At 41.5% G+C, this 288,358-nt stretch overlaps 3 protein-coding genes across 15 annotated transcripts in view; 2 read left to right on the top strand and 1 right to left on the bottom strand.

Moving 5' to 3' along the window:
* Window positions 1-26,547, bottom strand: part of ANO6 (anoctamin 6) — a 91,360-nt gene extending 64,813 nt beyond the window's left edge. For 2 of the 5 annotated variants that reach the window (XM_077338633.1, XM_077338634.1), the window contains exons 1-3: window positions 26,414-26,547; window positions 1,289-1,368; window positions 387-515 (exon numbers count right to left, since the gene is read on the bottom strand). In XM_077338633.1, coding sequence (XP_077194748.1) covers window positions 387-515; window positions 1,289-1,368; window positions 26,414-26,504 — 300 coding nt within the window. In that variant the 5' untranslated portion in view covers window positions 26,505-26,547. Of the gene's footprint in view, window positions 1-386; window positions 516-1,288; window positions 1,369-5,816; window positions 5,959-26,413 lie in introns of those variants that run through there. The other 3 variants (XM_077338635.1, XM_077338636.1, XM_077338637.1) reach the window with 3 other exon arrangements.
* DBX2 (developing brain homeobox 2) overlaps window positions 1-81,427 on the top strand; it is a 204,768-nt gene extending 123,341 nt beyond the window's left edge. For 2 of the 6 annotated variants that reach the window (XR_013231183.1, XR_013231181.1), the window contains exons 3-4: window positions 14,496-14,561; window positions 25,939-26,441. Coding sequence is in view for 2 of the 6 variants with exons in the window: in XM_077338638.1 (XP_077194753.1) it covers window positions 58,976-59,309; window positions 70,140-70,235; window positions 77,844-78,040; window positions 78,456-78,776 (948 nt within the window). In the remaining 4 variants the exon portion in view is untranslated. Of the gene's footprint in view, window positions 1-14,495; window positions 14,562-25,938; window positions 26,442-58,598; window positions 59,310-70,139; window positions 70,236-77,843; window positions 78,041-78,455 lie in introns of those variants that run through there. The other 4 variants (XM_077338638.1, XM_077338639.1, XR_013231182.1 and 1 more) reach the window with 4 other exon arrangements.
* Window positions 81,428-121,870: 40,443 nt separating this feature from the next.
* NELL2 (neural EGFL like 2) lies at window positions 121,871-280,565 on the top strand. Of its 4 annotated transcripts, XM_077338626.1 has the most exons (21): window positions 121,873-122,451; window positions 122,797-122,925; window positions 143,720-143,870; window positions 153,089-153,262; window positions 153,379-153,475; window positions 165,265-165,337; window positions 165,493-165,575; window positions 169,015-169,143; window positions 170,840-170,942; window positions 191,032-191,076; window positions 198,408-198,499; window positions 199,739-199,841; window positions 204,073-204,201; window positions 213,984-214,109; window positions 230,438-230,560; window positions 235,384-235,479; window positions 263,754-263,894; window positions 271,453-271,646; window positions 273,947-274,123; window positions 275,343-275,567; window positions 279,830-280,565. In XM_077338626.1, the coding sequence occupies exons 1-21, from the start codon at window positions 122,397-122,399 to the stop codon at window positions 279,878-279,880; spliced, it is 2,496 nt and encodes an 831-aa protein (XP_077194741.1). In that variant the 5' UTR covers window positions 121,873-122,396; the 3' UTR covers window positions 279,881-280,565. The 4 variants fall into 4 exon arrangements, with proteins under 4 accessions (XP_077194743.1, XP_077194741.1, XP_077194744.1 ...); XM_077338628.1 differs by lacking the exon at window positions 263,754-263,894 and having other exon boundaries at window positions 121,871-122,451; XM_077338627.1 differs by lacking the exon at window positions 191,032-191,076 and having other exon boundaries at window positions 121,875-122,451.
* Window positions 280,566-288,358: the final 7,793 nt, after the last annotated feature.

The following is a 288,358-nucleotide window of genomic DNA, read 5'->3' as shown; positions in this document are numbered from 1 at the left end:
GGTTTAGATAGTTTTGCATATCTTATAACATGTAAAGCTTCCTGCTACTATGTTTAGCTTTGATAATCTCTTTGCAGCCCGTGCTACTAAAAGAACCCAAGCATGCCAACCCAAGTATCTTTCAACTCAATGGCTAGGTAAGACATTATTTAACTCCAAGTAAATAAATGAGCAAAGGAAGAGAACAGCAAATCCTGTCTTCATTTGAGATGATATAAATGATGCCTCAGCTTATGCCGTTTGGAAAAAAAATTAGCACACCTTTGAAAGCTGTGAGACGTCTTGACTGAGAGATTTTAAAAATCACTGATTTTTAAGATGCTCGGAAACCTGAACCAAAGCAAAGCTTTGCTCAATGGTTACTTTACACAGAAAACAATTCATACCTTTTGCTTTTTATTAAAGCTCCTCTTTCTATTCTCCTTTTTGCTCTCATCTTCATATACTAAAACAAAATCAATTCTTCTCTGGCCATCGTTAAAGAATAGAGATTCGTGGTTCTGATTAAACTCTGCCTGTAAAAAAAAAAACCTTCAACATGTCCATCTGTCCATCCATTTTGGTCTGTCATAAATAAATTCCATGGAACTATCACATTCAGCACAAGCAACATAGCTAGAATGAATAGTCAATGAAATAACAAATAAATAGTAGATAAGGTAAAGACAAAAATATGTTAGTTAAATGTTTTATTAAAAAAACCCAGAGTGCACATATCAGAATAACAGTGCAATGCTAAACAGTTAAACCCTACTAAACCCATTGGCCTGAATAGTCTTAGAAGGGTGTAACTTAGCTTAGGATGAAACTGCAAATATTATACTTAAGCTATATAAATATTGGTGGACTGTTTCTTGAAGAATATTATGATGATCTCAAGCTCTTCTCTCCCACATATGCAGGATTTCACTCCCCCTTTCCCCATATAACAACCGGAGCTCTTAAGTCTGAAGTGGGACACATGTAATAAGTTGCCAATCTGTTTGCCTACCTGACTGGCTTTGCTTCTCCATGTCAGCTATCTTGGCCTCAAGGGTGTGAACTTGTGCCTTGAGATCCAAGTTGCATTGAGCACACAACCATGACTTCTGTCCAGCAGGCAGATAGACATGTTGCACTCAGTTGCACCCCGCCCCCGCTTTACCAGAAAGCAGCAGCAATCTGATACTGTGTAGGAAATAATCTGTACAGGAGGCCTGAGCATGCACTGGTGTATGCAGGGGGATCTGAAACAGTGTGCTGAATTTTAAAGGAGAGCAAAGATACTATTATGTGAAACATTACATACCCATTCAGGTGCATGAAGAGCTTGTTGGTTTGATGCTGTTCCATAACTGGCGAAAATAGATTGCTGCACTTCTTCCAATACTAAAAAAAGCACAAAAGAATTGTTACAGATAGTGATTACAGCCATCAACTGTTCTTCATCTGAGGGAGCAATTCCCCTCTTTGCATTTGTTTATGACCATGTTGTATTGAAATTTGATCCTCTAGTACTGCGGTCTCCAACCTTTCTGAGGCTGGGGACCGGCAGAGCATATGCGCAATGCGCGGCCCGGCCCTGATTCCCTCTCCCCGCCCTTCCGCAGTAAGAAGCTTCCCGGGCCGCAAGCTTGCGGCCTGGGAAGTTTTTTACTGTGGGGGGGGGGCGGGGAGAGGGTGCCGCGGCCCGGCGCCATGGCCTTCGTGGCCTGGCACCGGGCTGCGGCCCGCAGATTGGGGACCACTGCTCTAGTAGGATTGCCAGGACCTGTCTGGCAATCAGCAGCAGGCAGGCAGAGTTGTCAGATCCAGTTAGGGAAACTCCTGGCAATTTGGGAATGGAACCTTGGGAGGCCAGGGACCTCAGTGGGGTACAGTGCCACAGCATCCACCCTCCAAAGCATCAATTTTCTCCAGGGAAATTGATCTCTTCTAATCTGGTGATGAGCTGTAATTCCAGGAGATCCCTAGGTCCCACCTAGAGGCCAGCAAAAGAAAAAGACGATTGACTTCTTAATTTACACATCTGTAGAACTGTGGGCCATTTCGCAAGGCTTCAAAATAGCACAATGGTTGCTAATTGAAAACGCTACTAATTTGGAATAACCCACGACGTCGTAGACAATCTGCAACACTCCTGAAACCGACCTGCAAAAAGCGCTTCGTTGTAACGCTTTCAGGGGAATCCCAAAAAGTGGATTCACCCTCCGGAAAGCGATACACTCCTGCAACCAATCTGCAACAATAGCGATAAAGACCTGTGCGTTAACATTGTTGCGGTTTCTTCAGAGTCCCTCCTCCTGAGCCTGTCCTCCAAACTTCCGGCGAAGCGATCGCCATTTTTTTTCCCCGAGCGAGTGGAGATCAACGCACCGGCGAGCCTCCGTTTAGCCAGTGAGGCTTCCCAGGCTGCAGTCCCTCCTCAGAGCTGTTTACAGTCACTAAGGACAAGAAGCCCGCAGAAGCCCGTTTGCTGATGTATTTTCCCTTTATTTTTCACACTGTTTCGGCTGAAAATCGCGCCCGTGAGGGGGGGGGAGGGGGGATTTTTTTTTTTCCACTCGGAGGCAGCGTGGCCACGATCAAATGACAGCTCAAACAGAGGCTTCCCGGCTTCAGTCCCTCCCCTTCAGTCACTAAGAACACACATTTCACACATTCCATTCAGCCGAAAATCGGGCCCGTGAGGGGGGGGGATTTTTTTTTTCACTCAGAGGCAGCGTGTTAATGATCAACCGATCAAACGACAGCTCAAACACCCCAGGCAGCTGGATGGGTCTCTCCGTTGCAACGAATCTACCCAGACTCGTTACAATGGGTCTGTTTTTTTTTGTTTTTTTTAAACCTTCCTTAAAGGGAAAGGGTCTGTTTGGGAGCATGCTAACGGCTGCCCATTGGCTGCTTGACGGCCAGGGGCGGGACGAGCTTGGCAATAGCGCTTCCTTTCTAGCGATTTCTGCCGAGACCGGAAGCCTGTGGGAAACGCTAAAAAACGCAACTGATTCCACTACAAAGGCAGGTATGCATAACGACGAATTCCACTATTTTAAATGGCGATTTTTCATTCAGTGACCAATTTGCAACAAAGATCCCCGTGCAAAAAGGCCCTGAATGTTGCTAGTAATCCTGGTAGGTTGTGGAGCAAGAGGTCACTTTTGAATTGGAAGACAGAGAGTAGAAGGGGGAAATCTTTTAAAGAAGCCTCCTATGTTTGTTTCAGTAGTGTCTGCTTAGTTGCTGAAAGAGATAGATATAAAGCCCAATGTTTTGAAAGGCCGATTATGAATATGTATTATACATCCATGATCAAGCTTTAATGTCGTCAAATGCAATGTTATTAATTCTACACCTATACAATTCTAAAAATCCAAGTAATAAAAATTATCCAAAATAGTACATCACAATGAGACCAGCACAAACATCAACCACTTGCACAAAGAACTAAATAAAGATCTTTAATCTACTTACAGGACTAATCAGATTGCTCATAAACAATATTTTTTACACATTTCACATAATAAGTTAAGTCCAATAAAAAAGTATGCAAGATTCTGTCTTCCTAGTCTTCACCTGCTAGGGCACATTTTGCAACAAAGCAGTATTTCAAGAACATTGCATACAGCCACATAAGCTATTTTCTCCCCAATCAGATTTTGTCAAACAGCAGTGCTTCACTCCCCAGGTGTGGAGAGACGCCTTCTTTAATGCCTCTACTTGAGAGGGTATCACTCATCCTAAGACTTTGGGCCCTAGCTTGGAAAAATAAGAGTTTTGGGAGTAGAAAGTACCACATTCAACACTGCCCATTGTATTTTCCTTTTGCAATAAGTACAGTTGTTTTTGCTTAAACCAAGATGTGTGAATAGAAGGGGGGGGGGGCTTTAAGAAAGGAGGCCCTAGACTTTGTGTTTGCCCTCAGTTCCAAAATCAAATATATATGAGTCATAATTTAAAATGTTGGCACAGCTGAGTGATTACAATTGCTTGGCACACAAAACAAGAGTGGGTTTTGGATCATATGGGGAAATCACAAGAAGACTTTGAAAAGCAAACATTTTGAAAACCATATTAAAATTATGCAAGGAAAAGAAAACCCTTTGGTGAACTCACTATAATAAAGTCAATAGATCTTGAACTGGATATTTAAAGCACAGTGGCTTATCTGCTGTATTTGCCTTTAATGCTATCAAACTATTACTAAGAACTACTGACACATTTTACTTTGCTCGTCTTTTAAAAGTGCAGAAAAGTTCTGTAAATCTGGTATGCACTTAAAGTATGGGTGGTTTTAATAAAAGACAGCATTTTACTTCCATTGGTCCCACAAATAAATATTTAATAACTATAAAGAAATGTAACACATGCATAAACTCTATTCATTATTTCTAGGATGCTTCATGTTTTGTTTCTAGGATGGAAGGCAACTTATGAGATGGCATGCTAAGATTATATTTAAAATACATAGATGCATTCTTGGGTTTTTTTGTTCAAGAGCTAGTGTAAAGGGCGTAGGTTAAAAATAATGGCAATCACACAGTATGAAGTTGTTATTTAAGGGGAGGAAATAGACATTATTTGCAATGTGTCTAAACAAGTCCTGAGGGAACACTTCTTCAAGAAGGAAAGATTTAAAGCAGGAAAAATTGCATAGAGAAGCTGCTTCTCTTTTCTCTCACAAATTTTTCCCACTGCTAAACCCATTTTGCATCCCTGTCATGAGAATTTAGATGGGAATTTAGAGTGGAAAAGTGCCACTTTTGCCACTGAAGAGCACCTATCACTTAAGCTGCTTTGATCCAACTGAAGTGTCTGTTAGGGAGAGGGAATTGTTACTGTGTTAATAAGTGACATGCAGTTCAGCCATTAATTTGTTTTTATGCCCTACAGCAGCGGTCCTCAACCTTTTTGAGGTTGTGGCCCGTTGCCAAGTGATGGGGGGAGAGGGCGACCCGGGGCCTGCGCATGCGTGACAGCCCTGTGCAAACGTGCATGCGCGGACCACTTTGGTGGGCGATTTGTCCGCGGCCTGGCGAGCTTCTCACTGCGGGGTGGGGGGAGGGAGCCGTGGCCCGCTGCTGAGGCTTTTGTGGCTCGGCACCGGGCCGCAGACCGGGGTTGATGAGTCCCACCCTACAGCAAATTGTCCCAAATGCAAAGTAATATTTAGTAGCATTTTGAACATCCCATGGCTATTAGGTTATAACGGGTTTTTCAGTTTGAAAAGTGAAACAGCTGACCCTTCCCTTTCATTTCTCTCTTCTCCTAGGACCTAGCCACAGTGGTGAGGAAATAAAATGCTTCATATTTTATAACATGTGATCAGTAGGTTGATATAAGTTTTAGATCATTGGACCCAAATATCCACTTCCATGGCCATTTTGCCTATCTCTTCATTAACAGCACAACAGAGGACTGCATTTAGGAAACAAAAAAATGACTCTCTTCCACTTCAGGCATCTGATGAAGTGATCTATGACTTACAAAAGTTTATGCTGGAATAAATTTGGGTTAGTCTTTAAAATGCCACAGGACTCCTTTTTTTTTTGACAGACTAAAACAGCTACTCATCTGACAAAGCCAATCACTTCATAAGTATGTTCCCAGTAGCACACATGAAAATTAAGCTGTCCTGCCTGCCTGCTGTTCTCTTGCCCTTCTTCTAAGAATTTTATGCTCACAACAGTGAGGTTCATGGTCGAATCTCCTGTTTTCATCTGGTGCTCTGATCATGACACTATAGTGGCTAAACTACAGGGAATGGGCTACTGCCTCTTAATCCAACATGGGTTGTCTTCTGAGTCCTCTTTTTAAATTTCTTTCCTTGTTATGCTTACCTGGCAATCGTTCCATGTAGTTTCCCACTTGTACTGGCTGAATATAGCCTCAGGCTTTCACACCAAGCTCTGGGAGCTCCTCGCAGCTGTTACAGAATGACTAAGTAGAAATCAAGATGTCCTAAATGGACGGAGGGAGCAAAACCTCAGAATATAAAAACACCAAAAAGTGAAGTGTCATATAGTGACACTTTAAAAGTGTAAGTACGGAAGGGAGGAGGAAATGAGGCACCCACTGCCAAACGGAAAAAGCAAGACATTCCTTTTAAAACCAAGTGATTTATTGTGTAAATATACATTCTCTTATGGTGAGCAATGTGTAAAAGAATCCAGAAGAACCTGACAGACCAGCTTAACAAAGGCTAAACTTTTTTAAAAGGAACATTAAAATATCGGCAAAAGAGGAACATATTGCTTAACCAATGACAGTTATTGCCAACAGTTATTGCCAAGATTTTCAGAAAAACTCGCTATGATGACGAACAGTATAACTGGAGAATATTTAATGCAGATGTTAAATGAAAGTGTTTGCTTTAAATGAAAGTTTACTACAATAATCTGAACCATACAAAATCAATTAACAATGGAAACAGCATCACTAAATACCAGTTATGCTTGTGATTATATATAACTGTACCCCAAACTTCTTGTGATTTTATGGTATAAATTGTTTTACCATGCTTTCAGAAGAAGAGTTGGTTCGTATATGCCACTTTTCTCTACCCAAAGGAGTCTCAAAGCGGCTTACAATCACCTTCCCTTTCCTCTCCCCACAACAGACATCCTGTGAGGTGGGTGAGGCTGAGAGAGCGCTGATATTACTGTTTGGTCAGAACAGCTTTATCAGTGTTGTGGCAAGCCCAAGGTCACCCAGCTGGTTGCATGTGGGAGAGAATCAAACCCCGCTTGCGAGATTAGAAGTCTGCACTCCTAATCACTACACCAAGCTGGCTCAGTTTGGACATCTAACAATTAACAAGCCCTGTATGTTGCATCAAGGATCTCCCTTGAAGCCACATAAAATGTTGACTTTCTTCATAAAATAGCTGACAGACCTTTTCCAAAACTTTGGAAGTTGATGGCCTTAAATATCAACCCCTACCACGGGTGCCATTGGACTCAAATTTGGTTTTATGCACAGATGTTCCACACAAAACAAAACAAGATTATACAAGAAGTAGTGGAACCCATAGAAAAAATAAAAAGCAAGCCACTGCCCATCTACTGATGCAATCCCTGGGGGTCTGTCTACAGATGTCATGTCTGTTGGAGGGAACGCACCAGTAGATGTTCCACATCATTAAAGGTCCTGTCTCAACTCAGTTTGCACTTTGGATAGGACCATTTAAGGCTCTTTGCTTATGTGTATGCTGGTGAACAGTATCACTATGCCCCAGTAGACAAGCCTTAAATATGAACCAATTCATCACGTTTCTCATATGGCACGCTTCTAAAAGATAGTGTTGTATTCAGAAAAGTAAACCTGCCAAAAATAATGATTCCAGTTGTAAGTGAACTCAGAAGCATTACCATGGGAACTATCTCACATTTTAGATCTGTTTAAATGGTTATGGGTCAGGAATCCATTGAATAATGTATCTGTAATATAGATCAGCACTTCATAAAACTTTCCCTGCCAGCAGATATACACAGAGGAAACTGCTACAGCACAAAACAGATGAAACAGTTTTTCCTTTGACTGTGTTACAGAGCTTGGAGTTGGCAGTTGTCTTTAAGGAAATTTCCCTGTGCTTGGGTCTTATGTATGCCTGCCACAAAATACAAGACAATCAATAGTGAGAAGCTTCATCACAGAGCTTTTATATATCTTGCTTAGATTCACACACTGTTAAATCCATGGTTTGTTAAATTATATACATACTCTGCAGCTTCAAACTCTGTGGGTTTAAAGAAAACCTTTAATCCTACTATGAAATACACATTTTACAGTACCAAGTACATTGTACTTTCTTTCTTCTAGCTCTATACATAACTTTTCCACAATAAAAATAGTTCTATTTGTGCTGGCTGGCCCAGAACTGCATGTTTTCCTAATTATAAACAGACATCTCAACCCCTCAATCAACAAGGAAGCAGCAGAAGGAAAACAGAATATTACGTTTCTTGTGAGGGTGGTAGGAACCTCATACTTGGCATCTATCTAACTCTATCTCCTGATGGATGGCCGCCCGGACTCCCCCTGGAAACATTTGCCAGATGTTTGGAAGCCATAGCTGGATGGCTTGAGCAGAGTCAGATGAAACTCAACCCTACCAAGACTGAGGTCCTGTGGCTGGGTAGGAAAGGAACTGATCAGGAAGTGTGTTTACACATTCTGGTGCAGGTGAAGCTCAACATCTCACCTTCTGCCTGGGAGGCACAGGTCACCAGAGTGGCCTGCCTGGAGTTTTTCCATACATGCAAGGCTACTAGTGCCCTATCTGATCTCAGAGCACCTAGCCCAGTGATCCATGTGATAGTCACCTACAGGATTGACTTCTGTAACTTATCCTATATGGGCCTACCCTTGTCCTTGGTCCAGAAATTGCAGCTGGTACAGACTGCAGCTGCTAGGATCCTCACAGGAACATCTTGGAGGTCCCATATCCAGCCGGTGCCGAGGCATCTGCACTGGTTACCAGTTGCAGCCCAGTTTAAGTTCAGTGTTGACCTTTAAGGCCATCTGTGGTCCAGGCCCCACATACCTGAGGGACCACCTATCTCCTTATGCTCCCCGCAGGGCTCTATACTCTGCAGGTGCGAATCTGTTGGTGGCCCCTGGACCACAGAAAGTATGCCTGGCCTTGACCAGGGCCAGGGCCTTTTTGGTTCTGGCCCTGACCTCATGGAATGAGTTCCTGGAAGAGCTGAAGGTATTTGGTTGTGGCCAGAGCAAGGAAGATCGTGGTCCCTCCTCAGGGGAGAGATTGGCTGGAAGATTTACATCAATACCCCATAGTTCTGGATGCTGGAGGTCTGTAGGGGGTGGGTGGTATTTTTGCTGCTGGGGCTTGTTTTTTATGACTGTAAATTAATTGTTGGGGGATTTCTGTGGGTTTTTTATTCTAGAACCTGCCATGAGTCAGCTTGTCTGGGATCAATGTATAACAAATCCAATAATCAATCAAACAAACAAACAAATAAATAAATACACTTTCTGTTTTTTAGAATATCCCTGAAAGTCAGAGTGACTGAATCCCAGGAAATTACTTTTCACTTGTATAAGTATTCTGTGAGAAAAAATAATAATGCTGAATAGAAGCATTAATGTAAAACATGCAACGGTAACATACAATATATACATGTTTCCTGCCCTTTCTTGGGGCATGTTAATACTGTGGTGAAAAAAAATGATCTAAAATGATATTACTAACATGGTTTAGAGCAGTGGGCTTCAACCAAGTGTTGGGACTAAGGTTGCCAAATTAACAGTTATGGTAACATCATCAATACCACATCCAGCTAAAATTCTGACAGCACTGATACTCTAGGATTTCACCAACCTGTATGGTAATACCTTAGAAATCGTCAAAATCCTAGAGCATCAGTGACAACACTGGAAGTAATGTGTCAACAATTAATTTCCCCCTATGCCCCACCCCCATAGTTTTCCAGGGCTTCCCTGCATGAGTCTCGCAACCCTGGGAACCTTCAGGTCAGATATGAAGCCCCACCTGCCACCTGTGAGCCTCTCTATAGCCATTCAATTTTTTGCTTTTATTTGAATCACCTACTGATAATATTTGCTATACATAAAGAGCAAGAATGCTGTGTCTCCTTCCTTTCTTTGCACTTTGAGGAGCTGGTCAGTGAGATGAGATTACTCAGTAGATTGTCACTGTGGTGTGGATAGTGGATTGTCAGTGGATTGTCACATAGTGTTTAACTTGGGTTTCCTGTACTTATATATCTTGGACTACTGCTTATGGCCCCAGCCTTTGAAACTGTGAGATAATAATTCTAGCTCTCCTACCTCTTGTCAGATGGCAGTGATATTACTTAACTCCCTATCAAATACTTGTAGCTCTGGGAGGTTCTGGGTTTGGAAAAACTGAGGATCACTTGTTTAACTGTCTACTCTATATGATTGACTGCTGCCTGTAATCGCAGGAATTAAATTTCTTTTTATATGAATTGCTCAAAGGACATTAAACAACATTTTTACTCAATTGAAAACTGGGGCTTCTATATTACTTGAAAACAGCTAGAAACCCTACAATTCCATGCTATCGGGGCCAGATTAGCACATTTCACAGCCCTAAGTCTCCACAGCATGACCAGATGGCAATTTAGTAATTTTATTTGTTTGTTTATGTATCTGTGTATGTCTTTATATATGTATGCATGTATCTAGAGCCCACTCACAATCTGAGACCCTGCTTGAACATAAATTGAGTTCTGCATACCATCATCAACTGGCAATTTGAAATGAAAGTGGTCTCATGAAATTCAGGTAGTTGGCAGCAGGATAAAAACAAAAGAAAAAGAGATATAAATCATGTATAAATTCTAGACCATGGTCCAACGATATTTCACCTTGGCATCATTTGGCAAAATGACTGCCAAAATAGTAGCTGTGGGAGTTTTTCCCTCCAGAGGATGCTATTGGTAGGAAGTAGATCTGCCTGTGTGGTAATTTGAATTTAATCAACATGAATATTAGGCTTTCTGGCTGGCCCATTTCAGATGTATGTAACATGAAATCACAGCTAGTTTAACTATGGTCCATGAGTATCTCCATTTAGGCCTTTAACTATAATTCATTTAGCTTTTTAAAATTCCCATCTGCAGCCAAGAGTGATTCCTTAACCTGGTTATTCTTAACAATGGTTGCAGTTTACAAACAAATAGGTGATCCTGGCTAGCTTGCTCCACCCCAGGGACAAAACGTCATTTCATAGTCCCCCTTCTCTTGTGTCAGTGCTGCCAGTCAGGCAGAGTCCAAAGGTAGTGCCTCTGCAGCCTGGCTCAGAGCCAGTGAGTGTGGCAGTGGCATGAGAGAATCTGTCTTCCCTGTCACCCACAGCTCGCATCATGGTGCACGGTGAGGTCCAGTGGGAGAACAGGAAATAAGGATGCCAGTTGTAGGATGAAACTTTGGTGGATGGTAAGGCAAAATTGTTTATATCTGTGTAGTTTTGGTGTGAGGAAAACTTTCATCTGAAAAGCTAGGAAGTTAAGAGAATTTGATGCTGACAGGTTTCAGCTTCCTCACCTTCATACTTAACTTCCTGCTCCAAAGCAGTCTTCCCTGATTGGCCAGGGCATCAGTTCACAGACTTCCTGGTTCCTGGTTGCAAGGCTTCCCTCACTGTTTTAAGGTGATTATGCTCCAGAAGCCCATACTTCTCTCAGCAGAGATTTGCCTCATTCTCTGAGAGGCTACTGTTGGCCCGGGAGTCAAAAGAGAAGGAATAAAGCACTAGTGCTGGCTGCACTTCATCTGACCCCGACCCCCCCCCCCCCAGTTCAGGAAAGGTAGTTCAGCTTCATGACCAGCACTCCACTCCCCACTCTGAGCTTTCCCAATCAAGTGGAGAAGGCTTTCTGTTTCAATTCGGGGGGGGGGGGGGGAGGAAGGAGAAAGAAACAGGTTCAAGTCGATCTGTTCAGCAGGATCGATAGCAAGAAAAAAAAAGGTAAGTGTAGAATCAGCCTAGGTCAAACATGTAACATTTTAGAATCATAGAATCATAGAGTTGGAAGGGGCCATACAGGCCATCTAGTCCAACCCCAAGAAAAGTGTGTATCCAACCCTTGCTTGAAGACTGCCAGTGAGGGGGAGCTCACCATCTCCTTAGGCAGCCTATTCCACTGCTGAGCTACTCTGACTGTGAATTTTTTTTCCTGATATCTAGCCTATATCATTGTAGTTTAAACCCATTACTGCGTGTCCTCTCCTCTGCAGCCAACGGAAACAGCATCCTGCCCTCCTCCAAGTGACAACCTTTCAAATACTTAAAGAGGGCTATCATGTCCCCTCTCAACCTCCTTTTCTCCAGGCTGAACATTCCCAAGTCCCTCAAACTATCTTCATAAGGCTTTGTCCTTTGGCCCCAGATCATCTTCGTCGCTCTCCTCTGTACCCTTTCAATTTTATCTACGTCCTTCTTGAAGTGAGGCCTCCAGAACTGCACACAGTACTCCAGGTGTGGTCTGACCAGTGCCATATACAATGGGACTATGACATCTTGTGATTTTGATGTGATGCCCCTGTTGATACAGCCCAAAATGGCATTTGCCTTTTTTACTGCTGCATCACACTGCCTGCTCATGTTTAGTTTACAATCCACAAGTACCCCAAGGTCTCGTTCACACACAGTGTTACCTAGAAGCGTATCCCCCATCCAGTAGGCATGCTTTTCATTTTTCTGACCCAGATGCAGAACTTTACACTTATCTTTATTAAATTGCATCTTGTTTCATTTGCCCATTTTTCCATTGTGTTCAGATCTCGTTGAACTCTATCTCTATCTTCTGGAGTATTTGCCAGTCCTCCCAATTTGGTGCCATCTGCAAACTTGATGAGTAGTCCCTCCACCCTCTCATCTAGATCATTAATAAATATGTTAAAAAGTACCGGGCCGAGGACCGAACCCTGAGGTACCCCGCTACTCACCTCCTTCCAGTCTGATGAAACACCATTGACAACAACTCTTTGAGTACGGTTCTCTAACCAATTCCATATCCACCTAACTATCTGAAAATCCACATTGCAGTCCTTCAATTTTAAATGGGATTAGGGTGGTGGTGAACTGGAATGAGACAAATTTATGGTGCTAGGTGTATCCCTAGCTATTATGAATGAATGCCTACAGTTCAGAGTGCATTTTGGAAACTTTGGTTGGTATACTAGCTTTAGCTCCCCCTAGAAAAGGGTAATGTTGCCACATTTATATACATTTTATGAACATTCAGGCTAGATTACTACAGTGTATTGTGCATGGGGCTGCCTTTGGAAAGTCTGTTGAAAATCCATCACTTAATACCATAGATCATTTTGATACTTCAGTATCTTAATTGGCAACCAGTTTGTTTCTATGCATAATCAAGACAGTGTTAACTTTTAAAGCCTAAGGATTAGGATGCGAACATATGAATAGCCTTCTTCTTCATGACACTGCTTATCAGCTAAGGTTGTCATTAGAAGCCCTTCTTCTCTGCCCTTTGAAGTCAACTGTGTATCTACCAGATGAAGGGCCTTTGCTGTACTTATGTTGTGGAACTGCAGCTCAAGAACTGCAGCTAAAGAACCACTTTATTTTGTCATCCTTGAGGTATGGGCAAAATCGACACTGTGTACCCAAGCCTTCAGTCTCAAAGTTTGTTTTTTAATTTAGCAGGGCTATTGTATTAATGTTTATCATACTGCTACTTTAATTTCTTTTAGTTTATATTGTTGCAATTATGTTGCTGTTTAATTGCATTTCTTAATGCTTTACTGTTTTAAACTGTTTCTTTTATGCACAGTAAATCATATTGTTCACTGATATAGAAAGTATCATAAACATGTTAATTAATTCATTGTACTCAGTTCACAAATTCAAGATGAAAACTTCTCTGGATACCGGGTTGCATGGAAAAACAATGGGAGATGGCTGTCCCTATCAATTCTAGAATCTGGGCTGACCATTGCAAGAGAAAAAATGCTGGGCCAGATGTTCTTAGTGTAGGGCTGTATGCAAACAGTGGAGTCCTATGCAGTTGTTCCAGTGTACGCTAAAGTGACCAGAAATCTGGGGCCGTAAGGTGGGATGAGTCGCAGCAGCGGCCCCCCTCCCCGACTGGCCTCAGAAGGGCTGCAGAGCAGCGCTGTGCAGCGGCAGCAGACGGGCCCTCCCTCACTCCCTACTGGCCTCAAGTCAAGAAGGGCAGCAGCGGCGGCCCAGGAAGAGCCCGGCAGATGGATCCATGTCAGAAGGCACGAGCAGGCAGCAGCAGAGTGGTGGGCCCTGGTGGAAATGACGGCGCCACGCAACCCCCGCCCCCGAGCCCGGGCACCTGCGCGGGGGCCTTCTGAGCCCAGCCTCCCTGCTGGGCTGCCTGCTGGGCTGCCATGCAGTGAGCAGAATTTTTTTTTTTAATTGGAGAACACTGCGGGACATTTGAAAAACGCCCCAGGATGTGGGGCAAATGCCCCCAAATAAGGGACTGCCCTGCCGAATGCGGGACTGTCCTGGCAAAGGTGGGACATCTAGCCACCTTATTGTACACCCATTGAGATCAATTGACTTGGAATGGAATAAGTCTGTGGAGGACACACAGAGAGAGAATGATTCACATTATTACAATGGGTGGAAAAAAGTTCCGCAACAGTCTGACTTCTGGCTGTATCTCTGTGTTACAAACATTTCTCCCCTGCGGTTTTGTATCTGTACTGCATGTGTGAAATGGCCCTGAGCAAAAGGCAAACATTCAATATAAAGAAAGCACCACCATGCTTTTTAAAAAGTGCAGTGCAGATGGATTTTCTTCTGTTTCCTTTCTTGGCTCTTGCCTTTGCTTTGTGCGCCAGCAATTCACTCCAATTAGTATTCTAGCATGGGCCTAGCACTGTAATGTTGTGGCAGATGCCTATTAACCCTTGAGTCCTTCCCTGTGCATATGTTCTATTTAATATGTTTTGCTTAAGCCATAACTGAATTACCCTCTTGTCCATTTGCAATTATTGTTCAACAGAAATTCATTCTGCATTGCTGTTCAAGACAACAGATGACTGAAATGTTCCAGATTATTATATAACTAGTAAGTTTTTGGCAGTTGATTCTTCTTTTAGATGTAAATGCTTAACTTAAAATTCTTTGGAAGTCAATATTCTATGATTTTGGTTTTTTCAATACCTTGTGTCCATGAACAAAAAAGGGGGAGGGAGGAAGGAAATGTAACTATTTACTAAACAGGTCTGAAGAAAAACAGTGACATTGCTGAGATGAAACAAGCATTTTCAAGAATCAGACCCTAACATCATCTTATCTCTTTCTTATACTATAAAATAAAAGCCTAGGCTTTTATGACTCACTTCTTAAAACAGGAGGCAATTGGCTGTGGGTGGTAGATATTTGGCCAATAGGAAAAAGGCAGTCCAAAGGAGATCCAGCAACCAGGCTGCCTTTTTCTTATTGGTAGGATATCCTCCACTCCAGGCCAACAGTGGCTCTTGTTCCGGATTCCACAGCCCTCCTTCCCTTCAGGCCTCTTGGGGTGGCCATTAGTGGTGAGTGCGGGATGCTGAGTCCCATACTTACCTCTCTCAGCATGGGCAGGCCACGAACAGGAGTGATGGAGGAGGCAGAGGCTGGTGCTGGGCCAAGGTACTGCTGCTGCCATTCAGCTGGCCGCAGCAGCTCGGTGTGATTGCCTAGACTCAACTGCCTTGGCATGAAGTCAGCAGTTAGTTAATTTGGGCTATGCCTTGATGAGTCTGAAGAAGCCTGTCAAGAAAAAACATGATGGGATGGCGGGGAAAAAAGCACCAGCCTCAGTATGCTCACCTTTCTCTCCTCTTGAGAGGACTGCAGAATTAGGAAGAAGGTTGAAAGGTCAGCCCCTTGCGCTTTGACTGTCACTTCCCACTCTCTTCCTTATACTGTGACTTCTCTGCATCCAGGCAAGGATAGGGAATCCTGAGAGGGGGGGGAGTGCAAACACCACAGGCTTTCAGCACTGACTGCTGCAGAACAAACAGCAGCTACTGCTTTGGAACCGGTGAGCCTTTTCCTGTTTGCCCCTTAACTCTGTACCCACTCACCTCATGGTAGCCTGCAGGAGGAACTGGCAGCAACATGGCCACACACCTGGCCTGGAGAACAGAGTGACTTTCCATGGTCCCGTAGCAGCCCTTGTCTTCAGAAAGGAGGGCGATGTGCCTCTTTCCAACAGCAGCAAGGAACCTTTTAGCTATAATGCAGATGCTGCACGGCTCCCCCACTTGCAATGAGGACACCATTTCACATGTAATGAAGTGTGCATCATGTGTGTTTGAAGTTGTAATACGCAGTTAGTGAAACCCACATGGATATTGTCAGACAGGTACATCCCCTTCAATCATGCACAATTACCTCTTAATCTATAACACACAAAGTAGCCCCAATGATAAAAGCGTAAGGCAGATTGCACCCAGTGGAATTCAGAGGATCCATGCAAGATTTGGACTTGTTCTCTCTGAGCATTTTTATAACAGGAAGTCTGGTGTTTTTTATTTCAGTTGTTTCCATTACCCAATTACATTATACCTTCTAACTAAAATAAAGTTTTTGTTAGCTTCCTTAGAAGGGGCCAATGGGAAGTGATTGAATTCAGGTTGACTCAACCAAAAGCATGGAGGAAGAGCTCCCTTTTGCAGGCCCTGCAGAACTGTTTAAGCTCTGCTAGGGCTCTGATCTCCTCCAGAAACTTGTTCCACCAGGTGGGGACCAGGATCGGAAAAGCTCTGATCCTGGCTGAGGTCAAGCAAACTTCCTTGGGGCCAGGGATCAGCAGGCAGTTGGTAGTAGCAGAGCATAAGGCTCTTTGAGGGGTGTAGGCAGAGAGGTGATTCCTTAGGTGCACTGGGCCCAGACTGTGGATGGCCTTAAAAATGATTACCAGAACCTTAAGTCTGATCCAGAATTCAACTGGAAGCTGGTGCAGTTGTTAAAGAATGGGTCAAATGTGGGACTTCCATCGTATTGCTGTGAGGACCCTGGTTGCAGCGTTCTGGACCAATTGCAGTTTTCAGATCAAGATTAAGGGCAGGTGTGCGTACAGAGAGTTGCAGATGTCTAGTCTAGAGGTGACCGTCATGTGCCCCCCCCCAATACTACACAAACCTGAACCAAGACAACCAATTTTCTAAGAATGGGTTAGAATCACAGAATTCTATGATTCTAACCCATTCTTAGATGATAGGATGGGTGACATGGGACCCTGTCTCTGAGGTCTCTGACCTGCACACTTTTTTTTACCCTAGTGGCGGGAAATGCACAGGATTCTACCAGAGTCAGCCAGGAGTCTGCTCCCACCTGTCTTTTCTGTTGCACAGAGTCTTGAAAGTGCAGGCTCTCACAATCAAGGCTACCAAGGCATGAATATAGAGGCAATCCAAGATAGATGCATTCACCAGTATGTACCCTGTCAAGCAATGGAGCATATTCACAAGAAAGTGTATCTAGGAGTGCAGGTTATGATGATGGGGGGAAAGGGTGATATGATAGGAAACATAGCAACCTCCTACTGAGTTGGTAGCATGGTCCCTTGCCATGTTGCCTGCACAGGTAAGGGAATAGGGCACAACTGGAGGTTGGGGAAGACTGGTAGCTGCCCCACTATGCCTTATGGATCTACTGGCCCAACAACCATAGCACCTACTGTCTTGCAGAATCAGAGGATTGTGCGGCATCACATTATATATATACTAGCAAGAAAGCCCATTGCAACCAGGAATGCAATGAGCGCTAGGACCCAGGGGACAGCGGCAGGCGCAGATCTCTCTCTGTGTCTCTCTCCATCACAGCAGGAGCCATAGGAGGTAATCAGGGCTATTTGTAGCTGGGAATGAGGGTTTGTTTGGGCAGCTCTCTCTGTCTCTCTCTCTCTTTATCTCCCTTGCAGCAGGAGCCATAGCAGGTAATTAGGGCTGGTTTGCAGTTTGGCAGGGCTCTCTGTGTCTCTCACACCGTGGCTCCTGCATCTCTGACAATAAAGAGGCTAGCATCCAGGGAGGCAGGACGGGAGCTGTAGGTGCAGGGCCAATCAGGATAAGGCCAGCTTTCCTGGCTGCACCCTGAGTGGCCCTAATCCAACTCGGATAGCTAGGACACTCTCCACCCCCAGGGCTGTTTCACAAATATTAAGAGGAACAATGGATGGATGGATAAGGATAACGGGAGATATAAATATATATGTAATATATAAGAATGTGAAACTAGATTTAAAAAAGAATTAAAAAAGAATACAGACTTCTAGGAAGAGCAGTAACTCATAATAGACTGAAGTAAATTGCTTGAGTACTGCAAGATTAGACGTCAATACATACTTTGGCAATGGAGCCATATAAAAACAGACCAATATTAAAGAAGAGTAATACAGATGATCTGAATAATTAGTATAATTTATTTTTCCTTGGAACCAATTGCTATAGTAACAGAGTACTTCTGAGCCCTTAATGAATTTATCTTGAAAATGTTCCTGTGTTTTTGGAGAGAATTAGAATTTGTTTTACAGATAAAGAGCAGGCAGAAAAGGCAGAGAAAGTACGTAAGGGGAGTGGGGGTGGAATAAAGAATCATTTGGTAGAATAGGGAATTAATCCCAGATACCAAGCTAGCTTGGGGCAATTCCTCTTTCTGTTCACATTGCATTTGTTTTACTCAATATAACTTTGGATTTATGAAACTGAATGCTGGCAAGAATAAGGAGCTTTGGGTCCAGGCAATCCTGCAAATCATGAAGAATATATATACTACATTTTGAAAGCAGTGAAACAAGGCAGATGATTTCTACAGAGAACGTTACACATTTACTTCAAAGCTGATCATAATGGTTTTAAAACAAACACATATAAAAGATTAAGGAGAAATGGTCTGGTAACATGTGAGATACTGAACTGGAAATATTTCTGTATCTTATATCTATGTCCCTCCCATCTTCCAAGCAGCTCAGAGTGCCATATATAATATTAACCTCATAACAATGCTGAAGTAAGTGGCTAGCAAAAAGTTCAGCTAGGTTCAGGGCCAGCCCAAAAGGATTTTTGGTGCCCTAGAACAGGGGTAGTCAACCTGTGGTCCTCCAGATGGGCATGGACTACAATTCCCATGAGCCCCTGCCAGTGAACGCTGGCAGCGATCATGGGGATTGTAGTCTATGGACATCTGGAGGACCACAGGTTGACTACCCCTACTATAGAAGAACTATTTTGGCGCTCTCTCCACACACAATGCAGAGAACCCAAGAGATGCTCTTTTGAATCTATTTCATAATACATTTTGAACTATCTGCATACACAACCATGTCCCACAACATGAAGTAACTCATCTTCTGACATGGAAAGAATGTCTTGCTCTACAGGTACAATATTAGACATTTACAAGAGATAATGTAATAATATGTAATAATATATGGTCCTGTTATTCCTCACTATCTGGTCAGCAGACTACCGTAAATTTGTGTTCTCTAGTTTTTCATACATCAACCCTCTGCTCTTTATCAGAGCTTTGACAATCAAGACAGTTCACCTCAGTATTGGTACACCAACACAGGATTCCTGTCTGAACCTGGATCCAGCACAGAGTACTCATCCTTGACTGGCATGGCTCCTCCTGCTGCTATGTCATCATGAGATATTCCTGGCCAAACTCCTCCAGCTCTACCATCTTTAGCTATCTGAAGAGTTTTCTTCTTTCACGTAATTCCACCTAATCTTCCTTGCTCTAGCTAGCCCAATATCATCAGATTTCAGAAGTTAAGCAGGGTTGGCCCTGTTTAGCACTTGGATGCTAAACCACCAACAAAGTCTAGGGTTACTATACAGAGACAGGCAATTAATGCGCTCCTGGTAGACCCTTCTATGTACAAGGAGGATAGCTGCTATCCTCCATCTTTATTTCTGGTTCGCTAGATTCAATACAGGTTAAGCCAAGCATGGCTACCCATAAAGCTTTCTGTGACACAAATAGGTCTCTGGCAGACTCTATGACCATTTCCATGTTGGAGGCTTCACGCTGGGCTGCTGGCTGGAGTTTGAGCCAGGGCAGGTTGCCTCACTTCTTCCTACACCCGCACGGGGAAGCATTTGACTTGGTGCACCTCATCTGCCCCGGATTTGTGCTCCAGCAAGGGAGCTGAGGCAGTGAACTTCCCAGTGTAGAAACAGCCTATGTGAAGTCAGAATCCTCAGCCAGAAGTTTCCATGCCATCACAGGACTAATGCAATCGTTTGTAGAGAAGAACAGGGCAGGACATTCATCCCCACCAAAGTAGAACTGATGGGACCACCCCTGGACTAGTGGCAGATCTAATTAACTATTCTGTATCATTTTACTTTAATGTCTCTTTCTGGTGCTTCTAGCAGCTGTCTTTAATAAATGGCATATCAAAATCCCGTTTACAGCACGTTCTCAAAATCTGGACTCCCACTCACAACCAGAATGCAAACAAAGCCACTCCCAAGGACTCACCAAAAGTCTTTCATTCAATCCATTGGTGAGTTCCTTTATCAAAATCTGGTTCACCTACTACCAATCATCCATTTCCTTGACACTGCCATTCTGATCACATCAAGGGTTTGTTTTAGGACTCCCTGCCCCTAGCCCCAAGGTTCAAATATGCTATTAGGTGGCAGAGACAAAATTCTCCATTCTTGTACAAGACCCAGCTTGCTGGACAGGCTGCTTCTTCTGGAACCCTTCTCTCTTGATGCATCAGATGGTAAACTATGCTTTAATTCATCCAAATTCTACTTTTATACCCAATCATCTCTTTATTTCCTCTGCACATCTGATCTAGTTTAAATGAATTTATGTTGTTAGGATCATAGATGCATAGCACATCTTTTTTGCCACTGCTTATGGAATCACGAGACATGCTGTGTGGTACAACTTTGGGGGATTTTTTTTTTTTGCCTTTGCCTGCACAACTGAATGCCTATTTGTTGCTCAAGGCATTTTGGTTGAAAAAAACCCTCCCTTCTGCTGCTGCTGCCTCCCCCCTCACGCGCAAATACACATGCACACACATGCTACCCAGTGAGGGCTCACTGCCACTGTTTCCCCTCCCCTGCATGCACACAGGCACACACACACGTGCACACACACTCTGCGGAGTTCCTTTGCTATGGGTGGCAGGGGCATTTTAAGATGTCGGGCATTTTAAAACCAATATTCCCATCCCCGGAAGAGGGGGCGGGAGCAAGGGTGGGATGAGGTAGGCGCCTTTCGCACATTTGAGCTTCCATATCTGTCTTTGGCTGGTAGGCTGCTGGCTGTTCTCCGTTAGGTAGTGCTAAATATGTTGGTGAATCCACTTTTTGGGATTCACCAACTAGCGCTTTAAAATGGAGGATGTAGCTGGCAGGCTACTGCCCAGATGCTGGATGTTGGCGATGTCATATGGAGAGGCCAGAATATAATATTTAACCACTCCTGCGGTTAAATAAAGCCCTAAGGGATATTGGGGAGGAGTTAGGGTGGGCTCTGTCCATGATAAAAACTCGGAGGGGCAAATCAAGTGCCACTCAAGGGCCAAGTGCCACTCAAGGGCCAAGCGGCCAATGGGGAGTCGCACGAAGCGCCTTCCAGTTGGCCCCTCACCAGGACAGACCAAAATTCCATTCACCCAGCCCAGACTGGCTGCCAGTCTGCTCCTAAATGTTTCTTCTCTACCACAACCCTATCCAAAGTAGCCCTTTCTGCCTGGGGAGCTGATCTTTATACTCTGCAGGTGAGCTGTAATTCCAGGAGCTCTCCAGGCCCCACCTGGAGGTTGGCTATACCTGGGATGGAAATATTCCTGGAGGTTTGGAGGTGGGACTTCAAAATCGTACAATGCCTCAGAGTCCAGCCTTCAAAGGAGCCATTTTTGCCTGCAGTTGGGAGGGAGTGGTGCAGGTGTGTCCCTCCCGGCCTATGGATTATGGCCAGCCATTACCAGCAACTGTTTGTATTCTGGGGCGCAGACAGGCAGACCAGCATCAGTCCTGTGAGTCTGGAAAGCGCAGGAAGATCTAAATAAATATTTACAGCCTGAAATTGTAAATAGAGAACAAGTAAATGTCTGGAGACACATGGTGACTGAAATGACTTATTGGCCTGGCAAATAACCTTGGCCTTGCAAATTAAAAAAACAGTATAAAAAACCTTACTAAGGTCAAGACTGCTGTGCACAGAGAGTCTTCCTCTTAGGGTTGCCAGCTTCCCTGTGAGGCTTGCTACCCCACCTTCCTCGTGGGGAGTCTGATATGGGAGAGAAAGGGAAGACGATTGGAAAATGCTTTGAGACATCTGAGGCCTGCTGGTGCCCATTCCCAGTTCTCTCAGATCTCTCACAACCCCACATACCTCACAGAGACGAATGGAAAAGGTGTTTGTAAACCGCTTTGAGACTCCTTTGGGTAGTAAGCAATAGGGTACAAAAATCCGTTCTTCTAAGGGGCAACCATGAAAGAAGCATGTGGGCACATAACATTTTATCAACAGTGAAAAAATGGAAAAGAAGGAACAGGGTGGACACCTGTGTACTGTGACTACCCCATGTGTATTAGGGCAGAGGGGCATTTTGGTGAATGTGGCCTAATTCACACAAGAAGGGAAATGATGCAGAACTGGGAGGAATTGGTTGCCATGTAATCTTCCCCTAAGAAGAGTCTCCAGTCTGATTTTCCCTTCACATAACTGGGGACATGGCTCTGGAAAACTCACCTGTAACAACTATGCCAAAATTCCCAAAGGTCAGTCCTCTCCCACACACAACCAACATTCCACACCACAGGTTCTTGACACCCATATCTCCACACCCATACCCTCATTTGCCACCATGCCACTGCAACCTCCCACACAACACACACATTCAACCCCATACCCTTACAAACTGGACAACTCCTCCCCTTCCTCTTCCCACTGCCAAGCTCTAGCGCCCATTGTATTCTTGGATACAACGGGCTTTGCCCCTAGTGACTACATAAAGTAAGTTTTACACTATATTTAAAGGGTTCGGAAATGCTCTCAGAGTTTACAGATGGTCTTTATTACCCTCCTCTCCATAACAAACCCAGAGTTTCTTCTCTAAGCGCAGTGCTTACAAAACTACAACACTGGCCCAGCCCACAATAAGAGAAATGAAACCAAACTTAGTTCTTGCTAGATATTGTTAGTTTTTTTGTTTTTCTTCCTTTCAAATTCTGCAGTATTTTTAAATAGTATGTTTGCTATAGGATCTGATCCAAAGCCTGCTGAATCTGGCTATTTCTTGCAGTGATCTCTATTGAGTTACATTCAGGAGGAGCAAAAATGTACAAAATTTACACATTCAATAAGCAAACAGGGCCAGATTTCATGAAAGGAATGCAAGCAAAATCCAACTGTGGAATATTACATGTGCTTGAAGACTGGTGTAAACCAAGTGGTCTTACCTGTGTCTTCAGTATTAGCATGCCAGAGAGATATGGCATGAATGCATTGCATGTTAATATGACTGAATGCATAGGAGCAACATTTTTTGGTTTAAACTGGAAACCAGCCATAGAAAATGGCGCTCAGGTGAACTCTTGTTTGTCTATCTTGGCAGTTGTTAAATCAACATTTAATGCAAGCAGACTATAAGAGCAAATGATAGTTGCATATACAAATTGGGTGTCTCTGTGCCAATGTAGTAATTTGATCCATTCGTATTGTAAACAGCAACAGACACATCTATACCTCTATTGAATTCTACCTTGTTACAGCAGAAAATGAAGATGGGAAATCATTCACTATTATCCCTTTGATGAATGAGGACAGTTCCTAATATGCAGTCTCTCGTGCTTGCATGCATCACTGACAAATATTACATGCACCAGCTGTCTGTTGTCTCTGCTATATTTTGTTAACAACCTAGGCAAAAGTAAAAGGGTTCATCACTGCAAGGACTTGTGTCAAATACATAGACAGGCCTACTTTGTAATTTATAAGAGATATAAGTGTCAGATACAGTTTACTAAGTGGAAGGAAAATGTTTCCAGGCAAATGATTTTTTTAAAATAAATTCCAACATAAAACTTTACGAATTTCAGAATTAAATGTACATGTAAAGATGGAAAATATTTCAGCTTGCAATTCAGCATAAAATAGTTGGGTGGGGCTGTACAAATATTTTATCTACCTAGATGTCAGCCTCAATTTTGTAGGTATTTGGGTGATTGAGTACATGGGATATTTCAATTCATGCTGATATTCCTTCTACATGTAGCATAGATATGTGTTCACGGTTCCCCCCCCCACATACACACATTAACTCTTACCATTCTCAGAGACCCTGAGGCAAGGTCTTTCATAGCAGTCTATCTAATTATGATGGAAGATGGGGACTGGAGTAATTTGATGTAGTTTTAATAAACAATTTTTAATTATTGAATTTGTATTCCCCCTTTCCTCCAGGGAACTCAGGGCTGTGTACCTCGGAGCTCTCTGGGTTCCGCAGGGCCTGCAAGACGGAGCTCTTCCACCAGGTTTTTGGTTGAGGCTGGGCTGCATACCGGGTTATAAGCCATCCTTGTACAATCTGGACCCCCCCCCCCAGGAGGGGACCTACCATCGCCCCCAGATTTACATCTGGTTGGCATAGTCAGGAATAGAGGAAATGAAGAGTAAGGGCCTAATGTGGGATTGTTGTGATTGCCATCTATGCTGTTTTTATCTGTTTTTATATTATATGGGCTTTTAAAATGTTTTTACTATGCTGTGAACTGCCATGAGCCAGCTTGTCGGGGAGTGGTGGGATAAAAAATCCAATAAATAAACAAATACGTAAGTAAGTAAGTAAGTAAGTAAGTAAGTAAGTAAGTAAGTAAGTAAGTAAGTGAATAAATACATTCTACCATCCTCTGTTTTATCCAAAAAACAAGAGAGAATGATTGGCCCGACATCACCTTGTAAGCATTATGGCCAAGCGGTTTCCACAATATTATGAAAACTTCACACATTATGCTTTCCCCTAAATCACCCCCAAGTTTGCATGATCAGATATGCACTTGGAAATTGTTGACTGGGACCTCAGTTCCCAGATTTGTTGGGGCCAGTTTGATCAGAACCCTGATACACAGGCAAATGGAGTTTAGGGTCTATTCTGCACACAATGGTTGATATGTACTTTAGAAGCAGATTTTCATGTTCTGCATGTGAAAATCTAGCTTGTTGGTGCGCATTGTGAAAATATGTTTGTTGGGTTCTCAAAATGTAGTATTGAGGCACATGAAAGTTTCCTCAAAGAGCTCTTTCTTCCCTGAGAACTACAGTCCTGATTTGAATTGGGCCATGCACCTGGGAGCTTGCAGGTGCTGATCTGACTGACAGTCCTCATGAATAACAGGTGTCATGCAGTTAGGCCCTCAGCTAGCAGCACAACTACAGCACACATACTAATGCTGGTTTAATTGTCCATCACCATAAACAAGTGGATAAGAAAAACAGTTGATGCATTCAAAAAAATTGGAATACATGAACTAATCATAAATTTTTTTCTGTGTTTCCAGCAGAGGTTTGATTTCATTTGTTACGAGGGCTGGATCTGACATAAATGTTACTTTGTCAGGCTGGGCCATGTGTGCCATGAAATATGCCAGGTACTGGAGATACAAACTTTATAAATGACACAGGCAAATCCAATTAACGATATTCTTAAAACTCAAAATATAAACATGCTTAAAACGTTAACATTCTTACAGTATTTCCCCAGAGTTTACAGAGCCCACTAGTCTTTATAACAGGGATGGAATATTTCCCCCTTATTCATCATGGTGGCTCCGCCCTTCATAACTTCTGGCTCCGCCCTTCATAACTTCTTTAGCTAACTAATGAAAACCTAGCAAAAGTTGGAACTAAATGCCACTTTTTGCAGGACTGATGTCAAGACAGATGTTGTGGTTTGAGAACATATGTCGTTTTCTTATACTTTGTTCATATGGCTCACTAGTGCCTTTTCTGAATGGCAGCAGTCTTTAGTATCTTGGGCAGGAAAAGGTCTTTCTGAACCCAGGGTATGCAAAACTTGGCTCTGCCTCCTCAGTAGCACTTAATTTTCCAAAGGCTGCAAACCAATAGATTTCTGCTAGCTATACTGGAGAATATTGAACCCATCACTAATAAACTCTCCAGCTGCCAGATCTTACATACTCTGTCCGTATTCTAATACCCATTCGTTTTTGTTTTACTACTTTGTTGTAACAAGAAAGGGAGCCATCCAGCATCCCACAGGTTAATTTTATTTATGTATTGAAAGCAACAGAGTAGGACTTGCTACTAAATTCCACTGCGTGAAACTTTGCATAACATTTCCTGGATTACACCCATTCAGTAATACTCAAGTATTTTAAAATATTGTCCTCCAGTTAAAAACGGAACAGTGCTCCCTAGAGTGTCCAGGACATCTGTTGAAAACGACCTATTTTCCACAGGCTTCATCACTTGTGTTCTTGTTCTGACTCATTAGTCTGGAAAAGGAACAGATCACGGGGGCTTCAACTCCTCCGTTCAAACCGCATACTTTCCCAAGCAGAAAGGCAACTTGCCACCGCCCTCCTCTACGCATTCCACTCGCAGCGGCATTTTGGATCGAGGACAGGCAATACTGGGGCTCCTCCATGCAAAAGTGTTAAAGACCCTTCCAGACACAGCGCATCACGAGGCAGCAAAAACTTCCACGCAAAGTCAAACCTGCCAGGTCGTGGCGGACGAGAGAGTCGGAAATCAAATCGCAGAGAATGAAACTCACACAAATCGCCGCGCCTTCTGCAGCCTGGGAAACTTTTCAGAGTCATAACGTCAGGCCAGCCAGCAAGGTCGTCGCGCGGTTTCCATCCCTCTCCTTTGCCCGGGCATGCACCGCCGTCCACCTTTCCCTCCTTCTGCCCTCATCCATTCCATACTCACCAAGCTCCCCATCCTCCTCCTCGCCCTCCCCTTCGTCGTCTTCTCCTTCTTGTTCCACCTCGAGCAGCACATCCTGGTTTGCCACATTCATCTTGCCAGAAGTTCTCTTGCTCTGGTGAGAGATGCAGACCCCCCCTCCCGCCGGAGCTGCAGCAGAGGAACCACAACAAGGGGCTTAGCCTCGAAGGAGCCTGGCAGCGGAGCCCACTTCTGTGCTGTAAAGAATGAGAAAGTCCAGCTTTTTCAGCAGCCTCAGCTCAAATCTGGCTGCATTAGCGGAGTTGGGAGGGGCGGGCAGGCATCTGCTGTGGACAGGGCTGGGCTGAAGCCTCCACCCTCCTGGCAGGCAGCCCTGAAGAGGCGGAACTCAAGGGGAGCTTCTCCCTCAGTTGCTCTAGAGACAAGACTGTTGTAGTTGGGGCTGTGGCTTTCCCCTCAGGGTATGTCCTGCCTAGCAAGTTACCTCAGGCAGGCAGCCAGTTCAGCTTTTGAGCTTTGGTTTGCAAAATAAACTGGCTGGAGGGAAAACCTAACACTATTTCCCAGGGGGAGGAGTGTGTCATGACTTGCCCAACTGAAGAGGAAATTTCAAAAACACAGAAAACATATTTGTATGTTTGGGTCTGGTAGGGAAGCAACTGGATTACTTGTTGAGAAAAACACTGGCTGGAATCTCCCCTCTTCCTTGGACTCTAGGTGACCTTAGCCAAGATGTTCTTCCTCAGTCCAACATCCCAGCCCATTTGCAATATGGGCATAATACTGACCTATTTGTTTGTTTGTTTGTTTGTTTGTTTGTTTGTTTGTTTGTTTGTTTATTTATTTATTTATTTACTTATTTACTTATTTACCACCCTCCCCGGAGGCTCAGGGTGGTTTACATTAAACTTATAAACAATACATGAAACAGTCTTCATTAATAATCATACAATAATAACAGTGGTTGCAACAGTATAACAGTATAATAACAGTATAACAATAATATAACAATACAACAATGCAACCGTGCAATGGCACAACAGGTCCAGAGCACTCTGGTGGAGTTCTGGGAGGAATGGGGGGAGAGCAGGGGCCCTTCATTCGTTGTTGGTTGTGCCTGGTCTCAACCAAATGCCTGGCCTCAACCTACCTTACAGGGTTATTGTGATAATGTTTGTGAAGTAGTTCCCCAGTGCCTAACAAATTATATAGAACCCTCCCAACATCAGTTTCTCACTCAAGCATTGAAGTCTCTAATCTGGATCTGTTTAGCTGGTCTTGCACATGGAACTGACAGCAATTATGAGGGCTTTTCTGCACACCATAAATTCAGTGTCATACTTGCCCTCTAAAGATGCTATATTCTGGCCACTCTGCATGACATCGCCAACCTCCCACGTCTGGCCAGCAAACTGCTCACTATATCCACCATTTTAAAGCGCAAGTTGGTGAATCCCAAAAAGTTGATTCACCAACCTAAAAAGAGCTATCACCCAGTGGACAACCAGCAGGCCACCAGCCAAAGAAATGTATGCATTTAAAAAACTACTACCTCCACCTCCAATGTCCTGCCCTCCCACCTGCCTCCCTCTCACTTCTTACGCAGGATGGGAAGTGCTTTTTAAAAATGGAGAACAGTCTGGAGCAACGAATAGGTGGACAAGCATGCAGGTGATGCCAGAAATAAAAGTATTTTTTTCCAAAGTTGTGACACAAAGCATGCATCTCTGATGTCCCCCCCCCTCAAAATCAGGAACAAGATTAATGTTTTAAAGTATCTAAAGACTTGTGATTCCATAAGGGATGGCATTCAAAAAGCACTATGCATCTATGCATAGGCGTTTAAACAGAGAAGTATGAATTTTTTAAAAAGCGGGCATCATGGGACCTTTAAAACATGGAGAAAGGGGATTGTCTGCTTGGCTTGATTGACAGGCGGAAGAGAGTCGCATATAAAGTGCATTGCTCTCTTCCGCCATTTCCGGCAGCAGTTGTAGAGGTTGAGAAGTACAAAAAGGCGGCAAACAAGAGTGAGACAGCAAAAAGGTGAAGAGTGGCCGGGAGGCGCTATAATATTTAGCGCTACGCCATTCAGCTGGTGTAATGCTATTTTTACCGATGTGCAGAAATGCTTTGAGAATGGTGCCTTTATATTTCTGGCCTTTAACTTTCTGCCTAATTACATAAATTTATTCCTCCAAGAGCACCAAGTACATTTCCGAGTCCTGGGAAAGTTCTTCTTGAACTGTTTTATATCCTAATTAGTTTCTTAGCATTTTGCTCCACCATTGCTAAATCAGTAGTTCCCAAAGGCTGCGAGATTTCTAACTGAGATTAAAGGAGTTTCAAAATTGCAGCCTAACAACCAAGAAGGTTGTGTCCTTGCCATGAGAATTCAATGCAAAGATGGGGACAGCTAAAGAAAATTCTATCAGTCAAGGGAACAGATTTCAATAACATGTTCAAGATACATGCCAAATCTAGCACTATGACTTGACCTGGGCTATAATGAGAAATTTGGGCTATGTGCTTTGAAGACCCACTCAACAGGTGCCTCGTATTATGGTTTGCTTTAGCCAAAATATCTGCGGGAGCAGCCATATCTGTATGACATTATGGAAATCTAGTAGGGAAGATATCATGACTCATATAGACATCTTGTAAGCACGGGACTGTAACTTGAAAAATTCAGGTTCCATCACTGTGTTTCTATAATATTATCTTTTCTTTGAGAAAGATTTGGGGAGCCTTTTAAAATGTGTGTGTGGTAAGTGCTGTAAAGTTGCTTCCAACTTATGTGACCCACAAATCAATGTCCTCTAAAACATCCTATCATTAACAGCCTTTCTGAAGTCTTGAAAATTGAGGGCCAGGGCTTGCTTTATTGACACAATATGTCTCATGTTGATATGCTTCCTCTTTTCCTGCTGCCTTTAACTTTTCCTAGCACCGTTGTCTTTTTCGGTGACTCTCATCCTCTCATAATGTGAACAAAGTATGATAACCTTAGAGGACAACACCATGCATACATATTTTTCTGTCCTGTTCTAAGAATATATAACAATAGATAGAAGATCTGTTTTTAATTAATTTGAATTCTTCAAGTTCAATAGACTTAGAAGAGTGTAACTCTGCTAAGATACCATATAAACATACATTCCATTCATATACTCTTGGAACTTTCTATGTTATAAACATTTTTTAAAAAGTAAGGGATAACATCTTAAAATTGAATTGCTTTTTCATTTTGTCACATTGTTTAATGCTTCAAGCTAATAAAGTACATTTTCCAAACTGTGCAGAGACTGATAAAATGGTTTCCCTGGACTGGGGCTTCATTTCCTACTGTCAGAATTTATTTCCTAGGGTTTTAATTGTCTTTCCATGACAGACAATGCACTGAAGCATTAAAGGAAATTAGAATTGCTGTATTTTTAAAAAAGCAGTGTGAAGCTACCATAACCCAGTTTCATATTATTTCCAATTGTGTTTAATCCTCTCAAGTCTCATTAATTGTAATGCCTTCATGAAACTCCCAGTACAAGAAGACTTTAATCTCTTTTGCCCTCTACTGAAATGCACTGGTAACAACAATTGCCAATAAAATAGGAATGATCAGATGATTAAAAAAGAACCCGAGTTCATATCAATGGCATATCTAATTATGATCACTGCCAAGTCTCTGTTAAATTTACTTTCATCTTCATTGTTTATAGTTCATTGCTATTTAACTAATAACGTTTTTGAGGTCAGGGCTTAGAACACCATTTGTTAATCTTCTTTTAGAAAAAGACCCTGTTTAATGTCTTAACCAGTACTTACTTCATTTAAAAAATGCTGCTACTCATATATAAGGTTGTACCAATTTCTACCAATGCCCCCATCAGGACTTGGAAGAACCCAATTCCAAATGTTCCAATACATAGTACTGGACCTTTTCCACAGTTGAGTAAATTCCCATTTCAGCTATCTTAAAGACTCAGGGAATAACAAAATACAGAGTAGATTTGAATGCAATCCCTGTTTGCCCCCCCCCCCATGCAAGGCTATTTGCATTTATCCAATGAGGAACTTTAGGATTTGAGTCTGTCTTCTTGCTCCATTCCTGCCTCCAGTGGTGTCATCATAGATACATATAAACTCCACCTACTACCTGCCTCTCCTGCCCAACCCGTTCTCCCCACCATATTTTTAAATGATCACATTACAATGAGAATTTGGAATAATGATAGTGCCTGCTTTTAGGGAATGCTCCAGAATGCTATCCTATGTAGTTTTGTTTTCTGTCCAATCTTTCTCCCCTATTATATGAAAAGGAGAACTTTTCCTTCAAGGGGGAACCTGTTGTTTGGGGTTGTAAGGCTGCCGAGAACTAGGACTCCACATTTCCTCCCTCTGTCACCCCCTCCAGCATCTAAATGCACTTTCAAGATTTAAGGTGCAACTGGGCAGTTTATTTTTCATCATACTTCCTGACACCTGGGGATATTATGCACAGCAGGAAACATCGCAAAAAGTAATGGGAAAAAGACCTTTTTAAAAATTCTGCATGCAGTGCCATTTTTGCCACAGAAAACCCACTGTAGTATTTTTGATTATGCATTTTCCTCCCCCCCTCATAGTGGTGAGTATACCTTTTCTGCTGATGTTTGAAACTATCTTTACTACAACTTTTATTTTATGACAGTGCCAAAGACACCTGTTTTTGCGTACATAAACATTAGTTTCCTCCTCTGTGCCACCATACGCCATTGGATGAACAGATAGCCCCTAGTATAATTTTCAAACTTAAATTAATTTATACTTATTAAATTAATGTTTTATCTTGTACTGCTGTTTTCATTATTTATTTACTTACTTACTTACTTATTTATTTATTTTAGAGTGATTAATTGATTAATTTATATACCACCCTCCCCGGAGGCTCAGGGCAGTTTACATAAAACATATAAACAATACATGAAACAATCTATAATATATAAATAACCGTAACAATAATACTAATAGCTGATAGTTATAACAGTGCAAACAGTGCAACAGTGCAAACTGTTGGGGCACACTGATGGAGTTCTGGGAGGGAGGGGGGGGCAGGGGCCCTTCAGACACTGTTGGTTATGCCTGGTCTCAATCAAATGCCTGGTGGAAGAGCTCCTTTTTGCAGGCCCTGTGGAACTGTTTTAGCTCTGTCAGGGCCCTGATCTCCTCTGGTGGGGGCCAGGACAGAGAATGCTCTGGCCCTGGTCGAGGCCATGCAGGCATCTTTAGGGCCAGGGACCATTAGCAGGTTGGTGATGGAGGGGCGTAGAGCTCTTTGAGGAGCATAGGTGGGCAGGTGGTCCCTCAGGTACACTGGGCCCTGACCGCATATGGCCTTGAAGGTAATTACCAGAACCTTTAGTCTGATGTTACCTGTCCCAAGTCAACTAGAAAAGGGTGGGATATATTAAAAAATTATTATTAAATACAGAGGGTACAGAGGAGAGCGACGAGGATGATCTGGGGGCAAGGGACCAAGCCCTATGATGATAGGTTGAGGGACTTGGGAATGTTCAGCCTGGAGAAAAGGAAGTTGAGAGGGGACATGATAGCCGTATTTAAGTATTTGAAAGGTTGTCATTTGGAGGAGGGCAGGATGCTGTTCTCATTGGCTGCAGAGGAAAGGACAAGCAGTAATGGGTTTAAACTAGAAGTACAACGATATAGGCTAGATATCAGGAAAAAATTTTTCACAGTCAGAGTAGTTCAGCAGTGGAATAGTCTGCCCAAGGAGATGGTGAGCTCCCCCTCACTGGCAGTCTTCAAGCAAAGGTTGGATACTCACTTTTCTTGGATGCTTTAGGATACTTTGGGCTGATCCAGCGTTGAGCAGGAGGTTGGACTAGATGGCCTGTATGGCCCCTTCCAACTCTATGATTCTATGATTCTATGAAATACATAGGCTCATGCTACCCGTACTGCAGAATTCCATGATATTTGAAAACATGCAGTCTGATACTTTGTTTGTTTGTTTATTTATATGCCGCTGATCCCGGCTGGGCCCACTGCAGGTTACAAGGATAAAAGAATAAAATGCGGGGGCATATGCAGCCAAGCGGTCCCGGGCCTCGTATAGCCTTAAAGGTCATTACCAAAACCTTGAACTTGACCTGGAAATGAACTGGTAACCAGTGCAGATGTCACAGCACCGGCTGGATATGGGCCCTCCATGATGTCCTAGTGAGGATCCTAGCAACCACATTGTGTACCAGTTGTAACTTCCGGATCAAAGACAAGGGCAGGCCCACGTAGAGCGAGTTACAGTAATCTAGTCTGGAAGTAATCATTGCATGGATCACTGTGGACAAGTGGTCCGAGGACAGGTAGGGTGTTAGTAGCCTGGCTTGGTAAAGATGGAAAAACGTCATCTGGGCTACTTTCTTGACCTGAGCATCTATGGAAAGGGAGCCATCAAAGGTCACACCCAAATTCCTGGCAACTGGGGCAGCTGTTCGTTGCACTCCATCCAGCCATGGGAGGTGTGATTCCTGGTACTTCCCTCTTCTACCCAGCCACAGGACCTTTGTCTTGGAGGGGTTGAGTTTCAGGCGACTCTGCCTGAGCCATCCAGCCACTGCTTCCAAACAACTGGCAAATGTATTTTCGGGGGGGGGGGATCCGTCCGTCCATTAGGAAGTAGAGCTGGGTGTCATCCACATATCGGTGACAACCCAGCCCATAGCCCCAGACCAGCTGGGCTCATGTGCGCATATAGATGTTAAACAGTGTGGGGAAGAGTATCGCCCCCTGCAGAACCCCTGTGGGAGCTCGCGAGGGTCAGATAACTCATCCCCTAGTGCAACCGGTTTCGGAGAAAGGAGACCAGCCATTGCAGCACAGTCCCCTGAATCCCAGTTCTGGTGAGGCGGTGAGCCAATATCTCATGGTCGACCACATCAAATGCAGCTGACAGATCCAACAACACAAGTATTGTGGAACAGCCTCGATCCAGCTGGCGCCGGATATCATCCGTCAGCGCGCCCAGTGCAGTCTCCACCCCGTGGCCAGGGTGGAAGCCAGACTGGTATGGGTCAAGGGCCGAAGTTTCTTTCAGAAATGCTAGTAGCTGATCTGCTGCGGCCCGCTCTATCACATTGCCCAGAAACGCAAAATGCGAAACTAGGCGGTAACTGGCAGGGTCCCACTGGTCTAGCGATGTTTTTTTCATCAAAGGGGCACACCACTGCTTCCTTGAGTCCTTTGGGGAACTCTCCAGATGTTAAGGAGAGGTTGATAATCTCCCACAAAGGGCCTCCTATTCGCTGGTCGTGACATGAGGAATTTGGAAACTGAAATAGATACTTGAACATTCCGTTTTTGCAACTGCCCACTGGCCTTGAGAGATCTGGATCAATATCATCCAGTTCTAAAGAGACTTAATCACACATATATTTTTAGCATAGTATTTTACTTTGTTAGTCCAATAATTTTGCCAAAGATCATATTCTGTTAACAGATTTTTGCAGATGCTAGCAGAATAGCAGGTGAATTACTCCTTCTATGTAAAATACAGTCCTTCCAAGTAGATACACCATTTTCATTATGAATTTTAAGGATCATACATTTTTACAGGTGTGGCAGTGCTCCTGGACGTTTTGAACATATTACACACATCTCCCGCCTTTTTCCATGAAAATGCTTTGCCATGAAAATGCTTTGGGGCAATGAACCCCCAAATCTCTCCTTCAGGGCTCTAAACAAATCTTTGTGATTATAGCCTCAGATAATTGTCAGCCAGTCAGAGCCCATGGAATTCCACTGGATGGAAGGAATGAACAAGCCTCAGTTAAAAAAAAAAAAAGGGGGGGGGGAGAGATAACCTCTAGGGTAGGTAGGCTTAGGGGAAAAAGCATATTTTTAGGTGATAAATAAGCACCCTGGTAAAAGCCAGAATCACCAATCTACTAATTCAGTTTCTGATACCCAGAGACTATGAGATGAAAAGGGAAACCTATATCTTTGAGAGAACTTACATTTTGGTAACCAGGTCCCATAAACCTCCTAATTGTAGGTTAACTTTCTGAGGAAAGAAAGCAAGGATCTCCCCTTAGTGTTTATTTACTTTAGTTGCATCCAGTTACAAAGTATTCAATCTCATGGGAGATTGTAACTACTGGGTGGCAGTAGAGAGTCACTTTATTTTTATATACTGAAACTTTCCATACCTAGCACTTGAATACCTTGTTTTGTGTTAAATAAAATGTGTTGTTTTGCCTTAACCAGTGTTTTATCCATTCAGTGGAATATATAGAAGAAGGATAACAAATTTACCTCATAAATACATCCCGTATTGCTATAACAATGTCTGGCACTATCGCCTGCAAACATTAGATTGGTCAGGAAGTTGTTTTGGCCATATTGAACTCCATGTCTATTTTTGAATGCTTTTCTCATAATGGCATCAACTATGATGTTAAAAATTAGGGGAGAGGCCACATCTCCTTGGCCCACTCCAGTCTGGATGGCAAACTCCCCTGATAGCTCATTTCGAATTCGCACTTGGCTTTTTGAAATATCATGTGCTGTTTAGAGAAGTGTGATTATTTGGGGGGCACATTTTCAGTTTCTAGTACCATATTTCATATTTCTAGTGCCATATTTGCTGATACAGATGCAGAGGCTACTAACATCCTCTATGACATTGCCTGCATCACCCAATCTTACAGCTTAAAAATAAATGTGGGCAAAACTAAAGTCATAACCACAGATGGATCACTGACAAATGTATACCTCAATGGAGCCCAAAAAGCGCAAGTTAAAGAATTTAAATACTTAGGCTCATTGGTGAAAGAAAAGAAAGTGTCATCTACCACTGAAGCCCACAATAGGATTGGCCAAGCAACGTCAGCATTTGCCACACTCAAATGGTGCCTCTGGAAGAAGACAAACATCTCTCAAGACCAAAGTTCATCTCTTCCAGACACTAATCCTGCCAATTCACCTATATGGATAAAAGACATGGGCTTTACTAAAACCTGACATAAACAAACTCACGACCTTCCAAATGCGATGACTGTGGCAGACTTTTGGTGTCTCTCTATGTGATCATAATCGAAATGAGACAATTTGGACAAAATGTGACAGCCCGCCACAAATTAAAGAATGAATCAGAAAGCACAGGTTGCAATGGTTAGGCCATGTCTGCAGAATGAACCCCAGCAGGCTGCCTCATAAACTCCTCTGGTGAGAATGACCAACTGAATCGAAGATCCAATGACTGGCGCCAAAGAAAACATGACATAAACAGATTCAAATGGGTAGCCGTGTTGGTCTGAAGTAGCACAGAGTCCAGTAGCACCTTTAAGACCAAGACCGTTTACGCACTGGGAACTTCATTGTCTCAGCTTCTGTTCAGGAGCAGAAATCAGGGGTGGATGAGGTGCACCAGGCCAAATGCTCCCCCGTGTGGGTGCAGGAAGAAGTGGGGCAACCTGCCACGACTAAAACTCCAACCTGCAGCCCGGCATGAAACATCCAGTGCATAAACGGTCCAACAAAGATTTATTCAAGGCGAGAGCTTTCAGACTAAGAACTCCCTACACGACAGTGGGAATATATAGCAAAAATTAATTCTGTTAATCTTTGTTGGTCTTAAAGGTGCTAGTGGATTCTGATTTATTACAGTTTAAACAGATCGAGGAAGACCTCAGAAACCAGCGATTGACTATCCACATGGCCAAAACTATTGCCACCAATCACCAAGAGTGGAAATGTATTATAAGCAAGGCAAAAAATCCTGCACTACCTACAGCAGTGTATTGGCTGAGAGGACAACCTACTCCACCAATCACCAGGTAAAGGATACAAAGAGGGAGATACCAAATTCTGAGGGCACACAGTATACATGCTGGGTAGCTGGTGATTCAAAGATAAATATAGTGCAAGGAAGCGGCAATTTAGAAAGTTTCCAGGCTACAGGGGACCGGAGGTGTTTCAGCATGTTTTGTGGCAATCGTTTCCCAAGATCCTACCTCTCCCCCAGGGCTCTGAGCCAATCCTTTTTATTGTAGCCTCAGGTAAATATAAATACCTGCCAGTCAATCAGAGTTATATCTGTTGATGGAGAATTAATTGGAATGGGACACCTGAGTGGGCCAACTCTGGGACAGGGATCCCAGTGATCAATGGTTATGGGAAGTATGCCCTGCCATGTCTGTTGGAAGCTGTGGCTGGGTGGACATTGTACCCCAGACATTTATTATTGAAGGACTTTAATATTCATGCCAATATTGCTGCTTCCAGCCAGGCACTCGACCAGTGTCATCCATGATGACCCTAGGACTTTCTCAAATTGTTACCTGTCCCACGCATAGCACAGCCACACACTGGATTTGTTTTTTGGTGCAGGGATGATGATAAGTCCAATCTTTATAGGTAGAGTTCCATGGCTGGAGCAATCTGCTTTTAAGGCTCAATTGAGTATCTTACTCCTGCCCTGTTGGAAAGCTGAATGGATTCTTGCTTGCCCAAGGAGACTAAGGGTGTCCCAGGCCTTCTTGAATGCTCTGCAGGACTCCAACCCACCTGGCAACTAACTTGAATAGCTGGTGGAGGACTGGAATATCTGGCGCACCTCTTCTCTCCCAGAGGTGATTCACGGCCTGAGCTGAATTCCCACATAACGTACAATAGAAAATGGAGATACAAGCAAACTGGGACATTTGTGCAACTGTACTGAATCTTCCTGGCCCAGGGACTTAGATGACACTGGATAGCTAGTTAATTTCTACCAGCTGATATCAAACTCACAGACTAGTTGGTTGTCCTCAGTCTAGGTATCTCACTGAAGACAAAGGCTTGCTTCACTCTTCCACTTTATTGGCAGACTCCTGTTCTTTTGACCAACCCATCAGATGACTGACTGACACCTACCTAGTTACATGGAGGCATTCTGTTCACCAGTCACCTGCCTGCTTACTCCCAAGTCGTCAGCCTGATATTGAGCTCATCAGGGTTACCAACATTCAGGTGGTGGCTGAAGATGAAATGGCCACTTTGGAAGAATCAGAATAGTTGTTCCCCCCCCCCTGCTTTTTACTACCCTAAGGAGTCTCAAAAGAACTTACAATCACCTACCCTTCCTCTCCCCACTACAGACACCCTATGAGGCAGGTGAGGATTAGAGGGCTTTGAGAACTGTCACTGGCTGCTCTTAACCATCACACAAAACTGGATCATGGACTCTATGGCATTATCCCCTGCCGAAGTCCCTCCCCTTCCTAAACCCTGCCCTCCTTCCCAAGCCCCCCCCCCCCCGAAATGTTCAATTATTCACAACCAGGAGCTGGCTACTCCAGCTTAATGAATGCAAATTATATTACCTTGAGAGGAAAAAATGGTACCATAGATACATCTACAGTAGTTGATATAACTGAAACATTCCCACACTCAACAGCTCAATCTTGCTCTCAAGCAACTTAACAAAGGCCTTCCAAAATAAAATGGCTTGGCAAGTTTTTCACTAGAGAAGGCATTCTTCTGACTCTTCCATTAGGCCATTCCAGAGAATCAGGGCAATAAAGAAAAAGCCTCATGACAGGGTCAAAGGAGGTTGCTTGTACCAGAAAATAAAAGCTGTTGAGAAGTACACATGGTGCACAGGTTCAGTTGCAAAGAGTTTTAAAAGTTCATGTAGCTTTTCAATTTGCAGATACTGGAAATACAAATTTTCATTCCCTTGTGAAAATCATCATGCTGACTTTGCTTTACAACCTCCCAACATGTAGGCTCCTAGAAATAATTTTCATTAAGTATTGGGAAGCTCTTTCAATACTTTTCATCTGCTTCTGAATATATGTCCTCTGCTTGCTATTTAACTGTATTACTCTTCCTGCTTTTGTCTATCTGCCAATAAAATCACCTAGGAAACCCAAGGACTGGTTGCCATGGACACTTGGCTGATCATATGTTCTGTTTCTTGTATCTCATATTGGTTTAGTAAGTATGGGAGTATCTGATAATTTGCAGGCTACAGGACAGATTTTGTTCTCCGTTCCTGTGTGTAGCCCACTACAAATCAGGGCACATTCACAGAGGAATTGTTTTGCCCTGAATCAGTTAGCATTATTTTTGGATGTTGCAGATGCTTATTTTATAGAGTTGTCCACAATATGTTGCATAAATTAATCCAGAATGCACCAAAAAGAAGGAAATTTCTGTTGCTTTCCATATTATGACCTATATAATAATACTGCTAACATAGATAAGATCTATAAAAGATAATATAATTTTATATTCATTTGGTACACAGACAGGATAGTGAAGAAGAAGAGTTAGGTTTTTTACTACCCAATGGATTCTCAAAGCAGCTTACAATTGCCTTCCTTTCCTCTCCCCACAACAGACCCTGTGATATAGACCAGTGGTCCCCAACCTTTTTATCACCGGGGACCGGTCAACGCTTGTCAATTTTACTGAGGCCAGAGGGGGGGGTAGTCTTTTGCCGAGGGACGTCGCCATTGCTGCCTGAGCCCCTGCTCCACTTGCTTTCCTGCCGGTGCCCCTGACTTCCCGCTGCCCCAGTGCCATGCCAAGGGGGAGCCCCAGCCATAGTGGCCACTAGAAAGCACAAAAGGTGAGCTGGCAGCAGAGTGGCAGGACAGCCCCCAAGGCAGCAGCTGGGGAGGAGGACGAGAAGGAGCTGTGGCCTGGTACCGACTGATCTACAGTACGGTACCGGTCCCCGGACAGGGGGTTGGGGACCACTGGTATAGACCCTGTGGGCCTGAGAGAGGTCTAAGAGAACTGGTCACCCAGCTGGCTTCATGTAGAGGAGTGCGGACTCAAACCCAGTTCTTCAGATTAGAGTCCATCACTCTTTAAAGACTACACAAAACAGGCTCACAGGATATTTGAATGTGGCAACAGGATTTGTGTATAGTGTGTCTGTATGTGTTTGTAGCTTCCAGTACTATAACATTTTATTCATGGATTTTAGGTTGTAAAATGCCATAATCTGATGCCTGTTTTTATCTTTCTCAGTAGTTAAGCTGTGTATTGATCACCCTCATGCAATCTTGTTCTTGAGAATTTAATCCAACATTTTAGCTCCATAGCTAACTTGCCCGAATATTTTTTTCAGGACCTGCAATCTATGATTTGACCATGTGGGGGCACATTTCTACAATCTTTTAACATTTGAAAGTGTTAGTCAAATATATAGCTGGAAGACTTTGGGCATCTCACCTTTACATTTTTTGTACACTAATACCAGAATGGGATTTAGAGGAATACTGAAATATTAATGTGTATAAAGACCAATTTTCATGAATCAAACAGATTCAGGTGGTTTTCCAGTATTATTCATGAATAATCCCTTCAGATGAAACAAATCTGAATTCCTTTGAGGAACCATCAGTATAATAAGCATCCCTGTTTACCATACAAGCACATGCCCTTTAAAAACCCTTAAAATCTGGGCCAAAAATAAAACTATAAAGCACAATGATAAAAGATTTAATGTCAAGGGCATTTTATGAAGAAGCTCCTTTTTCTCTAATCATACCTGAAAGTGTTCATATTTTCCAAGTTTTCCCATATTTGAAAATGTCTTTACACTGAGACAAATTCTAAGCAGGTCTACTCAGATCTATTCAGTGGGGCTCATTCCAAGGAAACTGTTCTTACAATGCAATCCAAAAGCAGATATGACACACTTCCCCATTGTGAAGTAATTTCCCAAAAGAAAATGTTCCCTCACAGACTGAGCTGCCTTTATAGCATGGTGACTTTATTATAAAAATGAAGCCCACTGTCCCGCCCTGTCACTGTTAGATCTTGTAGCTTTAACTCAGCCTTGAAGCCTTTTGCCATGGTTTATAGTCCCTCTTTTTTAAACCTTTGCCAGAATGGTACTGAGGCACTGTTAACAGCAAAGAAATAGAAGATTTTATTTTACAAAGAAGAATGGGGTAGTGGGAATGAGGAGATTAAGCTTTTGTTAAACAAATCAGATATTTTAGTTTTAGGTTCAGACTTTGAGATGTTCATAGGCTTTTCTTTACTCTGAAAGGCTTTGTTAACTGTGTTTATCCTTAAATACATCTATTTTTCCTTTGTCTTTGTGAGTCCTACTGCCCTGGCTTTTAGAAGTTGGGCATGCTTTGATAATATCACCACTTTCCCCTTTTCTAGAAGACCAGTATCCTCTGACAACTGAGGAGTCTGAAGCGCTTTCTTTCACACAAGTCTGAGAGAATCCTCACACATAAATTCCCCTTTCCTGAGCAGGAGTCTTCCTCTCCTCAGAAGAAATCTCCTTCTAATTTGGCCTGAATTAGGAGTATAACTTCACTGGCCAAATTTCCACTACAAATATCTGCCCCAGATCAGCTTTCAGTAAGCTCAGTTATCTAATGAGAGCAGATGGTCAGCTATGACACAGCCGAGTTCTGTCAGACTGCTCTCGGAACCAGAATCAAAATGGAATCAGTCTCAGACTATAATGAATTCCTTCCAGCTCACAACTAGTATATCAACTCCCTCTTAGCTATTGCTGGCCAATCAGAGCATTACAGTGCAAGCTGTCACTCTGTCTCTCTCTGCCAAGTGAAGATTTTTATAGCTTCACTAGGGACAAAGCCTGTTGCATTCAGCAATACAACCGCACTAGATTGGTTGGGGGAGAAGAACTCTGCAGATAGCCTTCCCTCCCCTCAGGACTTGAAAAGGCTGCAGGCCACAGGTCCCCAGGTAGGGAACTCACCGTCAGGGGTAGATCTCACACAGCAGGGATCTGCAGCCTCTGAGCCTCAGAGGGAAGTGGAAGGAGGAGGGGGTGGTTAGGGGTGGGGGACGGAAGGTGATTGGCTGGCCACCGGACAGACAGGCAAGCTGGTTGGAGGAGGAGGCACTCAGGGGTGGGACAGCCACCCTGAGTGGGTGTTAAGAACTGAGGCCTATTATGCACGGCCGCTGAAACGGCAGTATGGAGAACACGGAGGAGGAAGAAGCGAAGCAAACCACAAATGCACGGGATGGAATGCAACATCAGCAAAACCCGGAGCAACTGATTATGCATGCGGCCAATCTGGAGCCACTTCTGGTTGTGCCCTGGTCGCCCGGGAAGCTCCACTTTCTTCTGCATTTCGCTAACACAGCTTTTTCGGCGGCATACATTGACTCTGTGCCTGGTTGCTGCCTGCAGCATGCATTATTGGTGATTTTAGCCACCGCCATTCCACCCCGAATGTGGACCTTCCACTCCATGCATAATAGGCCTGAGAGGAGCTTAAGCCATGAGACACACTCCTCCTCCTAGACCTTACCAGAAATATTAAGTGGAACAGATTTACTGTTGCTGTTTCTTCGGACCTGGAAATTGACTTTCAAAGTGCTGTCCATCACAACAGGCTGCAATCTTTAGAATCCATTGAAATTAATGAGCACAAATGTGAAAGTCAAAATAAAATGCTTTATTAGATCTCTTTTGGAAACTACTAGAAATACAGCACCACTATCACTACAGTTATTAAAAGTAGAATTCATAGAAACCATGACTTGCAAACTGAAATCTTATTTGTTTGGAAGAGTCAAGGAATATTGTTCATAGATTTTCTTCCTCATTGCCAATTCACATATTCTAGGACTGAACCCTGGCATTTATAGATGTTTCTGAGGTTGAACACTATTGCATCCTTATTCCACTTAAGCCTCAAATGAGCATCAGTATTAATAGACAAGCTAAAAGGTCCATGCTGATGGGGAGTGTCATGATGTGATGAGTCTACACTACAGTGGTAGTCAGTGTTTATTTACTAATAACCTTGTTATGAACCTGATCCTCAAATTCCAATTCAGCCAAAGTGAGGGTAGAAAGCAAAGGAATGTAACCTGGAGGGGTAGTGTAATGTATAGATATAGACTAGTTTTGACTTCTACAGCACTGATTGCTAAATTGGTGGGGTGGAAGAACTCTGCAGATGGCCTCTCCCTTCCCCTAGGGCCTGGAAAGGCTGCAGGCCTGAGGCAGGGAACTCAATGGCAAAGGCTTAGTTCAATTTCTTAGTTATTACTGGGATTACTGGATAATGAATACAATGGATTCAATCTCAAATGTATGGAACAAATAAACAAATTTTCTGAATGTTTTTATATAGAAAAGCAACTTTCAATCATGGTATTACTATTGTTGTTGTTATGTTGGAATACATTGCCTGGTGGTTCAGCTATATCCCTCCTACAGATTGCAGGAAATTAACACTCAACTCTTATTTTAAATTCCTTACTAATTTTTAGCTTCCCTCCAAATTTGGAATTTTTTTTTCATTATAGCAATTTAGGTGTTATCCTTTAGAATTTGAGGTGAAATATTCTGATCTACCTAGTTTAAAAATTGTAGCTGGAGTTTCTGATTTTTATTGCATTCTGCGCCTGGCCCCAGTCAGGAAGAATTGTTGTTTTACTTCAGAATGATTATCCCCTTCATTACTGTAATTAACAGTGATGTTAGAACAATTACAACACATGCTACCATGCATGCCCAATGTATATGCTAATAAGCATTTAACCAATGCAGCTTTTTAGCTGTAATTTATATACAACCTCATTGATTGTCTCTCATTGTTACTTTTCTCCCAGCGGCATGGTGAAATGACACAGTTTATAGCTACTTTGTGAATTACATAGATCAGCTCATTTACATCAGCCTCCTGGTGGCAGTGATGTTTTAGCCTGGAATGTCAAACTGCAGCTGTTGTCGTCCCCCCCCCCTGCTGCACTACAATGGATTAAAAAATAAGACTGTGTCTTTGAAGCAAATGGCTGACTCAATCAGATTTAAGGGCTAAAAACTGTGATCCCAATGCAAATTCCTGGCTTGCCTCACTAAGTAGATTTCAGTTCATGGTCAGCTATACTGACAAATACTAAATAGACAAGGCTGGGTAAATCTTAGGCATGTGCTTATTTACCTATCCCCAAAACTGATGACAGTTTTGTCTCAGCCCAATGTGGGTCTGGAACCAAAGAACTTGAAAAAAGGTTTTCCAGCCTTACAACATGTACCTATTGATGAATATGTACAACAAAACACTGGGGCACCACATTAGTGAGGTCTTTCTTGGAATTTTGAAGCCATGGAAAAACCTCTCTCTTTTTTTGAGGGGAGGGGAATAGAAGTTTTGGGGAAATTGAAATATATGCAGTACTTACTGTTTTATCAAAGCTAAAATAAGTTTACTACTTTAATGGCATAAATGCATCATACACACACATATGTATATGTATAAAGGTAAAGGTATCCCCTGTGCAAGCACCGGGTTATGTCTGACCCTTGGGGTGACACCCTCCAGTGTTTTCATGGCAGACTCAATACAGGGTGGCCTTGCCAGTGCCTTCCCCAGTCATTACCGTTTACCCCCAAGAAAGCTGGGTACTCATTTTACCGACCTCAGAAGGATGGGGGGCTGAGTCAACCTTGAGCCAGCTGCAGGGATAAAACTCCCAGTCTCATGGTCAGAGCTTTAAACAGCATGTTGGCTGCCTTACCACTCTGCGCCACAAAAGGCTTATTCATACACACACACACACACACACTTATGGCAACCCCATAAGGTTTTCCAGGCAAGAGACTAATAGAGGTACTTTGTGTAGCAACCCTGAACTTCCCTGGGGGTCTCCCAACCAAGTACTAACCAGTGCTCAGTTTTGTACAAGCAAAATTAAAAAAACAGTACTTGAGAGAAAACTGCAGCTGATGTACCCTATAGTATTTTAGCATTCATTCCTTAATTTTTGATTTGATTAGAGTGAGTTCTGGTCTCAATTACACTTTCAGACATTTTGATGCAGTTCTCCACCCCACAATTCCATGTAGCCTTCCCTCCCCCCTCCTGCAAGGTAGGGCAATAAACTACTTTTTATCCAGTCTGTGGGTAATGTCTCACAGACATTTGAGGGAGAGGCGAAAAGGCCAACTATGACCTTTTCCACACTAGGGATATCGTTTGGATTTACATTTTTAAAAGATTGAGTTTCTGTCCGTTTCTGCACTGTAGTTTGCCTTTTCAGGTGTAGACACAAATTACCCCCTCACTTGCCCCACAGCAAAGGAATCCCCAGAAATCCAATTTTCATTTTTTAAGAGTGATCTAATGGGGTCTATTTTGGGGCTGTTCAGTGCAGAAATGCGAGCATTCAGCTTTTTGTGGTGCCTGCCATTTTGAGTGTTTAGACACACCTCTTTCCTCATCACTGTCCTCCCTAGTGCTCCCTTCTTCCATATGCCCTGCATCTAACTCTTCTCCCCCCCATAGTGCCCTTCATGCCACATTCCCTCAATGGGCCTCCCTCCCCTCAAGGTGTTTAAAACAACAACAACAAGATTACCATGTTACAATGCTGTGCCATTGTAACATGCAAGACTGTTTTTTTAAAATAGATTTTTATTTTTCAAAAAAGAGTAGAAAGAAATAGAATTGTTATAGTTAGTACATCATATTACTTATACACACTATAATAACAACGTATTAAAAACAACCTCCTCCTAATTCAACTTCAGCTACCTATTTAAATAGTTCAAATAGGGGCCCCATTGTTCTTGAAAGGCTTCTTCCCGTTGATCATCAGTGTCAGTTTTGCCATTTTGGCCAGCTCCGCCAGCTTATCAATGATAATTCTTGTACCTTCCATTTTTCTAGCCATTACTAATCTGGCTGCTGTTGTCACGTAAAAAAATAGTCCTCTAGTACAAGTCGGGAGGCACTGCGGTGGTAAACTTAATAACATATACTCTGGCTTCATTGGAAAATTAAGACCCCACATTTTCTGCATAATAGTATGAACTTTGGCCCCAAATTTGTATACTTTATCACATTTCCACCACATATGATAAAACCATGCAAGACTGTTTTGTTGTCCCTGAAGGACTGAAGAAGGCAGGTGTGGAATTCAGCTGGGCTTACGTATTTTGGCCAGCTTATGTTTGGGTAGATTGTTTCTTTTACATAAGTATGTATGAGTGAGGGTATGAGTGAGTGGAAAGAATGTGTCAGCAGGAAGAAAGAGGGAACAGGAACAGGAAGCAGACAAAGGGTCTTAAGCAGGCCACACAGAAGTACAGCAGGGAGCCCTGCATGAAAGAAACTGTACTTGATGTGTGCCAATAAAGATGTTTTCCTAGACAAATCTGACTCACAGTGACTTTGTGATGCCATGAAAGGCAGCTTCAAGATGCCCTTGCCCCAAGGAGCTTGGAAGAGATTGCAGGAACCTCATCAGATAAACTTCCAAGAGCATTTTGCTACCACTGGAGTAATGTTCTGGGCAGAACTCTGGACATGAGCAAACTGTGTCTGGGTTGGTTGGGGTTTCATGGTCTGCTGAAATGTAGAAGGATCTTCCATTTCTGTTCAAGTGACAGGTGCCTATGAATAGTGGCTTATCTTGTCATGTGCGTTTTGCATATATGCATGATCTGCTGTCAAATATGAGTGCAGTCAACATGTAACCCCTGAGAGGTACCAGAACCTATTTCTGTGCATATTGACATTCACACTACTGTGTATAATTTGTTTACAATATTTTTATCTCACTCCTTTTCTTCAAAAAAACTTGGTGCAGCTAATATTTTCATCTCCCAATACTGTCCCAAAACATTTTCCTCTGATGAATGATCCATCATCAAAACTTTTAACATTTGTCAATGCTGATGTTCAGTGGTAAGAAATATATTGAAGAGTACAAGGATTTAGCATATTTTTCAAAGATAGAAAGTAGATTTCAAGGGTTTGATTTTTGTTGACAATCTTCTTTTGAATATCAAAAGGAGAGATATATAAATGTGTAAAATGCCAGACAGGTTCAGAACTCCAGTATATATCTTATTAATTCACTTGGACAAAACAGGTATATAATATGGTTCTACAGCCACAAGGAAGAAAGCTAGATGTTAGTGATCAATCTTTAACTGCAGTATTACACATCTTCCAGTGTGTTTGCTAGTATATGTTACTGCAAAGGCACACACATGAGTCCTATATGATCTTGTTTCATGACCAGCACAATATTTGGGTAATTAAAAAAAAAATTATAATAGGGTGGAGAAATGGGAGGAAAGGAAAGCACCAGCAAAGCTCAAGAAACAACCAGAACAAGAAACTTGCAAGGTTTAATAACCCATTCTTGTGTTTCTTTGAGAGTTCCTCTTATCTACATTTCCTAAAAGATCAGTAAGCCCTGTCTGTGTATGCTGTCCGGGATAATGGAAACAATGTAGAAAAAAAGCACTTTAAATATGGTGGTTCAGGAAGGAACAATATTGTACAGGGTTTGAGCACATTCACTGTAATGCAAAGAGCATTCAGTCCAACAAACAGTTCAGACCAGCCATAGGACTGGCAGAGAAAACCTAAGGCTCTAAACTGGAGGAGAATATTGGAAAAGATATGCCTTATCAGTTAAAAAGGTATGGGGGGGGGGCTAGAAATGGATATTTAAATAATAATACTTAAGGGTATAATTTCAGACTTTACATAGTGCACAAGATAATTGTTTAAGCTATGGCAGAATAGGGAAAGTGTACAAACTAGTGTCTTGAAATGATGTGAAAGAAAAACCAAGAGCCAATTCCTGTAAAAAGCTTATCCTTTTCTAAGTGTGGATTTTGACATAAACATAGTCTGCAACGGATTGGGTGTAAATAGGCAACTCAAATTCTTTTACTTTGCTGGCATTCTGAACAGGCTCAGCAAGGCTTTCGTTCCTCTCATATACAAATATTCTGTTTGAGTTGGTCCCTGTGGATGTTTTACAGGGGGATTTTTCTTTCCCTTTACAGTCTTGATGAAGAAAGAATACTGCTCATTATTGACCTGGTACTGCACATATACTGATGTAATTTATGATGCAATGCTCATGAGCAAATGGTGGCCATTGTTGTTATAAGAGAGAGCAAATTTGCAAACTTATTCCATACATGGAAGGCTTTCAAAGTCCTGCAGCAATGACATTGATATAGTGCTACTACTCTGTTATGATCTTTGTATATTATTAAGTGTAACAAATACCTCATTCAGGCCGTGCCCTAAACTTTGCATTGGGTGACATTCTCTCTGCTGTGTTAATATTGGGTCTATTAAGCTGGACCTCATGGTCCATTACCCTTTCTTTAGGCCTGACCCCGTGAAGTTTAGGGGTCTTGAGCGCAGTGTGAAAAAGCAACGGGTTTCACTCTCACCCAAGGAGCTCATTAGGACTTTATAGAAAGACAAAAAATACTCACACAGTACCAACATTTGCTCTGAGGAGGACTCACCAGACAAACAGCCTGGTGTCAGGAGGTAGTCATTGTTCTCTTTTTCCAGCCTTGCACACCAATTTAGCAAGCTAACTAAAGGGAGTGCTCATTTGTAACCCACCATTTCATCCTTTGTTGCAGAGATTCATTTACCAGGCTCCCAATTTGATTCTGAAACTCTGCTTCCTGAAACTCCTGCTTCATTCAGGAATTGATGGGTTTACGATTGAATCTGGCCTGCCAGTTACTAAGTGTGATTTTTGAAAGTGGTTTTCCCCCACTTCCCTAGAAGAACCAGTTTTGATAGGTTTTTCATCCAAAGTGATTTGCACACCAAGAGCTAGACTGTGATCATTTTACTTAGGCAGAGAAAATACTTGATTCTTCAATGTCAATTGCTCCATTGAGGAATTTTGGGTATCATGCAAAACCTTTGAGCAGAGAAGTACTTTGATTTCAGTTTAATAGATAAACAGCTTATTTATAAACATTAATGTAAATAATTATGTAAATATATTATTGGCAATTTAAAGTCTCCCTGGTTTCAATAGAATTTCCTTCCACAAAATGGGATGGATCTAATGAATGCTAGTTCATGTAATCCCATTGAAAGTAGGCAAGCTACCAACTACTTAGTTCTGCTTAGTTCAGTATGACTAGGCATATGTAACAATTTCTTGGATGGTAGCCACTTTCTTTTGGATAATGTTACTACTAATGAGGTAAGATACAAGGTATTTCCCCTCAAATATATTCCTAGATCTGAAAATAGCTGGTACAGTACCCAAGTACACTGTTAATTAATGGAGTTATTTCTGGACTCTAAACAGTTAACACCTCACTGAAAAGGTAGAAAAATGTTCATGTTCCATGCTGGGACATTGGTCTCGATCAGACTAGCAGTGACCAAGACTGCAATGCTATGTACATTTACTAGAAGTATGTCCCATTTAATTCAAATGGGATGTTCCAAATATATGTGCTTAGGTATATGTACATTGCTAGTCTCCATGTAGGTAAACAACTCAACCTTCCTTTCACGCAGCATACATGTTTATAATTTATTTTGTATCTCTAATTATTCCTAATCACTGACAGGAAGACAAGAGCCAAAGAAGGTTAAGGAGAAATTCTGAAGGACAAATGAACACAAAACAGTGAATTCATCCTTCATACATCTTTAAAGGAAGCTTCTAATTCAAATCTTCTTTAGTGTGAGTTTTGTTAATTCTCTTGGGACTAGCATGATTCATCCAAGCAGCAGTGTAACATTAATTTAGAAATTATACCATGTAGCCAGTTGTTTGTGTAAAGCAGCTCATCATGTGGATCTGGCAATTTCCAGCATGTTTGCAATTGTATGGTAAAGACTGCAGGTTCTGCATCACACAAATTTTCAACTAGATTAGCCATTATGCCATTGGACTGAAGGCTGACACCAAGCGACTTGTCTGTGTGAAGTGGAATCTGTTTCCAAGGAACGTCTTTGTAATCAGGGAGGGAGGACACAATTCAGGAGGAATTTCTCCCATGCAAGTCTCATTGAAAGGAAGGCGAGCATTCATTGCATTGGGACTAGTGGATTGTGCCCCAAGACAAAATATTATACTCTTCTGATCTTTACAAAATAAGATTAATCCACTTTTAAATGAAGGTAATTTTATATTCAGAATGCTAGCTGGTATTTTAGTGGCCATTTCAAACAAAATAGTTTTTTTGGGTTATGATTGACTAAATGAGGGATTGCTTATTTCTTAAAATATTTATATTGTCTTTCACCCCAAAAGAGACAGTTTGCAGCATCTACTACATGTCTTTACATATGTAACCATAATGCTGTACCACTGGAACAACTTCTGTATACAAACAAAATCAGATGCAAACACAAATGGCTGGAGAAATTCCATCTATCATATTTAGCCTCAGCTACAGAAAGGCCAATCAGTTGGAGGTGAGTTGTAGACATGGCTCAGTGGTAGAGCAAATGCTTTGCATGAGGATGATTCCAGGTTGTCTCTGGCATTTCTAGTTGGAAAGTAGTCAGTGATGTGATACCCCTGCCTGAGTCCCTGAAGAGCAGCATGGTGCTTTTGATGCCAGCCTATATATTTGTTGATACCTGTGTGTTTCTTGAGTCTTGATAAAATCTGAAGAAGAACACAGGAAAACAAACAGAGAGCCTAGGGTTATTCCCTGCCATCTGACTGACCAGCAACTTGGGTACTGATGCCATTGTGTCCATGACTTGACGATGGACATGTCTCTAGGCTTGGCAGGCTCTTATGGCTGTGCAGGAAGCAAAGCTTCCCTTTTCTTTAGAAACTGACACCAAAGAAACGGTTAGTCCTGTCTCCCTTTCATAGCTATTTTGAGATGGCACTTTCATAACATTTCTGAAGCTTCCACAGGCTCAATAAGTTTGGGGAACTCTGAATGAAAAAGTACTACCAAGGATGGACCAATGATCTGACTCAGTATGCAATAGTATGTGTTCATCTTCCTCAGCTTGCCTGGAAAATCATGGTGGTAATTCATGCTAGTTGCCACATATGGACTTTGTCCCATGAAACCTCACTTCAGAGAGTGGTTCTGATGGATTCCCCAGAACAGCGATCATTAGGTTCATGAGCTGTCCCCAGTCCCAGAGCCAGTATGGAGGTGCAGTTAAGAATTTTGGACTAGGATTTAGGAGAACCAGAATTGAATCCTCATTTTGCAATGGAAGGACACTGGATGACTTCGGGTCAGTTAGACTCTTTCAGCCCAATCCATTTCACAGGGTTATTGCTGTAAATATAAAACAGAGCAGAAGAGAACTTTGTAAGCTTCTTTGACTCCCCATTGCGGAGAAAGGTGGAGATATATGAAATAAATAAAATCAATTGGTTTGCAGAATCACACATGCCACAGAAGCATGCCCTTCTGTTGCTGGACTTGTAGACCATTTCCTAGTCCAGGCACTGAGAATCCATAAGGCCTTTCAGAATTGATCCATTGATTGCCAGAGGTGATAAAAGCACAGGTGTACCTAATATACTAACCAACAGTGAGAGCTAGAATGGCCACATTTTTGCATGATGGTAGAGTTGGCATGCCCACATTTTCAAAAGTCTCTTTGAAACATATGGTACTCCTTTGATGTGAGCTATGACATAGCAAGGTTATGGTTTCATATATAAAGCAAACAGAGTTTGAACTGCAGAAGTAATTAAACAAAAATCTAAGGACTCCTGCCTTAAACCCTGAGTTTACAACCTGAGTCTAAACATTACAACCTGAGTCTAAACAATTACAACCTGAGTCTAAACATTAAACGCAGACTGAGATCAGTTAAGTTCAATGCGAATGTTGAAGTAATTTCCAAGGGACTGTGAACCTCCTATAAACATGTTAATATGTATATATTCATAATGGTGTCTACACAATGGTCTACAATGGCATTTGTAATCATTTGATTTTATTGTATCTCTATGCTAAGATTTCTTTGCTGTACAGAAGATGCAAGAACTGGGCAAGGAGGTTCCCTTAAAAAAAAAAAGGTTCTGTGCCAAATAAAGATATAACAATCTTTATATATTTTTAAACTCCCAGGTAAGGCTAATTTTGTATGTGTCGACTCTGTTTCTCAAGCCCCCACTGACAGCTCTTCAGCTTTTATTCCTATGGGAACCTTTGTCTACAGTGTGTTTGCTTCACCTTTAAGGAAAATTCCAATTAGCTCTCAGTCCCTGGTTGTTTTTTCACTTGACAGCCAAAGAAATCTGGGTTTCTGCAAAGCCAGGAAACACTTTTTTTTGAGCAGCAACAAATTGAAACGTTTGCACAAGTAAGCAGCACTTTTCAAAGTGATGGGAAACTTCAAATTTGATTACAAGCAACCTTTGGCTTCCTATCTGCTGAACAATAGGCCATGCTGTTAAGGGCAATTTCCATGCACAGCATGTGGGTCCCAGTTTTTTCAACCTGAGACATGGTTGTTTACTGTTCAGAACTGTTTATGCATTTAAATCAGGCTTATTCAGTGGCTCTTAATAAATCACCCCTAAGAGAACATTCCAAAACAAGAACCTTTATGCTTGCATTTCTTGGTCTCCGCTTGTTGCAATTCCACGGCATTTAGTGCCCTCAGGGTCTGGTGGAGATGCAACTAAAAAAATCACAGGCTGATGGAGTCAATGAAATTATCATTAGGTACCCAGCTCTAATGCCTTTTCTCTTGACATTTGCTTCCAGTGGCTTTTCTTTAGCACCAGGAATCCAGCTTTAAATTCAGGCCATGAAATGAGGCCTTTCCGATTGGAGTGTACTGTCAGCTTGTGGAAATGCACATTTTAAAAACTGGGCTGAAACTGAAGGCCTATTTCCTGCCTGGCAGACCTTTGGAAGAGAGAAGAGTCCTTTTATCATGGCTTACAGCAGGTGCATTGAATAAGTTTGGCACCATCTCTTAAGGTCACAGGGTTCCTCTGTCATCATTCGTATTAACCAGTTTAGAACAATGAGGGAAACTGCAATTCTTCTGCTTGCGAAGTGCCTATGGTTGCCACCTGGGCAGAGAGAAAAAAGACCTTTCTCTTAAATAGATGCTTAATGACTGGAAAGGGCAGTTGAAGCTTTTCATGGCATGAAGTTAAATGACATCACTTGATAATTAATTGCTTGCAGATCAAACTAATATTAAAAGAACAGCAACGGGGACTAGTTTAATTGTTGGCACTCCTGAGAGACCTCTGTACTTTTATTGACCATATTGGAAATTCACACAATTACATCATATGTTGTACTTCCTGTATTTTATGTACCTCCTTTTAAGGGTCTATTTCTTTATAAACTGACTGCTGAAGATCTGCATGCATCCAGTTAAGTGAGCTCCAGTTCACTGAAAACATAAAACAGGAAACACACACTCTTTAAGATGCCACAAAACTTTTGTTAATTTTTGCAGAATAGTTAAGAAGCATGCTGGTTAGATATAAAAGGGGGAAACTACAGAACAAGCAAGATTATGTCTTTATTGGACACATGGATATTCCAAAAGCTACTGTGATATATTTGGCTGGTGTTAATCTGTTAAAGCTAAGTGTTCCTTAAAAGTCTTGAGCAGGCAGTATGTTAAACAAATAGATCTTACATAACAATATGCTTTACTTGGCAGAGTACAGATACTATGAACCAAATCAATTCCCAAGTCCTGCTATAAATATGTTTTGAGAGTGCAAGGGCTGGCATATTTTTGATAAAACTGATTTAAGAAATTTTAAAGGGTGGGTGGGGAGAGGGGGGGGGGAGAGAGAGAGTTAATAGTTCGGTAAGTGTTGTTCCACTTTGCAATGATATTGCGAAAAGGACAAGGTTCCAGATGAGACACCCCTCCCCTTCTTAACTGATCTTTTCCAGTATAAATTTCATGACAGCTAAAGAGAATGCATGAGTTATCTTGTTGGGTTACTTGTAAAGCAATATGCATATCATCATTTCAACCCAGCCCACCTAGCACTACAACTATAAAACTTCAATTAATTTATAGGAGTCTTGAAGACTCACTAAAAGAAATTGAGAGTTCATATTTCAAAAATGAACTTGCCAAAAAAAGTAACTATTATATTAAGGTGACTAGATTTTAACATTGGTAAAGCAGGACACCATTGACCGGGGGGGGGGGGTTCTTGATTTAAAAATTGGTCTATATGGAGCAACAAAAAGTTTCATAGAACGCATAGAACGCAAAAATAATATTGTAATATATATATTTTAATTTCAATATAAGTACAATTTGCCAGGTACCCCCCTTCAAACGTGGGACAATCTGGTCACCTTATATTATATCATAGAAATTTTAAAAGGAGAAATAGCAGAGGGTTATCTGGTAGAATAATGGGGATGATAAATGCTTTTCAAGACTAACTTTGCTTAGGCAGAAGGCTCATAAGAATTACAAGAAAAAGAGAGAAAGAGGGAAAAAAACAATGTAGCTGTTTTGTTGCAATTGAGTATTCAAACAGAGTTTCATGGAAGTGTTGGGGGGGGGGAGAGAGAGAGAGAGAGAGAGAGAGAGAGAGAGAGAGAGAGAGATGAATTCTGTAAGAAGAGGAGCAATTACTTGGAAAGGATGTGACTAATCAGTTTCTTTATAGATCTGTATAGCTGCAATTGCCTGTGAAGTGGCCAGCATAGCTATATAGCAGCACCCTGTAGTGCCAAACAGGTCTAGTCTTTCTTCCTGTATTGATGTTAAATTGCAACCCCCATCATAAGAAAGTACTGCCTAACAGTGGTGTACCAAGGGCAGGAAGAAGAGTGCATTCTGTACCAGGTGCAGAATGAGGAAGGTCTTTGAGGAAGGTTCCCAGCATCCCTTTCTCTCTCTCTCTCTCTCTCTCTCTCTCTCTCTCTCGGGTAACATATCACCACACTTGACCTTTGTATAGGATTGCCCACTGAGAAGGTCAGGACTCCCAGCTTTCTTTTCAAATTCGGAGGTCTTGCCTCTGTGTTGTCTGCTGCCTGGCACCTAGGCTGAATCTGCACGGAGCTTTTATTCCAATCCCAGGTCGATTAAATCCCTGCTGTCTACACTGAATGCAATTTCCATTTTGATTTTGGGTGATTTAAAATGTTCATTTACAACAAGCATGATTGATCCTGAGTGATCCTGCCTTTCCCCTGCAATATCCTGGCGTGGATATAACCTTTGATATTTGAAAAATCAGCATGAGTAAATGTGCAGCTGTCTGCTTTACCTGAAATAACTTGTTGCTGCCTCGTGGCATCAATGCTGTAACAAGGCAGTCTGTCCCTGATTGGGCACCACTTCAAATAATCCCTAGTTCCTGGTTGCAAGATTTATTTTTTTAAAGGTTTAAGGTGACTGTGTTCCAGATTCACACTTCTCACAGCAGAGATTTGTCTCATTCTGTGAGTGGCTGCTACTGTCTTGTCTCATCTCCCCTCCCAAATGCCCCCTGCTCCCTCACCTGCTCCCTCACCTGCTTACGCTTGCAGCCTTGTGCAGATGGGTTTCGGTTTCAAGTCGGGGGGGGGGCACAAAGACAGGTTCAAATTGATCTGAATTCAGCAGGATTGAAAGCAGAAAAAAAAAGCTCCATGCAGATTCAGCCCTGGTCACTATGATGACAATTTATTGCTTTGTGCACCCCTGGACGAATAACTTCTTGCACTGCCAACCTTTTTCCTTTTGATGCCCCTTGTACAGTAGGGTGTTCAAGACAGTGGAGGTCTATGTGATACACAGGACCACTACCAACATCCAAAGTTATAAAGTATTTATTTAAAAGAAAATCATAAGCATACTTTTAGCACAGCACCAGATTGAGCAAGGGAACCAAAAGAAATAGGTAAAATGAAATTCTTCAGAGCCACTGTGGTGTAGTGGTTAAGAGTGGTGCCTTCTAATCTGGCAAGATGGTTTTAATACCCTGCTCCTCTACATGCAGCCAGCCTAATCTGACTGAGCAGTCCTGTCAGAGCTCTCTCTCAGCTGCACCTACCTCACAGGGTTTCTGTTGTGAGAAGAAGAAGGGAAAGCAATCGAGACACCACTTTGAGGCTCCTTTGGGCAGTGAAAAGTGGGGTATAAAAATCAACTCTTCTTCTCCTCTCATTATAGATGCCACATCAGATGTTAAAATATAGGACAGGCTTCTTAGCTTCATAAATAATAGATTTTTACAGAGCTTCCATTACCTTAAAGCTTCCTCCAGCTCTCCAAATTAGTCAATGGCTACTCCTACCTATCTGAGGTAAGAGGTCTGTCTTCTATGATGGATGCACAAGAAAAGAGAAGTTATCCTTGTTGCAAGGAGTATTTATCATATCTGTTTCTCCACCCTGTAACTAAGTCAAGTTGGGTCAGAAAAGCATTTCCTGAAGGTCTTTCCTGAAGGCTCGCAGTTGCTCCCTTGCCGGTGGCCTGACGCGTCGGGAGGCGCTTTGTGCCTCCGACGCGTCAGGCCGCCGGGCAAGGGAGCCCCCGGCAGCCGCACATAGCGCGGCTGGCAGGGGCTCCCTTGCCGGTGGCCTGATGCTCCCTTGCCTAGTGCCCGCTGTATTGTTATTACAGCGGACTTAATTACTAGTCAGGAATAAATGACTGTGCTCTGCTTTACACAAGTTCCATGCTTCATTGTCCAAGTGCCACTAACCAAAAGAGGAGAGGCTGGGGAACTGACCTGAGGGCATATATAGTATTCTGATCTCATGTCTAGAAATGTATCCATGCATGAATTGCTGTGAACAGCATGAAAGTTCATGGAATGTTTGTGCTGATCGCCCTGCCATAAACTTTGCTTCGTAGACCACAAACAAACCAAAATTCATGATGAACTTCAGTTTGTGAGCTGTTGGTTCGTGCCCATTCCTACCTACTACTTTCACCTCATCAACCAGTTCTTCCCTGTTGGTGAGAATCAAGCGAAGTTAACAGACCTTGGTTGTATCCCAAACTCTGAGTTCCAAACCACAATCGATGAAGGGATAAGAAAGGTAAAAATATGAGAATTACTGTTCATTATGATTACAGAACATTGTGCTTTAATCTGGAATTAATGCATCAGCTAATCCAATAGGTTAAACAAGCTACTCTTTTCCCTGGTTATCTTTCCCCCAGCTAAGGTTGGTGAGTTTTGGAAATAATGGTTTTCATGTTCGAAAGAGCAAAGTCTTTTTTGAACCGGATGTTCTGCCATGCTTCTGCAAATATATTATTAGCCACAAAAGAGGTCTTGACATATACAAATAATAAAATAAGTGCAACATACTGAGAAAGGAGCAGTAGTAAAAAAATGATGTCATACATATTTATTTTAATTTTTAAAAGCAGCTTCTTCAAAACAGCTTTCCTAGCAGAAATGTTTTAAATATTTGATTTATAGCATAACAATGATCACATCTGATATTTTCAGAACAAGCAATCATTTTCTTTATTACTAACAATGGCATGCTGCAATTCAATTGTTCATGGCATTTTAAGCCAATTACCCTTTTCAGTATCTCTGCTTAAATTTAATGCATTCCTCTTGGCAGGAAACAGAGCTGGCCAAAATGCTGCTGAAAGCAATTTCACTTAGCTTCTATTTGGTGCAGGTAATGCTGCAAGTTTGCTGGAGATCTTATATATCTACCCGGGGGCCTAGAAGAGCTGGCAGAAATGGTAACGCTAGGAAATATGTTGCTGGCAGAGTGGGCAGTACCATCAGATGCAGTGAGATGGACTCCTTTGCCTTGCAGTTTTCTGAGATCCATTAAAGGTGTGCAAATTATCTCTGTTTTTATACTTCATTTATAGTCTGCCTTTCTCACCAAGACTCAAGGCAGATTACACAATTGAAACAAGGCAATGAGGGCAGTTATACAAACATTAAACTGTGCAATGAAACACACTAAATAACCATTGGGCACCATTCTGGTATTGTTGTTATCGTATGGCATGTGTTGTGTAGCCAGGAGATCCTAAGATTGTGTGGCAGCCAGGCAAGAGATCTTTGGAGGTGGTTTGCCATTGCCTCCCCCCCCCCACGCTATGACCCTAGTATTCCTTGGGGGTCTCCCTTCCAAGGGCTGGCCAGGGCTGACTATGCCTGGGATCCAAGATCTGACAGGATTGGGCTTGCCTGGGCTATCCAGGTCTGGTACCATTTTGGTTAATGCCTCAAACAATGGGGTGGGGGGGAAGGCAGGAAATCAGTCATTCATTTGCCCTGTGCATTTTGGTCCATTTTGGCCAGTGTGTTGTAGATTAGGATCCGGCTAGGATCTCTCAGACAAGGTTGGAATTACCTCTCTGCCACGGATGCTCACTAAGTAATTTAGGCCAATAAAATCAGAGTCTAGTGGCACCTTTAAGACCAACAAAGATTTATTCAAGGTATGAGCTTTTGACTGCAAGCACTCTTCGTCAGACTCACGCCTTGAATACATCTTTGTTGGTTTTAAAGGTGCTCCTGGACTCTGATTTTATTGTGCTACTTCAGACCAACCTGATTACTCATTTGAATCTAAGTAATTTAGGATTAGTCATTTGAATCTTAGTAATTTAGGATTAGTCATACACTCTCAACTATCTCACATGGTGGTTGTGGGGATAAACTGGAGAAAGGGAAAACAATCCCAGGCTCAAGGGTGAAGACAGACATCCTGAAGTGTGGTGGAAGTAATGCAAACCCACACTCACTGTATTCTGAGGCACTGGTTTTCAGGGCACAGAATGTGTATTCAAATTGCTTCTGCTGTATTCACAAGTCCTATGGAAAGTTTGGCATAATAAACCTGGTATTAGGATCTTGCTGGCTAGCTGGCTTTGTTGCTCCCATGGGTGGCAAGGTCTGCTATGGACATCATTCCCCATCTCTCTGCCTTACTGTGGGTCACACGTGTGAATGGAATGATAGCCTGTGAAGGAAACCTTCCTTTGATCTCTAATAAATGAATGGTCCATGGGTTGCACTGGGGGGGGGGGGGAGAAAGTTATCTGTGTCTACACCCCATGTAATTGTGCAAACTTGTAGCATCTTTCTTGTAGCGATGGTCATGCCCCACTTTTTTGTCCCAATGGAATCCCTAAAGAGGTTTACAACATCATTCTTCCCTCTTCCATTCCATCCATACAACACTCCTGAGAGGTAGGTTAGACTGAGAGTGACTAGCACAGGGTCACCCAGCCAGTGTCCCAGCATATTGGGGATTCCAACCTTGTCCCCCAGATCCAATCCCAGCACTCTGCCTTTCCTATGGAGACCTTCCTCGAAGCTGAAAGTCCCATTCACCCCAGCCTTTTCCTTCTAGGAGAAGAGATCCAGCCCCTTGCCCGCTGGGGTTACCCACTGCCATGTGCCCCCCCCCTTTCAGACAGGGAGCGAAGTGCTCACCCTACTGCAGTTCCCAGGAGGGTGACAATACTGAAAGCAGAGCAGGGCGCCTTGGAAAGCTCTCCGGACATCAACCCCGCAGCGCTGGTGGACTGCGGGCTGGAGTAGCCTTCCCTTCGACCCAATGGTTTGCGGAAGGACAAATGCCCATCCAATGACGGAGGGCGCCCCCGCCCAGCTCCGCACCCCCAAGCCCTGTACTGTCGCCCGTGCCTGTCATTCCCTAAAAGCCCCGGGGGCATCCTGGATGAGTTTGGACACACCTTCCAGCCCGGAGGCAGCGGCCGAGTCCCCCTCAGCCATCGCAGAGGCGCCGCGGGAAGGCACCTGCCGGGAGGGGGGGCCTCGCCACACCCGCGCTGAACCGTCGCGCGCGGCGGGAAGGGAGCTCTCCGGGGGTGCTCGGCCCGCCTCTCTCCCTGACCCGCGATGCTTCCCAGCGCCGCCCTACCTTGGCAGGGCGGGAGCGCCGCAACGCTGCTCGGCTTGCCCGCGCCTCCGGGCTCCGGCACTCTGGGCAAAAGTTTTCTGATCGAGAACTTGCTGCGGTCCGGCGGAGCCGCGCCCCAAGCCCCCCGCCGCCTGCCCGCCGCCCCCGTCCCGCTGAAGCCGCGTCCCGCCGCCGCCGCCGCCGAACACGGCCGGAACCCCCGCGGCGCCTCGCCCAGCCGGCCTCGGCCTCTGCCCGCGCTCGGCTCCTCGGCAACGGACGGCTGCGCGGCCCCGGCGCACCGAGAAGGCACCTCGCCCGCCGGCGCCACAGGTGAGCAGCCCGCCGGGCCCACGCGCGCCCGGGCCCTCCAGCCTGCCTGCCTGCCTGCCTTCGAGCACCCCCAGCCCCGCGGCGGGCTCAGCTGCGCCCGGCTGGACGGCAGCGCGGGGAAGGGAGAGGGCGCCGCGCAGCCCTGCGCGCCCGAGGAATGTGCGCGGCCGGAGTGTGCGCAAGCGTCGCCCTTCCGGGGCCCGGCCTCTCCGCTAGGGGGTGGGGTGGGGGCTCCGCACAGGACTCCTGCGCTCGGCGAACGGAGGGCAAGAGCGGGGGGGGGGGGAACGGACGGAGCGCACTGACCAGGTGGTCGGCTGTGGAGGGACATCCGGGCAACCCCAGACCGGGACTCCTGCGGCCCGGACGGCGGATCCAGCTTCCGACCACTACGGCCCTGAAAGGAAGGCCCTTATACCGGTCGCGGCAAAAGGGTTCCCGGAAAGGTTTTTTTTCGTTGGGAGGGGAGAATAAATTGTTGGTACCAAACGGACTTTAAAAAGAATTTCTGCTTCATGCATCAGATCCGCTCTGATCTGCCGTGGAATCAAACTATTTCCCTGCAACTACTGATCCGTTTTAAAAGTTTCTCTTAGGGCACAGTTGTTTTTGTTTATTTTAAAGAAACCAAGTTTGATAAACTGTGTCAAAGTACAGTGAGTGCTAGTTAAAGGAGGGGTATTGCAATACACTGCACTGAAGCATCTCCATGTTTGCTCCTTAGGGATCAGGGGCCACCTGTGACTGTGGTCAAACCCCCCCCCCCCTAAAAAAAAGGTGGGGAGAAGAACCACACACCTTTTCAGTGGTAATCTGAATCATCCATTCACTGTTTACAAGTGCAAATATTTTAAATGCAGATATTATTAATAAGGTGTAGCATTTCTGTAGATCTTTGGAGAGTTCAAAATAAAGACTTTGTCTCAGTAAACATAAAAATTCTAAGAAAAGGTTACTGTGAAACAAGATTAATTAAAATTTAGTATATTTAAATAACATAAAAGAATGGCAAAATTTGGAAAATAGCAGTTGAACCACATGCACGCATATTGATCAACATACTTGTCACCTAATACTATTTTCAGCTTGTTCACTTCTGTGTAATCCAGAAGCTTGAAAACTGCTACCTTATTTTTTTAAAAATACACTATTTACACATTCATTATTTAGGCTTTTCATGTCTTGCCTTTCTGCTCCAGAGACACACATGTAAAACAGCTGTGCCCTGTATCCCTGAAAAAAGTCAGACCAATGAAAATTTTGACCAAATAATTTAAAGAAAATAACCTCCCCCAAAACTAAGCAAGATGGAGCTAAAAAAAGAGCAGCAACGAACAGCATAGGCATCAGCAGCCTTCTGTAACCCAAACTGTATTACTGCAATAAAATGTACCCACCTCTAAAGTTCCTCTTGAATAAAAAAGGTTTTGTAGAATTCCAGGAGGTGGGACCACTTGGGCTGCTTGGGAGAGTTCCCAAACCTGGGGTATACAGCCCAGTTTACAAATCTCACCTTAGCAATCGTTTATAAATCTTGGGTGAGGCAATCTTTCTGGGTTAAAAGTGGCTAGTCACCATCAATTTCAATTGGGATTAGAGATAAGTGGATTACCCAGTGAAGTTGTTCTAATGCTTGTAGCATATCACTATTCGTTATAGCTCCCCTACCGAGGTATCCTGAGACCACTGAAGTTTCCAGATCTTAATTGAAAGCAGTTTCCTCTGCCCCATACAGGATGTTTAATTCAGATTTTGCCCAGGAAGAGCAGCCGCTAGCCAATTTAAATGGAGGTCAAAAAGCACTCCTGTCCACCTTCTCCTTCTCCTTCTCTAGCAGCACAGCTAGGAAAGGAGACAGCTTCACTGGCTCCAGGGGTGGTGTTTTAGCTGGATTGTCATCTACCCCTCAGCAATGACAGGCTAAAACAGTCTTATTACTGCCACCATGTTGTTGTTGTTAGGTGTGAAGTCGTGTCCAACCCATCGTGACCCCATGGACAATGACCCTCCAGGCCTTCCTGTCCTCTACCATTCCCCGGAGTCCATTTAAGTTTGCACCTACTGCTTCAGTGACTCCATCCAGCCACCTCATTCTCTGTCGTCCCCTTCTTCTTTTGCCCTCAATCGCTCCCAGCATTAGGCTCTCCTCCAGGGAGTCCTTCCTTCTCATGAGGTGGCCAAAGTATTTGAACTGCTACCATAGTTACTCATAATGGTGTCAGTCGGTTGAGTAGAGGTCACTGGCCCAATTCTGTTCTCACAAAGAAGACAAGTTATCCCTGGAATGAATAAGAGCAGAATATAAGAGTCTAGAAATATTTTCTGAAGTGAAACACTGTACCTGGGGTCTACGGTTGCCAACTCTGGACTGAAAAATTCCTGTTGATTTTGAAGGGGGACGATGTGGTTTGGAAAGGGGAAGGACCTCAGTAGGATATAATGCCATGGGCTCTGTCCTCCAGAGCATTCATTTTCTCCAGGGGAACTCATCTCTGTATCCTGGAGATTAGATCCTCCTGTGGATGGAAGGTTGGAGATTCAGGAGTTAGGGAACAAGCCAATGGAGCTGAATTTCCCTCTTTGGATGCAAATGGAAAGCTACTGTGCACTGTAAACAATGGGCTGTCGGTTGTGCTTGGGAGTTATGGATCGGGCTGCATACCCTCATTCCATGCATATCCCATGATTGCATCCTGACTCATGACTGCTATGTGAGCATTTACATCAAGAAAATGTCTGTTTCCAAAGAAGAGAACTCTGAATGCTAGAATGGTGAAGGAAGGTCTATACTTTGCTCTCACATTAACCCCAGAGTAAAATCATGCCCCTTGCAAACAATGAGTTAGGAATATGTGTACTCACCTGAAGTCTGAGGAAGAGTGCATGCACTCAAAAGCTCATGCCTTAAATAAATCTTTGTTGGTCTTAAAGGTGCTATTGGACTCTGATTTTGTTGTGTCACCTGAAGTGACATAATGGACAAAATGATCCTCAACCAAATGAGAGAAATTAATCTCATAGCTGGAAGACTGACCTTCAGCACTTAGCATGGATTTCTATATCAGCACAGCATTGCCTTTCAAATAATGCCTTTCTAGAGAGCTGCTACTGCCATGGCCAAAGGTTTTCTGCCTCTAAGACCTACACAACAGGCAGAAATTAACAGGTGATGCCAGGGTGGCAGTGACAGCTGCATCTCTTGATTTCACCCAGGAAAGAAAGCTCAGGTGGTATAGTGGTTAGAATGTCAGACTGGGACCTTGGGGCATATCCAAATTTAAGTCTTCCTTCCGCCATGAAGCTTCCGGCTCTGAGTCTGTTGGACACCCATTAATTTCTGAAAATACTTGTCGGAAATGTAACATGTTTACCAGTAGACTGCTTCATACTGTGGGATTGTGTTCAGTCATTCAGTCATTTTGGAATATTGTTATATATTTTGCCTCCTTTCTGTTGGAGATTAACCATTTGCTCACACAGGAGAGTCCCATAACTGTTTAATCTTCCTTATTGCAGCTAGCTGTTTCACATAACTTTTTCATTGACATGGATCCCTCCCCAGCTTTGCTTTATTTTTGTAGTCACAGGCAGTTGCTGGTAAAGGGGAATATGGAAAAGACTCATGGCCATTCCGCACCAGGATCTATGTAGCAAATTGGTTGCGGAATGAAAAAACGCCATTTTAAATAGTGGAATTCGTCGTTATGCATACCTGCCTTTGTAGTGGAATCCAGTTGCATTTCTATCGTTTCCCACAGGTTTCCGGCCTCGGCAAAAATCGCTAGCCAGAAAGCGATATTGCCCAGCTTCGTCCCACCGCTGGCCGTCAATCAAACGAGCAGCCAATGGGCGGCCGTTATCATGCTCCCGAAAAGCCCCTTTCCCTTTAAGGAAGGTTAAAAAAAACCCACACACGTTGCAACGAATCTGTGTTGATTCGTTGCAACCCATCTAGCTAGCAGATGGTGTTTGAGCCACCGTTTCATCATTGCCACGCTCCCCCTGAGTGAACCCCCCCCCGCACGGGTGCGATTTTCGGCCGAAAATAGAGTGAAAAATAAAGGGAAAATAAACCAGCAAACGGGGCTGTGTGTTGCTTGGTGCTTGGTGACTTTAAACAGCCCTGGGGAGGGACTGCAGCCAGGGAAGCCTCGCTGGGTAAACGAAGGCTCGCCAGTGTGTTGATCTCCGCTCGCTCCAAGAAAAAAAATGGCGATCGCTTCGCCGGAAGATCAGAGGGGGAGGGACTTTGCAGAAACCGCAACAATGGTAGCGCACAGAACTTTCCCGCTAGCGTTGCAGATTGGTTGCAAGAGTGTAGCGCTTTCCGGAGGGTGAATCCACTTTTTGGGTTTTCCCTGAAAGCGCTACAATGAAGCACTTTTTGTGGATTGGTTTCAGGAGTGTTGCAGATTGTCAACAACGTTGTGCATAACAGCAAATCAGTAGCGATTTCAATTTGCAACTATTGTGCAATTTTGAACGAGTGCGGAATGGCCCTCAGTATTCTGCCAATGCCTTCTGTGGGATTTGCAACCCAATATTAAGGATGACATATTCCCGGTCTTTGATGTTTGGAATGTAAAATGCGGAATTCAAGCTAAAGCAACCTAAGATAGGATAAATAAATATATCTTCAAGTTATAGTTTGTAAAAAGACTTCCCAGATAGTGTTGTAAAAATTATGGGCTTTTCTATATTCCCATTTTCCTTGCTTGTGTGTCCCTATTGTTTCATTTTCTTTTCTTTTCCACATATGTTTTGATCCTTTTAGTGGCCAATTTGATATTATATCACTGTTTGTCCAGCATAAAAAGGTCATTGGAATCTGCAGAGAGATCTGCCAGACATACCAGTGATGTAATATCAAATTGACCACTGAGAGAGCAAAATACATGGAAAAGAGACCCTTCTTCCCAAGCTGTAGGCCCACACAAGACACAAAACTGAGACCCAAAAATCTGAGATTTAAAGTATAAACATGTTTCACTTCTGGTAACTACCAATGTTTCAAATGTGCTTTCCTAGTTTTGGAACATCTCAACATAAGAATCAGTATACTGTACTTGTTCTATATTTAGGCATAGAAATATGGAGCTATATATGCAATTAAAGTTAATGTGTTATGATTTTGAGAACAAAATATATTGCACTGGATCTGAAGTGCTATTTTGGCTTTGCAGGCTGCCTGTGAAATTTGTCCATTTCTAGTGACCTTTGTTAATTTTTAATGATGTTTCCCATGCTGTATCAAGAAAGTATTTTGGAACTCCTCTTGGATTCAATCAAAATGCAATGTTGAGAGAGCTGTGGCTTTTATTGTATTTTATTGTATCTAGACATCTCCCACAGTCAAGTACATTTTCCTAATGGGAATCCAAAATGGCTTACATCTTGCTGTCTTTCATTTTATCTTCACCATAACAGCCCTGTGAGGTGGGCTGAAAGAGAGTAACTGGCCTGCGGTCATTCAGGCAGCTTCCATTGCAGAGTGATTTGAACCTGGGTCTTTCAGTTCTTAGTCGATCACTCTAACCAGTACATCATACTTGATAGGTCATTTCCCACAGTCATGGGTTCCACAGGAAGGTGGTGGTGGGGGGAGAGAACTAAAATGTGATCTGTGGGCTTGGTCACACATGAAGTTCTAGGGTAGCGATCCCCAACCTGTGGGCCGCGGACCACCAGTGGTCCTTCGACTAATTGGAGGTGGGCCCCGAAGGACGCCTTCTCCCCCCCCGGCCCTTTACTTCATCCCCCCCGGCCCTTTACAACACACTTCGGGTGTCATTGTCTCCCATCACTCCCAGATGGGACTATCTCGTTGCAGAGAAACAAGCTCAGGGTTCCCATTGATTTGTCATTGTCATGAGTTAAAATTTCCATGAAAATAAAATGTTCCTTATGTTCATTGTTGTGGCGTGTCTGTATCTTATTTTGAAGGGATGTTTAAACATTACCATAGCGATCAGAGAGCGTTAGGGCAGTGATTTAGAGTAGAGGAGTAAACTACCCCCCTCCCGGGCCTCAGTAAAAGGCGTTGAGTGGTCCCCGGTGATAAAAAGGTTGGGGACCACTGTTCTAGGTTACTGTCCTTTCAAAAAGCAGCTCCGTTTGGGGGCAGGGAGTCTCTTCTTGTCCAGGCCTTTCTGGTTCACTGGAATAGTGGTCTATCAGACAGTTCAGAGAGTACTGCTTTTCCCCAGCATTCCTCATTGGCACTATTTCCACAGCAGTCTAGTAATCAAAAGCCATGAAGATGGCTCATTAAGTTCACATATACGATTATGAATGAAAGCAGCTGTCCATCCATGCCATCCTGAGCAGAGTCACACCTTTCTAAGTTCATTAAAGTCAGTGGTTCCAAACGGTATAACTTTGCATTGGTTTGCACTGTCAGTAACAAACCAGAGAAATTGGCACTTGGCGTTAATCTGATTTAGTTCTGTTCTTGTTTAGAGATGTATCCGCTTTGGTTCAAATGGACTGAGGATCTCAAACTTCCAGTGGATTTTGCTGTAAGGTTACATAGTGTGTGTGATTGTGGCTCCCTCTTGTGGTTATTATCCACAGCTCTTGAGTATTTCCCTTCACATTTAAAGGGAGAGAAGGTGATTTGTTCTGTCATTTTTGTTTTGAAAGCTCTATATTAAAATATGTGCCCCAAAGCAGATGTGGTGCTAGAGCCAGTGTAGCATTCTGGTTAAAGTGTTGGAATCGGCTATGGGAGACTGAGGTTTATCTCAATCCCCATCCTGCTGTGGATGCTTTCTGGGTGATCTAAAGCCAGTTACACATTTTCAGGCTAACCTACAACATGAGATTGCTGGGATGATAAGATGGAAGAGACGGGAGCTCTGTATGCCATTTTGGCCTCCCAGAAGACCCAAAGGAGTGGTTGGATATAATTTTAAAAAACAACAACCTGAAAAGTAGTTAGGATTTTATTTCACCCACTGGCAAAACCACAAGAGACAGAGACAGATTAATCTCTCTGGAGATGTAATTCCAAAATTTTGATGTCACAATCAGGAAAGCCCTTTCTTTTAATATGAGCCAGTATGGCAGGTGGATGTGACTCTTCAGAAATGATGTATTTGAATAAGGGCAGACTCCCAGGTTTGTTAAAACTCAGAAATGTTGCCCACCGTGTTTGAAGTGCAGGATTTTGCAATGTCCCTTAGCCTCAAACAGTGGTGGGGGGCTATCAGAGAGTTAGAGAGGTAAACAGGCGAGAACACACAGAAGATCGTTCCTGTATTATTTTATTGCTATCCCTTTGATGTGTAGAATGGCATTCTTAGGAAACAAACGGCCTTCCTTCTGTTCTTCAACACCTCTCACTCACACACACTGCTAGTCTCCATCTTTGGCAACATGAGAGCAGGGTGGATTCCTGAATCTCTCTCCATTCTAGTTAGTTGGAATAGATTAGAACTCTATATTTCCATGATTCTGTCTTGAATGGATTTCCTATAATTAAAAAATCCATATTAGTTCTAAAAAGGTAATGTAAGTCTCAGTTTGTTTGTTGTTTTCTGGCCTGCACACATATACACATGACACACAGAGATCAAATGACTTCTGCTGTTGCTCTGAGCCACTGTACACTCTGCTAATTATAGGAAATATAACCCATAATGTAACTTGCTTGAAACCTTGAAATTCTCTCAGTATTTCCTTTATTTAACATTATTATTTGATCACTGACATGTCTTGCTCTGAACTGTTGCATTTAGTACACTGCTGGCAGGTGCAAAGGAAAGACACTCTGCCATTCAGAAAAGGAAGGGGAGGGAGCAAGTCACTCAACAGCACTGCAGTCATCCCCCCCCCTGCATTTATGACCCTTCCTCCTATAAAAAGGCAAAGGGTTTATTCCTCTCTTCTGGGGAAGTTGGATTACAGCCACATGAAGGCACAGAACAGCCATAGGAAACAGAATATCTATCATTAGCACCAACCTATTATTTGCAAGGGAGAATGCGGATACCAGGGACAGGCAGTCTGCACTTGCTCAGAGGCAATACTTTCTCTTCTGGGCGATGAGGAAGGCTCATCCAGGCCATGTCTGAAAGAGGGATTTTTGAAGGAGATAAGAGCAGGGCTGGTTTATCCATGTAGCACATGTAGCATGTGCTATGGGCCCCCTACTTCCCGGGGATGTGCACAGTGCATTCCAGCCTATGAATCAGGACCATGGCATCTCTCCTCCCCCCCCCTTTCTCCTTTTTAAGGACACTTTGAATGACACCCCTTTTCACTATGGGGGTTCCTTCTGCTCCCAGTCTGGCTGCTTCCACCTCAATTGGACTCTGCTATAACCCCGTAAATCCTTAAACTGGCTCTGTTGCTATGGGCCCCACAAATCCTTAAACTACTCCTGGGTAAGAGCAGTGGAACTCAGGAGAAAATTCAAACAATACTTGGCCTGTTAAATCAGCCAGCAGCAAAAAGCAGCTTGGCCCTGGCTAAGAGCTGTGCCTGGAACTCATCTTCCCCATGCTGGGAGGAAGAAAGTGAGATGGAGAGAAGCACCTGCAAAGAGGTGACCACAAGGAGTCTACTCAGTGTAGAAGAGCAGCTTCTGGCTCTTGTGGGCAGCACCTGATTCTTGCCCTGGCTTAGCAGAGAAAAGATGGGAGGGGGTGTGGGCACATGCTACAGTTGCCTTGTTCAGGATAATGGCGGGCAATCTCCCACCAATAGATCTCTTTATTTGGAATTTAAAAGATGCCCCTTAAAAACAAGGGCACATGGCCAGCTTCCACTGTTGGCGTGCTGGAAGAGTTAGGTTGGCTAGTTGGTTCCTCCTCACCTGACTTTCCCTGCAGTGTCTGCCCGGTGCCTGCTCTTGAGGGTTCACCTCCCTCTGAGTCCCTTCACACCAACAAGCCATCAATTCCCACAGGTCCAGGTGCACGTCCCCTTTGGTGCTCCCAGAGGAGGCGCTGAAGATGCGTTTGTAGTGGAAACCCTTTGATAAATGGTGAAGCAGCAGTTCCATGAGCTCATTGATGCTCATGCTCTTAAAGAAATGTCAACTTTTTTGCCCACAGTCCATGAAAAGAATTCACTGAGTCAGGCTTCCCAGATTTAAACACATTTAAATGAGAAAAAATCCAAAGCATTTCACAGTGTAATGGCTAATCTAGAAAGAAATGTTATCCTTCCTATGGAAGCTTGGCTTTCAATAGATATTAAGGGGATTTTGGAAATTACTGCCAATGCAGCAAGCATAATTCCATTATAATCATCATGTTGTTAGAAGTTCTGTTCTTGAACAAGGAGCTTCTAATTCTCACACAAAGGAAGATTATTGAAGTTAAATCTGCAATGCAGATAAGGCACTTCTGATTTATTTCTGGACAGAAGTCTTCTATCTCAAATTGTTTTGGAAGCTTGGGGGTTCGATGTAATGGCTATAATATTTGGAAAAAAGCCAGAAATTGCCACTGAGTATAGGGTTGTCAACTGTTTGGTGAATGCTCTGTCCCAGGAACTGAAAATCATCAAGATCCCTAAACGTAGAAAACAAATGGCAGGAAGTTCTTTTTGTTCTGCAGATCCTGATGCAATCTTGTGAGAAGCTTCCCAAAAGTTTGCAGTTCCGTAGAGAAAAGCAGTCTGATCCAGTTGATGAGTCATGAGGCACAAATGGATTAGATTCAAATAATTGTTTCATCAGCATCTTCCCTTTACTCAGACAAATTTAGTTAGAACTACCCTGAGCCCCATGGCAGAAGAGTTTGCTAAAACCTTCGGGTGTGGGTGAGAGTGACAGAGAACACCAGTAGCTTTCCTGTAAAGTATTAGGTTTCAAATGTACTCAATGACTCTATAAAGCGGTTTTAGTACATGGTTGGATGGAATACTTAAATGTATTGATTTTGTAATGTTGATGTTGTAGAGAAGTTAAAATCTCAAAATCCCCTTAAGAAAGCTGTCTCCCATCCTTTCCTGTATGGAAACTGTGAGCCATTCTGCACTCGTTCAAAATTGCACAATGGTTGCAAATTGAAATTGCTACTGTTTTGCTGTTATGCACAATGTCGTTGACAATCTGCAACACTCCTGAAACCGATCCGCAAAAAGCGCTTCCTTGTAGCGCTTTCAGGGAAATCCCCAAAAGTGGATTCACCCTCCGGAAAGCGCTACACTCTTGCAACCAATCTGCAACACTAGCAGGAAAGTTCTGTGCGTTACCATTGTTGCGGTTTCTGCAAAGTTCCTCCCCCTAGCTCTCTCCTCTGATCTTCTGGCGAAGTGATCGCAATATCGCTTCCTGGCTAGCAATTTTTGCCGAGACCGGAAACCTGTGGGAAACAATAGAAACGCAACTGGATTCCACTACAAAGGCAGGTATGCATAACGACGAATTCCACTATTTAAAATGGCGTTTTTTCATTCCACAACCAATTTGCTACATAGATCCAGTTAGTCAACTTTCCCATAAAATGCTTTACTTTTCAATTTGGAATTTAGGATGATGAAGGCCTGTGTTCCAGAACATAATTTATTGGAAGCTTACATTTTCTCACAGTCCTTAACTCAAACAGGGTCCAGTTGTTAAACTAACACTCATTAAATAAGTGTGCCATCATAATTCAGTTTGCTATTGCGTAAGTCATCAGTGATACTAGTCAGTGATCTAAAGCAGAGTTTGACTTATGCTTCACCAGTGTTTTTATTTTAGAAAAACTACAGGACCTCAGATAGATAGACTCTGTTTCCCTTAATGCTGATCATAATGTGCTTATTATCTTTAATGTATTTCTACGGCACCTCTCAAGAGCGAACTGTTCAATAGACTCCATGCTCTGTTTGCAGCTCTCCCTAAGCACTTTTTCCTGTGGTCTCCGTTGGTCTATTCGGCATGCTGTGGGGGGTCCTGTCAACACCCTGCCTCCCCCACTGCTTTTCCAAGTAAGTTTTTATGCTTCATCAGTAATGCTTGAGTTACCCTGTAAACCAAAGCAGCAGGATTTAATGTGCTCTGGGGGGAAAAGGACTAATTGCGGATGCAGTGGCAAGGAGCTAATGCTTGGGGGGGGGGGGGGGTGACCACCATCCCATTCAGGAGATTTCTAAAGATTGATCAGACTTAAGTATGTGGGGTGATGGTGAGTAAAAAGTGCCAGCCAAGAAAAGCTTCCTCAAATCCATAGTTCGTTTTCAAGAACTGATTCAGAGGTCTTATGCAAAAATAATACCTGTCAGGAATAAAGCCCAATTCAAGGAAAACATCAGCAATTAGTTTTTGAAAATATGGATTTTTTTATATTTAAAAATTTTGCAGCATGATCTAGTCAAGGATAACCACATTAGATGTTCAATAGAATTTTAGTGGGGGAATAATTTCAAAAGGTAAATTATTCAGGTTCTTAATTAGCTTCAGTTAAATTAGTGCAATTGAATATGCTTAACTCACTTCTATGTCTTTATTACCACTGTTGTGTGTGTGTATGTGTCATAATGGGCCTGTTCAGATTTAATTTTGTCTAACTTTGAAAGAGAACAGTATGGGGACACAATCTGAGTTGGTTCATGCCAAAACTATAGCAAATATCCTGGCTGGAAGCAACTTGAGGTAGTCCAAGAGGTTGTGAGAGGGACAATTAAGCCTTCCCATAGTTATGATTTCTCCCCCTCAAAACTCCTTCTCTCCCCTCTGTATCTTTCTCCCTCGTAGAAGGGATCATTACCAGCCATAAAGCCTAGGTTACAATTGCAAACAGCCTTGGAGAAATAGTGACCGAATGTGAGGAAATGGGCAGTTGAAGTTTTTCATGGAATGGAGGTACATTACAGTCTCTTAGGGTTGCCAGCTCTGGGTTGGGAAATACCAGGATACTTTGGGGGTGGAACTGGGAATAGGAGGGATTGGGGGGGGGCAGGGAGAGACCTCAGTGGAGTATAATGCTATGGAGTTCACCCTCCAAAGCAGTCATTTTTTTCCAGGGGAACTGTCTAGATGACAGAGCTATAATTCCAGGGGATCCCCAGGTCCCATGTGGGGCCTGAAGTCTCTACATCTCTTTCAGCTTCTATTAAAAGGACAGGATATTTTAATCCAGGCCTGTTTAATCCTAGCCTGGGTCAGAGAAAAGCAACACAAATCAGCTTTGGAGGAGGAAACCTGGATGGGAGGGGAAAGCTCAGCTGTTATGCTGTTACTGATGCATCTTCCCAACACCCTGCTTCATATCAAGATGATTCAACAGGTTACTGCTATAAAATCTAGCCCAGGCTTTCTCAAGAGCCAGTTTGATTCAGTGGTTAGGAGTGGAAGCCAGGTTCGATTATGTACCCCCCCACATGCAGCAAGCTGGGTGACCTTAGGCTTGCCACAGCACTGATAAAGCTGTTCTGACCAAGCAGTGATATCAGGGCTCTCTCAGCCTCACCCACCTCACAGGGTGCCTGTTGTGGGGAGAGGAAAGGGAAGGTGACGGTAAAACCCCTGAAACATTCTTCAGGCTTTGAGAAACCCCAGAAGTGGCACAATTATGTAGAATATGGTTGGAAAGCATAGCTGTGCACATGTCCACCTGGAGACCCTCCACTTCCCACCTCTTCCAGGCCCACCATATCACCCAATAAATGTTTAACAAATGTTAAAATATATAAAAATTAACTAACTCCCACCCATTCAGGAAACTCTTTCAGGGCCATCAAGAAACCCCAGAGTTTCACGAAACCCTGGTGGAGAAAGCCTGGTGTTGTTGTTGTTGTTGTTAAGTGCGAAGTCGTGTCCGACCCATCGCGACCCCATGGACAATGATCCTCCAGGCCTTCCTGTCCTCTACCATTCCCCGGAGTCCATTTAAGTTTGCACCTACTGCTTCAGTGACTCCATCCAGCCACCTCATTCTCTGTCGTCCCCTTCTTCTTTTGCCCTCGATCGCTCCCAGCATTAGGCTCTTCTCCAGGGAGTCCTTCCTTCTCATGAGGTGGCCAAAGTATTTGAGTTTCATCTTCAGGATCTGGCCTTCTAAAGAGCAGTCAGGGCTGATCTCCTCTAGGACTGACCGGTTTGTTCGCCTTGCAGTCCAAGGGACTCGCAAGAGTCTTCTCCAGCACCAGAGTTCAAAAGCCTCAATTCTTTGACGCTCGGCCTTCCTTATGGTCCAACTTTCGCAGCCATACATTGCAACTGGGAAGACCATAGCCTTGACTAAACACACTTTTGTTGGCAGGGTGATGTCTCTGCTTTTTAGGATGCTGTCTAGATTTGCCATAGCTTTCCTCCCCAGGAGCAAGTGTCTTTTAATTTCTTTGCTGCAGTCCCCATCTGCAGTGATCTTGGAGCCCAGGAAAATAAAATCTGTCACTATCTCCATTTCTTCCCCTTCTATTTGCCAGGAATTGAGAGGGCCGGATGCCATGATCTTTGTTTTCTTGATGTTGAGTTTCAAGCCAACTTTGGCACTCTCCTCCTTCACCCGCATCAACAGGCTCTTTAGTTCCTCTTCACTTTCTGCCATTAGAGTGGTATCATCTGCATATCTGAGGTTGTTGATATTTCTCCCTGCAATCTTGATCCCAATTTGTGACTCCTCTAATCCCGCATTTCTCATGATGTGCTCTGCATACAAGTTAAATAGGCAAGGTGACAGTATACAGCCTTGCCGAACTCCTTTCTCAATTTTGAACCAGTCAGTGATTCCATGTTCAGTTCTCACTGTTGCTTCTTGACCTGCATATAAATTTCTCAAGAGACAAATAAGATGCTCTGGTATTCCCATCTCTTTAAGAACTTGCCACAATTTGTTGTGCTCCACACAATCAAAGGCTTTAGCATAGTCAATGAAGCAGAAGTAGACGTTCTTCTGGTACTCCCTAGCTTTCTCCATGATCCAGCGTATGTTGGCAATTTGATCTCTAGTTCCTCTGCCTCTTCGAAATCCTGCCTGTACTTCTGGAAGTTCTCGGTCCACATATTGCTGGAGCCTAGCTTGTAGGATTTTGAGCATAACTTTGCTAGCATGAGAAATTAGTGCGATGGTGCGGTAGTTTGAACATTCTTTGGCATTGCCCTTCTTTGGGATTGGAATGTAAACTGACCTTTTCCAATCCTGTGGCCATTGTTGAGTTTTCCAAATTTGCTGGCATATTGAGTGTAGCACTTTTACTGCATCGTCCTTTAAGATTTTGAATAGTTCAACTGGAATGCTGTCACTACCACTAGCTTTATTGTTGCTCAGACTTCCTAAGGCCCATTTGACTTCACATTCCAGGATGTCTGGCTCCAGGTCAGTAACTACCCCATTGTGGTCATCAGGGATGCTAAGCTCGCTCTTGTATAGTTCTTCTGTATAATTTTGCCACCTTTGTTTGATCTCTTCTGCTTCTGTGAGGTCCCTACCATTTTGGTCCCTTATCATACTCATCTTTGCATGAAACGTTCTCTTCATATCTCCAATTTTCTTGAAAAGATCTCTGGTCCTCCCCATTCTATTGTTTTCTTCTATTTGTTTGCACTGTTCATTTAAGAAGGCATTCTTATCTCTTCTAGCTTTTCTCTGGAATTCTGCATTCAATTGGGTGTATCTTTCTCTTTCTCCCTTGCCTTTCACTTCCCTTCTCTCCTTAGCTATTTGTAAAGCTTCCTCAGACAGCCATTTTGATTTCTTGCATTTCTTTTTCTTTGGGATGGTTTTAGTTGCTACCTCTTGTACAATGTTGCGAACCTCCGTCCATAATTCTTCAGGCACTCTGTCTATCAGATCTAATTCCTTAAATCTATTTGTCACCTCCACTGTGTATTCGTCAGGGATATGATTTAGTTCATACCTGAGTGGCCTAGTGCTTTTCCCTACTTTCTTCAATTTAAGCCTACATTTTGCAACAAGAAGCTCATGATCTGAACCACAATCAGCTCCTGGTCTTGTTTTTATTGACTGGATAGAACTTTTCCATCTTTGGCTGCAGAGCACATAGTCAATCTGATTTCTGTGTTGACCGTCTGGTGATGTCCATGTGTAGAGTCGTCTCTTGGGTTGCTGGAAAAGAGTGTTTGCTATGACCATTGTATTCTCTTGACAAAATTCTACCAGCCTGTGCCCTGCTTCATTTTGTACTCCAAGACCAAACTTGCCTGTTATCCCGGTTATCTTTTGGCTTCCTACTTTAGCATTCCAATCCCCCATGATGATAAGCACATCATTTTTGGGCGTTGCTTCTAGAAGGTGTTGTAGGGCTTCATAGAACTGATCAACTTCATCCTCTTCAGCAGCAGTGGTTGGGGCGTAGACCTGGATCACTGTGATGTTGAATGGTTTGCCTTGGATTCGAACTGAGATCATTCTGTCATTTTGGGGATTGTATCCCAAGACTGCTTTTCCTACTCTCTTATTGATTATGAATGCTACTCCATTTCTTCTGCGAGATTCTTGTCCACAGTAGTATACCTGATGGTCATCTGAATTAAATTCACCCATTCCTGTCCATTTTAGTTCACTGATTCCTAAAATGTCGATGTTCAGTCTTCTCATTTCTTGTTTAACCACGTCCAGCTTGCCTTGATTCATGGATCTGACGTTCCAGGTTCCTATGGAATAAAAATCTTTACAGCATCGGACTGTCTTTTCGCCACCAGTTACTTCCACAACTGAGCGTCCTTTCGGCTTTGGCCCAGCCGCTTCATTCATTCTGGCGCTACTCGTACTAGCCGTCTGCTCATCCCCAGTAGCATATTGGACACCTTCCGACCTGAGGGGCTCATCTTCCAGCGTCATATCGTTATGCCTATTGGAACTGTCCATAGAGTTTTCATGGCAAAGATACTGGAGTGGTTTGCCATTGCCTTCTCCAGTGGATCACCTTTTGTCAGAGCTCTCAGCTATGACCTGTCCGTCTTGGGTGGCCCTGCACGGCATAGCTCATAGCTTCACTGAACTACGCAAGCCCCCTTGCCACAACAAGGCAGCGATCCTTGAAGGGGGAAGCCTGGTGTAGTCTGTACTAAACAAATTTTCTGCATAATATTGTTGGTCACATTTCATACTGAGTTGTATGTACTATCTCCACACTCAGACTACTGTGGTGTTTGTTTAAAATTGTCTCACTGTGATAAATGTGGAACTTCTATCTTCTTTTCATGCAGTTTCTGTTGTAAGGAGGTTTTGATGACTTCCATATGGGGTCCATTTTAGATAACTATTCCTCATATGAAAGTTAATACAGCCCTGTGTGAGGACTGCAAAATATCAGAAAGATATATATAGACTAGTCCTAGATTCAAGGCACAAACCCCATAAATTACTTTTTCTTAAAAGCAAAACTCTCTCTCCTTCTGAAATATAGTTTCAAGCCACAAGTCTGATTGCTTTTGGTTGGCAGAATTCCCTCCCAGGATAACCATTTTGGATAAGAGTTATTGTAGCTCAAACATTACAGTTTTCATGTCAAAGAAATCCCTTTGACATGATAGCAAGGATTGTCCTGATGAAGTAGATTTGGCACCGCAGTAACAGAGAAATTGCTTTGAGGAATAGAGCGAAGTCTGAATAAACGTTATTGGAATGAAACCTGGCCCAGTTATTAATTCACAACAGAACTTCCAGTGGCTGCTGTGACTGTGGTTGGGGGTGGGAGTGGGCTTCTTTATAAAGGTTTCAGAAGGCCAGTTGCTAAGTCGAATGATTCTTGACAAGTGAGGCAGCAAATGCTGGCAGTTTAATGAGCTGCAAGTTTCCGAGCCCCTCTTTAGGGGGCTGACACTTTCCCACAGAGCATTTCACATGGGCCTGGTGATCTCACAATGGGTGACAGAGCCATGACCAATCATCACTTTCTCTTTACTCATCCACACGCGACCTCACCACAATTTTTCACTGTGCAGATGAACTTTAGGAACCATTTTGGGCTGAAAAGGACTGTCCAAGGGTCAGTTGCCCTTTTGTGTGCCCATAAAGCAGTGTTCAGTGTGCCTGGCTTTTCTCCTGTCTCACATTCCGTAAGGAGTTTTTGGACACCATTTAAAGCATTTGACTGAAAAATAAAGCAGCGAATGAAACTGACTTTTATAGACTCATTCTAGCTCATCTTCCCATATAACCCTGTCTACCTGAAAAGGGATTTAGTGAGCTGAGCTGAGTGCATACAGGGATGGGCTGAATACATTGGGACCATTATCAACTGCAGCAATTGTTTATTAGCCAGGACTGATACACTACTATTTTGGAAGTGACCTATTAATTGTCCATTTAACTAGAGTGTATTGAATGGCATGGAAAAATTGCAACCATGACGAAAGCCTTTCCTTGCCCCTTCAAGGTGGTCTCTGCCACAAAGGCAAATGAAGATTGTTCCACAGATTAAGGCAACATTTATCACCATATACTAGAACAGGAAGGGAAAATGCTCCCTCCCCTCTGGAAAGTATTTGGTGCCATATTAGTGTTCGTGTCCTCATGGCATCACGGTCTTCAAGTGTGGCAGTTCAGCTGGATGGACTGCAAGCTTGCTGTGGTTCATTGGTCTTGATGTAACCATTGCACCCTGTGTGTAAGCATATTCTGCTTAAAGTGGATCAGATGGAGAAGAGGAGAATTGTAGATCTGACTGTTTGGATTGGATCACGTATGCTGCAAAAATTTTGCACTACTTTTTAAACTTATATGCCGTTTCTCAAACTCTAACATAACCAGTTATTCCTTTTTAGTGGAGTAATTGGAATTATTCAAAGTACATAATGGGTATCTTTCTCTCCATCAAAAAACTGTGGCCCAGTTCAATCACTGACAGAACTATCATCATCATCATCATCACAGAATCATAGAATCACAGAATCATAGAGTTGGAAGGGGCCATACAGGCCTTCTAGTCCAACCCCCTGCTCAACGCTGGATCAGCCTAAAGCACCCTAAAGCATCCAAGAAAAGTGTATATCCAACCTTTGCTTGAAGACTGCCAGTGAGGGGGAGCTCACCACCTCCTTAGGCAGCCTATTCCACTGCTGAACTACTCTGATTTTGAAATTTCCTCCCCTGATATCTAGCCTATATTGTTGAATCTGGGTGGCTGTCTATGTGGAGATAGACCTGGGTATCATCAGCATACTGATAGCCCATGCTCATCTAAGCCCATCTAAGCCCACTGATTTCAGTGGTTTTAGAAAGGTGTAACTGTTGAGAATGATCTGATTAGCACAATTCTTGCCCCTGAACAAGAAAAAACAATTAGGAAACTGCACAAATTGGCATATTCTGTGTATAAATCTTTGATTCTGCATCACACATCATTTTAGGTACTTGGTAGATGGTGTGTGTCCTTTTGTTCCAGGAATGCCAGCCCAGGTGGTATTTGTGCATATGAACCTAGGATTTAGCATTTATAGACAGTTACATAATCATTGGATATTGAATTAGTGTGAATTAGACTGCCTCTAAACTCTTCATGAGTGATACTGATGGATAACAGTTCTTGTTTTTTATCAACATTTGTGTAATGTTATAGAGCAGTGGTCCCCAACCTGCGGTTTAAACAGGTTAAGACTGGTGGAATATTACAATCTTTATTTTGCTCTAGGACAGGAAAATGTTCTGCCTCTTCTAACCCAGGATGCAAGATCCCGAAGAGGGATTTTAAGAAGGGCTGTCTTTTCTGAAGATCAGAGAAAAGCTTTGGAGAAAATGTTTCAAAAACAGAAATATATCAGCAAAACAGACAGGAAGAAACTGGCTCTCAGTTTGGGTCTAAAGGAGTCACAGGTACAGAAGCATATGGTAACTATGGCATTAATATTTAAAGAAGTTTGGTAGAAAGAGATCACCATGACATGTACATATGAAAAAAAATACTTAACACAGTCCATGACAGATCAACCACTTAACCACTGTCAGAAGAACTGTGGTTTCTTCTTATGGTTCTAGATGAGGAGCTGTGTTTACATGAAACCAGTGCCCAGATTATGCCCCCCCCCCCAAACCCCCAGAATCCATGGCCAATCTGGCCTGGAGGAAATTCGCCTCAAGTATGAACAATAGTATATCCGGATATTACTAACCACCTGAAAGGATTTAGCTCCAAATGTAAGATAAGTTTTACCTTGGCTAAGACAGAGGAATGTAAAACTGAAGAGAATTAAAGGTGCTTATCTTGAGCAGTTAACAATAATACTGTTTCATTAACCTACAACAGGTCAAAATATGGTTTCAAAATAGAAGGATGAAATGGCGAAACTCCAAAGAAAAAGAAGTACTTTCCAACAGATGCTTGCCAGAGGAAGGCCTTCAAGGGACATATCTTTCCAAATCCTCCTTGAATTTCATTCCTCCACCATGCCCTACCTGGCAAATGTCTCAACAACAGACAAGTCCAAGGTGTCAGAATCTTCCAGAATGCCCAGAGATACTGAGTTGCAAAAGTATCTCACGGCCTCCTCCAGGACCAAACTCCTCTTCAGGCATGTTGTATTTCTATCAGGAAAAAGAAACCATGGAGGAGGCAATTCTACCATAAGAGAGAAAAATGGATGAAATTATTTCTGTAATGTGTTTAACAGCTCATTGACTCTTGATGTCCCTCAGACTAACTTTGTGTGAACATTGCTCATCCTTTGCTAAAGTATAGCTCATCATTTGCTAAGATCAAACTTAACATATAGATATTGGCGAAAATGTATGCTTTAAGAAACATCCAGGTCATCCTCTAAGTCTCTTCTGGACTTCCAAAGCACTTGTAAATGAAGTAGGAAGGAAGAGACTGATGGTAAGTAACAGTGGAGTGAAGAATGAAATGTTAATGCTTTTCTACCATCTACAATGTGCTTGATTCAACTGCAATTAGATTTTGCTTGTGCTGTCATGAATTCCCGACTGATTAATATTTCATGATACAAAAGGATTCTCTAAAGTTCAGTCTGGAAGTGAGAACATCTTATAGTGTGTGGCACAGTGAACTCTTCCACTGTTTTTCAGAAATGTTGAGATCAGGTATTCATTGGGCTGCAGAGACATAAGTGTTCATAAGATCAGATGGGAGTTCCAGGCAGGACACATAGTTGTGGGGGAGACTGGATTAGAGACTCCTGCACTGATAGCAGAGCTGTCCAACAAGAGTGAGAACCTGAGGAGCTGTACATTCTATATGAGTTTAAATGTCACAGCTTCCCTCAAAGAATCCTGGGAAATGTAGTTGTTGAGACAGCATCTTTGGTTTTACTCCCAGCCTCCCACATCTTCATCCAAAGCCACGAACAATGTGTAGGGACAATCTGCCTACATATTGATATTTTGGGATGAAATCAGAGCTGATGATTAGCAGAACCAGTAGTCATGGGTTTAGAATTTATTTTAGAGTACACATACATGGGATTGATTACATATCTCTAGTGTAACTGTAAACAGGCCAAAGGTGAAAGTCAAAATAAGATCAGAACCTGTAGGGGAAAGTAACATAACTCTGTGGCATTCTGGTAAGCAGGATTGGGAACCAAAGAAGAATGGAATAGGAGACAGCAGGGCTTTGCAAACCAGGATTTATTATCAAAAGCCAATAAATAAAAGATAAGCCTGATATAGGAATGGTGGATGACAAAGGCATTTGTGCCATTGAAAACATGGGATCTTTAAATCTGATTTTCATTTTTCTTTAACTGGTTTCCAGGATCCAGTCATATTCTGCCCTTAGAAACATGGATAGAAATTAATCAATTAGTCTAGTGGTTCAAACAGAATCTTGAAAATGAGTAACCAAGTGCTAAAACACATGGTGGTGGCTATGTTAATTTTAGGCATTATAGCTTTCAAGGAGCATGTTCCTTTAATATAGAAATAGCTAATATTCAATCCAGGACAACTGATATGGCACCAAATTACTGATGTAATTTCATTTTAAAAGAATGTTTTTGTATCCAGTCACTTATTATTGAGTCGCAGTGAATGAAAAATCGATTACTGTTTGTCTAAGAGGCTAAATTATGCACAGGGGTTCTGTGAAGCTGGAGGAAAATAATACTGTAATTAAAATTATGTAGTTGGTTGCTGTAAGACCCAAGCTGTAAAACTGGAATTAATTACACAAATTACATGTAATCTGGAGAAATGCAAGGACAGGTGAATTCCACCCAAACCAGCAAGATTTACATTATGAATTTACATCTCAAAACTGCCAAATACCAGAAAACCAAGTATTGTACTCAAAATGGATTGTGCTAAGGGGGAACATGGAATTATAACAGCTCCATGCAAAAGCAGCCTCTTACCTCTCCTCAGGATCTTATATGACAAATACATTGAAATATCCTTGTGCATCTAAATTTTATGTAATCTGCATTACGTTTGTATGTCCTTGCATAATAAAAAAGACCACAGTACCGAAACTGGGATCATGGTGATTAGAAACATCCAGTAAATAAATTTAGAAGAATAGGTAGTAATTTTAAGACCCAGGCTTTGTTTGTATGTTTATTCAAGATTTTTCAATGTTGTTGATGCTTTGACAGCCATACTAGTAACATAATCCTAAACTACCCTGCTCCAGATATGGTTTGTGGACACGGCTGCTTTAAGACACAAAAAATCAGTGTAGGGTAGTGGTTAGAATGTTGTTCTAGGATCTGGAAGACATTTCATGACATTCAGTCATGGAAACTTGCAAGGTGACCATGGTTATGCACTCCTAGCATAACCTACCTCACCAGGTTGTGAGGATGAAGTGCGAGAGAACACTGCAAGTTGCTTTTGTCTCCACTGAGGAAAAAGGTGGTGTATACATGAAGCTAAGCTTTCTCCACCTATGGGAGCTCAGTATTCAGTAGAGATATGCAGTTTTTCCTACATTAATTTGGACGTGTTCAAACAGCCTTCTCTGTTGCAATGAATGAAGAATTCAGCTCTGTATATGCATCAGTCTAGCTTGTAAGAAGCTGGTTCAATACAATGTGAAAGATTAATACAAATTTACTTTATCTAAAATCCATGTACAGTTTTTTTCTGAGTAATTTTGTATCATCAGTTTTCAAAAAAGAGCAATTTAGAACATAATTGCACTCAGTAATTGATTTGTCAACCACCACAGTGCATTTTATCTGCTGTGTCAAACCCAACTGCTTACAATGTAAAACAAATGACATGCAAAGCCATTGAAAACCAGATTTTCAGCTAATAATTAATTGTGACTGTGAGGGCGATTAAAAAGGCCTTTATGAATGATTTTGCTCTCTGTCAGCAGACAGTCTATATTCATACAGTCCTAAAAATTGCCTTGCCATCAGAGGTATAAGTTCAAGCCTACATTTTAGAACTTCTAGGTAGTTTGGTAGTTAATTGTTATACTGTAGCAATTAATAAATTCATAGCTCCGCAATAATTTACATCATTATTCATGGATAAATCAGCTACTTTGGATGATCCCATTTTGTTCAATGAATTGTTGATGAACCCTCATGTGCAGAAACCTGGAAAAATTAGGAAGGTAGGCATTTGGTAGAATCATGAGGTTGGGAGTTCAATCCCAGCAGCCAGCTCAAGGTTGACTCAGCCTTCCATCCTTCCGAGGTCAGTAAAATTAGTACCCAGCTTGCTGGGCAGTAAACGGTAATGACTGGGGAAGGGAATGCCAAACCACCCTGTATTGAGTTTGCCATGAAAACGCTAGAGGGTGTCACCCCAAGGGTCAGACATGACCTGGTGCTTGCACAGGGAATACCTTTACCTTTAAGCAACAACATGTAAATCTCCTCAAAAATGTTTGGATTGAGATTCAGAATTTATAGTATAAATAATAATGACAATAGCTCCAGAGATGTTAATCCTGTCACAGCAAGATAAAATAGGAGTCCAGAGGCATTGTAAAATCTGACAATCTTTATTTCATTATAAGCTTTCAAGAAAGATCACTTCATCAAATGCATGAAGGGTAAATTCATTGCTTCTGGATCACTATTTTATTTTAGATGATGATGTGCATCATCTAATGCAGTTCTTAGCAGTGGTTTGCACAGCCAGCATGGCTAGAAAAAATGCATATGAGAAAGACAAGAAAAATTTAGGCAGACATCAGAACTCCATAACTTTCCAAGTCAGAATGTGAAGAGTAGAAGTAGTAAGCTGCTTGGTTTTGTGGGGTCCTTGATTGCACTGCATACAAGCAGATTTCAGTATCATGGCATTCTCAGCAGTCATGAAAAATTCACACTTTTCAGGTCCATAATACTCTGGAAACTGACTTGGAAATGGAGGGTGGTGCATAGTGAAATCTCAGAACCAGTGCTCTGGGAAGTGAGCCAGGTCAACATAAAGCACGATAGGTCTTACTGGTGTGTGCTGTGTTACTATCCAAAACATGAGGCATTTCCCTACAACTCATGTCTGAAGAATGTATATTTGCACCCTGACCTGGATGGCCCAGTCTAACCTGATCATTATGCCGCATAAAAACTTAATGGTGCTTCTGATGACACGTGCCTCTGATTGGCCCTCTTTGGGGGAGCATTCCCCCAATAGGATGAGAGCTCTCACCCAGTTAGGGCCAATCATAGGCTCTTCCCCATCCCAGTCCACCTCTGTGCTGCTCCCAGCTTTTGGCATGAGGAGGAAGAGCAGCCACAAGTTAAGCCAGGAGGCTGTGGATGGCCATCCATGCATACTCTACATTGTTCTCACTGGTCTCCTGGGTACCGAGGGAAGGTGTGGAAGGCCGACTGGACACACTGCATGCCAACCACACTGTTCTGAGTGGGGAAGGTAGTCTGGGTGTGCTGTGCATTGGCCACACCACTCTTGCCAGCCTCCTGGCACCAGGGGAGGGTGCAGAAGGCCAACCAGGTGCCCTGTGTGCCGGTCACATCACTCTATTTGGCCTCCTGGGTGCTGGGAGACCTGAGGGGCCTCCAGGCCCTGCCACCCATTATTAAAACAGGTGTCTCCACTAATAAGATAAATAACATTTGCATTTATACTGTTCTTCAGGATGGGAAGTGAAGGATTGTTAAATATTTGTTTAATTAGTAATTTTACTTCACTTTTCTCCCCACTGGGGACCATTGTCCATTTAATCCTTACATCAGCAACCTTGTGGGGCAGCTTAGAGTGAGAGTGTGTAACTGTCCCAAGATCACCCAGTGAACTTCCATGGCAGATCCTCACCTGATTCTCTAGCCACTACAGATGGAATTCTTCTCATAGAATGTGATTGCAAAGTGTGCCGAACTTCCATATTTCGCAACTTGAATGAAAGAGACCAATCAAACACATTTGTGAAGCAATGTGTAAATTTGTCAGACTGGTACTTATTCACAAAACAGCTGGGAGTTTGTTGTGTAGCAGAACTTGATTTGCTAATGAAGAATTTAGATTGGATAAGAATGTACATTTGCAAGGAAGTAAAGTGCCGGAAAAAGCCCTCCAGCGCAGTGCACAACCAGCCTTGACTCCGCCTCATTCCCGAAGTCTACTCTCTTGCAACACAAACTCAATATCAAGCTCACAGTTATTGTGACCCTGCAGCTGCTTCCTGGAATTATTCACAGCTCGGCTTTCTGAGAAGAGCATATTCTTAGAGAAGTGCTCAGAGCAAATTTGGTGTTTCTTTTCCAGAGCGAACTGATTAATTTTGCTCTTCTCTCTTTGAAAGTGATTGCTTCCTTTCTGCCTTTAGCTCAGCCCCAGTCACGCCACATTACTCTGTTAACTAGACAACTCCTCAAATAGAGTAAAGAGGGAAATTAGATTTCTTAACAGCTTTGAAGAATGGTTCAAATGCCAGAAGGCTTCTGTGAGTGTAGAAGGTGCCAGGTGAGTTAACTGTGCTTCATGTTCTCTTTCTAGCAGATCAACTCCCACGCTTGATCTTGAAGGTGCTGAGCCTCATGTAAAGGGAGAGCAGAGACTTTAATGTGTGTTCACAGTTTATATCTAGCTACACTGGCATATCATCGGAGGTTTAATATACAAAATAAATGCTGCTTTTAGGAACCAGAGATGTTAAGAAATATAAGAATTATCATCATGGAAATAGATTACATACACATTTTACTGCACTGTACGCCTTTGTGTTAATTGAAAATAATGTATTAAAAGCTCAGTGGAAAATATGCTCTGAGTGACACAAAATGTGCCCAGATGACAAAATGACCTGACGTGTTTCAATCTGAAATAGATTTTCTTCAGAGGTCAATTACAGATCCACACATCTTTAAATATCCATAAACAAAAACGTTTTTATAGCCAGGAAGGTTGAATAAAAGTCTGTAATACACGGAGGTGCCAATAAATATCGTAGGTCTAGAGTGTCTATAGGTCTATAACAGGGGTAGTTAAACTGCAGCCCTCCAGATGTCCATGGACTACAATTCCCATGAGCCCCTGCCAGCATTGGCTGCCAGGGGCTCATGGGAACTGTAGTCCATGGACATCTGGGGGGCCACAGTTCAACTACCCCTATAGTGTGGGGTGAACAGAATTCATGATCACCAGGTAGACACCTTTTGTGGTGTAATGGTTAAGAGTGGTATCTTCTAATCTGGTGAGCCAGGTTTGATCCCCCACTCCTCCACATGCTGCCAGCTGGGTAACCTTGGCCTTGTCACAGCCCTGATAGTGCTGTTCTGACCAAGCAGTCCTGTCAGAGCTGTCTCAGCCTTACCTACCTTTCAGGGTGTCTGTTGTGGAGAGAGGAAGGAAAGGCAATTGTAAATTGCTTTGGGCACTGAAAAACAGGATTAAAAAAAACAGCTCTTCTTCTTAACTTTCCTGGAGGGAAGGCTTTTAACTAGAGTTACTGCAGCTGTAATTTAGAATTAAAGATACAAGCACTGAATAAGCAGATACTTGGTGGTCTTTAAAATTTTCCAGGATAAATACATAGTTCTCTGTGTATAAAATGTAATCCAGAAATCAGCATATATTGAAAGTAGGGGGACTCCAGTCCTAACAATTTCTGTCTTGTCCTGTCCAAACTGAGTGGATTATCAAGTCTTTTCATCTGAGGGCTAGTAGGCTACCCTTTCCCCATATTCTAAACTCTGGCCTTCTTAAATGCCCATGTAAACTGCTTAAAGTCTTGGTCTTAATCAACAATTTGCAAGCAGATATCACTGATACAGCAGCAATCATCAACAGAATTTGGAGCAAGGTATTCCTGTTCCATCCTAATCACCAGATCTTACTTTTTATTCATTTCTTAAAAAATAATCTTCTGGCTTACTTAGCCTTGGTGTTAGTTTAACTTTTCAATAGCCACTGAAAATAGGACCTCCAAATGTCTCATGCCTTTGCCTGGATGGGCCAGGTTAGTCTGATCTCATCAGATCTCAGAAGGTAAACAGGGGTGGCCTTGGTTAGCACTTGGATAGGAGTCTGCCAAGGAAGTCCAGAGGTGGATTGCGGAGCCAAACAAAGGTAAAATACCTTTGTTGGTCCCTTATCATCCTCCTACAGAGTTGCCATAAGTAATTTGTGACTTGATGGCACTTTCTACCCCTACCCCCCAAGTATCTGGTTCAGTCCCCTCTCATCACCATCAGTCTCCATATAAACACAATGTTTTTTGACTCTTCATTTATGATACCTGAAATCTAAGAAAATACAATGAAATGTGAAAGACAATTCGGGACTAGCATTCTGCAGTCCATAGCCATCAGGTTTTGCATATTCAGAAATTTTAACATGACATTGATCAAGGTACAAATTTAGTTTTTAAAAAGAAGATATAAATCCTTTTGTATTTATTAAGTAGTTTTTTAATCTGGCCTTTCCCTCAAAGAGATCCTGAGAGCATATGATGTATCCCTGTCCTCCATTTTATTCTCACAATGAACTAGGTTAGACTGAGAGAAATTTACTGGCGCAAGCATATCTCAATGTTCTGGTCACTACATTACCCTCTCTGCCTCTTTCGCTCTCTCATATGTATAGAATGTATAAATGAAACATTTTTTCATGAAACACATTTTTCTAATGGTATGTTCAGCTAAATGACCAAGACTCTAGAGCAGTGGTTCCCAACCTTTTTATCATCGGGGACTGGTTAACGCGTGACAATTTTACTGAGGCCCGGGGCGGGGGTAGTCTTTTGCTGAAGGACATCGCTGCTGCCTGAGCCCCTGCTCCACTTGCTTTCCTGCCAGCACTCCTGACTTCCCGACGCCCGCTGGGGGGGTACTTCCAGCAGCAGCTGCACAGTGCCACACCGAGGGGAACCCCAGCCATGGCGGCTGCTGGAGAGCACCAAAGGTGAGCCGGTGGCAGAGTGGCAGGGCAGCCCCCCAGGCAGCAGCCGGGGAGGAGGAACCGCGGCCTGGTACCGACTGATCCATGGACTGGTACCGGTCCCCAGACCGGGGGTTGGGCACCACTGCTCTAGATGACAGCCCGAATGCTAAAAATCTTATATTCCCTGAAAAACCCCTGCAGGTTACCCCATGCTTTACACAGAAGGCTGGATTCCAACCAAATCTTAAATTCCTACCAATTCTCCCTTTGTTTAATCTCCTCCCCCCCTACCTCTGAGCAGCATTTCATAAAGATCAATGGATTGCAGTGGGAAGAGGGAGGCTGGAAAGTTCCTTTCCACTGATGGAAAATCGAGACTGGATCCAGGTCAACAGCACATTCTGGGAGTCCCAGATGCTGAACTGTGTCATTTGGTTTCCAGTGTTAATTTCATTACGTCTTGATGGGTGATTTAATTGGTCACCCCATGGCCATTCACATTGCATATTGGACATGCCATTCTCAAAAGCATTGCCAACCAGTGTACCAAACATACAAACAAGAACATGAGAATCAATGCTGATATGCCACTAGAAAGACTTGTCCTGACATGGGAACAACTAGTGTGACATAATTTTTTAAAGGTGGACTTAGCAGCCATATGGCTTGCAGTGCAAAGGATCGGAAGATTAACTTAGATCTTGCTATTTTTTTCTGGCCACGGCCATATGCTGTTATTTATTAACCTGCTGGTGGATTCTATCCCCTTTTTAAGTCCCTTACTGACACCAAATGACAATATGACTGTGGGGAGAAAGCTGTAGGCTTTCTCAGTAAACTGCTGCAAACTAGTATTGAAATGAGAATATGCAGCCAGTTTTCCATGGTCCTGTGTAATGGAATGCACACAGGAGACTGGCAGAGGCTGCTTTTTTCAGCTATTGTCTGTCACATGTAGGCAGACACTGCAAGTGAGTGAACTCAAACACTTCCAATGTCCTTGAAGCAAGTATGGATTTCCAGCACTGGTATGCCAATGATTATTAAGTGCTGGAGAAAATAATTCTAATGAGGCATTAATAGACAACATAAACAGCATCTACATAAACAACACTGGTGAAGCACTGAAATATCCCCCCAAGGGTTTTAGAATTAGAACTACCATGTGATACATTCTGGGAACACCTACTTAGAATTGTTTCTAGAGAATTGAAACAATTGGTGGGTTGGATAATGATATGAAACTTTTTTATCCAATCTAAACATTTTCCTGTGGTTCATAGAGCAAATTTAACTCTCTGTTTTTCTCTTTTTCTTTATTTACAATATTTTTTTTATTTTGTCTTAATAAAAGGAGTACAGGGCAGCATATATTTGCTCTTCCTTACCCACTTTGTTCTCTTCACAACCCTGGAACCCTTAGATCAGGCTAAGACAAGCTCACTCAGTACACTTAATTGTAAAATAGAGATTTGAACTCATATTTCCTGGATTCTAGTCAGACATTCTAGCACAGCCTTTCTCAATGCTTTTGCCATACAGAACCCCCTGAAACATTCTTCAGGCTTTGAGAAACCCCAGAAGGGCCGTGATTGTGCAGAATATGGTTGGGAAGCATAGCTGTGTACCCACTCACTCAAAACCCCTCCCCTTCCCACCCCCTCCAGGCCAATCAATGACCACTTTGGGAGGGGGTGGGCAGGTTGAGATAAAAAGGTAAAGGTAAAGGTATCCCCTGTGCAAGCACCGGGTCATGTCTTACCCTTGGGGTGACGCCCTCTAGCGTTTTCATGGCAGACTCAATACGGGGTGGTTTGGCATTCCCTTCCCCAGCCTTTACCGTTTACCCCCCAGCAAGCTGGGTACTCATTTTACCGACCTCGGAAGGATGGAAGGCTGAGTCAACCTTGAGCTGGCTGCTGGGATCAAACTCCCAGCCTCATGGGCAGAGCTTTCAGACTCCATGTCTGCTGCCTTACCACTCTGCGCCACAAGAGGCTCATCAGGTTGACATATCACCCAATAAATGACTATCAAACTTAAAACCCTGGTTGAGAAAGCTTGCTCTAACCACTACACCATCTTGTTTTCACCGTCACATGCCCATAGCATTCATACATCCTGGAGTGCAACAAATTCAGTTCTATCAGACAGTCTTTGTTTCTGCTGTTTTCTTTTTAAAATTTTATCAAGCAATATTTTTATGCCTATCTAGGGAATCCTTTGACTGTGGAAAAATCTTGTTGTAGATGGTCAAGTAATGCTGCCTGATGGGTAAGCAATTGGCCATGACAACTGGCGGTACTGGAAACAGGCTAGGAGTTCAACTCATCCAGGAAAGGTTGCCTCTTGAAGAGTTTCAAAATAAGGAACATATTGAGAAACCACAGGAAAATGACATTTTATAGGCCTCAGAATATACTGGTTCTTATTTAGAATGTGGTATCCTTGCAAAGTTTTTTGTTGTTGTTGTTATTCTGGGTCATCTCTTCTTTTCCATCAGTATTTTTTAAATAAAGAAGAAACTTGAAACTAGGGATAGTTGTCAAGCCTACCTGATGGATTCTTTCAGGTTTGGGGGCTGGAGGAGGCCAGTTTTCCTATTACCCTCTGACTCAAGTGAACTACTCTCAACATTCCCTGCTTCCTGTAGCTTAATTATTTTAAAAAGCACAGCCCTTTCTTTATGTGATCATATAAAATATTGTATCTGAAATTTTTCAGTGCCTCCTATTGGACCTATATTTCCTACTAATTTTTCCTACCTTTCTTTTAATCATAATGACAATATCATGCTTGGATAAATGATTACATTACCTGCACTTTCTGCTTGCCCTTGGAAATGTTTGTATTTATATATGTGCATGCATATCTGAGCGGTTCAGACAGAACCATCATAATGCATCATGAAGAAATGAAGCAATTATCAGATAGCAGCAAGCCTTAAGTACAAACCATTCAGGCAAAAAAATTAATGGAAGGAGGTATTAGACTTCTTAACAAAGCTCATTCTTTTAAATTCCCCATTCACCATGCTGATGGGAAAACTTAGTTGCCAAGAACTATGGAACAAAGTGGGAAAAAAATCTTCCTTATTTTTTGTGTCTCTATTAGTTCAGCAATGCTATTCCTTTGCTAGTAATTGTTCAGTATATTCTGACCCCTAATTTATGATAGCTTTATTTTAAAAAGACAACGCTATACTCCATTTGTTTCATTTGGTGAACCTTCTTGTTCAACAAGGGTGGCATATGCATTGGAAATGAGGGCAGGAGATTTGGCAAGGGGACATATGGAGAATAATACTGCTATTAAATTATCTGTCTGTCTCCCTCTACTAATGTCTTCTATAAAAAATTTTTGTTTCATTTGGCATACCACCAGTAACAGTTATAGCTTCCTCCCTGGGACCATTTCTGCATGAGGAGTTTGCCCCTGCACAGCCTCTTATTGCTGGCTGGTTTAAGTGCTGCTTCCACATGATGTCAGCAGCAACCTGGAGCTCTGCAGGAGTTGGCACAAGTTTTTATCCAGTTTGCTCCACAATGAGGGAAATCACAAAAAAAACCTATTTCTCGTTGTGCTGTAAATCGGGACAAGCCAGTCATAGAATCATAGAATCATAGAATCATAGAGTTGGAAGGGGCCATACAGGCCATCTAGTCCAACCCCCTGCTCAACGCAGGATCAGCCCAAAGCATCCTAAAGCATCCAAGAAAAGTGTGTATCCAACCTTTGCTTGAAGACTTCCAGTGAGGGGGCACTCACCACCTCCTTAGGCAGCCTATTCCACTGCTGAACGACTCTGACTGAGAAAAACTTTTTCCTGATATCTAGCCTATATCGTTGTACTTGAAGTTTAAACCCATTACTGCGTGTCCTCTCCTCTGCAGCCAGCAGAAACAGCATCCTGCCCTCCTCCAAGTGACAACCTTTCAAATACTTAAAGAGGGCTATCATGTCCCCTCTCAACCTCCTTTTCTCCAGGCTGAACATTCCCAAGTCCCTCAACCTATCTTCATAGGGCTTGGTCCCTTGGCCCCAGATCATCTTTGTCGCTCTCCTCTGTACCCTTTCAATTTTATCGATGTCCTTCTTGAAGTGAGGCCTCCAGAACTGCACACAGTACTCCAGGTGTGGTCTGACCAGTGCCGTATACAATGGGACTATGACATCTTGTGATTTTGATGTGATGCCTCTGTTGATACAGCCCAAAATGGCATTTGCCTTTTTTACCGCTGCATCACACTGCCTGCTCATGTTTAGTTTACAATCCACAAGTACCCCAAGGTCTCGTTCACACACAGTGCTACCTAGAAGCGTATCCCCCATCCAGTAGGCATGCTTTTCATTTTTCTGACCCAGATGCAGAACTTTACACTTATCTTTATTAAATTGCATCTTGTTCTCATTTGCCCATTTTTCCATTGTGTTCAGATCTCGTTGAACTCTGTCTCTATCTTCCGGAGTATTTGCCAGTCCTCCCAATTTGGTGTCATCTGCAAACTTGATGAGTAGTCCCTCCACCCCCTCATCTAGATCATTAATAAATATGTTAAAAAGTACCGGGCCGAGCACCGAACCCTGAGGTACCCCGCTACTCACCTCTCTCCAGTCTGATGAAACACCATTGACAACAACTCTTTGAGTGCGGTTCTCTAACCAATTCCCTATCCACCTAACGATCTGAAAATCCAGATTGCAGTCCTTCAACTTATCCATCAGAACATCATGGGGAACCTTGTCAAAAGCTTTACTAAAATCCAAGTAAATGACATCAACCAAATTTCCCCGATCCAGCAAACCTGTTACTTGGTCAAAAAAGGAAACTAGGTTGGTCTGGCAGGACCTGTTGGAGACAAATCCATGCTGACTTCCTTGGATCACCAAATTGTCCTGAAGGGAGAAATGCGTGACAGTCTTGGTAGCATTTTACCCGCCCTTGCACCCCCCCTCGCCAATTCTGGATCAAAACAATAGAAGATGGCATGGTCCACATTGCTATGGGAATGCAAAGCGATTTGCCCTCGGTACAAATAAAATGTTCTCTTCATTGTGCATTGTAATATTGGGATCGGGCAACTAAAACACATTCCTGTTTGTGTTTTCTGGCAATGGGGTATGAGTGGGGAAAGAAGGGGGGGCATGTGATGAAGCAGCCATGTGCTATTTGTTTTAAATCTTTATCGTTAACACACAATCATTGGGGTCCAGTAACCATGGCCAGTCTATCACAAATCTACCCAAACATAAAGAGAGACCATTATACAAAGTATTCCAAAAAGGGATCTAAGGAAATGTTTTATTGTTGTTGCATGATCCCGTAACAATGTGGAAGTGAAAGGTTTCCCAATAGCAACATGGAAGTGTATTTTTTAAAACTAATTTCAGGACTCGTGGGGGATGGAAGTTTAAGTCCCCAAAAGAACCACTGTGAAAGGATTGGTGGCTTGCACTGATTGATAATCTAAGGAATGCGGGGAGAACTGTGGGTTGTACATGCTTTAGGCTTATCTGCTGCCTCACTGGGAAGGGAAAAGCTGCGACAAAGTGGTGGGATATTGCGGGAGGGGTCTCCTGTCAGGAAGCATGCAAATGTATGGTTTCCTATCACATGTTTGCAAGCAGGAGGTAGTGCACATTTTATGTTTCTGTGTGGAAATGGTCTGGGTCTGGGTACAAATGAAAGAATTTAAATGGAAATAAATTGAACAAAAATTATGTGTTGCCTGTACTGAACAAAAGAGTGTGATGCAATGAAATCCAGGGCAGTAGAAAGAGAAGTTGATCTAGAAGTTCAGTGATTTCAGCAAGGATGCATACAAATTTAAGAACAAAACTAAAGTTGGGGGAAATGCTTCAGTACATAATCAGTTACAGGGTGTGTGTATTGAGATTTTGTTCATAGGTTTTGAAGTGACCAGACATTAATAGGAATTCTATTACTGGCCCAAGTCTATGCAGAGTTTAGGATCTGGTGCAGGACTGGATCCAAGGGGCAAGAACTTAGTCCCTACTGGCGTGGAATGGGTTTGTGAATACAGTTAGATAAACATTTGGGAGACGGTAGAAGTCTAAATATGGGCATACTTGCTGGGATTATAGGGGACATTTTAGGTAAGGTTTTATAGGCTGCAGTGCTAAAAATACTATCCTGGGAGTAAGCCATCATAGGATAAAATGGGACTTACTTCTGAGTGGGCCAATTTAACAGTCCTCTCTTTGTTATTTGAGTGGTAGACTAATTGATTTACAGCCTGGGCCCAGGGGCAATGTGTATCAGAGTCGTGGTGCTGAGGAAGAAAGTCTCATCACACAGTCATAGTAAGGAAGAGGGAGTCAAACTTGGTCCTTCCTGGAACCAAAGCTCCACTTAGGTCAAAAGGACAAGTGGAGAAATTGACTGCCGCTGCTGACCCATTTGCTTGTTCTTCATTGTCTCCCGGCTTCCAGATCTATTGGACGATGCCTGTGCCATAACTGTCTGAGCATAATTGTACCCAGTCTGTTGCCATAACTGTCTGGGCTAAACTGTACTTGGCAGATTGGAAATGGGACAATTGTTCTATTTCTAGGTGAATGCCACCCTGTTCCTGGACGGTGTAACATACAATTCCTTCAGGCTTATGCTGCAGTCAGATTCCAGCATGTCTTCCCCCTCCTGCTCCAGTGATGGATCTCTTGGCACAAATAGAAATTTCATTTTGAAGTGGAAAATGCATTTTCATCATGTAGGTCAGAGTCTTTTCCATCTCCAATAAATGATTCATGGCAGTAGCTTAAAAAATATGAAAGGATCAACGCTGTTAGCTCAAGTGGCTGTTCCCTCAAAAATCTCCTATTAAGAAATCATTTCTGGGGAATCTGTGGATACCATCATGGATCCAGATCAGTCCAATTGTTTTTTTCCCTACAGATGCATCAGAGATAAAATGTTACATTTCAAACAAAAAGGATAAGCCTTTGGGACGATTAAGCCATCCAACAAACAGGGTCTAGCTGCTAAATCTCCAGTTGGAAGAGCTGTTAATACATCATTTGGAGCCCGGCCTTGGCACTGCTCAGTTTCATGAAAGGAATGCTGCTGAGGTTGGCTAAACAGCTCACTTGTGAAAATGAGAATGTATGCTGAGTGACACAATAACAAGATGGAACGTTGCAAACATGTGGCAACAAAATGCTGCTGGGTGATGAAATATTTTAATCTGAAAGGCCTGGCCACTCCAGCGTCTTTTCTGAGTGTGACATCTCCAAGGGGCAGAGGTTGTCCTTCCATCATCTATTGCAAATATGAGATAATAGCAGGCCCTTCATGCTTAATGTGTCCATTACAGTCTGCACATACAAGTCTGAGTATCCTGGCAACTCCCTCACTCCAGGAACTCTCTGACAAATCCTATACAGTTGGTGGTCACGAAGTCCACTGGCATTGCTGGACCCCTCACCCACCTTGTCTCCATATCCTTTCCTGTTTCAGCTCTGTCTTTCTTCTTCCCTCCCCCCTAGCATACCTTAGGGCTTTCTGCCTAGCTCTTATTGTCAGGCCCCCAACTCCATGCAGATGCAGTGTGCCTCCCAAACTGATGGATCAGGATGAGCCCTTTGAAAAATCCTTTGGGGCAAGGGGATCTCTCAAGGCACAGTCATGGGTGGCCTCTGGGCCAGAATCCCAGGAGGAATGGTGCTTGCAAACCAGCACCTGTTCCACAATAATTGTTGGCTACTAGAATCATCTCCCTAGGCATACCTATCCATACCAGAAAAAAGTAGCTAGCCCCTTAGGGTCCCAGCCACACACAGGGTAATTACCTTAGATGAAAAAATAGTTTATTGCATTTAAATATGCTGAAGTTATACTGAGAAGCATGCTACAACAGCCACTTGAAATGAAAGCTGTAATATGGAGGCTGAATGGGTGAAATTGAAAAGCTCTCGGGATCCAATCCAAAATCTTACAGGTCATAATGGAATCTGGGTATGTCGCTGAATTCTATTCTATAAATTAATGATGCATTGTATCACAAAGTTCTTTTGTCCATCCTCAATCTATTAGCAATCCCCTTGACTGGGATTTCTGAGCAATTTTGGGGGTTACGTTGATGCATTTATAGTGATGTGCTGTCTTTACTTCCCTACAGGAGGATGGCATGATCTGCCAAAGAGATGAAGAGGCAGTGAACTCATCATGTTTAAAAGACCCAGTCATAACTGTATGCATGTCCAGTTGTATCCTATTAATCTATTCCATTAACAGGATAACTTTCCTCTGGAAAAACATGTCTCTTTCCTTGGAAGAATGCTTTCCCTAGAAGAATGCTACATGAGTTGGAGTTTACTACAGATGCCAAATTATGTTATCTATTTGAGGATGGCAGAACCATATAACGGTATTTATTGCATATTAAATATTCTAGAACAGTAGCATGGTAGATTCTCAGTTTTAAAACAAATTGCATGAATTCTAGGAAGAACTAAATAGGAAGAACTTCTAGGAAGAACTAAATTTGTTTTAAAACAAATTGCATGAATTCTAGGAAGAACTAAATAGATTTAAAAAAAAAGAAAACAACAACCAACTTCATCATAATTCTTGCAAAAATCCCCCCAAAGTCTTTTAGATTAATAAAATATAAATAAGGTGTACATTTAAAGTCATCTCAGAGTATTAGTTGTACATTCAAGTTCATCTGTTTATTTAGCCTGTTTCTTGTATCAAACAATTTAAGGTGTATTCCTCCAATTCATAAAGATTTTATATTTCCTAGCATTTTAAAATTAAATTGCTTCCACAAGATGGCACTATAATCCTTTTGATAGCAATTGTAAAACCCACGTTTTCTTCTTTCTTACAATAGTGGGTTGGCCACTGGACATATTGTAGCGAAGAAAACAGATGTTTTAAAAGAAATTTACATGCAACAGGAAAGCCTGTCCAATTGGAGTTTCCCAGATGTGGCTTCTGTTAATTGTCTCCTTCAAATACCAGCTTCTAAATTCCTGAAAGAAAATCCAATTATTTTGTTAGGCCTATGGTTGAGGCAGTGGAAGCCTAATATAAATTCAATACCTTTATTGGCATATGTAGAAAATAAATGATAAAATTTAATTTGGTGGCCTAATATAATGAGGGCCTCTCTTCTTTCTTGGGCATATACATCTGGACTACAGCCAATTGCTGTCAGCCAGACAGAAAATGGCTGGGGTTGGTGGGGTGGTAGGTAGAGGTTTTCGGTTGGCACATTTAAATGTTTAGAATGTTTTAAATCTGTTTAATATTTTTATCCACTGATGAAAACTACCCCAAGCTTGGTTTCAGAGAGGGGGGTCTATAAATCAAATAATAAATAAAATAAAATAAACAGAAGCATTTGAAATAAAAAATGGTTGAAACAGTACAGTTCTTTGACCATAAGAAATTGTATGCACACAACAGCCTGGTTTATTTATCTTCCTCTGTATACTGTATACTGAATTTCAGTGGCTGAAATGAAAAGGAGTTTTATGATCAGGCTTAATAAATGGGGATGGTCTGAAAGTTTATGACTTCATAAAAGCTCCTGCAAAACTGCTCACCAATTGCATGCTTGCAGTGAAGTCTAGGAAAGAAGTATCTAGTAAAAGAAAACTATCAAGAACAAAAAATTTATGTTGATAAGTGACATGCATACAATGTTAGTTTTCTGATTATGTAGAGAAACACCAAGTTAACCTAGCTTGCTAACCTGTAGTAGTTTCCTGTGCTGCTAGTTATAAAATGTGAGGCTAAACTGGAGGCTATATATATTTTTAAAGGGGTAATTTGCATGGGGTTTTATGCATGGTCATGCTATACTTGCTGCTACTGACAGGAGCTAGGATGGAGACAAGCTGCTGAATCATGCAACAAAGGCTGGCCCTCAGTAGCACAGGCAGGGCCCGACACAGCCAGGAAAGAGAGCACACTAAGTTCTAGTGGTTGGGCAGCTCTAGGGTGCCAGCTGTGATTAGGACTAGTGGTGTGATCATGCATCATCATCAATGGATGCTGCCAATTGTCCCTTTAACCAGCAGGCTGATCAGTGAGACCTGGGGCAGGGGAGACAGAAGAGGGAGGAGAAGGCAAAGTGTGGACAGAGAAAAGGAGAAAAGACTGAAGAAAAGGAAAGGCACAGAAGCATGGAAGAGGAGAGAAATGATGGGCTTGGCTCCCTTGACTCAAGAACATACTGACATTAGGGGCTGATATCATGAGCTGATGCTACACACAGGCCAAAAGTGGGAAAGGAGTGATTGGAAGTGGTCATTCCAACTTAACCATTCTGCTTTGCGCATTAAGCTACTGGGGTCACTGAAAGGATGTAATGAGAAAGCATAAGAGGCAATTCACTTCATAATCATAATACATATGTATGTATGTATGTATGTATGTATGTATGTATGTATGTATGTATGTATGTATGTATGTATGTATTTATTTATTTATTTATTTATTTATTTATTTATTACTTCGATGTATAGCCCGCCACTCCCCTAAGGCTCGTGGCGGGTAACAACATATAAAAACCCATAAAACCCCTAATACATAAAAACATCCTACAAAAACAAATATACTGTTTAACCCAACCACCCCGACAGCAGCGGCATTCCCAGGGAGGGGACCAGGAAGAACTGCATATATAGCCCTGAGAGGGGAAGGGGGAAGGGGGCCCCGATCTTACAAGGAGGCGCTGGCCTCAACCATAGGCCTGGTGGAAGAGCTCCGTTTTGCAGGCCTTACGGAAAGCTGGTAAATCCCGCAGGACCTGCAGCTCTTCTGGGAGCTCATTCCACCAGGTAGGGGCCAGGACTGAGAAGAGAATCAATTCATTGCTGGAGGCTGAATCAATTCTAGTTGCTGGCTTCCCAGATTCCCAGAAGCTCTAGGAATGCAAAGAATTCTGGGTTTGGTGGAGATTGTTCATAATAACTGGAGATTCTATGTGTCCACCTGCTTCTTGCCTTTCTCTTCTAAATGGCATGCCTGGACAGTAGTAACTATGTATTTTATGCCATCGTTCCACATCATTGTACTTCAGTTACAATTATTCAGTTCCTTCAACAAATGCAATAATATCTACACTCCTACACCTGCCCACCTTCAGAACGTATTCTATCATGACAGTCATATGCAACATGGCTTTATTAGGTTTATATCCCACCACTTTCAGCGGCCTACAACATAAACCCCCTATAAAATCACCATATAAAACACATTATACCCAGGGTTCTAAAGCCCCCTACAACCACAAAAGATTGGTGGCCTAAAAAATCCCCCTTCCCGAGCAGACTTCCATAGAGGTGTGGATGCAGATATAATACAACTGAGCCTGAGGAGGGTATTCCTGATATTCCTAGCGCTGGGACTAGCCTTAACCAAAGACATGGTAGAAGAGCTCCACTTTGCAGGCCCTGTGGAACTATGACAGCTCTGTCAGGGCCCTCGGCTCTCCTGGAAACTCATTCCACCAGGTTGGGGGCAGGACAGAGAAAGCCCTGGCCCTGACTGAGGCCAGGCACACTTACTTAGGGCCAGGGACCTCCAAGGGATTTGCAGCTGCAGAGTGAAATGCTCTGTGGGTGGCATAAGCAGGCAAGCAGTCCCTCAGATAGGCAGGGCCTTGAAGGATAAAATAAAAAAGCCTTGAAGGTTAAAATAAAAACCTTGAACTTGATCCAGGCCATAACTGGTAACCAATGCAGCTGCCCCAGCACCAGCTGAATATGCGTCCTCCAAGATGCTTTTGTGAGGACCCTGGTTAGCTGTGTTCTGTATCAGCTGGAGTTTCCAAGTCAAGGACAAGAGTAGGCCAACATAGAGTGAGTTACAGAATTCCAATCTAGAGGTGACTGTCGGATGGATCACAGTAGCCAAGCAGTCTAGGGGAAGGTAGGGCTCTAGTAGCCTCACCTAGCACAGATAGAAAAATGCTATGCAGGCTATGCCTGTAACCTGGGTCTCCATAGACAGAAAGGCATCCAGAATCACACCCAAGTTCCTTGCTGAGGACAAGATGTCAAGCTGTACCCCAGCCAAGGTGGGCAAATGGTCTCATAACACTGGCTGGGTATTTTGCAGATATGATTTGTGATAAATGGAATGGATCTCCCCTCCCCCCTTTATGCCATTCTGTGATTTCCCCTGCACACTGTAATCTAAAAAACCCTTGAAGAGGGTGTTTCTTCTCTCTCTCTCTGCAGAAGTTATGTACAGTGAGGCTTACAATGATTTTTTTGAATAAAGTGAAATAGTGCAAGATGGGTAGCCATGCCATTGCTCCACTTTGTAAATCTTTGGTTTTCTTTGACTTCCCTTTTCTTCCTTAAAGGCTGTGCAGATAATGTGCTTTGTATTCAAATACACTATCTGGCCATTTTTAAAAAATAGTGACAGCTAAGAGGAAATGCATGATGTTTGTCTCCCTCCTCTTTTTAACAGCTAGTCTGTCCTTTTTTCTACTCGTTGGTTATGTGTTCATAACTTAAAATAAAAACCTTATAGGTCTGAGCCCTTATTTGGGAGTTCAATGATGGCAAGAATTTAAAATGTGAATAATTTTATCTGTTTTGTCCCTAGCAATTATGCTACCATAGCTTAGCCAATAATCTTTTTAAAGATGAAAAATGTGCTAAACAACACTGGAAATAAATTGTATAAATTTGGATGGTCAGTAGTTGCTTAGCACAATGTAGCATAGCTTATTCTGTGAATAATTTTTGAAGAAGACCCAGAGTAGCCCCACTGGGGTCAGGGGCTAATACATTTTGTGGCAAATGTGGCTGATTAATTGGTATGCAGGTCATAATGATAGGCTTTGTTCAGCTCCCTTGGAAGGATTCTACAGGCAGAGGATAATTTTGTCTGGAATGGTATTGATATTGTTTCATCAGTTCCAGAAAAGTGATTAATCCCATATGCAAAATCAGGATTGGTGGAGTTTATTATAATACCAGTGGTGGGATTTCTTTGTTTATGAAAGAGTAGAAGGTGGTTAAACCAAACAAAAACAATGACCAGTATGCAAAATCTGTGGAATCAACACCCTTCATTCATTTAGGAGGAGATCTCTGCAGTGAGGCTGGCAGACAAGTTATAGAGATTTATTTCTTTACAACCTGTTTGCCAGTTCTTATCATGGTTAAATGTAATGCATTTTTAAAAATTCAGCTGGTATGAAAAAGTCTATTAAATCTTTTATGTGCAAGACAGGTTTTTTTTTTTTAAGAAACTGTTTTTATTTCCTTCTGTTCTTTTACAAAATGCAGCTGACAACAAATACGACATTTTAAAAAATGAGTAGAAGCAGGGCAAGGGAAAGGACTTTGCCATCTCTTGTTCCATTCTTCAATAGGACATTTGGCAGCTGTGAGAAGCTGGAAGGTGGTTGGGCAGTTATAGACAATGGAAGTGCTCTTCTTCTGCACTACACAATGGCTGGCCACTGACAAAGTCCAAGAGGAAACAGGCCAGGTTATAGTTAGGTTGAGGGGAAGAATATCTTCTGCAGAGCATAAGGTGCAAGAATGTAGCAGTCCCAGCAATAATGGATGATGAATAAAGCTCCAGGGGTTTCCCTGTTTATTGATATTCAAACTGTCTCTTGTGGAACTCCTTGGGAGCTTATCAGAATCCATGATCAAAAGATCAGTAGCATGGTTTTCAAAAAAATAGGTTCCCCATGATTAGTGATTTCCTGCAGTGCTGCGGGGCCCACTTGATGTGCTATACTGTTCATTCAAGCAGCTGCTCTGGCTGACCCATGAATTGTGCACCTAGAACACCCCATAGGGCTCTGTGATGCCAGAAGGATTCTGCAGCAGATGCCCAGGACTTCCTCATCAAGAAGTCACTCTGAACAAGGGAAGGTTTTCTATGGGAAGAGAATTTGCAAAGGGCTCACTTAGGAGAATCCTCAGTGCATTACTTTATTTGAAGCAGACCACACCTTAGTTATGCGGCTCAACCAAATGGGAACACACTGTGTGTACACCTGTCCCAACTTTATGGTTCATTGATGACTGAATGTATATTTTTCTCATAGGTTGTCTCTTTACAATAGCCTCAGATATGAGTCACTGGCTAGACCACTCTGTGGTGAGCCAACAGCCACTGCACTCTCATCCCACCAATGCTGAATTGGAAGAGCTCCAGTAATGGACTGTAAGCAAGAGCCTGGCTTCTGAGCAGCCTTCTTGGGGTGTTGTTAGGGTTACCTACCAATCTGGTGAAAATGTCCTGTCTCTTGAATGGACGGAAATAACATCTCCTTTAAGCCTCTATTAAGGCTATGTAACATTTTCATTTACTAAAGTTATACCCTTTCTTTCCTCACAGTGGGGTTCTCAAAGCATCTTGCATTCTTTCCTCCATTTAATCCTCACAGTGGTGATGAGTTGCATTTAGTTGCAATAAATACAGACATTAAAACAATGAAACAATTAAAAACAGTTAACATTTTATTCAATTCTATTGCAACTGGTGCATATGGGCCATTGCCTACAGATACTTCTCTTATTTCAGGAGGGCTCTGGCAGAAGGGGGATGACCCAATGATATCTGCAGCTATCATTTAGCAGCTCTTATTTAGGCCACAAGTGCTTGACTGGCCCAGGGCCACCCAATGAGCTTCCATAGTAGTGTGGGGATTTAAACCTGGGCAAAGTCTGCACTTACTTTCTTGTCAATCCTGTTGAATTCAGATCGCTTTGAACTCGGGTCTTCTTCTCCCCCCCCCCTCCCCATTGAAACAGGAAAGTCTTCTGCATGTAGTTAGGGAGGCTCAGAAGAGGGGGGGGAGGCAAATGGAGACTCTTTCTCTGTTTTCTTGAAGGGGGGAGAGGAGGGAGGAAAAATCCTTTCTTTTCTTGAAGTGGGGGGGGGGGGTAAGAGGATTGAAGAAGGCAGAAAAAAAAATCCAAGACCAACAGAAGTTGAGAGAAATTAGGGGCTTCTCCTTTAAGGCAAGCATGTCACATGACCAGGTGTATCCTATCAGAGGTTCTCTACCACGGAGCTTTCTTTCCCAAATGGATATTGAGGATTAAAAGCAGTCTGAGATATCGCACAATAAAGGCGGGGTCACTCTGGATCAATCCTTCTTGCTGTAGAAGGAAAATTTAAATAATCCAAAATCCAAACGGAAATTACATTCTCTATAGAGGGCAGGGACTGAATCGATCTGGGGTTGGAATCGATCTGGGGTTGAAAGATCCGTGCAGTTTACACCCTGGAATGCTCACATCCTAGGCCAATACTAGTAATAGGCATGAACTGGGTTATGAACTAAAGTTTATCATGCATTGTGCAAAGCGATGTCTATGAACTGAAAATGTGACACAAACTCAGATTTTGATACCATTTGTGGCAGTTCATGGAGATCAGAAAACAGTGGCTTAATTAAACCTCTGCTTTCTGCTCTTCACAAAAAACAGCTGTTTGTTTTAAATGTCTCAGTATCAGTTCATGAGCCATTTGAAGTTTAAACCTCCTTGCACTTTGTGCTCCCTGTAAAAAGTTGTGAGGAACAAAAGCAGGGCTTTAAATGGCTCTGAGCCATTTCACCCCTTGCTTTCTTCTCATTGCCAAAAGCTGCAGCAAACAGAAAGCTGGGGTGAAATGGCTCTGAGCCATTTAAATTCTTGCTTTGTGCTCCCTGCCATTTTTTGCAAAGAGCAGAACACCGGGGTGTAAACATTAAATGGCTCATGAACTGATACAAACCAGTTTGGTTCATGAACTGACCTATCAGTTCATGGTTCAGTGTGTGGTTCAGGTGTTAACCATGAATCAAACCGCAAAAATTCAGTTTGTGCCTTCCAAATGTCTCTTACCTGGCAGCCAGACAGTTGTATGATCTCCTGGCTATATTACTCACATGCCATACAATAAATAATTATACCAATATCCCATATTGCCTCCCCCCCATTTGTTGCCTATATTACTGACCAACTTGCTCAATAAAGTAGAACAGTTCTGTTTTTTGGTGCAAGGTTTAATCATTCCTCGTTTTAGTATTTTATTTTACGAAATAGGCTGCCTATTTCAGAAACAGACTACAAGCTACTAATAATCATGTAAAAATGCTCCTTGGTTCTGGAGATTTTTTTTGGATACTGGATGAGTTGTACATTAATAATTGCACCTCAGAAAATGGCATTCAGTGCACAAAACTATTAAGATGTTCATAAAGCAATTGGCATTTTTTGAAGAAATAAATGCCAAGAAGACTGCTAACTAAATCTTTTTTTTCCCCACCTGAAAAATAACATCTTTCTTTTATCATTCTAACCATAAATGATTGATGAAAAAAATGCATGACAATCATATCAGGGAAATGCTCGCTGACATATTTGCACAGGAAATGTGTTGCATGTTGACAGTTTTTTGTTGGAAAACTGACAGTTTTGGTACAAGCTGTTCTTTCACTGACTATAGGGAATAGATAACAAAGGAGAAAGAATAGACTATACAATGCACACTTAAAATGGACCTGTCAGCATACAAGGTGGTTAGTTACGTGAGAGACCAAAACCTCGGGCTTTTGAAAATGAAACTTTCCCCTACATAATGAGCAGAGAAGGACATGAACATTAACACCATTATCCATACTCAACTCATGCCTTTGAATTCATGCTCAACTGTAAAAATATTTTTTTACTTTATGAGCTCTCTCAGTATCATTTAATACAACAGAAGGCGCAAGTAGATGTGCATTTTTTTCAAGAAGCTGGTTTCTCCCCTCCCCTCTCCAATGACTTCAGCTTTATGACGTCAGCTGGGTGACAAAACCATACTGCTTCCCAGTGCAACTCTGCATCCAGTCTGTTCCCCCACTGATGCCAACAGGTGAAGCAGCATTCTACTCTCATCCCAAAGAGGCATATGTCACTTCCACAGAGACAGGATTTCTTCAACTTCTGATTAACAGTGGAACACTTCAAGTAGGTTGTCTCTCCTCTTTGCATGGGTGTCCCTCTAGCAAAATGTACATTTACTTGTACATTTTTTCATCTATCTCTACATTGCTGCATCATTTTTTTCTGCTTAACAACTGAGCCACACTTCTGTATTTTGCAGGAAGTTCTGTCACACTGATTTTGTAGCATTCCGTACACATACACACATTTCTTCTTCACAGTTACTACAAGAGAAGGGTGCACCATTTCCTTTAGTGCCATAGCCCACAAATATAATCTATTTCCTTGGAGATTGAATTACCAAATTTTATTGCTCAGGGATGCTGTGCTATGCTACCTTTTACCTCCAAGATGTCATCTGTGGGTTAAACTAGCTAAAACAACAATAGACAAAGATTCTTCTTGCAAAATTGTACGCTATATGAGAATCTAACAGCACAAATTTGCTGTGGACCAGAGGGCCAAACGGACTGTTCCTATGCCCCTATCAAAAGGTGTTAAACAAGGCTGTCTTCTGTCCTCTCTAGTTTTGATGTAGTGGTTAGGAGTGCAGACTTCTAATCTGGCATGCCGGGTTTGATTCTGCGCTCCCCCACATGCAACCAGCTGGGTGACCTTGGGCTCACCACAGCACTGATAAAACTGTTTTGACCAAGCAGTGATATCAGGGCTCTCTCAGCCTCACCCACCTCACAGGGTGTCTGTTGTGGGGAGAGGAAAGGGAAGGCGACTGTAAGCCGCTTTGAGCCTCCTTCGGGTAGAGAAAAGCGGCATATAAGAACCAACTCTTCTTCTTCTTCTACTTTCAAATCTAGTTGTGGGAAACCTCAGCTGGCACCAGAGAACCCAGGCCAACTCTTTAAAAAAGCTAATGTCCATTTTGGCCTAAGACCCTTCAAATGGAAGTGCCAGGAGTTGAACATGTGACCTTTTGCATATAAAGCATCCACAGTGCTACTTGAACCCAGCACCTCCCCTCAGTACTCCTTGTTCTAGTTCCTCAGTCAGATATAATTACCATTACTGTACTACTGTAACAAGTAAATCTTATCAATTTATTAAACAGTGAAGAACAAAGCTGTTAAGAAACTAGGAGGTGGTAACTCCAATTTTCTAAAGTGCAATTTATTCAAGAGTTAGTGTTATTATAACTAGATGTGATACCCTTTTTTCCTTCACCTCCTGCATTGTGGCATCAGTAATGTGTTAAGTTTAGGAGAAAAACCCAGTATGTGCCTATCTAAAACTATATCTATTCTGGGTCTCCCACAGTTCTGAATGTTTGTTTTTAAGATGCAAACAGCGTAGCACTATTTTTAGTAAATCAGATGCATACCTCTTGGGAGGTGGACTTATTAATTTTAGATGCAAGTGCTTTTACCCAAGAATCCCTTGTTGCATAAAGTCTTGAATCAAAACTACAATATATTCAAATTGAATCTAGGATGCTTTATTGCATAAGTGTTTATTTCTTTACAGACAACTCTTCTCAATTTAAAAGATATTGAAAGATAAATTTACTCATGGAATATGTTATATATTAGAATTAAAAGCAAATAAAAAACTTTATTTCAGATCTTTCAAAAGTGTCTGTTCCTCTGCATACAGCTTCTAACTTTTGTGGGGGCATAGGACCAAATTTTCTGCTTGAAGTTGTATATGTGCATGTAACTGTTGGTTTGACCAGCTTTATAGTTTTATATGAAGCAATAGAGTTTGACCGTGTTCCTACTTTTTCCAAAAGATCTCTGCTTCTTAGTCAAAAATGAGGTTTATGATGATATGCCAGTATTGTGTTACCTGCTCACCAGTATCTCAATCTTACAGCCACTTGGAAAAAATAAGCCAGTTCTGCCTCCAATGCCTTGCTGAAACTTGTATCCTCAGGAAGAAATCCAGCTCTGGTTATCCCCAGCCACAGTTCAGCTGCAGAGAAGGCAGACGATATCTTTGAGAACTTTCCACATCACTCTTGAGTTTAGCATCTAGATTGAATGAGTATCAAATTGTCTTGATTTGAATGTTCTTTTCAATTCATATATCATTAAAAAAGGTAAAGGTATCCCCTGTGCAAGCACTGGGTCATGTCTGACCCTTGGGGTGATGCCCTCTAGTGTTTTCTTGGCAGACTAAATACGGGTGGTTTGCCAGTGCCTTCCCCAGTCATTACCGTTTACCCCCCAGCAAGCTGGATACTCATTTTACCGACCTCGGAAGGATGGAAGGCTGAGTCAACCTTGAGCCGGCTGCTGGGATCGAACTCCCAGCCTCATGGGCAGAGCTTCAGACTGCATGTCTGCTGCCTTACCACTCTGCGCCACAAGAGGCTCTTCATATATCATATATATATCATCAGTTCATATATCATGAACACATGGCTAAATTCAGGGCCATTCTGCACAAGACCAATGTTGCCAATTGTTCACAGAATTCAGAAATGCGATATTAAATAGTGGAATTTCATCATTCCGCATACCTTTTTTTTTTTTAGTGGAATATAGAAGTCCCAGTAGCGTTTCATTCATTCCCCACAGGTTTCCAGTCTCGCTGGAATCGCAACAAAGGAAGCGATTTTTTTCTGCACTTCTTCCCGCCCCTAGCTGTCAATCAAACAGAACAGCCAATGGGCTGTTGTGTTCATGCTCCCGAAAAGCCCCTTTCCCTTTAAGAACTTAAAAAAAAACCCAAACACACCCGTTGCAACGAATCTGTGTTCAATCGTTGCATCAGAAGGACCTTTTTGCTGGCGTAGGAGCTGGCAATTAATCATTTACATGCTCCTCAAGTAGAAAAATTATCCCCCCCCCATGGCCGCGATTTGTGGCCGAAATTACAGGCAGTGCTGAACAGGGGGCTGTGTTGTGCTTGGGAACTTTAAAGACACTTGCAGTGGGGAGCTTTGTTTTACTGTGTTAATCACTTCTGTGGAGGGACTTTAGCCGGAGAAGCCTTGCTCGTTCGTTGCTTTCACCGGCCTAAGGAAAAAAAAATGGTGAGAGTGACAACAAGCTGGGAAAGATCCCCTTGCAAACTGTGGGCTGCTGGTGTGCTGAAAAGTGAGGGGGGGGAGGTTTCTAGACTTGCTGCAGGATGATTGACACTCCAGTAGTTGGGGGGGCTGCAAAGGAGGTGGGGCACCTGTCTTCTACCTCGGGAGCTGCTGCTGTCTTCAGGGACCCCCCTGCCACCGCCAGTGCTGCCCAGCCCCGCTCTAGGTCTCCTTCTCACCTGTCACCTCGCCTGCCGGGCAGCGCCGCTCCACATGAGCTCAGCCAGAGCCCTTCTGACCATGGGTCTTTCTGCTGCTGAGGCATGAGCTCTGACTCTCGCTTCTCCAGAAGTTCGCTTCACTTCTGTGGAGGGACTTTAGCCAGAGAAGCCTCGCTCGTTCACTGCTTTCCCCAGTCTAAGGGAAAAAAATGGTGATCGCTTCTTTGGAAGTTCGGGGGCGAGACTGGGGGAGGGACTTTCTTTCTACCTCTACATGTCTTTCGCTGATGTGTTGCAGCTTGTGCTCAGAAGTGTAACAATTTTTTCAGGAGGAATCCACTTTTCCCGATTTCCCGTAAAGCGCTACAACGAAGCAAGTGTTGCAGGAGTGTTGCTGATTGTGTGCGATGTCACGCGAAATATTGAATTTGTAGCGTTTACCAAAGGTAAGACTTCTGCTATATTTAAGTCATGCGGAATGGACCTGAAATTTGGATTATTCCCATGCATATGTGTCTACCTTCTCTTGCTGAAATTGAGAGCCTTCTGGTTTCAGAAGTCCTCACTCTGATCTCAGTTTGGTGTGATACCTGCATATGCAAACTTTGGCAAACTGAAGTCTGCTTCTTTGCAAAGTTTTCAGTTAACTTTTTTCTTCTCATAGAACATTTACGCACTGGAGGTTTCATGCTGGATTTCAGACTGGAGTTTTAGTTGTGGCCGGTTGCCCCACCTCTTCCTGCACCCACATGGGGGAGCATTTGGCCCAGTGCACCTCATCCACCCCCGATCTGTGCTCCTGCACAGGAGGTGGGGCAGTGAAGTTCCCAGTGCATAAACGGTCATAGGGAGACTTTGCCACTTTTCTTTTTTACTATCTCCAAACTGAAAACACTTTTCAACATCTGCATGTATCCTCTGGCCCAGCTGATCCAGAGCTTTGGGCTGGTTTGTCATCAGTATGCAGATGACACCCAGTTCTATCTCCTGATGGTCAGCTGCCTGGACTTCCTCCCAGAAACATTTGCCAGTGTTTTGGAAGCCATAGCTGGATGGCTTGAGCAGAGTCACCTGAAACTCCCCCCCTCTAAGATGGAGATCCCATTGCTAGGAAGGAAGGGGCCAGTTCAGGAAATGTGATTTCCCAATCTGGCCAGGGAGCAACTTAAGACCTCGCCTGCAGCCAGGAATTTGTGGTTGATCTTGGATGCTTCCTTATTGATGGGGGCGCAGGTCACTAGAGTAGACTGGCAGGCATTTTTCAACCTATGCCAGGCAAAGCTACTAACATCCTATCTGTCCTCTGAGCACCTAGTCATAGTGATCCATGCAACAGTCACTTCCAGGATTGACTTCTATAACTTTCTCTATTCCTTCCCTTGTCCTTGACCCAGAAATTGCAGATGGTGCAGAACACAGCTGCTAGGGTTCTCACAGGAACATCTTGGAGGGCCCACATTCAGCCTGTACTGAGGCGGCTGCACTGGTTACTAGCTGTGTTCCAGATCAAGTTCAAGAATCTGGTACTGACCTTTAAGGCCATCTATGATCTGGGCCATCTATCATCTTATGCCCCCCACAGGGTGCTTTGCTCTGCAGGTCCAAATCTGTTGGTGGTCCTTGGCCTGCAGGAAGTGCAGCTGGCCTCAACCAGGGCCAAGGCCTTCTCAGTCCTGGACCTGACCTGGTGGAATAAGCTCCTTGAAAAGCTGAGGGCTCCGTTGGAGTGTACAGAGTTCCACAGGGACTTCAAGATGGAGCTCTTCCACCAGGAATGTGGTTTTGGCCAGTGCAGAGAAAATCAGAGGGCCCCCTCAGAATAATCAGAACATCGGACTAACCCCTTATTAACAGCCTCCCACGACTCTGGTTGGGGGACTTGTTGAGCTGTTGGAAGGGGGGACTTGGAGTTTTATTTTGTAGCCAGGTGAATTGTAAGGGTAGGTTTAATCAGGGTTTTATTGTGCGGCTTTTATTAACAACCTTCCATGAACCAGCCAGTCTTGGAGGGCAAGAAATAAAATTAAAATTAAAAATCTGATTTTGCACAGTGATTTTGTATCTAAATTACTCTAGTGTATAGTTATCCTAAGCAGATTTCCAGCCTTCTAAGCGTATTGACTTCTTGAAACAGAGGTTATTTGCAACCACAATCAATAAATTTATCTACCGTGAGTCTCAGTGTATGAGAGGGACCTATTTTGGGAAGACTGAGCCATTGCTAGGGGAGAAACACATTCCTCCCCACCAAGTTTTTATATATGTTGATTAGGAGGGATAGGCAGGACACAAATGCATAATTAACAGAACTGCCAACTCCAGGCTGGCAAATTCCTGGACACTTTGATGTGGAACTAGAGTAGGATCGGATTTGGCAGTGGAGGTACCTCATTGAAGTGTAATGCCATAGACTCTACCTCCCAAAGCAGCCATTTTCTGGGGATCAGTTGTATGTCTGGGAGAGCCCAATGTCCTGCCTTGAGATTGGTAACTGTAATTTCTGAGCAGGCCTCTTTTTTTATCCTTGTGTTGATTAACATGGTTGATTTTTCTAAGGAGCCTAAAGACTCCTTTTTGGCCCACTGGCTAAGAACTCAATATTTGGTAATCAATGTTTTAATAAGCAATTGATTTATGAAAGGGATGCTGATTTGTTATATAGATCCCAAATTGAAGTCAGTAGGCTGGAAACTATATACTTCCAGGAGAACTAATGCAGAATTTTGGATTTATACTAGATAGACCCAAGTTCAAATCCCATCTCAACTATGAAACTTATTGGGTCACTATTTTTCAGCATAATCTACCTCATTGGGACCCTTGTGAGAATAAAATGGGGTAAAGGAATTAACCATATATGATGTCTTGACCTTCTCAGAGAAAAGGTAGACTTGGCCAATCACCACTTTAGGATCAGGATCAAATTTCTTCCAGGCTACACTGGTTGGTGGGGATATCATCTGGGTATGGAATTGGGATCACTGTGGGTAGACAGGTAGTTGAAAATTTCCTGCATTCTACAAGGAAATGGACTAGATGACCCTGGAGGTCCCTTTGAAATCTATGATTCTATGATTACTGAATATTGAGTTCCTAGCCAGAGAGCCACTTGATGGAATAAAAGATGTAGCAAAGAATTTGCTTTTATTTTGAGCCCTCTGTAATAAATTATACTTTATTTAATGTCTTCATGAAATTTCTGAAGGAGGAAAGTGAGTTTAAAGAGTATATGCTTTGAAGGCAGAAAATATCAGGTTTTATCCATTTAAATATATCTAAATGACCTCAGATGGCAAGGCTTGGAAACACCTTGACATCTGTCTGCAAGCCCCTATGAAACAAAGTGGGTAGTAAAAGGCTTGCTAAATTTTTGGTTCGATGCAATATAAAACACTCATATGTCCAAGTTAAACTCTAAAAACCCCTTTGCACGTTTGCACTTATTTCATTGTGTGCTGCGAATTCAGTCTTTCTGTGTGCATTTTCAGTTCAATCAAAAATGACTTCCCTGTAATCTTAGCACTTTAATTTATGACCCTTGGAGTAGTCTGGAATACTTCAGTACCAATAAAGGCAAATGGAAACTCTAGGCAGAGAACAAAATCTGTAGCATTATTCTGCATTCTGGAGATTGATTCTAAGTAATGTGTTTCATGACCTTGGACTCCACATTTATTTCTGAAGATGCTTGAGAATCAGTCACAAATTATTGAACTAAAAGGTGAAATCATTTCCTTGTTAAGGCATTGCTTTCAATGCCCATCTATTCTCTCCAGTTTCCTTTTTTATTAAACAATTTAATTAGATTAATAACTGTGGAATATACATTCTTCAAATGATATTTCACATACATTTTCTTTTTATTAATTATTTTTTTCTGGTTTTGTTTATGATAACCTTATAAGCGGTTAAATGAACTGGAAAATATGCATGATCTTTATGGTGACTTGATAACGTCCACAGCAGCATTCATGCTTCAGGAGCTATATACAAAGAACTTCTATCTTTAAAAGATAATGCATCTGCTTCTTTGTACATTAAATGGTCAACAGAAACTTGTGCCACAGTGATAAAAAATTGCAACTTCTAAAATTCTTCACAATATTTAGGGATCTTCTTGCCCATGTAAAAGAATGAGCGCTATATTCATTGCACCATACACAATTCAGTTATATATAAAAATATGTGTAAGTTTGAAACCTCCATGGGGGAAATCACCAAAACAAAACACATGGTAATTATGATATGGGCCTAAAATCACAGAGAAATTACTGTACTTCCCTTCTCACCCAATGTGGCCTATTTATTTACATGAGTGAACAAGTAAAATGCTATATGATAATTTCATAAGAAATTTTTGACAAGGATGCAGTGTCAGAACATTGCTGATCACGAGCTAATTTGAGTCACAAACCATTCATAAATACTGGAAGAGTATCAAATCTGAGCAAATTTTTTTCTAACATCTTCCAGTCTGATTATTATGTTGGTGCCTCACTGTTTGGTTTTGATCTTCCTAGGTAGAAGACACCACCAGAAGTCATCATCACCATCATATCATCATCTTGTTCGCCTCCACTGTTAGAAAAAAGTATATCATCCCCTGATATGGAACTGATGTAAATAACTGACTCTGTAAATAATTGACTAGCCCTGCTCTTTTCCTTCCTTGCAGAATTAGGCAGAACCTAGTCTATTCCAGTGAGATTTAGTAGGACAATAGGAATTAACCTCTGTTTCTCTCTGTCTATTTTATATTTGCTTATTATTTGGGTGATATTATTTATATACTTTAATTAACTTATGAGTCTCTTTGGACATCTTCAGAGTGGAGGTTTGTAGGGTATACAGTTTTCAGCTAAATAATATTGTTTGGTTGGAATCCAATCTGGGAAAATACGAGTTTTCTTAGTGTGAAGTTAATGAACACCTGTTTCAAAACAAGATGAGAATATATGGGTCAGGGGGGTTAAGCTCTGCCTGTTCCCATATTTGTCACTACTTGAAGCGTATTTTAATCTGGCCTGGTCAACTGCAGAATAAAAGATCAGCTGGACTAGGAGAACAAGAAGTGAAACACTGCATGGTCAGGAGAGGTAAGCAATGATACTAGAAAAGTTCACTTCTTGAACCTGTTTTGCAAATAGGAACTTATTTCTCTTTGTCTGAATCTGAAATGGAGAATTCCTTGAATGAATGGAATAATCACTACTTCATCTCTAGTGGATGTGTGTGTGTGAGTATATCCAGGAATGCATTTTCCATCAAAATCAGTGGAAACAACTGTTTGACTGATATTCTAATTGAATAGCATTACATCCAGTATTTATACATTAATGAAGTTCTTAATGTATTTCTCCATCCTGAATCTTACCTTTTTTTTTTGCATAGTGGTATCACCACTTTCTAGAATCTGCTTTCCAAATAGACAGACCAACTACAGAGTTGTGTCTAACTCTTAGTCGAGAAAGAAATGGTTAATGGTAACAGAAAAGTGTTGAGATATGAGCATCACTAGGGACCAAGCCCATAGCATTCAGGAATACAACAGGCACTAGATTGGGGGGTGATGGAAGAACTCTATGGATGGCCTCTCCCTCCTCCCAAGACCTGGAAAGGCTGCAGGCAACTGTTATGGAACTCACCGGCAGGGGCAACTCTCACACAGCAAGGATCTTCAGCTTCCAAGATTAGCTAGGGTAAGCAAACTGTGTGAGGTCTATTCAGAAGAGAGCTCTTAGAAGTAAAAGCTCCATATGTCCAGAGCCTTGGCAGTATTAACAGATTTGTTAGAAACTCTCAGCAGCTGGAAATACATCCAAACCTATCTGATACAATGAAACTTTACATTTTTTAAATCTCAGGCCTGTAGAGGATAGAAGTTACTGAATCTCACAGCTTAATCAGGCAATGATCTGTCTACACCAGTGCATTTCATTCTATCTGAAAAATCTCTCATTCCACCATCAGTATTATCCTGTCCAGCAAACTGACCTGGCCAGTGTATGACTTGCTGCATTTGTTGGCCCAGATATTTTTTTTGGGATAATCCCATAGCTGTCATGGAAGCCATAAATTCTTGAGCAGCTCTATGTAAGACCGTTTACGCACTGGAGGTTTCATGCCGGGCTGCAGGCTGGAGTTTTAGTCGTGGCATGTTGCCCGACCTCTTCCTGCACCCACATGGGTGAGTATTTGGCCTGGTGCACCTCATTCACCCCCAATCTGTGCTCCTGACAGGGGGGTGGGGCAGTGAAGTTCCCAGTGCATAAATGGTCTAAGTGAACCTCAACATAGATTATGAAGTTCCCCAGGACCAAAGGTCTGGAGTCCCAAGCATTAAGTCTCTCTTCTCATTTCAGCAGCTTTTAGGCAGTGGAATAGGCTGTATACTGACAGAATCCCCACTGGATCCTAGGTCATATTACTTTGCATATACCCTGGAAAACTCACCACCTGCTTGGAACAGTTCCTTGGAAGTGTGATGCAGTTCTAGTTGGCCACAGCAATAGATTTACCTACCACTGGGACTATGTTGTTGCTGTGCCAAGTGACTTGCTGGACAAAGACAGAATAGCATAGGATGCAACATCAGTCATTGTGAAGGAACATAATGACTAAATTTTCAGAAATGTTTAATAGTATTAGATTTATATAAAATATATTTCCTAAATAACTGATCTGAGATTCCTCCCCCGATTTATTATTTTGTTTTGTTCACTCCCAGTGTGTCTAAGCCATCAATACCAATTTAATAAAATTCCACTGTAATTAACTTCAAGCTCATTAGTGTTTACTGGCTTTTAAAAATCAGTTTAGTCTATGAAAGAAGAATTTGTCCACACTAAATTGAGTTTGCCATTCTCTTGCCAGTTTCTCTTTACCTCCGCCCTGGGTACTTACAATTCTCTAAGGTTTTGTGTAATTTAAACATCTTCAGTTGTCAGCAGTTTTGGCATCTCATTATACACTGCCTGTGATTGGTCATTAATTAATACTCATGGCACAGTCCAAACAGTGATCTTTTGCAGCTGCTGATTTTCTTACACTTTTTGTTGTGCTTTTTCTTCCCCTTTTCCTTTGGGACACAGTGAGCTTCTGTTGAAGTAAAAACATTTCCATAGTGCACCATGTGAAAGATGAAATGAAAACCCTTCTATCTGTAAATACACTTTTATATAATATTTTCTTAATCCAGCTACACTATTTGAAGTTGAAGAGATACGATTTATTTCCATTGATAGTAGTATCAGTTTATCTGTGCTGACTTGCAATTTATTCATGTTGATTTCCCTTAGCTATTATGCTTCTGTACTGTGGGAGTTATATGGCTCTCATTCCCTCAACTATATTTCCCCAGTCACTGAAGAAAGTCTTTCATATCTTTTAGCTCACCTGGTTAACCTTAAAAACTACTTTAAAGATTGGTAGATGTCATATTCCAGTTACTCTGCTGAATGGCTGTTTTAATGACACATATCTTTAGTGATAAATATTGATAGGAATCTATTGTTCCTCATTTTAAGCTGTAGGATAATTTTCAGTTAATGATTTGTGAGTTAGTATAGATTTGACATTTCACATTGAACCATTACTTACATGTTTGATGCTGCTTTATCAGTGTCTCCTGTTCCCCTTGCATTTCTTAAACCTAAAACCTGTCCTGTCATCTTTACAAATGAGCTATTCACATAAATCCTTTTGTACCTTACTGGCATGGCAATTAATTGTAGCCAGGTTTCTGCCAGTAGTGGCACCAGAAGAAAAACAAAAACCCTGGGGAGCCACAGACATCAGGATACAAGGGAAAGCCCTCAAATGGCTCTTTTTTCCAGGGTCACAGACTGAGGGTAGCAATTGGAGAGAGACAATCAAATTGCTGCTAACTCACTTGTAGAGTTCTGCAAAGAGCAGTCCTCTCTCTAATTTTATTTAACATCTTTATGTTCCTTCTTGCCTTTACTACTACTATGATGGCTCAGGCTTGTATAGGCTAGAAAGAATGGTAGGAGCTGAGAGCTTGGACCCCCCTCCCCCAACACACCACAACCAACCAACTACCTGAGAAGCAATGGAGGTGACTAGTATCAGCTCATTGTTTGAGATGGTGCTGGTCCCCCTGACCCCTCTCTGGTTATTGCATGAGATTGACCTAAAGAATTACTTCTCATTCTACTATACTTGTGCTTTGCTATCACTGGACCACCAAAGTAATGAATGAGGTGGAATGGTTACTGAACTAATGTGTTAAATCATGTGTCAGTGTGATTTGGCCCAGATACAACATCTACTGCCATCACCTTGATGTTGCACAGAAGGCTTGTATGACTGAGAAATTACAAAGACAGGGCTCAGCTGTGTCCCATCTTGTGAAAATGTAGGCCACTATTAATAGCCACGTTATAGTGCAAAGGCTGGAAATGGACAAAAGCCGTTTCTGGAGAACCAAAAGCAGTACAATAATGCCCATTGCCCATGTGTTTTTTTGTGTATTTATTCATTATCTTCTTTATAGGCTTTTAACAAGAGGTGAAAGACCAAAGAAATTAGAATGCACAGCATAGACAGTGATAATTCTATTATTCCATTTCAATTTTCATAAATGTGACTGTCTCCATTTGTAATGTATTGACCAAAACCCTTGTAGATTGGTATTGTCATTGTACCACCTCCAGTGTGCTTGCATCTGTCTGTGGGCACACTTTATTCTTTGTGCTAATCCTATCCTGCTAGTTCTCATAAACAGCATGTGGACAGGTGCACTTGCTTCTGTATTGTACCACTTCAAAGGGTGCTGAAGTCTACATGGCATATGACTTAGTTTTTATAATGGAATAGCCATCCTTTGAAAGATAAAGATATTACTCTGGTACATCTGTCCTAAAGCTATGTATAGCGGTGGCCTAGTAGCTGGCTTAACTATATCTCTTTGAGTTGCAGCTTGAATGCTCTGCCATTTTAGAAACCTCAGTACATACATAGATGCTGTTGTACACCCACATATCTCACCTCTAAACACTAAAAACTCAATGTCCGGGAAAAGTTTCCTAGTCCTGATTTACAAATCAGTTTCTCTGAACAAGGACTTTATATACATATGAATATAATGGCTATAATGAATAAAAATGAAAGACCTGCAATCTTGATACAATCCAACAAGACTAATTTACTCCCTCATCTGCTGTTTATGATAACTACGGCATAGGAATATATATCTATCATAATCAAGAGGCCAGACTACATGCTTGATCTTTGATAGGCCTACTGTTTGATTCTATGAGAATTACTAAAAATTCTCCCCCTTTGATGTGTGTATAACACAATCTTAACTGTGTTTCATCATAGAACCGCCCCCCCCTTCCAAGTTCAATGGGACCTGCTCAAGTAAAGGTGTTCAATATCAAAGTAATACAGCACCATTGCATATCTGAAAAAAAACAAATCCTTTCAAAAACTGGATGGTTCAGTATTACCTCTAGTTAACAATCCACTTGAGGAATAAGAAATAAAAGGTGAAGTAGGGAAGTTAGCAGATGAGATTAAACAAAGGGGCCAACAGGGAAGGGGGCATTTGAGAAGAGGAACTGATCTGGAGTCAAGCAAGTTAGTTTACATGGGAGATCAAAGAGTGACAGGACATCATTAAAGACTGAGTAGGCATCTCACTCAGCAGGGCTCACTTCCAAATAATCATGTTTAGGATCAGACTGTACACGATGCAGAGTTTATCGAGACAAATGTTAAATGCCATTGGGATTTGGTCCTTTGTAGGTGTGACATTAGGAACAAGTGAAAATAGCTTTGTAGCCTCACTTTACTCTCATTTGGGATGTCTACAGTACAAAAAGATGTTACAGTTCCAAATCTGTGATATTTTCTACCATGGGGGATTTTCCATGTGGAAATGGGGGGGGGGGTTTATAAACTCCCACCTGTAAGTTTTCATGTTTCCATATACCTACACGATAACTCTGATGAAGACCCATGTTATCATAAACATCAAATGTACACAAAAATTGAGCTGCTTCTCTGAGACATGGTCTATAGCATTATGAATTCATACACAGTATATTTATGTACAACAGCATTTGAAAAACATGAATGCATTACTGAAATTGCTTTTATCAGTAGTGCAGGTGGTTTTACTATAAGTAAGTGTTGACAACAACACTGAAACAATGGGTATGCTTCATAAGATAGCACAAAAACAGAGTTTTTGTAAGTAGATCAACATTTTGTATTATTTAAAAATACTTGGAGTATCCAGGTTCAATGTAAGAATTGTTTATTTATTTATTTATTTAGATTTATATACCGCCCTCCCCGAAGGCTCAGGGAAGGCTCATTGTGTGTCTCAAACTACAGCAAATACTTATGTTTTCTTTAAAAATAAATAATCGGAATTAAGCTGCAGAAAGGGATTCAGTCTTTGTTTAATGCAATGGAAATTATGTTTTAAGACTGCTTTTCCTGTTTTCATATTGATGTTAAGGAATCTGGTGTGTTTAGAGTGTGTTATTGGCAATTTTAAATTTATACTGAGTAAAGTTTTTACAACAAAAGATTGTAAAACTTCTTCACGTTTGGAAATACTTTGCTTTGTATCAAGCTTTATCCTGACATTTACTCCATCTGGAATACCTCTTCTGCTCTGTAATATTTAATTGAAAGTTTAGGATTCTCCTCAATCTTAAAAACCATTACAACTCCTACTGCTTTAGGTGAAAATTACTTTCATATAATGGATGAATCACAAGAAAATTAACTCTACTTTCACTGATATCTTGTTTGCTTGACTTATTTGACTGCATTTGACTGCATCAAATGCCCACATTAAATTCGCCATGTTTGTATGAAAGTCTGATGTTTTTCACATACATTTTAATAATATGTAAAGTTAGGAGGCATATTTCTTTGCAGGATACCTAGTCCTATACTATGATTGCACATTAGTTCTTAAAACATTTATATCCTACCTTTTCTCTTGGCTCAAGGTGACTTACAATAATAATTAAAACTTCCCCAGCCAAAACCAAAGATAATAGCAAGCCCCAAATTCCTCTCCCTCCTTCCCTTAAAAGAAAATTCTCTTAAAAACCTTGGCAAACCGGCAGGCCTTGCAGTGCCTCCTGAAGATCTTGAAAGAGGGATATCTTCTCACTTCTTCAGGCAGAGCTGGAGCCAGAAGGAAGAAGACATGGGCTTTGTTCAATGCCAGACAGATCACCCTAAATGGTAGAATAGGTGGAAGATGGCTGGCTAATGACTGTAGTTGGCACGCAGGGACACATGAAAGGAGATACTCCTTTAAATATGTGTTCAAAAGTCATGAAGGGCCTTAAAGGTCATAATCAGCACTTTGAACTAAACTCAGAAACAGACTGGCAGTGAATGAAGCAGCTTCAAAATGGGCAATGTTTGTTCCCTGTGGCTAGCTACTGACATAGCAGAAAGTATGGTACGGCGGTAAGAGTTTCAAACTGGAATTTGGGAGACCCAGGTTCCAATCAGCATTCTGTTATGATGCTCACTGGATTACCTTGGACTAGGTACACATTCTTAGGGTTGTATTGAGGATAAAATGGAGTAAAAGAGAATGCTGTCGGGCATTTTGGATTCTCACTATGGAGAAAAGTAAGGTATAAGTCAAGTAAATCAATATAAAATCCTGGACATTATTACAAAAGATTAATAATACTTAGAATTACAAAGAATCACTGGTTTGTATACTGCATCTTGATAGTAAAAAAAAAACCCTTCAAAAATCTGAAAAGCAAAACCTAAAATGGGAAAGGCAATTGTAGCAGCGTAGAGCATGGTCAGCCTTAGAGATGTCTCCACAGTCTGTAGGCATCAAGCATCCAGTCATAGCCAAGTCCATTTGAATGTTAGTTAAGTCTCTGATATCAAAAATATATAGGAAACAAGTACCCAAACAAGTATTAAAGAATCTTAAATAGATTTGAACTTTTCAAAAATATGCTCTAGTGTTATCAAATTTTACACCACCAAAGAAAGATTCATCCCTTCTTTGTTTAGCTATATTTAGACATATTTAGACATAGATCTAAAAACACGGTAACCCTCAGTTCCATTTACAGGTCAACTGTTCCAATGTTTCACTTTTACTGTAAAATCTCCTTGTATCAAATGATCATGGGATGGATTAAGGAGAGCACAAGGATTTAAAGATTGAATTCCAACAGTATGGGTAAATAATCACTCCCCATATGATCACCCACAGAGAATGACACTAGTTGTAATGCATTATCAATCAATAATGCTGCCCCCCTTGAATTAATACATGTAAAGTCTCCAGAATTATCAGTGCCAGGCTGATTATTATTGTTAATCTGTTTTTCAATCCTAATTTTAGCATTCTCTTCCATGTAGAATATGTACTGATTATGATTTCCTTACTGCAGATTAAAAACATTAATACTCTGAAAGCCTACTGTCAGAATGATCCATTGGCAGTAGTAAGAGGATAATATCTTGTTTTCTTTCAGACATTACCATGAAAAAATTCTGCTTTGAAAAAGTAGTTTTGATGCTGCTGGTTTCTGGTTTGATTTTGTTATTTAAAATTGTTTTATCCTATTGATTGTTGCATTCTGCATTGTATATTATTTTAAGATTGTAAACTGCCTCAAGGACTTTATTCCAAACCAAAAGGCAGAAGGGACAGAATGAATTCTGTAACTCCTATAACACATGTAAACAATAGAAAAGGGGGAAAATAATTTATACACTTAACAGTTGCCTCCTTAAAATGTCAGGTGGCAGCAGTACTGGCAGATGCAGTACATGAGTATTAGTTTCACTAGAGTGATTATTATGCCACTTTAAAAGTCAAGACTGTACAGAACTAGTATTTTTTAACTGTCATATTTAGATACGTTTAATTTTGAAACAAGATCAATTTAAGATTTCTCTAGAGCCATCATATGCTCCAATGATAGTTGCTTCTTAGTTAAATATTATGACACTAGTTCAGAACAGGTGAGGCAAACTAAATGGCAGAATGAATAGAACAATCCAACAGTAGATTAAAGGAGAGTTTACTAAAAATGAGCACTTGTGCAGTGGGACAAAATGACAGTGTCTGAAAACAAATCATTTCCAAGAACATGAGATTCAACAACCTCATTCAGCAAAGCACTCTCCTTTTTTTTTTTACAAACAGGAAATCATCCATGCTATGTAGAAATTAATCACAAAGTATTTAAAGAGCAAAATGCCATCTGCCTTCACTTACACAAGTGACCGAAAGATAAATCCTCTAACCCCAATGGTTACTTTCTGTATGCTCTTAATGATTTTATTAGAGATGTAGAAAAACAAGGTAAAGCCAGTTAATTAAAATAATAATAGTGTTACAGCTGATTACATAAAGAACCCCTCATAGAAAGAGCCATCCCCCATCCTAATTGATGGATGGTTACTTCCTAGAAAAGCCCTTTTGCACATTCCCAGAAACACTTTTCTCTCCCTGGTGTATCCTACGCCTGGCTCTTTCCATTTTAGAACCAAATTCTCATAACATCATGCTCCTGATTTTGATTATGAACATCTTCTTTAAAAGATACCTTAATATTTAATCACAGTATGTCATTTCTCTAGTGTTTGGTCAAAGATTTAAGCATAGACCCATCATACGGATGAGCTACGCCTGGACTGCAAAACAGCATGTGAGCATGTGCAGAGTATCTTGCTTACAAATCCAGGTGCACATTAATCCAGCATTCAGCTGCAGCCAGGCACCTTAAAAGGGTGCCTTTCTCGGTTGGAAGATGAGCCCTTGAAGGTTTTCTGGGGGGAAAAAAAACATTGCCTTTGTTGCTCAGTGCTCAAAGCCATTGCCAAGGGGGAGTCTTTGTGCAGGGCTGGTTGGAAGCTTTTGTCACTGTCAAGAGGATGAGCCGCAGCAGAGTTATTCTTTCCGACCCCCCCCCCCCTTAGTCCAGCATGGGGCATGGAGGGAGAAAGATGTCTTAGAAAGATGGTGCACCTAGGATGTGCCCAAGGCTTGTCTTTGCTATGACCCAATTTCCCCAGGCAAGAAGTTAAAGTGGTAAAGGACTGAGGCAGCAGAATGGACCATGCCACTTCAGGCTGTAGGAGGAGCTTTTTATGTGGGAAGGTTTCCTTATGTCAAGACGTTGGTGAACCAGACCATCCTTGTTCCATCCTTTGAGCTCTTCTTCCCCTCCCCGCCGGCCCAGGTTTAGACTAGTCAGGAGGAGGTTGCTGGACTCCCCGGACTTGGCCAGGAAACCTCCAAGGGCCAAGTCTGCCTGCTGTCCTCATGGCCGGTAGCCCGCATCAGTTCCGTCCCCTGAGGCTTATTCCATGTTGGGATGGGATTTGAGACTCCCCTCTGTAATCGAAGGGGGACAAGGAACAAGGCAAGGCAGAGACCAATTCTGGCGGCGCTTTCGTCCTCGTGAGAAATGCCGCAGCTCGACCCCCCAGGGCCGCTTTTCTTGTTAGCCCGGATTTTTCGACAGCGGTCTCTTCCCCGGACGGTTCAAAAACGCATCCGGGATGGGGCGAGGGCGGCGAGGGCAGGTGCTGCTGTTGTCCCCCGCTCTGCACTGGCCCAAGGGGGCGAAAGGCCGCCGTGGGCACTGCCTCCACTCCCCCCAGCCCGGAAAGGAAAGGAAAGGAAAGAAGAGCCTGCACTTTTGATGGCAGGCAGACGAGCGTGGGCACGACACAGACCAGGTTTTCAGCTCTGAGAAGCCCGTCCTCCAGAGCTGCGTAGCAAGCGACGGAATGCCACTGAGCCCCAGGGTCTGGAGGCACTGGTTTCCCTGGCAGGCTCAGAAGAGACGAGGGGTTCCGCGGGGAGTGGCCCCACACTGAGCCCCCGTCTTATCCCGGCCCGGGAGTCGCCGAGGGGCGAGATCTCACAGAGAACACCCCCATCCACACCCGGCGCTTCTGACGCGCTCCTCCCTGGCCATAAAGTCACCGCGGCCACTAGTTGCCGTCGGCTCAGGCCGTCAGGTGTGAGCGCGCGCCTCGCCGGGCTTCTGGGCAGGGCTGCCCTCGGCGCAGAGACTGTCGCCGCGAGGCCCACCGCCCTCCGTCGGTCTGTAGTCGCGGTCCCAGCTGGAGGAGCCGCCTCGAGGCACGCGCGCTTGTGAAGGAGGGCGGGCGCCCGCCTTGCCTGCCTGGCCGAAGGAACCTCCTACCCGCCCACCGGCCTGTCATCATTGGCCCCCGCCTCAAAGCCGTCGACTTCTCTGCCTCTTTTGATGCTGCTGGGGAGGAGGAGCCAAGCAGCCTCGAGCTCCAGCGGCGCCGGGGGCAGCTGCAGCTGCTGGTACCGCTCCTGGTAACAGGGTTGGAGACGGAGCCCTGAGGGGGAGCCCGCCCGCCCGCCCGCCCGCCCGCCAGCCAAGGGCTGGCGCGCCTCGGCTCCTTCCTCGCCCGAGCATCTGCGGCTCTGGCCCTCCATTGTCTCCGCCTCCTGCTTCCAACAGGTTCGGAGCTGCCGGCTTTCTCCGCGCGTCTCCTTTCTCTTGGCGCCATTCCGGGCGGCTTCCCGGAACAGGCTGCTTGCTTCGGGCTGCTGTTTGCGGGGCCCCCGGGAGGATGCGGCGGGCTGTGGCGGGTCCCACTCGCCCCCTCGCCGCCTGGAGCCCGGCTTTCTGCTGAAACGAGGAGGACCCGACGGGCGGCTTTCGAGGACCAATTTTCTCGCATCCCGTTTTCGACTCGCTATTTATATTCGCCAAAGAGGATTATGCACTGATCGCTCATCTCTTCTTGCGCTATGGAGCCCCGGGTTTGTTTAAGCGTCTTGTGCTTCCTCTGCAGCCTGGCTTCAGGTAAGGAAGGGGTCGCTGAGAATGCAAAGACCTGGAAAGAAAAACCCTCCCTACAACCGATCCCTATTCCCAGGGCAGCTTTGGGGACGGAGGGGGCCAGTGCTTCTCTCCTGAAGTGGATTTTCTAGATGGAAAATTTGATGACAGGAAGGAAGGGGGGGATACCCGAACTTTAGGAACGGATGATGCTAAAGTAGGTCATGGAAATAGGACTGACTGATGGGAAGAGGTACCTGAGCTGTTCACTGGGAAAATGGGGAGGAGAAAAAGCTAGTGGGTGGAAAAAGGGAGGGGAAGGATGTACAGGTTGATGGCTGGGGAGTAATTCCTCTATTCTGACTCAAGTTCTAGGCTTTGGCGTGGACCCTTCAGTGCAGATCGACGTGCTGACCGAATTACAGCTGGGAGGTTCTGTGGCTGGAGTCTTGCAAGTGCAGGGACTGCACAATGGGAGCAAAGCGTTCGTCTTCCAAGGTACAAGGCGTCTGTCCTTGCTCGCTCACTGGGCAGGGTCAACCGAGTCCACCTGAATAATTCCTGATCTTGCTGGCAAATGCGTTTGACTGAACTTTTTGCATTAACGTGTTGGCAGACTCTATTCCTCTGGGCTCATGATGCAAGACAGTCCATTTGCTCAGCAAGCCTTCTCTCAAGCATCGGGGTTTCTCTTTCTCCCCCCTCCTTTTCTCCTTTCTAGCCCTTCTTTTGATTGATAGGCCTCTAATTAATGGTCAGCAGGCAAGCTCATGGCAGATGGCTTGTTTTGCCAGGCCTAGGGAGTCCTGAGTAATCAACAGACTCACTGGACTGGTTGAAGTTGGTTTTTATTTTGGGGTGATTGTGCCTGGTTAAACTTTGAAAGTAAAAGCCCATACCAAGAGGAAAGATGATTAAAAAGTGGTGCTACAAACATTGTCTTCTGGAATTTTATAGAAATTATAGTCAAAAGATTTATGTGTTTTCTCCTTATTAGAATTCTTTTTAAAACAAGGGGCCTTGATGTATGCACAGTCAACAGTATGTTAATATGAGCTGTCTCATATTAAGATTTTTGTAGGAATTTCTGTTTGGTAAAAATAACAAATAATAATATAAGATCCAGAAAAACACTTGAATAATTTTAATAAACAAAATCTCTGTGATTTTATCTATACAATAAATAAGATAAATGAATGAGATAAATTAAATTCAAAAATAAATTAATCACATAATTATAATAAGAATAACACACAAATATATGTGTGTGTGTGTGTGGTTGATAATTTATTTGAAATGTCTTTATGCAGATGACTGTATCAGATGCCCACCAACGTTTTAAAGTTGAAAATTACTTATTTATGCATGTATGCTGAATGTCATAGGTAGAGAAGATGGTTCATATGGTGCATTGTGAATAACTCTATTTTAAATTTATTAAAAAACAAAGGTTTGCTTTGTGGAATCATTAATTTTGTTAAGAATTTGTTATCTTTGGCAGTAATGTAAGGAGAAATCTAAGAAAAGATGCTGGCCTTAACTTCTGAATGAGGAAGTATTGAATGCCAGCTAAAGTCACTGGAGGGTAGAGCTAAAGATGTTGTTCTCTAATAGGACCAGAGAGTGTCGCTGTGAACATTGTCACAAAAACATGGAGGATACACTTTTTAAAGGAAAAATTGACACATGATATTTTTAAACAGAAAAGGCCTCATCATTACAAATGGATGTAGACATCTAAATGAGTAGGCACTTTACAGAATGAAAACCTAAAACTGGTATGATTATTAAATAATTGCAGCTTGGGGTGTGTGTTTAATTGGAACATTTCAGAACTTTGAAAACAGGACTTCAGAAATAGTTAATTTTTTAAGATAATGATCTCACAAACATTCTGGAGATTTTTCTTCTTGTTTTCCATTATTCAAAGAGGACAGGGCAACATATATGGTTATTCTTTCCTTTATTTTATTCCATCAGTTCTGTAAGGTAGCTGAGACTGAGAGTGTATGACTGACCCAAGGTCACCTAGTGAGCTCTTATGGCACTCTGAGGGTTACACTACACTAATTTGTATCCAGTGACAGTGGATCTTGATTTCTGCACTGTAGAGATAGCCATGCTCAATACAGAGGCAGAACAATGCCTAGAAGAATAAACAAGCACTATATAAAGCGCTGTATGAATGGACACTACATAAAATTGTCTATAGTAGGTTAGTTTGCCCCTTTTTATACCAAAGAAACATATTCAAGTCTAGTGTAAGAAAATGATTAGTAGCAATGTAAGTTTTTTGCACTCAGAAATGTCATGAGGCATATTAATGAAAGAAGTAACATTAGAGAAATTAAATGCAGATAGAATATTGTGCTCTACCTAGAGAATTGCAACCCAGTACCAGTATTAATGATGCCATCTATTGTACATCTGTCTCAACCCATATTCTGGGAGGTATGGATACAATTTACACATTCAGGCCCCCTTTGCATGCTTATGGAGGAGACACTATTTAGGATGTGATTCTGGGAAGTACCTTGGTTATTATTTACAGAATCATTTTTATGGCTTGTTGCCTCCTGACTGGCTTCTTCTTGGATGGATGCAGCTGGATTGGGGAAAGATTTAGTCAACCTTGCCTATATGGTTGCAACAGTCACACAATTCTGTGGCGTAGGATTGTATGCAGGAAAGCAATTGCTGTATTGCTACTTTGTGAGGGGAAGGAAAAAGAGAGAACCATGGCATAATGTTCTAGTAAGTTAGGCATTACTAAGATAGTATGTGGTTGGGAGCAGGTACATTTTATAGGTACATCTATTTCAGCACTGTCCTGTGAGTATTTGTAGGAAGACATGGCCTCAGACTCTGAGAGAAGTGCTGAGAAATTAATGAACATTATTAAGATTACTCTGTAGTATATGAACTGCATGCTGGATAAACTCTTCAAACAGTCTTATAGTGAGCCAGACTACCTCAGTATGTTCTACTTTGACTGGCAGCAGCTGTCCAGGGTCTCAGTTAGAAGTTACTTATCTGACCATTTTCACTGGAGTTGCCTGAGACTGAATATGAGGCCTTCTGAATACACAGTAGTTACTGCAATGCTAAGCTACTACCCCTCTGAATGTCTCAGATATTTGGATTTGGTATTATGAATGAATTTTGGTGAAACATTGAATAGTAGTATGAAAGCACCATTTTTATTACAAAAGCATAGAAAACAATACTTGAATATGCTATGCATGTTCTTGACTTTTATTGGAATCCAGTAAACCTAGAAGAATGATTACAACATATAATCTGTGTTTATAAATGTTTAACTGAAATGAATTATCAAGAGAAGAAGGCCTCTCTGAGTTGATGAATTTTGCTGCTTGAGATTCTACTGGGCATTTTTTTTAATTAAATAAAAATAGCAAAGCAAACAGACTTTGAATTTAAGCAATAAGCAACATGTAGAAGTATATTGTATTCTTGTTTTATGGATTTTATTGTACGGTTTTACTGGGGTTTTGTATGCTATAACTCGCCTTGAGCTTCCAGGGAGAGGCGAGTAACGAATATAATAATAATAATAATAATAATAATAATAATAATAATAATAATAATAATATATCCATGGGTTATTGCTGTTGTGTGATCACTACACTGATCTGGAGAGAAAGGTGGTAAAAAGAGAATCAAATATTAATCAGTAATTGCAAACATTCAACTATGCTTGACAAGAATGAGATAGGTATCTGATAGAGTAGAAACAAATATTGATAATATAAAAAGACTTTGTGCATTGGATGCTATAGTCCAGGAATTATTCTGAAAACAAAGATTTCTTTTTGTCATTTAAAATGTTTAGCATTTATGTATATAAACTATACTTTGTTATTTCAGGAAGAAAAAATAAAATAAAGTCCAGTTGGACTGAAGGTATATAGTAAGCTGTGATAAAATATGAGGATGGTACAGAACACCAAAGAACATATTTAAACTGTCAGTATGATGCATGATGGAACTTGAGAGCTATTGGCTTCCCAAGTGGTTATTTCTGGCACAAACTGCTGCCAGAAAATAAAATGTAAAAAGATCAATTTGCACAACACTAAATCTAGCTGTTTTAAGCATGGTATCATTAATATGTTACAGTTTGCATTCTGATTTTAGATGTGTCCCTTCCTTTTTTGGAAACATTTTGTGTTGCAGCCATAAATCTGTTTTTCTACTGTGCCAGACAAATAACATAAAAATGTTCTTTGAAACAAGGTTTAACTAGTAGAAGAAAATTGCAGAATGGACAATATTGAATTCTGTCCTGGTCATGTTACTCCTTACAGGTGGTAAGTATACTAGAATAGGAGAAAGGAATAAATGGAACCCTTTTCTATTTAAAATTAACCATTGCAAAACACTGGAAAATAAACCTGACTGAGAGTCTGTATGGCCCATTATGCACAGAGTTGAAAGTCCGCATTCGGGGTGGAATGGCAGTAGCTAAAATCACCAATTATGCACGCCATAGGCGGCAACCGGGCGCAGAGTCAACATATGCTGCCGAAAAAGCAGCATTGGCGAGATGTGGAAGAAAGTGGAAATCTATCTTCTTAATGCATTCTAGTATATGAAGCATTATAAATTATTCATCTACAGTTCACCATTTCACACAATTAGTTTTTTCCTAGGTGCCAATACAAGTTGAAATTATTGAGAACATGTAAAATATAAACACATTACATAAAGTATTCTTATCAAAATAAAACAATGTAACGCTTCTCTGCAAATCCTTGGACTGGATCAAAAGCTGCTGACTGTTCTTACTTAAATCTCTCTACAGTTGCCTATTACTGCTGGAAGCAACTAAGGATGAGCCCCCCACAGCAGTCTGACTAAATAGGGAAGGGATAGAACAGAGATAAGTTATGCAGTTTTGACTTGTACCACCACTTTCTCCCCTCCTAGAAGAACCAGTATTCCACTGTCTACTGAGGAGTCTGAACCACTTTCTCACACACATTTATGAGGAAATCCTAACACCTGGTTTGCTTTTTTAAAACTGGGCTGGAATCCTCCTTCCCTCCTTAGTAGAACTTTCCTTCCAATTTGGCCTGAATTGGCAGCATAACCTTACTGTCCAGATTCCCACTGCCAAATATCTGCCCCAGTTCTCCAGACTCTGTCTGTAAAAACTCAGTTCTCTAACTAAAGCTTCTCAGAGTGGATGGTCAGTGAGCCGGCATCAGAATAATTTAGACTGAAATCTACTGAGATTACACCAGAGGGAATATTTTCTGAGAGTCTCATTCCATCTCTTTGTACCACCTCTTCTTCCAGGGTACTACAGAACTGTAATTCTCCTTTACACTGCAACCGTTCATTTCATGACCCGTTTGATTCCTTTCATGCTATCTTTGATGTTAGATTAAGATTCCTCTATACAATATCATAATAAGAATTCTCATCTGCTAGTTCTTCTAGACAAGGAAAGTCTTTTTATAATGTTTAACTATAATACCATGAAGTTTATGTCCAGTCTCATGGCCCAAACTAGGAGGCAAAGCCTGATACAACAATTCTACTGCTTAATCTATAGACTCGGAACTGGATGATCCTAAATGTATCTTGAAACATGATACTCTAATTATGCTGTGTGTGGGCTCTGTATGTATTTATTCTGTACATGTTAAGTATTTATTTCATTGTTTATTCTTTATATGCTCCAATATTCAGTCCTGGCATAGAAAGTAAATGCCTAACATAACTGCTGATTAACATATTAAATTCTGAACTCCAATCTGGAGAATCAGGTTTGATTCCCCACTCCTCCACATGAGGCCAGCTGGGAGACTTTGGATCAGTCACAGTTCTCTCAGGGCTCTCTCCGACGCACCTACCTCATAGGATGTCTGTTGTGGAGGGGCAAAGGGAAGGCAATTGTAAACCACTCTGACACTCCTTTGGGCAGTTAAAAGTATTCTCTTCTTCCGATACAATATATAACTTGCAATTGCCTACACACTAAGATTCGTAATCTACAGTTTTCATTATGATGAGAGCACAAATCACTGTTCAATAGCTAATATGTAATGCCAAACTATAGTGATTCTAACTGCAGGAGCCATGTCAAGGGAATCATGTCCCTAGTGCAATGTACTATGAACACAACTGTCATGCTTGCTGGCTATCAGTATCTTTACAGAGGTTTTCATGGTTGTCTGTGTGGTCATCTAGGCCCTTATTCATTTTAACATAATTATCAGAAAGATTGGACTCTATATAATTGGCAGATTTAGCCTATAAAATGTTAATGAGAGCCAGTTTGGTGTAGTGGTTAGGAGTGCGGACTTCTAATCTGGCATGCCAGGTTCGATTCTGTGCTCCCCCACATGCAGCCAGCTGGGTGGCCTTGGGCTCGCCATGGCACTGATAAAACTGTTCTGGCCGGGCAGTGATATCAGGGCTCTCTCAGCCTCACCTACCCCACAGGGTGTCTGTTGTGGGGAGAGAAATGGGAAGGCAACTGTAAGCCGCTTTGAGCCTCCTTTGGGTAGGGAAAAGCGGCATATAAGAACCAATTCTCCTCCTCCTCCTTCTTCTTCTTCTTCTTCTTCTTCTTCAGCTTCCTTAAAATTTTAATATTTAGTCTATTTTTAGATATACAGGAGTCCCATTTCCATGTTCTTTGAAGGCTTTTCAGCTATGAGAATGAGAAAAAGAACAAAAGATAAAGCTTATTTTGAAAGAAGTCTTGAATTATAACCTAGACTATTTTTCATAAATGTCTTTTATCTAATGGTTGTACTAATAGCCTATGTTGAAAAATGATCTTTTGGGAAAGTATGACAAGGAAGGCCTTGTGTCCCCTCCCCTCTTTATTCAGACTGTGGAATGTGGAGTGTTTAAGTGGCCACTGATACTCAGACTACACTAGTTGAATAAAATCATAATAATATGTTACGAAGATACTCTTGGCTAAATCAGTTTCTGATAAGAAAAATATACTCTTGACTAATTCAGTTTTTGAAAATTGCTAAAATTTGCCATGGTTGCTGCTGTACAGTGTTCACTTTTTATGAAGACAACTCTGCTGCCAATTTATTATTATATTGTGCAGAAGAAAATGCTAACTAGGTGGATAAACAGTAGTGAGAAAGTCATCATATATTAACAGAAGCTGAAGAGAAGTGCATGATAGCTTATGTGTTCAGAATAAGCTTATTGTTGGAGAATGGGATATTGCTTGAATTTACAAGAAAGGAAGAGGCTTGGGAAAGCTAGACAGAGCCTGTAAAGAGCACAAACATCTTTTCAGGTAACTAATCATCTGCAGACAAGGACAGATGGTATACTGTGTTAAAATATAATAGGACAATGGCTGTGATGCAAAATCTATGCAATACACATGGTCCAGATACTGTTGATATTGGCTAATTGGGAAATCTTACTATCCAGCTTAAAATGACTGCTTCCATATCTGCATTTACATCAGTACAATGACTTTATATCCTATGCTTTTCTATCAGCAATGTACAACTACAAGTAATTGTGTAAAAAGAGAGAGGGAGATGAAGCTGCCTTATAATCCCTTGGTCTATCAAAGTAAGTATTATTTAATCACTGGCAGCAGCTCTCCGGGATTCTCAGGCGGAGGTTCCTGGACATCTTTCAATTCCTAGAGATGCCAGGGATTGAATATGGGGCCTTCTGCAAGCCAAACAGATGCTGTCACTGAGCTACAGGCCTTCTTGTACACGTGCATAACTTTGATGGTCATCTCAGAGTCTTAAGCAAAATTTGTTGGCATCCCCTCATAGTTCTGTTACTGCTGATAGGTACTTCAGACAGTGAGTTGGATCTTATCCCTCCCTTACCACTCTACTGAAAAAAGTTTGAAGTCTTTCTGCAGCCTAAGGAAACTTCCTCTGAATTAAGCAGATCTTCTGTTGAAGGAAGAGGTGCTTAAGTTAGAGGCAAGCTCCTTGGAGGATGGTTGAATCCAACCCAAAACCATGTAAAAAAATTGTGGAATGTCATGACATTTGCTATACATCATACCTCCAGCCATACAAAAGGCACTTAGTGCCTGAATAACACTATAACACAAAGCTGCAGCTCATCATTAGATGGCAAGTAGTTTGTCTCTGCAGGATCCCTGCACCTTCAGAGATGTTTGACTGGGAACAGTGGTATACATCCTAGTGTTGGTTGCCAATTGCTGCCCAGATCCGGTTCAAGGTTTTGGTTCTAACCTTCAACCTTACGCGGGTTGACACCCACATACCTGAGGGACTGCCTATTGCCCTATGCCCCCCGCAGGACTTTGCGCTCTGTGGGTGAGAATGTATTGGTCATTCCTGGGCCTAGGGAAGTGCGCTTAGCCTAAACCAGGGCCAGGGCCTTTTTGGTCCTGGCCCCTGCCTGGTGGAATGTGCTCCCGGGTGAGCTGTGGGCCCTGCGGAATCTACTAGCATTCTGCAAGGCCTGCAAAATGGAGCCATTCTGCCTGGTCTATGGTTGAGGCTGGGGTCAGTGAGGTACACCTACTGCCCCCCCGGGCTTTTTGGAGTGAACATCGTCAGACCTCCTTCTCCACCCCCCTTAGTAATAGGGGGTAGGAATGGGCTTTTCCGCCTTGTTGGGATGGTTTAAAGTTTTTAAATGGGAGTTTTAATGGGGTTTTAAGACATTGTGGCCATGAGCCATCTAGGGAGTGGCAGAAAACAAACAAACAAACAAACAAACAAACACACACACACACACACACACACATACATACATACATACATACATACATACATACATACATACATATTCTGCTCAGCAAAGTTTGTTTCCACCTTAGAGGCACCTTGAGTTAGAGGAAGACTCTTTAGGCTGCAGAAACACACAGGACTTTGCTTATTGGAGCAGTAGGCAAGTGGTTCTGGATGGAAAAAGAGGTCAGTTTAAGAGGAATAGAACCTTCATCTCCAATTCCACATGGGAGCAAATATATAAGAAATGAACGATGGCACAAAAGCGTCTCACACAGAAATGTCTCTCACATGCAATCTTGCTGGTCTTCAAAGTGGGACTTGAAATGGGAGAGGGCCCAGAGAATATTTATTACTTCCTTCCTCCCACCTATCACCAGTATTATGCCTAGGAGAATATTAACCTATTAATAAAAGATCACTAGGTGGCATTGCAGGTCAAATGTACAGTATTAGCATATTATAGAAGGTTTTGTCTGTGAAGGCAGTCTCTTGGGTTTGGGGGAAGTATTCCTTAGTCAGAGACAGTGGTATGAAGACCCCACTCAGTTACCAATCTCTCTTAGTGCTATTCATTTATTTTATCTGGCTGTCCATAACTCATTTGCTATGACTGCTCTTTATTCATTTGTTCGAATGGCTATGAATGCAGATAATTACACCAGCAGACAATGTTATCCATGATCATCTTGTCAGCTGTATCCAGGGAAATGATAGGAATCTTTAACTTTACTCAGTCAGGTGACCAGAACTTGGACTCTGGAGTAAAGAATAGACGTAAATGGAATCAAGTGAAAAATCTGGCTGGATCTAGCCAGAGAACATCTGAGACACTTTATACTTGTTATTGAATTATTGAATGGATGGACAAGTAAATCATTTTCAAAGTTCTGATATTCTAAGTCAGTGACTGGTTTAAATTTTCTTGAAGGCTATCAGTGTCACAGTATAAATTACACATGTATTGTAATGACTTATTTTTTGCCCATATTATTAACAGCAAATAACTCCTGTGCAGAATAGGTAAATATGGTTTTTAAGCCAATTACTAGTCCATTTTAGTTGAAACCTAGATTTCCATCTTTTAATGAGAACCCATCTCAGGAATCTTGCTGGCTCTTGCTTCTTAGGCAAATAGCAAGTTGAACTCATAATATATTTAAACTCCTAGATTAAATTAAGATTTTATATTTAGCTATTGTGGGAAGTTCTTTAATGTGGTTGTTCATCATTTCCCAATGGCTTGTGATGTTTCCACATCCTTTGTTAGAAATTCATTATAACATCTGAATCTGTCATCATCAGACCTAAAGGAAAAGTCCGGATGTGGGAACTGCGGGAGGTCTCTTGGCAACCAGTTTTCATTTGAGGCTGAAAATTTGCTTTGACAGTGTTCTGTGTATTCTGATCCTTTTCATACTTCTCATGTACTGTGAACATCTGCTGAAGGGCTGATTCATAAATGGCAGCTGTAGTTCTGACTAGGTTTTGGACAAACAGGATATTGTGAATCAAGGCTTATCACAAGGATATTGTGAATCAAGCTCATTTCAGGGGGAGGAAATATAGGTGAAAATCAATAAATGGGATACCACAATTTCATTAGCCTACTCCCAGCCTTTGGGGTGACTTAGCTACCCCAGCTGTTTTTTAGAAGGAACAGAGTGCAGAGAAAATTGTCTCTAGAATTTTAGGTTATTGTTACCTGTACAGTGGTAAACAATTTCCCCAAATTGCAACTAGATCCTACTTACAATTTATTAAAAAACAACAACAACCATCACTCAGGGTAAAAAGCCCCCAGCCAACCAACCAACACACCCAGAAAACTAATTAATTTTGGACATCCGGATAGCTTTTCTACTCCATGAGTTTATTATTCCAGACAATCATTTTTTAAGTGTTCCAGAGGGATGCAGTCCTTTACAGAAACCTGAAGAACCGTGTTTTCAGGCTCTGGGAGGTTTGGGGTTGTGAAATAAATGGGATGTTTTATAATACTAGATATATGGGAATATGGCTTTGGGTAGAAATGTACCCCCCCAAAAAAAGTTTAAGTTTGTTATTGTACAGTGGCTTGAGGGTTAAACAGATAGGGCATATCCTAGTAGCTAATCTAATCTAATCAGTCATAATGCGGTTATAACTTTTTCAGTTCTGGTATGTAAGGAGGCCACCATGGACAACCAGCTGGGATGTTCTCCCCCCCCCCCAGCACAACATGGCACACTTAGGAGCTGCATCTCATTTCTTTTTCCTATTGTGGGAAAAAGTATTCAAGTAATTTTCCTGCTGAAACGGATTTCACCTTTTGTTGGTAATATCAAACTCCAGTACCATGGACAGCTCATGTCATGCACTGTTCAGCACAGAAAAATGATGGTTGTTCATTTAGTCTGAAGAAGAGTGCACACCTTGGATAAATCTTTGTTGGTCTTAAAGGTGCTCCAGGAATCTATTTTTGTGGTACTACATCAGACCAACACAGCTACTCACTTGAATATGTTCAGCACAGAGATTGTCTTATTATCCCTAACTATTAGTCAGTCTGAAATTTCTGGGCACCTTTGCATAGTCCTACTACTGCTTATCTGTTCCAGACCACAATACTTAATCTGCTAGTAAAAACAATTGGATGCCATTAAAAGTTTTGTACTTGTACTAAGAACAATGAGTAAGAAATGAAGTGCATTAGGTTAAAGTCAAAGTGAATCAAATAACAATATCACAATTAAAATATTTCTGAAAATTGAAAAACCTAAGGATGAGAAAATCATGCCAGTTGCCCTTCTCCTACCCTGGTAGATGACTGAATAAGATAGGAACCAGGTCTATATAGGCTGCATTGCTATTTGTTCCTGAAGCTGTAATGGGATCACAGAGCCAAATCATGGGCCTTCCAGGACTTTGCAAAGCTATTGCCAATGCTATTGCCAATATTGCCAGGAAGACACTGATAATCCTCTTTTCTCTATCTACAACATGATGGTTGAGAGGGAAAGAATACTCCTGAAGGAACTTTTGTTTTTATACTCTTTACACTGGAAAAAGTATAAAGGTTTCTGGTGAACAAGCAAACTGAAATGCTTTGCACTGTCACTGTCTCAAGGATATATTCTTCCATTTGGGCTCAAAGGAATGGGCTTTTCATTGGAAGGGCATGTATGAAAGAACAAGTTTTGGTAGTTTGAATGTACATATGCAAGTGAAGAGAGAAATAATGGATTTATGCATGAGAAGGATAATGGATGTTCATCTTTGTGGAATACTTTGCAAACCAAGATGAGCAAAGCATCTAAATGTTGCTATTTGTAGAATATATGTCAGAATGCAGATCTTGAAAGCACCAGGCTGATCAATAGAGCCTTAAAATAGGTTTAAAACAAGCAAGTAGGAATAACAAAGATATCATTTGGTGTTAAAAAATATACAGGAGGCTGAAGCTAGTAATATTATGCATATGATAAATTTGCTACAGCTGTACAACTGTGGTAGAATCTGATTATAGGATTATATAATTGAAAGATGGTAAACTGTTGCTGTTACTTGAGAACATAGTGGATGTTATATCTAGAACATCAACTTGAAATCTAAAGCTGGAAGACTACAGATTACGCACAAATAATGCAAGTTCTTCCAGCATTATACTTATTTGCTGTGTTTGTTGTGTGGAATGAAAAAGTCATTGATTGTAGCTTGACTTTTAAATAACATGTTATTGTGGACAGTATTACTGTTAGATAAAAAAGCTCAGTCTGAAGGTACGCTGTGTTGCAGTTAGCTGAGCTCAAAAGATTGGCAAATTTGGAATGAAGAAAAGAAACTTTGGCATCACATTGGTAGATTTTAAGTTTTTATTTCAATTTGCTTTCAGATGCAGGTTTTAGTCGTATTGCAAAGCTAACAGCTCCATTCCACAGGAGCTCATTCAGAAGCAAGTTCAATTGATTTGAGCAGAACTTGCTACCTATTGAAGGCACCTAGTGCTGCAGACCTGATTATAATGCTTCTAGGAAAAATTGTACCATGATTAAAAACTCCCCTTAAAGCTTTCTAAGTGAATGTCATCTTTGCTCAGTGCTGTTTGCCTAATACTTTGATTTGTGAACGGAATATTTAGGGATAGTCACAACATGAAAGCAAACTATGTGACAGGTGCAATTTCAGTGACAGTGCTGAGATAGCTGAAAAGGTTATGATCTGAGAGTTTTAGACATCATGATTTAACATACAACAGCAAGATAGCTGACGATAGTAGGTCTAAAACCCATTCAGTGGAGTATGATTAGACAATGACGGTTCTGGAGGATACGATATCATCTGTTCTGTGTAGAGTACTCCCAAGCAGGAATATGCATCCACAGCAGACATTGTGGACTGTCAGATAAGGAGGCTTCTATAAGAACTGTTAAAGGAGTGTGGTTTTAAAAAAGCTTTATTAAGTATTAATTATACTGAACATAACTGGGCAATTTGGGAGAAAGAGGCTGCTGCATTTAAATTTGCTCTGTCTACCTGGCGGCATTGGCTGAAGGGGACTCCAATCCCCTTCGAGGTGTGGACAGATCACAAAAACTTGCAAGCCCTGAGACACCCATGCATGTTAGTCTTCATTCAGGCTGGCTATGCAGCTATTCAGGGATGGTGAGGATTACAATAATAGACTGGACTAACCAACAATTTCAATGGGACACTTCTTTAAGAATATACATTCGGCCGTCAAACTGTCCATATTGTTATATGAGGGTTTTTATCACTATGGTGTGTGTGTGGGGGGGGGGGAGAGAGAGAGAGAGAGAGAGCTTGAAATGTGTGTGGCTGGATCTTCAGGGTGACTGCTGCAAGGTAAGAACTGTTTGCTGTAGTAAGTGGCTATTGTCATGTACAGCAATGTACACTTCTGCCTTAGAGAAAATCTGAATTTTGATTGTCCATAGTTTGTGTCCATATGTGGGAGTATTGGTACCAACAGAGAAAGTTAAATCCCATTGCTTTTTATTTGGAGATTGTGAAACATGAAGTCTTTCTAGTCAGTGATTCTAATAGTTCAGAGAAACATCCATTAATGTGTTGCTGTGGCAGGATTGTGACACTTCTAGCATGCCTGTAAAATTTGAAGATTCCCTTACAAAATTCACAAGACCATGATGTATAACAACTGTGCACAAGTGGATAAAATTAAATTGACTGTTCAACAAATCTACACTTAGAATTGGTTTATAACTGAAGCTTTTAAAAGCTGATTATGTGAATTCAGAAACCAATTTGGTTTAGGAGGTGTGCACAGAAAGCTTTTCAAAGAGAACTTATAGGCATGCTTATTTTCATTGAGGGAATCTCCACTGAAATAAAGTATATGTTCTTAGAGCAATGATGTGTCCTGATTTTAGAATCTTTTTTTTTTAGACATTTGACCATTTAGAGTAGCCTCTTCCTCAGGACTATATTTCTCAGGAGGTTGTGGTTGGCTTAAAGAGTGGAAAAAGGAAAGAAAGGAGTGTTTAAACAAGAGGACCTAATTCTATAGAATTGTGTGTTTCTCAGTTCTTTTCATAGCTTGTGTCTGACCTTAAGAAGAAGATGAAGAAGTATTGGTTTTTATACCCCAGTGCGCACTGCCCAAAAGAGTCCCAAAGTGGCTTACAGTCACATTCCCTTTCCTCTCCTCACAACAGACACCCTGTGAGGTGGGTGAAGCTGAGAGAGCCCTGACTGCTCAGTCAGAACAGCATCATCAGGACTATGATGAATCCAAGATCACCCAGCTGACTGCATGTGGAGGAATGGGGAATCAAAGTTGGCTCACCAGATTAGAAGCTGCCACTCTTGACTACTATATCACACTTAGTAATTAATCTATGGTCATTATTACTTTTTAGTTTCCAGGTGAAATAGTTTGTAAGAATGTTTGTCACAATGTGAAAAGAGCTTGAAGTACTATCAGAGCTATATTGTTTTGTGTACTGTGGATTTTGAGCAATATATGGAAGTTAGGGACTACTGGAAGCCAATTTTCAGCCTGTGGATATCAATTTTTAGATGGAAATACACTGGAGACCAAGAGGTGCTCTGTTTATTTATTATGATCCTTGTTCCAGGGCTGCAGCATGGTGCTGAATGAAAGCAGGTTCTTCAATGGGCTCTAGGCAAACATCAGCCAACTGAAGGAATGACCGGTCAAAATACTGATGGAGGTATATGGTTGCAGCATAGCCTCTGCAAAATATCAACTCACAAAAAGAAGTCATGCACTTTGGTAATTCTGGCAAGTGTCTTGGCATATCTATGGCCACTTTGAGTTAGCATGGTAGTGGATTCAGGAACCAGATGATTGGAGATGATTCTGAAGAGGAATGGTCTGAGGATGCTTGTGGGAAGTAACCCCAGAAATTGAGATGGGAGAGAAGATTCTGTTGATTGATTCCTTCTAAGTTGTGGAATCTGCTGAAGCATGTTCCCCAGTGTTTGTTGTGTATCCTTGCTCTAAATAATAATTTCCATTAATATCAACAATTGCTCTTGGCCAGATAACTCTTCCTTATTTAGGATTAGATTTAGGCTTTGTAAATTGCTTGTATAAATTGCTTGTGACAGCTTATGTACCACGTGTTTATGTTTCACTCCTTCAAAGTGTTTTGGAAAACTGCTCATTTCCAGAAAGGTGCGAAGGTTGCAGAAGTTTTCATTAATTCATGAATTACTCCTTTAAAAGGCAAGTGTCACAATTAAACTAGCACCAACAATTTGCTGAACATAATGGATAGAACATTAAAAAAAATTACTTTGACACCTCAAGGGCAGCCAGAATAAAGGACTAGTTATGCATCCCAAATAAAGTTTCCAGAGATATTTTTTTTCATGTTTTCTCACTGCTGTTTCACAAGGAACCATCTGTAGTTTACCTGGAAAAAAATGTCTGACTCCTCAAGTTCTCATTATAGACACATTGTAGTTTGTTTATATGAGACAAATGGCCTGGCTGTTTCCCCACCTATAGGGAAAAGCCTCTAGGAAACTTCTAATCTGAATGGAGCTTTGTTTCTGTTCAGGAAATCTGAATGACAGGTACACTTTTTTGTGTTGCTAGGTCAATTGTTATACCCTCAAACCTGTCAGACCATCGCAGTGATTTGCAGAGGACTCATGAAAACAATAATACAGAAGATAAGGGCCAAATGTCTTTATCACAATTTCTCCTGTACAACTTGTTTTCAGATTCCTATTTTTATAGTATGTGGAATTTACTAATTTCATTTTAAAGGGGATAATCAGCATGGGTCTTCTTCTATGAACCAATGTTAACAGCCGTAGTGACTGTCTAGTCAGCATTGAACAAGGACTTCTTAGTCCTTTCTTGGTCATTGTAGGCATTAATTATTTTAGTAAAACAATGGGACTCTAAACTCATTACAGATAGTCCTGACCTGAGCAGCTTCCCCAGGCCATGGGGACAGGGACTCATACAGCAGAGAGGACACCCATCCTTTCCTGAGAAAGGGCTTGACATGCAACCAGCCCTGCTCTGAACCTCTGAGCTCTTCCACCAGGCATTTGATTGAAGCCGGGTCGGACACCAGGGTAATAAGATCGGGTCCTCCCTCTCCTAGTTGAAACTGGCTCCCCCCGGGCCGACATTGCCTGGTGACATCGATTGGAACATAACTGGGAACAGAAGGTCGAGGTGCTGAGGGGTCAGGGGATAGATACTGTTGCCGTCATCTATTAGGCAGGTTGTATTGGGATTGTATTTTAGTATTCTGTAAACCGCCACAAGCCAGCTGGTCCAAGAGTGGCAGTCTATAAATTAAATAAATGAACAAACAAGTAAACAAACCACAAAAAAAAGGAACAGCTGATATGCTGTCTTGGAGATTCATCATTTAGGCCAGTATACTATTTCACAGCAGTTCTGTGCTGTAGCCATGGCAGAAGCTACCCTGCATCACCTGCACAGCTAAGTTGCATAGCTTATCAGAAGCCTCTAGATCCATGCTATGTTTTGCAGCTGCAAACCCAGACGCCCAGTGGCTCCAGAAGATTAAACAACAATGGCCCTAGCTTGGGCATCTCTGAGTCACTGCACCCTCTTGGACATTAGAATGGACAGCCAACAGATGAAGGGGGAGGATGCAGGGCAAGAAGAGACAGAGTTAGTCTAATCCACTTACAAACAAACAGAGAATCAGGGACAGCGGTCACCATAAACAAACCATAAAGAATTCTGATCAGCTGGGTTTGTGACTCCCACTGTCAAGTATGTCTTTGGAAGCTGTTCCCAAAGGTCATGAGGAGACAGGATGAACTGTCCATAGTGCAGCATGCATCTGAATGAGGCAGATTTGTTGTTTGGAAGGCTGCCTGAAGCAACATGTTCCAGGAGCTGGCCTGTAACCAGCAATTTAGCATAGTGGCAAGGACTTCACTGATCATGCTTCTAGATCTTCCTGTTGAATCACCACTACACAGATACTAAACAAAACCATGTACAATGATGGCAAATAGTACAGATTCCATGTTGGCCACAGCCATGAGGGGTTCTATTGGCCAGGGAGGCTCTTTGAGGCACATGCTGTAGCTATCCAAAAGACAGTTACTGATCCTGTGAGGAAGTGTACTATAACTGCTGTGATGGCCTGCTGCTGTATAGGGCTCTGGCCCTTCAAGGCAATGGGTTCCATTGGCCAGGTGGTCCATGAGGCTCACTGGGGTAGCTGCTAGACACCCCAAACCACCTGAGAGGAGATGGTGCCTGGTAGGAATGGGGTAATAGACCCATATGGGGCTGCTAGCATCCCTGTCCACAGGGATTCCCTGGGAGTATGCCCCATTGCATACTCGGGTTGTTCTCATATGCTGCAGCGATAACCTTGTCATCAGTTACTATCTCATTTTCAATAACAGGTATATGTGCTGGTTGCTTTTGTTTTGAGACAATGTCTAGAATTTATTTATCAGAACAGGATCTCAGGGAAGATACTGGCTAACTCCACAGTCCCAGTAACACATGCTTGTCAAAGCCTTTTCCTTTCCTTGACAGTGAGTTCTGTGCAACTATCAAAGGTTATTACTGCAGCACTATACTTGAATAATGGGAAGGTGAAGGTTAAGGAAATCGGTAGCAGCACTGAGGAAGCTGATTGTCACATAGTGTCCCATACAAACTGAGAAATCAAGCTTTGTGCAGTGTGTGGTAATGTTATTAAATGATACATATGTGGTGGTGTGGGACTGGGGATAAACATTTCATTACTTTACATAATTTCTCTTCCAAACTTGGACTGGAAATATGCAGTGTTATTGTGAAGTACCACATTCTGACTGGTGAAGATATTTTCCGCAAGGTTGGGACAAACCAGCAGCGATGAGAACACAGCCTCTTAAGATTTTTGATCAATCTGCTGGGATGGATGGTCTGTCACAGGAACAAATTTCAAACATGGAAATGCACTTGGTCAGTGTAAAGTTCAGAAAAGCTGCTGTGGACATATTTGATGATCTGAGATGGATTTCACATACACAAATAACCAAATCCTTAGACATGCTCCTTCCTTTTTCAAACTAAACCAAAGAACATATTCAGTGGACATCTCTAATCATCAGAGAGTTGCTTACACTGCTTTCTCCTAGCTATTCAAAGCTGAACCCTGTGAACAAAAGCTAGAAGGAGGTGGATGGGTTTTCGCTACCAGCAAAATGTCTCAAACCCATCCCAAGGAACTAATAACATTATTTGGCTGTAAAACTTGGCTAATCAAATGCATGAAGGTGCAAGTGTTCTGCAAGTGTTAAACCTTGCATAGTAAACTTTTTATATTAGGACTAATGTGTTTGAGAATGAGATTTTAACTAATAAGTTAGTGTTATTGTAATTTTCAGTTAAACATCCAGAAGAAGTTTCTGACTGAGCAGTTCCTCAGTAGAACAGGTTTCCTCAGGAGGTGGGTTTTCCTTCTTTGGAAATTTTTAAGCAGAGGCAGATTGTGAGTGGGTGGGCAGGAAGGGTTGTATCAGTGTTTGGCTCTTGTGGCCCTTTCTTGCATGCCCAGGGAAATGCCAATAATCAGTTTGGGGGAGGAGAATTTTCTCCAGCCAGACTGACTAGGGATTCTGTATTTTATTTGGGGTGGGGGGAATCATCTGGCATGAAATTGGGGTCATTGTGGGTGGGCAGGTAGTTGAGAGTTTCCTGTTTTGTGCAGGGAGTTGGACTAGATGACCCTGAAGGTGCCTTTCACTTCCATGACACTATGATTCTAGGGCAGGATCATGCATTATTGAGGAGACTCCCACTGACTTTTTCAGCCCAGTAAATATGGAGGCAAATTCACAGTTGAAGCACAATTTATTGAGCAACAACAGGATAGGCAAAGCACTGTGGGACACATCCCATCTCCCCAAAGGGCAAGGAACGAACTCCTTTCCCCAAAGAGTCCCTTCTGAATTTGGGGAGTGTATGCCACAGAGAAAGCTATGTGTATTGGTCCAATGAGTACACCTTGGTGCTCAAATTCCTCTCCAAGGCCAGTAGTAGCTTCCCCACAAAAGGGGAAGAAAGTTGAATGATGACCCTATACTACTCTAAGGTTTAACCTCTCATGGGGTGCCCAAACCAACCTCCCCATGCCTAGAATACATCCCCAAAGAGTGTCCAGAGGCTGTAGCTAGTACAGAATGCTGTAGGCCAGGTTATCAGGAACATGTGACCCTGAAATTATAACCATTACACTTTTATCAATCTGCTCCCCAGCCGATTCCAAGGGATGATTTTGACCTTTACAGCTCTAAATGGCTTGGGACTAGGGTGCCTGAAGGGCTGTCTTCTTCCACATGTTCTTGCATAGAAATACGGATCACTGGGAGAGGCCCTCCTGATTGTCCCATCAATCAAAGAAGCTTATTTGTTTAGTATACAAGAGAGGGCCTTGTCCCTGGGAGCCCCATGATTTTGGAACAACCATCCTAGAAAGGTAACCCTGGCCCCTCTCGCTGTAGATTTTTAGGAGGCAGCTGAAGATGGTTTTATTTAGTGTCCAGAGTCAGGGAGACCAGAGAAGTAAGTGGCAGAACAACTTGAGTGAGTTATGCCCCTGAAGAGGAAGGGCCTGACAACCCCACAGATGGGATAGGAATCTGGAAGGCAGGCAGAACTTAAAAACAGCCCCAATATTCTGACTGAAAGCCCAACTGAGCTGGGTCTGGAGCAGAAACATGGGAGGCACTCACTCAGATAGTCCGTAAGACGCAGATGTCATTGAACAGTGGCAACATCTGGGAAATCAGGTGAGTAGGCAGCAAAGAGCTGGACTATGGTGCCAGCTGAAGCAGAGCTGAACTCTGGGGACAAGACAGTGCAGCAGCAGAGGAGGCGCCCCCAGCAGCCAGGAACAGATGGGAGTTGAGAGGAATTATTATTATTATTATTATTATTATTATTATTATTATTAGTAGTAGTAGTAGTAGTAGTAGTAGTAGTAGTAGTAGTATTAGTATTATTATTATTATTAGATTTATAGCCCGCCACTCCCTTGCGGCTCGTCCGATGCACCCTGAAGCCAGACTGGAGCAGCCGAGGGTAGGGCAGGCATGGATGATGCTCAGAATTCAGAACGATCTCAGATAGACTATGCAATAGACTATGTTTTGTAGCTGAGCTGTTATAGTCATGGGCTACAAAAAGATAAGTTGAAAATAATTTTTTCCGGATCTAAATTGGCAAAATACTGGTGGCTAGTTCTTTACTGCCTTCTTTACTCCTTGCTATCAGCATCAACAGGAGTTTGTGTTGAAAAAATACACTTTGAAATTAGGACTCAGCTTGATAACAGTTATTTGTTTACAGAATTTTTTCTTTGCAACAAGAGCACTAGCATTCTACAGCCCACATGGAATTTTTTTTTCATTGTGGAAGTTATATAGCACTGGGGGGGGTGGTCCTGTGATTGGGTGCAAGGGAGGAGGTGTGGCTACCACTTGGAGGAGGTGATTGGTTGCAGTTGTTGTCTACAACCTGTGCTCTACTCAGGTTTGTGGGCTGAACTGTGCATGTTTATGGGTGCATGTGTGTGTGCTTGGTCAGTTCCATTATGTGGGTGCCTACAGGCTATGCTGTAGCTTTGGATTCCATACATTTTGGCTTGGTCTGAAATGTAATCCTGGGCTAGGGCAGATTAGGGAGCTGCCTAATTCCTGCTATGCCCCTTTCCTCACTGGTGCAATAGCTTGTGCCAACATTGCCCTTTGACATCACCACACCAGCAGCCAGACAGAGTACAGTTCTGTGGGGGCATTCTGGTGGTGTAGTTTGACCCCTTGCTTTCTTTCAGCCCACCCCGCTCCTATGATGCTGCAGATAGACTCGGTCATGAGATTCCATGTTAAGGCCTGAGAGATAGCTGAAGGCATTGCAGGAGTACATTGTGTTTTAAGCAAACAGTATTTTAAAGCTGGTAATTATATTTACATGTGCACTTGACATACCTTTGATATAGAGAATACTTTTTTGTAAAATAGTAGCATTTCCTCTCACATTCTCTCCATCTCTCTCTTTTTAGGTACTTCAAGAAGCGTGAAAGCATCTCCTGAGAAAGCTGAACTTTTTTCCCAGAAGCTAAGAAATAAACATGAATTTACAGTTTTGGTGACACTCAAACAAGCTCGTTTAAATTCAGGAGTTATTTTTTCTTTTCACCACTTTGATCATAGGTGGGTGCTTATGTCTATATTTTTTTGCTTCAGTGGTATATTGAAATGTGCTTAAATTAAGCCATAATGAACTTAAATTATCCTAGACAAATATGCCTGGAGGCACATTTGGTTGAAACTGATTGGATTTGCTTTCTAGTAATTATATTCAGGGATGGGACATACACTGTGACATGATGTGTGGTATTATCTGACAATTGCTGTGGTGCACATGATTGTGGATAATGTAAATGGGTAGAAATCCACAAGCTAAGATCTATCAACACAAAGTGCCATAGCTGTCACTGTTTAAATGTCTCCTATTGCTAAGGGCATAAAAAGGCATTCCACTGTGGGCCTGTCATATAATTGCAAGCTTCATCCTCATCTAACATAAAATCAGTCTGTCATTGTTGCCAGTGGACCTACATCAGTTCAGAGCATACATGGACTTGGTGTTGTGCTTCCTAACATGTTGTGTGTATGTGTGTGTCTTTGTAGGATAGTGAATATTCATAGAGGTTAGTGAGGTACACCTATAATAATAAATAGCAGAGTGGTTTACAATCCCCACAATAATCTCTTTAAGTATAAAAGATTAAGCTATAAGACTTGAGGGCATTTATAAATGATATTTTCATGATATGACAATTGCTGTCACAGGTAAAAAGGGTGTTATCAAGATAGTTATACAGTTGCTGCAGTCAACAGAAGGCTCCCAAAAGATATTGTAATAACAATTTTTAAAAATAGAAGACTTACAAGACAAACCTGAAAGCCCTGCATCATAAGCTTCACTGAAACCAATAGGTTTTGTAGGAATTAAGTGTTGCAATTCTTACAACTGTGGTATTGTGAATAACAATTTTTATTTCTATATACTATATTTGCTGGTGTATAAGACTACTTTCCCCCCTGAAAAACATGCCTCCAAGTGTGTGTGTGGGGGGTCATCCTATACGCCGGGTGCACCTCAGTTGGGATAGACATAGCTGCCCATAATGGCCTCCCGATACCCGCGCACCTAATTCTACATACCATCCAGTATCGCGCGGTATCCAGTGCAGCCGCGGCGGGTCATCAGCGTGGCTGTGGCGAGCATCAGCAGCAAGACAGGAATGCCAGCCTTTTCGGCATGACCGGCCTGCTCTGCTCAGCGGGAAGCAGCGGCGCTCCGGCCCGTCCCTTGTCTATGTAGAGCTCGCACATGTGCACCTGCGCACTAGTACCGGTCACAGGGAGATGCAGGCGCAGGACGAGTATATAACAAACTCTACATTTTGAGTGGAAATGTTGGGGGGTCATCTTATACGCCTAGTCGTCTTGTACGCCGGCAAATATGGTATATTGTGATGTAGACCATATTTCCCCCTATCCTTTACTATAGTAGAGTACTTCTTTGTGTGGTGTATTGTTTTTAGATGAAAGTGTTACTTATGGATGTAGAGAATAGCATTGTTAATATATATTCTACAATTATATATATATATATATATATATATATATATATATATATATATATATATAGATATATATAGATATATATAGATATAGATATAGATATATATATAGATATATATAGATATATATATAGATATATATATAGATATATATATATATATATATATATATATATATATATATATATATATATATATATATATATATAAAATTTGGGGTGGTGTTTCCTGGTTTGTTATAGACATGACAGATTTATGGCAACAAAGTTTTGATTGAAAAGAGCAAGAGTCCAGTAATGCCTTAAAGACTAACAAAATTTTTGGCAGGATATGAGCATTCATGAGTCATTGCTCTCTTCTTCAGATTTTGATGGGTTTTCTAGACCGCAAAAGCTAATGCTACAATAAATCTGTTGTAGCACCAGCAAGATGCCTTTTTGTTTATAATGCATTTTGCAATAGTGATACTTCAGCATACTTCCATTTCATGTGTAAAGCAAGCCATTATCCAGGTTCATCCGCTATCAGTTAAATGTATGGGAGCACTTCCTTGTTGTCTAGGGCTTAGGAGCAAAGGTGCTTATTGGGAGGGAGACTAGATGTTCTCTGACACTGACAGATGTTCTCTCATATTTTCAATTCAGCTGCAACCTTATTTTGGTTATAATTATGTATATATTCTATTTTTCTCTATTGTCTGTGTATTATCTTCTATCTGTTCAGACATTGGCAGTGAAATCCTAAGCAGAGTTCATGGAATTTCAGTAAATTTTATATCCACTGCTCTGAAAATCTCGGTGTATGCTTTGCTTAAATAATCAGTATAATAGTGTGGGTAGCATTTCTCCTGGAGTTAATATGTAAATAGAATAATTCCTATGCAAAATGCTTCCAAATGTTCAAGTCCAAGTGATGAACTGTACTTTTAAAAACAAATTTAGAGTCCAGTGGCACCTTCAAGTCTTCATGCACACGAGAGCTCATACCCTGAATATAACTTTGTTGGTCTTAAAGGTGCCACTCGACTCTAAATTTGTCCTGCTGGTTGAGACCAACATGGCTACCCATGTTACAAATTATAAGGATAAACTGATGGAATTTATTTGCTTCTGGGCATAATTCAAAGTGTTGACTCTTGTATATATGTATAAGACTGTATTGGTTCCAGCTATAGGCCATTACAATGTTAGCAATATCATAGCGGTTGATATAAAAAAAAACAATAAAACAATTTGCCTTGCAGGGGAAGACTTTCTCAGAGCCACACATTTCTTTTATTTGGCTTTAAACAGCCCACAACTTTATTCAACATTAAACTGAGCATTGGATAGCATGGGGAATTAGGAACCAGCCCTCTTGTGGCTCACGACCCACAAGGCAGCCACAGATTAATCCTGCAGGTATGCACAGGCCCCTCCGGCGTTCCGCCAGGCTCCCCATGCCCCCAATGACCTGCTGGATGTTACAGGGAGGTGACCAAATTATGAAACCGTGAACCTCTACCGGGTTCCGAATCATCCGTAAATGCGGATCTGGGTTCAGGGGCATCCTCCATAAGTGATGGCCACCCAGCTCCACTTATCCACGGCCTCTTATGGAGCCCCCCCCACTGGAACATGCCAGCATACATGCTGGGATTGCTCAAACAATGGTTCCTCCCCATGCCCAAAAAACGCAAGTTGTGATGATAAATTTATTTAAAACAATATTTCCTTAAAAAAAATAATAAATCACCGGTAACAACAATGTTTTAACAACACGCAACCATAAAGAACAGGGAGGGAGGGTGGGCAACTCCTTCAGCAGGGAAGAGGGAAAAAGGCCTATGCCTTTCTGCCTCCTTACTACCCCCAGGGGCTTATGGGACTTGTAGTCCCCTTCCCTGTGTGCTCTTTAGGTGACTGCTTCCCTGCAGCAGCAAATTGCACCCAGGGTAAGTCCTGACTGCCCTAAAACAATCTATGCAGTGGTCCCTAGATAATGAAAGATGATAAGAATTCGAGTCTCTAGCTGTCTAGTGGCATAAATTTGGCTTGACTTTTCCTTGCTGCTAGTGCAAATAATGAGACATTATAACTGATTAGGGGGTTAGTATCCAATAATAAAATACCATTTTGTCTAAATTCTCAGGGAAGTTCTGGTCATTCAAAAATCTCTCAATACATTTGGTTCTCGGTTCCAGGTATAGTGGACAATCCAAAACATAATGACAGAGGTCTTCAACAGCAGGTTCTCCTCAAATACATAGGCAAAGGACAATAGGCACACCAGAAAAACGGCCTGAGAGTAGAGCTGATGGCATAGCTTGAAAGCGTAAATGGGAAAAAGCCATTCAAAGTTTTGGTACAGAAATGGTTACTAAATAGTCAGATCTGAGATAGACTTTTTTGAATAGTTTAAACAAATGGAAAATTAGATTTTATTATTGTTTGTCTATCCAATATGGCATCACTATTAAAGATCCAGTGTCTCAGATTAGACCCATCAATTTGTGCTCTTAATAAATCATCTGGGATGGAATACTGTGATCATATTTTATCATAGCAGGCAAGTCAATATTCAAGGTTAGCTCAAAACACTGCTTGAATATTAAATTGGTAGTGTTTGAACTATGTTTTGTCCAAAAGTTTAACAAAGCTAAGTGGACTTGTGCCCTGATCGATGGAAGCCCTAATTCTGCACAAATATGTGCGGAAGGAGTTCATCTAGGTAAGCCCAAAATATGTCTAAGGAAGTGATTCTGAATCACTTCCAAGGAACTTGTGCTTCCAAGGAAGTGGTTCTGAATCACTTCCAAACTAGAAATCAGGTGATCCCTCCATCCCCAGACTTCAATATCATAAATGAGATGGGGTAAGGCCTTGGCTACAAATAGTTTTATCACTGGATCAATAAGGAATCCACCCTCAGATGCATAGAATCTTAATATGGCCCCAATTATTTTAAGAGTGGAGGCCTTAATTAGGGCTAAATGGTTGTTCCAACTCAGTGTCTCAGTGAAAGTCAATCCCAGGTATTTGAATGACAATATTATGGATGTTCCATTTAAATCTCTTTGTGCTCCTCCTAAGAACCATGATTTTAGTCTTGTTGTAATTTATATTAAGAGCCTTCTCATTACTGTAATCAGTCTCTTTAAACCAATGCAGGTGCATAAAATTAAAACCATATTATCCGCATATAATAGGATTGATACTTTTTGCTGCCCAAAGGAGGGAGGAGTAAACTCTGGTCCAGTTAACTTCAAAACAATATCATTGAGATAAAGATTAAATAGCAGGGGGGGCCAGGACACAGCCCTGTTTAACTCCTCTCTGAATTGGAATTGGGTCAGTCACTGAGCCAGAAATACCAAATCTAACTTTTGCATGTACGTCTGTAGGACGAATAACGGGAGTTTATCAATGTTTGTTCTGGCTAGCTTTTCCCAAAGGTGGGCTCTGTTGATAGTATCAAATGCTGTGGCCAATCCACGAAAGCTACAAAAAGGGCTTTGGTGGGACCATTAATACTTAAAGTGGCAAGTTGAAAAAGAGTCTGACAGTGTTCAGTAGTATTTTGTCCTTTTCTAAACCCTGCCTGATTGGGGTAAATAACACAATTAGATGATTCCCAATCCTCTAATTTATATAACAGATGTTTACTATAGAGTTTAGCAGTTATGTGTTGACTCTTGTCTACAAAGCCATAAATGGCCTGGAACTTAAAGGTCATCTTCCATAAAAAGCTGTCCACCATTTTCAGTTGAAAACTGAAATCCTGTTGCATGTTCTCCACCTGTTGAAGAGAGTGAGTATGCACAAAATGCAGGTCCTTTTCAGTAGTGATGCCTCATCTGCAAAACTCTCCTCTCATCCATGTGTCTGATGCCAAGTTTGATATGATTGAGGTGCCAAGCAATAACTTATTTTTGTTAAGATTTCTATTTATGTTGTTTGTTTTCCCTACATTTAATGGTTCTATCAATTCTACCTGCTTCCTCCCTCCCTTGTCTTAATGTTTGGTTTAATTATTTTCTGGTTTATTGTCTTGTCTTTGGATGTGGCGAGTTTTATTTGGTTTATTGTTTTCATTAAGTTTTGCTTTCCAGTTTGTTTTCATGAGTTTCAAATGTTCATTTCAAACATACTTTAATTAAAAATGTACAGGAGTATGGAGGTACTTTAAAGACTATGATTTCATGGGTTATAACCTACTTTGCCAGAAATCTAACAGTATGCTCTAATATCAGGGACAGGCAACCTTTTGGTTTCATGTACTTTAAAATTACAATGTGTACTTATGAAAGTTTTGATGTTCTGCAAAACAAAAAGGGGGATGCGGCTTGTACTTGCACAGATGTGCTTAGAACCAACCAAGCCCTAGTGATGGTGCCAGGAGCTAAGGGTTCATCTTGGGTGGCTTTTGGTTGTGTAGGTCTAGAAGGTGACAACAGGCATAAGACTTTCTATTTGCCATTTTCCTGCACTACTGGCCCCAACAGTGCTGCCAGTAACTCAACTGCTCAGGCCATAAGTGCCAAGCAAAATGGTCTTGTATGCATCTGTCAGGTGTGTGTCTCAGGGCTACTCTGGTCTATGGAAGCTTAGTTATTCCTCTTTCCAGTACTGGTTATGGCTGGGGTGTGGGGACTGCTAGGCAGAAGGGAAGAATTTTTAAAATTATTTTTGGAAAATGTATTATTTGCCATTCTTGAAACATTTGATCTCTCATGACACCATGGGTAGCAGAAATGTTTTGAAGGAGTTAAAAGATTTTTTGAACTTCTTTGTGAAATCTGGAATGACTTCAAGCTTTTGTTTTATATCAATTCATTAAACTGATGGATGTCCTTCCATATCTGCCTGTTTTCTTTTGAGGGCTATGCTTTTCTTAATTCAAAACTCTTGGCAATGCACAAAATGAGTTTTGGCAATAGGATGTTAATTATTCCAGACAATAAAAATTTACACAAGTAAACACTCTACTACTTACAAATTATATATTTACTGGTGTCCAAAGTACACAAAGTTTCATAGGTTAATAAGGATTTTTCAGTGCAGTAGACATTTGGCCTTTCATTAGAAATTTGAATGTCCAAACTTCATTTTAGAAACAAAGTTTCTAGTTCTAATATCCATATCCATGGTTCCTCTATATATTTGTGAAACAGCCTGGGGGATAGAACATGTCTAGCTGTCCAAGTTGGAATAGGGCCAATCAGGCCCTGCCCCTGCAGCTCCCGCCCTCTGTGCCTGGACTCTAGCCTCTTTGCTCTCAGTTGCACCTCAGTATCTGGAGCCAGCAGCAGGTGAGGGGAGAGGTCCCTAGACAAAGAGTCATGGTGCAGGGCCTGTTAATGAGGACCTCCCGGCTTGCTAAGCAGGGCTGCTCCAGCGGCCGGGAGAAGGCTTGAGATCGATGCTGCTGGGGAGGGGGGCCTGCCGCCTTCTCCCGGCCGCTGGAGCAGCCTTGCCGCATCACACACACAGCGAGGCCACTCCAGCGGCCGGGAGAAGGCTCGAGATCGATGCCAGTGGGGGGAGGGCATCGATCTATCCTCCCTATCACAAAGTGGTGATTAGTATTTCCCTGGTCATACAAGAAAGGGTCACAAGAGCCAAGCACTGACAACTGATAACCCTGTGCTATCTATAGTCAGATCCCATCTAATTTGTCTTTATCAGTTAAAACTTTGTCATTAATATGAAAGGAATGTTACCTCATGGGGCTGTATAGAGAGATTGACCCTTTGTTCTGCTAAATAGTTATTATAATAAAAACTAGCTTCAAAGCCTGTTCCTAAGAACGGGCCCTGAAAGGGCCCCCTCTGCTGGCCAGGCAGTTTAAAGTGGCTTTGGGCTGCAGCTCATTAACAGGGCTGAGGCAGAGCTCCTTAGCAGGCAGTCAGCAGGCTGGGAGGCCCTTGTTAGCAGGTGCAGCCTAGCAGGCCAAGAGGCCCTCATTAACAAGCCTCCACCACGACCCTTTGCCCAGGGCCCTCTCCCCTTACCTGCTGCTGGCTCCAGGCACTGAGGCGTCTGATAGCAAAGAGTCTAGAGTCCAGGGACGGAGGGCAGGAGCTGCAGGGGCAGGGCCAATCAGGGCATAGCTGGCTGCACCCTGATTGGCCCTATTCCAACTTGGACACGTCCCACCACCTAGGCTGTTTCAGAAATATATAGAGGAACAACAATGGATAAGGATGATAGCTGTGATCACAAATGAGCAGTCCTACCAGTTAACATCCCTGTCAAAGGACATGGTAGTTTAATTGCTATTTAGTATGCTGAGAACAGCTTTTAAGTAGTTAATTTCTTGTGCATTCCTCTTTATAGGTTTTTCACTATGAGATTGTATGGAAGAAACCTAATTGGTGGAACATGATTTTGTACTGTCGCATATTTTCTGTTAGGGCTCAGCCTTCTGAATACTTTTTAAATTGTTGCTTATCATGTTAATTAGAAAAGTGGAAAAACTGTGATGAGGTCTCTGGTTTATATTATATCTAATCTTGCTTGTTTAGTTAGGAATGATCTTATATTCTCTTAAACTTGTGAGATGTAGGAAGTGATTAAACTGAATTATGTTCTATCACTATTTTCTATTTTGTGAGCAGCCAAATCTTTAATTAGCTTACTTTACTTGCCAATGCAAAAATGATTTTGGGGGACCACAAACAAGTGAATTATTATAGAGATAAATTTTTATTGCTGACTTCAGTTAACTGCTTTGTTAATATAGAGACTAGAGTGGTTTGAGACACCTTGAAGCAGAAGAGTATAATTTGCTAGGCTAGCAGATAAAGCAAGCAAACAAAAAACTACTGTTTTTTGCTCTGTAGGCAAAAAGTGAAATAAAACAAATATCTCTTTGGCAAAACAAAATTGCATATTTCAAAGAACCACATGTTAGTAATGATTGGGACCCTTTTCATTCTGAATTGGAAGCAAGAGATAAGATAACCACTGGGCCTCAGTATGAGTTAATCAATTCTAGTATTCTACTGTTCTTCAGTGTTTATTATTATCATTATATTGTTGTTATTGTTACAGTTGTCACCATATTACTACAAACTGAGTTAATTGTATCGTTCCCATTTCATGTAAACCACCCTGAGCCTTCGGAGAGGGTGGTATATAAAATAAATAAATAAATAACTTTTGGCAATGACTCCACATACCCGAGGGACCACCTATCGCCCTATGCCCCCTGCAGGGCCTTACGCTCTGCGAGTGAAAATTTGCTGGTCATTCCCAGCCCCAGGGAAGAACGCCTAGCCTCAACCAGGGCCAGAGCCTTTTCGGTCCTGGCCCCTACCTCCTGGATGAGCTGTGGGCCCTGCGGGATCTTTCAGCATTCCACAGGGCCTGTAAGATGGAGCTCTTCTGCCAGGTCTGTGGTTGAGGCTGGGGCTGGAGAGGTAGACCGATGGCCCCCCGGAGTTTGAGTAGTACATTATCAGACCTCCTTCTCCATCCCGCTAGTAGTGGGGGTTGGGAGTGAGTTTCCCATCATGTTGAGATTTTATGTTTTTAATGGGGATTTTATAAGATGCTGTAACCTGCCACGAACTGGCCAGGGAGTGGCGGGGAATAAATTGAACAACAACAACAACAACAGCAACAACTGTATTACTCTAAGTAATGCTGGGAAAGCAGATCTTTTTCCAGATCAAAGTGTAAGTTTGTGTAATGCTGAATATATGCTATTTTCCTCAGTTCTACTTATAAATAAGGGTGCATTATTCTTTCTCACTGTAAACGTATTTCATGAGTTGCTATTTCATTTTTGGTGCAGGTACTTGGAGCTAGAAAGCAGTGGTCATAGAAACGAAATCAGATTGCACTATCGGTCAGGAAGTCATCGGTCACACACAGAAGTGTTTCCTTACATTTTGGCAGATGACAAGTGGCACCGTCTGTCTTTAGCAATCAGTGCTTCACACTTGATTTTGCATGTGGACTGCAATAAGTAAGTGTGGAACTGAATTGTAGATTATGGAACTGCAGTGTTTTAAAGACTGAGGGAAAGGCAGTAAATTGATTTTATTTTTTGTTTCTGCATTATGTCTTTTTCTTTTTGAACAGAATTTATGAGAGGGTGGTAGAAAAACCTTATATGGAATTGCCAGTTGGCACAGCATTTTGGCTGGGACAAAGGAACAGTGCACATGGTTACTTTAAGGTATGTTTTCCTACAGAAGAGAATTAAGGGTGATTTAAAAATGTAAGCAAAAAACTACTTTTTATTGAAAGCATTGTATATGGTATAGAAAATATCTCAAATGAGTGTAAATGTTGGATTCTCATTTCTGGTGTTTCTTTCCCTGTACATGAATAGATTACTGAATTAAGTTTTAGGACAACTACATTGAGTCAAAAGATATGCCTGCTTCTTCTTAGCATGGTTTTTAGCTTTATAGCTGTACTTGAAGCCTTGTGACTTAAAATGTATTGACTGTCTGAAGAAGTAATCATGATTCTAAGTTTGCCCCGTATTAAAATGCAAATCTTTTATTTGGTTAGAAAAACAGCATGGTGGTATCTGTGTATGTTCATCATCTGCATATTGGCTGGTCTGTATCAGTTCTTTTTTTTTAATATATATTTTTTTATTTTCATAAAGTTAGAAATATAGAATAGAAGACAGTATAAGTTATTAATACAACGAATAGTAAAATATAGTTTTTGTTTGTTACAATTACACTCCCTCCATTAAGTGCCTCCTTTTAGTTAGGCTTTGAGTTTAGGCTGGGAGGCCCTGCGGAGATATATTTAACTAGTAAATAAGCCTGCTGCAAGCTTAATGCAGCGGGCGCTAGCGGGGCTGGGGAGGCGCGCTGGGACTGGGGCGGCTCGGGCTGGGCGATGGGGTCCGGCAGCACGGCCTACCTGGTCGTGTCCAAGAGTTTTGGCGGGCCGTTGGGTCGTCGGCGAGGCGCTCAGGGGCGGCGCTGGAGGGTGGGAGGCCGGGTGGGAAGCCAGGCGGGGCGCAGGGCAGCGGGGCATGGGCTGGGGCAGCAGGCGCGGCAGGGGGCGGCGGCCTATCGGGGTCAAAGCACTTGGGGGCGGCGCTGGAGGGTGGTAGGCTGTGCGGGGTGGCCGGCTGCGCGGCAGGGCCCGGGGCCACAGGCGCGGCAGCAGGCATTGGCCGGCGCGTCGGGTGGCATTGCGGGGCAGTCCTGCCGTATTGTCCGAGGGCCAAGGTTGGGGGAAGCAGGGTCAGGGGCGTGACAGTGGGCAGTCGGACGGCGCGCTGCGAGAGAGCGTGCATCCGGACCACATGGCAGGGAGGCAATGGCGGCGGCAGGTAGGTCAGGTGGAAGGGGGGTGGATCGGGAGGTGCTTCGCGCCTCCCGATTAGTTAGTCGGTCAGCAAGGGACCAATTGCGAGGTGTGCTGCACGCAGCTCGCTATTGGTCCCTTGCCGCCAGACTGACACTCGGAGGGCCCAATCGGCAGGCGCTGCATGCCTGCCGATTGGGCCCTCCGAGTGTCAGTCCAGGGGAAGGGGCCTATGGGCACCCTTCCTCATCACAGACAGGGCCCACCTGCAGAGGCCTTAACCGATTATTTAATCCGCTCCGCTAGGATCGGGTTAAAGATAATACAGATTCAGCTTACATAGGAAATATCAGACCCCACATTAACTACACAATGGTATGAACTTTTGCCCAAAACTTATAAACTTTTTCACGTTTCCACCACATTTAAGAAAAGAAGCCTACTTTGTTACCACATTTCCATCATTTGTTAACATAGTTTTTAACAATTTTAACGGTCATTTTTGGTGTCCCATAACACCTATAAAGCAATTTATACTTGACACGGTCTAAGAGCCTTCCTGACAGATATTCAACACCATATTTCATATTTGAATTAAGTACTTAACATTGAACATTTCTTGTAGAACAGTATAAACTTTGGCCCTATAACAATACACTAATAAAAAAGAAAAAAAAGGGTAAAAAAACCCACTTTATCGTGACATTTCCAACACTTCAGCATACATAGGAAATCTAAGACCCCACGTTAACTACGCAATAGTATGAACTTTTGCCCAGAATTTATAAGCTTTTTCACATTTCCACCACATTTAGGAAAAGAGGCCTACTTAGTTACCACATTTCCAGACAGTTACTTTTGGTGTCACATACCACCTATAAAACATTTTATACTTGACACAAAGAGCCATCCTGACAGATATTCAACCCCATATTTTCAGATTTGAATTAAATGCTTAACATTAAACATTTCTTGTAGAACAGTAGAACATTTCTTGTAGAACTTTGGCCCTATAACAGTAAAGAAGAAAAAAGGGGAAAGACCCTCGCTTTATCGTAACGTGTACAGAAGAAGAATAAAAAAGATTTCAAGCATTGCTTCTCCTTTCCCTTCCCCAGTCTTCTATAAAAAAGAGACAGTATAAGTTGTTAATACAAAAAATGGTAAAATAAAGTCTTCATTGGTTAGATTTACACCCCCTCCATTAGGTACCTCCTTTTAGTTATGCTTTAAGTTTAGACTGGGAGGCACTGCGGAGATATATTTAATAATACAGATTCAGCTTACATAGGAAATCTAAGACCCCACACTAATTACATAATAGTATAAACTTACAAAGAACAGTAAAATATAGTCTTCATTTGTTATACTTAAACCTACTCCATTAGGTGTCTCCTTTTAGTTAAGCTTTAAGTTTAAGCTGGGAAGCACTGCGGAGATATATTTAATAATACAGATTCAGCTTACTTAGAAGATCTTAGACCCCACATTAACTGCTTGACACAGTCTAAGAGCCATCCTGACAGATATTTCCAGATTTAAATTAAATGCTTAACATAGTTTTTAGTAATTATTACAGTCACTTTTAGTGTCACATACATCTATAAAACATTTTATACTTGACACATTCTAAGAGCCATCCTAACAGGTATATTTTCAGATTTTAGTTAAATGCTTAACATTGAACATTTTTTGCAGAACAGTATGAACTTTGGCCCTATAGCAATACACTAATAAAGAAGAGAGAAAGGGGAAAAAACCCCGTTTTATATTTCCGGCACTTACGATTATATTGCCTATGTGCCTACAGAAGGAAAGGGGGAAAAAAGAAAAAAAAATTCAACCATTGCTTTTCCTTTCCCTTCCCCGGTCTTCTTAAGGGGGTCTCATATCGAGGCTTGCTGCATCTTGTTGTTCCCGTAGGCCTATGTTCTGTCCAGTTGGCCTTTGGTATAGAAAGTGCAGTTGTACTCTTTCCCGCAGAGTATGCATCGATTAATCTTGAGGCAGTTGCACCTCCTGGACTCCAATATTAATACAATTTCCCCCCCAAAAGCTCCTTTAAATTGATTACTTTCACAGCTGATCCATATATCTTTTGATTGATTCTTGTGTACTGCTGCTTTGAAATGGCTGTATGTCTTTTTAAGGGTGTCCTTATCTAGGTTGCAAGGCTCCGACATCCCCTTTTCCATCTCCAAAATTTCTGATTTCTCTTCTGCTGATGGTTTTCCACCTTGTTTAGAGCTATCATCAACCACTGTTATTGATCCATCATTCCTGTTAGAGACTTCTTCCTTGCTGTCTTGGATCTCCTTGAAAATATTCTTAAGCAATCCTTCTGTGAATGCTTTCAAATCTTGGGTTTGTTTCTCTATTAGATGAGCCATTCTTTTTAACATAGACATGTTTTAGGCTTGTAAGTCAGCAACCAACCTCAAACAATTTTGCAAATAGCCAGTAGAAGTCCTATACAGTCCTAGGCGAGAGCAAAAGTCTGTTTTGTCCTCTGACGTTCCTGGCACTAGTAAGTGACGTATTGAAGCCAGTGAAGCAGATATTCTCGTACTGGAGCAGAATTCTCATGAGATCTTCCCATTCACGGCTCTTATCTCTTATCTCCGAAAACCAAAACAATTGCAGTAAGAGCTATTGCTAATTAATTTGAGTTGATTTAAGTCCTTCTTCTGCTTAGGAAAGAGAATTAGCCTGCCTCATAATGAGGTGGCTTCAGGCAGAGCTAAAGGGGGGGAAAAGAGAGACGAAAAAACAGAGAAATACTTGCGGTCTCTGTGCGTTAATTGATGGCTTGGAATTTAGCAGATGTCCTCCCCTCAGTTCACAGCATTCATTTGCAGTAAATCGTAGTGGAGGGTTAGAGCAGATTCTTTAAGAAAGAAAGAAAGAAAAGTCCAAGATAGAATATGGCAGTCGTCCTCTTGACCCGAAACGCTGACAACCTGTAATCCAGGGAGATATACTCCCTAAAGGATTGGAGATGGCCCCAAGAGTTCCCTAGGGCTTCCTGGGTAGAAAGGTGAGGTGGGGTTTGCATACCCCTCCTCTTTTCTGCCAATTGCTTCCACAATTGGCCCCTGTCAGGCTCCAGTGATTGCACTGCAATCCCCTCAGGACGACATCTTTAGCCACACCTCTGTATCAGTTCTTTTGACGCCTTAAGTTAAGGATTCCAAATCAGGGGTCCAGAGCTCTAGAGGGGGTCTGGAGCTTTTCCCCTTCTGCTGTAATGGACTTGGCCACAAGCTAGGGAACTGGCTGCCTCCACTCAGAGGCCGTGGTGGGTAGGCTGTGGGTGTAAATATCAAAGCTGGGGATATGGTTGTGATGTGGTATGGGGGGATCTGGGTTGTCTTCTCAACTCCTGCCCTTCTTTCCATCCTACATGAGGTGGAGCCACAATAGTTGTAGTAAAGGTGGGAAAAGGAGCAAAAGGATGGGGGGGGGGCTTAATGGGGCTTTTAACACAGAGTGTTATAACCCACCATAAGCCAGTTATGAGAGTGGCGGGCAATAAGTCAAAACAATAAATAAAGCAATAAACTAAAAACAAAGGGTGTGCGTGTTGATGTCACTCCTGATGACATGTCACTTCTGGGGCATGACAGGGAGGTGTGGCCAGCTGCCATCACTTCCAGTGGGCCTTGAAGATGAAAATTGATTTCAGGAACTATTCCATGGTCAAAAAGTTGAAAAAGATTGCCTTAAGTCAATACTATGTTTTTGGCAAGATGAAGGCCCTCTGGGTCAAAACATGCTTGGTCATTGGTCATAGAATATGTAGCCATTAGTGTTATTCTTGGGAATTGTATGTGCAAGATTTCATAGGTTGCTGTAAATTTGGAGTTATGTTTTTAATGATAATATTGTTTGTAGTTTTTAATTCTATTTATGTGCACTAGACAATAATTGTATTTTATTTTAATTTTCAATTTGCACAAACTTCAGGTTCCTAGCTTGATCTTTCAGATTGGGTTTTTGTTTCCTTTTAGTCTTTTGATTTAAAAAAAAAAGTGGGAACAGTTGTCTCTGTTACATAGAAAATAAATATATAGAGCAGTTGAGATATGAGAGAATCACATAAATTGGCACAGGAAGGCACTTACATTTGGGCCAGCAAATTTATTCCTCTCTGTGCCCGGAAGCAATTTTCTTGGCTTGTATGTATTCGGTTACAGCAGGCATCATGGCATCAATCAAATTCTTTGCATGTGGAAAATAAGCTGTTCTTATTTTGGTGACAAGCATCTATGGCCCTGTCAACAGATTAAAGCTGGATTAAAAGATAAAGAAAATGCTGGAGAAAATTGTGGATTTCCTGGCTATTGATGACATGGCAGTTATCCCAGTTGTACAACTTGAATATTTCTTGCTCCTGGGAAAAGAGGTGATGCAAGTAGCCAGAAGTGTATTTTATCAGCTATATCTGATACATCATTGCATTCCTTCCTAGAGGGCTGGGAACTTGATTATTACTACTTGTGTAGCTTCTAGAGCTAACTGCAACAATGAACTGGACATGGATATACTTTAAATAGAGTTCTGTAAGTTCTCTTGGTACAAAATACTGCACCATGCTTTCTGAATAAAATTGGAAAGTAGGTGACAATTTCATGGCTATTCTTACTGGCTTCCAGGTCCATTTCAGGGCTTTAGTTCTGACCCATATATCTCTTTATGGCCTGGAATCTACCTATTCCACAAATCTACTTCTGAAGGCACCAAAAATCATCTGCTAAAGTCATCAGTACTAATTATAAGCCCAAACACAGTTCCTGCTTCCATAGTAACCTGTTGCAGATAAAAACAAACATATTCAGTTGGCATACTTGAAGTCTTAATAAACCTTCTGTTACATTAATCTCTATAAATGTCATGCTTTGAATTATTAGTCATTCTTTTAGAACTGGATTTATTATATGCACTCGTCTTATAAATTACCTACCCATATACATACCTCAACCTCTCCAGGTGGGCAATACAGAATTCAGTACCCATTGTAATCATGGGCCTGGGTATCAAGGAAATGGTAAACTCCAGTTATATTCCTGAAAGCAAATAACTAGGGCACAAGAGTGACATATTTAGGTTATTTTATCTTATTTCTTTCTACATAGCTTTGTTTGGTTTTTCAATTTTCTAGCACTCTCTATGAGCCTCTTGTGGCGCAGAGTGGTAAGGCAGCCGTCTGAAAGCTTTGCCCATGAGGCTGGGAGTTCAATCCCAGCAGCCGGCTCAAGGTTGACTCAGCCTTCCATCCTTCCGAGGTCGGTAAAATGAGTACCCAGCTTGCTGGGGGGTAAACGGTAATGACTGGGGAAGGCACTGGCAAACCACCCCGTATTGAGTCTGCCATGAAAACGCTAGAGGGCGTCACCCCAAGGGTCAGACATGACTCGGTGCTTGCACAGGGGATACCTTTACCTTTAGCACTCTCTAGTGGGCAGAGATGAAAGATTAAAAAGTTAAAAATTAAGACAAAAATACTGTTGTAGACAAGACAAAAACAGTGGAAATAGAACACCCCTTCTCCCCCTGTAGTCAGTGATCTTGATATAAAGACAGTGGAAAACTAGATTTTTCTCCACACCCATTTAGGAAGTCACTCCTGTCTTATATTTATGCAGTTTTGGTCATGGGGTTGATTTTTTCCCTAATAGTCATAGGAAGCTTTATGCCATAGAATCCCAAATGAACTTTTTGCAAGCTTAAATTGTTCAATGCACTAGGATATGCATTAAGGAAATAGTACTACATTAATACTTCAGTAGTAATTCAGGGTCTGAAGGACACCTGACCAAAAACTACTTGTCAAAAATCTCCAGGAAAATTACATGTCTTACCTGACTCTATTGATGGAAATCCTGAGTATTTTAAGGATAATTTTTGATTGAAGTATCTCCTCAAAATTGCCAGAAAATCAGAAAGTTGATGGGTTTGGACAACATTTTTGGTATATATTTCCCCAAAGTTCGCATTTGCTTACCTAAGAAAGGTTTAGATAGCTAGGTTAGAATTATAGTTGTCTAAAATATAGTTTTAGAATATAGCTGTATACCAGTGGTCCCCAACCGGCGGTCCGTGGCCCGGTGCCGGGGCGCGAAGGCCTTGGCACCGGGCCGCGGATTCTTCCCTCCCCCACCCGAAGTGAGAAGCTTGCCAGGCCGCGAGCAAATTGGCTGCTTTGGTGGCCAATTTGCTGGCGGCCCAGAGGGGCTAGGAGGTGAAGCCGCGGCCGCCGGCATGGCAGCGGCACTAACGCGCATGCGCAGACTGCCGCGCACACGTGTTTGCGCCCCTGCCGGGCGCAAACACACATGCGTAGCAGTCCGCGCACACGCATTTGCGCTGGGGCTGCCGCGTGTGCATGGGCCCCTGGGCCGCCCTCTCCCTGCTCACCGGAGCAGCGGTCCGTGGCAGCCGAAAGGTTGCGGACCGCTGCTGTATACTGTTGCGTTGCCTATTTAACTTGTATGCGGAGCACATCATGAGAAAGGTGGGGTTAGAGGAGTCACAAATTGGGATCAAGATTGCTGGGAGAAATATCAACAACCTCAGATATGCAGATGATACCACTCTAATGGTAGAAAGTGAAGAGGAACTAAAAAGCCTGTTGATGCAGGTGAAGAAGGAGAGTGCAAAAGTTGGCTTGAAACTCAACATCAAGAAAACAAAGATCATGGCATCCGGCCCTCTCAATTCCTGGCAAATAGATGGGGAAGAAATGGAGATAGTGACAGATTTTATTTTCCTGGGCTCCAAGATCACTGTAGATGGGAACTGCAGCAAAGAAATTAAAAGACGCTTGCTCCTGGGAAGGAAAGCTATGGCAAATCTAGTCAGCATCCTAAAAAGCAGAGACATCACCCTGCCAACAAAAGTGCGTCTAGTCAAGGCTATGGTATTCCCAGTTGCAATGTATGGCTGTGAAAGTTGGACCATAAGGAAGGCCGGGCGTCAAAGAATTGAGGCTTTTGAACTCTGGTGCTGAAGAAGACTCTTGTGAGTCCCTTGGACTGCAAGGCGAACAAACCGGTCAGTCCTAGAGGAGATCAGCCCAGACTGCTCCTTAGAAGGCCAGATCCTGAAGATGAAACTCAAATACTTTGGCCATCTCATGAGAAGGAAGGACTCCCTGGAGAAGAGCCTAATGCTGGGAGCGATCGAGGGCAAAAGAAGAAGGGGATGACAGAGAATGAGGTGGCTGGCTGGAGTCACTGAAGCAGTCGGTGCGAACTTAAATGGACTCCGGGGAATGGTAGAGGACAGGAAGGCCTGGAGGATCATTGTCCATGGGGTCATGATGGGTTGGACATGACTTCGCATTAACAACAACAACAACAACAACCTGACTGGAATCTGTCAGTTATTCATGATATCTTAGTTTATTAAGGAAGAGCAGAACTCACCATCTCTGGATTCACCACTCTTGGAATACAGCACTACATCCAGCAAGTAATATGCATAGAAGCTGGTTTGTATAACCTTGTTGTACATTTTTTTTCAGTTCACTCTGACTTGTCATGTCAGTTAATACTTTATGCTGCTGTTTCATAGAACTGAATGCTTGGGTTTTATGTCTTATCTTAATAAAACAATGAATTGATACAAATACACAATGAATTTCCACCCATTTAAAATATTTGACCCTAGCATGTCATCATAAATCATGATATATTGGGGGGGGCCGGGGGGGCTTCAATTAGAGAGCCAGTTTGGTGTAGTGGTTAGGAGTGTGGAATTCTAATCTGGCATGCTAGGTTTATAGAATCATAGAGTTGGAAGGGGCCATACAGGCCATCTAGTCCAACCCCCTGCTCAACGCAGGATTAGCCCTAAGCATCCTAAAGCATCCAAGAAGAGTGTGTATCCAACCTTTGCTTGAAGACTGCCAGTGAGGGGGAGCTCATCACCTTCCACTGCTGAACTACTCTGACTGTGAAATTTTTTTTCCTGATATCTAGCCTATATCGTTGTACTTGAAGTTTAAACCCATTACTGCGTGTCCTCTCCTCTGCAGCCAACAGAAACAGCATGCTGCCCTCCTCCAAGTGACAACCTTTCAAATACTTAAAGAGGGCTATCATGTCGCCTCTCAATCTCCTTTTCTCCAGGCTGAACATTCCCAAGTCCCTCAACCTATCTTCATAGGGCTTGGTCCCTTGGCCCCAGATCATCCTCGTCGCTCTCCTCTGTACCCTTTCAATTTTATCTACGTCCTTCTTGAAGTGAGGCCTCCAGAACTGCACACAGTACTCCAAGTGTGGTCTGACCAGTGCCGTATACAATGGGACTATGACATCTTGTGGTTTTGATGTGATGCCTCTGTTGATACAGCCCAAAATGGCATTTGCCTTTTTTACCGCTGTATCACACTGCCTGCTCATGTTTAGTTTACAATCCACAAGTACCCCAAGGTCTCGTTCACACACAGTGTTACCTAGAAGCGTATCCCCCATCCAGTAGACATGCTTTTCATTTTTCTGACCCAGATGCAGAACTTTACACTTATCTTTATTAAATTGCATCTTGTTCTCATTTGCCCATTTTTCCATTGTGTTCAGATCTCGTTGAACTCTGTCTCTATCTTCCGGAGTATTTGCCAGTCCTCCCAATTTGGTGTCATCTGCAAACTTGATGAGTAGTCCCTCCACCCCCTCATCTAGATCATTAATAAATATGTTAAAAAGTACCAGGCCAAGCACCGAGCCCTGAGGTACCCCGCTACTCACCTCTCTCCAGTCTGATGAAACACCATTGACAACAACTCTTTGAGTGCGGTTCTCTAACCAATTCCCTATCCACCTGACTATCTGAAAATCCAGATTGCAGTCCTTCAATTTATCCATCAGAACATCATGGGGAACGTTGTCAAAAGCTTTACTAAAATCCAAGTAAATGTCATCAACCGAATTTCCCCGATCCAGCAAACCTGTTACTTGGTCAAAAAAGGAAACTAGGTTGGTCTGGCAGGACCTGTTGGAGACAAATCCATGCTGACTTCCTTGGATCACCAAATTGTCCTCCAGATGTTTGCAGATCGCTCCCTTTAATATCTGCTCCATTATCTTCCCCACAACAGAGGTCAGACTCACTGGTCTGTAGTTTCCCAGGTCATCCTTCCTCCCTTTTTTGAAGATCTGAATAACATTTGCTCTCTTCCAGTCCTCCGGGGCAGAGTAATAATTCTGTTTTCTAATCCCGTAATCTTTTCCTCCAAAAGTCTTACCAGCTTACACTTGGGGCAGCTGTAGTCCATCTTGTCTTCTGGGAGGAAGGCAATCATGTCACATTCACTGCAGATGATGGGATGAGTGTCCTGGAGGTCCATTGTAATGTCTAGGCAGTGCAAGTACTAGGTAAATATAATCTACTGATATAATCTACTGATTCTAATTGCTCGGCCAAGAACCCCAGGCCAAGAGCCACAGGCCAAGAGCCCTTTGTCTCTCGCCCTTCGGCTCGGGCCAAAGGCTCGTGCCTCTGGCCTTTTAAAGCCTTCCAACAATTACCCAGCAATCACCTCACCCAGGCAGCACAATAGCATCATCTGGTCAGCAGCAACTCTCCCCAGTAGCTCTCTCCACGTGCTCTCAGTTGTCTGAGCTCTCATTTGATTCTGCACTCCCCCACATGCAGCCAGCTGGGTGACCTTGGGCTCGCCACGGCACTGATAAAACTGTTCTGACCGGGCAGTGATATCAGGACTCTCTCAGCCTCACTCACCCCACTGGGTGTCTGTTGTGGGGAGGGGAATGGGAAGGTGACTGTAAGCTGCTTTGAGCCTCCTTCGGGTAGGGAAAAGTGGCATATAATTACCAACTCTTCTTCTTCTTCTTCTTCTTATGGTCATTCACTTTTGGAAAAATGAAATATTTTTATTTGTGCTTTTAAAATAGAAAAGTGGTATACATTATTTTACAATTTCAAATAGCCAGCTCTAACTTCTGTTAATAAAACTGAAAGCCAACAAGGTCCTAATAGATGAACATGAATGCTCACTTTTTTTTTTTTTTAAGAAAAGAGGCTTAAATGATGACATGCAAGAGGATAGTGAAAACGAATGGGATAATGAGACTCCTAACCAAACTAAATTCAATGAGTTTTAAGTTTTTATGAAAATACAAAAATGTAATATATCAATGGAGCAGGGATGCCATTTAAACTCTCTGTTTGTTGTATGGAGAGCTGCCATGCAGGTCCTACCCTAGTAGTACTGGCTCATGATAATCTGGTACTAAAGCAGTCATGAAAATATGCCACAAACCCCCACCACAATGAATAGAAGTTGTACATTAAATACATCTGTGGTTTCTGCATTGGTATTTTTATTTTAAATATGTGCCTCAGAATTCAATGAAACTGCAAATTATTTTAAATTGCTTGTAAAGGTCATTGGAAACTATTTTTTTTTATTTAGGCACCAAAGAAAAGTAACAGTGAATTTACTGAAAACTAGTCTCTTGCTGCTTAATTATGCCTTGACATTTAATCCTAAAGTCTCTTAAAAATGGTTGAATGCTTGTGTGTCAGTGTGTACATGTACAGCTATTTTCCTTCTGCTATTGCTATAGTGAATAAAAGGAAGCAATAATGATTTCACACTTGCTCTAAAATGTTATACCAATAGGCTAAAAATAATATAACCTTTCTTTCCCCACTTGTATACAGGGCATAATGCAAGATGTGCAATTACTTGTCATGCCTCAAGGATTTATTTCTCAGTGCCCAGATCTTAATCGCAGTAAGTTTGCTAGCTCTTACACAATAAAATATGTTGTGATGCTTCTTGTTTAATTCCCCCCCCCCAGCCAGCTTTCTCTTAAAGTATATTGATTATCAGCTAACACTGAGCCTCCATCCAGTACAGTCTGACAAATGCAGCATTTGTGATTTCAGCATGCCCAACCTGTAATGATTTCCATGGACTTGTGCAGAAAATAATGGAGCTGCAGGATATTTTAGCCAAAACCTCTGCCAAGGTAATGCCTTTCTGATAAGTTTTAGGAGTTGATTGTAGGACTTCACAAGCACTGATAAGCTGTATTTATGTGTAGTTTTCTGTATGTGAATTTATTCTTGTGGAACTCTTCCGTTGCCTTTTTTTCTCCTATTGGAAAATTTAATAAAAATCCTTGAGTAAGTAGTAGTTCATAAATATTCACAGTCTGCTCTTTCACAATCAAATTCATTTATATATTTAGGGACTCCAATTTGTTGGTTGAAGGCTTGCCCAAAGAGACAAGAAAAATGAAAAGCTACTCTGATAATCCACAAGTTTCTTGGGAAGGGTTGGTTCAGTGGTCTAGTGCCTGCATTGTCTGCCAAAATTCTCATATTCAGTTCTTGGCATCTCTGGTTGAAAGCCTCAGGTAGTATGTGGTATAAAGACAGGGACCCTGGAAAACCAATGCTGGTCAGAATTGTCAGTAGGTTTGAATAGCTTGATAGGTTTGAATAGCTTAAGGAAAGCTTCACATGTTATCTTCTGCTAAGGAAATGCATTGAATTCTACATGCCACTGGGCCATAACCTTTTTATCCCACTTCAGTGTATCGGCTGAATAGAAGGCAGCGTATTGCTTCTGTTTGATGCTACTAGTTAATAGGAAGAAGACTGGAATATGTTTCAGTATTGCAAGGAAGGAAAAAATACATCCATTTTTATTAATGAAACAAACATTTAAAATCTACTTTCAAGATTAAATGTTTTGAATATGGACTTTGCCTATAAATTTAATGAAATGATGAAATATGTTCTTGTATTATAACATGGAATGAATATTTGTATACATTTGTATACATTTGTATACATTTTTGCCATTCCTGAAACCTTTTATCTGATTGGTTTTTAGTGTAAGAACATTATTGAGTATATTTGTATTTATTTCAATGATTGAAAATAGGCATGCTGTGAATTTGACACAAACCTGGTTTGACTCTCTAGACATAAGGTGAGCTCCTGATCAGATTACCTAAGTGACTATTATCAAGGTCAATACTTCCAGTTTGATGTAGTGGTTAGGAGTGCAGACTTCTAATCTGGCATGCCGGGTTTGATTCTGCACTCCCCCACATGCAGCCAGCTGGGTAACCTTGGACTCGCCACGGCACTGATAAAACTGTTCTGACCGAGCAGGAATATCAGGGCTTCCTCAGCCTCACCCACCTCACAGGGTGTCTGTTGTGGGGAGAGGAAAGGGAAGGCGACTGTAAGCCACTTTGAGCCTCCTCAAAAAAAGTGGAAAAAAGTGGCATATAAGAACCAACTCTTCTTCTTCTTCTTCTTCTTCTTCTTCTTCTTCTTCTTCTTCTTCTTCTTCTTCTTCTTCTTCTTCTTCTTCTTCTTCTTCAATAATAAGGAGAATTGACCAAAAAACCCTGGCTAGGTCCAGCCCCTGGTTTCCCACAGTAACCTCCCACATGCTAGAGAAGGCATGTCTGATTGGGAGGGCTTCTTTCAGGTATCATGCCTCAAAGACAGTGATAGATCTAGCATCCATTAGTTTGTATAATCCCTCTTTTAAAGGTATCTAAGCTACCTGCCATTACCACTTCTTGTGGCAAGAAATTCAATGAACTGATTTTGTGATGTGTGGAGCACTACTGTCTTGGGTCTGCCAATCTGTTTTTAATGGATGGCCATGAGAGTATGTAGAATGAAAGGGAGAGAAAAACACATGATGGCTATGCTGCTCTTTCCTGTAAGACAGTAGAGTAACAGTTGAACAGAAACATTACCACTTTTAAGGTATTATACAATATTATGCCTACCTGCTTGCTGGCTAGCATTCGGGCTAAACAGTATATCAAATATCTGGGCAAATATTGGATACGTTTTCACAAAATAATGGGGTGGGGGAAATGGCATTGGATGTTGTACAAACCTAGTAAGAAGTGGAGTTATTGTGTCCATCCATGTCTCTTTCCTTTGGCCAGCTGAATTTTCCTTCCTTCCTGAAACGGATTCTGTTCAGTATCAGGTGTGTCTCAAATAAAATGATTATCATCTAGATCTAAGTCCTAGATGAAGGGTCTTGAATCACTGACCTGACAGGTGTCAGCTCCTGTGTTGGCCCATTCTGGGTTTTTTCGTTCTCTCAGTACAGGCAGTTGGTGTGGCTAAGATCCATAAAATTTCATATTACCATTACTGAATGTGTGTCAGTCATGTTGGGAGCCTCCCTTCTGTTCCTGGCTGAACTGAAGTTCCTGGCTGAAGATGGTGTTCTGAAGCTTTGTGTCAGAACCTTCCTCTCACCATAGTCCTGAAGCATCTCATTTTCAACAACCATGCTGAGGCTCCTGTCACATGTGGCTTAGAAATTCATGACCACTGTGACTGTGGGCATCTCCCTTTATGACTATAGCCTCAGAGCACACTTTTGTTAATATGAGGACTACAATGTTTTATTTCTGGTCTGTCTTACAAAGACCTGTGTGCTCTAATTATTGTTTTGGGAGATACCTGCTTTTATTTACTGCAGTTATATCCCTCCCTTTTATCCGTAATGAAGCTTAGCTGTTTTTTATTTTCAAATGGAAAATAGCTGTTTTTTCACTTTTGTCTCCCAGTATTGATGGATCTTGAAATTTGTACAGCAGCATGCCAATGCACATACTACTGCAGTCACCAGTTATTGTAGCACTGTCTCCTCTGGATCCTTTTGCTCCATCTTTGTCATCTTGAACATGAAAATATTGGTAGGCAGATCAAATTCTTCCAGCAATGACTTAGTCAACCCCCAGAAGCTAACATATTGAACAAATAATTCAAACTAGCTGTAAGTCTTCACCAGTATCACACAGTGCTTCAAAACTGGTTGTTTATGTGAATCTCTAGCTATCTTTTCAACAGTAGCATTTCTTATCAAATAGCTTCTGGAGGCAGATAAATGGAAAATCCAACATAATTCGACTTTTCTTGGAAGCAAGTTCCAGTTAATTTCAGAGGACCTTATTTCCAACATGGAAATGTGCATGGAACATACTTTAATTTTTTATTTAATTAAAAAGATAATGTTTAAAATAGAAGGCACATGCAGTCAGATCCAAAAATTTGTTATGCAGATACAGAAATTCTGATGTGCTTGTGGAGCTTCTATGAAAGAACTTCCTAATTCAGTCTGGAGAACAAAGCAGGATCTATATAATTATTCTCAGAGTACTGTTGAATAAATAGGGCAGCCTGTGAACATTAAAGTGATTACACACGGATAAAATCTTGAAAAGCTAGAAAACATAGTTGGGTTATCTTAAAACCTTGCATATTTCCTTCACAAGTACCTGAATATTTGATTCCATATTCATAATACTATTTTTCTTATTCAGTAGTATTTGATGATATCAAGGACCTTAACTTTTACTGTAGATTTAGGCCATCATTAATGCAACTAACGTACTTTGTGGAATATGTACTTAGCTGTCACGAGCCGAGCAGAGGATGAATAGATTGGATCAGTGCTATTGTGAAAGAACCTGCACTATGAAGGGCATAACCTACAGAGAATTTGAATCCTGGACAGATGGCTGTAAGAACTGCACTTGCATGGTATGGCTATACTTTTGAATAGAAATTAAGGAACCTGGTTGCATAATTTGATCTGAAATGCTTATATATATATTACTAAGGTAAACAATTGTTTCATAGGAAATAATTTACTCAACTTCATTAATCTTTGTGTTTTATGTTTTTAAAAAAAATCAGTTTGGATCCTTTTCTTATGTTATATCAAATGCTGAAAGGGAATGGGAAAAGTCTTGTAGGACAAGAGTGGCATGGTCAGACAGTCACCCTTCTCCTAATGCCCTATCTCTCATAGATGCTGCAATGTATAAATGGGCCCCCAAAGTCACAAATGGCTGGAATACAGCACAGAAGGGATTCTTTCTTCTTACTCTGCCCCAGGTATACACAAAGAGAAGGGAATTCCTTAGCATTGTTTAGAAGTAATATAATGTTGTATAAAAAGAAATGGGTTTGTTTCTAATCCATCCATTGTTAGAGAATACCCGGTGGATCTACAAATCAGCTGCAGAGTACATGCTACTTTACACTTTTCTGGAAAAGAATATTTGCTCTAATATTGAGAAATTTATAAGAAGCTAGAATACTTGGGGAAAAGAGATGCATTTAAGCTGCAGAAAAAATAACTGTCATGTTCTGTGGAAATTCTCCCAGCAAGGCAGAGTCCTGAATAGAAACCCTGTAGTTTATTGAGGAAATTGCAGTCAGTTACATTGGATGCTTTGTTTCTAAAGCTAAAGACATACAAAAGTTTGGAACAGATATAAAGCCAGGTGCCTCCCCCAACCCCTGTGCCAATTATTCTTACAGTCTGTGATCTTATTGGATGCACCCTCTTATCAACAAAGATAAGAATGATTTACAATCTGACACCGAGATGCAGGAAAGGATAGCCTCAACATTCTGAGCATGATAAGAATCCATATGGCTCCAGTGACTGAGAAACAGGGAGGGAGTCATTGTCAGGAGGGAACCTCTTAATGGCCCTGAGAAGATCTTGAGACTCTGGTCAAGACAGCCATGGCATGAGTTGGAGGCACGCATGACTATAGCCATGTAAACCTGGCTTTTTATGAAATATGAAGTATTTCAACCATAATCATGAACCTCCATACAAGCAAGGAATCCCTCCCTAGCTCTCCTTCAGAGAGGACCTCTCTGCTGGTGTAGCTCAAAGCAATTTGGCTGATTACTCTTCAGGGGTCAAGGCTTGCCAGGGAGGTTATTCTGCACTGGGCCTCTCAGGCTCCAGCAGTAAGTCCATGGGCAGGGGCCTTGACCCCAGGATAAAACAACTGTGCCTGCAAGTGCTACTGCCCTTGTGCTTTATAAAATCCCGGACATTATATTTTTGAAAAAGATTTTTGAAAAAGATGCTGGCTTTTTGGGGAAAATTTAGCAAATACTGATCTCCATTTTATGAAGTTTTATAATTCACAGTAATCTATCAATTCATACAACTGGCAGAATGTTTGAGTAGAAAATTATAACTATTTAAAGCAATGTTGTATTACTTTCAGAGTATAAAAATCAGTTAGGCAAATATCAGCAATCTATGCAGAATCATTTTCTTTTTGAGTATATATAATCTTCCTAACCAAGAGAAGAAAATTGATTTTTGAAATAAAATGTTATTAAAGAACCACATGATCTAAGCCAGATATTTCTCTGATCATATTATTTTTAAATACTTTCAAAATAACCTGTTTATTATTTCTAGAATGGTTCTATCCAGTGTGAAGCATTGATTTGCCCACTTACTGAATGCCCACCTAATTCTGCTCCTACATATGTGGGTGGCAAGTGTTGTAAGGAATGCCAAGGTAAGTGTTGCGTGGGTTTATTTTGGTAGCTATTTTCATTTTACAATATTTGTAGTCCCCATGGTATTGATGAATCAATACTTTGATGAATCAATACTTAGCCCAAGCTAACCATTTTAAAATTTGTTTGTTAGAGATAAAAGAATGAGCTTAATTCTCCTTTTGAAATTTAATGGGACTTAGATCTTGATCCAGTCTGAGAGACCCCATTTACAGAAAAGAAAAAAAAATCTAGAACTTGTTATCAAATTCTTGTTTTAAGACTGCCATTAGTGTGAATTTGGACACAGCATTGTTTCAGAATGAAGTTTGAGCTCTAGAAATCAGTTGTAACTTTCACTATTAAAAGAGAGTTTGTGACTGCTAGACAGTTAAGGAACTTTGTACTGGTGTATTGTTTTAAGTGATGGATTATCAAAGATATGTTGGGCTGTTTAATGGATCTACCTACACACAGATATCCACCCTGCTTCTTGTTTGCATGCATTCAAAATGATAAATGTGCTTGTATTATGTAGCATTTTCATTACATTTCTTCCTAAGGATGTTATATAGGAATGGATGCAGTAAATAGACAGTCATACATTCAAAAGTATTGGTTTAGCTAACATATGTGGGCCATTCTGCACAATGACCAATGTTTCTAAATGTTTGCAGTATGCAGAAACGCTATATTTAATAGTGGAATTTCGTTATTCCGCATACCTTCAATTCTAGTGGCATATTAAAGTCCCAGTAGCAGTCTATTAATTCCCCAGAGGTTTCCGGTCTTTCCGGAGGAGATATTTTTCCATGCTTCTTCCCACTCCTGGCCATCAATCAAACAGAACAGCCAATGAACTGTTGTGTTCATGCTCCCGGAAAGCCCCTTTCCCTTTAAAAACTGTTTTTTAAAAACCCAAAAACACCAGCAGCAATGAATATTTGTTCATCCATTGTCTCAGAAAGACCTTTTTCGTTGGCCTAGGAGCCGGTGCTTAATCGTTTACACGCTCTTCAAGTAAACCCCCCCCATGGGCGCGATTTGTGGCCGAAATTACGGGCAGTGTTGAACAAGGGGCTGTATTGTGCTCAGAAACTTTAAAGACAATTTCAGAAGGGAGCTTTGATTTACTGTTAAGCACTTCGGTTGAGGGACTTCGGCTGCAGAAGCCTTGCTTATTCGTTGCTTTCGCCGGTTTAAGGGGGGGAAAATGGCGATCGAGTCTCCGGAAGCTCGGGGGCGAGAGCTAGGGAGAGACATTCTTTCTACCACTATTTTGAGAATGCACATGTCTTTCGCTGATGTGTTATGGCTCTCAGAAGTGTAGTGGTTTTTTCAGGGGGAATCCATTTTTCTGGATTTCTCCCTAAGCGCTATAAAATTCCGATTGTTGTTGGAGTTTGGTGGGAGTTTTGCGGTTTGTTTGTGACGTCATGTGAACGTTAAATTAGTAGCGTTTACATAAGGTAAGACTTTGGCTACATTTAAGTTGTGTGGAATGGCCCATATATATTCTCTTTTTAAAAAGTTTCTATTATCCCTTCTATATTTAATTTAGTCTATAATGCCTATGCATGCAAGATCATGCACTATTAAAACAATACATAAGTATATACGCACTGTCAAATAACAACCAAGCAAGGAGCGTTCAGTCAAGTGAGAAGTACAGGTGATTTGCCATTGCCTTCCTTTGAAGAGTCTTCCGTGATCTCCATCCAAGAACTAACCCTGCTTAACTTCCAAGATCTGGTGAAACTGAGCTATACCATACCATTCTACAGACCTGTAAAGCAGCAGGAAGAACAAATATTAAAGTAAATAATGATGATTAGACATAAAAATGTTGCTGGTATTTCTAGTAGTTTCACAGAAGGTAAAAATACATACAAACTAGCTTTGAAATTATAAACTGATTCTGCTATGAATTCTGTTTTCTCTGTATGCATAGTTTTTAATAACTAAGTCCTTTAAATTTCAACCATATTTAGCAATGGAAGATTGTTTTTAGAGTATTTTCCACTGATGTGCTTCAACAGAGAAAGCTCAAATGGAGGTGTAATTACACGCTTGTAGCCAGGAATTTTATGGTGAAGAGGCATGAACACACTGAAGGGGAGGGGCAGGAGTTGCCAGGTCCTCATCTTCCTGAGATTTAATGAGCAGGTCCTCATAATTTCATGAGTGGGGTGGTGGTTCAGTGATGTCATGTGGTGGGACATGGCAATATTACACTGAATAGTTGTAGCAGTAATACTTCCACACAATGCTCAGCATCTGTGAATAGTCATTTGGCTTTAAAGGGAATACATTATTTACCAGTTTAAAATACTAGACTATAACATGGATATGAGTTTGTCAGGCTTGACTCTGATGAGTCCTTCTGCGAAAATGAGGATGCCATGGTGACTGACCCTACAGAGGTCAGAACCTTGGTAGATCCTAAGGTTCCCAGAGCCTTTGACAGCTACATCTGCTGAGCTAGAAGCCCAAGTGGCCCATGACCAGAAGCCAGAACCGGAGACTGGGACTACCGAGGAACCCACTGAGGAGATTTGTCTATTGCCAGGAACCCCCAGAAAATCAGGAGTACAGAAGCTGGAAAGCCTGGCTGGAAACTCAGCTTAGACAAGGTTGTGCATAGCTGCCCACCTGGGGACTTTCTGCATTAGAAGACCAAGATTCACCATCAAGCTTTGTAGGCCTGGAGCCTGTAAGCCACTGCTACAGTTGCAGGCATTAACTCCTATAAATAACCTCAGTTCTGCTCTGGATGTTGTGGGACCAGCAATTCTGATAATACTTGCTAGCCAGTACTGGCCCTGTGCACCTGCTTGACAGTTCAGGTGAAAATTTCTGCTTGCCCTTGGATACAAGCAGGACAGAGCTAAATGCAAAATGGCTTTTAATGTCAGATTACTGCCTCCCTTCTCCCTTATTTTTATTTATTTATGATTCAACTTGTATCCTGCCACTCCCACAAAATGGTTCATGACGGCTAACAATGTATAAACCCCACATTAAAACCCACCATAAAACCCCATTACATCTATATCATAGGCAATTTACATGTGTATTACTGCTCACAAGCAAACAAGAAAAGTTCAAAACAATGTGATCTACATATGTTTGTACTATAAATCCTTTGATTTAATTGGTGCTCCTGCCCTTTTCTCTCAATACCTTCCATGGTGCATGACTATGGGGTAGGATTCATAATTGTGCTGGGTAGGGGGTCAGTGGTGAGGGACACAGCAATTAATCAGTGCCTTAATAATAATAATAATATTAATAATAATTATAGGGAATTCCATTGTTACATCTTCGTGAAAATAATTACTCCAATCTAGCAAATAAAGAACCCAGTAAGAAAGTGCATAAGTCATGAAGGAGTTAACTGATTCACCTTCTTGCAACTTCCCTTTTTCCATTCCTTCTTTGGTAATCCAGACCACTACTACTGGCACAGTTTCCTTTATAACTCTTAAGAGACAGCTTAGAGTAGAGGCTAAGAATCCAATCTGGAGAACTGGATTTGATTCCCCACTCTTCCACAAGAAGCCTGCTGGATGATCTTGGGCCAATCATAGTTCTCTCAGAACTCTCATAGCCCCACCTGTCTTACAAGGTATCTGCTGTGTGGAGAGGAAGGGAAGGCGATTGTAAGTGGATTTGAGACCCCTTTGGATAGATAAAAGCAGGGTCTTCCTCTTCTGCAGTGATAAGTGATAAGTGTTGAAGACTAACTTTATAATTAAATCTGAGAATACAGAGGTAAACCATAGCATACTAATGGAAGGAATGTTCCCTGTGACGTCCATCCCACCCCACCCCACCCCGGTCCCATAACTTATTAAAAGGATGGGCAATATTAGCCAGGAATGTACCATGGCTGACAGTTTTCTCAGTCTCCATAGGTGCTGAAGAAGTAGGCTATATCATCATCTATTACAGTGATCAGTCCTAATATATATATGCTTTTTTATAAAGCTTTGTCACATACTAGGACTTTTGATTCTTCATTCAAATTTTTTAATCCTATATGTTTAAATCTTCCTTGAGAGAAGTCAGCTTATGTATCTTACTTAGTGGGCTTTAATATATGAAATCTTGTCATGCAATAAATCTGTTGACTTTAAAATACCACAAAATGTTTACAATAATATTAATGTTGCTTATACAACATTGCCAGGAGCACTTTTATGCATTAGGTTTGTCCTTAAGCCTTTGAATGCAATCAGTGTCCTGTGAATATCAACAGTAAAATCTGTATTGTTTTAAGTGGTCTTTAATATTACTGTAAAATTAAGTGAAAAACTGCTCGGTGAACAATTTTTTTGTTAAATTATGTAAGGATAGTTAAAATTAGTTGTGTTAATGCTACTAAAAGCAGAATTTTAAACTTTTAAATGATAGTCAGTAGCTACAGGAACTTTAATGATGCTACTCATTTAGCCTTAATCCTTAAGTCTTAAGCAATTGTTGTTGTTGTTATGTGCGAAGTCGTGTCCGACCCATCGCGACCCCATGGACAATGATCCTCCAGGCCTTCCTGTCCTCTACCATTCCCCGGAGTCCATTTAAGTTTGCACCTACTGCTTCAGTGACTCCATCCATCCACCTCATTCTCTGTCGTCCCCTTCTTCTTTTGCCCTCGATCTCTCCCAGCATTAGGCTCTTCTCCAGGGAGTCCTTCCTTCTCATGAGGTGGCCAAAATATTTGAGTTTCATCTTCAGGATCTGGCCTTCTAAAGAGCAGTCAGGGCTGATCTCCTCTAGGACTGACTGGTTTGTTCGCCTTGCAGTCCAAGGGACTCGCAAGAGTCTTCTCCAGCACCAGAGTTCAAAAGCCTCAATTCTTTGACGCTCGGCCTTCCTTATGGTCCAACTTTCGCAGCCATACATTGCAACTGGGAAGACCATAGCCTTGACTAAACGCACTTTTGTTGGCAGGGTGATGTCTCTGCTTTTTAGGATGCTGTCTAGATTTGCCATAGCTTTCCTCCCCAGGAGCAAGCGTCTTTTAATTTCTTTGCTGCAGTCCCCATCTGCAGTGATCTTGGAGCCCAGGAAAATAAAATCTGTCACTATCTCCATTTCTTCCCCTTCTATTTGCCAGGAATTGAGAGGGCCGGATGCCATGATCTTTGTTTTCTTGATGTTGAGTTTCAAGCCAACTTTGGCACTCTCCTCCTTCACCCGCATCAACAGGCTCTTTAGTTCCTCTTCACTTTCTGCCATTAGAGTGGTATCATCTGCATATCTGAGGTTGTTGATATTTCTCCCTGCAATCTTGATCCCAATTTGTGACTCCTCTAATCCCGCATTTCTCATGATGTGCTCTGCATACAAGTTAAATAGGCAAGGCGACAGTATACAGCCTTGCCGAACTCCTTTCTCAATTTTGAACCAGTCAGTGATTCCATGTTCAGTTCTCACTGTTGCTTCTTGACCTGCATATAAATTTCTCAAGAGACAAATAAGATGCTCTGGTATTCCCATCTCTTTAAGAACTTGCCACAATTTGTTGTGCTCCACACAATCAAAGGCTTTAGCATAGTCAATGAAGCAGAAGTAGACGTTCTTCTGGTACTCCCTAGCTTTCTCCATGATCCAGCGTATGTTGGCAATTTGATCTCTAGTTCCTCTGCCTCTTCGAAATCCTGCCTGTACTTCTGGAAGTTCTCGGTCCACATATTGCTGGAGCCTAGCTTGTAGGATTTTGAGCATAACTTTGCTAGCATGAGAAATTAGTGCGATGGTGCGGTAGTTTGAACATTCTTTGGCATTGCCCTTCTTTGGGATTGGAATGTAAACTGACCTTTTCCAGTCCTGTGGCCATTGTTGAGTTTTCCAAATTTGCTGGCATATTGAGTGTAGCACTTTTACTGCATCGTCCTTTAAGATTTTGAATAGTTCAACTGGAATGCTGTCACTACCACTAGCTTTATTGTTGCTCAGACTTCCTAAGGCCCATTTGACTTCACATTCCAGGATGTCTGGCTCCAGGTCAGTAACTACCCCATTGTGGTCATCAGGGATGTTAAGCTCGCTCTTGTATAGTTCTTCTGTATAATTTTGCCACCTTTGTTTGATCTCTTCTGCTTCTGTGAGGTCCCTACCATTTTGGTCCCTTATCATACCCATCTTTGCATGAAACGTTCTCTTCATATCTCCAATTTTCTTGAAAAGATCTCTGGTCCTCCCCATTCTATTGTTTTCTTCTATTTGTTTGCACTGTTCATTTAAGAAGGCATTCTTATCTCTTCTAGCTTTTCTCTGGAATTCTGCATTCAATTGGGTGTATCTTTCTCTTTCTCCCTTGCCTTTCACTTCCCTTCTCTCCTTAGCTATTTGTAAAGCTTCCTCAGACAGCCATTTTGATTTCTTGCATTTCTTTGATTTCTTGCATTTCTTAAGCAATATCACACTCAATAACAGCAAAAATAAATAATATAAATAAGCAATCAATTACTGCACTTAAGGTCCTTTGAATTTAATTGTGTGAGCAAAAAAATTGTCTACAGGTAATGTAACACCTAAATCCACGCCTGACAAGTAGCTACAAGTGGCTCTGAGATTTACTTTCCTGCATGTTGATAGAATTTACCTAACTCACCAGAATTCAATAACAATAACTAACAGAATTCAATAAATATGTTAAGAATTCATTGATTTAGAATTAATTTTTAATAAAATCAATGGTTCTGACCTCTTGACAGCGTGTTGAACTGTACAAATTGTACTTTCATTAGATGGGCATGAGTAATATGATATTTTATTACTATTATTCTGTATTTCAATGAATTTGGTTTCATTCCAGACTTTGAACATTCAGTTCAATCTAATATTGCATATAGTGCCTTAAACATTTCAGCATTTTTCTCCAAAGGTACACTTCTATACATGGGAGAGTCCTCTCTTAAAAGGAAGGGCACCTTTGAAGGCAATCCAAACTGTTTTACAACTATCTTTCATATCACATGATTGCAGGAGAAGAAGAGTTGATTTTTATACCCTGCTTTTCACTACCCAAAGGCATCTCAAAGTGACTTGCAATCACCTTCCCTTTCTCTCCCTCTAAAAGACTCCCTGTGAGGTAGGTGGGGCTGACAGAGCTTTGACAGGACTGCTCTGTGAGAACAGCTCTGTCAGGACTGTGACTAGCTCAAGGTCTCCCAGCTGTCTGCATGTGAAGGAATCACCAGATTAGAAGCCATCTCTCTTAACCACTACATCATCAGGCATTTGCCTGAGACCAACAACAGGTCCCCACTCAGACATTCTCTCCATGGCCTGAACTAGTCTGTCCTCTTTAAGGGCCTTAGCTAAGTTCCATTTCTATTATATTGTTTAAGATCACTTAAATTGTGTTATTTAGATTATTGTTGTTGTTCTATTTGTTTATGTTATATATTAATTCGTTCCATGTATCCCACATGTTGTATGTAAACCACCCTGAGCCATATGGAAGAGCGGTATAGAAATCAAATAAATAAATTAATATACAGTACAGCAGCTCATAGCCATAACCATGACATTCAAATAATGTATGAACTACCAACCTTAATTCTTTTATTTTTGGATCATTTTTATTCTTTGTGATAAATTAATATGTATCCCATAAAGTAGATATTAGCAACTGTTGTGTGTTAGCTACATCCCAGCAGTAGATTGGCACACACATGTGCAGAAATGCTGTCACATTGTCTGTAATATTTTAAAAATTTTAATAAACAACTGGAGAGGAAGGTGTTTGGGCACTGAGTGTAATCTTTGCTCATGAGCCAATGGAGGGACTTGACAACTCATTCTGGAAGGACTATGCAAAATGGAGGCAACTTCATAATTCAGCACATATCTTTGTGATCCAAAGAAAGAATTATGTAGTAAGATATGGACTTGAGCTCCAGAAATCCATTCCACTAAGTACAGCACTTTCCTCTGGCATAGAAAGTCTTCTGGTGATGCCAGAGGCTCTTCCACTGGTATAAGTATCTCCTGCATCATGAGAAAGCTCTTTGAGCAAAGGGGAATTGATGCCATGGGATCTAAGATTGTAAAATGGTAGGGTAATTTGAAAGGGTTGTGTCTCTGTGTGTGTGTGTGTGTGTGTGTGTGAGAGAGAAATGTTTTCAGTCCACCAGAGGAAACAAAACCTTCTACTTACCTGAAGGTTTCTTCTCTTTAAAGGGGTGAAGTCCTTCAAAATGGTTAGGTCACACCTCCACTCGCTCCAAGAAGGGCTATGCAAATTAGTATGTCTCTCCAGAATGAAAGTGGGCTTTCTCTTCCAGACATAGAATATCCATGCTCCCCGGTACAACCATGATGACTGTGACTTAAGTTGTGCACAAAATCTATACAGTCTCCTGAGATGCATCCTCAACAAATTAACAGGCTCTCTTTATTTTCAGATAGTATTTTTTAAAAAGAACCATGGGGTCAGGATCTTATAGCAGACAGCCCAAATAACTGCTACCCTGGCCGGATTAGATAGGGCCACCTCCACATCTGATAGGTGGCTTTATAAGCTGTCTTTCATGCAGATAGAAGGCATGTGAATGAGAAAACAGTCAGTTGCGAAGGGATGTTTATTATAAGACACATAAAGTGGACCTTGACATTTTATGCTTCAAACCCACAGGTTTAAAACACTTAGGTGTTCAAATGTATTGTTGCAAAAATTCACTATTTCATATACAAAGCCACTATTCAGACAGACTGGTGTTTATTTGTTGCAACCTCAAGCTTGATTTATTCTGAAGACCTCAATCTTTCTGTGACCTCCACTTGCCTATGACTGCGTCACTAAACAGTTTAGAAATCTTCAATCTAACCTTTATTGTGACATCCAAATTTAACAATGCAAAAAAAGGGGGTCAGATTTATTTCAGCATTCTAGTTTGTGGGCATGTTACAAACCCAAGAACCCAATCTCTCCTCCCCCCCACACACACGGACACGGACACGGAAACACACACACACAGAAATACACACAAACACAATGAGGCTGTAGGGAAGACTTCCTAATTGACGAAATCTATAGTCTTGACCCTGCGCACAAGTTAAGGGAGAGTGAAGGCACATTCAAGACTGAGAGTGATTCAAGTTTGAGCTCCTCTGAATACATCAAGAAGTTTGAAGCTCAGACTATAAAGCTCTGCATATTGTTTTGGACTTTTTTCTGTCTGGGTGGATTTCTGAGATGCTCAACATGGTCTCTGGAGCCAAAAGTCATTTTTAAATGGTTGACTTAAAAACATAGTGCTTAGATCAGGAGAAAATCGCTCTATCACCCCTGCTCTTTCCCGGCTCATTCCCCACCTCGAGAAAACAGAAAAGGGACTGTGTTTTGCCTGTCTGATCCCAAAATGTCTGTAGACACTTTAAAGAAGATTTTATTTTACCTTTAACAATGTAGGTTTGTGGTCATGCTGCAATGTGAAGCACACCATTAAAAAAAATACTTGGAGAAGGAAATGGAGAGGGGAGGGAGGGTGTGAGGGTAGGACAAGGCTACAGAAACTATCACGCCTTTCCTCTTCCATATGGGCTCGCCCCTGGTTGCTTACTGATTGTTCACCGATGGGACATGAAATTTAGGGTTGTGAATCTAGTTTTGGCGATTCCCTTAATTGTGATTTTAAAATGGACAAAACCCGACCCCTCCTTGACAGCCTCAGGATATAGGTGATGTCATGTGGAAGGGACTCTAAAAGCCACCAACATTTGAAGGCTGTCCCGGGGCAGATTCCTCATGTGGAAATGGTCAAGTTGTTCTGAAGTGAATATGGGAACAAAGTTCCAGGAACTGTTTAAATCTTTAACCTAAATGTCATTCCTATATGGACGCCATAAGGATTTCCTCAATAAATGAAAACATTGACCAACTTCTTTTATATTTCTTGTGAAAATTATTAAACATTCCTTGCTGTGTGGCCAAACCAGTGTGGTTCTTCTTTCAGAACTGGGCCAACCTTCCCTTGAGGCACAGGCTGTTCATCATGACACAGTTTAGCAGCAACGGCTACATGATGCTCCTATTAGTCTATGTGGTTTAAGACTGTCTTTGAAAAACTGTTGGCTCTTGATGTTAACATGGGAATCCCTGGTTTTTTATGCAGCATTTACTTTGGTGAGAAATTGTGTAAAAACAATCAATCAACAAAGCCCTGCCTTTAGATCATGCTGTTCATTCCAATGTTTTTCATCCCCAAAATCTCTTCCTTCCTGCATCTATCTGTTATCTTCTTAAAGCATGTTAAGGGTGTCATTTTGACATACTAAATGCTCACACCTTGGCAGTTATGAGGATAGGTTTATGCATTTACCTCATTCAGAATGAATCTGCTCCTGTCCCTCATCTAAGGGGATAGCACATATTCCTCTGGAATGTCCTTTGTACACTAATATCAGGAGGTATTATATTTTACCATGTTTGCTAGTTCATTTGTACATATATTCTTATATCTTAGTTACCTTTTTACTTTATGACAAGGGATCCAAAAAGAACTCTAAGAGTTGAATTTTTTTTACTCCTTTTGCCTATTGAGTGGTAAGTGATTAACATCATCTGTCCACCGCTCAAGACTGATGTATTATAAAGCTTTTATTGAATTTTTTTCAAAAGGGCCCTGACCATGGTTGATGTTAGTTTTGGGCCAGGTATCCTGAGCAAGTTCTGACTGCTGTATCTTAATGTTCTTTAGGCGTCATATTAGAAGAGATGGTCCCATAGATACAATGGTCCCAGACTGTTTAGGTCTTTAAACAGTCAGAACCAAAACCTTGAACCTGATCTAGTCTCCATTCTGGAGCTAGTACAGCTGGGAGAGCACAGAATGGATATGTGCTCTCTATTGGATCCCAGTAAGGACCCAGGCAGCTATATTGTGGACCAGTTGGAGTTTCTAGAGCAGCTTCAAGGGCAGCCCTGCATAGAGCAAGTTAAACAATCTAATCTGGAGGTGACCATTGCATAGGTCATGGTGGCTAGATCAGATGCCAAGAAGTAGGGTGCGTCATGCCTGGCACAGATGGTAGAATACCTGGCATGCAATCTGTGTAATATTTTTTATTAGGACCAACTCAATGACATATCAGAGTGTAAGCTTTCACCAGATCTCTTCATCAGGTCAGATGTGACAAAAAAAGGGAGGGGGGACCAAGGGGGAGAATAAAGGAAAGATTTTCAGATAATATTTTTAGGAATTGGTCATGCCATAACTTTGTGTAAACTCTATGCAGGGCTGCTGGTGTCAGGGTACTGCAGGAAGTTAAAAGACATTTGCAAAGGAGTAAAACAAAGCTTGAATCCAGTGGTACTTTTAAGACCAACAAAGTGTTATTCAAGATGTAAGCCGTCATGTACACACACTTCCTCAGAAATGGAAATTTACCAATTCACAAATATAGACAGAGAGTGAGCAATACATCAGTACACAGTATAATAAAGATGTTTAATAGATTCAAGGACCATACAGGAATAAAAAGCTAAGTTTATAAGATTATCATTTGTTTTGGTTCAACTCTGGGGGAAAACAGTGAAGGAAATAAATATGCCAAGACTGGAAACTACTGGGCAGAGATATCTCCAATTGTGGAATTCAGAGAGTAATTAACTGAAATCCTGTCACCATGCTGTATCTGTCTCCACACAAGCATGGTGGCATCTCTAAAGCATCCTCTTCCATGAAGTGGGGTGACAGACGGTGCAGAGATGTCCCCTGTCCTCAGACCAGAAAAATACATTCCAATCTCCCATTTCTAATTACATCATTATACTATTCATTATGTTATATTACAATCTTCTGTCCAATTCTATTATTCCAAATAAGAAATAAAATAAAATTAAGAGGATATATGGCCATTCTTGGGGATTGTTAGGAATGCAGATGTAAGGGCTGAATGAGGTTAGTATATGTAATGAGATAAGTAACCAATATTCCTGTTGAGCCCTTGGGATTCCATGTTTTGACTGTTGTAATAACTTGCAACTCAGCAATTTCCCTTTCCAGTCTTCCAGTCCCTTATAATAAAATAACTATTTTGAAGTCACATGTTGAATGTCCTAGAACAGGGGTAGTCAACCTGTGGTCCTCCAGATGTTCATGGACTACAATTCCCATGAGCCACTGCCAGCAAACGCTGACAGGGGCTCGTGGGAATTGCAGTCCATTGACATCTCGAGGACCACAGGTTGATTACCCCTGTCCTAGAAGTCTGAAGTATTCTACTGCAGGTTTCTCAGTCTTGTGATTGATGATGTCAGATTTGTGTCCATTTATCCTTTGATGGAAAGTGTGACCTGTTTGCCATATGTAGAGAATGGAAGGGGATTGTTGGTATTTAATGTTATATATAATGTCAGAAGATGAACATCTGAATAAGCCTGAGATGTTATAGTTGATGTTATTAGGTCTAGTGATTGTGTTGTCTGAGTGTTAGCATCTGGGTTTGTTGCAAGTTGTGGTTTGTTCAATGCAGATGTTGTACTATTGTGGATGAAGAGGGCTGTCTGTGTGCAAGAAAAGGCTTGACCCCCCAATACCTGTGAAAGAAAACTGTCATTATCTAGTAAAGCTTGTAAGTCGCCAATGATTGAATTGTGAGCTCTTTGTAATCACTAGTGGTTTTCTGTTATTGTCTCTTTTGGGCCTGTCTTCCAACAAGTTTTCTCTAGGTATCATTCCGGCTTTGTTAATCTGTTTCTTGACTTAATCAGGTGGGTATTTTAGTTTCAAAAAGGGTTGTTGTAGATCTTTCTGTAGGAATGGAGCCTGTAGTGTAGAGTCAGGCAGTATCTAATGGGTCATTGGGTATGTTTAGGATGGTAACTGGAGGCACGCAGATATGCTTGTTGGACAGTAGTTTCCAGTATAATATATGGTGTCTATGCATCCATTTTGTATTTTTACACATTTCGAGGAAATATGTGTGTACATGAAAGTTTACACCTTTAATAAAACTTAGTTGGTCTTAAAGATGCTACTGAACTCAAACTTTGTTCTGCTGCTTCAGTCCAACATGACTATCCACTTGAATCTATTTGCAAAGGACATAATTATGAAGAACAAAGGCAGAAAGAGAACAGTCCTTTAAGCACCCTGGCACGTATTACTGGTTGCATCTATAGGCAGTCTCAAAATTTAAACAAAAAAATGCATTTGTCTGGGTGGTGAATTCTGCACCCCGACTGAGGAGATTTGATACAGAAGATGATACTTTAAATTTATCAGATAATATTCAGCATCCTGAATTTTACTCAGATCTCAAAACACATGTGTAATATGCTTATATTAGTGCACCATTAAACAACTAGCTGCAATTTGAACTAGTTTCAAAAAGCTTTCTAAAACTTACTAAGATTATATAGCAATAACCTATTTCCAAGGTAGCAATGTTTTAGGATTGCTAAATTTAGACTAGGTAGGAGATATATGAAATTAGTAAAAAGCATTATTTACTCCTGTTGCTACTCCAAGATTCAGACATAGGAGAGGATCCTGGCTTTAACTGGTCAACCTTGGGAAGAATCCATTGACCTAGATTTCTAGAACTGCCAACAATAATTTAGTTGTCATGATTCGGCCTCAATAAATTTTGTCACATTCAGTTCACAACTAAATCCAGATATCATCAAAAATGAGGTAAGGTCAGGTGCACAGGACACAACTGGATAAACTGTATAATGAAGTCACCATTGCATAGAAAGAATAATTAATATAGAGTACACCCACTTGCTGTTGATCAAAGCAATGGAAGAAACAGCATATATTAAAGGTAAATAAATTACACTCACACATGAATTACTTGTGGGACTGGACTATGCCTTTAACAAGGCATTTTTACAAGGTACTTTGAGCTTCTATAAGAAGATAAGTTTACAGATGTAGATGATGTTTTCCCACAGACTTCAGGAGCGTTTGAATGTGATCTGTAGTGAAATGCACATATTATTGGGTTTAACAGTCTCTTTTCTGCTGGCTTCCTGGAAGCATGAAACTACAAATACAGTTTTTGCATTGGTAGCTAGAACAATTTAATTCAAAGTAAAATCTTGATTACTTGGACTAATATATTACTGCTGCAGAGGTTCATTCTCTGTTTATCATTGTTTCATAAAACCCTTGATTCTCATAGGAAATGGGCAGGGTTTTCCCCACTTTAATGCATTTAAAGTGTTGACTGCTTTTTAAACTGCTTACATTCAAGTAGTCATATATCTGAATGAATGACAAAACATGTTAAGAAAAAATATATGTAAAGAAAGATTCAGTTAGCTGATGTTAAATAACAGATTTATTCATCTTAGCCACCTAAGGAATAAGAAGTTGTTATTCATTAAGGTATTGTGGGCTAAGTATGTAAAATTGTCATTTTAAAGCTGTTAAAGGATCATACCAGTTGTAACATTGCCAGTGGAGAATTTAAATTGTATCCAAAAATACAATGGACGCTAGTCCCCCCCCCCCCGGCTAAGGCCAGCTGAGGCCTTGAGAGACTTTGGCAGGCCTTTTTGGGATGGGCAGGAAACACTGGTGGGGGGACCCTGCTTCTCCCACCATCACCTTGGGCAGCCCTACCAAGGCCTGGCAAGGCAATGGCTGGAGCTGCTTGAGCGGTGGGAGTGCTGGCAAGGCCTGGCTTGCCCGCTGGCAAGGCCATGGCCATGGCTGCTCTGGGCAGGGATGAGCGTTAGCAGGGGCTCCCTCCCTCCTTCCCCAATCCCACCAAGCCTGGAGAACCAAGCCCTCCACTCTGCCTCCCAGCTCCTGCTTACTAGGCTGCCACTTCTTCCATATGAAAGAAGTTGGAAGGGGATGTGGCCAGAGGTGGGACATCCCTCCTGATTGGCCATTCATTGGACAGATGGTGAATCAGGGGTGGGACAGCCAGGACAGCCTACCTGATTGGTAGGCAATGAGTCCCAACTCCTCCCAGCACTCTCTTCCCATTTTGTTTATGTGTTCAGATACTTTGACAACAATAGGAAAAAAATTATGACAATGCTCTGAAGTTAATTTCTGGAGATCAGTACCATTTTATGTAGAGCTCTATCCTTCTAAGTTTGTCAAGAGCTTAATAGGTTTAGAAGGATGTAACTCTTGTTTGGTTGGCACTGCTAGTTATTATACAGTTTTGAAAAAAATGCATGCAATAATATTAATGTTTATATATGTAGCAAAACACATTGTTCTACATGGTAAATGTAGGGGATACAGGATTTTGGGGATTTTTGTGCCATCAGGTCGCAGGTTTTTAAAGGCAGGAGGTGTTCCAGAGATGTTTTGCCACTGCCTGGTTCTATGTTACAATCCTGGTATTCCTTGAAAGTTACCATCAAAATACTAGTCAGGGTTAACTCTGCTTAGCTTTTGAGATCTGATGAGACTGGTATAGTCTGGGATAACCAGGGCTCCTGGTTTGATACCTCACAAAGGGAAATGCAAAAGGCAAGCAAAAGCCTCATGATGTTCTGCCTCCACAAACTGCAACAAATGAAGGGACAGTCCAGCTGATTGGCCACTTTGGATATCCAGCATTTTGACTGGGGTGCCAGTTCACAAACTTTCTATGCTGCACCAATGTCAGCAGTACCCTTGCATCCAAGATGAGTTTTCTGCTCCAGCACTGTCAAACTGCATGGCTTATCAGATGCCAGCAGTGCTGTGAGGGATCCAGAAAACTCCCTCATGCTAGAGCAACCACATGTACCATGGATTAACCACCAATCCATTCCTTGTGCCAGCAGATTGTATGAGAAGGGAGTGGGGACCAATATATGAGAGCAGCCATTAAGATGCTAGTGGATTTCTGCTAAGTTTTACAACGAAACAAAACAGAAGTCCAGTGGCTTCAGAAAGACCATTAACAGCTATCCCAGCATGGGCATCCCTGAATCAGAGCCCAGTCTCTCAGATATCTTAATGGATAGCCCTAAGGGGAAATTATAGATGGGGGAAGTAGGACAGGGAGGAGTGTGAAGCTAGCCTCACCCACTCACAAACAGGAACAGGGTTGTAGACTTTATTGAATAGCAAATTGTGTAGATGTCTGTTGAATTAGCTTAACAACTCCTTCTTCATGTGTGGTATCTGTGCCTTTGCGAGCTGCTCCTAGGAGCCATGGGGCGACAGGCTTAGCATATGAGCGAGAAGGACTTACTGACTGGAAAGCTGGGCAAGACAGGATGCTCCAGGAGCTGGAGTAGAACCAGTGACTGAGCAGAGTGGCAGACTGGCCATTCTCCCTGTTGAATCACCACTTTCACAGATGCTAAAGAGGAACATGTATAGTAATGGCAAAGAGTACAGATGCTATGCTAGCTATAGCCATGACCATCAGGTTCTTTGGTTACATCTCCATGGGGGGTTTGATTTGCCAGGGATCCCCCCTGGGGGGGCTGCTGTAGTGGTTCACATAACACTTACAGATCCTGCAAAGAAGTGCTGTTACTGCTGCTGCTGTAATCCATTACTGCTGTTATATGAAGCTCCACTCCTGTGAAGCGATGGATCCCATGGTTGTTTGGCCAGTGATCCACAGAGTGCAGTGGGACAACTGCCAGATACTCCAAACTGCTCGAGACGAGGGGATAAACTGGCAGAGGAGTATACTAACAGCCCTGTATGGGATTGCCAGTGTACCTGCCCATGAGGACATCATGGCACCACTCCTGGATACACTTTCCTGGGAGTAGGACCCATAATATGGTATGGATCATGGAACTGGGTGGTTTTGGCTTGAACTATATGCATACACCACTGGTTTCAGTTGTGTGGGTCAGCATTGTTGGGACAGCTCCTGAGTTTGTATGGTGGGAAGATGGACTGCAGGTATGGACTCCCAAGCCAGGGCAGCTGCATTTCCATCCCTGCTCATTTATCAATGTGCGATTGCCCCTTTGTTTTGTGTCCCCAAAGATGAAATGCCTGTAAGGCATGTTAGCCACCCAGCATACTTGGATGTTAGTGCTAAGTTCTTCCTCAGTGCCTTTTCTATGTCTTTTCCACTACCAAGAGCTATGTTCTAAGCATGCACATTAAAGACCTCTTTTTGGTTGTATGAGCTCTTATGTGCTATGTTGCCCTTTTTGATGAAATAACTTTCCATTGGTCCTGAGCTATGGCAACTTAGGAAGCTAAGTAGCTCCTGCCAATCCTCCTGGATCTGTCTCTTTCCTCACTGGTGCAGGGAATTGCCCCAGCATTGATTAGTGACATTGCCACACTAGCGCCTGGCTGGGGTACCATGCCTATGAGGAGCTCTACTGGTGTATCTTGGAGATATGCTGCCTAAGCTCCTATCTGGTTTCCTGTGCACTTTCACTTCTGCTCTTAGGATTGTGCTGCTATTTACACTTTGATTTTACATGAAGGGCTATAGGCTCTCCAGATGTTCATGGACTACAATTACCATAAGCATGTGCTGGTAGGGGCTCATAGTAATTGTAGTCCTATGGGGCATATATTTTAAATAGATATGAATATATGTTTGTTCTTAGAAGTTATTTACAGAGTGATCAGGCTTTTTACTCAGTTCCTGCATGCTATTCAAATACCAAAGGGGCTTCAAAATTATCGTTTTCTAGTCATTCACACACTAAAATGCAAATATTTTAGGGTGGCATTTCAGGATTTTTAATGTGCTTTGCAGGAAAAAAAACTACAAATAACACCCATAAAGTCTGAGGTAAACTCTAAGAAAAAAGTGATTAAGGTGCTACAGCTATATAATAATGTTGCCAATATCTGCCAGTATCTCATTTGGCCACTGAGTTTTAATGATGAATGTTTAAGTAAAAGTTTTTTGAGACATCAAAACTTGCCAAAGCTTTTTGATTACTACTTTATGGAAACTACTTTCTTATAAGAAGAATTGTTTTTTATATCCCGCTTTTCACTGCCCAAGGAGTCTCAAAGCGGCTTGCAATCGCCTTCCCTTTCCTGTCCCCACAACAGATACCTCAGGAGGTGGTTAGGCTCAGAGAAAGCCCTGATATTACAGCTCAGTTAGAACAACTGTATCAGCACTATGATGACCCCAAGGTCACCCAGCTGGCTGCATGTGGAGGAGTGGGAAATCAAAGCTGGCTTGCCAGATTAGAAGCTCCAGTCCAGCATGAAGAAAAGTGCTGGAAATCTGAGACTGAGTGTCCCAACATTTTCAGGCACATGCTTGAACTCACAGTTTGATTTATTCATTGTAGAGCTGGGAGCAGGAAAGCTTTAACCCTTTTACCCACACTACTTCCCTAAAAGAAGCGTAGCTCCTGGGTTTCCCATAGAAAAAAAAGTTCATAATGTTAACACCTACCACTGTTCCTGATTCCTGTTCCTGATTCCAGTTGCGCCCACATTGGCTGCTTTCTGGGAAAATTGGAGATATCAGGAGACCAGTCACAATTATGGTGAACTATAATTGTTTTCTGTGTTTGCTGTCAACAGCTTTTTATAATGAACAAAAAGATTTTTTTTAGTTTCCCAAGTTTCCAAAGTATAGTAGTGATTTTCTTATTAACATAGTAGGTGAATGCTATTGAATTCCCTATCGATAGGAATGATAAATGGCAGTGATTTATCCTTGTCATGAAATGTAAAAAATCCTCAATCTTTTGTTTTCCAAAGAGATGGATTCTTATTTAAGTTTAAAAGACCTGTTTCAAGTATGATATCTTTACTCAACATCTTCTTCTCTAAGAATTTCTAGTTTTGAGTTGCAGTCTATTTCCCCCATTCTAGAGCAAATTATTTCAGGCTTTCCTGCATATGTAGTATCTTTCTTTACTTTCTGGTATCAGTGATGCTGAAGTAAGTATCTAATGGTCAGCTTTACCCGTTGCAATTATTTCATTTATGAAATAAATGGACCGTGGTATTACTCAATGACTTTGGGATCTAAATATAATTTGTCAATGTAGCATTCCTTTCGTGGGGATTCTGTTTTCCTAGCATTCAATTAGTATTTTGTTGGTAGATGAATGCATGTGATTATTGTGCTAGATGAAATATAAGGATGTATGAGTAACAAATGCTTGTTTGTTGCTAATGCCCACTTCCTCCTCAGAGTTGAGTGAAATTCTGCCCTCTTCTTTTTGTAAAAAATTTAAAAGGCTTGAAAATTTTCTGCCATTTAATTTGTATGGGGAAAACAAAATCAGTAAGGAAAGTGAGCCTTTTGAAGGACACAAGAAATTGCCCCATCAATCAATCATGGTCAGTACTGTGCACTGTAACATCAGTGGCTCTCCAGGGTGTTACATCAAGGTTTTTCATATAATATACTACCTATTCTTTTTTAACTGGACATTACAAGAATGTAATCACGGATTCAACCAAGGATGATGCTATACTGTAGATAGCCTTTCGCTATTGTACAGTATGGTTTACATACATAATATACAACTATTGTAGTGCTTAAATTTAGTCTCTAAAATGTTTATCTTGATATCTAAGGATTTGTTTAAATACAACTATTTCACATTCTTGAATTTATACATATATATGTATGTGTGTGTATATATACATATGTGTGTGTGAGTGTACATAAACACACACATATATATAACTGTATTAGCACTGAACTGTTCATATGTGTTAAGATACTTTAAAAACATGGAGTTAATTAACTAAGATGTTTTTATGTAAAATTATTTTTGCCTCCATTCCATTCCAGTATCCAGAAAAATCCCCAGGGAAGAGCCTTCAAAACTTTGCCTTTAGCAAATACCCAATGAGGGATTTTTGGATGTAAAATATCTGGAAGCTACCCTACAGCGAATATCTGTCACTCAGAGTTTGAGAACTAAAATACTAGTGCAGGCCGTCTTACCTGACACAGTATAAGGGTTGATTCAGTGCAGTAGCTTGGAGGATCAAGTTGTTAAGGTCATCCTCAATAAAATATAGGAAAATGAGCAGTGCTTGACTTTTTCACTGGTAGAATGGCTAATCAGGTGGAATACTTATTGGAAAAGGCTGAAACATGTTGTTTTAATTATGCTTCCTTTATCCATGCTACTTCTTTATTCCTCCTGTCTTCCTCTTTCCCTACTACTACGGATCATATATTATTTGGAATTCTCTACTTCTGTAATATGGACAGTCCAGGAGAGCCTTACATACATGGTATATGCCTTGCATAGATCAGGTGAGTAGGATGAATGGGTTGGATCCTACAAATCTGTTTCATGAACACTGGTTATTTCCTCCCTGAGCAAGAAGTTATCAACTGGCATTCTCCTCTGCCCCCACTACAGGTGGATTAATGCAGGAAACTATCAGGAGTTTTTAAATAACAAAGGGAATGTAGCTATGAAATGACAGTACAATTCTCTATGTCAAAAAGGACAAATACATTGTTACGTAGCCTATAACTTTAAGACTATTATACATTTGTTAGAAATCTATCTCTATTTTATATAATCTGGAGAACATTTGCAACTGAAAAAGCATTAAATTGACAGGAAATGAACAAAGTTCCTGCTTACTGTTGTGGAAGTGTCCAGTCTCAAAACCTCTATGGTATTTGATAGTAGATGATTGAATGAGTGTCTACTGAACAACTCTAAGGATTCCAGGATGAAGTGGATTGTTTTGTATCCATTCCATTCTTTCTTCAGGCAGGGCTATGGGACCAAAACAGCCTTAGGTTAATGACCTATGGTGGGAGATGGACAGAGGGAGTTTATTCCCATTGATTTTCCTGGACCTCTTGGTGGCTTTCAGTACCACAATCAGGATTGGTACTGAGAAGCAACAAATGATTCTAACTGAAAGGTAAGTTTCAGAAGATAGTACTGGAATACAGGTGCTTTGCTCCTTGGCTTCTGGTCTACAAGGTCCTGCAAGTTTCCATCTTATTCCTCAAGCTTTTCAGTGGTTACATGAAGTTGCTGGGATATATCATCCAGAGTTTGGGGCTGGGTTGTCATCAATATACAGATTATACTTGGTTCTACCTTGCACTTCAAGTAGGTCCCAGGGAAATTGTGGAAACCTTGAAAAGTTCCTGGAGGCAGTTTGGGGATGGATGAGGAAGAATAAGATCAACTTAATCCGTACAAAACAGAGGTGCTACTGGAGGAGGGGAAGGATTGACCCATTAAATGAGGTATTTCTGGATCCTAAAGGAGTAGGTTACTAGCCTGTGGGTGCTGCTGGACCCTGGCATCCTGCTGGACAAGTAGGCAACAGCAGTGGCCATCAGTGCCTTTTACAAACTTTGGCTGATGAGCCATTTGTGGCTTTTCCTGAACAAAAAAGTGCATACTCTGGTAAATACCAGTTCTGATGCATTCTGTGTAGGTCTACTCTTGAAAAGTTTCCAGAAGTTAAAGTTTTATGCAGTATGTTGTGACCACAATTCTTTACTAGATTGGATTTTAGGGATCGTATCACTCTGAATGTTCCATTTGGGCTGGACTGTCACCAATATTTATGTATGTATTTATTTATTTGTTGGGCTTATAGGCTGCTCCTTTCCAAAATGGTCTCTGGGTGGCTTACAACAATATCAGAAATAAAATACCCATACCATAAATATAATTAAAATACTAATCAATTAAAATTATATAACCAAATTGTTTTTAATGATTACTGTTATTGACTTCCTGTAAACCATCCTGAGTTGGCTATGCTCATAAAGGTTGGTCATAAAGATCAAATAAATAAATCACTTGCTCCATCAACAAGCTTGGGTTCACCGTAGATGGAGCTCCAGTTTTCAACCAGGCTCCGATGGCAGGGAGGCCCATTTAGCTGGCAGTCCATGGCCTCAAGCAACTGCAGTCCTTGGCCTCAAGCAAATGCTTGGCAGAAGAGTGCCAATTTGCAGACACTTCAGAACTTTGGGAGTTCCATAAGGGCGTGGGTTTCTGCTGGCAGCTTATTCCATCAGGCATTTGGTTGAGACTCGGATCTACCTCACACTTCTACATGCTGTAGAAACTCTGAACTTGTGTCTGAAGACTGTTTTGAAGAGGATAAGGGTAATACTGAAGCTTAATCCTGACAAGATGGATGTGCATTTCCCCCTCAAAACAAGATGGGTGGCATTCCTCTCGACAAGGTAGATGGCATTTCCCCTTCAAACCCTTTAAGATTTGCGAACTCAGGCCTATTACACAGGCAGTTTACTGCAGAGAATCCAAGATGGCAAACCTTTAATTTAAGCTTCAAATTTGGATTCTGTGCCTGCTGTACATACCATTCCCCCCGCTTTCCCCCCTCTGGTGTATGTATTCTGCAGCTACAACCAAAAAAATACAGCTTTCCTCAATTGAGTGGGAACACCATTTGTGATGTGTGTGTGTGTGTGTGGGGGGGGGCATCTAAAGGTTTTTTTTTTAATTATGCCATTGTCCAATTGCACCTATGCAGTAGTGTCAAGTGCCTTCCATTTAAATCCTCCTGGTTGAGTTTCTTAGATGAAAGGGAAGACAAAGAAACACAGGCAAAGACTCTTGTTTTTAATTCTGAAATTGACCAATTATTTTTGAAACGGACTACGGCAGCTGCAAATCTCCATTTTCTTATCGCCAAATTATAGTGAATTCTCTGCTATGTTACTGGCCACTGTGAAAAATGGAAAAAAGTCACCACCCTTTACCTTCCCCCTCTTTCATTGCCATACAAGCACCAGTTCTACATGCACTCATGAGCAGGAGTCTGGAGAAAGAAAGGAGAAGTGGGGAGATGGCTGGGAGGTATAAGAGATAGAAACCCTCCAGCATGACATCCCTGTTGATTTCCAAAAAGGAGCTCAGAGGCATTTTCTCATTTGCTGGATCCAAATTCTGTAAGTCCAGTTTGCTGCAAGAATAAAAAGAGTGAGCTCATGGCACTTGGGAGGCTTGCTGGGTATTTTGCTGACTGAGTTAAAGCTTTCTTTCCATTTCTCCCATGTTCACCAGCAGAGCACTGGCAGCAGCCATGGTATTCACAGCCACAGTCTGGGAGACTCCTGGGGGACAGTTGAAGTATGGGTCATGAATCTGGGTTCATGACACTGCTGGGCTTGATCAGTGGCGCATGACCCAACACCAGTCTTTCTGCCCTCCTTCCTCACCACGTTCAGAATTTGTGAATAGGCTACCTGGAGAGCTGCCTGGGAAGCACATTTCCCCCCTGACACTCCTGCACCCCTCCGCCATGAAATTCAAGACTAGCAATAATCTAAAAACACTGGACTCATGCCTCTTTTTTTAAAAGTAAAACATTAACGAAAATAATAATCAGTGGAACTTTCACACTGAGTGACCATCAGAATGTGTAGAGTGGGTGGAATGACTTCAATGTGGGTGGGGGAGTGACCTTTGAGGGGCAGTAAAATGGTATGTATGTGGGAAATTTGAAGGAATATGTAGGCAAAACAAGGGGGAAATTAGCACAAAACTACTCTCAGAAAACTTGGTGAAGCAACGATTAGAAAGTAATCTGAGTGCTGAAGGGGGCAAAATCAATGCAGTATGAAAATGAAAACCCAGCGGAGATGCTCAGCAAAAGCACAGGGAAGCACCCTTGCATAATGTGCCTCAGTTGGTTTGCTTTACCAGTATCAACAGGATTAATGTTCCTTTATGTTTTCTTTAGCTCTTCGGCACTGATACGTTTGCAATAAAAATCTTAAGGGAAATAAACCTTTGGAAATAACAGGTTGCAAAAAAACCCAGTGATTTAAAAAATAATTTGGAAATCATGCCTGGTAGAATTTATATTTGTCACTGTGTTGTGTTTACATGTATACAGAAGTACTCAGATTTAAGTGATCAATGAATATGGGACAACAGCTCTAGTGTCATATAGACCAGTGGCCCCCAACCTTTTTATCACCGGGGACCGGTCAACGCTTGACAATTTTACTGAGGCCTGGGGGGGGGTAGTCTTTTGCCGAGGGACATCGTCACCGCCCCCTGAACCCCTGCTCCGCTTGCTTTCCCACTGGTGCCCCTGACTTCCCATCACCTGCTGGGGGGTGTTGCCCACAGCAGCTGCACAGTGCCACACCGAGGGGGAGCCCCAGCCATGGCGGCCACCGGAGAGCACCAAAGGTGAGCTGGTGGCAGAGTGGCAGGGCAGCCCCTGAGGCAGCAGCCAGGGAAGAGGATGAGGAGGAGCTGCGGCCCAGTACTGACTAATCTACAGACTGGTACCGGTCCCCGGACTAGGGGTTGGGGACCAGAGATATAGACTGTTAATTTATTTCGCATATAATGTAATTTTTTTTGTATACAATTTTTTATCAAATGTGCCCAGTATTTTTGTTTAAACCCTGCCAGTGGCTGAAGTTTTATTTCTTATGTCTGGTATTACTTTGCTGATTCTTGTTGACCCTTTCTGTCTTTCATGAGTTTATCTGCTCTGTTTTAATAATTTTTAATATATTTATATATGGATTTTTTAAATTGTCACTTTGGTGACAAATTTGGTGGAAAGGAAACTTAAAATGTTTTAAATATGAATATATATTTAATAAATTTAGATATATATTTATATTTGAATTATATGTATAAATATAAAATGTTTTAAATATATATAAATAACAAATAAGTGATAAGATGGGATTCAGTTCTTCAATCCAAAATAATGTATAAAGTGTGTACTTCCAGTCATATTTATATTTAAAGTCCATAATCAATACCATATTAAATCTGAGCTCTTTTTAGACAATATGTTTGCTAAATACTTATTTTGCTAGTTTTCTTAGACATAAAGTTTTATTTGAATAACTTGAATGATAGTCTGAGTTAAGATTGTGTCATAATTCAGTCCTGCTAAATATTCTTGTATGCATCTCCAAGATGAAGGAATTTTTGGGTAAGCCCCTTCATGATGCATTTGAAGAACAGAAGGTCATTTTGTTCTTAACTAAAACTATCACAAATGGTGCATCTCATGGAAGGGGGCTGCAATTAAATAACAGAATATCTGCCTGGTTGTTTTTACAAGTCAATGGAACAGAAATTAAGAAGAAATGAAGAGGAAACTATCTTTGGGGGAGTTAGCAGTTACAAAGTAGACAGATTCTCTTTACTAAAAGGGTTCAGACTAGCAGAAATGAAATCTTCACTGGACATTGTATTTACGGACTTCTAGTCAAGGCAGCCACAAATTCTTGCCTTTGGTGTCTTAGGCCAAAGCAAACCCAGAAGTCCCACTGTCACATGTTACTGGAAATGACCTGTCACAAATTATGATGGGGAACTAATAATATTTAAAGTGACAGGAACAAGAAGCCGATAACAGCGAGATCTTATTACCTGTATGTACTAGGGTCCAAATGCAGGAACTGAGGCAGATTAATATTGAATACAAATAGGTTTTTATTTAAAAAGAAATCCTAAACAATTTAATATACACCCACTAGCATTAAGAGAGAAATAAAGATTATAGCATCCAAAACAGAGGAATTAATTTGGGGGGAAGGCAAGAAAAGCAATGAGTTCTCTGCAGGCCACTGGATTAGCAATGCAATGGAGTGGGGGGGGGAGGGAGGAATGAACACAGAACACGAGGATTGCAGCTGTTAGGTCTGTCCAGTGGCTTTGGTCAATGGAGTCTGTCCTGAACTGAATCCAGGCCAACTAGAGAACCCGGAGTCTGGCTTTGGCATAAGCCTAAACTGGAAGTGGATGCCATGGGTCATGGGGCACTGTGTGCCAATCCAGCGATGAGGGGTCTCATCATATGTTACACACAGGAAACTCAGATTACTGTTTTGTGAAATTCTCTGTCAAGAGCCAGAAAAATATATATTGTATATATATTGTATTTCAGTAGCTATGGCTGCTTTCTGTGGGAAATGTTGAACAGCAATTCTGGCAACTCTGAAGGAGTTCTGTCTTCACCACCATAGAGTTTGAGTTTTCTTATGGTGTTCAATAACAGGCTGGCAAGAACCCCCTCTGACATATTTAATTAAGCCTTTCTTCCCAAAACTGGTAATATGCAGTGTAAAGCAAAACATAATTAACTACAAAATTAGGGATTGTTTCACCACAACATTATGCTGTCATATCTATTCAGGCTGGAGAACCAACACTGAAGTTCCACAGTGCTTGATTTTGTAAAATCAGTGATGGTGAAGAGAGGGTTATGAAAAATAGGCTCTTGAGAATGTAAAGAAGTCTTCCTAGCCTTTTCCTGTCAATATCTTAATCTGTCTCCTGAGCTAAACAAGGGTCAATAATATGCCAGTTTTAAAAAATGTCACCTTGACCATTTCCTCATGAGGGATTTGGCTGGCTTTACTGCCTACTGGGGATTGGGGCTAATTCCCAATTCCAAACAGAAGTGAGCCCGGTTGGGGGTGGTTTGAGGCCTAGTGAGACTCAGGTCATCAGTTGGCCTGCGTTCCTTTTTTTGCCCATGCTTCAATGGACCATATGTCAGGCCTGGGCTGTGTGTCTGAAGAAAATCCGGGCCATCCCCAGTCATACTTCCCCGCCCTCACAACCATCCCACCCACCTCTGATTGTCACTTCTGTCATAGATTCTTGCAACTTTTCCCGCTGTCCATATTTTTTAAAAAAAATTTCCAATTGCCTTACAATGCAATTTTAAAGGAACAAAATATCAGCCCTTCCACGCCACCCACCGCCATTTGGGTCGGCACCTTTTGTTCTTTCTCTTTTGTCTCGAGAACTTGTTTTACAGAGATTGGGGGCAGTCTCAACCAGTCCTTTTAGAAGAACACTGCTATTGTAGTACAGCTAGTGGCAACAGGTCTGGGGACGGGGATTGCATTACAAGACGGCCCAGCATTTTAAAATAGCAAATGTTGTTTTTGGTTTCACATTATAGTGCAATTGTGTCAATTCATCAAAAAAAGCACCCCTTCATACTGGGAGGGAGGACAGTCAGAAAGATGGCTCTGGAAGGTAATTAGGAGTTTCCGTGGCATAACATTGATTGACAGGCCAAAACAGAAAAAACACAATGAGAAGTCTTGGCTTCCAGTCCATCAGCTGCCTCATGTGGCAACATGAATCCAGGGCCAGACATGGGGTTGAAGTGAGCCAAAGGCTCACGTGTGGTCATGGTAATAAGGTGACCAGCCCCACACCAAAAATCAGGTAGCAGGGTAGCTTTGCATCCTCCATGTGGAAGTGGTCCTTGTATTTTCAGGTCTTCAGTTCATCAGGTGATTAGGACACCTCTTAATAATCTTCCTCTGTAAGGAACTCACAATATTAGTTGGAGGAGCAATTCTGGTGAAGTGACTAAAGCATGGCAGTGGTAAAGATCCCACTGCACAGACTTCATCTATAAAATGTTGTTCAGCCCTGTGTTTGCTAGTGATCCCCAGTTTAATCCCGGGATGGGTGTTCTATTGAAATGAAATATCAGTTAATGATATAAGCTGCTGTGGGTCCCCATTTGGAGAAAGGTGGCATATAAATATGCTGGCAAGCTGTTTGTGTCTGGCTCATATAGAGCTTGAGCACTTAACATTAACAAAAGTTTTTTTTAATTGCTCAGCCACGTGTATGTTTGAAGGCAAAACTTACTTTGAAGGTGAAAAAGAAACCATACAGTCAGACTCGGGAGAATGTATTCTGTTTGAATGTAAGGTAAGAGCATGGTTGATAGCCTATTCTCTTCCTGTAATGTCTCTCTACCCTGCAATTAAGGCTGTTAAAGTGATCCTGACAATGGCATTCTATCTTTTCAAATATGCTATGCCATGGCAATTTTTATATCAACTGTAAAATTGTGGTGTTATAGCAATCTAAGTAAGGGCTTGCTTTGAGGAGGAAGGTGAACAAGCTTCAGTGTCATACTTTATGGTTTTGTTGCTCTCCTTACTGTGAACAAATGAACTGGACATATTCCAGATTTATTTGTGTGGGTGGTTTCTGATCCTTAGTACATGTCCCGACATCTCTTAGTTAATACATCTACTTCTTTTACAGTGCAGTTCTAAACAGAGTTGTATCCTTCTAAGTTAATTTACTTCAGTAGGTTTGGAATGTACAAGAATGCTTTGGAATGTACAAGAAACTCATTTCCCAACTGGGTGATCTTGGGCTCATCACAGCACTGATAGAGCTATTTTGACCAAGCAGTAGTATCAGGGCTGTCTCAGCCTCACCCACCTCACAGAGTGTCTGTTATAGGGAGAGGAAAGGGAAGGTGATTGCTAGAGAAAACTAGTGTAAAAAAACAACTTTTCTTATTATTTGTTGAAAGATATTTACACTATTGAGAACAGAAATAGTTGTGAATCGCTGCAGGAAGAGTATCCTTATAGAAATGCCTCTAGGACTGTTTCGGCATTGGGAACTTTGCTGCCCAGTCCCATGCGGGAGCACAAATCCAGGGTAGACAAGGTGCACTAGGCCAAATGTTCCCCCATGCAGAAACAAGAAGAGGTGGAGCAACCTGCCCCAGCTCAAACACCAGCCTGCAACCTGTCATGAAACCTGTAGTGCGGAAATGGTTGTAGTAACCTGATATTGAAGCATACAAATTAAATCAGTTATATATTTACTGTCTGAGAACACCAATATTTTAAGTTTAAAGAAAATTGTAACTCAACAGAACTCTGATGGAATTGTTGTAACCTATCATTAGCCATTCTGGGAGTGGCGGGCTATAAACGAACTATTTGAACTATTTTAATGAAACTTTTAAATTTGTTAATGCTTGGTAGAACTGCTGCAAGTTTTGTAAAAGCTGATTGGTCACCTCTGGTGTTGCCCTTATATCATGAGTAGAGAGTATAATTTCTGCTTTCCCTTAATATGTTTTATATAGGCTGCCTAAATAAAAATGTATTCCAAGTAATTAAATAAACCTCTATTCAACAGGATCACAAAATGCAACGTGTAGTGAAGTCAGATTGTCCTACATTGAACTGTCTTGAATCTCAGCAAGTCTCCTTACCTAATAGTTGCTGCAAAGTTTGTAAAGGTAAATTATAAGATGAAGAATTAGCTCATAAGAGATTTTTTAAAAAATCCTTCATTTCTATGATCTGGTAGACTCTAGTCCACAAATACTTTGCCACAATAAATCTGCCTTTAATATGCTACAATGCTCATTTTTTGTTTGTTTGTTTTTTGCTACATTAAATTAGCATGGCTATTCCATAGAGAAGCTTTTGAGTGTTCTATTGGAAACACTGTGAATTAATACTTGTATGTCGACGTAAATATCCTTAAATAATGCAAAGGGGGCTTTCTCAGAATGTAACTGAACAATACTTTTCAGAAAGGAGAACTGTAGCTGAATTGTGTATGACTTGTTGCTGTCAAGGCCCCCTCAGACCAGCTCAGTGAATCCCTCAGAATCCTCAGGAGAAGGTCAGTGGCTGAGGAGGACTGGAGGAACCAGAGAGGTCCAGCACAGTAGAGGTACCTGCTGAGGATGAACCAGCAGCATCAGAAGCCACCCTTCCTACTTACTCCTGAGTTAGATGCTAGGCATCCTCCAGGTAGGATTCAAACCTGGGCCTGTAGCCCTTTGGGCCCCTCTGTTATTCCAGTAAAAGCCATGGTAGAAGGCCCAGGCCAAGGTGGCACAAAGGACTTGACTTGTCAGAATGGCTACATACTAAGTCCCTGTATGTGTAGAGCAAAATGCAGAGGATAGTACTTCCTTGTTGGAGCCTAACCCGATGCACAATGCAGCCTCAAGAAGTTTAGCAACTGCCAGCAGTGCAGCTATGGCCAATTACCTTCCAGCCTACTTAAGATGAATTCCAAGGAATTCCAATTCCTTGCTGTACCAATCAGACCACCAGACCCAAGCCTTGTGTTACCCACTCCAGTAATTGGACACCTGACTGCAGAGTACAGGACAGTGACTCTCAGGATAAATGCAGATTTTTAAGACTCCATGTAGTCCCCCTTTGGGTAAAGATAGGTTACTCATAGGCTCATGGCCTGGCAAGCATGTCATCCTTGCTGGTAGTATTGATTTAATCCCATTTATTTGCATGAACAGAAAAAGCAGTTGTTGTAATCAGATGAACGGCACATTGTCAGCTTCCTTACAGTTTCTGAAAGACTACGAATATGGATTATCCCTTGTGTACCTTTAAACCTGGAATGGATGTAAATTCTGTATCTCAGTTTCTTTGCTTTATCTTTGGTTTGCCAACATTCCATTTCATTCCCACTATAGATACTTTGTGTAGAGATTTTTTCTTTTTAAAAAACATAAAATTATACTCATACATTTATCATGCAGGCTGAACAGATGGCGTATGCCCTAATTTCAATGCAAAGATAAAGATAGGGGGGAACATCTCTTCATCCAAGAAGCTTTGGTTCCTTCCAAACTGTGAAGAATTGCATTTTTTTAAAAATTGTTTTCTCTCCACAATAGATATACCATGTTAAACTGAGTTCACATATGAAGCAGTCTCTTAATTTTGCCATGTTACTGTGCTCCTTAAGAAAATAAAAGCAGTGTTCAGTTCCTGGTATCCTGGAACAAAGTATACCATAGCTGACATTAAAAAAGGGGAGGATAACAATAACCTGACTAGAAAAAAAAGTGGAACATCTTATTTCTGTCAACTAGAAATTATATTGACTTGCATTAAGTTAAACTATTTAAGTGGCTCTAAGAAAAGTTCATTATGATTTTTTCTTGATTAGTCGTAATACCATACAGTCATGGCAAGTTTAGCTGGCTAGATTCGTTCTTGTTTTCAAAACATGTCTCTGTGTGGGTCAGTTTATATTTTCCTGTCACAAGCAATAGATCTAATTTTTAAATGCCTAAATCCGGACACAATCATCCAAACTTTTATACTGTCTTACATACAAAAAAGAATGTATTGATCAACAGAAACATGTAGCCTTAATCTCCTGCTGAGATTAACTGATAACAAGCTGCTGAGTCTAAGGCCAGTACTTTATCTTCTTTATGTTGAAGAACAGGAATACCCTTTGTAATCTTGCATATGTGAAATAAACCATGTTTATTCATAAGTGAAAGGATTTCATTGAAAGTTGGTATGCATACTGATGAAAATGAGTGACCCTTAAAGGTAATTAAAGGTGTAATCTCGCCTCAAAACTAAATTTGAATTTAATAGTTTCTCAGCACAATCCTATGGAGAGTTACTCTGGTCTAAGCAAAATGAAATTGGTTGGTTTAGACTGAAGTAACTCTGCACAAGATTGTACAGTCTGTCTTGTCATTGCCACTGCTGCAGAAATATACCTCAGTTAGGGAAACATTGACTTCAAGTCAAGTCCCAAGCTGCTATTCTTAATCTAACCACAGGTTCTTCCAAAACAATTGTTCACTCAAGCTACAAAAGGAAGATAAAGGCAGTATTGCGTACAAGTTAGTGCCAGATTGAGACTGATAAATACCCAGGTTCAAATCCTCAATCCAAAACCAGATTGTGCAATTGCTTAGGCAATTTCTTTTAGCTTAAACTAATGCTTAAATTTATTGTGCGAATGAAATGGAGGAAGGAAAAACCATCCAGAGCTCTGCGATGAAGCAATGGAATAAAAATGTATTAGGTAGAAAGATGGCAGGGGGAACCAAATTGATTTTTACTCATCATTTGTGTTTTCCGTAGACATATCCTTTGGCAAATAGATTAGGGTTATTTTCACTACTTTTCTATGACACGTAGGCTTGGAAAACAGCTAAATGCAGATGTTCATTTATCAAATGGAATCTTATTTCTGTGCTCATGTAACCTGTGGGCATTATCTCTACCAAGTGGTAAAGATAATGCCAGCATGTCTGAACACAGTAAGAATCCAGGGATACAAGGAATGGTAGAACTAGGAATGTTACAGATGGTAAAAATTGTAAGTTATAACATAGGAAATTACAATGGTAATTTTTAAAAAATCCATCTATTGCATGGAAGTTTATCGCAGGTCAAAACTAGAATCTTGGATGTGCAATCCAAACATTTTTTCTGTTTGTATCATATTGCTACTGAGGTAAGAGTACACAGAAGGATTTCTGTAAATGGATCTGAGAAACATAATACTGGTAGGTGGAAACAGCCTAAACGAGTAATAAATTTCAGGAAAAACTGTTGTGTTAGTCTTGTGTGACACTTCTATCACTGAAATGCAATATGTTTCCCTGTCTCTTTCAATTTCTATAAACTGTTCTGTCACCAGGATCACATGAGATCCACCGTCACTTAAAATCCCATTTGATAAATAAAGCCAACTAATTTGAGTGCTGCCCCTGAATCCATTAATCTTGGGTTTCAGCAGAATTAAGAATTACATGGAAGTTTCAGGACCCAGACTTTATAAAATAACGTTTATAGGAACAAATTTTAAGAAACTTTCTATCATTCAGAGTCACTCCACTTCCCAGCCAACCTTTTAAGCACTATGTACACACTTAACAGAGCAGCAGACATGCAGTCTGAAAGCTCTGCCCATGAGGCTGGGAGTTTGATCCCAGCAGCCGGCTCAAGGTTGACTCAGCCTTCCATCCTTCCGAGGTTGGTAAAATGAGTACCCAGCTTGCTGGGGGGGGGGGTAAACGGTAATGACTGTAGAATGCACTGGCAAACTTCCCCATATTGAGTCTGTCATGAAAACGCTAGAGGGCGTCACCCCAAGGGTCAGACATGACTCGGTGTTTGCACAGGGGATACCTTTACCTTTACACACTTAACAAGACTTTATGTCATTATTTACAAATGTTGTATGTATTATGTCACAGTCTCTGTCAACTGAATGTTAAATGAAACTGTTAAATTCCTATTTAGTAGTGAGCATTATAAAACAATAAAAGTTACAACTATAAATTAAAAGTAGAAAGGAAATTTTTCCTAGCAACTACATGATGGTGATGAAGACATCATAGCTACCAGCAAAACAGATCCTCCCCCTGGTCTTTACAAATATTGCATTCATTCTGATTGGGAAAACGCCCCTTAAGCTCTTATAAATTAAAGAGAGTCTAAGCTATTTTTGCAAAAGAAATTGATAGTATATTCACCAAGCATGTTGGTAAAGAGTTGAATTATAACAGATATTAATTTACTTTATAGGGTTATATGATTTGACAAACACATGAATGAGTATATGGGTTATTCCAGTTTATTCAAATCAACGAGAACCGCTGTTGTCTTAATAGGCTGATGAATTCTAAGATTTTTGGAGTTATTTTTAAAACATCAATCTTTTATTTCTAGGCCACAACTTTTGTTCTGAAGGACACAAGTGTTTGGAGAATTCATTCTGTAGGAGCCTACATGATAGGGCTGTCTGTAGCTGCCGAGATGGCTTCCGAGCCCTTCGAGAGGACAATGCATATTGTGAAGGTAAAGAAACCTTTTGTTATTTAAAAAAGTAGCATGACTTATATAAACTAGTGTGGATTACTGCATGAAGTATTAATTCACAGCTTGTCACAATTATGTGCTCATTAAATGCAGGGAATTAAATTTAAAGCTTATTAATCAGCTGAAATAATTATCTCTCAAATTAAGGATTTCTATGGTTTTTTTTTGCAAGAAATCCAATTTGTGTCAAAGTAATAAGAAAACCAAGTTCCTGATTTAAAAGTAAAATATTAACTGCCAAGTATGTGTTTTTCCCATTAATCAGATTTCAGATACACTAAAATTCATACATTAGGCCATTTTAATATAGTTTCTGAGCTATTATTCCTTTTAATTAAAGCCTTGAGGTTTTCTGTTATCTTAAAAATTATAAATTTCAAAGTAAGCAATAGAAGTTAAATTCAAGAACTTCAATGTTATGAGTCTATTTTAATAACTTTTCTGAAAGAAAATTGACAAATAATGCTAAAACTAGCAATTGCCTTTTTACAAGAAAAATAACATTTTTCAGGTTTGTTAAAAACTTCTACTGTGTAATATAACCTCATTGTTAAACTGTGAACCTTGCAAGAAAGAGAGAATAATCTTGTAAAGTTTTGATTTTACATTTTAATTTAAAATATTTAAGCTGAGAATATTTTTAGCAGTCTGTGCATCCTGCTTTGTTGTTGTTGTTAGGTGCGAAGTCGTGTCTGACCCATTGCGATCCCATGGACAATAATCCTCCAGGCCTTCCTGTCCTCTACCATTCCCCGGAGTCCATTTAAGTTTGCACCTACTGCTTCAGTGACTCCATCCAGCCACCTCATTCTCTGTCGTCCCCTTCTTCTTTTGCCCTCGATCGCTCCCAGCATTAGGCTCTTCTCCAGGGAGTCCTTCCTTCTCATGAGATGGCCAAAGTATTTGAGTTTCATCTTCAGGATCTGGCCTTCTAAGGAGCAGTCTGGGCTGATCTCCTCTAGGACTGACCGGTTTGTTCGCCTTGCAGTCCAAGGGACTCGCAAGAGTCTTCTCCAGCACCAGAGTTCAAAAGCCTCAATTCTTTGACGCTCGGCCTTCCTTATGGTCTAACTTTCGCAGCCATACATTGCAACTGGGTATACCATAGCCTTGACTAAACTCACTTTTGTTGGCAGGGTGATGTCTCTGCTTTTTAGGATGCTGTCTAGATTTGCCATAGCTTTCCTCCCCAGGAGCAAGCGTCTTTTAATTTCTTTGCTGCAGTCCCCATCTGCAGTGATCTTGGAGCCCAGGTAAATAAAATCTTTCATTATCTCCATTTCTTCCCCATCTATTTGCCAGTAATTCAGAGGGCCGGATGCCATGATCTTTGTTTTCTTGATGTTGAGTTTCAAGCCAACTTTTGCACTCTCCTCCTCACCCGCATCAACAGGCTCTTTAGTTCGTCTTCACTTTCTGCCATTAGAGTGGTATCATCTGCATACCTGAGGTTGTTGATATTTCTCCCTGCAATCTTGATCCCAATTTGTGACTCCTCCTGCTTAGCATGTCTATAGAGAAATAGTTGTAATTTAAAGAAAAAGAGGTTAGATCAACTCATCTGCTATTTAAACTATCAATTATCAAACTTGGACCTCTTGACTTTTAAATAAAATATAAGGAATAGAGTTGGGCACTTCAGACTACTTTGAAAAATCTCTTGCTTCAGAGATTTTTCAATTGAAGCAGCCCGAGGTGCAAACATTGGTGTGGAGACAGAGCTGAAGCAGCTGTCCAAGGGAGGATTCGGCATGCCTTGGCATGCTCCGGCTTGCCTTGGTGCCTGCCTGCCCTAGGTATGGAGCGACACCCTGGGCCTCTCACCTGCATTGAAGGGAGGAGAGCGAGAGCCCCAAACTTGCCCGCTCCCTGCCAAGGCTGAAAAAGTACAATAACAGTTCCATTTTAATCTTCTTTGCTAGACTAATAGAGTTTATAAAACTTCTTATCTACATAGTCCACATAGAAGTGCCAGTGATCTTGAAATTCATCAGAAGGTCTTTTATTTAGTAAATTCATCAATTTAGCCATCTTGCAAAGACTGTCAAGCCAGTCTGTCACCTTGGGTAACTCTCATTATTTCCAATGCTGAACAATGACAATTCTTGCTGCTGTAGTTGCATAAAAAAGAATTCTTTAGGATTGCAAGGAACATTCACAGGAATAGTTTTAACAACATATATTCACACTTCATAGGAAAGTTAATATTCAACATTTTTTCTAATACATCATTAATTTTGATCCACATATGATAAAAACAGCCAACTTTTTCATAACACCTTCAACATTATCATGTTTCTTAGACAACTTACTAATTGCTTTTGGTGTTATAAACCATCTATAAAACATTTTGTACCAATTTTCTCTCAACAATTAACATTTCGTAAGTTTTATATTTCCCCCCCACACAGTTGTTCCCATTGCTCTAAAGTAACAATATGATCAAAATCTTGCAGGCATGCTTTCCAAGAGTTTCTCTTGAGCCAGGATGTTGGGGTGATCAGGTGGCTCAACAGCTACATGGCAAGCTGGGGGTCCCTCCTGCTCTTCTACACAGCCAGCTGGGGATTTCAGCTTGGAAAACTTAGAAATTATTCTTGATTTATATCTCAACCATGTTTTTAACAAGGTCATTCCCCAAGGATGATGCTTTAGCATGGACCTCATCTATTCATTTAGAGTTAGATTCTACTGTTTTGTTTTTAATTCATCAGTTCTGTCAGATAGCTCTTTCTTGGAGTCTATTACTTTTTTTCTAACTACAGCGATTTCTTTGCTCAAACCTTCAATAAGTGCTTGGATTTCTCTAGTATGTTTGTTCAAAACCTGCATAATCTGCGAAGTATCAATACATTCATCATCATATTCTGGAGCCTCTTCAACTAACTTCTTCATTCTTCTTGTTTTTGCACGTGCCATATCCTAATCTGAGAGACTGGATCTTTAATAGTGATGCCATATTGGATAGACAAACAATAATAAAATCTAATTTTCCCCTTTGTTTGAACTATTCAAAAAAGTCCATCTCAGATCTGATTATTTAAGTAACCATTTCTGTTCCAAAATTTCGAATGGCTTGTGCCCATTTATGCTTTCAAGCTATGCTATCAGCCTTACTCTCAGGCCATTTTTCTGGTGTACCTTTTGTCCTTCGCCCATGTATTTGTGGAGAACCTGCTGTTGAAGACCTCTATCATAATATTTTGGATTGTCCACTATACCTGGAGCCGAGAACCAAATATATTGAGAGATTTTTGAGGCCAGAAATTCCCTGCGAATTTAGACAAAATGGTATTTTTATTATCGGATACCAACCCCCTAATCAATTATAATGTCTCATTATGTGCACTAGCAGCAAGGAAAATTCAAGCCAAATTTACGCTACCAGAGAGCAAGAGAGCCTAATTCTTATCGTCTTTCATTATCTATGGACCACTGCATAGATTGTTTTAATTGTTTTATTGCTTTTTTGATATCAACCACTATGATACTGATAACATTGTATTGGCCTATGGCTGGAAACAATAAAGTCTTATACATATCCTTCCTTTACTTCCAGTGAGATAAAAAATCTGTTAGACTTTTCTTTTTTGGTGATTTGGAAAAATATCTGAGCTTCACTGACATTAGTTTTTGATCATCACATATGTCATACATTTATGACAAACCACAATTAATGATCCAATAATATCAGTACTCAATTAATTGTCAGAAAATTATAAAAAATATCTAAAAAAGGTAAGAACTGCTAATATAATATTTCAATACAGCTTAACTTAACTGACGTTAGTTTACAACCAACATATATAACATAGAATTTATAGCAACATCTTTACACTGCTCCGTCGGAGCGGTATAAATAAAAGGCTAAGGGGTCTGGGGCTCGGTCTGTGATGGGGGGGCAATGATTGGCCCCCTGCCCCCGGACTGATAAGCGGAGGGCCCAATCGGCAGGCACTTTGCTCCAGCCGATTGGGCCCTCCGCTTGTCCGACACGCCCACCCCCCAACCTGGCCCACCTTTGGCGGGCAGCCACCAGGTAGCCGCCCGCACTAAGCTCCGCCGCCGCTTATCCATGCCCCTTCTCGCCCGCGTTTGCTTTCCAGCCCCCCATCAACACTAACCTCCGCCACTTCTCCACGCCCCTTCTTGCCCTTGCTTGCTTCCCAGCTGCTTCCCCATTGCCAATCACCTCCGCCACTGCTTCTCTGCACCCCTTGTTGCCTGCACTTGCTTCCCAGTGGCCCCCCATTGCAAATCACCTCCGCCGCTGCTTCTATGCACCCCCTTCTCACTCGCACTCGCTTCCCAGCGGACCCCATCACCAATAACCTCTGCCGCCGCTTCTCTACGCTCCTTCCCCAATGGATCCTTCCCCCCTTCCTCCCACCCCTGCCCCATACCCTTTCATGCCACCTACCTGCCTGCCTTCCTGCCTTCCTTCCTCTCAGCATTCGCTTCCTTCCTTCCTTCCTTCCTTCCTTCCTTCCTTCCTTCCTTCCTTCCTTCCTTCCTTCCTTCCTCAATTTCTCTCTCTCCTATCTGCCTCTCTCTCTCTGCATCTTTCTCTCCCTCTTGCTTGCTCTCTTTCTGTCTTACTCCCTTTCTTTCTCCCTTTCTTCCTTCCTTCTGCCCATCCATCCACCCACCCCACTAGTGCCTGCTGTATTTTGGGTACAGTAGGTTTATATCTAGTAAGATATATAATTCATTAGTGTCAGTAATCAATAATCAATTAAGGATCATAATTCATATCATAAAATTGGGTTAAAATGATCACAAGAAATTAATAAAACTACTAAAACTACTATTTAAAATTCATTGACTTCATAAAAAGAAAAAAACAACTGTCTAAATTGATTAATTCAGTTAAGATTGACCTTTTAGTCTATTATTTTTTACATATTATCCATTGATTAACAATTATTAACAATTAAAATGGATAATAAAAGTCACTTATTAGGTACACAAATTCATTAGCAGAAGATTATGCAGATTCAGGTTAATAATGTAGGCTTGAAACAATTTAAAACCTCAACTATGAAGAATCCCCACTTATAGTTGTTACTGATCTTCTTGAAGGCTGCCTTATCCGTAGCTGCTCCCAACACCCGCCATAGGCTTAAAAGGGTTGTGGTATTTATAATCCACATGGAATTTGGGAAAGCTAGATATATCCAAAGAAAGGAGAGAAAAACAACAACAACAAAAGACCAAAAAACCCTTCTTGCTTTCACTTCCTGATTGTCTATACATTAGGTCCTCCCAACTCTATGATCAGAACAGCATCACTAGGAAGTGTCTGTAAACAGAATTTCTTCGTTTTTGGCTGGTACTGCCCAGAGATAGTCTTTAGTTGGCACTTCCTGTTACAGAGATAACGTTGTTGTTTTATTTTAAAGTCTCATGATAGTTAAGATGATGATATCAGCCAGAAAATCTTCATTAAGATAAACACTATTAAAAGTGTCGCTTTTTGTAATATCTGTTTGCCCTTGCCTGGCTCCACCTCCCCTTAATCTTCCTTAGCGACCTACTCATCATATTAAATCAGTCATCAAATATCCATTTTAAATGGGTGGTGTTAATTCATCAGATGAAAATGAAGGAGAGGGAATCCAGTAGCAAGAACTTGCAGTTCACTCAGCTTAACTGTTAGTTCTAGTCAGAATTCTAGTCGGAGATAGTGCTGCTTAATCCCATGAAAATTCAAAAGAAAAGAAAAAGAAGACAAATAAATGGTGGATGGCAGCGTTGGGACACCATGCATAGGGGACCTAGAATCCAGAGGCTGAATCTCCATGGATGAGTTCAAGGCTTCCCATGTCCCCAAAGAGAATACTGAAGGAGAAGGTAGAGGAGACTAGTGTGACTCCCTGTTTCTGCCAGTCACTACTACAATTGGCTCATGCCTGGTGTGGTGGCTTGCCTAAGTCAAACTTACTATGATGCCATCTTCCCTGTCTCCTTCTCAATTATTCCTGATCTATTCCAGTAGATTCTTCCAGTTTTGGAACACAGTTAGTATAGAATGTTGACATGTTTCTGTGATTTTCAGATTAGACTGTGAGTGAAATTAGATGTGTTATTTTTTTAAAGAGCTGGTTTCAGCATTGTTGAAATCCCATGCCGAAATGGGATATCATTTATTTTTAACAGACATTCACTGCAGCTGCCATGCAACTGTAAGGAAACAGATTTGGATCTGAGGAACCACACATCTAGTTTGCCCCTTTGTGTGGCTGCTCTTAAACGCAATCCAGAAACTGCATTTTCTTCAGTATGTGGCTGTCTAATTACTGTTAGGGATTAGAGTCTTTGGACATGTAATGCAAATGCTGCAGAACTGAACATTGATTGCTGCATTGTTTCTAGCTTCTGTTCAAAGTTCTGGTTTTGATTATAAAGTGTCTTAGAGACTCTAGAACTATCTCTCCTTGTAAAAGCCTGTGTGACAACTGTGACAGTCTTTGCAGCAAGATCTACTGTGTGCAACCTTCTGTAAGGAATTTAGAACTGTGGCTGTCTAAATTGGGATTTTTCTCAGTCACTGCCCATATACTATGGAACACCATACCAGAGGTTATAAGAAAAGCACTGATTTTCCTGTCTTCTAGCAAGAAGACAAGGAGCACTTTAGAAATGCCTTTAAAGGGATGTACTTGTCTTTGAGGGGTCAACCAATATGGCTTGTCTCTTTGGTGCAGGTGACCCAAGTATTATTTAGTGTTTACTGGGTTTTGCTGGCTGGATCCTCGTTAGTCATTTGCTTATTAAATATTACTGAGACGGCATTCTGGTATTCCACAGATACATTTGTTGGTAGTGATTAAGAATCTAGATTTAACATGATACATACAACTACATTTTCTTCCTTAGGGCTCTTCCATTCTCTTTTGACATTCATGTTTGTCATCCCCCTCAAATACTACTTCATTTTTTATGCTGTTACTAACCTCTTATTTGAAAGGTAGAAAAGTTTCTTTATGTATCTGCTCTTATTTTACTATAGTGGAGGAAAAATTAGTCCTTATTCTTTTCTGTTACTTTATTGTTTGTTACAATTTGTTGTTTTGTTGTGCTAAAGTTAGCAAGAGATATTTCCTGTGAATAGGCTGAATTAATAATAAATCATATAAAATGAGATTTCACAGTCTTTGTACTTTAGGGCTGCCAGTCTGTAAATTCATGCCTGGGGGGGGGGGGGACATGCTCTGCTTGCTTATGTATTTCCATTAGTAAATGTTTTCACTAAGGATAACTGAAAGAGTTTTAGCCATTGTTTTCAGTTGTAGAAACTAATCCTAGAGCTGCTGTCTGTCTTTCACCTAACTCTTCTGGTATACTTAATACAGAACGTTTTAACAGACTAACGTTAACAGCATCAGTCCTCTGTAAAGCAGTATGGTTTGTTCTACTGAGTGTGATTCTGCATGGTGGTGGCTGCTTGGGCTGCCGGCAGTGCGTTGGTGCGGAGCTGCATGCTCTGCAGCTGTGTCCTCACAAGGGACACATTTTAGCACTGGATCTGCTCCAGCACTGAAATGTGTCCCCCTGGAAAACAAAGCAGCAGTGGAATGGTTCTGCCACGTGGAGTCCCTGTTTTATTTTTACAATTATTTTGCAAAATAAAATAAATGTCCTAGCTCTCCCCATAGTGTGGTGAAGTGCCATGAAGCCGACTGGGGCATTTTTGCCCCCCCTGGGTCATCTGGAAGGCCCAGCTCTTCCCTGTTGGACCCCGCAGCGGGCTAAGGGAACACAGAAGAATTTGCGTTCCCTTAGCCCGGGGCAACTCAGGGCCTGATCCACAGCATGGAAGCAGATATTAGCCCTGCTTCCATATGACTGCCATCTCGGCCTTTCCCACCCTTGTGGGATCAGCCTGACTTGCCTTTAAAGTCACTTGGCAATTCAAAATTAGTGTATCTGGCAGAATATATAGCATTTTCAGGGGGGAAATACCATTTAATACACAGTTGGATTCTATGCAGCATTATCTTTAAAATTTAATGAGAATATTTTTATCTGTACTACACTTCTTCCAGATCATCAAAAATTAGGTCAAGTTATGTTTACTAGCTGAAATAAATACATGGCTATAAAGATGTGTTTCTTAAAAGCTGAAGGGTTGATGTATACTGTTTTACAAAAGAGGTTCTATGAAGCCCATATCAAAGACCAGTGTATGATTTTCTGTAGAGCTTAACAGTTTTGCACGACTATTCTTTTCAACAGTGCTTGTACATATAGGCTTATACAGAATATAGCCATTTATTCCATTCTGACCTGGATAGTCCAGTCTAGCCTGATCTCTCCAAATCACAGAAGCTAAGCAGGGTCAGCCAAAGAAATCCAGGGTTTGCTATGCAGATGCAGGCAATGGCAAGCCATCTCTGAATGACTCTTGCCTTGAAAACCCTATGTGGGTGCTATAAGACAGCTGCAATTCGGCAGCAAAACAACCCCAAACAGGGGAAGTGAAACTCTAATAACTTAGCTTCATGTTGTAAAGAAAAGACAGCAGTTTACTGGTTTTTTTTTTTTTTTTTGCTTTTGAGCTATTAGAGCAGTAAGAGGGTCTATAATAATATAATAATAACTTTATTTTTATAGCCTGCCTTTCCTGGTTGGCTCAGGGTGGGTAACAACAGGATTTATACAATTACTTTTACATTGGTAAACAGTTTTTGAACATTTCATCTAAATCATATTATCAAAATTATGTTCAATTATATTTGTAAACCACATTCTTAGCCTTACAGAAGGTGCCTGATTTTTTGGGGCAGGTTAGTATTTTACAGATGGTGTATTTATTGTTTTGTGGCTAAGGAGGGCCACTGTTTCTTCACTGGAAGTGTTTAAGATCCCAGAGGGCCCTGATGTTATCAGGGAGAGCATTCCTTCAAGTTAGAGCCAGGACTGAAAAAGCCCTGACTCTGATAAAGGCCAGTTTTACTTCTTTGGAGCCAGGGATCCTGAGCTATTGTTGTTTGCTAGATATTAGTGCTCTTTGGGGGCTTTAGTGGATGAGGCAGTCCCATACGTACAGGGGTCCCAGACCATTTAGGGTTTTAAAGATAAAATATATAGCTAAAATGTAAGCAAAACTGAAAAGGGGTTGATTTTGCAATATCCAAAGACATATACAGAGGGGAAAGTTCGGATATTACGCAGAGATTCCAAGAGCACAGGAAGAAGTAATGAAAAATCAGACAACAAATTGCCTTCAATACATTTCAAAATATTTTCATTTGAAAAACAATGCCAGTGTGTATGTGTGAATTTTCAACTGGATAATGTAAAATATATCTCCCCAAATAGACAAATTTATTGTTTCTCCATGTTCCCAGCAATTAACATTGGGCCTGACATTAGACTTTAATTGATTAGTTCACTAGTTAATCTGTAGTTTAAAAAATTGCTGCTAAACATTTTATCATGGTAGCACTCATTCATATTATTACAATGCAGACATATCCTTTGATCTAGGATTGCATAGTTGCAGACTGTAGGTACCTAGATTTGTTTTCTTTTCCTTATGTCTATGGATACAACATATGCAAAGATTTTAGAAAGGATGAAGAATGCTGCTTCTTCTGACTTCGTTTCAGTTAGATAGTACAGTTGGTGATTTGGTCTGCTGAAACCTGATCAAACAAAGTATAAGCTCTTGAATGCAGATCACTTTCCAGTCTGTCTAAACAACAGGAGAAAACCCAGCAGTGTTTGTTCATTTGGCTTCACTGCTCTGTCCACAGATATTGATGAGTGTGCTGAAGGACGGCATTACTGTCGAGAGAATACCATGTGTGTAAACACACCAGGATCATTTATGTGCATCTGCAAAACAGGTTACATCAGGATTGATGACTACTCATGTACAGGTAAGAGTACACTGGCAGTTTGTCAGTGAAAACAGCGGTCTGTAATTTCACTGGTTTGAAAATATTTTGTTATTGATAGATACAATATGCAATGAAGGAAGCAAGAAAGACAAACAGTTAAAATGAATTAGTTTCTTGGGGACATGTTGCAAGCTATAAATGTGCTGCATCATTTAAGAAAAAATAGGAGTCAAAATTAAACTTGCTATAGTAATGTGTACTTTTGATCTTGTTCTTGAATTGAATAATTAGAACAAGAAACATGGCACGTGGAAATACAAAGCTGTATAGCTAGTTTATTGTATAAGTGGTTGAATGCATTCAGCCTGCATTCAGCTTCTTCCTTGAAGCAAGATAAGGAAGTATTCAGACATATTCTTCTATATTAACAGCCTGTAACTCTGCTCTTCGTAAATCCATGTTACATGTATAAAGATCAGTACTAGTGGAAGGAGAAATGGTAACAAGAATTTTTCACTGAAACACAATATAGAATTACTGAAGGATTTTCTATGGATGCTAAACATAACTGTAGTACTTGAAAACTCCAGTGAACACAATTACGTAGTACAGTGTAGTAGCCTTTCTAAAAGAGAGAGGTTTGTACGTTTATACTGGCTAGCAAAGCTAATAATGTGTGAATATAGTAAGGAATTCACAGTAGCTGTGAACATGGAGATTGACAGGATAAGGCTTCCTGGATGAACTTATGTTTGTCCCCACCAGGGCCTTTCCATAGAGAACCTTTTTTTGTTTCATTGCCTATCCCTAATCTTTACTTTCTGTAGAATGTTTGTCATTTATAAACAAGTAGCATAGCATTTATAAACAATTACCATATGTAAAATTTTCCATTACAAGGGAAGTCCTGATTCTGGTATTCAGGCAGCAAATTGATAAGTGGGCATAAGGCAAATATATTTTTTCCACTTAACCATTGATTGAAAAGGACATGGCTTACTCCAGGGCAACCTCACATAACTGTTGGGTTCATGGTAACAGTGGGGAAATCACTTGGAAATCTTATCAATGTTTAGCATGTTCATCAGCTACCAAATACAGGATTCTACATGGGTTGGCAAACAGCAGGGTATAAAAAGGATTTTAACGTGGCAGTGTATTAATATACATAGTAGCTGTATAAATTGTAGTGTGTCTCTAGTAAACAGAAATCAATAAGAATGTAGAATTTTATTGCTACATCTGCTAGTGATCATAAATAATTAATGAAATAATTAATGTAGGGGAAATTAAGGTGGAGGTTATTTATATTCAGCATCAAGTAGTCAGAAGCACATTGCTTCTGAACACTTAGTTATTTGGGCTAATAGTGTGATTGATCTCCATGATCTTATCTCATTGTTTTCAAGACGTATACAAGTTAGTAACCTAACCATACTTAAATGTCTAACAAAATGCTTTGTATACCCTAGATTTATTGCAGATAAATTCCATACAGGGAGCCATTTTGTTTTTATAATATCAGAGGAATAATAACGATGATAATTATAAGTAGCAAACTAAATTACAAATAGGAAGCAGCATGTATCTGCACACTTCACGTTGTATTAGATATACATGATATACATGAATGATAGATAGCAGTATGTTCATAGTATAGTGTTCTGTTTGCTTCAATGATACAGTGTTGACTTCATATAACAGAATGTGCTATGAGCATTACCATAAGAATACAAAATGTACTTTAGTGTGTGAAATTAATTATTATAATTAACCCTACTAGTCTTACAAATATGGAAATACTATGAGACTGTTAACTGAACTGTATTTCTGTTCTTCTATAATGTTTTGCGGTCTTTCCAGGAGACTGTAAAAATGTTAGGTAAAAATATCAGGCATTATAGCTTGAATAGGTCACCTAACTACAGTCATTTTTCTGCAGATGACTCTATTAACTTTGGACAGCTGTAAGTGCTAGAAATTGTTAAGCCAAACAAAAGAAGAGCATCTTAAACTCATTACGGTACTCTGTGATCTGGACTGTTGTTTTATATAAATGTCTTACACAAGGGTACTCTGAAGACAATGATGTGTACTTCAGAAGCCCAGATTCATAAAATGAGCAGCTGTTAACAGAGCCACTGTTCCAGGTTGGAGCTCTCTGGCTGATGTTATATTTTGTACTTTTATACAGATATAGAATTGCAAGTACACTCTTCTCTTTGTATTTGAAAGGTTGTCATTTGGAGGAGGGCAGGATGCTGTTCCCATTGGCTGCAGAGGAAAGGACACGCAGTAATGGGTTTAAACTACAAGTACAACTATATAGGCTAGATATCAGGGGAAAAAATTTCACAGTCAGAATAGTTCAGCAGTGGAATAGGCTGCCTAAGGAGGTGGCAGTCTTCACTGCCTCACTGGCAGTCTTCAAGCAAAGGTTGGATACACACTTTTCTTGGATGCTTTAGGATGCTTTGGGCTGATCCTGCGTTGAGCAAAAAATGTTGCTTACAAAAGTTCCCCCCCCCACACACACACCAGTGTCAAACTATTAAATGGTGTGATGGAAAGTCTCATCGATGAGAACAAAGGCACAACCAGCTCTTGTGCTTGCTGCTATTCTATAAGATACAGAAAAAGCAAGATGTCACATGTGACATCCTGTACTTGCAGGTATTATTAACTTGTATGAAATTGGATATGGAAAACAGGAAGCATGATTTTGCTCCATACTTCCTTTAAAAAAAATGAAATTCAAAGCTTTATTTTTTTTAAATCAATGCTTTCTAATTTCTTGTTCCTTCTCAACTTCAAAACCAGCTGAGAACAGCTGTTTACCCAGCTATCCAATTATAACAGGACTTCTTTCTTTCTTTGTATTGCTAACACATCTGCTCTCTTTGCCCCTTTCCTATTAATCAACCTGTTCTGAGGCCCAGATGCTGTCTTGTTCATTGCCATAGCTAGTTATAATGCAAGCATAGGTCTCTAAGGATTTCTTTCTGACTCTTGCCAAATGAAGAAGCCACCTTATAAATGTAACCACAATAGGCAAAGTTTGAGAGCCATAGAAACCAGTATTCTCTCAGTGAGTCCAAGACAGTGGGAGGAATCAACCATGTGAGCAAGAGCCATGAAAACAGTTTATGCAAAGAAACACTTCTAAGACATGTGAATGAATCCCCCCCCCTCAAAAAAAATGGTGAATGAATTCAAGCTTGTTATTGTTGATGCTGTTACTGTTGTTTGGGAGGAGGTGAGATTTCTCATTTTTACTGCTTTTAAGCACAACAAAGGCTTGCTTGCTGAACAGATTATTGATGCCAGTGATGTCCTTGGATGAGTAGCTTCAATAGACAGCACTTTTACATACCATTTGTTTTACAAGAGAGTCCTTGGTATAGACTGTTGGCACATTGTATACCGCAGGATGCGGTCCTTATTTCCTTGGCTGAGGAACTGGTTATAGAGTCTGTTTTCATTGGTTCAATGTAATTTTTTTCTTGAGGTTCATAAGGTAGCCCTTTAAATTGTATGAAGCATCAGATAAAATGCAGTATCTAGATAGTGAGTATCCAGATAATTATAAATAATGTAACATTTAATTCAGCCATAATGATTATTTAAAATGTCAGCAAAGGTCATTAGTTGCCTAGTAATTTAGTTGAGTTTCTGCAGATGTGCTTATCCGACTCTTCATATCCTGAAATGCCAGCTATTTCACATCCTAATTCAAAAACCTTTCCATGGTTAGATTTTGGTTCATTGTTAAGAACAGAATTAGAAGACATTATATATTACAGTTCAAGTAACTGTGATAATTTTTCCAAGACTTGATAAAACACGTATTTGCTTATTATAAATATAAATGATCCTCCTTGGGGTACTTGTGGATTGTAAGCTAAACATGAGCCTGCAGTGTGATGCCACGGTAAAAAAGGCGAATGCCATTTTGGGCTGTATCAACAGGGGCATCACATCAAAATCACAAGATGTCATAGTCCCACTGTATATGGTACTGGTCAGACCACACCTGGAGTACTGTGTGCAGTTCTGGAGGCCTCACTTCAAGAAGGACGTGGATAAAATTGAAAGGGTACAGAGGAGAGCAATGAGGATGATCTGGGGCCAAGGGACCAAGCCCTATGAAGATAGGTTGTGGGACCTGGAGAGAAGGCGGTTGAGATGGGACATGATAGCCCTCTTTAAGGATGTGAAAGGTTGTCACTTAGAGGAGGGCAGGATGCTGTCTCCGTTGGCTGCAGAGGAAAGGACATGCAGTAATGGGTTTAAACTACAAGTACAACAATATAGGGTAGATATCAGGGGGAAAAAATTAACAGTCAGGGTAGTTCAGCAGTGGAATAGGCTGCCTAAGGAAGGTGTGAGATCCCTCTCACTGGCAGTCTTCAAGCAAAGGTTGGATATACACTTTTCTTGGATGCTTTAGGATGCTTTGGGCTGAACCTGCGTTGAGCAGAGGGTTGGACTAGATGGCCCGTATGGCCCCTTCCAACTCTCTGTTTCTATGATTCTATGATTCTGTGTATGTACATACAGTCCAAAAACATAAATCTCATTAATATTTGAGTTTTAGGGGGCTCAAAAAAACATTTAGCTTTCCAAAATTAATATTAAACTAGTAATTAGTAATAATTAAAATTACCTAGTTATTAATTAAATAATAAAACTAGTACCTGTAAGAACACATAAAAACCACTATGAAATATAATACAACATATAAGGCTGCAGGTAAAAAGCCAGTATAAAATACAGATATAATAACATATAAATAATAAATACAGCAGCGGTATGAAAGTTTCCACTTTAATAAGAAATTTTTCCAGTGAGGATCATAGCAACACACTTACAGATAGCATTGTCAGAGATCCTGGGCAAATAACCAGGTCTTTACTTGGTGTTGAAACATATAAACTTATCACTAATTAAATAACCAGTACACAATAGCAGATAAGGCTATTGGTCACATATACATTCTCTAACTCGCACCAGTAAGTAGTTGCCACATTTTGTACGAAGTAATACTTTCTGGAATAAGTACGTTACAGTAATCTTAGGACAAAATAGCAACAGATTTCCATTGTGTCATGTTATGAATTCATGAGCACTATATATTTTTGTGTAAAAATGAGTATTTTGATTGTGTTCCTCCCCTCCCCAGTCAAGATTTATATGTTAAAATATACATCCACTAATTAGAGTTCATTTACAAGATAAGTAATTTTGATGAGAAGAGTTTGTTTTAATAATTTTATAATGTATTTAAAATTGTCCTATTTGCTGTAAGACAAAATTCAATCATATATTTGACAGTTTTATTGAAATGTGCATCTCTTGAGAGATGGTCAAAAGAGATGGTCTCAGATAGTCCCTATTAACATAAATGCTCTCAGCATCTATGGATATGCTGAGATGCTCTCAGCATCTATGGATGCTACCAAAATTTCACTCCAGCCTCATGGATGACCCTGGATGGCATTAATGTATGAGAAGCTAGTTCTGGGAGGGTGGTATAGAAATGTAATAAATAAAAAAAATTCACGTAGACTTTTCTGATGTGAGATTGCAGTGAGAACATCTGTTTCCTGCACTGGACACTACTAGTAGGTGATGTAAGAGACCTCCTCCTGAGACTTTGGAAAGATAACTACCAGTGAAAATGGACAATGTTGAACTGGATAGATCAAGGGGCCAACTCACCAGCTGAGGGAGAGTGCTAGTCAAGTTCACACAGCCATCTATATAGCTGAGGGTAATACTTGAATTCATGACTTCCTAGTCTGCTACAATAACCACAACTACACATGGGCTTTTATAACATTCAGTGTTTGACAGTCTCTATCATGAGCCATTAAAGAGCCTCTTGTGGCGCAGAGTGGTAAGGCAGCTGTCTGACAGCTTTGCCCATGAGGCTGGGAGTTCAATCCCAGCAGCCGGCTCAAGGTTGACTCAGCCTTCCATCCTTCCGAGGTCGGTAAAATGAGTACCCAGCTTGCTGGGGGGTAAACGGTCATGACTGGGGAAGGCACTGGCAAACCACCCCGTATTGAGTCTGCCATGAAAACGCTAGAGGGCGTCACCCCAAGGGTCAGACATGACTCGGTGCTTGCACAGGGGATACCTTTACCTTTTTATCATGAGCCATTAGCCGAATGCCTAGCCAATATGAGGATTCAAAGTGTGGTCCTCAGATGGCAGCAGTCTTTTTTTTCAAGGTCAAGGACAGAAGGTGGCACTAGGGGAGGGAACATCCCAACAATGTCCTAGTATGTTGCTTTAACAACTATATGCACCCCCACCGCCCAACTGGGCTGGAGCTTCAGGCTAAGATGTCATCGATATGCTTATGTCACCCAGCTGTATCTGTTGCTGGGTAGTCATTTTGGGCTGTATCAACCCAATGCCATTTTGGGTTGTATCAACAGAGGCATCACATCAAAATCACAAGATGTCATAGTCCCATTGTATACGGCACTGGTCAGACCACACCTGGAGTACTGTGTGCAGTTCTGGAGGCCACACTTCAAGAAGGACGTAGATAAAATTGAAAGGGTACAGAGGAGAGCGACGAGGATGATCTGGGGCCAAGGGCCCAAGCCCTATGAAGATAGGTTGAGGGACTTGGGAATGTTCAGCCTGGAGAAAAGGAGGTTGAGAGGGGACATGATAGCCCTCTTTAAGTATTTGAAAGTTGTCATTTGGAGGAGGGCAGGATGCTGTTCCCATTGGCTGCAGAGGAAAGAACACGCAGTAATGGGTTTAAACTACAAGTACAACAATATAGGCTAGATATCAGGAAAAAAAATTTTCACAGTCAGAGTAGTTCAGCAGTGGAATAGGCTGCCTAAGGAGGTGGTGAACTTGCAGTCTTCAAGCAAAGGTTGGATACACACTTTTCTTGGATGCTTTAGGATGCTTAGGGCTGGTCCTGCGTTGAGCAGGGGTTGGACTAGATGGCCTGTATGGCCCCTTCCAACTCTATGATTCTATGATTCTAGCCATTCATCTGCACCCACAGATTCTTTAGCCAGATAATCTGGAGGCTTTGGTGAACTGGCTCAGATGGAGTTGGTTGAAGTTAAATCTAGGTAAGACAGAGGTCCTCTGACTGGACCAGCATGCGCCAGATGAGTCAGTGCAACTCCCAGCTGACAACTTTGGATGCTATCAATACCCTGGGTGTGATCTTGAATACCTCCTTTTCTGTGGAGACCTAGTTGCATGCCAGGTATTTTATCCTCTTCGCCAGGTATGACAGTTAGCACTTTAGTTGTTGTCATTTGATCTACCCTACCCACTGTGATCTAGCTATAATCACCTCCAGGCTAGACTACCATAAGTAACTTTATATAGGGCTGCCCTTGATGTTGCTGCAGAAACTTCAACTGTCCAGAACAGGGATCCTCAAACTTCGGCCCGCAGAACACATGCGACCCACCAAGGACATTTATCCGGCCCACCGGGTTTTTTTGCTGCCGCTGCCGCTGCTTGTGCCCCACTCCTCCTTCTTTCAGGCAGCACCTGCGCATTGCACCCGGCGCATTGCACCCGACAGAACGTGAGCACGACGGGGTTGCTAGCCCACAGTGCAGAGCTCTTTTGTAGAGGCGAGTTCATGGCAGCGGGTAGCAGGCCAGTGTTGGGGCAGACCAGCCGGGGCCAGCCACTAGGAGAGCGGCTGGCTTGGCTCCGCAGAGCTGAGTCTCGTGGGTTCTCCCCCCCACTCCCACCCAAGAGGCTCAATTGACATAAAGAGGTAAGTGTAGAAGCGGACCTGCTGCCCTCCCCTTTTCTTACAACTGTGCAGAGCTGGGGGAAGGGATTCGAGGCTGAACTGGTTCTCTTGGGGGAAGAGCAAAGCATTGCCCTTTGAGTCAGTCAGCTTACGGGAGGGGGTGGGTTACCCCCATTCATACAACAGGCTTTCAAGCTCAATGGGTGCTGGCTCAGGAGTGTGAAACACCTCAGGATAGGCAGGCTTGGCAGCCAGGAGAGGGTGAGTTGGGAGATGGCCCTTCTTGGGCAGCAGTTGGGAGGTCAGCTGGCTTGGATCCATGAAAATTAGGCTCATGGAAATCTCAAACCCCCCCCCCCCCGCTTCTGGGGACAGTGAGAGGCTGCTCCTGGGGGTGACTGTCAGGGTGGATTTCCTGTTTGTAGCTGCAGGGGGAGGGGGATTGGAAGTTTAGCATAGCTGCTAAGAGTGGGATCCAGCAGCCACTGGGCACCCTCCCTTTTTTTTGCTGGATCCTTTTGGGCAGATGTTGGATGCAGGGGAGCTGGACCCCCCCCTCCCAAGTTCTCAAGAGCCAGGGCCATCACATTAGCCAACAGCAGGCCCATAGTTCCCATTTAATTACTGGTAAATTTGTCGATTTAACTTTACTTGTTCTTCATTTTAAATATTGTATTTGTTCCCATTTTGTTTTTTACTTCAAAATAAGATATGTGCAGTGTGCATAGGAATTTGCTCATAGTTTTTTTAAACTATAGTCCAGCCCCCCAACAGTCTCAGGGACAGTGAACTGGCCCCCTGTTTAAAAAGTTTGAGGACCCCTGGTCCAGAATATGGCAGTACAGATCCTTACTGGCACCCAGTGGAGTATACACATTTGACCTGTGCTCTCCCAACTGCACTGGCTCCAGATTGAAGACCAAATCAGGTTTAAGGTTTTGGTTCTTATTTCCAACGTCCTAACCTAAATGGTCTGGGACCATTGTATCTACATAACCACCTCTTGCACTATGTCCCTCCAAGAACATTGAGATCTAGTGAGCAGAACTTGCTTAGGATCCCTGAACCCAAAGAGGTTAAACTGGCTTCAACCCGGGCCAAGGCCTTTTCAGCCATGGCCCCAGCCTGGTCAAAAGCACTCTTTAGTGAGAACAGGGCTCTGAAAGACCTTAGACAGTTCCACAGGGCCTGCAAGATGGAGCTGTTCCACCAAGACTATGGTTGAGGCCTTGAAAAATGAATTAAGGAATGAAATCAAAACCCAGCTGGCCTCCCTGCCTAAAATCACCGAATTAACCATAACAAATATTTATTACATGGCCTCCTTTTTTTCCTCTTCTGGGAGAAAGATGTGACTTTGGGAAAAATTAGTTTTATAATTTTAGAATGTTTAGATTTTAACTTATATACCAGACCGTATTGTTTTCCTGATGTGATCTACCCTTTGGGTAAGGGCAGAGTAAAAATATATTTAAAAAATAAATATAAATATAATATAATATATTATATATATTATATATATATATTACAATGGATTCTGAAGATTTTTGGTAAGAGAATCACTGGGGCATGAAATTGGGTCACTGTGGGTGGGCAGGTAGTTGTATGTTGAACTAGATGACCCTGGAGGTTCCTTCCTATGAAATAAATAAATCAGTTCTGAGATGCTTTATATTGGTTAGCTGTGGTTCATATTGACCTGACCTGGGTAGCGTCCTCCTGGCTTCAGATGCTTCACCTTTTTTAGCTGATCACCATATTAGGTAGGTTGGATGGGAATTGGGTGCTAATAATATTATTGTAAGGTTGACTCAGCCTTCCATCCTTCCGAGATCAATAAAATGAGTACCCAGCTTGCTGGGGGGTAAACGGTAATGACTGGGGAAGGCACTGGCAAACCACCCTGTATTGAGTCTGCCATGAAAACGCTGGAGGGCGTCACCCCAAGGGTCAAACATGACTCGGTGCTTGCACAGGGGATACCTTTACCTTTACCTTTTTAATATTATTGTGTTGTGTTTTTAACATGACTTGTAATTCTTCGGAACCCACCAAGAGCCCACCTTGGTGGGATGGGTGGGGTAAAAATCAACAGTATACATAAATACATAAATTAGTATAATATTGCCCAAAGCCAATAGTATTCTGCTATGAAAACAGGATTAAAGATAAACATTATTAGTGTGACTTCAACTGAGAGAAGTATTTAGTCAGGTTGTAATAGGCTTCTTTCTTATGCAGTACAAGAATGTTTCAACTGAATGCTTTGATCCTTTCCCTTCCCTTGTGGATCCTTTTCCATTGTATTCATAACCCCTATGACATTTCAATTGAAAATAGATTATAATTAATTAGCTGATAAACTGATGTTAGAATGATAAGATGTGATTTCCTAAAAGGACAGCTGAAAGCTGAATTTACACTGCTTCCATCAATATTTGTCTTGTCTAATGGGACTTAAGGAAATCAGTGTCTGTGTAAAAATATAACATACACATTGAGGTAAGGATTGTACTGACAAGATAAGAAGCTTAGAATCTCATAAAGTGATCACTGGGGAAAATATATTGTCACTAACAGTAATTACTACAGGTAATGGTATAATTTACTTTGTTATAGACCACTAAACAAGGGACTGCAACATGCTCTTATCTCTGATTTTGTGGGTTTGAAAAACAAATCACCTATATCTCATATTTCAAGCATTTCAAATTGCATAAATAGGTAGATTAATAGATTTGATTTCTTTTCTCCTACTTTTTGTGTATTCCCCAGTGTTTGATAAATTGTAACTAATCTGTTATATGTTAAAAAATTAATTTGGCCTTGCATTTTATAGCCTTCAATTTTATATGATATCTACTACAACCCATGCTTTTTCTATAGTAGTTCCTACCCTAAGAAATGGTTCTCTGACAGGTGAAGGGGAGGCACTGTCTTCAGAAGTCTTAGAAAATGCTACAAGCCCATTTTATTTGCTACAAGTCCATTTTATTTTTGGGCTTTCTTGGGAAGAAAGCGTTTTATTGTATTGTGTGAGCCACAAGGCAAAAAAGCAGGGTATAAATATTTTAATTAATAAATAATTTAGTTAAATTGTCATCATAAATCATGATGAAAATACTGTAATTTAGAACATCTGTACCGGTAAAAATTAAGTTCTGTCATAATCCAGCCTTTGTACATAATGTTGTACAACAGGGGTCCCTAACCCATGGGCCGCGGCCCAGTGCCGGGCCGGGAAGGCCTTGGTGCCGGGCCGCAGCTCCTTCTTCCCTCCCCCCCTGAAGCGAGACGCTCGCCAGGCTGCGAGCAAATCGGCCGCCAAAGCGGCCAATTAGCTCGTGGCCTGGCAAGCTTCTTGTTTCGGGAGGGGGGGGGAAGAGAAGCTTGCCGAGCCACAAGCTAATCGGTGGCGCAAACGCGCGTGTGCGGACTGCCGCACACGCGCGTTTGCACCCCTGCCGGGCGCAAACGCGCATGCGCGGCAGTCCGCGCATGCGCGTTTGCGCTGGGGCTGCTGCGTGTGCGTGGGCCCCCGGGCCGCCCTCTCACCCCACTCCGGAGCAGCGGTCCACGGCAGCTGAAAGGTTGCGGACCGCTGTTGTACATAAGTACATCTACAAACTGGTTGCTATACTAGCTGAGCCCATCTCAAGATGAGTGGAATATCTATGCCCTAAAAAAGAGGAATTGGACTTGTAATATCACATGGAGTGGATGAAACTTGAAATAGGAAAAGAATCAATAGACTAGTATAGAAAAATTAGTCAGGGATGAATTCGGTAGTATATAACTTTTTCTTCTGGAAGTTTTTCTGGTTGTTCCCCTGACCAGACCCTCTGTGCAGACGAAACAGAATTAGCATGCATAATGAGAGCCCAGACTTTTGTATACTTAAGTTGCATGAATTCCTTGTTCTTTTGTGCCAGTTCACACACTATCTGTATGGCATAGATTTGGAACCATGGTATACATAGCACCTATGGGCTATATCAGGCAGTCATGTGTGGTTGCTGCTAGGTAAGGTCATTTAGCTTGACCATGAAAGAAACCTCCATTCTTGTCCTCCGCTTTCATTTATTTTGCCAGGACTGGGATTGTGAACTTTCTTTGTTATCACTGGATTTTTTTACATAAAAAGCATTCAAATACAGTATCAATTTAATTTAATGAACAATCCAAAAAAATTTAAATTCTAATGTAGCTTTTTTACTGTCTTGCACAATGATTTTAAAAATTCATATGATCGAGATATTTGAAAATGTGTGTCATATCTTTAGTAGATAGATTTATTCGTTATGATGATGATATTAGCCATTCAGTTGAGTCCAACTCTTGCACTGATTCTTTTAGTTTTGTAATGTTCTGGCTGGTGTCCATTTTGATCATATCTAACCACTACATTCTTTGTTAGCTGGGTTTCCTTTTATCACTGATGAATCCTAGCACTGGTTCCTCCACTGAGTTTGATTATGTGATATGGCCAAAGTAAGTGATCTGGAGCTTCATGATTTGCCTACCAGGCTTTATGCACTGTAGTATTTGATGGGGGAATTTTGTGCTTTGCCTGGAAGAAAGAGAAGCCCGTCTCTGGGAGAAGGGAGAGGGAGGCAGGTGGAGGCGGAGATAGTGCTACTTTGGCTCCACACATTCCCTTGGCATGTGGCTTGCTGGGTGCTCTCCTCTAGCTCATGCTACATAGTTGGGGGAATCCACTTTTGGGGATTCCCCAACTATCACTTTAAAATGAAGGATGTGCCTGGGAGTGTGCAGCTTAGACACTGAATGTTGGCGACGTCATGCAAAACGCCAAAAATATGACATCTGAAAAAGTTAGCATTACACTTTATTTTCTGGGTGTGGAAAGACCCTTAGAATTCCTGCTTAGCTAATTGAAGTTATTTTAACATGTAACACATTAATTAGAAATTCCAAAAGGACTAAATGCTGAAGGGGCAGTAGATTAAAGTGCTGACATGGAACAATCCAGTCAAACCTATGGTTTTTATATCAGATGTGACCTGAATTGTGAATGTTTCATTGTCATTAGTAGTGACAAGTGAAGGCATGAAATGTCAGTTGGTCTTAAGTATTTCTGACAAAAAACATCCAGACAAGGTAGGTTTTGTGAAAATGTCAGAAACTTACTGTTTTTACAACTGAATTTTTTATCATAATTTAAATAATTTATGGACAAATATTGTCCATATGCAGTTTTCTGCAATATCTAATATTATGGGGAAGATCAATATGACTGTGGGCCATATTTAATTAAAGTCAGAAAAGAGCACCACTTCTAGTTATTTCTCTCAGAACACTACTTGAGCTTTATCCATTAGATAAATGGTTACTTCTGATAATGGTGTTGTCCTTTGTCCTAAAGGTGCTAAAATTCATATAGAAAGTAATCATAAAGAGCATAACAAACTTTTAGTTCAGTGGCACTTTTAAGACCAACAAAGTTTTATTCAAGGCACCTTGGTGGACTTCCCTGCTTAGCTTCTAAAATCTGATGAAACTTTTTGCTGCATGGAATAAGAAACAGAATAATAATTGGAGAATACATATATCACTTTATGCTTGGTCACAAAGGAATGTCCATATTCTGAAACCAGTCATTCCTTAAGACAGGCTTGGCTGCCTTGTATCATTATCTTAATAGTACTGAAATATAATTTGAATTATTTTTTTCACCTTGTGTAATGCAACATTAAAATAATTGTGGGATGCTACACAACGTATTGCTAAGGAAAACACCCAGAAGCCCTATAAATGCCATTTCTTTACTCTCTTGAGAAAAAACTATACTCAAACAACACAGAGTTTACTACCTTGACATACAATCTTAGTTCAAAACAAATTTAGAACTGACAGTTCTCAGAATTGGCATGGAAGAACTCACCCAGCATTCTCCTGCAGTGGCACACTGCAAGAGAAACTGATGGTAGTAAGAAATTTATCTTTGATAAAGCTCTAAGTTTCGGAGAAACCCCAGGGCTCCCTGGCACACAGTTTGAAAATTATTCATCAAAAGGGGACATACAAAACATGATCTGTCTCAGTCATTTTGTTTCTGAAAATGATGCTTTACTAAACTTGTAGGCAGTAATCTCATTACAGCTCTAATTTAGTTAACCCTGCTTGAAATAATTGCGATATGGAATTTTTTGTTTTGCTTTCACAAATGCAAAGATTGAAAGAGTAAACTTCAGATAAACTGCCAAATGTATCAGAAAGAATTAGTATCTCAGTCATCACTAACGTTCAAAAGTTTCAGAAATGCACCAATATGGACAGTAGTCAGGAGTGATAGTATATCTTTAACACTTTGCTCTATTATATAATTGTGAAAAGCCCTCCTGGGCAGAGACTGTCCAGGCCCTGTCTGGGTCCTGCGCATGTCTGGATTGGCCTGGCCCCACTGGCAACCACTCCCAATAGCTCAACCAGCCCAATCAGGCTGCATCTCTCACCCAATCAGGCTTTGTTTCCCACCCCTGTCACGTCCAACAACTCTGCTCACTTTCCCTCAGACTACTGATGGAGCTGGCAGGTGGCTGATGAGTGCGCTCCCTCCCCCCTAACTTCAGGTATATATTAAAGAATCAAAGCAATACTGGTATCTCCATATATATTTGAGAAAATCCAGGATGGCATTTTAAAAGTCCAAACTTGATGGTGGTTGTTCTGCTTTTGCAGGGTTCCGAGACAACAGGAGGGGGAGGGAGGGAGGTAGCATACACAGGCAAATGGAATCATACTTAGGGGGAGCTTGTCATTATGGTTCTGCTTGGCTTCTGTTGGTTTGACATTGGCTCTATTGAACTGGAAATTATTCCTTTACTTGCATTAGTACCCTGACCTGGATAGCCCAGGCAAGCCCGATTCTCAGATCTCAAAAGCTAAGCAGGGCCAGCCTTGGCTAATTTTTGGATGGGAATTTGTGTAGAGTTCCTCCAAAGAACACTAACAGTCATGATGTGGAAGCAAGCAATGCAAACATCCCTTGCCTGGCTGCTAGACAGTCCTCATATCTCCTGGCTACATGTCACATACTATATGATAATAATAATTTGCTTCAATTAGTTCAGGTGGATTCTGTGGTTTAACATTGGATGTTTTAGATTTGCCATATTGGTCTGTAGTTCTTTTGTGATTTTCTTGTTTGATATTGGTTCTCTTGGGCCTGTTGGTTCTGTTTGCATTGGGAAGTTGTGGGCCAGTGGTTGCTTGCTGTTGTGTGTTTGGCTATTTGCCCTGGAGAAATTATGGAACCTTTTTTACCATAGGAAACAATGGCGAATGGTTGGGAGTACATTGTTCAGGGGCCCATAGAATAGGACTCTTTAGATTCAGTTGAGTCTTGGAAAAGGTCTTTAGAGCAGTGGTCCCCAACCATTTTATCACTGGTCAACGCTTGACAATTTTACTGAGGCCCGGGGGGGGGGTAGTCTTTTGCTGAGGGACATCACCACCACCTGAGTCCCTGCTCCACATGCTTTCCTGCCAGCGCCCCTGACTTCCCACTGCCCGCTGGGGGTGCTGCCAGCAGCAGATGTGCAGCAACATGCCGAGGGGGGAGCCCCAGCCATGACGGCCGCTAGAGAGCACCAAAGGTGAGCCGGCGGCAGAGTGGCAGGGCAGCCCCTGAGGCAGCAGCCGGGGAAGAGGACGATGACGAGCCGTGGCCTGGTACCAACTGATACACGGCCCAGTCATGGCCCGGTACCAACTGATCCATGGCCCAGGATAGGCATCACTAATTCTGCTGCAATTTTTAGTGTCATTTGCTTAAAATACAGCCACTCTAGACCCCTTTCAGGACTCCAAGAAAAATATCCCATAGTGAATAATGGGCCCAAATAATTTTGGAATGCCAAGAAATACTCTATACAGAACTGATATCAGATACTGAACTGATATTGATACTAAACTGAACTGAATAGATCTGATTTATGTAGAATATAGCTCTGGCTGCCAGGAAGATCCAAGCCAAAGCATTTTTATAGGAGCCGCCACCTTGATACACCATTTTATCCCTCTTATTGTAACTCAGTAGTCCATGTTTACAATTTTATGTACGCAATATTGGAGAAATATTGTTTTATTCGTATTTGTACCATATTGTTTTAATTGTGCTTTGTAATGGCCTTTGGCAATATACAATAAATGTTATTATATCATATTATATGTAGAATATAGATAATTTTGCCCTCTCTGAAATCAAGATCCAAAAATTATTTATTTATTCTCTAGTTTACATTCCTTTGCACACCCCCCCCACACACACACACAAAGATGTACATTCTGTTGACATCTCTAACAAAACTCCAGTTTATTTGAAGTCTTCGGATTACCTCCTCTGTGTTTAATGAACAGAGGGAAAGGTTATATCACATTTCACAGAGCTTGCACTATGTCAGTTCCCAGGGAATGAGAAAATATCAATTTTGCTTCTTGTTTAGCTTTTTGAGTAAACACTGTGAATCACTTGTACTAACCACTGACAAGTTTCAGCTTGTTAGCATGGAAATGAAATTTTTGTTTCTTTACTGCCTTTTACTGTTGAGTGTTCCAAATAATATACATTTAGTGTTTCACCTTACAGAGCATGATGAATGCCTCACAAACCAACACAACTGTGATGAAAATGCACTGTGTTTCAACACTGTGGGAGGGCATAACTGTGTCTGCAAACCAGGTTATACTGGAAATGGTACCGTATGCAAAGGTAAGCAATGAGAACAAAAATTAAATTCCATTCTAAACTGTGTGTTTTTTTTTCACTGCAATCAGAAAAGTGGTGTAACTTTTAATAATTTCAGGGCAGCAAATATAAGGAAGGCAAAGACACAATTAAATCATTTCAGCAATAGAACTTATAAATCTTATAAATAAAATAGCAAAAGCATGCTTACCAGTACATCTGAATACACTGGAAGAGCATGGCTATAGCTTCCTGGCACACTTCCATGTAATGGAAAATGTGAATGTATGCAAAATAGTGGCATATCTGGGGGAGGATATGCTCTACCTTGGGTGCAACTTGAGGAAGGCCCTTGAAGCCAGCATTATTCTGTAATTCTGGGAAGATAGAGTCAGTTGAGCATGTCCTCTTAAGGTGCCTTACCTTCAACTCTGTAAGAAATAAATTCATCATCCCATTACTCATGGATTCCTCCAATAGCTCAAATAAAGGAAAAGTCATATTTCTCCTGTGGAATAGTAGGGGCCATATTATTAAGCAGGTTGCCAAATGTTGTGCTCAACTTAAGCTTAAGTAAAGGTGTTGTGGTCTTCAACCTTTTTATCACTGGGGACTGGTCAACGCTTGACAATTTTACTGAGGCCTAGGGGAGGGTAGTGTTTTGCCACTGCTGCCTGAGCCCCTACTCCGCTTGCTTTCCCACCGGCACCCCTGACTGCCTGCCACCCACTGGGGAGCGCTGCCAGCAGCAGCTCTGCAGTGCCACACCTAGGGGGAGCCCCAGCCATGGCGGCCGCCGGAGAGTACCAAAGTTGAGCCAGCGGCAGAGTGGCAGGGCAGCCCCCGAGGCAGCAGCCGGAGAAGAGGACGAGGAGGAGCCGGGGTTGGGGACCACTGCTTTAGAGGATAGGCATCACTAATTATGCTGCAATTTTTAGTGTCATTTGCTTAAAATACAGCCACTCCATACCCCTTTTAGGACCCCCGGAAAGATTCTCCATAATGAATAACGGGCCCAAATAATTTTGGAATGGGGGAGCCCCAGCCATGGCAGCCGCTGGAGAGTACCAAAGGTGAGCTTGCGGCAGAGTAGCAGGGCAGCTCCCGAGGCAGCAGCTGGGGAGGAGGACGAGGAGGAGCTGCGGCCCGGTACCGACTGATCCATGGACCAGTCCCGGTCCCTGGACTGGAGGTTGGGGACAGCTGTTTTAGAGGAAATTTACTATGCATTTTTTATAACTTACCTAATCATGCAATTTTAAATATTTTAAATTTTGCATTGGTTCCCTGATTATGTAATTTCTGCTGTGAATTTTTTTTTTTTTTGCCATCTGTTTTATCTGGCCGCAGTGCTATATTAAATAAATTCTGAATTTATAGCCAAATGTTATTCTTTTAATTTTTAAAATGCTGCTTTGGGTGCAGCCACTAGGGGGTGTAGGGAAGTCTGACCCTAGCAAAAAGCACTATAGGATTAGCAAGACTTCCCTTTCTCCAAAACTGAAGCAAACTTGTTTAACAGATCATACAACCAAGTGAGAATGCTCATGGCTGCTACTGCAATTGCTAGCCTGCATGCCATTTTCTCCAAGAGTCTAGCCTTACCATCTTCCTTCCTTTGCACCCATCTCTGCAGATCATCCAAATCTATAGTTATGGTGTTGCAATAAGATTTTTTTAAAATTCCCTCTCAATTTCTCTGTCTCTTTTCCACACTATTCTCATTTCTGTCTCTATTCACCTAATTTTTGTGTCCCCATCGCCTTATTTTCACTTCTTGGTCTCAAGTTTTCTCATCCTTATCCTGCTTGATGACTGAATATATTTAAGAGTGGTATAGTAGCAAAGAGCCTCTTGGGGCGCAGAGTGGTAAGCAGCAGAAATACTGTCTGCCCATGAGGTTGGGAGTTCGATCCCAGCAGCCGGCTCAAGGTTGACTCAGTCTTCCATCCTTCTGAGGTTGGTAAAATGAGCACCCAGCTTGCTGGGGGGGTAAAATGGTAATGATTGGGAAGGCACTGGCAAGGCCACCCTGTATTTAGTCTGCCATGAAAACGCTGGAGGGCATTACCCCAAGGGTCAGACATGACTCGGTGCTTGAACAGGGGATACTGTTACCTTATAGTAGCAAACCTTTGGTAATATTATGAACAGAAATCACTGGGTTTACTGGCACTTTAAATTGCACTGATTCAGCTAGGTTTCTAATCCCACCATGCTTGGACTGTGATTCTGGGCTTGACATCAGCTGGCATTCCCACAGTGGCACTGGGTTCCGTTGGGATTACAAAAAATACCCCCCAGCACACACACACACACACACACACACACACACACACACACTCACACACATACCCTTCCATTTCTATTTCAGGGATTCTCTGGTTTGACTTTAGTCCTTTGGAAACATTTCAGGATGGGGACACCTATTTTGGGAGGTAGTGTGTTTCTTAACATCCAGTCTACTGAAACACTATCATTATACTGTGATGCTATAGCTACTGTTAGTTAGGGGGGGGGGGAGTACAGAGGCAGATTTGTATCTCTTAAAATTACATTGTAGATATTTGGGAATGTCAGATCTTGGGCTTCAAATTGGAGAACAGAAGCCCTCTTTGAGTACCTACTCAAAATCTAAGGGATAGATTCCCCCCACCCCCATAAAGTCATAGCTGATTTATGGCAACCTATAGGATTTTCAAGGCAAGAGCGGTGGTTTGCCATTGCTTGCTTCAATATTGATGCTGCTAACTTCAGAGATCTGATTAGATCAGTCTATCCTGAGGCTATTTGGGTCAGGACTAGGCTTGAGAATAACATGACTGGCCCAGGGTTATCCAGCAAACTTCCATTGCATAAGTGTTGAGTTGAAACTGGATTTCCCAAATCCTAATCCAATAACTCAAGCACATGGTGAATCTCATGAAGGAATAACACATTGGAATTTGATTTTTTTTTAACTGGCATGATTAACAGACAAAAGAACTGATAAAATAAATTTTTCACTGTCTGCATTTATTTTCTGGCTATTGAAACAAAATTTCAATCTAGTGATACCTTTAAGACCAAACTTTGTTCTGCTGCTTCAGACCAACTTGGATACCAAACCGAATCTGTCTTCTGTTCATTATTATTACTCATTTTATCCTACTATTACTGCTGAAAATAAGTTTATCATAAAGAGGAGGGGCCCTAACCTGGATCTCAGAAGGTAAGCAGGACTGACATGGAAGCAGTCAAGGTTATTGTTATTATAATGTTATTGCTGTTATCACCTGTTGTTACCATATGTTATCTGTATCTTTTTCCTTTTTCCTGTAAACCACCCTGAGCCTTCGAGGAGGGTGGTATATAAATATAATAAACAAACAAATAAAATGGCAAACCACCTCCAAATATCTCTTGCCTTGAAAACCCTGTGGGGTGCCATAAGTCTGGACCAACTATAATTTCTGTAGCAGCTTCAACGGTAGCCCTTCATAGAGTGAGTTGCAGTAATCCAGTCTGGAGGTTGTGTGGATCACAATGGCTAGGTCAGATACTGACAGATAGTGTGCTATCACACCTGGTGAATATGATAAAAGGCTAGGTGAACAACATTTGTTACCTGGGCCTCCATAGACAGAGAGGCATCCAGGATAACACCCAAACTGTTGATGGTTGCTGATGTTCTTAAATGGATTCCATTAAAAGTTGGGAGTTGTAGTGACCCATCTAAGGCTGATGTGGACAGCACTCTCTGGGAATGTCCCTCCCCTCCACTTTCTCCCAACACACCAATCCCTACCCTGGGAAATGCCATACTTCAGTCTGCTGCCTCCTGCTGTTGCAACTTGCCTTCTACCAATGGTTTCTTCAAGGGTGGGCTTGTTTACTCAACTGTGCTGTGCCTAGTGCTGTGGAGGTATTTCCCACCCATTCATTCAAGTGTCTCTGTTTGTCTGCTGTTCTAGCCTACCTAGCAGTGCTGCCCAGGGTGTCATCCAGTACTTGCCAACCAGTGCTGTCCTGGCTGTTTGCCCACTCATGAATAATAGCCATCCCCTGCTCCACTGAGCAATTTGCCATGCTACCTTGGAGGCAGGGTTCATGTCCATTTTGTAGTCATTTCCTAATATCTGACAGTGCTGCCTGACAGTAGTTGCTATTGCTGTGTGAACTTGCCATATCTTCAGGATTGGCACTAGCATTGGGAAGGGCTGAAGGATACCTTTTTAAAAGTGGTTTGCCATTTTTGTTTTTTTATTCCTATTGACATCTATGAGGCACCAGATATTTAAAAATTCTGGATTTTCCAAATTCCAAATCTAAAAGGGCTTTAATTCCAAAATTGGAATCCAAATTCCAAAGAGTCCTAAATCAGGTGCTTAAACAATGTTTGGGCGCTATGGAAGGCACTTTTCCATGGGTTCAGTCCATGTCACTAGTGTAGTATTCTCACACTTATGTGAGTTGGCCAGTGCTGTGGGTTTTCCTTACATAATTTGGATGCTCAATCTTAGCCTGGGATGGACCTGCAATCAATGCACTATACACTGAAGTACTTGCCAGTGCCATTGTATAAACCCAAAGAAAAGCACCTCCTGAGAGATTAAAATGGAACGTCGGCCTGTTGTAACGAGGTGACTACATCTATCATCACCAAAAATGTTTATGTATCAACCCAAATTCTGACACTTATCTAGATAGATAGTTATCTATCCAATAAACAAGTGGGTTTTGAATATTCTGTGTTAGAGCATCAGGGTACTTTTGAGACAGTTATGTTTATTTAGGAGATTCATTTATTTCATATGCTCTGTCATAGTGCAGAGGGATCATATCCTTATTTTCTTTAATGGTTTCAGCATTCTGCAAAGATGGTTGTAGAAATGGGGGAGCCTGTATTGCTTCAAATGTTTGTGCCTGTCCACAGGGGTTCACGGGCCCAAGCTGTGAAACTGGTAAGATACTCATTTCTTTTCTAAGTGAATATCAGTTCATAAAGTCATATAAGGATGAATTTTAAATGTTTGTCTCAAGTTTAGGAACCATTTATAAGGAATTGTATGTATGCTGTCTTTCTCTTTTCTCCCTGGTGAATTTTTCTTGTACCTCACGTGGGAGTACAAATTCATTTTGTCTGGTAAATATGTAGACTGTATAAGCGTTATGCATGGAAGAATGACCACTATATTTTGACATATATTTTTAACTGTGATGTCTTTTTTAATCGCTATCAATCCCGTATCCTGGATATATATTAGCAGAGAATGTGGAATAAAATTAATTTAATTTAAATTATAATTTATCAGTCCTAAACATATACAGTCTATAGAAATCAAAACACAATGGTATCATATTGCAACGTCATCCCAATCTTGTGATATGATGGTGTATCGGCTGTCATTGTGTTCACTGGTTTTTCTTTCCATCTCACAGTTGTGATCTAATCATCTCAATTATGCATTGCTTCCTGTGTATTTGGGAAACAAGAAGAGGCAAGGACTCTTGCTGAAATACAAAACAAACAAACAACATTTCTGTGTTGGTTTATTCATAGTATAGTTTTATTATTCCTTTCCAGGTTCTCAATGTTGCCTTCCCTTGCAAACAACAAGCTTTTAAAAAGAGTTTCTTGCTTTCACATACAGAAACACATTTGGATTTTATTGCTTTATTGATGTTAAATAATAAAGATGGTGTTATATGATTAGATATGAATGCTTGTGTTGAGCTCTGCTACATGTTTCAAATAATTTTGATTGCCTATCTAGAGCTATATTAAAATTTAAAGTATTGTAAACTTGTTAGATGTTCCTCAGTAATGTTCCTGTTCAATCATAACCTAAACAGTGTTTCTGAAAACATCTGGACTGAAGACAATATAGACAGTGGGCTAATAGGTCACAGTGTTACTAATGGCACTGAAAAGCCAGTGGTAGATCAGATCAAAATCTACAGCAACAGATAATCAATTGTCCCAGTTTTCTGAACAGTATAGCAAATTTTGTTAGTAATCAAACATATGTGGTTTATGACTGCTCCAAAATTTGGGGCCTGTAAAATATCTGATTTAAAACATACTTTTAATTTATTGTTGAACAAAGTTTGCACCTTTAAATCCATTAAGTTTTATTCAAGTTATAAGCTTTCATGTACATAAGGTCATTTCAGAAGTGTTACCTCCATCCTACTTGCAAATATGCCTAGTTTTGAGAACAAAGTATTCACTAGTCTGAATGTCATTGAAAAAATGCTCTCTGGTCCATTTGAGAAGTAAAAATAGACCCTGTTGCTTGGTTTTAATGTAAATGAAAAAAATATTAATGTAAATGGAAAAAACAGCTATTTCTCTCCTCAAATGATCTCAGTGGTTCTCAACCTTCCTAATGCCTTGACCCTTTAATACAGTTCCTCATGTTGTGGTGACCCCCACAACAATTATTCAAGTGTTCTTTCATAGACTGTTTATGCACAGGGAACTTCACTGCCCCAGCTCCCGTGCAGGTGCACAAATCAGGGACGGATGAGGCACACTGGGCCAAATGCTCCCCCGTGTGGGTGCAGGAAGATGTACGGCAACTTGCCACGACTAAAACTCCAGCCTGCAGCCCATCATGAAACCACCAGTGCATAAACGGTCATAGAAATTAAACTGAAACTGACCAATGGCGTGAAGATCCATTGATCATGATTGCATATAAATTGTTTCCCCCCAGGGTTTCTCAGTTCAGTTCTGCCTCTTGTCCCACCATGCCGATCTTGCTTCTTTCTGCTCTATCTCGATCTACCCTGCAAGGCTGTTGTGTGGATGACACCCCCTAGCCAAGCTGCTTGCCTCGCCACAACTCCTGTGAAAGGGTGGTTCGACCCCCAAAGGGGTCCCAACCCCCAGGTTGAGAACCACTGCACTATCTGCAAGGATAATTTGTTTAATTCATTTGCTGTGCCTAAATAGAAGAAAACTACTCATAGAATCTTTTTGTTTAAAAAATAAAAATACCAGACTTGGCATATCACATTTAATTTTCTTTATAACAGTATTTAATTCCCCATTGGTATTTCTAATAAATAATTCATCCATATGTATTATGATGTACTTGTTCACCAGTTCCTCTGTAATTTTCTTCTTCCATGTGCTATGATACAGACAAAACTCCTTCTTAATGTAATATTTATTCATTTATTTGCTTCATTTATAGCCTGCCTTTCATGCAGAGACTAAAGGCAGATTACAAAATATAAAAACACTGCAGTCAAACAGCACAAAGCATCCAATAAGCAATTGAACAGGTCAACACGAATTAAAAGCCAACACAAATAAAAAACTATGACATGACATACTTTAAACAATGCTGTAAAGGATTCCTCTACAATGTAGGTGACAAGACAGCAAAAGCAAGATAATAATACATACAATATTCAGATAGACTGTCATGAAAACACTCTCTTGAACCATTCCACTATGTTACATCTCTGTTTCTTTTATAACAATGAATGTTTATGTTTTACACATTCTGCAAAAGGATAGCAGTGAAGGAATCTTTCTGACCTTCTCAGGCAGGCTATTCCACAGTGGAGAATGCCTGGGTACACACTCCTGTTGTTTTTATCCATTTTCAGAGTGGCACATACTCAGATGAGTGAAGCTTTCATGGTAGAGCATATTGAGATGAATGGTTCTGCAGATAACTGAGTGCAAGATCAAGACTTTGTAGACGATAATCAGTACCTGAACTGAACTCAGTAACAGGTCAGTAGCCAAAGAAATGACTGCAGAGGCTCAGTTGTTTGGGATGGTAGATCAGAAATCCACTCCTATCTCATTCCATGATCAGCTGGTAATCAGCTTCAGATTGCTCTCCATCCCCCCTTTCTGCAAACTTGGCTATTGCCAGACTTGCTTTGGCACAGCAAAGGTTCCAGAACGAGGAGATCAGAAGCTTACTCTCAGCAGATGTGGTAATGAGCTGGCTTCTGATTCTCCCACACCCAAGAAACACTGCTGTCTCCTAGAAGGGCTGGGAACTTCCCTGAAGGGAGATCGGAAGCTGACTCCCAGCTGATCCCAATTAGCTGAGAGTCAACTTCTGAACAATCCTGTTTGACAGCATTTCTCTACCTGACTTCATAAAACCATTGCTCTACCTAACTTCATAAAACCCTCCACTTTAGCCTCAGGTAGGTTAGGCTGTGGAAGTGTGGCAAGTTTCCATGGGACTAGTGCCTATTTGAACCTGGGTCTTCCATATACTAGTTTGACATTCTTAATCATTACACCACAGTGGCTCTCATATTCAAAGTGTAATCTACCAGTATGTCCACTATAACCTGCTTCAAGATTTTTCTACATGAGCTAATACCTTTTCCTTACTCATGAGAGTTGGTTACTGATTTGCCCAGCACCGGAGATTCACATGGGGTAACAAAATTCATAACTATTCTCCAGTATATATATGACATAGCGGAATAGCTGAATGGAATAACATAGATGTAAAGTATATATTTTATTTGGTATCTCTTCTCACAGTACTTTCCCTGTACAGTTTGTCAGTGGCTATTCCTGCAATAGATATACCATAAAGCAGCCTTTTTCTACTTTTTTACCATTGAGAAGCCCCTGAAACATTCTTTAGGCTCTGAGAAACCCCAGAAGTGGTGCAACCATGCAGAATATGGTTGGGAAGCATAGCTGGGTACTCGTCAACCTGGGACCCCTCCCCTTCCTAGCAGGCCCATTATTGGCCATTTTGGGAGGGGGTCAACATGATCATATATGGTCTTACCACCTGATAAATGTTTAACAAATTAAATATATATATATTTAAAATTAATTAACTCCCACCCATTCAGGAAACCCATCTAGGGCCATCAAAAACCCCAGGGTTTCACAAAATCCTGGCTGAGAAAGCCTGCCATAGAGACATGAAATGCTTTTTCTACAATAGCACGGTGGCCTAGAAATTCAAGAATATATAATTACTCATTTTTCTAACTTCCTTTATATGACCTGAGGATCACAGATTAAAATTCAGCTCAGGTCAGTGAATTTTCTTGGTAATTGCTGTAGATTAGGTCTCTCTGGAATTGTATCACTTTCTGTGGCAGATAAATATTTAGCATGGGTGGCTTTTGCTCTTCATTACAACTTTGAATTAATTTGTTCAGGTGCATTGATCACCATAATAAAAATATTCAGATTATGAATGTTCCAAGAGATTTTGTATAGAAAACTCTAATTTCAGTACTGAAACCAGTTCAGAAAAATAGTTTTACTAGTACTCACAATATAATTTGTCAAAGGTACTACAAAACCCGTTAAGTGTGCTGATACTGCTAAACCTACTGAAGCATTTTAGCACTATTAATACCACAAGAGACTTGTTTTCATTTACTGCTTAGCTCAAATGAAAGCAATTACAACATGCACATGGCTAATAATACTCTAAATCAGGGACTGTTAATTGGCAGCTCCTGGGGTCTGTCTTGCCTTAATACATTTTAGTTAACGTATGGAAAAAGGGTTCCCTGGAACTTCTTTCACCTCTTGGTACAGAATTAAAGCTTCATTTTCCTCTTGTAGTTTTTTTACTACCAACTGAATGGATGGCCAAGTACAGTCTGTACTCTACTAGCCACTCGGCAACCATGAACCTGCATACTACTTCAGTAGCAGTCCAAGTGCCTCTTGTGTTTACTCCTGATGTTATCTGGTTAAGATCCTGGATCCTGCTCCACCATAATCAGTAATCAGAAGTGCAGCAAATCTACTCCTGGTGCCAACTACTGCATAACCTATTCCTACAGACATCATACAGTTATTGAACCATATTAGTAGATCCCAGTTTAATTCCACAGACTCACTTGCTTAGAGTATGTTGGACATTAATCTCAGCTTCCCATATAATAACATCAGAGTTTGGGATATCAAATAATATACAACATTGGAATACATTTTACAAACATTCTGCTTTTCATTGGAAGGCATTGAAGACAACTTTATTCCCAAAGACAAATTTCTTTCATCAGTATCTAATCTTTAGGCCTCAGAAATCACCCATGTCTGAAACAGAGATACAGAGCAGCTGAGTCAATCTCCCCCACCATGGAAAGTACTGTTTAGGGCCGGCATCAGGGGCTGTTCTTTGCCATCACTGCCTTTTGGATGGATGGGCAGTGACACTCTCCTGTCCTCCCTTACATTTTCCCTCCTGCATCAGAAGCAAGTGAACAAAAGCTGCCACTGGCCAAAGATGCCCTCTTTTCCTGGCAGAGGTAAGGCGGAGTGAGTCTGGAGAGTCCCAGATCTTGCTGCTGCACGAAGGGATAAGGCCGCTGCTTCTTATGCTTGGAACATTGGCTTGTTGAGGAATTTGAGCCATCCTCTGACCCAGGAAGCTTTCTTCCAGTGCAAGCTATGTTTAGTGATAAGGGGCAAGCCAACAGTTTCCCAGAAGTTATATTAAGAAATAACATCATTTTCTATCAAATTGGGTCTTATGCACATATAAGAACACTAACTATAATAAAGTTGCTGCCATATACATCAATTAGAATAATTGAGTGACACTTCTGAGTAAATATTGTTGAAAGATCCTGCAGGGCCCGCAGCTCTCCCGGGAGCTCATTCCACCAGGTCAGGGCCAGGACCAAAAAGGCCCTGGCCCTGGTCGAGGCCAGGCGTGCTTCCCTAGGGCCAGGAACAACCAGCAGATTTTCACCCGCAGAGCGCAAGGCCCTGCGAGGGGCATAGGGCGATAGGCGGTCCCTCAGGTATGTGGGTCCCAACTCGCATAAAGCCTTGAAGGTTAAAACCAAAACCTGGATCCGGATAAAGTCCCCAATGCTAGGGACAAGTTATTAATATCCTCAAGAGGGACTTGGAGCTCCTCACTGCCAGCTTTCACCAGCCATGAGCAACATGGGTAGTCAACCTGTGGTCCTCCAGATGTTCATAGACTATAATTCCCATGAGCCTCTGCCAGCAAACGCTCATGGGAATTGTAGTCCATTAACATCTAGAGGACCACAGGTTGACTACCCCAGGTCTAGAGGATATGATGGCTGGACAGTTGCTAGGGTCTTGCCCCTATCAGCCAAGGATAATAGACTGAAGCGGTCCTAAGTAGGACCAGATGGCCAAGGGGCCTCTGGTTTACTATCTGCATCAAACTTGGTAGGATAGTACTGGAGGAGCATCAAGGTTTTCTCCTCAAGAAAGCTAGCAAAAGGCCTCATAGTTAATGTCCAATTGGGTAGTTTGGGACAATCATTTAGATATCAAATTGTTTTGAATAACTGAGCTTATGGAGACAATACAAAAGGCATAGTATTCTCTCTTTGCAGCCTTCACTGCCATCTCATAAGCATGTTATAAGATGTTCTTGAGGCCCTGTATTGAGTTTTCCACCAAACTCACTCTAGCTGTCTCAAGTCCTGTTTCCACTTACACAACTTTGGTGTATACCAAGGAGCTAGTTGGGTTGGGAGAAGAAAGAACATGGGGGGGGGGTGTGATATTGCCAATGCCTTTGAAGAGTTGACAGTGCCAATCTTTTACCAGACCATTGACTGGATCACTAGTGAGCATTGCATCCCACAGAGCATTTTGGAAACCAGTTGGAACCATATGTCTCCTTGGGTGAACAAAAATCCACTCTCCAACTATACAGGGAGGGGGCAATGCATCAATCCAAGACTTTAGAGCAGCCTTTCTCAACATTTTTAATGATGAAAAAACCCCAAAACATTCTTCAGGTTTTAAGAAACCAGTTGGAGAACATAGCTGTGGAAATCCCATCCTGAGCACCTTCCATTCCCCCTCCTCCAGGCCCATAACTGGACATTGTGAGAGTGGAGAGTGGGTCGACATGACCATATGTCATATCATCCGATGAATGTTTAACAATTTTTAAAAAATTAACATTCATTAATTCAGACCCATTCGGGAAACCCTTCCAGGGCCATCAAAAAACCTCAGGGTTTCACAAAACCTTGGTTGAGAAAGCCTGTTTTAGGGCAAAATGATCCGACCATGGAACCCTAATAAGACTGGATCGATGTTTCTCCCCATTGCAAAGATCTGATCAAAGATGTCCTCTACTTCAGTGGTCCCCAACCTTTTTATCACCGGGGACCACTCAACGCTTGACAATTTTACTGAGGCCCAGTGGGGGGGGTAGTTTACTCCTCTACTCTCAACCACTGCCCTAACACTCTCTGATTGCTATGGTAATGTTTAAACATCCCTTCAAAATAAGATACAGACACGCCACAACAATGAACATAAGGAACATTTTATTTTCATGGAAATTTTAACTCATGACAATGACAATCAATGGGAACCTGAGCTTGTTTCTCTGCAACGAGATAGTCCCATCTGGGAGTGATGGGAGACAATGACACCCGAAGTGTGTTGTAATGGGCCGGGGGGGGGGGGAGAAGAAGTCCTTTGCGGCCCACCTCCAATTAGTCAATGGACCACATGTGGTCCACAGCCCACAGGTTGGGGATCGCTACTCTACTTGGTATGTGGGACCAGCAACAAACTGGGTGAGTCAAGAACTGTGTCAAACTGAGGTGACCAGAGATTTAGATCTATTGCAGAAATTAAAAACCAATAAATCTCCTGGTCCTGATAGCATACACCTGAGAGCTCTTAAGGGACTCAGACATGAGACGGTTGATCTATTAATACATATATGAAACCTATCACTAAATTCAATCACTGTACCAGAAGACTGGAATGTAGTAAATGTAATATCAATTTTTAAGAATGGATCCAGAGAACAGGAAATTACAGGCCAGACAGGTTAATGTATGTCACAGACAAATTAGTAGCAACTGTAATCAAAGAAGGATTGTCTTTGTGTCTCTAGGCACATAGAGAGACAAAACCTTCTGAAGGAAAATTTTGTGGGTTCTGCGAAGGGAAGTCCTGACCTCACCAATATTTTGGAGTCCTTTGAGAGAGCAAATGAGCATGTAGCTAGACAACAGTGAATGAAATATTGGACTTACTTTAAGGTTTCTTCTCTTCAATGGGGCGAAGACATCTAAGCTAGTTAGGTCATGCCTCAGCTCATTCAGGATGGGCTATGCAAATTTTGCATGGCTAATCACTGGAATGACTGCACCACACGCTAAGGACCCAACTTGGCACAGCCTTATTGCATGGTACCCCCTCCCTGATGATCTCCTAAATTTTCCAGCAAATAATTCCCAACTTAGAGAATGGATCTTTAAAAGTGACACCCAGGTAGATAGATCTCAAGTCTTGCAATCAAAGTCAGAATAATGGTTCAAGTTGTTCAAAGACATCTTTTTATCTAAATAAGATTCCCAACCAAAATCTTAGAGCAGCTTTCACATCTCTTCATTTTGAAACAATGCCCACAGAGGTCTTGACTGGCTTTCCGGTCAAGGATTGGGCTTTCCAAGTAGTTGACATCATGGGGCAGTCAAGTTGTACATGGCAGACATTAAAAAATGAGAGTACTAAAAAGCTAGGTCCACTGGAACTTATTTTAAAATATATCATTCCCTTTCTACATGAAGGTTGGAAACAGGTTCTAAGACTGGTTAGCTTAAATGACAGGTTACAGCACTGGCTGCTATGTGGGACCGCAAAAGACTGCCTAATTTTTCTTCTCATAGGCACATTAGCCTTTCCTCAAAGGAACCATACAGTTGGCACATCCCAATAGGAACCATACAGTTGGCAAATCCCAATAGGCATAGTTTGCCTACTAGGAATGTTTTAAAAGCATTACAGGTGGGACCAGTTAAAATCTGCAGAAGCTTCATCTGGTAGTAAGATATGCAACATAGTAGTGGAACAGAATAAAAATGAAAATTCCACTCAGGTAGCAGCTTGGGTATATAAGCAGTTTCAATGACTTCTCCCACTGAAGGAGAATGAAACACTGGAACTTACATGTTGGCTTCTTCTCTTCAGTGGGGCAAAGTCACCCATATGCCACTGCAAAATAATAATGCAACATTTATTATTAAGTTGGGCTATATGTAGACTGGAGGGTTAGCCTCATTCAGCACCAATACAGTCTGCACAACTTTGCATAGTCCTGGCTGGAGTGAGAGGAGATGTGATCTAACCAATTTGGATGACTTCACTCCCCTGAAGAGAAGAAATCTTTAGGGGAATTATAATGTTTTGTTCATGGCACTGGCCATGGTATAGCCCTTGTTTTTCCTCCAGTACAGAAATATTGGAACAGTCTTGTCTAGTGGAGTCAGGTTCTGGTTGCCTGTTTTGTCTGCAGGGTCTGGCTAGAGTAGTGGTTACCAAAATTGGTGTTTTGCCGCCCCCCCCGGGTGGTGGAAGGATCCGGGGGGGGGGTGAGGAATTTTGAGGCTGAGGGGGTAAGGAATTTAGGGGCAGTAGGGGGGCAGTAGTCTTACTGTTGTGGCTGTTTTCTCCTAGTGAGAGATTTTCCAAGGTGGCTTGCCATAACTTCCCTCTGGGTAGTAGCAACCCTGAACTTCCTTGGTGGCCTCCCATCCCAATGCTGATGAGGGTCAACCCTGCTTAGCTTGCTGTAGAAAATGACAGCTTCAGAAGGTGGAGTGGATGGGGTCATATTCCTACTGAGCACTAACCCCCCCCCCCCTCAGACTGTTCTTCCCAGGCTCCATTCTAGATCTCCAATAATTTCTTAACTCAAGGTAGGCAACCCTTCCCCAAAAGTCTTTATCTTTGGAAGCAATGTGGAAGCAATATAGTGTGTTTTGAATTTGCGTAGACCTAACATCAGAAAAGAGGCGTGTTTGTATGTGTGTAGGGAGCACTAGGAATGTAGCCTGGGAGCCAAGGGGGAAGAAGCCTGAAAAAGTTTGGGAACCACTGGGCACAAGCAAGCCTATGTGGACTCAGACAAATTAGGATGAAGTATATAGCTAGGTAGAGAAAAAAGACTAGGGGGAGTAAGAGGCATTTGTGTGTAAAGGACTGTCAAGTTGCACCTGACTCATGGTGATCTCATCAAGGGCCTTTCAAGGCAAATGAGAAGCTGAGGTGGTTTGCCATTGTCTTCCTCTTCAGAGTCTTCCTTTGCGATCTCCCTTCTAAGTACTGACCCAACTTAACTTCTGAAATCTGCCAAGATCAGGCTATATTGTACATGTCACATCCTGATAAGAGGCACGGATCAGTGTAAAGCCAAGAAATTAGGAGAAAATGAGGTAGTAGTAGGAGATTAGAAGGCAACAGAACAAAAGGGGAAGTTTGTTGAGCAACGGCAGGAAGTAGGAGGAAAGGATGAAAATGGAAAATGAGGTGCATGTGGCAGTTTCATTATTGGTCAAGAAATGCAAAGTGAGTGCCTAGAAATGGGGTGTGCACAAGTCACCCTCTCCCTCTTTTGGCCCAGTGCATCAAGTGGGGAGAAGCAGAGCTTCATTTAACATATGGTGGTCTCTCTATGCAGATGCATAATGTCTTTGATTGAAACTTTAGTTTTTAGATATATAGCATGGCATTAAAAGAACACGAATAGAACTTGGCAATATATTTAGTAATAAATTTCTTTTCATGTAAAGAATGACCTTCATAATTCATTCCAAGCTTTTTCACTTATGAGTTATTGTCTTCATTGCAGGAAATAAGGTGAACAATGTCAGTTGGCAATCTTTTAAATTTCCTCTTGATTCTGTTCCCCACCAACCATTTTTAGAGAGGGAACTACATATATCTAAATTTTGAACCTTTTCCCCTAGTTGTCCAGTAAAGCCGTAGATACATTTAACATAGAAATGCTGATGTTCCGATAACCGGCAGAAAAAATTGACCAAAACAGGTTGTAAGATTTGAGGAAAGCAATGTTTTATGTATGATAAAAAGATTTTTAAAAAGGAAAAGAGAAAATTATTGCTGATGCTCAGTGTGAGATTTAGAAAGTACAAGCAAAAATATATATGTAACCATGGAAGAACCCAGAGAAATATATTAATAAAAACACTCTGTTTCCAGTATATTCTGAAAGAAAGAGTGCTCTTTATTTTTCTCATGGAGAAAACAACTTATTTTAAAAAGCCAGATTAAGAAACATAGGTATCTTTTAAAGACAAACTTAGGTAGCATAGAATGTAGTTGTACTTATGTCTGAGTCAGCGTCTAAATATAGCTGCAGTATTCTCATTTAGTCTTCTTCTTTAATGGGCAATGATGTAGCCAATAGCACAGATCTTGGCTGAAAAATATATATTACCCTTTTTAAAGCTGTTCAAGCATGCACTCAATTCATCATGCCTAATTAGGTGCCCTGAATTATCATCCGCAGTAGTTACAAGTGTCATATCTTTTGATGGTATTGGCTACATAATGAGGAATTGTCATAGCCTTGGTTGTCTGTAGGTTTGTGATTGATCAATTTTTGACAACAAAGAAATGTTAACAAGGCCACATGGTGAAGCATTCACTGGAAAAATCCCTTTCATAATGTTTCTATCTAATTTTGGAGTGCCGTCACTGCCACACATGAAATAACAACACAATTGAATTTCCTTTGCTGGCATTTAGCAAGACCTATAGGGGTGTGCAAAAATCAATGGAGGATCAGGAGTCTGGAAAATTACATACTTGAAGAATTAATGAACTATAATTCTGAACTAGATTCTCAATCACATTTTGCTTCCTTTTCATTAATGGAACTAAATTAGTTTTCCATGGTCATGGTACTTTAAAAAAAAGTTCACAATGATGCTTTGCTAAGATATAGAAAAAAATTGGTTTTAAGAGTAAGTTTGCACTCTCACACACAACATGACAAGAACATAAGTGCAATGTACAGACTGCATTAACTGAACTTGTTGAAGATGTTGCGAGTTAATTACTATAACCATTTTCCTATCCTTTATGAAGAATTGATGCAGAATAGTTCCTAGCTCTAGTCTACTACAGTACAGCAACATATAATCTTTAGAAATGATAAGGACTATTTCTATATTAGGCTTACTAGTACTTATTCTTTGACTAGCTGTGAAGTAGCTGTGAAGCCACTTTAAAAGCAGGCAGGAAGGAGGACCCCCCTCACCGCCATCCATTCTCATGGGAATGTGGAGGGAGGGGGGGAGTGGGGAGGAGGACATGGTGGCCAATGCTGGAAACCGGCAGGGAACCCTTGCAGATGCTAATGGTTTTGGGGCTCATTGCCACCCTCTACCCATGCTATGATGGTGAGGTAGGGGGGCCACCACCAGCTTCCAGCCTGGGCTGTTTAGCACTTGATGGGGACAGGCAACTGGGAGCTGGTGGCCACCACCCCCTGGCCCTGGCATGCACATGGGTCCCTACCATATGCAGCCAAGTAGTGGCAAGCTTCATGGAGGGGAAATGGAGGTTTCTTGTCTGGCCTCTGCTGTTCTAACGAAGTCACGACAATCAGTTTCCTGCCCCTCCCTTCCAATGAAGCAATCGTGGCTCCAAGAACAGATGAGGAATAGGCCAATGTTAGTTTCTGGATCAAGGATAAGGGTAGGCCTATGTAGAGCAAATTGCAGAAATTTTGGATGTACTGTGGATTTTATTGGGTCTTATGTTTTTAGCTCTATGCTTTTATGTCTTTATGCAAACCACCTGTAGCCAACGGGGCCAAGATTGGCTGTCTATACGTACAATAAATAAACAAACAAACAAATAAACAAACAAACAAATAAATAGAATAGAATAGAGTAGAATAAATAACTAAGTAACTAAGTAACTAAGTAACTAAGTAATTAACTAACTAACTAACTAAATAAATAAATAAATGGGCATTGTGGAAGGATCCCACTGGCTGAAAGAATTTGTAGTTGTGAGTTGGAATGCACTGACTCTTTGCTTTACTGTTTATTGAACTATCCGAAATTTTATTAATTCAGAGCAATGTTTCTCTCTCACTTGATAAAGGATATGGCGTGTCTCCCATCCCATCAAAAGCTGCAAATCCTTTTGGAAGGAAGGGACTGTAAAATTACTATGGCTGTTGCAAAATTTTTCTTCCATGTAATTAAACTCAACAGATAGCCATATTTGGTTAAAATGAGGCCTGACTTTTGTGTCAGTGTGCATCTGTCTTTGTATATGAGACAGAAAGTCTAGGGACTGTGTCATTGCTGTCTGTATTGATATGTGAACTGGTATTTAGGATAGTTATTTTTTCTTTTGATGTCCAAGATCAGTTATCTTATTATGGTTATTCCTGTATTATTAATTCATTTGTATTTGGTAACAATCGAATCTCTGAATGTCGATGCTCAAGACTTTAGTCAATGGGAAAAAAGGAGTGTTTCTGTAACACTGAAATGAATAAGAAAGAATATGTCTGCATAGGACTCTTGTATACCAAAGGATTTTGGGCTAGCTATTTTGGCCTTTTGTGTACTGTATATACTCATGTATAATCTGAGTTTTTCAGCACATTTCTCACACTGAAAAACCCCTCCTCGGCTTATACACGGGTATATACGGTAATTAAAATAACAGCCTGCTCCCAGTCAGCCAATCGTTTAATTGCCAAATACAAAGGTACCGTAAGTGGAAATTGCTCCGGCAGCTTGTAGGACATCAATGGTTTGAGTGAGGGACTCTTTTATATTTTGTTCCCTTTTGTTTTCCCTTTGCTTCTTTCTAATCACTTATTCCAAACTATTCTTATGGTTTCTGTGGGTGAGATGGGGTGGTTTTTCGGAGTGCTTTTCGATTTACTGTTCCTTTCTCCAAATCCATTTCCGTACTGGAGGCTTCATGCTGGGCTTCAGGATGGAGTTTGAGTTGGGGCAAGTTGCCCCACCTCTTCTTGCTTCTGGATGGGTGAGCATTTGGCTAGGTGCACCTCGTCTGCCCTGGATATGTGTTCCCACACGGGAGCCAGAGCAGTAAAGTTCCCAGTGCGGAAACGGTCCTAGTGTTTCTTTCTTCTTTTATCTGAGGGGCAGCATTGTTTGCCTTTTCTTCTTGGGGTTGTGTTTCTTTAAAAAATTGATTTTTACAGTTCTTTCTTTCAGCATTCAGTTTTACAGTTCTTTATTTCAGTGTTTGTTCTGGGAGGATGCACTGTAGTTGTAGTTAGAGTTGTCCATTCTCCCAGTTTGGTAGCTGTTGTACTTGTGTTGGTAGGTAGCCAACTTTAGGTACTCTTGTTCTGCTCTAGTTTGCTGGCTTGGGGGGCACTGTTTGGTTCTCCTGCCAAAGCTGTTCTGACAGAGCAGTTCTGTCAGAGCTCTCTCAGGGTGACTGACATCAAGAGAGGAAGGGAAGGCAATTGTAAGCCACTTTGAGACTTCTTTGGTTAGTGAAAAGTGGGGCATAAAAACCAGCAGCTATTCATACTCTTAACTTTTCTGTATTTGTTGGGAGGAGCAGGTTGGATGTTCTTGTTAACTCTCTTTTGCACTTACAGAGCTATTTTACTGTGTTTCATTGAACTCAATATTCAAAAACATATAACCTACTGATGCCTCAATTAATGTAAATTTACCAGTAGCTGCTGCATTTCCCACCCTTGGCTTATATGCGAGTCAATAAATTTGCCCAGTTTTTGTGGTAAAATTAGGTGCCTCGGCTTATAAGCGGGTTGGCTTATATGCAAGTGTATATAGTATATATATCACCTCCATAATTGCCTAAATTGATTTTTTCCAAACCATGTAATCTCATCAGTTGCCATCAAATTCTATGAGAATCTAAGCAAACAAATTCATAGCATATAAATTGAGAAAATACATAGGTAATAAGTGAATATGCACATAAACGTTGATAATGTTGTGGATACATATATACTTTTCAAAACTCATAAACACATGTATATATCTACACCATTACTCCTCTGTTCATATCTGTGTTATTTGCTTTACTTTAATTTGTGAAAACCTATTGTCTCTTAATACTTGGAAAAAATGATATTTTAAATGCCTCTGGGGGTGGGGGTGGGAGAATATAAACGATAGTATTTTCAGCATGTAAGCAACTTAGAAAACAATCCTAGGCAGGTCAGCTTTTGGAATTCCAGTTGTTCTCATACATAATTTCAGATTTTTGACACAAAATACTGTCTGTCCTGACTATGATGGATAATAGCACTAAACCTTACTTGCTTTTCCTTAAAATAACCCCATGTACCTCTTTTGTAGTTCTGCAAGATGTTTATGCAATATGTTGTTGTAATATGGCTGTGCAAGAAGCTGAAAGACTGATAGCTTATTTAAACACAGAAATAGCTGCTATATATCAAGGCACTTCCAAGATGTTATGTCTCCCAAATGGGGCCTGAGATCCATATACAATATCAAATAAAATATGTGATTGAAGAGTATTGTATATTCATGTAGGCTGAAAACTATAACACTACTTTTAGAAAAAAATATCAAACACAGGTAGGATTGCAGCTTTAATTTAATTTTTTAAAATTAAAGCCTCCTCAAGTTTTATTAATAGTGATGATAGTTTGGGTCAGCACATTTCAGTCATCCTGGCTGCAAGGGAAATGCATCTATATGGAAGATGTTTTCAACAATTAAATATCAAATGAGCAGCTTTGAAATAATTCCTGCCACCCTACAAACTGAAATGATTCTCAACCAGTCAAATGTATTGGTTTTAGCTAAAGCCATTGCAAACTGCATAATAATGTTTGACTTTAATGCATTTCTTATGAATTACTGTATTGTATTTTTATGAATTATTATAATAACTAATAAAAAAGCCCATTGTATAAAGAATACAATGGGCGCTAGCAGGCGGGGGCCAGAGCGAGGGACGGAAGGCTACCTGAAAGAGGAGGTGGGTGGCGGCTCCTCGGCGGGTTGGGCTGCGGGTTGGGCGGGTTGGGCTCCTCGGCGCGCTGGGCTACGGCATCTCCTCGGCGGCACCTCCGCAGCTCCTGATGGCTGCTCCTCGTCGGCTCCTGACGTGGCTCCTTCTCGGCGGCCTGTGGCGCTGGCGGGCGAGTTGCTGCTGCGGCTGAGCGTGGCCTCAGCGGCACAGCGAAGCATGGCCCCTCCACCAATTGCGGGCTGGGCACCGCCATTCGCTGGGCAGGCGCCGCCAGCGATCGCAGCGCCGCTTCCTCCACTGATGGCGGCTCTTCCGGTGCCACCAATCATGGCACCGGCGTCGATCGCGTCGCTGCTGCTGCCGCCGACCACATCTCAGCTGGGTTGGGCATTGGTGGGCTGCTGGGTCGGCCGACTTTCCGGCGGTCTTTTGGCGGCGGCGGCCTGACGCGGCGAGAGGCGCTTTGCACCTCTCACCACGTCAGGCCGCCGGGCAGGGAGCCCTCGGCAGCCGCGCTCCGCGCGACTGCCGGGGGCTCCCTCGGGCAGTGGCCTGATGCAGCCGCGTCAGGCCGGGAACAACTGTGAGCCGCGCTATGCGCGGCTCGCAGTTGCTGGGGCTGGGAATCACAGGGACCAATCGGCAGGTGCAAAGTGCCTGCCGATTGGTCCATCCAATTGTCTGTCATGAGGAAGGGTCCAATCTGGACCCTTCCTCATCCCAGACACATTCCGCCCCAGAACGTCTTACTCTTTTATTTAGTCTGTGGCGCCCATGGCGCCACGAGCGGTGTACAGATTGCTGTTGGTGGCTTGCTCCCAAGGTGGCTTGCTCCCATGTGTGTTTGTGTGTGTGTGTCAAGAATTCCCAATAATAAATAAAATAATAAAAATAGCCAAAACAATGTAGTCTTAAAGACTATAATTTAGATGAACTAATATCACTCGTTTCACTTCTCCTATAAATATTCCCTTTCTAATTTTTAATAGTACTATAGAAAACACCAGTATGTCATATCACATATTTATCCATACTTTTTATTTAAAAATCACATAATAATGGATTCTAAAAAAATGTACAAGAAACTGTCCAAGGGGATAATATTCCAAAGGTCACTGGAAAATGTAATGAATAACTTTCCTTTGAACCCAAATCTGATATGCACAATATCTTCCATGCCAATAGGCAGAACCTAATGTAATCACACAATTAAAAAAAAACTTGAAATGATTTTCAGTGATTTTCATTCTATCTCTGATAGAATACCACTTTATTATAATAAATGTTATTGTAACTATGACATGTAGTGTTGTCAGGATTTAATTCTTACAAGATAATTTGTAGATACCAGTACTGTGACTTCAGTTTTGACACAACTTTATTATGTGCATTCATTTGTTTTAAATAAGATTATATGCCATCTTATTGCCCCAAAAGGACATTTAAATATGCATTCAAATAAGCATAAAATCAAATAATGATAAATCTGTATTAAAACCACATTAACATTAAACAGCAGTGAGATAACTCAAAACCATTAAATTGAAACAAAAACAAACAGATGAAGACAGCAAAATTCGGTTTTGGTCTGCCTTTATCAGGTGTTAGCTGTCTTATTTTCCTCTGAGGACAACAACTGAGAGATGAAGTGAGCATTCCTTCTAGTCACCGTTGAAGAACTTCACATCAAAATCTTTTGCCTTGCTTATCTACAGTGTTAGGTTCAAAGATCTGCTGCCACTTGCAGCTTTTTCTGCTGTTGCAGATAATCACAGCCTATCAAGTTGATAGTTAATAGAGTCATGATGAACTACTGCATTGAAAGAGTAATCTTGGCACTATTTTTTAAAATAAATATCGAACACATCCTCCATAACCCTTGTTTACCATTTTTCATGTGTTCAAATTTTTAAGTTTTCTACACAATAAACGCTGGTGGTTTTATAGAGTTTTGGGGAATTTTCAAACCATTATGCATTATTTTCACTGTATTTTGCATCTTCATAAATACACTTATAATAAAATGTTTACTAAGAATCAGACCAGTGGTCCTCTAGTCTAGTATCTTTTTCATGAATTGGCCAAACAGCTGCTCAGGAGGACATCACAGATGCCAAGGCCTTTCTCCAAGCACTAGTATTCAGAGGATTGCTATCTCCAGATGTGGAGACTCCTTTCTAATGGAATTATTCTCCACAAATTTTTCTAATCTTGTTTTAAAACCAACTAAGCTAGAGGACAAATGGCAGTTAATGCCACAATTTAATTAATTAAATGCAGAATTAGTTCCTTTTATCTGTCCTAAATGGATTTCCCATCAGTTTGCTTGGCACTTACATGTTCTAAGATTTAAGGAGAAAAAGTTTATCCAGTCTAGTTTTTCAACAGATACATAAATGTACAAACCTTTACAATATTAGTCATTATTTTCAATGCTTGTCCACTTCAGACCTTTGTCCTCATCACACAGCTCTTATTTACTGTCCTATTCTTGTTCTCAGTCTCTAGTTACTCCTACAAATATTATATTAACTTGAATATATTCCAAACCAGAGGTCCTATCTCCTGTCAGTTTTCTCCGATATGTTTAAAAGATGCTCTATACTACTATATTTATTCCATGGTGGAACACCTAAGAAATCCAAGCTTCCATTCTCCAAAGCTTGCTGATAAAATTCCCATCTTACTGTACAGAGATGATGCTGTCATTCTATTTTATTCATATGTGGGCCTTAGAAGAGCATTCCATGCCTTCACCATGTACTAAAAAGAGGAGCACCCACCAAAAAATATTAAATCCATAGATGGACAAAATATTGAATCCAACACTGGATAAACAAAAATCTTTAAATAACTTGGCCTAGTCTTCCAGTCATCTGGACATTGGGGAACTCAGGCACTGGATGTCACAGAAACTGCCCACAGAGCATCCTCTTTGGCCATTCTGAGATTCTGCTTCAAAAAAAAGAGCCTCCTTTATCCCTGTAGCAATCAAAGTCTTCCAAGAAAAGGTTGTCACCTAGCTCTTATGTGGTTCCCAGCTATTATATGGTTCCCAGCTCTGTATTTACAAAGAAAGGCACTCAGTGGAAATGAGCTGGGTTGATCCTCTTGGGCTGATTCCGCACACCAGCACCTGTGTTGGGCCACCAGTGATGTGGTGCTGTAGAGCATAAAGCTTCTCAGCTTTCTGTTTCCCCATGGGGGACACATTTCAATAGGACACAAAACAGTGGCAGATTAATTCCGCCACATGGGGGGGGGGCAGAGGGTTTTAAAAAATTTCCTGAAAAATAAAAATAAATGCCCCGGTCCACCCCACAGCATGGCAAAGCACCATGAAGCTAACTGGGGCATTTTTTGCCCTCTCTGGACCACTGTAGGAAGGCCCAGCTCTTCCCTGTCCACATGGGCCTGCCACAGGACAGCCCCTGTTGGCCCCCACAGTGGGCTAACAGAACTTGGAACAATCCACGTTCATTTAGCCCAGGGTTTCTGGGGCCTGATTCATGCCAGGCCCATGAGGGCTACAGCCTAGTGGCGACGTAGGGATTTGCTCCACTTCCATAAGAATGTCCTCTTGGCCTTTTCTGCCCGTGCAGTCAGCCCTGGAGATTAATATGTGATTACTTGTATCTACCTACTAGTTAAAACTCATCCTCAATCCAGTGGGTCCAGTATCCTTGGTGCTTGCTGATAGCCACTATTCAAACTGGCAAAGAGCAATTGAGGGGAAATTGCGGCAGCTTGATCCCCCCTCCCCCCCAATCTTACTGCATCTTGAGTATCAAAAAGCAAAATAAATAATTAAACTGATTCTGGGATAATGCCCTATAATCAGATAGGGCACAGATAACAGAAATATCAAATTACTCTGCAATATACCAAATGCTTTCAATCAGCAAATTAGCTTAGATCCCTTGATATCTTCTAATATCAAAGAATCTTTACTCTGGTACATATCAGTGCCCTACCCACAGCAATCCTGGAAGGCAGATGACATTGTGTCCTACTCCCTCAAGAGAAGATAGAGTTTATTGAAGATGTTGTGCAGCACTGCTAATTTTTTGATGACATCTGATCTCAGTGTACTGCTCCATTTCTGTCAACTTTACCAGGAAGATCTGAAAAACTTCCTCTCGTTCTTCTGAAAAGATGATTAATAAAATTGCCAGATTTTGCTCTCAGGTGTGTGGGATATGCAACAGCTGAGTGAGAACCAATAACTTTTTAACTATTTCTACTGGCTCTCCAGGGCTGATTTTGTATAAAAATAAAATGTCATTGAACTTGAAATGTTAAGCCACCAATAGCTTGGTTCAAGTGAAGTACTATTTTTTGTAAATATATGGTTTGATTCAGAAAATTCCCCACAGCTTAACTGTGTACTAAACTCTTTTTCCTGATGGTACTTTCTCACCTATATATTGAGACCTCTGCTGGTCTAGATGGCCCTGTATGTAGAACAGGTAGCAATTTTGAGAATGCTTCTGTGGAAGTCTTTGGCTTTAGCTAAATTTTCCTCCTGGACTGTGTGACTCTGCTTTTCAAAGTCACAGGTACCAATGTACACCATGACTGATAGAATGTGATACCACTTGGTTACCATTCTATCTAGATAGTGTCTGCAGTCACTGATATTTGCAGTGTTTACAACAGAAAAGCAAACTACTGTGATTTCAAAGCTGCCATCCCAGATCAAACCATCCATTACCAAGAGCCTGTCCCCACAAACCTCAGTAAACAATGAAAACAACTGCCAATAGAAGCAACACTGTATAAATCTGACAACAATGTATACACTTATCCTATGGAAAAGTCTTATTTACATTTCTGCCTATTGAAAAAATCCACAGGTATAAAAATTATGGTTTTAATAACAGCTGTGGAACTCTTGAAATGGAATTATTTCTAATAAAAGAATAAGATAAGCGCATTAATGATGGATGAGCCTACACTATTAAATGAGATGACAAAGGAAAGTAACTTTATGCCAAGCCAGAAACAGTGACTTACAAGTAACCCAGTAGAGCATCTCAGCAGTTGCCTAGCAACTACTATTTTCTTCAGCTTTGATCCAGAATGGATCCAAGAACAGCCTAGGATCTTAGTCGCCAGCCACTTACAAAGACCAGTTTGGTGTAGCGGTTAAGAGCGGCGTCTTCTAATGTGGTAAACCGTGTTTCATTCCTCGCTCCTTCACATGCAGTCAGTTGGGTGATCTTGGGCTAGTCATTGTCCTGATGGAGCTGATCTGCAGAGCTCTCTCAACCCCACTTATCTTGCAGGGTGACTGTTGTGGGGAGAGGAAGGGAAGGCAATTGTAAGGTGCTTTGAGATTCCTTATGGTAGTGAAATGTGGAAGTATAAAAACCAACTCTTCTTGTGAAAAGGGAAGTATGGTGAGAAGGACTACTAAACAAGGCTTTTTTGTGATGATTCTTAGCACTACTGAGGCAACTTTTGGGGGTACCAAGGGGAATTGGTAGACTCAGGGGGTGGTGTGGAATAAAATATAAAATCAAATAAATAGTATGAGTAATAGCAACTCTTTTAAAAACAAACTAACAAAAAAAAACCCTCTGCCAATAATGACAACTGAACCTTTGGGGTGAAATGCGAATAGAGCCTGTGGGAATTTACTGGGCCATGAAAAAATGTAGCATGTCAAAAGCCACCATCACCTCTTTCCTAATGATTTGAAAATGGCGCACAGCAACCTTTGCAAAACAGATACCTAACTGGAATTGGTATGTTTGGATATCTGTGTGTAAATGAATTTCACCTCTAAAAATATCCAAAAGATGCTCTGTGAATGGAGAAGCGATGAGCTTGTTACCCCCATATGGCAAGTGACAGAGTGTTCATGCCTGTTGCTATAAATTGGCTTCCAGCAGCACCTAGATGCGTCAGTGTTGCCTGCTTGCTTTTAAATGTCACTGAATTCCTGTGAACAAAGGACAAGGTTGCACATTGCTTCATTGTACTGTAACATTTTCATTGGGATCTTCTTTAGCTCAGCAAGACTGATTTTTATAGTAGCATTTCCTCTGTTGGATTCAGTGTTACTAACCAGAGTCATGGTATCCTGGTCTTCCTCAGAGATGCTCCTGCTTCATGTTGGTTATAGCTGGTGTGCAAAACTTTTCCGTGAATTTCTAATCACTCATCAGATCTTGAGCTGTCACAAGGAGATTGTGGAGAAGGGAAAACTGAGGCCTGCTCACCCAAAAAGCCCTCGCTTGTTCAGATTAGTCACAGCAGTGTGAAGTTAATGCTTTACCTGAGTATAGTTTCAGAGTGCTAAAATAACATCTTTTTTCAAAGTATTCTGTTGTTTGGTGGCATAGTGTGGTGATTGGAGATCACAAACTAGATTCCATGACATAAGCGCTTGGCTGCATTCTGGAGAATGGATGCACAGATACAAAACCAACCTTTAAATACTGGTATGGTAAAGATAAGTGTAGATCCATTCAGATAGAGAGACAGTACTTTTCATTTGATGGTTTAGCCAAGTTGAAGGAAAGAAGAGCTGGGTTTTCATACACAGCTTTTTGCTATCCAAAGGAGTCTCAAAGTGGCTTACAATTGCCTACCTTTCCTCTCCACACAACAGACATTCTGTGAGGCAGGTAAGACTGACAGAGCTCTGAGAGAACTGACATCAAAACTCACCTAGTTGTTTGTATGTGGAGGAGGAGTGGGGAATCAAACCCAATTATCCAGATTAGAGGCTACTGCTCTTAACCACTATGCGAAACTGGGAAAATAAATCACACCACTGACTTATATGCAATCTTTCCTAGCAAACAGCATGGCAGACAAGAATAGCAGGGGCAGAAGCTTTCATGTCATCTTTTGATACTGGTTTGAATGAAGCTATGCCTTGCACATGAACTTAGTTATATAGACCAGAGGAATACCATTCCAAGATCGAGGAAAATTAACTATCACCCCCTTTCTGGCATGAATCTTTTGATTACCTTCCTTGGCAACAGCAACAGTTCTGCCTTTTAAGAGGAGTGCGTGCAGCCAGTTCTGAGGGATTTATGCACAAAAGAAAAACCTTGACTAAACCCATTGCTCTCCCCCTCTCTTCTTCTGTTCTGTATTCTAGAGAATTGGAATGGGCCACTTTGGCAGTCTTAGACGTCTTGGTGAAGAGTAATAGATTATTACTCTGCTCTGACTTCAAGCAGCATTTTCAGCAGAACATGTTGCAAGAAAGCAATCAGTCAAGGGGATATGTCATTTCCTAAAGACCAGCAAAATTCTTCCATCAGCATATTCATGGCAGTGATGCTCATACGTAATTCCATTCAACAACTTTGCATTCTGACAAACGGAAATGAGAGGAATGCATTTCTTTCTTTATTGGCATATGTAAAAGCATTTTATCCCAAATAATATTTCTTGTGATATTGGTTTGTCAGTTAGTTGGCAAATAAATACAGCATAATTATTTTCGCTGTCAGTTTACCAATACTGGCATGTCATTCAAAACTTGTGTTTTTTCCTGAATAATCAGTAACTGAGCTCATCAAAATGCATAATGCCTCTGCCTGCAATGTTATATTCATAATTAGGATGCTTGCAGCTTCACAAATAAACTGCTCTGAAACGGAAGAACAGAGAATTTTCTTTAATTCATTTATGTTACTTTGACCTAACTCAAACACATTCTTCCAGTAAACCTTTCCTGTCCCTCAGTGTGGAAAATCTGTCATTCTGTGTTTTGAATGCATGTTATTAAGCAGTAGCTTTGAAAAGTAATTCTAAACGCAAACACCTTCCTTTGCAACCAAGAAAATCTACTACATAGTTTTTGTGGGTTTGGGCTGGAATTCTTGTGTCACTCCCAACAAATTAGCAAGTGACAAATATATTTGCTTAAACTGTTGCATTGTATACTAGTATGAATAACAGTGTACCTGATGCGTTATCCCAAATGATAAATTATTATTCCTCTCCCTATTTTTAAGAGAGAGGGGGCACACATTTTTTATAGTGTATGGCAGAACATATCCATATCTACACACTACTTAATAACTGTAGTAGGATCCTTCTCTCCAAGAAATGCAGTTCTCTATAATAGCTTCTAGTCTTTCCTATTACGTCACAGCTTCTTTGTAAGAATATGTAGAAGTTAGGAATTGGGTAGGAGACAGGATGTAAGTAGTTTTGTGAGTTTGTTTTGTTCATAACTTAGGACTGGCTACAAAACTGGAGATTTTCATCTGTTATCCTTAAAATCAGTATTTTCCTCTTCACAGCATTTGGAAGTAAGAGTGTGAGAAGTTGAAAAATAATTGCAGTAGTGTTTGACTTACTTACTTACTTATTTATTTATCTATTTATTTTTGCATTTATATACCGCCATCCCAAAAGGCTCAGGACGGTTTACATGGAACTGAAGGAAACTATACAGAGAACATTACACATAACTAATTATAATATTATTAACTGATAATAACAAGTAACTGTATAACATTTAACAACAATAATAAAACAATAATACAACAGGTCCAGTTGTCTTGGTGGATTTCTGGGGGGGGGGGAGAGGGGGGCAGGGGCCCTGTTGATGTTGTTGATTGATTGTGCCTGGCCTCAGCCAAATGCCTGGTGGAGGAGCTCCCTTTTGCAGGCCCTGCAGAACTGCTTTGGCTCCGTCAGGGCCCTGATCTCATCTGGGAGCTTCTTCCCCCAAGTGGAGGCCAGGACAGAGAAGGCCCTGGCCCTGGTCAAGGCCAGGCGAACCTCTTTAGGGCCAGGGATCATTAGCCGGTTGGTGGCGGCAGAGCGTAGGGCTCTTTTGGGGGAATAGGCAGGTACACTGGGCCCTGACCACGTATGGCCTTGAAGGTAATTACCAGAACCTTTAGCTTGATCGGGAATTCAACTGGCAACCATTGCAGTTGGTGGAGGATGGGCCGGATGTGGGATCTCCATGGTGTTCCTGTGGGGATCTTGGCCGCTGAGTTTTGGACCAGTTGTACTTTTTGGTAGGGTGCTAGTAGCTTGGCTTGGCAGAGATGGTAAAATGTCAGCTGAGCTACCTTTGTGACCTGGGCTTCCATTGTGATGGAAGCATCCAGGATCACGCCCAGCTTCCTAGCGGAGTGAGCTGTAGTGAGGGTGGGCAGGTGCGCTTCCTCTAGGGTGGGCAGGGTGGGCAGGTGCACTTCCTCACATGGGCCCTAGGATGGGCAGGTGTGTCTACGGTGGGCAGGTGCACTTCCTCGCATGGGCCCTTCCTACCCAGCCACAGGACCTCCGTCTTTGAAGGATTGAGCTTCAGACGACTCTGCTTCAGCCATCTTGTCACTGCTTCCAGGCAGCTGGCTAATGCTTCTGGGGGGGGGGGAGTCAGGGCGGCCATCCATCAGGAGGAAGAGCTGGGTGTCATCTGCATATTGATGACAGCCCACCCCAAACTTCCGTACCAGTTGTCCAAGAGAGAGCATGAAAATGTTAAATAGGATAGGAGAGAGGACTGCTCCTTGTGGGACACCACAAGTAAGTAGTCGGCAGTCTGATGTTTTCTCTCCTATTGCAACCATCAGCCATTGAAGGGCTGTCCCTCGTATTCCGGCGTCGATGAAGTGGCGAGCTAGTAGCTCATGCTCGACTGTGTCGAACGCTGCTGAGAGGTCTAGCAGTATCAGCAGTGCCAACCTGCCTCAGTCTAAGTGGCGATGGAGGTCGTCTATCAGGGCGACTAGCGCTGTGTCTACCCCATGGCCAGGCCGGAAGCCAGACTGAGATGGGTCTAGGACCGAAGCTTTTTCCAGGAATGCTGTTTGGTTTTCGACAGCCCTTTCTACCATCTTTCCCAGAAACGCTAAGTGTGAGACGGGTCGGTAGTTATCAGCCTCTGTGGGTCTAAAGAGGTTTTTACAGTAATGGGCGCACCACTGCCTCTTTCAGTTCCTCCAGGAATTCTCCCATTGTGAGAACTTAGCTACTAAGCTCTGTATAAGAGTAACCTGGTGAAACTAGATGACGTAAGCAATATGTTAAAGGAAAAAATGAACACTGAAAATATATTTTAAATTGTATCAGAGCAAGATGCGTGCAATCTTAAACACAGTTATAACTTTCTGACCAGAGCTAGCTTGGTGTAGTGATTAGGAGACTGGATTTCTAATTTGGCGAGCCGGGTTTGATTCCCCAGTCCTCCACATGCAGCCAGTTGGGTGACCTTGGACTCACCACAGCACTGATAAAGCTGTTCTGACCGAGCACCAATATCAGGGCTGTCTCAGCCTCACTTACCTCACAGGGGTGTGTTTTGGGGAGAGGAAAGGGAAGGCGATTGTAAACCTCTTTGAGACTCCTTCTTGTAGAGAAAAGCGGCATATAAGAACCAACTCTTCTTCTTCTTCTTCTGTGATGGAATAGATTTAGAATGGTATGACTCTTCCTTAGGATAAAACTGTAAAACATTATAAAATAAAGCCCAACAATAAATCTTCATCAGAACTATTTCCAAGTAAGGTAAACAAGAGTAGTTATGGGCTGATGTTCCCTATTCCATATGTAGGGTTTGCTCTAACCACTTGGCCAGTTCTATGTAATTTCTGGTTTAATTTAGGTAATTTCTAATAAAAATTGCAACTAGCATTTTGTTTTTATTCCCTTGTAAGTTATTAAAGAACATGAATCAATTACATGTCTAAATTGAATAACAATACAAACAGGTATTTGATGTGATCATAAATCGCACTGAGAAGATATTTAATTAATGCTGTAATCAGTGTGCTCTTATGCTTTTACCTCTTAGATGCTATATTTGAGATTATACAATAATATATATTACTCATGATCTTCCTGAAAATCATGGTTACCATTTTGTCTAAACAGGTCACAGTTATGTTTTGTTATATGCTAAATCAGTGGTTCTCAAGCTCGGGGTCCCAACCCCATTTGGGGTCACCGGGCCCCTTCCGCAGGGGTTGCCTGCGGCAGCCCGTGGCAGTAGCAGGCGGCGGCAGGTAGTGGCGATTGGCAGAGGTGGGTGGCGGGCAGAGGCAGCAGAGCCATGGCACTGGCTGCCTCCATGCTGCTTCCTGATTGTTGTGCAGCTGTGTGCGCTGCCGCCACAGTTGGTGTGGCAGCAGTTGAGAACTGCTGTGCTAAATAAAGCCTTCATTTTTTGTTAGGGCTTTGTGTACCATGCACAAAAACTAGAAAATATGCACTGTATCCTATTCTGCCAAAATGGTGACCATACATAGCAGGAGGTTTATGGGCAGTAATCTGGGTAGCATGTGTACATGTGTGTGGATACCTTCAAATATAACTTCTGAAAAGGTCTCTGGTAATTCGTCAGTTATCTATAAGGTAATGCAGTAAAGGTCTCTGGTAATTCGTCAGTTATCTATAAGGTAATGTGGTGCAGAGCCTCTTGTGGCGCAGAGTGGTAAGGCAGCGATATGCTGTTTGAAGCTGTCTGCCCATGAGGCTGGGAGTTCAATCCCAGCAGCCGGCTCAAGGTTGACTCAGCCTTCCATCCTTCCGAGGTCGGTAAAATGAGTACCCAGCTTGCTGGGGGGTAAACGGTAATGACTGGGGAAGGCACTGGCAAACCACCCCGTATTGAGTCTGCCATGAAAACGCTGGAGGGCGTCACCCCAAGGGTCAGACATGACTCAGTGCTTGCACAGGGGATACCTTTACCTTTACCTTTAATGCAGTATAAACAGGTAGAAAGATAGGGGAAATTTTGTGTGAGAGATTTCAAATTAAATAGGTTTCCTCAAGTTACTATGAAATACTAAAAGGGAAGTGTAAACGCTTGTGCTTCTTTGGAAATGGTATTTTTGTACTCTCTTGAGGAATAAAAAGTATAGGTTCTGACAAAAGGTTTGTTACAGCTTGAAAAACATTAATTATTATGAGAGCAAATAATGTTGTTCATAATCAAAAATGTGTTCCAGAGTACTCTTTTATGCCATCAACAGATTTGCCATAATTCCTAGCAGTATTAACTCTCTGATAATGGGAGATGGGAGTTAATGTCTTGACATTCTACAGAAATAGATAATCCTGGTATACATCAGGCAGACTGATATAATGGAAGAGGGTTAATGGCTAGAAATATCGTTATTGATGGAACAATTTCTTCTACTTGCTTTGGATAGTTAACATATAGCTGATTGCTTATCATTCATCAAGACTTTATAAATTAAAAATGTTATTCAATTCATAAACTTATTTCAAGTTATTGAGTTTTTTTATATATCCATATAATTCTGAATGTTCATGGGAAAGGTTGAAAAGTTTAATTTTCTTTTAGCTGTAGCAACCTGTGAGCTTTGAATATTCTGGCAAACTATGGGGTTTGAATACTTCTGCCTATGAATGTTACATATCCTGATAATGTACCTTTGCCTTTACAGAATTCTCAAATAACAATTTTGCCTGATGTTCTAGTTTCTTCCTTTTCTGCTTGTTTAACAGATATTGATGAGTGTTCAGATGGCTTTGTTCAGTGTGACAGCCGTGCCACCTGTATTAACTTGCCTGGCTGGTACCACTGTGAGTGCAGGGATGGCTACCATGATAACGGCATGTTTTCACCTAGTGGAGAATCATGTGAAGGTGTGTAAAGGTGTACCATGAATCATTTATTGGTGTTTTGAGTAATGCTCACTGTTCCTGACTTATGCTGAGATATATAAACACAAAACATTCCTGAACAAACAGGCCCAAACAATTAGTTCGACTTACAAGTACAAAATAATCAGCTACCTCAGGAATCCCCAACTTCTTTCATGTTCAATGTTTGGTCTATTAAGTCCTCTAGATCCTTTTCACACATACTACTGCCAAGGAGTAAAACAAGACTGAGGAAAAGTAGGAATTGAGCAGCTCAGCCCTCTGTTACAATTTGATTTTCTTGTCTCCACAATGGTCCTACTATGTCTTTATTCTTTTTTCCTGAATGAAATTACCATATTTCTTGTTGTGTTTAGCATTTCTCATTAGCCTAAGCTCATATTGAGCCTTTCTAACACTCTCCCTACAAGCCTTGGTTATTTGTTTATATTCATCCTTGCTCATAAGGCCCTTCTTCCATTTCCTAAATGAGTCTTTTTTATTATTCAAATCTTTGGAAAGATGTTTATGTAGCCAACTTGGCATCTTTAGGCTCCTCCCATTTTTCCTTCTCAAGGGAATTGTGTGTGATTGTGCCTTCAGTATTTCACTTTTTAAAAACTTCAAGCCCTCTGGAGTTGTCTTATTGAAAGCAAATTGAGTTTTCTTATTGAAAGCAATCAACTCAAAATATACAAGTAGGAAGCAGCCAGGCCTGATTAAGTCAAGTAAGTCAGATGGAAGTAAGTCACCTAGTGGTTCCTGCCAAGCCTAGAACTGATGAGTCCTCCATCATAAGCCAAACCAGCCCTGTAAATGGGCCTCCCTGTTTGCTCGCCTATTACAGGCAGAAACAGGCTGGGAATTTGGCAATAGTATTATGGCTGCCTAGCAGTGGCATCTGAGGTCATTTGTTTCTTGATTCTCCTTGTGAATGTTTTATTACAGACTTTTCTGCAAACCTGGGGTGCTATTCAGGCTTGTGGAAAGACTGGTTCAGGGCTCCAATTTCTGGATTTAAGTATCCACAGAAAGGGTCATAAAATAAGTCCAAAAGGAAAGAAGAGTTGGGGATGAGTATTGTGTGCAATTTCCTTCCTAATCTAATATGCATGTTAGGAACAAATAGGTTGGAAATATACATAAAACATCCAAGCTCTGAAGAATTATCTTCTTGTACAACTTGTTAATCAGCATTAAGTAAGCACACTTTTATTAATGAGGAACCAGCCCTTGCAAAAGCATCAAAAACGGCTGTTAATCTATAAAAAATAAGAGGAGCTAGGAATCAAACTTCTTGTTTACTGATAGGTCCGACAGGAACACAAATCCAGTTCTTAGTTATATTCTGAGTATATTGCCACATTCTGCAATTTTTTTTCCAGTCCAACATTTATTTTAGGCTTGCACAGTTATCACATTCAGAGCTATGGAAGTGCAGCACTATGAGAGGTAGCAGAAGCAATGATGTATTTGTACAACGTGTCTTTTAAAACAGAACATGGGAGTGATAATAATGACATATCACCCAAGTCTGGGATTGATGGTAATTTGGAGCCCTGATTCCCCATCTCCACCTTCTGTCCTTTTTTTTTTCTCCATATTCAGCAATAATTGACACTTTGTTTGGTCCCTGCGTTCTTGATATTTTATGGTATTTGGAGCTCCAGTTACAGCTGTAAACAAAATGTCAGCAGCATAATTCACTCTTTATGGTGGTTTTGCTGTAAGTCCAAAATTAAAGTACAGAAATACGTTTTTGTAGGGATAGATGACCGGTTACATAACATCTTGCAGATAATGATTAAATTGCATGCTGATAAATAATGCAGATGAGTATTTCATTTGTATCCGTTTTGTTTATTTCCTTACATTTTCAGTCATTCATTACTTGCACATTGAAATAAAAAATGTAAATTTCCAGATTGACATGTTTAGTTTCAGTCTCAGGATACTCCCTTTTTTACTTACATTGTCTAGTGTAATTTGCTGAGTACTTGCTTTACTCAAAAGGAAAGGATTGTGTCCTGTGCTGTTTTTATAACAAAAATATTATTTTATCATGCATAAGGAGTGATCAAGTTTCACCAGCTTCGCTTCAGAATCTTGCAGCCTTAGATGCCCACAAGCTCTTCTCTGGGCCAAAAGCCATTATTTCTTACTTCCTCTTATTCAGATGTCACCCCTATTCTGTAGTAACAACTTACACAATAGTAAAACAATACTAAAATTAATGATTTACAGAATTCTGGATAAAGCAGCAACCAGATGAAAACGATAAACTTATGAGTCCAATGGCACCTTTAAGATCAACAAAGTGCTGTTCTGGGTATATACTTTCATGTGCACACACATTATTTTAGATACAACCCCAATATCTTCCTAATAACAAAGCTCTTAAATCATTTATAGACATTTGCTAAACAACAAGTCATTCAGTCTTTCTTTGAGGGGTACATTCTGGTCACAGGGATGTACTGCTTCTATGCATGTGTGTATTGAGGCAGTGAGACCAGCACCTATGGCAGGGATTCCCAGAAGTTCAAATGGCCACTGACATCCCTGGAGCTCCAGGCCCTACCAACATAGTGACCCACCTATCCTAGTCACTCAGGGGAGCTTTTTGTTCCTTCCATATTGGCACTCTAACACAGCCCACACAGAGTCATTTTAAAACTGAGGAGGAAACCTTTTGGCTCCTAGTAGTGCTTCTCACACTTCCCTGTGGCCCTGCCCCTTCCTGTGGGCCAAGGGGAGGTCAGCCATGTTGTGTGCTGGATGGGGGAGGGACAATAGCTGCAACTGGCATTGGTCGGGTGGCCCCTTGGTGCCCTCACACCCAGTTGAGGCATGGCATAGAGGCAGCTCTTTGTTGCCTTGGCTTGAGGAGCTCCCTTCCCCCTTCACAGTGTCTCCTATGAGATTGAGAGGCCACCAGTGGCCAGGTGGCTCTTCATTCAGAATGGAGCTCCTGCCTGTCTCTGCATCCTGGGGGCAGCCTGGGCTGGTGGGTGTGTGACCTGCATAAGAGTCTCACTGGTGTCTTGATGAGACAGCAGGGGAAGACTTGCAGAAAGCAAGTCTCTGGTTGAGCTAAAGGGTTATGGTTGGTCAGCTGTGTGGTGCTTCCCTGCCACTTTTTTACTGGCTGGATTCTGGGTGAGATTTCTTCTTCTTCCCAGCCCTGCTGCAAGGTAGGGAATGAGGCACCCCTAGATTGGCAGCCAAGGGGTTTCCCACCTCAAGCAGAGGTGAGTCCAGCTTGTGCATGCTGGGCCTGTGCTGTGGAGTGCCTGGTTGGTGTCTCCATCTGGTCATTATTTCCCTTGAATGGCAGCATTGTCCTCTATGCCAGTATATCCCAAAACCAGTATGTGGAGATGCACTAGGATCTGAGTGGGGTGAGTTCTCTAGAAACTTAAGCATACAAAATTTGCCATTGCCCAAAACAGTATTTGTCTGCCCTACTTATTCTTGCATGTAGCAACACATACTTTAGCTGGAATATGTAGCTCAGGAACTCTGAAGTGTTAGTTCCCAGGCTTGATCCTCAGCAGCATGAGATATATATGTGCCTTTGTGGGAGATTGTCTCAAGTTGGATTGAAGTGCAAGGAGAGGAGTGGTCAGTGGGAGCAACCCTGAGATTTGGAGGAAGGAGGATTGGTATGGATGAGTTACACAGATGTGATAGCAGAAAAAAGCTGATTTGGAAGTTATGGTCATAGACGGCGGGTGAATCTGTGGATGGTACATGTTTTTTCGTGGTGGATTATGCTGGTGTTGAGGATGGTGGTCCCAGTTCACTAGAAGCAAAGCCAATTGTACCCAGGAATATGAGTGCTAGCACATATGCATGTAGTGTGACCTTCCTGGGTTCTACCCCCCCTCCCCACTCAATCTTGAGATCCAGTGTGGGGAAGTGGTTAAAGAGTAGCAGACTCTAATCTCAAGTGCTGGGTTTGATTGCTGACTCCCCAATATGGAGCCAGCTGTGTTGCCAACTTCCAGGTGAGGACTTAGCAACCTTAAAGAAGGTGAAAGAGAGAAAGACAGGATGAGAGAGAGAGAGAGAGAGTAGGGGGATGAGAGGGAAGTTGGAAGGAAGGCATCAGTAGTCCTAGAGAAAATAGGTGCTTTGGAGGGACACTGGATCTCTTACCCCCACTCCCATCAAAACCCACATCTTCCAAAGGCTAGGCTGGGCATGCTATGGAGGGGTGGGCTGCCACCTTCCTGCCCTCCATATCTTCCAAAGGCCAAGCCAGAAAGGCAACAGAGAGGGGGCTGCCACCTTCCTGACCCCCTCCCACATTTCCCAAATTGGGCCAAGCAGGGAAGGCTGCAGGGGATCTGCCTCCTTCCTGCTGCTTTCTCCACACCTCCCAAAAGCCAGACTGGAGGCATTTCCTGCCTCCTTCCCATCTTACTCCCCATCTCCCTAAGGCCAGGCTGCTTGGGGAAGAACATAGAGGGTGGGCTGCCTCCTTTCCACCGCCCCATGTTTCCCAAAGGCAAGGCCAGACAGGGAAGGTTGCAGGGTACTGCCTCCTTCCCACCCCCAACATATCCCAAAGGCCCGGCCAGGCAGGAAAGGCTGCAGGGGTGCTGCCTCCTTCCTATTCTCCCACATCTCCCAAAGGCCAGGCTGGGTGGGGAAGGCTGCTGGATCCCCCCAGCTCCTCAGAGGAAAGGGAAAGTGGGGGAAAGCAAAGAGTGCTCTGCTGGCCAGGTGCAGGGCCATGGGGAGGTGTTGTGAGCCCAGGTCCTGTTAGGGAGGACTTCTTGAAGGAAAAGCCTTGCCAGGAGCTCTGAGCTTCACCTGAGCCTCAGCTGGATGAGAGCTTAGTCCAGCCAGATTCTCAACAGACAGAGAACTCTGACTAGGAAGAGGGAATAGAGCTGCAGACAAACCAGGGCTTACATTCCAAAGTTGTTGCAGGAGCTCCTCATTCCTCTGCCCAACCTCCAGCTGCAGCTCCCTGCCTTGTCACTCCATCTGGTTCATCTGAGCCAATTAAGCAATACCAGCTATGTGCTAGAAGAGAGTTCCTATTTAAAAGGCACCACACCATGTTAGCAAGTTGACTGCAGAAGACTGTGAGCATCACAGAGTGAGGACAGAGTCTGCTGGCAGCCTATATTAACTTGAAGCTGGGGAGCCTGGATTGCAGAACTGTTCCTGCTGATGCCCTTGGACTGCCTGGATGCACTCTTGACTCACTGGACTGAGTTAAGATATTCATTGTATTTTGTTTGCCCCTTCTGTTTTTGAAATACTGTTTTAAAAATACTGATTCTTTCTGCCTCCCTAGCAACTCATCTGTATTTCCTTCCAGAAGAGGGCTGAAATCTGAGACCAACACTGGAGGCAAAGGAAGCATCTGGCTTCTCTCCCTTGCCTAGGGAAGGTGGAGGGTGGGAATTTATTAGCAGCAGGGCCTGTCAGAGAGGCCAGCACCTCTTAGCAAGCAGCAGGAAGAGGACAGATAATAGTAATGATTGGCCCTCAGTGGAAGAGTACTTTCTCCCTATTGGTAAAACACCCTAAAGGGAGGCCAATAATTAAGGGAATTAGTTGTCTGTATGCAGTTTAGACTGATTGGCCCTCACTGTCATGGTGCAATTTGAACTGATTGCACGCAACTTCTACTTTATAATGTTTAGTGATTAGTGATAATGTTTAGAGATGACTAGTGATTGGAAAAGAAGGGTTCAATCAAAAGGTAAAATGAGTTGAAGCAAAAAAATCAGCATTTGTGCATTGAATAGGAAATATATTTCTTCTTTCATTATCTCCCAATCCACAAATTCCCTCTTTAAAAAAAAAAACAAGCTATGGTGAAAAATTATTGAATTAGAATACTGTGAAGTAAAGTTAGAATTGCCAGCAGGTTGCAGGGGGGATGTCCTGCCCCTTTAATAGAGCTCTAATGTTCTACTCAGCTCTTCCAAGATGGAGGTCCTGTGGCTGGGTTGGAAAGGGCCAGATCAGGAAGTGTAGCTCCCATACCTGGATGCAGTGTAATGGGAGATCTTGCCCACAGCCAGGAATTTAGGGGTAAACTTTGATGCTTCCCTATGTATAGAGGCTCAGGCCATGAAGTTAACCCAACCCATTTTCACCATGTGAGGCTACTAGTACCCTGGTTAAGGAATACCAAGTCATGTGATGGTCCACGTGATGGTCACCTCCAGATTATACTTCTGTAAATCATTCTATGTGGGCCTGTCCTTATCCTTGACCTAAAAACTGCAGCTGGTAAAAAATGCGAGGATTCTCACAGGTGCTGTGGTAGCTGCTATGGTAGCTGCGTTGGTTGCCAGTTGGATTGCAAATCGTTTAAGGTTTTGGTTTTGACCTTTAAGGCCATTCACAGTCTGAGAGACCATCTAACATTTTATGCCCCACACAGAGCTCTTTGCTCTGTGAATTTGAATAGGATGGTGATCCGGGCCCATGGAAAGTATGCCTGGCCTCAACTAGAGCCAGGGCCTTTTCAGTTGTGTCCCCTACCTGGTGGAATTAGCTCCCAGAAGAGCTAAGGGCCTTGACAGAACTATCACAGTTCTGCAGGGTCTGCAGAACAAAGCTCTTCCATGAAGTGTTTGGTTGAGGCCAGGATGAGGAACATCTGTTGGGTCCCTCCTCTGAACACCCCTGTCCTGTGGTATGGGGCTGGTGGAGGCCCATTGAGTTCAACTGGTGGGAAGAAGTGTGGCCTAGGGTTGGTGATTGGTGGGATTGTATTTTAAATCTGATGTAAACCAAGCCAGCTGGACTGGGAGTGGTGGGCAATTACTTAACAAATAAATACATAAATAAATAAATGCTAAAGCTTTTCATGACATGGAAGTAAATACCACCACCTGGTAAATGACATTTCATAGAGTCTTTATTAAAGAGATAGGATATTTTTTCAAGGTTATTGGCAGTCCTAGTTGGCATGTTAGTGAAACTTCCAGCTAAATATTGCCATCATGGCTTGGCTATGGTAAAGTGTTATATTAAGGCATTTTAGCCCTTTATGACTACCTTAATCCAACCTAAGTAGCATAGCAAAGCTTCTCATACTGGTTACCAAGTATAGTTAGACACTTTTTTCATTTCTAGCAAAAATATACATGAATTCAGAATGATTTTGTAAGAAAATTCTATTATCCGTGTCCTAGTCAGTTTTGAAAATAGGATAATTGTTTCAATATAAACCCAGCACAATTTTCTGGTTTTGCCTTTCTTATTAAATGTTTTTTTTTACAATTAGGTATAAATTATACTGCAAATTTGACTCTCTTGCCACTGCACAGATACTCCTGATTTTAAAATAGTACCCAGAAATTCACATCATAATAACTTCCTTTGTCTATAATACAACTCAGTAGGTTGTAGATGATTATTTCAGTTGAACTTGAACTAATCTCTGTGTGGTTTGATTAGGCTAGATGCAAATTAGCATGGAACACAAAGAATTTAAGAGCTGCAGATTATTTATGTTGCCTGTAGCCAAGGCCAATTGTCATTACTAAATGTCATAAAAGCATCCCGTAACCTCTTCTTACAGACATTGATGAATGTTCAACTGGGAGAAATAGCTGTGCCAATGACACAATTTGCTTTAACTTGGATGGTGGTTATGACTGCCGATGTCCCCATGGGAAAAATTGCACAGGAGACTGCATACATGAAGGCAAAATCAAACACAATGGGCAGATCTGGGTTTTAGAAAATGACCGGTGCTCTGTCTGCTCTTGCCAGGTGAGTCTGAGCAATGATATCAAGTGGTAGGTGCTATGGGGAAAGGGAAGGATTGCTGGGGAAAGAGTGAAAAAATGGAAAGTAATGTGGCTTAAGAGAATGAGTTGAAGGTAGTATGAATTAACTATTGTTGCACATAGTGGGTATGCTTAGTTTTCCTAGTCCATAATTGACTATTTGAAAGACTATTGTAGGTTTATATGCTGCTGTTGTTTACAAATAGTTTTATTGATAATTTAAAACTTGTATCTGTACATAGAGCTTTTCTGTAGCAGCATTTGCAGCAAAAATACACTGTGTCTTCTAGTGGGGTAGACCTACCACTATCCTACCACACCATTAAACAAAGTTTGTTTATTAAAATAGTTGAACTTATCTTTCCTTTTGGATGAAGTGTGAAGCCTTATTACACTCTGAGGAGCCACCATCCAAATCAAGTAGCTCTCCCTTTGGAGGACAAGTCTTTTTAGACAGAAGGAAGACTTCTTAGAGGATAGTTTCATCCACCTCATTATTTGGCATTTGCTTCATACTATTAGAAAAATTAAAGACAGGAATAAGTTGGTTATTTTGTATAGTAAAACAGATCCATCAAAGACTAGTTTCACAGTCCATAAAACTGCATATATCCTAGTGGGCATATATAGATTGCTTGCTTATAATTAGGAATGGGCATGAACTGGATGACAAACTAAAGTTCATCATGAATTTTGGCTGGTTCATGAAGCAATGTTCATGAATTGAAGAACTGCCACAAACTTTTCACAAATTTTAATACAGTTTGTGGGCTGGGAACCATTTAAAACACCACTTTCTGCCTTCCACAAAAAGCTCCTAGCCATTTCACCTCCTGCTTTCTTCTCCCAGCAGCTATTTACAGTGGTTTAAAGCAGTGGTCCCCAACCCCCATTCCGTGGTCCGGTACCGGTCCGTGGATCATTTAGTACTGGGCCGCGGCTCCTCCTCATCCTCCTCCCTGGCTGCTGCCTCAGGGGCTGCCCTGCCACTCTGCCCCTGGCTCACCTTTGGTGCTCTCCAGCAGCTGCCATGGCTAGGGCTCCCCCTCAGCATGGCACTGCACAGCTGCTACTGGCAGCGCCCTCAGCAGGCGGTGGGAAGTCAGGGGCGCCAGCAGGAAAGCAAGTGGAGCAGGGGCTCAGGCGGCGGCGATGTCCCTTGGCAAAAGACTACCCCCTCCCCGGCCTCAGTAAAATTATCAAGCATGGACCAGTCCCCAGCGATAAAAAAATTGGGGACCACTGGTTTAAAGGGCTCCCAGCCATTTAAACCAAACAACTGAACTGTGGGGAGCTTCCCTCTATTCAGCTATTTGGTTTAAGTGACCTGTTTTCTGTTCCCTGCAGTTTTTAAACTTTAAATGGCTCAAACTGAGTCAGTTGATGAGCCACCCTCCCTGGCTATATGGGTTTGTGGTTCGGTTCATGGTTTAGCCATGAACCAAAATGCAAAGAAGTGGTTCATGCCCATCCGTATTTATAATGCCTTCTCCATTCACACCAACAGAGGAAACAATGTTGAGAGTGCACAGAACTGTATTTTTTCTCCTTAAAAGAAATTTCTGTGAAACTGTAGCATCCCCATTTACTCATAGAATTGAAGTTTTAATTCATAGGGAAACTGTCTTGTACTAATTCTATTTAATTATATGCTAGCATTGCTGAATATTCTGTGTTTATTTCAATGAGATTCTACAGAAGATACTCCTACTAGATTTTCTCTGAACTTTCTCATAAAATCATAGAATCATAGAGTTGGAAGGGGCCATACAGGCGATCTAGTCCAACCCCCTGCTCAACGCAGGATCGGCCCTAAGCATCCTAAAGCAAATTCCAAACTGCTGAACTACTCACATTTATAGTGAATCAGGACTAGATTTATTTAATATTAAAGGATTGTTTTTAAAAGGGTTCCATAATGCTCAAATACAAACACTTACTACTGATAGTTTTTAAACTACAGTTTCAGTTAGGACTCATACAGGCTTTATGAGATTATTTAGTCAAAAATCTTAAAGATGTGATTGAAGTTTAGGATCCCTACAGCCCAATAACAATCTTTGAATATCTTTGTTAACATTCTTATTTCAAATATGTTTTTATCTTTTGTTGAAATCAGTTATATTGTCTGTCACATTATATGAAAAAAATGGTTTATTTTCAGTTAGATATATTAATTTTCAAAATATTAAATAAAATATTTCCCATTTTTCTCCAAAAAAAAGTATGCAACTTAATTTTGTTTTTATTATCATATGCTGCTGTTGTGTATTGGAATGGCAGAGTGGCTATGTAATGTGTCGGCGGATGGTATGCGACTGTGAGAATCCCACAGTTGATCTGTTCTGCTGTCCTGAATGTGATCCAAGACTCAGTAGTCAATGTCTGCATCAAAATGGGGAGATTTTGTACAATAGTGGAGACACTTGGGTTCAAAATTGCCAACAGTGTCGATGTTTGGTAAGTCTTGTCATCACAGTATGCAATTTTGCAACCATTCTGATAATTTACAGTTATTGCCACGAGTATTCTTATTCTTTAAGGTATTTTTCATTGTTCCTCAAATGATCACAGACCACAAACTTCATACCTTTGTATTTAACAAAAGTTTAAAAAATGGATTGTTCATGAACGATATTTGATTGAAGCAATAGATGAAGTTTGTGAAAGTAGAGAAATTGTGGTTTTTTTACTCTCTATGGCCGAAAGAATACATTTGAAATAACTGAAAGCACTGCAAGAATCCATTCAAAAATAGTCATTCATGATTATGTTAGAAGGAGAAAATGTACAATGTAATCTGTAGTTCAGAGAAAGCTGGCATATTTAAATAAACCTATGGAAATCTATGGATCTGCATGCTGTTCAGTGTATTAGTCCTATATAATAAGTCCCATATTAGTCCATTATAATTCATTTGTTTGTCTTTGGGAGCCATCTTAAGCAAGCCTAATTGGGGAGTAAGTTGTTCAGTGGGGCTTTCTCCCAGGACAGCACCCTTAAAATTACAGTCTTTAGCACACTGCACAAATCTTGACAATGAAATTTCTATTTATAATTTTATGTTGTGACCTCAACATTGGTGTTGCAGTTTTTATTTGTATGTCTGTTGGTAATGTAATCTGTAGGTAATGTAAGTCACAGTAGCATGTAACTTGTCTGTTGGTTATGAGCCTCTTGTGGCGCAGAGTGGTAAGGCAGCCGCCTGAAAGCTTTGCTCATGAGGTTGGGAGTTCGATCCCAGCAGCCGGCTCAAGGTTGACTCAGCCTTCCATCCTTCCGAGGTCGGTAAAATGAGTACCCAGCTTGCTGGGGGGTAAACGGTCATGACTGGGGAAGGCACTGGCAAACCACCCCGTATTGAGTCTGCCATGAAAACGCTGGAGGGCGTCACCCCAAGGGTCAGACATGACTCGGTGCTTGCACAGGGGATACCTTTACCTTTACCTTTACTGTTGGTAATGGGCAAATGTTCACATCAGTCGGAGCATGAAATCAGAGTATCCTTAACATATAGGCCACTAAAAATCATAGGTCCAGGGTAGCAACCTATTCATTTCCAAGAAAAAGCTATGATTGTCCTACAAGTATCATAATAGTTAAATAGCTAAAGTGATAACAATTCACAACTGATAACATAATATTAATATTAATGCTCTTTGGTGTGTTTTTTTAATAGCAGGGTGAAGTCGACTGTTGGCCCTTGCCTTGTCCAGAGATGGAATGTGAATTCAGTGTACTCCCTGAGAACGAATGTTGCCCCCATTGTGTCACAGACCCTTGTCAAGCAGATACTATTAGGAATGATATCACCAAGACTTGTCTGGATGAAACTAATGTGGTTCGCTTCACTGGATCATCTTGGATTAAGCATGGCACAGAATGTACCCTTTGCCAGTGCAAGGTAGAGGAAAATAAAGATCAAGCCACAGGAGCCCCCTTATGGCTGGTGTTATGGTTTATAAAGATTCATGCATTTAGTCTAATAATTGGGATATCTTTTCCTACACTTGCTATGTAAAACTTTTAACTTTAACATTAATGTCAGTCTTCTCTCCTTAGCAAGAGGAGCAGTCAAGAACCAGGATAATGGCTTAGATGCATCAGCAGGACAGAATATTATAGGCCATGAGCTATCTGACCTTGAAAAAATTAACAAACATTCTTTTTATATAAATATATTGGCTCAGTTCTGATGGCTGATCTTGCAGTTATCAGAATTGTGCCATTTTGAAGATATGCAAAAATATCAAATGATCTTCCAAAATGTAAACTGTAACCTTACCTCCCCACCCCCAGAAGGGTATTTTCTCTCTAAAGAGGCAAACTACTAAAAATAATATTAGAGCTTTGTGATGATCAAATGCTTTTATGTTCAGGAGTGGCAGGAATGGAAATTCAGACGTATCTTGCCTGCTTTAAAGAGAAAGAAATAGAATCCACATGATAATTTGGGTCTTTAGTATTCCTCAGGGTCAAGAAGAAACAGTTCTCTGGAAGAATGATAGATGGCTAAAAACACGCATGATTTCTACAGCCGAGAGAGAGAGAGAGAGAGAGAGAGAGAGAGAGAGAGAGGAAAGGGCATTGGAAGAAACGGTTCCAATTTATAAATAGATGTAGTAAATTACATTTAGTATTATTCCTACTGAAGTCAAAAGTAGTAATCCCTGCCTATAAACACACATGCACATACAGCTGCTATTTATGATTAAAAGCAGCAGACTCAGACATGCAGTTTACTCCTCCTAACGATTTCAAGAGCTTTATGTGGTCTTTGCATGTTTATTTGGAAATCTCCTGTAGCATTCAGTGAGGTTTACTCCCAAGTTAGTATGCATAGAACTGCAATAAAAATACTTTAGTACAAGAAGATGCTATAACTTTCGCTAAATAATTTTAGCTTTACAGCAAAGCTTTTTAACTGCATAAATCATGAAAAGCTACTGCTCATTTTAAAAGAAAAGGGTTTTCTACAACATCTGGTTGTTTTGGTGCACTACTTGTAATCTGGACAAGAGGCGATAGTTCGACCAGAATATGGAGAAACAGAAAGGTTTCCAATTGGCAAAGTTGTCAGACAAGAATGTTTTTCATCTCTCTTTTTGTTCAATCTATATGCAGCACATATCATAAAGAAGAATGGGTTAGATTTAGATGAAGATGGAATATAAATGGGGGGAAGGAACATTAACTATTTGAGATATGCAGATAACTCCACATTACTGACAGAAAATAGTGAAGACTTGAAATGACACCTGATGAAGGTTAAATCAGGATTGTAGATGAACATCAAGAAGACAAAAGTAATGACTACTGGGGAATTACACAACTTTAAGGTTAACAATGAAAAAAGTGAAATTATTAAAGATTTTATATTTCTTGGGCCCATCATTAATCAAAAGGGAGACTGCACCCAAGAAATCAGACTGGGAAGGGCGGGCAGAGTGATGCCATGACTGCAGAGGTTACTGGCAACTATTGAAGTGTCTCTGTGCGTCACTCTGATATATGCCCAGATCATGAGGTGGCTGGGCAGTTTGTGTGAAGAGTGACACTAGACTGCGAGTGTAAATTCACTCTTGATAATTACAGTGTAGTACTTCATTCCTTTAAGTCGGATTTTATGTTTGCATTTGTTCCTAACATTACAATAGTGGCCAATAATAAATACTGCAAGTAGTTTATTTTTGTATTTTAAGGCCATTTCAAATGTTAATTCAAACTAGACCGGTCATATATCGAGCACAGCCTGATGAGAGATCCAAATGTCTCATTTGTGTAGCTCCATCCCATTGCCTTCCTAGAGTGCATTACATGAATGGTCAAAGCTGCAGGATAAGCCTGTCTTATCATGCTACAGAAAAATAGATTTACACAAAATCCTTCAAGGATTCAGAAAAGCTAAAGCTGCCTTAACTGTAAAACCATTTTAAATAGCAAGCGGCAATGCAAACTCTAGGATTGCTCCCCTGGTTTTTTAAAATATCAGCTCATGGAACAAGTTATTTTTTTAAACGAATTTATTAAATTAAATGCTCAACAAATTTATAAGATTCCAATGTCAGCACATCTCAACAGCCATTGAGGAGCCCAATGTCGATTATTCTTATTGTCAACAAACATGTTTAAGAAGACAAAAATCATGACTACTGGGGAATTACACAACTTTAAAGAGAACAATGAAGAAATCAAAATTGCTCAAGATCTTCTATTCCTTGGCTGCATCATCAACCAAAAGGGAGAAGGCACCCAATAAATCAGAGCAAGTGAGACTGGGAAGGAAAGCCATGAAACATCTTAAGTGTAAGGATGTGAGGCTGGTGACCAAGATCAAGATAATTCATGCCAAAGTATTCCCAATTGCTATGTATGGATGTAAAAGCTGGACAACAAAGAAAGCTGACTCATTTGAAATCTGGTTTTGGAGAACAGTTTTATGGATACCATGTGTTATGGGTTGTGGCTCTTTAGGACTAGAAGAAGCAGAGAGTGGGGACAATGGTTCCCTTTGTACAAGATGAATCTGGCATGAAAAGAAGCTATAGATATACACAGAGACAGAGACAGATGTTAGATGCCTGTTGTTCCTGTTTGATTGCTGTTAATAAAGGTTGTGTTGTTGGAAGAATGTTGAAGCGGCCTCCATTCTTGAAACACAGTACTGGTAAAAAGGATGGGATTCTAGACTGGTGGTGTGTGCTGGTCTAGTCATATCAACATACAGGCGATTGAGAATGGACAGGAGTAGTGACAGGAGGCAATGGTGATGCAGGGTCACATAGAGGAGCTCAACCCGGCCAGTCCTGGAAAGTGGGAGAACTATGCAATGCATTTTGAGTTCTACATAGATGTGAGTGGAATTACTGAGCCAGAGAAGATAAAAGAGGTATTCCTGATTGTGCGGGGCCAAGATGTAGAGTTGGTACAGGCCCTATTGCACTGATTTTGGCTGACTGATTAACCATTTTGCACCACAGCCATTGGATATTGCAAGGCAGCACACACTGTATATGCGCAGTCAGAAGTAGGGGCAAAGCTTTGTGACATTTTTGGCAGTTGCAGCGGCTCTCATAGTATTACAATTTCCCCAACTTAGAGGATATGTTGAGGGACCAGCTAGCATGCGGGTTGCAGGTTGCGGGCTGAGGCCATGCAGCAGAATCTGTTTGCTAGACAGCAACTCATGATCAGAACTATGTTACAGGAAGCACTGGTGGCTGAAGTAGCCAGGATGAGCTCGTGTGCAGTAAGTTGGAGGCAGAACCCCCTGGGTACAAGGGCAGAGACTATAGAAGCATATGGAGATGAGATCCACAGAACAGATGGAGAACAGATGTGTGCCACACTGACTGACCTGCAGAGGACATGTCCAGAATGGATGTTATGGTGTGTGAGTGGCAGAGGTCCACATGCAAGACAAACATGCTGTATCAAAGGCCTATTATGCACGGCCGCCAAAATGGCGATTTTGGGTCACATGGAAAATGCGGAGGGCGAAGACGCGAAGCAAACTGCTTACGCACAGGACGCAACAGCGGCAAAACCCAGAGTAACCGATTATGCACGCGGCGACCCCGTCGCTGCTTCTGGTTGTGCCCTGGTCGCCTGGTAGCTCTGCTTTCTTTCATGTTTCGCTAATGCGGCTTTTTCGGCGGCTTGCACCAAATCTGCGGCCAGTTGCAGCCAGCAAGATGTGTTATCGGTGATTTTAGGCGACACCATAATGTGGATTTCAGTCAATGCAAAATGTTAACATTTACATAGTTGCACCCAACTTTCTGGCTCTCTGTCTCTTCGTTCAACCGGATTGTGGAATCTTGTGAAAGTCACTTCCCTACTTTTATTATAGGAAATTGAATGTAAGTTCATGTTCCTTTCCTGATGCTAACTGAAGCCTACTGAAATTAAGTTTGTCCTTTCAACCTATCCTTTTTAGACCAAATGCTCTCTTTTTTAATGTAGCTATTCATTAGGCAACGAAGTGAAATTGCTATATTAATTTTAACTGGAACGTTGGATAGAATTCAATATAGAACTAATAGCAAGTACCTGTGCATTCATTTCTCCTGTTCTTCAATATTTCTCCATGCAGACATGTAGAAATGCTTATGCCTATTTTGAAACTGCATGGAATAATGTAATTTTTTTCCTTCTTTTTTCCAGAATGGGCATGTTTGTTGTTCAGTGGATCCACAGTGCCTGCAGGAACTGTGAAGCTAATGACCACACATCACAGACAGTTTCTGGTTTAAGAATTTTAACTTTGCAAAAAAGACTCATAGACCAAAAATTGTATGAAACCAGAACTGAAGCAAGATCAGTTTTTCCCTCCAATTAAATTCCAAAAAAGGCTATAAAGTGGATGAGCTGTCAGTTTCCTCAGTCTGAGTGAAATATGTAAGACTGGGTGGGAACAAATCCAAATGTATAAACTCTGTATTTGGATGGGAGGTTCAGCTTCTGGTTCATTTTGTATTTGACACCATTATGTAAGATAGCAGTCAGCGGACTTGAGAAAATTGGCATGTTGTGCATAAAGATGTCAAAATCCTAAAGCAAACAGACAGTTCCTGGATCTTTGAGAATGCACCTCATCCATGACCACAGAGAGGTTTTTTTTAGACCTAACCTGTATTTTATTTGATTATTCAACTTTGGCAGAAATCTGAAAAGAAAGGAAGATAATGCAAGAAATGCAGAATATTGCAGCAACATATGTACAGCTCTGAGAAACTGATTCAAGTTATTGTAAAAAAATGCACAGGCATGACTACTTAATGTTTTCTGGTGGGAAAAGTCATCTATATTTCCTCGTTTGACTGCACTTATTTCTTGATTGAATTTGTTCAGTATAAGCTCGTTCTTGTGCAAAATTTAAATAAATATTTCTCTTACCTTACATTTGTGACTATCCATCAGTCTTGTGAATTATGGGATTCATGCATACTTGGGTTCTTTTCCTTTGTGAATACTGTTGTATATTAAATGTTCCTACAGCACATTCATAAGACATTGGTACAAAAGCATCATGGTGTTGTTATTGTGCCTTCCTCTACTGGTAACAGTGGTTGTTGTGCGATGGAGTTTGTGTTGCAGTGGTATATGGTGGCCAACATTTAGATATAATCTGCTTACTATAATGAGTTTCTGGATGGTTTGCTTCTCCCCTCCTTCTAATCCAGTGGTTCTCAACGTTGGGGTCGCAACCCCATTTAGGGTCGCTTGCCCTCTTCCATGGAGTCGCCTCATTGCTGGCTGCTGCGACGGCAGCCTGTGGCAGCGGGTGGCAGCAGGTGGTGGTGGCAGCGGGTGGAGGCAGCAGCTGTCAGAGGTGGGCAGAGGCGGTGGAGCCAAGGCACTGGCCACCTCAATTGTTGTGTACCTGCTCGTGCATGCGTGTACGCACACGCCGCCACTGCCACCGAAGCTGATTGAGAGCTGCTGTTCTAATATGTATTCTTTTTAAAAAAGAGAGAGCTGGTAGTCAAAGGATTCTTGAAGCTTTCTCCAGAAGACTTCTCATTCCTTTTTGAGAATGGTCACTTAAGAAAGTTGTGAGAAACTTTTTCAGCTTCAAAATTGAAAGCATTCTATAGGCCAACTTTTATGGATGTTGATTTGGATGAAAGATTTTCATGAAGCTGTAGTGCCTAGTCAGTTGCTTGGGGGTGACAGATGACTGAAGCACAGAAGTCAAACTAGCCAGTAATTGTTTTAATATATATGATGTGTGGTGCTTTGCAGAGTACAAGGAGGCAACAAGGAAGCAGACATGGAGGTAAATGATAAGAAAATATGCTTATTCTGGCTACACGTATGTAATCCCCATCCCCTATTAAAATCAAGCCTAAAGATAAAGATCTAAAAAGTTCAAGAAGAAATAATGCCACATTTATTCTGAATTGTGACAGCTGTGAAGCTTTTCAATATAAATCTATACAAAAATTTCTTTCCTGGAGACCTTATCTATAAATAACAGATACTCAAGGGATTTTCTGTTTCTTTCACAAATTCTGTCAAGTGGCAATCAAGATTGCAAGAAATAATGCAGCCTTCTGGGGAAGCAGCCTGGCAAATACAGCCTTTTCTGTCTGCTAATAACTGTCAGGGGATCATTTTTTGCCTTTAGATACTCAAATGCAATGACCATTGCCTTCAGTGATAGTTGTGGATAGGCATATAAGTGCCTAATTTGAAAGAAGATACAGTTTAAACATATTGTTGAGGTTTTGTATAGGATATGTTCAGTAAACAGTGTAAAGTAAAATATGGGCTCATATTCTGGGTGGGAGAGGGAATAACCATACAAGGATATAGATTCCAATAGAATTAACAACAGGCTACAATGATAGCTAACTCTTGTATCTTTCCTAAACAGAAACATTATTTGAGTCAATAAATCTACAGTGTGCATGTACTGGTTGGTTTAAAGCCCTGAACTGAATAATACAAGAGGGGATCAGGAAAAGATTTTTCAGGCTATCATGTTCAAGGTTTTAATTATATGGAAGCTCTTTTAAAAATCCAATATATTTCAGAGGTAGTCCCTTGACTCCCTGGTTCATCTGATCCTATGATTACACAGAATCCTCTGAAATGATCACAGCTGTCCTTGATCCCAAAGAATTTGAGGCTAAAGGCCTCCTACAAAATGAAATATTTGATTTAAACAAAAGCATTCCTTCAGGTATCTAAGTCATGTCATTATCAGAGAAATGTTTTGAATGAAGCTGAGCAATCATTGTTGAATTCCACACACACACACACACACACACACACACACCCCAGCAACAGAAATCAACGAATCACAAAAAGAATTGACATATTTGGAATGTTATTGCCCCAGACTTGCAGGACAATTCAATGCAATGAATTCTGTGTGAATCAGACTGGCAGAGAACAGCATTTGTAGCTGGTCTTAATTATGCTATTTATTTTAAATGAAATGATAATACATCAATTATTGTTTCATTTAAAATGAAAACCTGCTGAAACTAGGCATTCATTTTTATCCTCCTTCTCTCATGGACCCACCTACTCTGAAGGCAGATTTGTCATGCCAAAGGATATACCTTTCACTCCTGTTTTCTGTCCATTGCTGTCATCATGGACTAGCAAGAAAGAAGCAAAGGACCCAGGATAGAAATATTATGAGAAAAAGCAAAAGAGAACAGGCTCAGCTCCATCTGTTTGTAGCTGCCCCTCCCCTATACTGCTTGTAGTTTTCCCCTGATTATAACAAAAAATAGTAGGGGATTTTCTTCAAAATCTGGGGATTCAGAGGTGGGAGAGGAGGTATTTGGGGACAGATGTTGTCCCCAAATATAACTCTGGGTCTAGATTAGGCACAGCTAATTCTGAACAGGATTGAGCTATTTTAGTCCATGAAAACTTGAAGGAAAAAAAGACTCTGAAAAGCCTGATAAAAACATGCTTTGTCTTTCAGAGTATATAAATACCTACAGTCCAGACCTTCAATGTACAAATCACTTTGCATTAGTATATTTTCCTGCTATGTTTATTATATAAAATGCAAGGATAAAACTTCCATACAGCTGCTAGCAGCATACATCCTATTCTCCATGAGTATTTCAGTGATTAATTTCATCATAAAACTTTATTATATAGCAGAATAATCTGTCATATGCTTTGTCCACTAAAGGTAGCCCATATTGTTGTTGTTGTTATGTGCGAAGTCGTGTCCGACCCATCGCGACCCCATGGACAATGATCCTCCAGGCCTTCCTGTCCTCTACCATTCCCCGGAGTCCATTTAAGTTTGCACCTACTGCTTCAGTGACTCCATCCATCCACCTCATTCTCTGTCGTCCCCTTCTTCTTTTGCCCTCGATCTCTCCCAGCATTAGGCTCTTCTCCAGGGAGTCCTTCCTTCTCATGAGGTGGCCAAAATATTTGAGTTTCATCTTCAGGATCTGGCCTTCTAAAGAGCAGTCAGGGCTGATCTCCTCGAGGACTGACCGGTTTGTTCGCCTTGCAGTCCAAGGGACTCGCAAGAGTCTTCTCCAGCACCAGAGTTCAAAAGCCTCAATTCTTTGACGCTCGGCCTTCCTTATGGTCCAACTTTCGCAGCCATACATTGCAACTGGGAAGACTATAGCCTTGACTAAACGCACTTTTGTTGGCAGGGTGATATCTCTGCTTTTTAGGATGCTGTCTAGATTTGCCATAGCTTTCCTCCCCAGGAGCAAGCGTCTTTTAATTTCTTTGCTGCAGTCCCCATCTGCAGTGATCTTGGAACCCAGGAAAATAAAATCTGTCACTATCTCCATTTCTTCCCCTTCTATTTGCCAGGAATTGAGAGGGCCGGATGCCATGATCTTTGTTTTCTTGATGTTGAGTTTCAAGCCAACTTTTGCACTCTCCTCCTTCACCCGCATCAACAGGCTCTTTAGTTCCTCTTCACTTTCTGCCATTAGAGTGGTATCATCTGCATATCTGAGGTTGTTGATATTTCTCCCTGCAATCTTGATCCCAATTTGTGACTCCTCTAATCCCGCATTTCTCATGATGTGCTCTGCATACAAGTTAAATAGGCAAGGCGACAGTATACAGCCTTGCCGAACTCCTTTCTCAATTTTGAACCAGTCAGTGATTCCATGTTCTGTTCTCACTGTTGCTTCTTGACCTGCATATAAATTTCTCAAGAGACAAATAAGATGCTCTGGTATTCCCATCTCTTTAAGAACTTGCCACAATTTGTTGTGCTCCACACAATCAAAGGCTTTAGCATAGTCAATGAAGCAGAAGTAGACGTTCTTCTGGTACTCCCTAGCTTTCTCCATGATCCAGCGTATGTTGGCAATTTGGTCTCTAGTTCCTCTGCCTCTTCGAAATCCTGCCTGTACTTCGGGAAGTTCTCGGTCCACATATTGCTGGAGCCTAGCTTGTAGGATTTTGAGCATAACTTTGCTAGCATGAGAAATTAGTGCAATGGTGCGGTAGTTTGAACATTCTTTGGCATTGCCCTTCTTTGGGATTGGAATGTAAACTGACCTTTTCCAATCCTGTGGCCATTGTTGAGTTTTCCAAATTTGCTGGCATATTGAGTGTAGCACTTTTACTGCATCGTCCTTTAAGATTTTGAATAGTTCAACTGGAATGCTGTCACTACCACTAGCTTTATTGTTGCTCAGACTTCCTAAGGCCCATTTGACTTCACATTCCAGGATGTCTGGCTCCAGATCAGTAACTACCCCATTGTGGTCATCAGGGATGTTAAGCTCGCTCTTGTATAGTTCTTCTGTATAATTTTGCCACCTTTGTTTGATCTCTTCTGCTTCTGTGAGGTCCCTACCATTTTGGTCCCTTATCATACCCATCTTTGCATGAAACGTTCTCTTCATATCTCCAATTTTCTTGAAAAGATCTCTGGTCCTCCCCATTCTATTGTTTTCTTCTATTTGCTTGCACTGTTCATTTAAGAAGGCATTCTTATCTCTTCTAGCTTTTCTCTGGAATTCTGCATTCAATTGGGTGTATCTTTCTCTTTCTCCCTTGCCTTTCACTTCCCTTCTCTCCTTAGCTATTTGTAAAGCTTCCTCAGACAGCCATTTTGATTTCTTGCATTTCTTTTTCTTTGGGATGGTTTTAGTTGCTACCTCTTGTACAATGTCGCGAACCTCCGTCCATAGTTCTTCAGGCACTCTGTCTATCAGATCTAATTCCTTAAATCTATTTGTCACCTCCACTGTGTATTCGTCGGGGATATGATTTAGTTCATACCTGAGTGGCCTAGTGCTTTGCCCTACTTTCTTCAATTTAAGCTTAAATTTTGCAACAAGAAGCTCATGATCTGAACCACAATCAGCTCCTGGTCTTGTTTTTATTGACTGGATAGAACTTTTCCATCTTTGGCTGCAGAGCACATAGTCAATCTGATTTCTGTGTTGACCGTCTGGTGATGTCCATGTGTAGAGTCGTCTCTTGGGTTGCTGGAAAAGAGTGTTTGCTATGACCATTGTATTCTCTTGACAAAATTCTACCAGCCTGTGCCCTGCTTCATTTTGTACTCCAAGGCCAAACTTGCCTGTTATCCCGGTTATCTTTTGGCTTCCTACTTTAGCATTCCAATCCCCCATGATGATAAGCACATCATTTTTGGGCGTTGCTTCTAGAAGGTGTTGTAGGGCTTCATAGAACTGATCAACTTCATCCTCTTCAGCAGCAGTGGTTGGGGCGTAGACCTGGATCACTGTGATGTTGAATGGTTTGCCTTGGATTCGAACTGAGATCATTCTGTCATTTTGGGGATTGTATCCCAAGACTGCTTTTCCTACTCTCTTATTGATTATGAAGGCTACTCCATTTCTTCTGCGAGATTCTTGTCCACAGTAGTATACCTGATGGTCATCTGAATTAAATTCACCCATTCCTGTCCATTTTAGTTCACTGATTCCTAAAATGCACTGGGAACTTCACTGCCCCAGCTCCTCTACAGGAGCACAGATCGGGGGTGGATGAGGCACACCAGGCCAAAGGCCCATATACAATTACCATATTCTGAAACATTTTTCTCCCCCTAATATCACTGTGCCACTTGTATTGCACTTCAAGCTGTAATTCTTTTTTGATGTCTTTTTGTGCATTAGATGGATTGCATGGCATTGGGAATATCAAAAGAATCCCATCAATCCTTTTATTTATAGAGATTTTCTGAGTCATACTGGAAATGGCAGGCCAAGGCCAAAATAAACTTCTCAGCTTCACTGAAGCAAGAATATAGTCCAACATAGCACAATTGATCTCTTACAAAAAAGGGGAAAGCAGTTCAGCACAACAGCAGAACTAGTGGGGCTTTGAGTTTGACCATTTATGCCCTGGAGGTTTCATGCCGGTCTGCAGGCTGGAGTTTTAGCCCTGGCAGGTTGCCCTACCTCTTCCTGCACTCACACAGTGGAGCATTTGGCCTGGTGTGCCTCATCCACCCCCGATCTGTGCTCCTGTAGAGGAGCTGGGGCAGTGAAGTTCCCAGTGCGTAAACAGTCTTTTACTGGGTTGGGCACAACCTCCTGGCAAGGTTATAGAATCATAGAATCATAGAATCATAGAGTTGGAAGGGGCCATACAGGCCATCTAGTCCAATCCCCTGCTCAACGCAGGATCAGCCCTAAGCATCCTAAAGCATCCAAGAAAAGTGTGTATCCAACCTTTGTTTGAAGACTGCCAGTGAGGGGGAGCTCACCATCTCCTTAGGCAGCCTATTCCACTGCTGAACTACTCTGACTGTGAAAATTTTTTTCCTGATATCTAGCCTATATCGTTGTACTTGAAGTTTAAACCCATTACTGCGTGTCCTCTCCTCTGCAGCCAACAGAAACAGCATCCTGCCCTCCTCCAAGTGACAACCTTTCAAATACTTAAAGAGGGCTATCATGTCCCCTCTAAACCTCCTTTTATCCAGGCTAAACATTCCCAAGTCCCTCAACCTATCTTCATAGGGCTTGGTCCCTTGGCCCCAGATCATCTTCGTCGCTCTCCTCTGTACCCTTTCAATTTTATCTACGTCCTCCTTGAAGTGAGGCCTCCAGAACTGCACACAGTACTCCAGGTGTGGTCTGACCAGTACCGTATACAATGGGACTATGACATCTTGTGATTTTGATGTGATGCCCCTGTTGATACAGCCCAAAATGGCATTTGCCTTTTTTACTGCTGCATCACACTGCCTGCTCATGTTTAGTTTATAGTCTACAAGTACCCCAAGGTCTCGTTCACACAGTGTTACCTAGAAGTGTATCACCCATCCAGTAGGCATGCTTTTCATTTTTCTGACCCAGATGCAGAACTTTACATTTATCTTTATTAAATTGCATCTTGTTCTCATTTGCTCATTTTTCCATTGTGTTCAGATCTCGTTGAACTCTGACTCTATCTTCCGGAGTATTTGCCAGTCATCCCAATTTGGTGTCATCTGGAAACTTGATGAGTAGTCCCTCCACCCCCTCATCTAGATCATTAATAAATATGTTAAAAAGTACCGGGCCGAGCACCGAGCCCTGAGGTACCCTGCTACTCACCTCTCTCCAGTCTGATGAAACATCATTGACAACAACTCTTTGAGTGCGGTTCTCTAACCAATTCCCTATCCACTTAACTATCTGAAAATCCAGATTGCAGTCCTTCAACTTATCCATCAGAACATCATGGGGAACCTTGTCAAAAGCTTTACTAAAATCCAAGTAAACGACATCAACCGATCCAGCAAACCTGTTACTTGGTCAAAAAAGGAAACCAGGTTGGTCTGGCAGGACCTGTTGGAGACAAATCCATGCTGACTTCCTTGGATCACCAAATTGTCCTCCAGATGTTTGCAGATCGCTCCCTTTAATATCTGCTCCATTATCTTCCCCACAACAGAGGTCAGACTCACTGGTCTGTAGTTTCCCGGGTCATCCTTCCTCCCTTTTTTGAAGATCGGAATAACGTTTGCTCTCTTCCAGTCCTCCGGGACATCTCCAGTCCTTAAAGAGGTCCCGAAGATGATGGACAAGGGCTGTGCAAGTTCTCTGGAAAGTTCTTTGAGCACTCTCGGGTGCATTTCATCCGGAACAGGGAATTTGAACTCATCCAGTGCAGCTAAATGCCTCTCGACAACCTCTCTATCCATGTTAACCTGCCACCCAGACACTATCCTTTGGCTATGGCCATCTCTAGATGTGCCTAAACACTTTG

The sequence above is a fragment of the Paroedura picta genome, chromosome 5 (assembly GCF_049243985.1).
Source record: "Paroedura picta isolate Pp20150507F chromosome 5, Ppicta_v3.0, whole genome shotgun sequence".
NCBI lineage: Eukaryota > Metazoa > Chordata > Lepidosauria > Squamata > Gekkonidae > Paroedura > Paroedura picta.
The sequence above is the reverse complement of the archived record's forward strand: the minus strand, read 5'-3'. Positions and strand labels throughout refer to the sequence as shown.

Excerpts from the sequence above, each read along its gene's own strand:
- NELL2 (XM_077338626.1), top strand. The coding sequence starts at position 122,397 with ATGGAGCCCCGGGTTTGTTTAAGCGTCTTGTGCTTCCTCTGCAGCCTG. Across the intron at positions 165,576-169,014 it reads TAGCCAAAACCTCTGCCAAG|CTGTCACGAGCCGAGCAGAG; the intron begins GTAATGCCTTTC and ends ATATGTACTTAG. Across the intron at positions 191,077-198,407 it reads ATATGCCTTGCATAGATCAG|CCACGTGTATGTTTGAAGGC; the intron begins GTGAGTAGGATG and ends TTAATTGCTCAG.